This window comes from Pezoporus wallicus, unplaced genomic scaffold (genome assembly GCF_028554395.1).
Source record: "Pezoporus wallicus isolate ANWC-B61680 ecotype Strahan unplaced genomic scaffold, APGP_CSIRO_Pwel_v1 contig_6223, whole genome shotgun sequence".
NCBI classification, from domain to species: domain Eukaryota; kingdom Metazoa; phylum Chordata; class Aves; order Psittaciformes; family Psittacidae; genus Pezoporus; species Pezoporus wallicus.
In genome coordinates, this window is record NW_026637979.1 from 25,313 (window position 1) to 313,670 (window position 288,358).

Consider the following 288,358-nt stretch of genomic DNA (forward strand, 5'->3'; position numbering starts at 1 on the left):
TCAGAACTGGACACAGATCTGTGTAGGTAGGGAGGAATGAAAGTGGGGACAAGCTGCTTGCAGAAGCATTTTCCGTTCATCCATGAGTGAATATTCTATTTTGTCAGCTGGTAGTGACTTTGAAAGTACATGTACAAACCACTGTCAGTTTTTTCTGTGCCTCCTGAAGCATCTGAGCACTGCTGAGGTGGAGCCAGGGCTTGTGGACTACTTGCTAGGTTCTGGGCTCCCTTCATATTAGAAGTGGGTTTCTTCTGTGTAAACCTATTATTATGAGTTAGGAAGGAAATAAAGTGTGCTTTATGAATATGCGGCAGGGTGCTTAGTGGTGTGAAGGATGGAACACAATAAATCAAGGATGGAAAATGGCTTGCTGTATGCAACCTATATTTTTCATTTGAATGCAAGCTGCCCTCCTCTGATTGCAACTTAGAAAACAAAAGCATTTGTCAACTTGTTAGAGGTTACCAGCCTGTGAGCACAAGGATGTTATGGCAGAGGGAAGGAGCTGCCATATCTGGGATTCTGAAAGTGGCTGACAGACAGATTTGGTCTCTGGCAGTCCCAGGGAGGTAGCAGGACCTAGGCCAGTAAAAATCAAAGTGTTGCATAGCATGTTCAGGGAGAAAAGACAGTCAAGGAAAATCTTTCTTCTGCAGGTGGATATATATCCATGAAGTTACTTTTTCTGTAACTGCTCTAGGAGTCAGATAGCTCAAAACTCTCCTGTATGCAAGAGTGCTGGGAGAAATTATGTTTGAAATCAGGCATCAATAATCATACAGGAGATGTTCCTCAGTCTGCTACAGATCTCAGTTAAGTCACTTTCTTTCCCAGGGCCACAGTTGCCTGCTCTAGAAACAGAATAAGATGTCAGGTTTCCTCTTTGATATTCTTTTAGCTCTACTGGTATAGATCTTACAAGATAGTGATCCTTAGTTTTCTGTCCTCAAAGAAAAGTCAGGGTATGGCTCTCAAATGATGTAGGCTTAAACAAATTCTCAGACCAAAACTCATTCTTTGATTGTGGTGGGCTTTTTTTTTTAAAAACAAACAAAAAAACCCCCACATTTAAAAAAAAAAAATGTTTTAGCAATTTTTTTATTTGGCTTTTTTTTTCATCATGTTTATATAATAATATTTTATTTTTGTTATCAGCCTTGAGCTTATTTTTAGCTCCCTATATGAATGCAAACTCATGAATATTGTAAACATCACATGTAAACAGAGAAGTCATTTTTCCACATTATTCTGATCACACTACTGGTAGAAATCATTCCAGCTTCAAGATAGCTAAGGTCAGCATAGCTAAAAGTTCTACTGCTCTCTGAGCACAAAGAGGCCATAGAGGCCACAATCTCAAGGTTGCTGTTCTTTTCAGTTGAAAATTTGAGCTTGATGTGAAAAGCCTCCGAAGCTGTTTCTCCACCACAAAGAGCCTTGCAGGTTGAAAACATGAGTGAGAAGTAAAAGGAAGAATGCCTCACTGCATCTTTTCTCCTCAGCCCATAGAGCTGGGCTGTTCTGGGTGGCACACAGGAACCTCCTCTTCTCCCAAAGCTGCTTCTGTTGCCCTGTGTCATGTCATACACTATCAGATAGAATGATTAGGGTGGGAAGGAGCTTAAACATGCTGCTCTGTTTCTCCATATTCTTCCCAGGCTACCCATCCTTGCTTCCACCCTCTGTAAGCCTTCTTTTTATGTATTGAACATATAAATACATATAAATACAGTGGGATGGTCTTCTGAGAGTGTCCTGACTTGCCATTCAGGGCAGCTTAAGTTACAGGTACTAATAAAAGCACTTTTCCTCCTTTCTGTGAGAGAAAAAAAATGATGGAAAAGGATCTGCAAGCCAGAAACTGTTTAAATTACAAGCTGGAAACTACTTAATATGGCACTGTAAGATGAGGCAAGAGGTAAGTCGGTGACTATTCACGATTTTGATTTATTCTCCCTAGTATCTTGTTTGATCTGCTGGTGAATTTGCAACCTGAAAGAAGATGACAGAAAGATTGAGAAAATCTGAGTATCCCCTGAGTGATATTTGGGGCTCAGAACTTTGATAACTTCTAGCAATAACAATAGTGCTTTTCTGTCTTCCACTATTTTGCCAAGGATCCCTTTGCCCATATGGGTGGAAGTACAAACACACATCAGTTGGAGGATAGAGGCAGAAACAGCTGCTGCAATGTCAATGTGATTGATCAGGCAAGATTTTCATACTATCTGAGCATCATAGAATCATAGAATAGTTTGGGTTGGAAGGGACCTTCAAAAGTCATCTAGTCCAATCCCACTGCCATGGCTGAGGACGCATTACACTAGACCAGGTAGCTCAAAACCCTGTACAGCTGGGACTTGAATGTCCCCAGGAGTGGCACATATCTCTCTCACAACCTGTGCCAGTATTTTACCAGCCTCATTGTACAGAATTTCTTCCTCAAGTCCATCCTTATTCTTCCCTCTTTTAGTTTAAAACCATCACCCCTGTTCCTGTCACAACAGGCCCTGCTAAAAGGTCTCTCCCCATCTTTCTTATAGGCTCCTTCTAAGTGCTGGATTTCTGATTTAGAATGTGCTGGAAGGAGGTAAGATTTCTCATGGCTTCTGGAGGAGAGTTGGTCACCTATATTAAATCACTGAGATTAATGGTAAAATATATATATAAAAGCTATAAAAATATATGGGTGTCAGAGTGGGTGAGTGGTGATACTAGGGGTCTAGGGCAGAGAGATCTTGGTGTTACATCCTGGCATGTTTGAAAAAGACAGCATTCAATGAAAACCCACTTTGCCTCATGCAAAAGTCAAGTGTATGGCATCTCCATGTTGGTTCACAAGATTATCAGTTGCTCTAATTGTCATAGCTAGAGTGGTGCCTACTAGATGATCCATCAATTGTTAAAATTGGCAAGAATCATAGAGTGGGTTGGGTTGGAAAGCACCTTAAAGTTCATCCAGTTCCAAAACCCTGCCATGGCCAGGGACACCTTCCACTAGATCAGGTTGCTCCAAGCTCAGTCCAGCCTGGCCTTGAGCACTGCCAGGGATGGAGCAGCCACAGCTTCTCTGGGCAACCTGTGCCAGGGCCTCACCACCCTCGCAGGGAAGAGCTTCTGCCTAAGATCTCATCTCAGTCTCCCCTCTGTCAGGTTAAAGCCATTCTCCCTTGTCTTGTCTAATAGGCCCTTGTCAAAAGCCCTTCTCCAGCTTTCTTGTTGGCCCCTTTAGACAATGGCAGGTGCTCTAAGTCTCCCCAGAGCCTTCTCTTTTCCAGTTTGATCAAGCCCAAAGAAAGGTTTAGCCACTTGAGCTTGTTTGAAGAAAAATGTGTATTTGTCTTAGGCAGACAGAAAATTTCACCCTCAAAACATCTAACACTGTACTAGTCATCTGGCTACATTTTTTTGTAATGACACATTTGTTTTTCTCCTCACAGCATAAAACTTGCCTCTGTGGCATTTCATCTTGTTGACCTCAGACCATCTTTCCAGTGTGTAAAGATCATTCAAATTTTGATGCAGCCCTCCTGAGTGCCCCTTTCAGTTCTGTGTCATCTGTAAATACTGTAAGTGCACTTATTCTCCATCTTCCTGGTCATTATTGATTCAACTGAGTAACAGCAGGCACAGGTCAGACCCCCATGGGAACAATTTACATCTCTCTTCACAAACAACAGTGAATCGTCAATAGCTATTCTGTCTTCTAAAAACCAAACAGACCAAACAGACCACCTGTCCTAGCCAGCTGACTGTTCAGTACATAGCTTATCAAAGCCATAGGTTCATTTGCTAACAGGGAGGTTATGCGCAGGTCTACTGGAACTCCTAGACAGGACACCCAGGGAGTACCCTGAATGAGCAAGGACAGCTACTCAGTCCTTGACAAATGCCTGCTACCTGTCTGTCTTCTTTTACTCCACAGTGAACTGCATTTAGTCACAAATTCTTGGGGATGAAGTGATTACCTCAGCACTCTCTAGGGTCTTTTTTTACTTTTACAAATGTGGGTGTATGTTTGCTATGCACTTTCTATGGGGCTTCACGCTCCCTCTATTATTTATCAGAAACAGTAATATTTCAAATTACTTTGTTTCCTTAAGCACTTAAGGATGAGTTTCTTCAGAGTTCACCAACTTTTCTGTATTTTTATCCTGTCCTTTTCCTGTAGCCAGTGCTTTTCCTTGCCCTGTAACATTATCTGGCCAGTTTTGTGAAGATTAAAGACTATTGTTTGCTCTCTTTTCCCATGGAATAACAGACCTACACTTCACTTTGAATTGTTCTGTTATACTTGAAGAATGTTTTCTCATTGCCTTTTCAGGTATATCATAATTATTCCTCCTTTTTTATATCCTGGTATTGTAGATTTTGAGTCTCTAGGGTAATATTTGGAGCATATGTTTGCATGTTTCTCCACAGCTGTGAGGATTTCCATATGTGGAAAGGAAGTTCTCAGAAAACTACACTACTCCTGAAGATGGAATACCAATAGAAAATGCAGATGTGATGCCACAGAATGCCAAAATTTATCATGGGGTAAATGCTAAATGTGATTAGTAAGGTCATAATGGAGTGTCCTGTAGACTAATACAATAGATCTCTGGGAGGTAGGACTAAAATATATTTGGATAATTTTGTACTTAGTTCATGTTGCTGTATTTCTTATTTCTCCCTGATTGTGAAGGGGGTCAGTATAATCAAGGACTAGATGGAAAAATAAGAGAACTTGGGGAATTTGGGTAGGACACTTATTTTTCTTATGTGTCTCCTCTTCCAGCATCTTTTTTCTAGGTTGCAAATTCAAGTCCAGACAGTTCACTGGAAATAAACACAGGTTGTTGCTCTCTAAAGACAGCTGAATACCTTAAATGGCCTAATGGCATAAGCATTTTGTGTGTCACTCTGAATGAGGATGTTTAATGCTAATACGTATTGCATACCGTGGAATTTCAAGTATAAATTGTTAAGCAGAGTAACTGGAAGCAGTTGAGGATTGTGACAGTGATGGAGAAGTAATATCTGCAGCTCATGGGATGAATTTAAGCAAATCAAAGACCAATCTTGTTGATGGCTCAGTGTAAAAGTAAACACAGTCTCATATGGGAGGACTGACATTAATTGCAAGGCTTAGCTCAAGAAACAGTCTAATATGCCAACTGTTCATCAGGGGTTTCTTACTGCGTGATTGCTCATTGCACATCATACTGGATGCGGAATACACTTCCATTGGCTTGGTACCCAGTGGGCAGAAGCGTAAGTGACAACACCTGACCACTACGGTGCTAATTTCTCAGCTGTCATCAGGTCTTCAGATGCTACAGGTTCATTAAACACTATAAAACAGATTTTTATTAGTGCAGGTGACTGGCACAGCTTCCTGTGCCATGTGCTTCCTTGTCTGCAAATGCTGACTTAATGGCATTGCTCACCACATACCATAGAGTTGAGCAGGAATGGTTGCACATGAGAAGGCTTCTTTGATGAGGAAAATTTCTGCTAATGTGAATGAGAATACAGAGACAGCTGTGATCATATGTCCTGGGTTCAGCAGTAGCAGCCATTTTTCTCCTTCTTGGTAGCTGGTGCAGTGCTGTGTTTTGACTTTCGGCTCGGGAACAGAGCTGATAGCAATGTTTTGGTTTGGCCAAGGACTTTGTGAGTCTCATGCTCTGCCAGGGAGGAGGGGAAGCCGGGAGGAAGCCGAGACAGGACACCTGACCCAAACTGACCAAAGAGGTATTCCATACCACAGCACATCATGCCCAGGATGTAACTGGGAGTTACCCGGAAGGACTGGGAGACTGCGGGGTTGGAGGAGGTATGGGTCGGTGCTTGGTCGGGCTGGGGGGGGCGAGTTATTGGTCGGCTGTTGGTGAGGTGATGTATTCTCTTGCCTTGTTATTTCCTTTATCATTGTTATTATTGGTGGTAGCAGTAGTGATTTGTGTTATACCTTAGTTACTAAACTGTTCTTATCTCAACCCGTGGGAGTTGCATTCTTTTCGATTCTCCTTTCAGTCCCTCCGGGAGTAGGGGGAAGGAAAGAAGGGGGGGAGTGAGTGAACAAGTTACCTGAGTGGGTTTAAACCACGACATCATATTAAGAAGGATCATGTCTGCTTGTCCAATCATGTTGGGTAAATTGACTTTTTAATTTTTTGGGACCAAGTATGGGGATTAGGCCAGATAGCTCTCTTGGGATTTTAATTGAAATTACGGGCATCAGTCATCTTTGTTGAGTAGGCACAGATGTGTGTGTATGCTTAGCTACCTGTTGTGGTGTGGTTTAGTTGGCTTAAGCATATTTGGAGATACCATTATTTTTTAACTGTAAGAAACTACTTCTCTGATGAATTATTCTTTTTGTAGATAAGATGAGAAACTAGTCATAACTGACACTTCAGTAACAGTCAGGAGTTCGCTCAGAAATGAGTGCAACTGATCTACATTGCTACAGAGATAATTAAATTGTACGTTCTCCTATAATGCTCCTTACTGTGAAGTAATATTATGCATGGGACGTCTTTCCATGTCATTGCAATTTGTTAAGCACATGCAGCGTATTTACTGGTTCAAAATATGTATGAGTTACAAGAGCCCCATCCCCATTTGATTCATTGTTTTGAACATGGAACCAGTTCCTGATTGTTTAATAGGATCTGCATTATGTGCAGGAATGTTGAGCTAGAGGCAAGACAGGAACCTCTTTAGCATTGCCAGAGGTTTCTGTGTAAAGCTTCATGTCTTCTCTCCTAGGAGTTTCCCTCAATTGAAATAGGCAGTCTGCAGTCCTGGGAATTCCCCTATTTCCTTCAGCATATCTCAGCCCTTATAGCTGGTGCCTCTGCTCTGAGCAAGCACCAAGACTATCTGATTTTGGTCTGCAGAGTATGATGAAGAATTCATAGAATCATAGAACGTCTTGTGCTTGAAGGGATGTTAAAGCTTATCCAGTTCCAGCCCCCTGCTATGGGCAGGGATGCCTTTCATTAGACCAGGTTGCTCAAAGACCCATCCAGCCTGGTTTAAAGGCCAGGTTGTATGGGGCCTTGAACAACTGTGGCTTGACTTCTGACTCTTCCTGCTCAGTGAATAGGCACCTTCACTTGTCCCTTCTGTCAAAGAAAGGGGCAAGACCAAGGAAGCAACACCTACCTGTCTGCAACCCTGAAATATTAGTATTCTTCCTTTTTTCCCTTTTTTTTTTTGTCTCCCTTTTTTCCATCTAGCCTTTAGATTTCACTAGGGATTTATGCATAGGAACGACAGTCCTATTCACTCAGAAGTACTTGGATGGTAAGGTGCCAAGAAGGAAAAACAGTACCTAATTACAGTATCATAGAATCATAGAATAGTTAGGGTTGGAAAGGACCTTAAGATCATCTAGTTCCAACCCCCCTGCCATGGGCAGGGACACCTCACACTAAACCATATCACCCAAGGCTTCATCCAACCTGGTCTTGAACACTGCCAGGGATGGAGCATTCACAACCTCCCTGGGGAACCCATTTCAGTGCCTCACCACCCTAACAGGAAAGAATTTCCTCCTTATATCCAAGCTAAAATTCCCCTGTTCAAGTTTTAACCCGTTACCCCTTGTCCTATCACTACCGTCCCTAATGAAGAGTCCCTCCCCAGCATCCCTATAGGCCCCCTTCAGATACTGGAAGGCTGCTATGAGGTCTCCACACAGCCTTCTCTTCATAATAAAACAAAAAAAAGTTATTCTGGAAACATTCCCCTTTCACTGTGTTTCTTCATGAGATCTGCGAAGACAGTTTTTATTCCAGTTTTCCAAGGACAAATTTACCAAGTTTGTTTCAATAGGAAGAGAAGAAATTGAGAAGTTATTTTAAGAATTACAGAGAATTCTAACTTGCAGATTACGTCCATGTCTAACTGTTAGAATGTCTTTAGCATTAGACTAGAGGTGAGGTGTTGATATTTCTGGTGAACAATAAGTCATATTGGAAAAAAAAGTGCTGTTTCCAAGGAAGAAAATGATCTTTATGAATTTGTGCTTAATTGACAAATAACATTGCTTGTGGTTTTTTTTAAAGTTTGACTTTAATGTCAAAAGTCTGGAAAGTAAAAAGGTATATAGATAGAAGGATGGATAGATAGATAGATACATAGATAGATAAGATAAAATAAAATAAAACAAAATAAAATAAAATAAAATTAAATTAAATTAAATTAAATACCCCAAACTGTTTATTTCTTTGTCAGGGTCCCCACTCATCAAAAATCCAGACATATTTTGCCATAACGGGTAGAAAAATAAAGACGAGTGAATAGTCCTGCAATTCTACCCTATTTTATTCTGCATTTGAACTAATACAATGAGAAGGGAGTTTTGCACATCTCTGAGTGCATTACACCAACATCCAGCACTTGTGTATGCTTTGCCTTTCACAGCAAACAGGTTGCTTGTTTGAACACAATCTGACACAAAGTTAACATTATACTGGGCTATTTATGTTTAACTTTGTTGTGGTTAAGGAGTGATACTAACGTATAGAGAACACAATGCTGCAAATGTTTTCTAGAAAAGAAGGTGAAATGGCAGCACTCTGGGGACAGCTTCGAACAGTGACTAAGGAAGTCATAAGGGTAAAGAACTGAGGAAGGGCTTGAAATACCAAATTCTGAAGAGGATAAGGCTAGAAGAATCAGCATTTCCTATCGAATGTGTTGATGTAGTCATGAAAAGGTCATTAATTTTACAGCTGTTCATTTATTAGCACTAATGAAATGCATCCATAGATAAGCACAATTATGAGGGAGTTTGGGGATATCCTTAGGAAGATATTAAAGAGAAGATAATTAAACCACCTTTAATTCAATGCTGTGCTTCAGCTAACACATAGAGAAAAAATAGCTCCACAGCTTTCACACAGTATCACAGTATGCCAGAGATTGGAAGGGACCTCGAAAGATCATCTAGTCCAATCCCCCTGCCGGAGCAGGAACAGCTAGATGTTACACAGGAATGTGTCCAGGCGGGTTTTGAATGTCTCCAGGGAAGGAGACTCCACAACCTCCCTGGGCAGCCTGTTCCAGTGTTCCGTCACCCTCACTGAGAAGGTTTCTTCTCAAGTTTACGTGGAACCTCTTGTGTTCCAGTTTGTACCCATTACCCCTTGTCCTATCATTGTTTGCCACTGAGTAGAGCCTGGCTCCATCCTCGTGACACTCCCCCTTTATATATTTATAGACACTAATAAGGTCACCCCTCAGTCTCCTCTTCTCCAAACTATAGAGACCCAGCTCCCTCAGTCTTTCCTCATAAGGGAGATGCTCCACTCCCTTAATCATCTTAGTTGCCCTGCACTGGACTCTCTCCAGAAGCTCCCTGTCCTTCTTGAACTGAGGGGCCCAGAACTGGACACAATATTCCAGATGGGGTCTCACCAGGGCAGAGTAGAGGGGAAGGAGGACCTCTCTCGACCTACTAACCACCCCCTTCTAATACACCCCAGGATGCCATTGGCCTTCTTAGCCACAAGGGCACAGTGTTGGCTCATGGTCATCCTGTCGTCCACTAGGACCCCCAGGTCCCTCTCCCCTACACTGCTCTCTAACAGGTCGTTTCCCAACCTATATTGAACCTGGGGTTGTTCCTGCCCAGATGCAGGACTCTACACTTTCCCTTGTTATAGTTCATCAAGTTATTCCCTGCCCAACTCTCCAGCCTGTCCAGGTCTCGCTGGATGGCAGCACAGCCTTCTGGCGTGTCAGCCACTCCTCCCAGCTTAGTGTCATCAGCAAACTTGCTGATAGTACACTCAATTCCCTCATCTAAATCGTTGATGAATATATTAAATAATACCGGTCCCAGTACTGACCCTTGAGGCACTCCACTAGTTACAGGCCTCCAACTAGACTCAGGCCCATAGGCTACAACTCTCTGGCTTCTCTCCTTCAGCCAGTTCGCAGTCCACCTCACTACCTGATCATCCAGACCACACTTCCTCAATTTAGCTGTGAGGATGCTGTGGGAGACTGTGTCAAATGCTTTGCTGAAGTCAAGGTAGACCACATCCACCGCTCTGCCATCATCCATCCACCGCGTTATTTCCTCATAAAAGGCTAAGAGATTGGTCAAACGTGATTTCCCCTTGGTGAAGCCATGTTGACTGCCCCTCATAACCCTCTTATCCTTGATATGCCTTAAGATGGCATCAAGGATAAGGTGTTCCATCACTTTCCCAGGGATGGAGGTGAGGCTGACCGGTCTATAGTTACCCGGGTCCTCCTTCTTGCCCTTTTTGAAGACTGGAGTGACATTTGCTTTCCTCCAGTCCTCAGGCACCTCTCCCGTTTCCCAAGACTTGGTAAAGATGATGGAGAGTGGTCTAGCAATGACTTCCACCAGTTCCCTCAGCACCCGCGGGTGCATCCCATCTGGACCCATGGATTTATGGATGTCCAGATTGCTCAACTGGTCTCTAACCCATTCCTCATCGACTAAGGCAAACCGCTCTGTCGACCTGACTTCATCTAAGGTCTCAGGGGTACAGGGCTCTTCAGGACTGCCTGCAGCAGAGTAGACAGAGACAAAGAAGGCATTCAGTAAGTCTGCCATGTCTGTATCTTCTGTCACCAGGGCACCCATCCTGTTCATCAGCGGGCCTATATTGCCTCTGGTGTTAGTTTTATCTGCCATGTATTTGAAAAAGCTCTTTTTGCTGTCCTTGACCCTTCTCGCCAGGTTTAATTCTAAGGAGGCCTTAGTCCTCCTAGCTGCCTTCCTACATCCTCTAGCAGCAGCCTTATATTCCTCCCAAGTGGCCAGCCCCTCCTTCCATGACCTGTAAACTCTCCTCTTCCACTTGAGCATACCCAGCAATTCCCTATTTAGCCACGCAGGTCTCTTGGCCCTCTTCTTTGACTTCCTATGTGTCGGGATGCTCCGATCTTGAGCTCGGAAAAAGCAATCCTTGAATGTCAACCAACTATCTTGGGCCCCTTTACCTTCCAACAGCCTTGCCCATGGGATTTCCCCTAGCAATTGCTTGAAAAGGCCAAAATTTGCCCTGCTAAAGTTCAGGGTTGCAATTCTACTTGGTATTCTACTGGTCCTACCACACAAGATCCTGAACTCCACCATCTCGTGGTCGCTGCAACCAAGGCAGCCCTCAACCCTTACTGCTTCGACCAGATCCTCCTTGTTAGTGAGATCCAGCAGTGCTCCTCTCCTGGTCGGCTCATCCACCATTTGCAGGAGGAAGTTATCATCCATACACTGGAGGAACCTCCTGGACTGTGGCTGGGTTGCCGAGTGGTCCTTCCAGCAAACATCAGGGAAGTTAAAATCCCCCACGACGACCACGGCCTGTGACTGTGAGGCCGCTCTCAGTGGCCTCTAGAAGGCCTCGTCAACTTCCTCACCCTGATCTGGTGGTCTGTAACAGACACCCACAACAGTATCGCCCCTGCCAGCCTGCCCCTTAATTCTCACCCACAGACTCTCAACTCGCTCGTCATCTGTCCCTGGACAGAACTCGGTGCATTGTAGTTCCTCCCGCACATAAAGAGCAACCCCACCACCCCGCCTGGCTGGCCTGTCTTTCCTGAAAAGGACATAGCCCTCCATGACTATATTCCAGTCATGTGAGCTGTCCCACCACGTCTCTGTAATTGCCACCAGATCATAGTCTCCTGACTTAACACAGGTTTCCAACTCCTCCTGCTTATTTCCCATGCTGCATGCATTGGTGTACAGACATTCCAGGGAGTGAGCTGAGCACACCAACTTCACCCTAGGATTATAGGAGGCCTCCCAGTCTTCATCAATTCTGGAGTGCTGCCCCACTGGGGCAAGCCCAGCTACAACCCCATCCCCCTTCGAATCTAGTTTAAAGCTCTCCAAATGAGCCCTGCTAATTCGTGCCCCAGCATCCTTTTGCCTCTGTGAGATAAACCTTTCTCACTTGTCATTGTCCAGACTGGTGCCCTATAAAACCAGCTGTTATCAAAGAATCCAAAGCCCTGCCTGTAGCACCAGTCTCGAAGCCAATCGTTTATGAACTGAATCTTCCCATTCCTTCCCACATCATCAGTGGAAGATGGAAGGAGTGAGGAGAAGATCACTGGAGCCCCAGACTCTTTCACCATCCGCCCCAAGGCCCTGTAGTCTTTCTTCATCCCCCTCAGACTGCGGGAAGCAGCTTCCCCCTCACCTGTCTGGAAGACCAGCAGGGGGTAGTAGTCTGTCGGGTGCACCAGGTTGGGGAGCGCCCTAGTGATATCCCTGATCCGGGCTCCAGGCAGACTACACACTTCCCTATGATGAGGGTCAACTCTGCATATCGGGCCCTCTGTTCCTCTCAGAAGGGAATCCCCTACTACAATGACCCTTCTTTCTTTCTTATCAGAGGCAGTCTTGAGGTGCAAAGTCGACTCCCTTTTCCTATGTGGCCTTGTGGGCTGGCCTTGCACCACATTCTCACCTACCTCTCCTTCAAGATCCAGGGCCTCGAATCTATTACGGAGGGACACCTGGGGAAGCAGGGCAGGAAGGGGGGAGGGTTTCCCATGACGCCGAACTGGAACTCGCTTCCAACCCTCGTCATCTTTTTGGTCCCCTACCTCTGCGCAGCAGCTACAGGGCAGGGGCTGTCTCGGGCCATCCCCCTCTGTGTGAGAAGGCAGGGGGTCCTTCCCCTTTTGGGGGGTATCTCCCTGGAACCGTTCCGACTGGCACGCCAGGGAGTTACTCCACCAGTCGATCTCCCTTTCACACTCCCTGATGGTCCTCAGCGTCTCCACCTCCTCCTTAAGTCTTGCCACCAGGCTAAGCAGATCTTCTACCTGCTCACACCTCACGCAGGTGGAATGCTGTCCTCCCTCCCCCGGCAGCAGCAGGCTCTGGCACTCCCTGCATCCAGAGACCTGAACAGCCACGGTTTGGGACGGGGTCTCTGTCTGAGTTGCTGCAGTCTTCTTACTGCAAGCTCTCTTTCTGGAGGCGACCATATTGGTCAGCAGTCTGGGACACCAGCAACAGGGGCAGCAACACGACCTGCTTGTTCCTCCCTGCACCTGGTGGGCAGCGACGGGTCGCTGCCCTCTCAAAGGCTTTTTCAAGGCAAGCTTTGTCAGGAAATGGGATAAAGTATCAGCATTTTTGAGATGGAAGAATTCAAAGACTTCAGCCATTTCAGGAATTCAGTTTGGCAGCAGCAGTTTTTACATTTCCTAAGGAAAATTGGTTTTGATTGAAAAACAGTTTTCTTTTCATGGGAAACATCTTCTTTTGACAATATTTTTCTGCCTTTGCTTATGGAAGAAATCTGTAATCTGAATATACCTGACCAGGCACAGTTAAAATGTACTGAGATTGATTTCTTCTCTTGCATAATATTAAGTTAAAATGCTATTCATGTAACTGTGTCTTTTGATCATTGTGCTCCTCCTGCATAAACCACCAGGATTTCCATGTCTCTTGAATGTACAGAAACAGTGACAATGAGAGGTCAACCAGGCAGTGTGCTACTATCACATCAAGACATAGCAAAGAAACCTGTTTTCCAGCCAAAAGAGTTGGTCCAAGAGAGCGAAGAGTTGATGTACCAAACCAGGTTACATAAAAAGGTTTGGATATATTGGATATGTAGTTGTCTTGCTATCTGATTGTGATAACAATGGATAAAATTGTACTAATTATACAGTCATAAGTCACCAATTTCAAGCTAGACGCTGGTAGCAAGAGAAATAACTGATCACAGATCTGCAACCAATGTCTGGAAGTGAGTAGAACCAAAGTGATGAAAATGAACTTAGAGCAGGCTGACCCCTGTGTAAAGTGTGCTAGGAAATATACAAGTCCAGATTAGACAGGGCCTTAAGCAACCTCGTCTAGTGGGAGGTGTCTCTGTCCATAGCAGGAAGGTTGGAACTAGAGTGATCTTAACGTCCTTTCCAACCCAAATAATTCCCTGATTCTATGATTCTGTGGTTCCTTGATTCTGTACTGCATCAGTTGGTTTCATATCATAACCGCTAGAAAACTTTACAAAAACTAACAAATTCTTTTCCTTCCTTTCATAACATTATTGATGTCTCCTTCCACATGGGAGAAGGCAGGCTCTGGCCTTTGGATCATTTGACTTATGAGATGTTGTGAGGGACATTTCTGTTTTGGTGTTTGCCTTTAACTTGCCTTATTAATAAAGCTGCCTGAAAGAAGAAGAGAATTTTCTTCTCAACAGTAAAGAATTAAATACTGAAGTTCTTTTTAATAATGTCTTGATGAAATTGTTTGAGGTTCCTTTCCTTGTCAGTTTCCAGAGGGAAGTTAATTTTACACCAATTCATGGAAAAATAAAATTCTGACTAGCAAATTTCCTTTTCCCAGGGCATAGGAAACCCTCAAAAGGCATGAATTATCTACCAAAATAAAGGTGAAATATTTACCAAAATTTCAAGAATACTTTTGATGCTGTTACTGAAATACTGGGACAAGCACATCCCCTTTTCATATTCTTTTGTCTTGTCAGAAAACTCAAAAGGGAATGAGAAGTATTGTGAAAGAATTCTTACTGCCTCTGATAAACTTCCTTTTATTTACTCTAAAATCCAGAAGATTCTTTCATTCTAAAGTCAACATTTTTAACAAGTTCAGAGGATTCCAAAGATTATACTATTTCTGGGACATATCTGCCAAAGTGAAAGGACCTGCACTGGGGTTTAATCTGTTGACCTAAATCAAAATACCTGTGATGTTAAACCAACTGATCATGCATATAGTCAACAGTTCTGCCCCTGATTTTTTTAAAGGGTACAGTCCTCAGCTTATTTCATCAGAATGAGTTTTGAGGAGAGAATATCCATCTTTTGAAAAGATGACTACACCTGTAAATGCCACAGAAGAGTTCAGGAAACAATTTCTGGGCACCTGCAGATCATCATGTGGTTCTTTGACTTGCCCCACCCTCATAAAGGCTGGTTGAAGGAGAGCTGAAAACTGTATTGGTCACTATGCCTTTGCCACAAAGTGACTTCCATTGTCCCCAAGTTCAAGCTTCTCTTAGGAAGCCACGTGTGGTTCTAGAGAGAACACTCCAAAGTCTTGCTTCTTCTGCTTGTTATTGCAAAAATACAGAGAACTAGATGACCTTAAGATCCTTTCCACCCCTAACTATTCTATGATTCTATGACATGGGTTCAGGCTGGACATTATTTGGTTTCTTATTTGACCATAGCAAGTTACAAAGCCTAGAAATTCAGGACTAATGAAGGCCTTGTTCTGACTCAAATGTGACCATTACCTTTGGGCTCCCTGATGTCTAAAGATATTGCAGTTCTTGGACAGAAGCCAGGCCCATTCTTCATGTTCCACATCCAAACCATGCAGAGTTGCACAGCCTTGATAGCTGACTAATTTTTCTGAATTTTCTCCCTGACAGGGTTAAATCACATTAGTCAGTCTTGTGCAGTATAGGCAAGAGTTCCTGACTTGATTCTCTTTTCTGATGCTCAGCCAGGCCAGGAATGGGGTACAGAACCAGCTGAATCTGTTCACTACAACCTTTTGACAACTGGAGACTTCCCTGAGGAAGAAAAACAAAGATGTCTGAAGAATTAGGCAACATGCAATAGGGTAACCCTACCTTTATTCCACAAAGAGCAAGTATCATTTATGCCTAAGCCTTGTGATGGACAGAAGAGATCAGGAAAACATCAAAGACCTGTGAACAGGCCAAAGGAATGTGAAGCAGCACAAAGTGGTCCTTAAGCTTTAAAGCTATTAGTTGTTTGCCACCTCCTGTTGAATGCACTTGTCCTTTGAGTGCCAAGAGTTCCTTATGTTGCAGGAATGCAATTGTCATTAATATGACTTGTGCTTCAAGGTACTGGGTAGAATCACAGAATCAACCAGGTTGGAAAAGATCTTTAAGATCAGCAAGCATTGCCAAGTGTACCACCAAACCATGTCACTGAGGGCCTTGTCTACAAAGTTTGTGAACATTTCCAGGGATGGTGATTCCACCACTGCCCTGGGCAGCCTGTTCCAATAGTTCAGAAATATGACCAATAACCCCGCTGATCCATCTCAAATCATTCTGAGGTTTTCTGAAGGCAGAACTTGCTTAGTCTGGAGCCAGCTGGGTAAGGAAAACTCCTGAACTCATTGCCCTCTATCATACAGCTGAAATATAACAGAGGATCAGCTAGTGTCTCACTGGAGATGTCAAAGATAATTAATCTTCAGGCTCTCAGTTCACTATGACCATGCTGGCAGACTATGACATTAGCCAATTAAATTCTTACTTTGCTTTTTTGTTAATGAGTGAAGACCTGTTCAACCTAACATTGCAGCTGACATCTTATGGGCTGTGGTTAGTTTGTTTGGGTTTATTTATTTATTTATTTATTTATGCAGTGGATGTTTTTAAGTAATGCAGACTTAGTAAAACACAAAGCATAGGAACATTTCTTGCTTCTCGGGACAACTTGTGCCAGGGCCTCAGCACCCTCAGATGGAAGAACTTCTTCCTAATATCTCATCTCAATCTCCCCTCTCTCAGTTTAAAGCTATTCCCCCTTGTCCTGTCCCTGCAGGCCCTTGTCAAAAGTCCTCTCCAGATTTCTTGTAGGCCTCTTTAGGTATTGGAAGACTATTATAAGGTCTCCCCCTTAACGCAGTGTACACTGCAGAAAATCACATTGGCCTCCATCCCTCCACTGGCAGAATGCTGTCCCTTCCGTGCCTCCTTCATTCTGCTTTCTCCTGGCAGACACATTCAGATGATTGATTGAAAATGAGTCATTCTAAAAATATATTGGTTTTAAAATCTTCTTGCAAATTCAAGATGATTTAATAATGCAAATACATCACTGTGACAAATTTAATTAAAAAAAGAAAAAAAGAAAGATTAAACCAAAGTCTTTGCTAAACTCTATGAAGTTATTTTCAGCCATTATACAATTAAATGTCAGCTTTACTAACCATTTTCTTGAGAAATACAATTTAAAAAAAGGCTTCTCCAAAGATAGCTCAGAAGATGCAGAAAATGTTCTCATCTGTGCTGAAACTTTAACTTTTAACTTCCACTTTTTAACTCCAATTTAAAGCTTTAATTTTTAGAGGACTGATGCTGCCTTTTTATGGGACTGCCACTGCAGAAACCGTTCAGCTTTCTAAGGGGTAAATGCCCCAACCTGAATTACTTTTCACATGCTTGAAGTGTAGTGATTCTTTGTGTCCTGAGAAAGCTGTCTCAGATAAATGGGATTAACTTGGACATACTGCTGGTCCGACCTCAGCAGCATTCTGTATTGGTTTGCTTTACAAGTTTCCTTTTCCTTCTGTTACAGGATAAGAACTGAGCACAGGTAGTCTGGGACATAATTGACTTAGTCTCCACTACTTAGCCCAGTGTGATTCCAAAGCAACATTAAACCCCAGCATACGAGGATTGGAGGAGGGTAAAACCAGCTAATGACAGAAATTGGACTTGTAGTGAAAAAGAGCAAATGGTGGGCTTGAAGGCAGTAAGGCAATAGATGATGAGGCAGGAGATGGGATGACCAGTTGTCTGCTGGAAGTGCTGGTGCTGACAGCTCAAAGAAGTGCTGCAAGGATAAGGCAGGTAAGATAAATATCACGTGAACCTCCACCAAAATTTCTTGCTGAAAAGAAGGTCTGAAAAACAATGAACAATTCTAATTCCTTCATTGATTAGAAGCTTACAGCAAGCACTTACCAGTGGCAGACAGTAAAAGTATTCTTAATTCCTGTCAACTTGTTCCTGGTTTTAATTCATTTAATTTTTGGAAAGAAACATGTAAAAATATCTTCTACTAAACTCCTCCATGGAATCTGTTAATACCATAAGTCAAATTTAGGAAGGCTGTAGAAGTGAACTTATACAAAGATTATAAATTTTGGATATGTTTTCAGTTTGATATAATTTTACCTTAGTACCATGCATGACTTTGTAAATTATTTTACACCCCTAAAATTAATGTTTAAGACAAAAATGAAATAGAAATGGATTAGTAAGAGGATGCTGTGTTACAGCATGTAACATAAAGATCAGAGAACATGTCTTTACATCTGAAAGCATCCCCTTGAATATTTTGCTAGCTCTCAAAGTCTGAAACCCTCATATATTTTGCATATATAATTAATGCAAAATTCATATTTAAGTCTCAGAACTATAAACAGCCTCTTTCTGATAGCTCCTGCAGAAGGAAAATTCATTTGAGTTGTGGCCATGTACTCTCACCACCAGTACCTGACCTTTATATTCTGTAACCCTGCTCAACTGATAACCACCACTGGCAACCGTAATTAATGCATCTGGTCATGATGGCTGTATCCAACTTGAAGTGGATTCAGAGACAGACAACAACACAATAGCCAAGGGTTAACCTGAACATTGCTCCCATCTAACCATGGTGCTGGCCAAGGCCTGATTCAAATGAATTCTGGAAGAAACTAACTTCTATAGTTGGTATGCAAATATGACTAGAAGTCAATTATCGTACTCCATAGCAGACAGCCCAGGGCCTGTTGAGCTCTCCTGCATGGCAGTGGGCTAGACATCAGGATTTACCTTGAGCTGGGACACCTCTCAAAGTTACTTCTCAAGGCTGAGACATTCCTTGCTGCAACAGGTTGCCAGAAAGAAATTAATAGCATGATAAATCTTGAAATCTTAGCTAAATGATCTAAAGGATTAATTGTGCATATATAATTCTTTAGACACAAACACTTGATCAAGTCTGGGACTAAGCCTGGATCCAGCAGCACCTAAACTACCCTCTGAGTAATTTAAAATGCACGGGAGTCCTTCCTGAGCCTCATGATTCAATAGGAGGGTCCCTCTGACAGTTTTGTCTGATCCTGTCCTGTATGCAATAAATAATTGCTCCTCACCATCAAATCTTGTTTAATCATTGTCACATTTATTATCAAGCTTTGTTAAATCACTGTTTTATATCAATCAACATTGCTACTTTCTTCTTATGGCTGAAGTGCATCACTATATCCCCGACAGGATTCTCAAATGGTTTTTTAAATTCCTGCAAGAGGAATCTGATAATTAATCCATGCCATAGGATTTAAACACCCAATTTCTATGGATTTTAATTTGTTTCATTTCTAAGTTGAGCCCAACTGTCTTGGCAGTTTGCTTCTTCAATGTAAATATACATCTATACCATGTTTTATATTCTGGGAGCATGTTATGGTCTCAGGCATCTGAAACCACAGTGGCACCTAGCACCTGAGCAAAATATCAGTAGAAATTTCTAGCTTCCAGATGAAAGGTAACAAAAAGAAGAAGCAGAGAGAAACTATTCTAAATCCTAGTCTGGTGGTTTAGCTCCCAGTCCACTTATTTCTCTGCAAGCCACTGACACTCCAGCATCCTTCCCCTGGGATCCACTTCACCACCATTGGAATAAGGCAGTTCTTTCCCTGGGCATGAAGAAGAGAGCATTGCTCTCTTCTTTCACTCTTGTGCTCATTCTGAGAGCTGGATGAGACAGTAAATGCCAACTCTTTGCCTTATTCTGATCATATCTTTTGCCAGACAGGTCTCAAAACCAAGAAATTATTAGCAGAAAAACAAGCAATTATCTCAAGTTTGCTGCTGTGAAAGACTTTTGCAAGCCAAGAGCACAGTGTTTGTAATGTTACTTTATGGAGGTTTTGTGGGCTGGGATATTGTGCCTCGTGTGTGTGTGTGTATCTATGTGTGTTTAACTGATGGTACATCCTACAGCAGCCTTTTTTTCCAGGAATTCCCTATGGTTTGTGGACCTGCTGGGTAATTTTAATAGGTCAAACTCACTCACAGCCAGCTCTGACAATTGCTCTCATTTGCAGTCTCCTATTAGCTTTCCAGCCTTCAGGCAGTTTTGTTATCTGGAAGAGAGGGAGGTTTTGAAGACTGTTTATTGTTGGGGGATTAGTTCCTCCATTGCTCCCATCAGCTGTAATTGTTAGTTTCATGCAGTCATTTGCCAGTTACAAAACCATGCTTGCCTACAGGTTTTCATCTACAAAGCTGTGATTATGATTAAAACCAGACCTTATTTGTTGGTCTGCACTGCTTTTCGTTTTGTTTTTCTTGAAGAACTTAACTTTTGCCCAGCTTCAGGAATAATTATCTAAGTCCTGATAAGCTGTAATGCCACAATTCAAAGTAATACCTATCTCAAATGTTGTAGCCTCACTAGACTCTTATGTGATTATTGCTACTAAAATCAGTTTTTATTACTGACTATTGCAGTTTTGAGTTATTTTAAAGAAGAGTGGACATGGTTTGGTTGTTGTGTGTTACCCAACACTTACTGTGAGCAGACAATGGCTTTTTACTGTAAGCTTTGTATGTGGGAGAGGTCTAAGGCAGAGGTTAAAAACATGGTTATTAGTTCTATTTTTACACTTTTACATGTAATATTATTAAAAAGCAGCCTGTGCTTTACAGTTAAGTTTGAATTTAAGAGAATGTTGATGAGTAATTACCAAGCAGATTAATAGTGCTGGTCTTTGGGAAGATGGCAGGCTATCTGGGGCTTGAGTTGTCACTTCTTAGCTTTAGAAGATGAGTTCACAAAAAATGTGCAGGTCTTTTAGGACAGAAGTAACTGTTTTCTCTTGAATGTCCTCATCCTCTGCTCTATCCCATCTCATACTCCCTTGGAAGACACTTGCTACTCCAAGTAAGGAGGTTTGGTTTCTCTGCTTCCCCAGGTCTTTGTGCTGAAGACTCAGCACCAGATATACTCTGTGTGCCTGGTGATTCACAGAGACATATAATAGTGTGTGATCTTCGTAAAAAGACATTTTCATGGCAAGCCTGACCACAAGGGGAGTATAAAAGGGAGCTATGGAAGGAAACCCTACTGTGTGGAGTCAAATCTCAATGGTGTAACATAGCCATTCAAATTCTGCCTTAAACTTTCACACAAGTTACACAGATGCATATTGACATGGCACAGTTGGAGTACATTCACTGGCAATTTGTCCTTGGAAAGTAATTTGTCCTACCTGTAGAAGGTAGGAGTATTCCAGTGCTGTCTAGTCCTCCCTTTCCTTGTCTAGTCACACTGTCATATACCACATTCTGCCCCATGCACCTGTTGCCATAGGATGGCAAATATTTAACCACAAACCTTGACTGGATTGCAGCTTCTGTATGTCACAAGGATATGCTACCGCTTCATGGCACTGGTGGCCCTGCAAGAATGGGCTTCTCCATAAGCCCAAAGAGTCAGTGAAGATGTGAAGCTTTTGAGAATCTGGCTTATCCTCAAGCAAGTACTTCTGTTCTGCTCATGTAGATGTCTGGTATGATGGCTCCCACTTGCAGAGGAGCTGTTGTGCATACATTTTGGAGATATGTTAAGCACCCAGAAGAGGCAATCAGTCCTAGAGAAGACAAAGGGAGATTTTCCAGAACTATCTCACGCCAAGCTATTTTTCAGCCAAATGTTTGACATCTTACATTGCACTGACATCTAACAGTACTGCCAGGTCTTAGTAGTGTCACTGAGATGGCATCCCAGTTGCTCCAACAGTACAAAAGGTGCTCCTGCAGAAATTGGGCAGGGTATACTGAGAGATGCCATTGAAAGAGAGAGTGAGAGAGTTTTCTTCCATGATCAGCAGTAAGGACATCCCTTGAGCCTCCACTGAGGCCATAGTAAGAAGGATCTTAAGGGAATGTGTGACATTTCTTAATTAAACCCTGCTGAAGAAAGGCCCATGTGAGGGAGTGAAAGAGTAACATAGTCATCTTGTGGCGATGCTGCTCACATCAACCTGGTGCTACTCAGAAGTGCTTTGAACTTGAAAAGACCTGGCTTTGGATGCAGTGCAATTTTGTTTAGACAAATCAAAGTTCTAGGCATAGGATGGTTTTGTCAGATCAGTATCTCTTTGCACCTACTGGGAGATGACAGGGAGAGATCATTCTTTGAGAAATTCATTAGAATTTATTTCCCAACAGCTAAGCCAACTCCAGGCTTATTAATATGGGTATATTTTTTATTGGTCTGTCATTTTTTCATCACATTTTTATCACACTGTCCCAGTAGCATGGAAAGCTTAGGTGTAATTAATTCTCTTGAAGACAAAAGTTGTTGCTTTTTTTTTCCTCCCTAGATTACAGAGGTCTTTCTCAGAGGAGCATGAAGAGTTTCTTCACTGTGTCCCACCAAAGTCTATTGACAATAGCAAGGCAATCTGTGAAGATGTAATCTTAAGTGTTTACCAATTAATGAACTAGAGTGGTGTTAAATGCCTGCAGAGAGTTAGGGAGGACCAGAGCCAGATGTTCTCAGCCAAACAGCAACACACTGGGAAAAAAAATTATCTCCAAATACAGGTTTACTGGTATTGCTGTTATTTTTCTTATCTGAACACTCTGTGGTGATTGCATATAAAAATGCTGCATGATCCTGGATGCAGCAGTCACTCTTGGGAAAGAACTGGAGCTAAGCTGGCTGGGTAGTATGTTTCTTAAGCTTACCACTCCAGAGAAGCAAGTGTACCTGGGCACAAGGAATGCTCTGGCATTTTTGCCCAACCTGTAAAGCTCATTGAGACCTCATGTGTCATATCTGTGAGCAAGGATTTAAAAACTCCCATCCTGCCCCTCTGATCCCCAGAAGTTGGATAAGATCATAGATTCTCACTAAGTGCTGGTAACCAAAGAGTCAGGATGCATTAGGGAGGCCATTGAAGAAGGTATGGAAGGGTTGTAGGAAAGGAGGCATGAAAGCAGGAAGCAAAGTATGAAGGTCCTGTATGCTGCTGCTGATCTTCAGTGTTCCAGTGAAATTTGGGGAACCTGTTGGTGCAATATGAATTTTCTGGGGTGGTCTCTCAGAAAAAATTTGGACATCAGCTTGAAAGCCTACCAATGAAGGCTGAGCAGAGCTGCCTGCTTCACTGCCTGAAACTCATTCATTACCAGCTTTTTCTCTGCCTGGGAGAAGCTTCTCAACATGTCTGAGGTGGCTGGCATAAAGGACAAAGGAAAAAAGAAGCTACTGATCTTATGAACTGGCCACTGTGAGAGTAGGGGTCCCAGATCTACATCAGCAGAGAGGCAAAGAAGGAATGAACCCTGCAAACAATGTGGCAATGAAGATATAAGAGCCATTTAATGCAAGGGTAGAGCTAGTAAAAAATGTGTTCACCGGGAAATGCCTCATCCTTTCCCTTTCCAGGTAAAAAGGAAAAAGGCTTGAAAACAGGAAATATGTGGAGTCTAGAGGCCTGTGCTTTAGAGAAAACCATGTGTCAACAAGCAGAGCTGAGAATGGGCTTTCTATTCTGGGCAAGGAAGACAAATGGGTGACAAACCCTGGCAGAGTTTAGTTGACATAAGAAATTAATGTACCATGCTTCAGCTCTGGTCAACATTTCTGATATGTCCACAGCCAAGCCCCGAGGTTCCCAGTCACAAAACACTTTTCCTGGTGATTGCAAGTCCTTCACTGCTCAGCAAACTGGAGCACTGTCAAGACCGACTGCGCAGAAAGACTTATAAACTGTAGACAGAGGAATGAATTTACCCCAGCCTTGCCTCTCCAGAGCACCACAAAGGTCTCTGAGATGCCATTCTCCATCCGATCATGTGCTATACCACTACAAGTGTTTGTGTCCTTTCTCACACCTTTTGTTTTTATTTTAGTCATGAAGTCTGGGTACTGCCTTTGGATATAACCAGCACAGGGATTTACAAGCCAGGACAGATAGGGTTTAAGAAGACTTTAAGAAGTGTGTTTTAGCACAGTAACTCACTTTCAGTGCAATGCTGGTTTCTGGACCAGACAATAGTGTTCTGGCACATGAGATCTACTGGGAACCAAGCCTTTAATGGCAGGTCTGTGCTTTTTCCCTGGCAGCAGTTGGTACCATATTTGAGACCATGGATGTAGCCCAGCTTGCTTCCATAAGGAACCCTTATTGATACTGGTCTTAACTGGAGACTTCTAGTCACCTACCTCACTGACAGTGATTACAGCCAGCCACAGTACTATTGGACATCACTCACAACGAACTCCACATTTGTGCAGCCCTAAGCATTGCTTTCCATGATGACTACAACCTTTCTGGAGCCCCCACTCAGAGCTACTATATGGGAGAGAGGCAGGAAGAGGACTTGCAAAATTTTTGTTCTTCATTAATCTTTGCCATTACTTTTTAATATGTTAAGATATAAAAAGTTTTAATCTTTATTTTTTTTTAAATAAGCTAACATTGTCTTCATTACTTCTCCTGTAGGATTCTTGGTCTGGAGTGAATACAATAATCACAAGTGCGTAAAATAATAGAGTAAATACTCTTAGTTCAGAGAATTTCCTGACTTAGGAGAAAAGCTCATGGTGAGATGCTTGGCATTCCATTTCTGCTGAGAGTTACTTTAACACTCATGTACCATCGTTTGAATACCTCAAGTGAGGCATGACTGTCTTGTATCAGCATTTGAGAAAGAAAATGAGTGCAGAAAGGAATTGAATGAGTTCTGAGAGGAAAACACTTATCAGTCTCTGTGAAACAAAAAATAACATTAAGTGAATAAGGGCTTTAAAGTGAGCTTTAAAGAGGCTTAGATCAGTTCATGTGGGGAAACAAATCAGCAGCAGGTGGTTTTTATCCTTGATGAACATTTAATTGTAGTGAACTGCCTATGTCTTTCCCATTTGTTAATCTGCTTAGGAAGCACAGTTAGGTGTTTAAGGGCACACTCCATCTGGTCCACTTCTTTAAGCATGGTACAGACTTCACAGCAGGTAAATAAATTTCTGTCTGAAAAATATATACATTTAAATAGCTCCCTATCACCAAAGCTGCTCTAATTAATTTTAGTTGGTGCCATAGACTGGTGTAACATTTGATAAATCACATGGTTTTCATTTGTTTCATCTCATCATTCCCAAGAGTCTTTCTGACATACATTCGTTGGATATTGTTGACATCCGAGTTGCAGGACTCCTCAGAGAAGGCTGCTTATGTAAAGGACAGTTCATCCCACTGGGATGTATGGAAGAGGGGTCACTGCCATTATCTTCTTTTCACCAGTGGTGTAAATAAGGAGCCCTGTAGCTCTAGCTTCTTCTCAGGCAAGTGAACTAGATTCTTACAACTGGGTAATGTTCTCCCTTGTGCTTTGCATGGGGATGGCTCTCCACAGTCAGTTCTTGTGCAGTATTCATGCTAAGCTACCAGCTCACAACCTCAGTATATAAGAAAGCTTGTTTATGCTGCCTAGGAAATTTCCACTAAAATGTTCTCTTCACATTTTTTCCCCCTCAAAGTAATGCAGAGCTCTGTTGAGCTGACCTAAAAAAACCATGAGCAACTGCCATCTGCCAGCCCATGATTTTAACTGTATAGTGGGCATTTAATTTTTTCTCTCTTTGCCATTGCTTATTAAGCCAGCCTGACTCATCTTCACTAAAAAATGGCTGCAGTCCTACAGAGGATGAAAGATTTTTTTTTTTTTTTTTTTTAGGTAAAAGCCAAGATCATTAGGAGCTTTGTAACGCTATACTGCAACACAGTGTGAAAAAGCTCCAAATGGCTTGCATTTCATCCCCATTTAGAACTGTGAAACACAACTGAATTACCTAAATAAGAAGGGCTTTCAATCTTCAACCTAATTATTTACTAAAAGTTTGCAATAGAAGTGCCAGAATTTCTTATTATTTAGAAAGAAGTAATTGTTGTGGGTTTTATGCCCAAGTTTACCAGACGAGTTTCAGTAGCAAGGTATTTTTTCAGAGTCAATCTATATTAATCTGTTTATTTGTAAATGCATTCACTTTAACATATTCACATTTGGTCTGAGATTTGCTGTGCTCAGTCATCACCGAAAAAAGGATTCTTTGTGGCTGAAAGGTGAATATCTAGTGACTGTCTGTATAGCTGTTTATAAGGTAAGGAAACCTGGAAAGGTGTCTCATTTTTCTATGGTTTAAAAGCCAGCTCCTAGATATTGGGCTCACATATGCAGAAAATTCACAGCTTACCAAGCCACAAAACTGAAATAGAAAAGAGCCCCATCTCAACCATGTGTGGCCTTCAGGATAATGTCTTACATAACCAAATCTGAAGCGATTATACAATACTTTCTGCCATTTTCAGCATCAATAAAGTGAAAGTTGAAACAGAATACAAAGTCTGAATACCAAATTTCACTTCAAAACACATTGTCTCTTCCCATGCAGACTGGCTTTTCCTTGGGTTTGACTTCTTGTTTCACTCATAGTTGAGAAATTGGAAAAATAATGTTCTAAATACTTTTTTTTTCATTAAAAATGAACTGAACTACATCTTCAGTCAAGCAGTTGTTCCTTGCCATGGTCTAAACCTCTCATAGCACAGCTGAAATGTTCACCATGAAAGTTTTAAAGATGTCTTTTTCTGACTTGAAGTGCTCTCAGCTGCTGCAACTTGAGCTTGCCAAATACACTGCTACATCTGGCCCTCCAGTGTAAAAAATAGGGTTTGGGAGGAAAGCAAACCTGATGTGAAAATACGGTTCCCATCCTGTAGCACTAGCAGAACTCTACTTCCCTCTCAATACTGAAGGCTCAAGAAAGCATAGATGTTTGATAGAAAAACTCTGCAGAGGGATCTGGACAGACTGGATCTATGAGCCAAGGCCAATGTTATGAAGTTCAACAAGAGAAAGTGCCAGATCCTGCACTTGGGCCATAACAGATCCATGCAATGCTCCAGGCTTGGGGAAGAGTGTCTGGGAAACTGCTCAGCAGAAAAGGACCTAGGGGTGCTGATTGATGGAGCTGAACATGAGCCAGATTGTGCCCAGGCAGCCAAGATGGCCAGTGGCATCTTGGCCTGTATCAGCAACAGTGTGGCCAGCAGGACCAGGGCAGTGAGCATCCTCCTGTACTGGGCACTGGTGAGGTCACACATCAAATCCTGTGTTCAGTTCTGGGTCCCTCGCTACAAGAGAGACATTGAGGTGCTGGAGCGGGTCCAGAGAAGAGCAACAGAGCTGATGAAGAGCCTGGAGCAGAACTCTGATGGGGAACTGCTGAGGGACCTGGGGTTGGTTAGTCTGGAGAGAGAAGGCTCAGGGGGGACCTTATCGCTCTCTACAACTGCCTGAAATGAGAATGGAGCGAGGAGGTGGCTGGTCTCTTCTCCCAACAAGCAATAGTACAAGAGGAAACAGCCTCAAGCTGTGCCAGGGGAGGTTTATACTGCATATTAGGAAAAATTTCTTCTCCAAAAGGGTGGTCAGGCATTGGAACAGGCTGCTCAGGCCAGTGGTGGAATCACCGTCCCTGGAAGTGTTCACAAACTGTGTAGATGAGGACCTTAGTAACATGGTTTAGTGGTGGCCTTGGCAGTGCTGGAGCAATGGTTGGACTTGATGATCTTATAGGTCTTTTCCAACCTGGTCAATTCTATGATGCTATTATATGCTCCAGCCATTTCTCTTTCTCAGTTTTGCTTTCAGTACCTATCTCAGATCACCTCTAAAACCAGCAGAGACAGGCTTTAGCAGAGCTATCTGCAACAAGAAATATCCCAATGCAGTTTTAACCTTGCTTTTCCTGAAGAGAGGAGGAACAGCTGGAGAGGGAGAATTAAATATCTTGGTTGAGATTTTTTTAACTAGGTCTATTGATGCCTGCCACAAACCTCCTGGGGTCCAGCACACAGGACAATATTGTGCCAGCATTGTTCAGTAACCTTCATTCAAGCCCCATTTTCAAAGAAAGATTTATGCAGCCTCTATCATCCATGGTACTTCAGAAAGAAAACTAAATGAAGCCATTAAAATGGACTTAGCTGGGACAAAAAGTGGTGTAGTTTTGCACAGCTTTTCATTTAGAAGTTTTGCATCTGCCGAAGCATGTAGTCTGTGCCTCCACTGCTCTCAATGAAGGGTGAAAGCTTGCAGTAGAGCTAATCATTGTATCCCAGGATCAATGTATGAGAATTAGGTTGCTAACACACCTCCGTAACTTGAGTGATTTTTACCAGAACCATTCATGAGTGCTTGCTGATTTCTCTGTAACAGTCCTTTGTCTGCTTCTGTTAGTAAAAAAGCCAACACATCACCATGCAATGGTTGTAAAAAAAAGCTTTCACAGGGAAAACACTGTCAACATTTCCTATGAGTTGTATGGTTACTTCTCTTTCTTTTTCTTACATGTTGCTGGACATAGCAACTGCTGATTTGACCCTGAACAAATAAAACAAAGCTCAACTGTGTGCAACTTGCCACCAAAAGAGTTTTGTATGCCTCACAAAATCTGGATCCAAAGATATATATGATATCATTGCAAATCAACTTTTTACACTTTTTAAGATCCGGACATATTCTCACGAAACCATAGTTAGAGGCCTGTGTTTCTTTCAAAGGAATGTTGTTGTGCTAATCCTAAGGAACACTAATTCCTAACAGCAAAACTTACTGAAAATTTAATAATCACCTGTAAATGTCAAGCCTCATCAAGTAACACCCATGTTTCTCCTTGATTCTTTTACCATTCTATTTGTATATCAGCATCCATACTTTGATTTTCAAGTGTAGCCTGGCAGAATTTCACAGGAATGCATTGCAAAAAAGGCGTATGAAATCACTAGTATTTTTATTGGCTGTGATTCCATTTTAGAAGAACATCATACTGTTTACCCCCATCATGCAGGAAAATGTAGCAGGCAAGTAACAAATGAAGTTTACATTCACAAAGCCACTAAATCATCTTGTAGTTGCTTGAAGAATACTGCATGCATCTGAAAGGAAGCTGGGGAGCGTTTCTACTAGAAAATGCATGGCTAAGTTGAATTTTGCTCTGTGTGTGTGAGAGAAAACAAGCAATTTTTTAATTACAGTAATGAAATCTTTTACTAACTCTGTACATGAAACAGTTATCTTGACAATATATATTCGGAATAGTTACAGACAGCTTTCAGATACATACAACATTATGCTGAGGTCACAACAGCTAACTTTTAACAATTCTTGTTCTAGCACAGTAAGCTTGCCAAAAGATGTATTCAGCAGCATTGGTATGGTCTTTCTTGACAGAGGACAGGGTCTGGGAGGAACCTAAGCCAACGTATAGTACTAGAAACATAGAGGAACTCCAAAGTGATTTAGCACATGATCTTATATTTTGTTTTATTTATTTTAAACACAAGATTAGCATTGATAATTAATATTGCAGTCTGATTTTGTATGGCTTTCTCTAAATACAAATGTGAGTTCACAAGGTCAAGGGTAAACTAAACCCTCCAAATGTGGAGGCCCTTTGAATTGTTTTCCCTTTAACAAGTAAGGTCTTGGAACTGTGAAGGAAATGGCTGCAGTGTCTAGCCACCAACCTTTCTGTGTAAATAAAAACTAGTTAAAAAAAATGAAAGACCTCTTTTACCTGAGATTGAACAGACCAGTGATGCAAATAAAGCAATGGCATGGAAATACAAAGAGATATTCAGAATCCAGACAATGAACCATTCTTGTCTTTGGTCTCATTTAAGTACTTCAACACCTGCTTGAGTGCTGAGGGGGAAAGGGTCTGAGACAATGCTTCTCACATTCATACATGAGCCAAAGGTGTCTGTGTCCCATGTTGCCAGTTCAGAGTGGGAAGGGAAATGGATGGGCAGAAGGGAAGGGAGAGTGCCTGCTCTCCAGTCTGTTCAGCATGGCTGAGGCACTTCAGGGACAATGGAGTGACTTGAGGAGAGGTCCACAACTCATACAAGGTGCCAAAAATTATGTGAGGCAAACCCAAGAAAAACCTGCCCGGTACCTGCAGTAGATCTCCCGTCATGTTTCTTTGTTGAAAAAAAAAGGACAATTAAAATAGGAACTACCAACTCAGGCCTGGCTGAGATCTCTGCTGGAGGAAGCGCTGGTGTGGACAGCTGAGGTACAGAAGTGATTACACGACCGGACTGGGAGGCTCCCACAATAGAAAAGACTCATCAAACATTTAGTAAACCACCTTCCCTTTCTCTGCTGCTCTCTGACCCCAAGCATGAAGCCTAACAAACTCAGTACAGAGATCTTACGGCCCTCTTCAGAGTTTGGACCCAGATGTTCATACAGCTCAGGAGTTCAGTTCACTAAAGGAGTATTTCTAATGCTACATGCCCAGGGACAGCATTACCTGCTTACAAACACTTAGATCAGTCATGCAATGGCAGAGCTGCTGAGGCAGTTAGAAAACGTAATACCAAACACACTTCCTTTCCCTCTTTTCCCCTTTTCTTCTCCCTTTTCCTCCTCTTCCACACATACGTGCACACACATGCACATCCAGCTGCCAGAGACTGTGAAGATAAGCAGTTGGGAGAACCATTCAGCAAGGAGTACAACAGGAAGAAAATTCTGATTCTACATCAAGAAGAGTATTTGGTTGAATGAGGAAGTGAGTCCATAATAGGGCCTAAGGAAAGATCAACAAGCAAGTGGTAGAGAAAGGCCAAAACAAAGCTGAATGAGCTCATCCTCCTGGTTGGTTTATTTGCAGAGTTCTCCAGCACAAGGCTAAAGGAAGATATGAACGGATGTGTTCTTTTTAGCATGGGCACATTTCTGCTAGTTCTACTTATGCAAAGGATGCAGGACACAGATATTAGACAGAGCATTTTTAAAATATTGACGTCTGTATCTCAGTGTGATCTAGATTTCACTGCCAATGAGTTGCCAGAGCAAAGAGCTATCCTCTGACTTTTGGCTTTCAGGGGTGTTGGATTTTGTTCCCTCTGTGGCAGAACACCAAAACCAGCTGCTGCCTTTGTGACAAATGGTGAGTTTTCAATTCTGTCAGGTTGACTTAAATAAGTTTAAATTACTAGCTGCTGAATTTTCATGGGGTGAGTAGGACACTCCCCCTAGAAATAGTAAATTGCACAACATAGTTATGCTACACCCAAGCATGGATTCAGAGATAAAGAGTGCTCTGGGCTATTAAAGTCTTGAAGGGGGTGAGACATTCACCTTGCTTTAAATGAAAGTTAGGAAAAATACCTTACTGACATTATCTGAAAGAGTAAAACCTGTCTTCTTTTTCCTCTGGGAAGCCCTTGGCAGCTGGTACTTGAATGAACACACCTTTTTTGTAGACATAGCCTGAAATAAATTGCATCTTCCATCAGCTGGTTCTGATTTGTAGATCAGTCAAACTTCCTCAACCTTTACCTTGCATTTGGTAGAAACTTACAGTTGAAATAATTTGTGAAGAAGCAATGGATAAGAATTGGGTAAGGAGGGCAAAATAAATACATTTTTTCTGTTTCATTATATTTTTTCTCTTTTATGAGAGATACTGCTAAAAGGCACAGAGTTCACAAGCTCACTGCCTTAACCATGGTGCAGATTTGTTCTGCTTACCTGACAAGATGATAAATATCTTTAAAAAATTCTTGTTCAGGGAAGTACTGAGATATTTGCCTAAACTCTCTTCCACTGAAGAAGTGCATCAAGGAAATTCCATTGAAGTAAAATGATTAATTTAGGTATGTAATGAAGTATCTGAGATTGCTTTCATTTTTGCTGCCAAATGTCTTCCATATACTTAGGAAACTTCTCTGTTCCTATGACAGGGGTGAACAATGGTGGTTCTACCAGACTAAATCATGATTTTCCTACAGGACTGTAAGACTAAGATGGCATGATGCTCTCACATCAGCAACTACAGAGACCTAGACAAACACAAGAACTCCAGGATGGGCTCTTCAAATGACAAGCCAGATACCTGATCATGAGGGTCTGTGTTCAAAATCAGATTGTCTGTGTATGTAAGTCTGTGTATATACCAGCAAATCAACATCTGCAGTAGAAGTTGGCTTATCTTATGCAGTTACTCAATGTGTACAGACCTGTATTGAGGAGCCCTCCGTATCTGTGTCTGGGAAAGGCAGCAAAGATAATGGTGAGAGAGACGTTTCCTCCCACCCTACTGGAATCAAGGGATGCCACACACAGCGACAATATTAATTAGCTTCTGCACAGCGCTGGAGAAGCATCTTGACTTTATGCCTTTACAGTAGGTAGAGACTGAAACCTACATTACACAGCTGGAGCAGCTGTGTGGGACAGGAAAATAAGTGACCTCCCCAAGGCAACGCAGTAATTTAGCATGACTCATAGCAGGCATACCCAGGATTTCTGGATCTCTAGGGCCATGTATGGCTAGCATTCAGGCCACCACACTCTCCCACACACTGCAGGAAAGGGTGGACAGGACATAAACACAACAATACACTGAAATTCAAATGTCCATCCTGCAAACACTGCTGGGAATGGGACAGCTGAGTATGGCACTGGGCAGAAGTTAATCAGAGTGACCTGTGTACTTGGTCATTGGCTTCAAAGGGGTTGGGGAGGTCCTCTATCAGAGCACCGTGAACTCGCCTGTGGTTTCAGCTCTCTGTATGGCAACTGTCTGACCAAATCTGCCTTTTCAAGTTAAGTGTATGGCTAATTCCCAAATTAACATGACTCTTGCTTAGATTCTGAGGCATCTAACAAACCAGCATCTGAGGGCAGATGACTCACTTCTTCCGCAGTTCTGAGTGATGTCAGCTGTGTAAGTCATGCCTGATTTACCTTTCAAATGATCTCTTATTTATGCCAGTGATGGAATTAAAACAGGAAAGCTCTGCCCCTGGGAGAACAGTGATATCCTTTCCAAGGGCAGACGTGCTCAACATCAAATGGCTACTGTGAGCCAATCAACAAGAAATAATGGCTAGTAATTATTATCAAAAATAATAAAAAGAGAAAGAAAATTAAAGAAGCCACTGTTCACGTTTAGTGAACAATCCTTCCTGCTTTGGATGGAAATGCACATAAGGTTGTTCCTTTTATATGCTTAATGTACAGTTGCCTTAACATACATAGTACTATGGCTTATAATAAAAGTTGTGTAGTTTGCAGCTTTTTTATTTTTACATCCATTCAGAGGCATCTACTGGATGTGACTATATACCAAAAAGAAACGGATGAGCAAAGGGCAAGAGGCAGTCAGAAGGGAATGGGAAGCAAAGGGAAACCCAGTGAGCAGTAAGGGGCAGAGGTGGGGCTGCATGATGGATGGAAGGTTGTAAATCCCCATTGGGCAAAAGAAAAATTCTTTGCAGTACTGTTTATGCCCATCTAACAGTCTGCATCTACTACTTCTTGAACATGTCTTGCAGGGGCCCTGGTAGGTATTTGATGACTGTGTCTAGAATGCTTTCTTCTTCCTCCTCCTCTTCATCCCCACAGCCAGGAGGGATAGCCTTCTTTGGGCGTGTCAGACTCCCTTCAGCATTAGCTTCCAGTGCAGCCTGAGCCTCTGCTTCCTTTTCTTCCTTCTTCTTTATCCCATACTGCAGGAGAGAGAGAACACATTGTCAGTCACCTGCCGAACTGGATGGCTGATGAAACCAGCCATCACACACAGTGCTTCATATTCTGCAGTATGAGCATCACTGTTCTTATCTGCTTTTTCACAAAGACACCCAAATTACACCTCCTAACAACTCTCCCACTAAGTGCAGCCATGTGGATGGACAGATCTCACAAGACAAGGAGGTGCAATAGCCATAAACTAAAACACAAGAGTTTTCAACTCCACATGAGGAAGTACTTCTTTACGTTGAGGGTGGCAGAGCACTGGAACAGGCTTCCCAGGGGGGTTGTGGAATCTCCCTCTCTGGAGACATTCCAAACCCACCACGGATACGTTCCTATGTAACCTGCTTTAGGTGGCCCTGCCTTGGCAGGGGATTGAACTACTTGATTGCCAGTGGTCCGTTCCAACTCTAACAATCCTTTGATTCTGTGACAAGACAGTCAGATGCTCAAACCACTCAAAAACAAGCATGGAAGAGAATTTGGGACTACAAGGAAAAGACATTAAAAGTGGGACAGAAAGACCTAGTGAAAATAAACCTTCATGAGAAACTCTGTATTTTCCCACTGAACTCTGCACTTCTGGGGCTAAAGCTTACTCACATACAAGAGAAATATCATTAAGCCTATGAGTAGAATAGATGTCTCAGAGTAGAATAGATACCTGAAATTTGCTACTCCCATTAAGAATTAAAGGTGTGCTATTAAGACTTCATATGACTAATTAGAATCTCTTTTTTATGATTTAATAGAGAACTAAGTATATGCCTGAGTAAATCAGATTAGGGAGAGAAGTGCTGTAGTATCTCAGCTCCCACAGTCATTAGGACTTTCTTTAAAACTTCTAGTTTGAAGGGATGCCAAGGGAAACTATTTCTGCAGTATCAACCCTCAACACTCTCAGCTTTCATGCATTTTGGTGATTCACAGGTTTTGAAGCTCTTTCCATAAGTGTTTTCACAGAAATTTTGGAGGTTATGGTGATACACGATTAGAAATAAATTAACCAATTCAAGCTGTCCCATGCAAATCTACAGAAACAAGGATACCTGCAAGCTACCCTCTTTATTATAGAGTCATAGAATGGTTTGAGTTGGAAGGGCCCTGTAAAGGTCATCTAGTCCAACCCTTCCATAGTGAGCAGGGACATCTTCAATTAGATCAGGTTGCTCAGAGACTTGCTCTGTTTATTCAGATCAATTTAAATTTCTCAGACTTTTTCTGACTATAAATATAAGTTACACTTTCATAGTTTCTTTTGTCATTGATACAGTCTCAGATGTCCCGCTTCTCAGTGCCCAGCTGTGCTTCAAAAAGTCCATTGGCATGTTGCAAGGATTTTGGTCCCCAAGCTCCCAGGTTGCCAGGAACATTCTTCTTCTCAGTCATTTCCCCTTCTAACCAGATGTTTTTACGGCTGCTGACTCTTGCCTGCTCAATAATTTCACAAGCACCTGAAAGATTCCTTAAAACCATTTCACTTCAGCTACATTATAGAGGCATTTGACCTTTGTAAAGGAAGAGGAAAGGCTGTAGCAGCTATCAGCTTCAAAATTATTGCTCTGTAGAAGCTATTCCTTTACAGATGCCTAAATTTTAGTTAAAGTGCCAAATGGAATTAAGGTTTGTCTCAGTACATCAGAACCATAAGGTAACTAACTTAAACCCAGGCAAAGAACAGCAAAATATTTTACATGAATAAGCTTGAAAAGGACTTTTAAATGAAAATTAGATGTTATTTAAAAAAAAATCAAAGAATCATGTTGGTACAAAATACTCAGTATTTTCTCATATCAATACTGTGGTTCTGCTGAATAGAAATGAAGTAGATGCTCTTTTCATTATTTTATCTTGTAATTTTTTTCCATTAAGTGTAGACCAAATTGTTTACAAGTAAAGCAAAAAATTCATTGCTGCTGTCATGACTTTTTCATTTCAAAGGGCTCTTGGTTTTGGCAAGAAAATCCTTCATTTTTGAACAAAGCCAATATTTTTGCTTTGTTTCTTCACTGTCATCAAGATTTAGGACAACATCCTGCAAGGTTGAAACCAGTAACTTCAAAACCACCTAGTTCTCTAAATCAGTTCTTCTAAAGAATGTTCATTAAGGACATTTGTTTTATGATTTTTATACCTAGTGGATGCTGGTCACATACACATTTCGTGGGAGAGATGTTCAAGACAAACGAGGTCTCCACATCTGAGGCAAAGGAAGCATTTGATCAACTTATAGTTGCAGGGCTGAACAGGAAAAAGAAGATCCAGCATAGTAACAATAACCACTGCATGGGGAATGACATACACCACGAGGCTGTGTACAGTCTATATATAACAGGCTAGCTAATGCTCACTCTCCCTCTCAAGTCACAGGTAGACCCCTCTAGGTGATTTCCAGTGTAACTTTTCTACAGACTTTACCTTCCTTTGCCACCTAGAGGACAATAGAGGAGACAACACAAATCATAGTAACACACGTGTCCCGTGCATGCTTTCAGATCCTCCATCTCAAGACAATAGTGGGTTGATCCTCTCTGTCAAGAGCTTGTTGAACAAAGATCTAGACCACCGGAAAGTATGGAACAAAACCAACCACTCAGGTGCTACTATGTGCTAGGATAGAGGGAAGATCAAAGATTATATGGAGGAAGTAGCACAGTACTTGTCAGCCTGGTTCCTATCCATAGCAATTGCTACAACATGTAATAATAAGCCATTTCTGCCTAGTACATATGTAACACCCAAATACAGATTTATTTCGGACAAACGTAGTCTTCTCTTGGAGAAAGATGGCATTGTATCAAAAGCAATTTTTATAAGAAAAGATCAGTTCATTGTTATAATTTAAGGTTGGTGGCATTTTCTAATGTTTAGATTAGTCAAAATGTAATGCTTGATGATTCATAGGTGAATAAAATGGAATTATTCAGGTTTGAAATTGTTTCAGAGGAAATCAAATTATAACAAGGGAAGTTAATATGAGCAAAATTTTAAAAAAGCACCTGGAGTCTTCACTTGAAATCTGTAAAATGAAGTAAAAAAATAATTCCTAAAAATATAAAAATGACCTTTTTCATGCTCTGGCTTTCCTGAGGATGGTAAATATTGCACTATATATATATAAAAAAAAAAATTAGGGATGACAACAATTTCATTATTTTTTTTCAAAGTCCAACCCTACAAAATTTAATATCAGAGGCTTTATTTATACCATTATCTGCTTGGCCTTCACTCATGTCACCATACAATTGTGGAAATTATGGACCTAAACCAGCAAGATGCTGAAACATTTTAAGTATGTAAACTGCATTGCAGCTTTTAAAGTTATTACTATGCTGTCACATAAAATTGTTTTCACTGGGTTGTATGTTGGTGAAATACTGGCAGGCTGGAATCCTCAGTCATCAGGTGGAAAGAACAGGGAAAAATACCATGGTGCTCAGTTTATCCCACATTCACTCAGTGGATGCCAGGAAAAGACTACAGTAACAATCAACTTTGTTGCCATTTCTTTCCTTGCCTATTCTTTCTGCTTTCCACAAGTCATAGTAAGTGCATGAACTAGAAACATGTTGGAAATCTGATGTGACTCTAATGGCAGAAAGTATGTTAAGGAATAGGGGGACTGTTCAGCCAAGATGGACCTGCAGCTAAAATGTCAATCCACTCAAAGGTAGTTACCATTTTTTATGACAAACTAATCATTGTTTATTAAAAATTAACATATCTATCTAGCAAAAATCTGGCTTTCCAGGAAGACAGCTAGAATCGAGCTTAAATGAGTAGTTTATTTGGATCAGATTTTGAACTGACCCTCTAGGAACAATAAGAGAAGCTAAGGAAATACAGGAGTTTTTGTGGGGGATAGAGAGACTGCATCATGGGACCAGCAGAACCTTAGCAGTGAAGAGGATTCTGGAGTCTGAGAATAGGCAGCTGCCAAGATGAACACCTTTCCCATTGAGATGCCAGGCAGTATGACCCTACAGGGACTCTTATACTCTGAATAGGTATTCAAAAGACCAACAGAGTGCTCTTGCTGACCTTAGCAGTTTGAGTTATCCATAACACAATAACCATAACATTATGCTACTAATATTTACCATGATTGTATGCTGCAAGATTATTGTAGTTACTACGGTTAATTTAGTTAATCGCGTAACTGTATCTGCTGTTGTTATGGTTGAATTACCATATTTTACAGCCTCTATAAACTATTAAATATCATTGTGTATATACTTCATATAGTCACAGAATATCACTGGATATTCTCACTGGATGCTTTTCTTTCCTCTTAATACATGGATAAAAAGGAAATGAGGACTAGTGGTTTTGGTACTACATATCTGTCCTGCAACCTAGACTTGAAGTGTCAGCTACTGGGAATGTGAAGAAGATAAACAAAGATGAGTTTAATTCCTTGGAGCAGAAAAATGAATTGTGTTCCTTTGACTGGCTTCACATGTACACAAGTCTAATTGGTCTTCAGTCTGCATCACAAGAAATAACACTGCACATCAACCAGCATTGAATTTTGGTTTCTTGGAATAATAGAAAATAGAGTGGCTTGGGTTGGAAGGGACCTTAAAGCTCATCCAGTTCCAAAACCCTGCCACAGGCAATGACACCTTCCACTAGATCAGGTTGCTCTAAGCTCCGTCCAACCTGGCCTTGAACAGTGTCAGGGATGGGGCAGCCACAGCTTCTCTGGGCAACCTGTGCCACCACCTCATCACCCTCATAGGGAAGACTGCTTCCTAAGAGCTCATCTAAATCTCCCCTCTGTCAGGTTAAAGCCGTTCCCCCTTGTCCTTTCCCTATAGGCCCTTGTCAAAAGCCACTCCCCAGGTTTCTTGTCAGCCTCCTTGAAGTATTGGAAGACTGCTCTAATGTCTCCCTGGAGCCTTCTCTTCTCCAGGCTGAACAAGCCCAGCTCTCTCAGCCTGTCCTTTGTTTCTGGTACTGGTTACATTTCTCTTCAGGGAATTTTCCTCCTCAGTGGTTTTGCATATCTGCAGGTGGTACTGCATCCATGTCTGAACAGATGTGGCAGATACAGCCATCTCTGGAATTATTATTTTATATAGCAGATGAGCTTTTAAAAGCTACTGAGAGATTTCAGTGTTTCTTCCTTATCTTGCTTCATATACAGATTACAGAAGACCTTGTCTTTCCATACACAGCCCTGCCTATTAAGTTTCATTTACATTCAAACCCGCAATACAATAGAAAAAGAACCAAATTATTAACCAGACTTGAAAGGATATGGTTAGAGAAGACACAGAGCAATTTTCCCACCCTTCCACCTCAAGGGCTAACTTGACCCGAACCAGTCCTCTTCCTAGAGACCTCAGCTGATGAAGAACTCTTATCTGCAACTTAACTACTCTTTACAATTAAAATATTTCTCCTTATGTCTAACTTGATTATTTCTGAAATTTTTTTTTAAATGAAAAAAAAATCTGGAAAAAAAAAAGGCACAGCTACTGCAAAAAGATTTATCTCTTATCTGCCCTTTTGGGCTTCATTTATTGTATCTGCTAAGTTGTATTTTTTTCTTTTATTCCCAAGGAGAGCACCAGCCCAATTAAAATCTTCCCACCATTGCCTAATGGCACCTTCTGCTAGGACTATATATTGGAAAGAAACAAACTGAGAGGAATGGGTAAGGTTTAGCACTGACCTTTCTCTCCACAACTGTACAGAAAACTACTCTTTCTGTAATACATCCTGAAGTCTTTCTACATGATTTCTTTGGTCTCTGAGTGAACAGGCTGCTGAGTACACCTTTGGCTTTAAGTTTCAAGTGAAGATGAGGCAATGTTCAGTCAAAGTCTTCAGAAAGTATCTGTCATTTTGTTGGTCTGGTTTTGTCTTTTTACTGGTGCTGCAGTATTGCTTACAGATGTTACTGTTATAAGTGTGCTGCTGTGTGTTTATGTGACAACATAAACAGCATATTTTCCTTCCCGTATGTCTATTCCCTCCAAGCCCCTGAGCTGGTGATGCTGCAGAATGACAGAAGGGTTTTCCTACAGGGGATGGTAATACTGGGCACTCTGTTCTCAGCACACAGACCTGCTTCTACATGAGTCTGGCCCAGAAATGTGCATTGCTTCTTCTTCCACCTCATCATTAGGGATTTCCTGAGTTCATTTGTGCATGAACATCAGCTCTTTTTTGTTAGTATGTTTGTTTTTGTTGCCCATGTTGGATGAGTCTTGAAGCAACATGGTCTAATGGAAGGTGTCCCTGCATGTGGCAGGGGTTTGGAACAAACACAAACCATTCTATGATCCTACAATTCTATGATTCCTGTGGGAATACCCATTGACCCCAGAATCCAAGAGTAGTGCTGCCCAAATCAATAGGCACGGAAGTCGTTTTAATGTTGCCCCACAACTGACACAGAGGAATGTAAAGCAATGGTTTCCTGAGTAGGTCTGATACATACTCAACAAGCCTTGATACTTTACTTCGATTAGCAGCAACATCACATCTGCCCAATGCTTACCATTTGTGTAACTGTAAGTGAAAAACAGAGGTACATCTTGTTCCTGGTTGCAGAGGACACTGAATTTACTGCTGGTTCAGATCAAAGGGAATCTTTCCATTAGTCTCGATGGAGGTGAGACCAGACATACATGGTTAGAGAGATGGGAGCCATGTTTTGGCTTGATCCACTATTATTGCTGACTCTTCCGAAACAAACTGGCCATTGTGCTCCCCACTCAACCAACTGAACTATGTGAGGTTTTCATAGTCAAAATGCTCTTTCCCATCACTGCCTTCAGGCTGTGTGAACTAGTTTGTGAACTACAGTTTCAGAAGAAATTTACTCCTCTTTGGGAAGAAAGGGTCTATAAGAAAGGACAGGCATAGGTATCACGTATGTTTTTCAGAATACTCAGCAGGTGACATGATTTCCTTCTCTCTGTGTTTGCAAATATGTTTCTTTTCTTCCTCTTGTGTATGCAGCATCCATATTAAAATGATGTCTTACTGCATAACGGTCAGCCTTAGTGAGAGGCAATGAGGTTCAGAGAGTTTCAGGAGTGGAGTTAATTAAATTGCTGTTGAATAGCAAAGACTTCCATCTTGTAATCAGAGAAGAAATCTCCAGAGTAAGCAGAGAATATCTGATTCATGAAGAAAAACACAGGATCAGAGGCTTCAAAATATTGATTCTAGGTATCTGGAGGTTTGGCTGAAATCACCACTGACTTACGACTACAGGGCACAAAGTAAGTACTGTATGTGTTGTACTCCTAAGCCTATTAGGTCCTTCAGAAAATCTCTCCCTCAGAACCTGACTTGCAGCTTCAATTAGAAAAATCTGTGTCAATTCTATTCTTCAAAGCAGATGAGACATGATAAGAAGAAAGTTGCGTATTTCAGAGTAAGAATTCAAGTTTAATTTCTTATATGTTACAGTGGATATTGAGTTTTGCTCCATGACCACCAGGATGGGGTCAAGCTGCAGAAGGCTCCCATGAGAACAGGGCATCTTTCAGTTATGCGGAGCAGGTGTGCTCCTAGCCCAAGTGGGTTATGATTTCTTGTGTTTCCAACATTTGCATTTTGAATTTTACAAGGAAAACTTCCCAGAAGCCAGTGGCAGGGACTTTGGATATAGACAAATACAGTCACTTGTGTAAGTTTAAAAGGATTTATGTTACAGCTAAGTATCTGACAGAATAAATAAATCCACAGGATGTATCTGTGTTTATGTGTGCAATTTTCAAGATCAGAACATGGAGTACAAGCTGCTCCTCCTCTTTCCTGCTTCCTGCAATGTTTTTCTTTGACAAATGAAAGCCTTCCTATTTCTACAAGGCTGGTAAAATTAATTCCCTGGTGTGTTGCAATAATTTAGATCAGGTATAACCATTTTCCATAACCTCTGTTTACCATACGTGAAAGGATTTTGGTGTTTTGTGTTTTTTTCCCTATTTTTTTAATTTTATATTTTTTTATTTTATTGTGAAAGCTGTAGTCCAGTCAGTGTAGGTCCAGACTTGTGTTTTACAAGAATTTAATACAAGTGGATGAGGAGTGACTCACCGCAGGATGAGTAGTCAGCTTTGTCTTACAGTGCAAAGCATGCTGAAGACTCAGACAACTGCCAAATGAAACAGTGTTTGCCCTTCCAGGGGAATAGGGAACTTGGTTACTGCTCCTGAGGATTAGAAATTGTTATCAACCTGCATTGCTATGTTTGTGCTTGCAAGGGCTCATCATTTCATTGTCTTAAAGATCACAAGCACTTTGACAGACTGGAAGTTGAAGCCAGATGAAATTCAAAGGCTGAACCCTAAAAGGCTGATTCATTGCAGTAGATGATATCTCAGTAGATAAACTACATGATCTCTCTGCATTTGATCCCTTTGCAATTCTATGGAAGACCACTAACACAGATTAAAAAAAAAATATTCTATGTGCCATTTTTGTTTCTGGCATGTTGCATAAATTTCCCTGTGCACCTGACGGCTCTTGCTATTATGACCTCTAGGTTGTCCTTGGCATTTTGTAGTACACTAAAAAATGCTCTTGAATATAGATATGCACCTGTTTTTTTTTTTTCACCAGCTTTTTGTGTGAGCTGTATGGGAGAAAATTAATTTCTTCTCGGTGGACAGAGAACTCGTGTCTAAGATTTACCTTTCCGAAGGGTCTGCACTGACTGAATCTGCTCTGAAGGAACCATTGCTTATAGTGATGCCACACAAATTAACAAGTTGCTTCCATGCAATTCTCATGAGGTTATTCTGTCCTCAGTACCTGCCCTGGATTGATTGATAGAATAAGTTTGACAGGACATGAATCTCCATAAAACTTTTCAGTAAGAGTTCTTTTCGTTCTGTAACTTATACCAATGTTTTCAATGTTGACTTTGCTGACAGCATAAGATAATGTAATTGGTAGTAGTAATGCATCTGGAAAGATTAGTTAGGTGATTATCTTCAGTCCTTGCTGTGAGACCATTTAATTTTTGTCATCAGCTCTTTGGGGATTCTTCTGGGTGAAATAAATCCTACCACATCCCACTGTGGCTAGGATCTAATTAGCACACACACCCTGACAATACATCTGTGGAGACCCAGGCATTGCCACAAGCTCAGAGACAAGACTCAGTAAAATCAAAAGTAGCTAATCAATTAGTTTCAAACCTTTGACACACACCTCATTCTGAAGTACAAAAGTACTTCTCAATCCCATTAGCTGGCCACAGAGGGGAGAACTCTGACATCAAAATGATTTAAAAATGGGGAGAACACTTCTGACATCCAAAAAGAGCAGGTAAGAAGGCATAAATATTTATTCACATGCTGTAGTCCTTAGCAGGGACATGAAAAAAATGAAGGGCAAGTTACTTACCTCTCTCTAGCCGATTTTGATCTGGCACGCACACCAGCCTCTTTTTGTAATTTTAGGTAGTTTTCTTACTGCACAATAGGCTGTGGAAGTCATGTTTGTAGTGAATGAAAGTTGGTAAGGGAGAATATCTGGTGCATCTCACCTATCCAGTTGAATAGCATTAATGATGTTACAGAGCTAGAAGGCCATACTCAGGCTTTGTAGTGCTGCAAGGCCCTGTTGCTATCACCAGTTTGGAGAGCTGCTGTCACCTGCGAACAGCCACTGCATAATAAAGCTCCCACCGTTGCAACAGCCTGCAAACAGCTTGGATGGGTAACTCAAAACCTGCACCAGAGATGAGTCGCATGTTTCATGGTTCACATTTCTTCCAGGTGGAATCACCTGCTGAACTTTTCTCATCCCTTCGGTTGACTGGCCATGGTTATGGTCAGAGAACAGATGTTTAGCATCATCAGTAATACTGACTGATCCCAAATCTTGCTTGGCAGATGCTGAAGTGTGTGATTGTGTTCTGGTACTTGTGCTTGGCCTGATATGCTTTGAGGGTGGAAATCCTTCATCTGCAGGATTTCTGCCAAAGAAGCTTGCAGAGTGTGGGAGAATAGGAATTTTGCAAACATTGGCAAAAACTTGTTTGCAGATTTTTAAGATGTGCACAAGCTTTTAATTCTGGAGTTCTCTCAAGGATATTGGGAAAGGCGGTTTGCATGTTTTGCTGACAGAAGATTTCCCTCTCATTTATATATTCATACATTCGGGCATCCCTACTGGCAAGAGCTTGCCTGTCACTTTCTCAACATGGCAGGTTCCTCAGCCCCAGTTCCTGTTCTAGTTTTACTTGGTTCTCTCCCCAGAGATAACCCATCCCTACCACAGGTGTATCAGGAGAAAAAAGCAGAAGCCTTAGAGACACACAGTCTCTAATTGTCTGAAGACAGAACAGCTCACTGACAGCATTATCATCACTGGCTTCAACAGCATGCACTTGCTCTCTAGATTACCCATCAATATTCCATCACACACATGCTTCCCAGTGCAGCACAGCAAGCCTGAAGACACTGTATAATTGTTCAGTAATGTTGCATGGAAATGTTATTTGCCTGGCTGTTTAGACTTGTGTTTAGAAAATTACTTTTCTGGGATGTTAACTTCATCAACCTTTATTAGAGCAGGTCTGGGTTTCCCAAGAGGAAAGACAGCAATACTGCAGACAATGAAGAACACAGGAAGCAGAAAGTCGCTTTGTTTTAATGAACTTATTTAGAAGACAGTAACAATATTTTTCCCACTTTGTCCTGTGGCTTTTCCTGCAGGGATATTGTCTGGAAAGTATTTGAAGCAAAAAAATGAAAAACTTCAGACCCTAGAGAAATTGCCTTCTGCACTCTGCTTTGTAGCTTCAAGGAGAGACATGGACTGCAAACTGGTAGTTGGTTTAAGACCATGGTTAAGAAGGACCAAGACGATTATGTAGCATGATGCCCTCTTATTTCTGGATCTCCTTCCCACAAAGGCTTTGCAATGAATCTGGTAATAGAAGAGGTTCCCTATAAGCACCTTGCTCAGTTTGATAGCTGGAAGCTAACCATCTATTCTGAGCTCTTCTAGTCAGTGACATACACTGTGGGCAGCATTACATTCTGCACTAAGACAGGCACCTAGGACATCATAATATGAGGTATGCATTTCTCCCTATTGAGTATGAAGGATGAAATGAGCGTCAGCTCAGGGGAAGACAAATGAACTGTTTGATAGCTAAAGCTTAAAAAAGCAAAAGCACTTCACGTACCTGGTTATCCCTAAAATCATAGCAAATATTCCCAGGGCTCCCTCCTCAGATTAGTTTATTTTCCTCTCACTCTGAATTATGTACGTTGTACATTGAGGAGTTCTTAATTTTTTATTTTTAAATAGATACTTAATTACTCATTCCCATTATGATGGATTCATTAAAAGTAGAAAGCAACAAGGCTCCTCTTCCTTTTTGTCCCTCTCTTTCTCTCAACCTCCCTTCCCTTAAGCATAATGAATTCCTTTGGCAGAAATGAAAGCAGCCTGGGAATGCCTTCAGGTTCTGCTAATGACAGCTGGCAAGAGCTGTGAGATTCTCTGTAGTATGACCCACCTAGTTCCACTGTATATATGTCACACACTACCATTTCACAGCTAACAGCTAGCGCAAAGGAAAAGAGCCTTTTAAAATTAAGGTGGAACTTCCTTAATTTAGTACCTGATTGAATATACTTCTTGGTGTATTCACACATGGATTCAATTTAGATGTAGCTTCAGGATAGTCTTCCTGGAATTCTCATTTCCTTACAACAAAAGTTGTTTTGCATGCCAGATCTTAACGCTTTTCAAATGTGGACCCTTTCCCTCTGAGGAGAGAGGCAATAGAAAGAGAGATGAAGGGAAGAAAGGGGAGGGGATCAGGAAGGAAGGAAGAAAGGGAAGAAAGGAAAGTGAGAGAAGAAGTAAAAGAGGGAGTGAAGCAAAACAACAGAAGCACAGAGCAAAATGAGTAGCAAAACTGTAATACCGTGTTAGATCAAGGGTCCAGTTAGCTGGCCAGAAGTTGCTGCTTTGAGAAGGATTGTAAGAATGAGGGCAATATTAAGTGATCCTCTGACATCAACTGCTTTCAACCATGAGCAGTTTAGTGACATCATGAAACCAGGCTTGCATTTGGGCTGTCATATTTAGGTCTTCCCCATGTATAGATGTAATAATTCTTCTTTTTTAATCCTGTTAGGTTTTTGCATTTCCAATTCTGTTGAAAGTCTCCAGACATGATGACTGAAAATGGATGCAACCTGCACATGGAACACTGCAGCACACCCCAAATTGTCACAAGATTTTCCTAAATGTACGTAAAACCCTACACTACTATTCTTCCTCTGATGACCAACCTGGGTGACTTGTCAAATCCCACCTTACCAAGCATCTCTGAGAATTTGTTGAGGTGGATGCAACTGTCATACATTTTCTGAGCTTCCATGTTGCAGCATCATACAGCCTTTCAATCACAGCTCAAGGCTAAACTACAGTACTAAGATTAAATTCTAGAGAGCATGGAAGAGAGAGTGAGTGCTGTGGGTATATGTGGCCATTCTTTAGTCTGTAAAAGCACTTGTGACTAAAAAAGATATTCACCCAAATGATGCACATTTAGATACTCTGCTAATTGTTCATTATATAAAGACTTATGCATATAGCTAAATCTACAGCCACATGGAAATCAGATGTTGTTGTGGTTTAAACCCAGTCAGCAAATCAGAACCATGCAGCCTCTCTCTCACTCCCCCCCCCCATTTCCTCCCCCCACTCCTGGAGGCATGGGGAGGAGAATTGAAAGAATGTGACTCCTACGGGTTGAGATAAGAACAGTCCAGTAACTAAGGTATAACACAAACCACTACTGCTGCCACCAATAATAGTAACGATAAGGGAAATAACAAGGGAAGAGAATACAATTGCTCACCACCCGCCAACCGATACCTAGCCCGACCCAAGCAGTGGTCTAGCTCTTCCAGGTAACTGCCCTCAGTCTATGTAGTGGGCATGATGTGCTGTGGTATGGAATACCTCTTTGGCTAGTTTGGGTTAGGTGTCCTGTCTTTGCTTCTTTCTGGCTTCCCCTCCTCCCTGGCAGAACATGAGACTCAGAAAGTCCTTGGTCAGATTAAACATTACTTAGCAGCAGCTAAAAACATGGGTGCTGCTCCCAGGCCGAAAGTCAAAACCACAGCACTGCACCAGCTGCTAAGAAGGAGAAAAATGACTGCTACTGCTGAAACCAGGACAGATGTCTACCTTTATGAGGACTCAGCAAAGACATTTGAGGCCTGGAGGACATGCCTGATAAGTGGCTCCTCTCATTCAAAGCTGTAGTGCAGAGTTGGGACAGCATATGCCCAAAGGAGCATTTTGAGCATGATCTTCCCATTCTATGTGGTTTTATCTTTCAAGGCTTTTAAAAAAATTAAAAGGTACTCTTCAGTATTTACTGAAACCAGTTATTTACAATAGCTCGTTTGGCTTCTGTGTCTCTTCTGTAAGCAAAACTGAAATGTGCTGTGAATACTTTTTCAGTGTGTGGATGTCATAATTACTGGTAATTTACAATTGGCAAACAAAACCTCAGAAGTGTGGTTTTGTTAGGTTTTGTAAGTGTATAATTAGAGAATACAAAAAAATGGATCTCAATAGTTCATGAAATACATACCAAATAAACAAAATATATCCTACATTTTACCATGTTAGTCTTTATGATTGAGTTAAACATTGTTGACCCTACTTACACTGGTCTGAAGATACAAGTCAGAGCTGACTTTCTAATTTTCCATTCTATTAATGCACTGGAGGTACTGATTTCTAATTGCTATAATTACTCCTTTGTGAGTTAACCGCGTCCATACCCTTTACCAATTTACATTTTATAAATCATAAATGCACTTGGGACATATTTTATTTATTACTTGGGGTCCTCTGATCATAATATGCATTTAATATAATATTTCTTAATATAAGATATTGTGTTTTCAACTGCGATTTCAAGCTAACTTTACGCTCCTAAAAAGATCAATCCATTCCAATTAACAGTAAGAAAAGTCTCTCAATGATTTCTCTGTGGAGGGAATCAGTCTTATTTCTTCTCCTCATCTCTATTAAATTAAATAAATTTTACAAATATTGTTCTGCTGGTCACTTCAGAGCATTTGCACAAGCAAGTCTGTTCTGCCTAGTCTGCCTGGGTCTAAAGTACACATGCTCTGCTTTTCTCCATATTGCATGTATAGTGTCCCAATCAGATTCCTTTTCTTCTTACAGTATTGGAAATCAGTGAGATTACTTTCTCATGCTGAAAAGCCATGCGGTTAAAAAATACAGGAATTCAAAGAACGTGGATTTTTTTCAGATTTGCCATTAAATTTCTGTGTCATCCTGATTGTCTCTTAACCCATTTTTCCTCCTTGTTCTTTGTCTCTTCTTTGCCCTTTATGACTACCTATTCAGACCTTCTCTTGCACCACAGAAGTCAGTGGTAGTTTTGCTATTGGCTTTAAAAAAAAATCCTCTAGTTTCATTGTTGTTTTGGAAGAAACTCTCCATGTTTGATTTTTTTTTTCTCCGTCATTGAAATGTCTCTTTATTAATAATAATAATAAAAAGCTAAGCTACCTGAAAATGAGTTCCAAACAGAAGCTGAGTACATCTGTTTTACTAAAGTTATGACATTTCATTTACACCAGTTTTTCTGCTCACTCTCAACAAGTCATTATTTCAAGAGCTATTTCAATATTAAAGAGAAAATTTCCTGAGATTAGGCTGTTTCATCAGGCCAGAAACATTTGATTCTTGTGTAAGGAGATGAAACCTCTTTCAAATTGATGTGTTTTCTTCAAAGGTCTTCAACACTTTTTCAGCAACATTTTCTTCTCTGACAATCAGTTGATGGGACTTGCAGAACTATCCACAGCACACACTCTCACTTAACAACGACTTTGCTTCAGGTCCCTAATGCTCCATTGATCAAAACTAAGATACACTTTGGGCAGTGAGCATAAATTTGTCTAAAATTCTTCCTGCATCTATGTGTTCCTCTGGGAGAAGGGTATCATTTGGTCCAGGGTGGTTGCAAGTTTTTACTCCTCTCCTTCCCCTCCGTCCTGCCAGGAAGGGGGAAAGAAAGAAACCTGAAAACCTTTCAGATTTTATATACCTTAGTGTTTCAATTCTGGCAGCATCAAATGCTTAGGGATGGCTAAGTAAAGTGGAGTCGTCATTAAGCAGAGCTGTGCTCCTATCCTAACACCATTCAAAGCACAGTTAAGTGTTCCATTCTTGTCTTTAGTTGTCTGAGAGAATGCAAAACAATTTCCAACTGCAGGGAACATTTTCATCATCAAATGCCTTTTTCCCCTTTATGTTAATTTTTACATTATTTATGTTTCTAATGAGGTTCAACAATGGTTCTGAGTAAAGCTGTAATTTTTGAAAGGACTGGATTTGCTTGTATTTTCAGCACTGAACCACATGCTTGATGCCTGAAATGAACATTCCTCCCCACAGCATTGCTATTGAAACATGACAATTCAGGTGATTTTTTCATGACATGCTATTTCTTGCTCTTAATCTGGCCTGCAGAAAAGGTAATAGATTTTCTGTTCTTTCTATACATATCTGTCTTTGTCATCTTAATAAAAATATTCTCTAGGTCTAGGGCCAGCGACTAATCATTCAGGAGACTTAGAAGTTACCTATTTGACAAGGATTCTGTTTGCAAAACCTTAATCCATTTATACACATATTTATGGCTAGCAATTCAGAAACGATGTCATGTCAAGCCTAAGAATGTCCTGTTACAATATGAACCAAACTTCTAACTGTATGCAAGAATCAGTTCAAGTTTACTGGTATTACCTTACCTGTTTTTCTTTTCTGATGTGTGCTCCTAACTGCCCTGATCTGTAGTATCCACACCAGTCATCAAAGTTGTCTCTTTTCACATCAGAGGTGTTATCTAACATCATCTTTAGCTGTAAATGATGTTTTAAAATTTTCATCTCATATGCATTTTTTGTGTCTCTTGTACACAGAAAAAAAAACAGTGTCATTAACAGTTGTACAGAATTCATTTAATAGAAGATCAGTGCTGTTGGAAAAATTATTTCTTGATGCATATTTGGTGCCCAGAGAAGTTCTGGTTGCCCCATCCCTGGCAGTATCCAAGGCCAGGTTGGACGGGGCTTGGAGCAAGCTGGTCGAGTGGAAGGTGTTCTGGCCCATGGCAGAGGGGTTGGAACTGGATGAGCTTTAAGGTTCCTTCTCACTCAAACCACTCTGAGAGTCTATGATTCTATAATTTTATTGCCTTTAATCCTGCCAGTTCTGAAGTTCCACTTCTGCTCTTTTTTCTTTCTTTATAAATTCTGGTGTTTTTACCACCTTGATTGTATTATTCTTCCACATTTTCTTCATTCCAGTGTGTTTTCTATTTTTAATTCTGACTTTTACTATCTCCAAGACTGTCAAGGTGTTTTGTACAATACGGGCATTCACAGGGTAAAACTTCTTCAGCAGTTTCAGATTATTATGTTTTCCTGTTTAAATATGATCTTCTAGCTCATCTAGCCCATTACTGTTTTGAGATTTCTAAAGCCACTCATCAGAAATAACAAATAGTGGTTATCTTTTTTAAATGTACTTTTGCAAACATATTCATGCCATGATCAGTTGCATCTGAAAATCATCTACCCGTAAGGACTGAGATTGATATCTACTTATCTGTCAAGACAAGGCCTAATATAAAACTTCTCTGTGAAAGCAATACCTCTTGAGCTAGGAAAAATATTTCCAGGGAACCCTTCCCTACTGGCAGGAGCTATGCAACAAAATCCATTTGAGTAGAAGTGTCCCATAAAAGAGATTTTTTTCTACACTTTCTAGGTAAGTATTTTATATTGTTGAAGAGCTGGCTGAGCAGTTCTGTCTTGTAAAATACATAGCAATAGGAGATACCAATTTACAGCCCATCTTGTATTGGAAGCATGAAAGTACTGGTTTAGAAGCATTTGAGATCTTTTGCCTCAGAGCTGACTCAGAAAGCACAAACAACTTGCCACATCCAAGGAGGTGTCTGGAATTCCACACATGGTGTCAAGGAAGGGCTGACCAGGGTTTAACCTTACAGACTCTCTACCCACTAGTAGAAAAATGGACTCATAGAATCACAGAATCAACTGGGTTGGAAAAAAACGATAAAATCATCCAGTCCAACCATTGCTCTAGCACTGCCAAGTCTACCACTAAGCCACGTCACTGAAGGCATCTACAGAGTTTGTGAACACTTCCATGGACTGGAAGAAGCCTGTTCCAATGCCTGACCATCCTTTCAGAGAAGAAATTGTTCCTAATATCCAGTATAAACCTCCCCTGGCACAGCTTGAGGCTGTTTCCTCTTGTACTATTGCTTGTTCCTTGGGAGAAGAGACCAGCCACCTCCTTGCTCCATCCTCCCTTCTCCTTTTCTGGACCCGCTCCAGCACCTCAATGTCTCTCTTGTAGTGAGAGGCCTAGAACTGAACAGAGGACTCCAGGTGCAGCCTCACCAGTGCTCAGTACAGGAGGATGCTCACTGCCCTGGTCCTGCTGGCCACGCTATTGCTGATACAGGCCAAGATGCCATTGGCCATCTTGGCTGCCTGGGCACAATCTGGCTCATGTTCAGCTCCATCAATCAGCACCCCTAGGTTCTTTTCTGCTGAGCAGTTTTCCAGACACTCTTTCCCAAGTCTGGAGCATTGCATGGGTTTGCTATGGCCCAAGTGCAGGGTCTGGCTCTTTGTCTTGTTGAACCTCATAGCATTGGCCCTGGCTTATAGATCCAGTCTGTGCAGATCCCTTTGCAGAGCCTTCTGACTTCACACGATCAACACTCTGCCCACCTTGGCATAATCCACAAATTTATTGAGGGTGCCCTCGACCCCCTCAGCCAGGTTGTCAGTAAAGATCTGGAAGATCTTAAACAACATTGGCCCCAGTACCAAGCCCTGGGGGTCACTGCTAGTGACCAGCTAACAACTAGATGTGATACCATTCACCATTACCCTTTGGGGTCGGCCATCCCGAGAACATTTCTGTCCCTAGACTGTCTGGACCACAGGCACAGCAAGGCAGTGGTGTGTTGTCCAAGCTGCTTCCTGGTGCCAGAGCATGGTGGACATATGTGTGTACAGAGCCCCGGGCACTGGCCAAGCAGGGTGGACATATTCTGGCTAATCGAGGACAAAGGTTTTTGGCAGAGCATTGGTTTGTATGCAGAGGGCAAAGCAGAGCCAGGAGCTACCCTCAAGCAGCCAGGAGACTGCACAGTCATGGGAAAAGCTCATGCTCCTAACTTTACATGGAGTAAAGGAGACCATAATATCATGGTGTGGAGCACAGCTATAGCATGCTTTACATCTCAGGTTGTAAGGCTGAGATGTATCACCAAAGCCTCTGTTGTATTAAAGCTACCAATAGCATTCCACTCCTGCAGACCTGTCCTGCAGGACAGGTCTGCACTGACAGACCACTCCTGTCACACAAGCCTGCTGTCCAGAATGACGCCAAGGACTAGGAGTGACCGGCAGCTGCACAACTTGCAAAGATGTACTACCATTTGTCCACACATTAAAGTTCTTTTTTTTTTTACGGACAGAATGCTTTTAAATCCTCTCTTTTGCATTTTGGTCCTTTAATTTGCATCAGTTAATGACATGAATTAAGCAAAGTTTAAGCTATGACTAAATGACTAAGAGTCAAAGAACAGAGGAAATACTGTCAACTCCATATATGGTAAATATTTCTAACAATGTAAGATGATACTGTATACAGTATCAGTTTCTGACATCTTCTCATTATTTGATGTTTAGTTATATTGTTTCAAGGAAGAGAAAATACCTACAGGATATGTGAAAAGCAGTCATGGAGCAGAGAGGCTGATACGTACTATCAGATAAACCAGAAACAACCATCCCATGAACACATACACAAACAAGTTTAACTATCTACACAGAAAACATTGCAAAGCTTCCTCCTTGTGCAATATCCATGGCAAATCCCCCCCTGCTTTTCATTAAAAATGATTCCATTGGTTGAGAACAAAGAATCAGAGCACACTAGCTCTTACAGAAGCAAAGGAAAAGAGAAAACCAGCCCTTAGTCAAAAAGATGGAAAATGTTGTGATTAGCATAACAATATCATTGTTCCTGTACTTATCTGTAAATCTGCATTTAAACAAGTTAAATACTGTAGGACATTTCTCTGCAGTTTAAGAGTTCTAAATAAAATTGTCAGGTACTTTAATTTGTAGCTAATGTTTTGTGGCTTGTATTTTGTATTTTGTTTTGTTTTGTTTTGTTTTGTTGGGGTTTTGTTTTTTTTTTTTAAGTGGAAAAAAGTCCATGCATGTATTATCTTGTTTAAGTTATAACTAGCAACCTACTGTGACTTTTAATTAATTTAGTTTCTGGTTTTTATTTTTTTGCTCTGAGGGTGGGAGGCAGAAGGTTGTACAGAATCCAAATTCAAAAAGGGGCATAGACTCAAAAGAAGCTTGTACCTGTTCTTGTTGCTGCTCTGTGATGGTCTTTACAGTGGGGTGGCTCCTTAAATGAATAGTGTGCAAGAAGAGATACAAAGCACGTCAAATTTGAGTTCTGCTGTCATCATTAGGATAGCAATCTACAGCAGAATCATTAACAACGCTTCTCTGTCACAGGGTACTTTTCTCTTGGCCGTGGTATCATCTTCCTAAAATGTTCTGCCTGGCTAAGGATCCAGACAAGGACCTGCAGGATCATAAACCAATTTTTCAAGCAGGATGGAGGAAATCACCCAGCAGCCTGTGACCCAGGCCCTGCCACATGCCTACATACCTAACACACACCACATCCTCTGCACGCATCTGGTTTTCATTTCACTTCAGCATACCTGTCTGCCAGTGTCCTCAGGACAGGGATCACCCTGACACAAAGTACATGCTGCCTTTCCCATGCAGGGCTGTGAATACCAAATAAACAATCCTTCTTCTAGCCCTATCTCAGGCAATTGCTAGAAATAGAAGGCAGGCTGCTTCTTGAGATTAAAATCCTCTTCTCCAGACTACACTAGAGGTGAATTTATTCCTATTCTTACTTCACCTTTTTCACCCTGTAACAAAAGCAATGCTATAATTTCTGCTTTAGAAAACATGAGGCTGCTTCCTGGGGTGGTACTTAGTGTGTTTTGCAGATCATAAAGCCATTGCAATGGCTGAATTTTTCCAAGCACTACCCATAACTACAAATTAGTTTCTTGCCTTTAAGTTCTACAATTTTTAGTCAGGAACCATCAGAAGTTTTACCCACAGTGATCAGGACTATCTTCCTTGCAGGACTGGAGCTTTTTTATAGGAAGGGAGCTGTGTTTAAAAGTGTAATCACTAGAAAGTGCATAAATTACCTGATTTAACCAGACTTGTAAAGGCAGTGTTGTGTTTTATTAATCAAAATAAAGATAAATCAATCTAGTGTAGCCTTTTGATAGGTCTGCACCAAGTTATAAATCAGTCTGTTTCCACAGGCATCCCACTGTGCAGCTTTCAGTTTGATTTTCCATTCATACTGTTAAATTCTTCAGTGTTCCTTTTGAGTACAGTAAAGCCAGAGAGACCTGGCAACTCCTAGCAAGAGCAGGTGCTTTAATAACTATAATTCTACTTAGTCAACACTTCAGAGCTTTCAGGTTTGATTTTAATTACAGGAGCTGTGACATTTTTAGTATCTTTAAGCAACTGCCTTACTTCACAATAAGGATGCTCTGATTACAAAAGACTGGGGGGGGACAAGACCTGTGCAGCACTGTTTCAAGATAACTGTACTAGGAAGTACCTAGTTTTGTCCTGGGACATTCCTACCAAACTCCTTTCAAGCTGTGCTTACCTATCTTTGAATCTTTTATTTCAGGCTTCTTTAACAGATTCATTTACAAAGTTACATGTGCACAACAATGCAGGCCTTACAATTCTGTTTCTGAGTCATCACTGAGCAAATATAAAGAAATCCTCCTAAAAAAGCAGAGTTATACTTTGTGTTAAAAGCTTGCAGGGTATGTGTGTGAGGTATGGGAATGCGTTTCATGCTGTTTGGTAGTATCAGGGCAGATAAAGTGCCTTTAGTCATTTCCCTGTACCTGAATTACCCTCACCTTCACTGAATCAATAGCTGATTCCTCTACTCCATTTCACATCAGGCTGAGGAGAAACTGGTGAATTTATGTATTTAGTTTTTGAACAAAAAAATGTAATTTCTTTCTAAACAACTTCAGGCCACTAGAGGAAAACAGTCCATGTCAGTCAAATAAATCATTTCATTGAGACTGAAGTACACCTTTTAAATTTCTGGGCATGCTTACTAAAAGCAGGCAACTAATCTCTCTTGTGGTTATGCTGGTGCTCTTATTTACACTGCTCTGTTGTAAAGATATTTGCCAGGATACATGTCGTAGAAACAGGCAAGGAGGAGCTTAGTAAAACTTCTTTAAAAATATGTCACTGAGCCTAAAACCTTTCACTGAATAAGTTTTATCAAGGGTATGATTAGATATCTCTGTTAAGCAGATTTAAATTATTTTAAGGGGTTCAAAGGCTATGTTACTGTTGGATATTTGTTCTTGTTACATGTCATGTGATACCTCTAACATTCATGTGCTCATGTGGATCATTAAACTGAAAAGAAGACAGAAGGATTTAAAGCAGGTAAGTTCCCATTTTTGACACCATGTGGGAGTGCTGAATCTAAGACAAAGCACCCTGTCTTCCTTCCTTTGCCTGATGTCTCTCTAAGTGCTCTCAGTAGTCAAAAATCACAGGTTTGCTCTTGAGAAGTAGATGCATTTTGCGGGAAGAAGCTGCCATTTGGAAACCCAGGGCCAGTCAGCGGAAGGAGAAGAGCACAGTCTTGTTTATTTTAATGGGTTTTTTTTTTTGTTTGGTTTTCCAAAAAAAGCAGTGCTGGGGACATGAACTGACCATTTCATGTGAACAGCACAAGTGAACAGCCAGAAGGGTGGAAGAGAAAAATCAACACAAATTTTGGTGTGTTGAGTTCTCCCATAATCTGTGACTACTTTTGTCAACCAGATTCACTCAGAGATTCTTGCCAAAAATGCTGGAGCAGACCTGTGAGCCCAGCCTCTGGAAGGTGCAGAGTACCTTTTACACAGACACTAATGTGACACTCTTAGAGTGAGAGGCAGATTATGACTAGCATAAGTGACAGGCCTTTTATTTTGACACTCACTGAACCTGTCAAACAAGGTTGAGTGCTAAATCTCTCAGAAAATGAAATCTTAAAATAGGAACCATGCACACCTCTCAGGAGAAGGACACTCCAGAGGAGTTCTGAGCCAGTCAGATTCCTGTCCTTTCCCTCACCATGTCAGATGCCCTGCAGGAGCAGTGGCATCCCTATCTTTGGTCATAGGCTGGAAGTTTTTTCAGTTGAGATTCTCCCACTATATATCCAAAGTGAGTCCTGAAGCACCCCCTACCTCCCTCCACCTCCAAACACACACCTGTGCCGCATATGGCACCACAGAATCAGCTTAAACCCCTTGCCCAGCACCCAGTCTGGATGACAGAAGAGTGACCTTTCATGTAAAAGCAGACCAGTGTTTTTCTGTTTGTTTTTGTTTGTAGATCACCCTTAGAAAATCTCTTAGAGGAGGAACACGTTCTTTCACCATACATTGAAATTTAACAGCACATTATAGAATCATAGAATTACAGACTGGTTTAAGTCAGAAGGGACCTTAAAAGTCATCTAGTTCAAGTCCCCTGGAACAGCAGGGACAGCTTCCACTAGACCAGGTTCAAGACCCATCCAACCTGTCCTTGAACACTGACAGGGACGGAGCATTCACACTTCCCTGAGCAACTTGTTTCAGCGCCTCATCACCCTCACAGCAAATTATTTTCTTTTGCAACAGCCTGTAAGAAACAATGAGGCTGTAAGAACACAGCCTCATCCTTCCCCTACATTGAAAACCATTGGTTTGGGGATCAGATGATCTCTTTTCAAATGCCTTTAGAGACATAAGTCCACAGCATTGTCACTGTCCAAAGTGGACTTCCTCAGCAAGAATTTGATGTAAAGCTTCCCATGTGGCTCTTAGTTTGATCTGTGATCCTCAGTTCCTCCTCTGGAATCTGCTTCCTTTCTCAAGACATGGGAGAAAGAGAGCAAAAAAGAGCAAAACCATGCATCAAGACCGAGACTGTTCCAAGAGCTTATACAGGTTATTGTCTCTTCTGTCAGAGGAGACAGCATAGTTAGGAGTCAGAGCTGGCTCTTTAAATTAGAAAAGACAGACTTGCAAAGGCTGGAAGACTACCTGGCACATGTATAGAAGGCATTGTTGTTTTACTTCCTGACTTAAAAAGCACTGTCACACTTTCAGGAGTTAACTAAATTAAGCCTGCTTCTGTTAAACATCACCAGACTGACAGGGCTTTGTGTAAAGTCAAGAAACTGTTCTCTCAGATTTCCAGAAGGATCTGCATTGTGTCCAAAGCTTTCTGGAGATCTGAGCATGCCACAAAAAACATTTTTCTATGTTTCTGCTTTAAATCTTCTCATTCATCTCCCCTGTCAGAGATGGCCAGGAGCAAAAAGACTGTGGAGAAGAGTTGTAGTAGTAGCAATGAGGTGTGGATGGAGAATATCTTAGAAGTTTTGCTCTCCTAAAACTCAACTCCAGATCAGAATTCAAGCCACAGATTTGAATTCCATCTAGAGCTAAAACCCCCAATGCTATATGAAACTAACTAAAAGTGGGCAGGGACAGAATAATCTTCCTTCTCATTTGTTGACTGCAGAAAGTGGAGGTACTGTCCACCCCAGCAAAGGCAGTTTACTAGCTTCTTCCCCACTAAATCAACCTAATACCTGCTGCAAATGACAGTGCATGGAAATCTGTTATGACAACATCAGAGCAAAGAAAACAGGAAGAAAGCAAGTGAAAATTTTCTAGCCTGTAGCTGGACTAAGCACACAGACATGTTGAAGCTGATCCTCTGCAATACGGTTCTGCCACTCCTACCTTTGCTGGACAGGTTTACAGCTTAAACTGGCAGGTTTTACCTACAACACCTTCAGTGGTATAAACCAATCATCTGCAAAAAGAAATGAATGTTTTTAGCACTACGCACCTGTCAGCCACCAGGGATTTGTGAGAAATACCAAAACATCACAAAAACTTGTCACTTACTAGAAGTGGGCCATGCAAACCCTCCACTCTTTTCCCAGCTTAACTGTAAGCAACAAGCATCCATGGGGAATAGGGACACACAGGAGAAAAAGCCACACAGCTACCACAAGCAAAGCACACCCCAAACGTCATCACCCTGTCCAATGCATGAAGTCAGATCTGGCCTCTTATGAGCTCTTCTTTCAGCCAGCTGGGGTGACTAATTCTCCCTGACAGTCTTAAATCCCAGCTGATGAAACTAAAAGCAATGTCAGAACAGATGCAGAGCTTTGTAGTGAGACTGACACAAAGTCACATCTTGCTTTAAGGAAACAGCAGCATTTCAAAGGCTGAGCCTGGCTCTGATGACTTGCAGCAGGAAAGAATGATGAGCTGAGCCATGAAGACACCAGGCTGCATTCTTAAGCAGGCTCCACTGGTCTCACTAATTGCTGGTGAGTTATCTGATCATCCAATATTCAGATTACAAACTGCCAATATAAAAGATACAATGTGGCTAATGCCTGATTTTAAGTAGTAATGGGGGCTATTTGGCTGCAGCAAAAAAGGAACAGACCTTCAAATCCTGTTTGGTGACCTTCACAGTCCTTGAATTAGTTTAACATAAAAAAGAAGCAACAACTGTACAAGCTCTCCCCCATGTTTGTGATTTTTAATCTAGGGGAAAAAGAAATTGTTAGATGACAAAATAGTGAAACTGTACTTATTACAGGCAATAGTACTTCTTCCTTTAGTCTAATGGCGCTGCATTTTGGGGCTGACACAAGCAGCATGATTCAGGACAGAACTGTCTACCTTGAAAGATGAGGTGAATCGAGAGATTTAGAGATAATGTGTTGGAAAAAAACTCAGAGGTCCTTCAGCCACTTGGCCAAATTTTATACCATCCTGACTGAGGGTTTTTTCCAACAAGGAAATAATATTTTATTCCTCAAAACAGCAGAGCAGCAAATAAGCTCCTCTGCTACTCAATGCAAAGAGAGGCGTTCATGTCTTTGTTGGGATTTAGCCTGGTTTTGCCTCTACTACTAGTTTGGTTTTGCCTCTACTACTAGTTTGGTTTTGCCTCTACTACTTAAAGTAATTCCAGAGGGAAGGGTGTTGGAATGGTAGGCACTTCTGGAGACAAATAGCAATGGGAACGCTGTTCATACAGGCTCTGGGATGTTCTTAGCTTCTAAGTCCTAAACTTCTGTTATGGACTGCTCCCTGTGGAGGTTTTTGGGAGAAACCTCATTTACACAAAGATTAGATTATCCCTAGGCCTCCAGCTAAGGAAATCAATTTCTCACTCAACCATTGCATGATCTAGGGCAAACTGCTCAATTTCTCCACCTGTAAATCACAAGCATTAATGCCAAATAATAATGAAAATAATTAATGAAAATAATAATGTAATAATAATGAAAACATTAATTAAATTATATATTCAACATAGAATTTATTATCATAGAATTCTAGAATGGATTGGGTTGGAAAGGACCTTAAAGGCTCATCTAGTTCCAAACCCCTGCCTCAGGCAGGGATACCTTCCAGTAGACCAGGTTGCTCCAAGCCCTGTCCTGACCCTGAGCACTGACAGGGATGGGGCAGCCACCAACTTCTTTGGGTAGCTTCTTCCATAAGGTCTCTCATGGACTTCCTCTAGCTGTGGACTACTTACGGTGACAAGTGAATGCGCACTGACATCAAAACTGGAATGAAGTAAGGCTTTGTCTGTGATGCAGACATTACCTTTGCATTAATATTCTCCTACATGCAATGAAAAAAAAAAAGTCTGAATAAATAAAATCTATTCAGACTTTCTCAACATACATTTCTCTGTGTGTACATGCTTGTTTCCATATAGTAATGGTGTTCTGTAGCGATAAAGCAGTGATTCCTAGATGACATATTCTTGCTCTGCAACGTAGTCAGACTATCCTAGCTCTGAAAAAAAAAAGGATAGCTTCAGAAACAGCAAAATACAAACAAAACAGATAGAGAGAGGGGAAGGGAGGATGCACTGTGTGATCAGACAATAAATTACAAATAGCTGTTGCCTTCTCACCTTTCTTGTCCTCTGGGTGGTAACATAAATAAGTAACTGATGGGGTGAGAGAGGGCTGTCCTGAAGAGTTCCTTATTATGAGACTAGAATAATAAGTCAATTAAAATTGTTGCATATTAGCTTCCAAACAGACCTTCTGGCAACGTGGCACTCTGGTCTGAGGGCCAGAAGTGCAACTTGGTCTGCGAGGTGGTAGAACAGCACCAGCAATGTCTGGTTATTCAGACACAGATTCTCAATTGCAGTGGTACTGGAAGAGAACAGTGAAATGAAAAAAAGAGCATTTGTTAGTGTTCACATTTCTTGTCTTTCCAAGTAGGTGAGACAAATGCTGGGAGTTCTGATAAATCACAGCCAGGAAGGCAGAAGACACTATTCAGATGTCCTTCATAGCTGAACTCCAGCACTAATCTGTGTGTTATTTGCTTCTATTTGTTTTGCATCCAGTGCTGAGTGGGTGAATCTGCTCAGCACCATGACAGCAATGTACACAAGTTTTGCCAGCCAGCTCAGCAGGACAAAAATTATTGAAATGAGGATTTCAGCTGAATGACTCTACAAGGTGCCCTAGCCAGTGCATAAGAGTAATAAATTCTGCACTTGAGGAGACATTTCAGTAACTCCAGAAGCATCACCCAGTGGGATCTCGTTAGTGAGTATCCAAAGTGACATCTACTGGTATAGACCTGGATTAGCGTGAAACATCGGAACAAAGTTAGAGCAAGGCAGAGCTGCAGAAAGAAGCTGACTAATGAGCCCCAAAAGGTATTAGTGGGGAAATCAGAAGCTGGAAACTGATCCTGCTGAGTTCTGCTAAATAATTGAACTTTTAACTATCATGAAGCAGATGAAAAAGATGTCAGCTTGCTTCTGAGCTCCAGTGGTTTGGTAATGGTGCCTCCCTTTTCTAAATTTGAAAATGACTGAAAGCTACAGAGCAGAAAGGATTCCACACAACTTGTCCCATCGGGGAAGTTCCATTAGTTTAATGTTAAGAAATAAGACCTGGCACACATATACTTTCATTAGACCATCTAGAGAATTCTGTACATGTAGGTGGGTGGATTCACAAAGACCAAGATGTGTTGCATATCCTATGATTTCCGAGAGAATATAAAGATGAAACTACAGGGGTTAGGTAGAAACAGATTCCCTAAAATCACTCTGAAGATGACTGGGGCTAGGTATGGCTTTGGAGGTCCTTAGCAGGTACATCGATCCCTGTTTCATGCTGAAAAGCGCACCTGAGAAGGCACCGTTCTCTCTCTAAACTCTCAAGAGACACTGCTGAGCTTAGGCATACCCATGTAGCTTTGCTAACCTTTGCCTTTCTAGTTGTGCTTCCTTTTACTGGAGGGGACCAGTTTGTTCACCTCTTTACAAAAGACAGTCACTGCTTCACAGACAAGGGGACTTTTTTGATATACAAAGCAAAAAATTATATATGGCTGGAATTTTCAAAGGTTGTAAGTGTTAGAGAAATGGGTGATTTAGTAAAACCTCAAAGTGCTGTAGTCCAGAAACAAGTTTGATGCTAAAGAACTGTCCTCTAAACTATCAAGAAAACTGTTCTAGAAATTCAAGAATCCAGATGAAAGGCAACACAGGCCAGTCCAGACATCCTTGCATACAACTGGTTTGGGGAACAAGTTCCGGCAAAAGGTCAGAAGTCTAGTCCAGGTCAAATCACTTTATACCCTTGAATGTCCCCACATACCAGCATGATAATGATCTGTTGCTATGGTGCTCTTCAAGCACCCTGCAAATGTCCTTTCCTTCTTCCAACTCTGATTGGGCTTAGAATCATAGAATCATACAATGGTTTGGGTTGGAAAGGACCTTAAATCAACTACTTCCACCCCTCCTGCCACAGGCAGGAACACCTTCCACTAGACCATGTTGCTCTAAGCCACATCCAAACTGGCCTTGAACACTGCCAGGGATGGAGCATTTACAACTTCCTTGCGCAACACATTCCAGTGCCTCACCACCCTGACAGTAAAGAGCTTCTTCCATACATGTAACCTAAATCTCCCCTGTTTAAGTTTAAACCCATTATCCCTTGTCCTACCGCTACAATCCCTGCATGCTTGTAGGCCCTCTTCAGATCCTGGAAGGCTTCTATGAGATCTTCACGCAGTCTTCTCTTCTCCAGGCTGAACAGCCCCAATTTTCTCAGCCTGTCTTCATATGAGAGGTGTTCGAGTCCCCTGATCATTCTCATTACCCTCTTCTGGACTTGGTGCAACAATTACTCCAGGTTCCACTGCCCTCAATAACCAGTGAATCAATTGTGTCTGGAGCACAGTAAACACCACAAGACAGTGCCTTTGCAGCATTCTTCACCCAGAACAGACTATGATTTAATTGCTACAAAGAGTGTATTTTTCTCTGTGTCATCATCACTGATATCATGACTGCTCACACCTACTTCCTAGCCCACTTCTTGGAAAGCACAATATAATCTCCATCTTGCAAAGCATCACACCAGGAAGGTCATAGCCAGGCCTAATGCTTTCTAATAGCCAGAAGGCCTGTGACCCAGCTGTAAACACTCCTTGTTCTACAGCACAAATTGTTTCTTTACTGAAAAAAAACAAAGAAAGTATTTAAGGCGGTTTTTTTCTCTTTTTTTTTTTTTTAATCCTGAATTTCCCAAAGACACTGTGGAAGCAGAAGAGTATGTTAATTAATACCTCTCCATCTGTGCCATGCATACATTTTAACCCCTGAAAATCCATTTTAAGGTCCACACACTGAACAGTAGCCAGAGGTCCATTATAGTACAAGTGCTAAATAAAAATTCACATCACTGGTTTATTATCAATGATTAAAAAGGGAAGAGACCAGACAGAATGTTTCTGCTCACTGAGATATGAATCCTGTCATTTGAATTACAGAACATGATTTGTTGCTGAGGAAAATCTTTTGTTTTGACATGCAAAGAATACAAATACAATTTTTGCACTTTTTTTCAGTTGCTGGTAAGCCTCCAGTAAAAAAGTACTCTATATATTTCTTCCTCACAAGGAAGGCTGCACATTCAAAATTACATTTTCAGGCAGTGAAAATTTATTCCTTTTTACAGGAGTTTTTAAAGCCCTTCGTAATATCTGCATCTGAAGTTAGACACAAATGAAACATCCCATAGATGCAGTAACACCAAAGAGTTTTGCTAACAGTGTGAATCTGTTTTTACATCAACAAAGTTTTACCAAAGTTAAGTTTGCACTCCTGAGCTTGGAGCTTAGTTCCAAAGATCTGATATTGCTGTGGAAGAGAGTCAATTCACATTCTGGTATTTTTCCTGCCCTAAGACAGGATTTTCACAGCTATGCACGAATTATATATAAAAATATGCAAATGATATATGAACAGTAAATAATTAATTCATATTGCATGTTGATTATCTCACATAAGGATCTAGGACTACAGCTATAAATCCTGATTGCTTTCTTGTCTGAGTGGTTTAGTGCCAAAAGTGAGTTCAGCCATCAGATTTAAAAAAAGAAAAAAAAAAAAGTATGAAAAAAAGTTATGAAAACATTTTCCCACTGGGAAAAGCACAGGTTTAACCTAGGACATCTCCCAGTGCCAGCAATCCAAATGCTCTCACTTTTCTAGAAGTAAATTCCAGTAACACCTACTTTAAACAGTGAAAGACCTGGAAATTACATGTCTTAAATACCTATAAAGAACTGAATAGCTTTCATAGTTTTCCTGGAAAATTCCAGATGTTTCAGAGACTCTTACTGCACAACCATATTTGAAAGCTTTTAAAGGCCCCATAAGAAAAATGGGAAAGAATAATGGCACACACCCAGAGGCAGAAGGACTCACACTTTAAGAGAACAAGGACTGCACATTCTCCCGCAGTGTGATATGCTGCATGCATGAACAAATATCAAACACCAGACTTCACCATTTCCTTATTGCCAGCAAAGGGATAAGGAAGTCCTGAGCATCTCTTACTATGCCATACAGGCTCACTGATGCAACAAGATGTTAACATTTTTCTGTCCCCAAGGCTTCAGTCACATAATGACCCTTCTGCTTTTATACTTTGTAAACAGGAGAAAATCAACAAAACCCTTTGTACCCCACCAAGATAAATCTCACAAGAAACCATGCTTAGGATGAGCTCATCAGCTATGTTAAATGAAAGCATTTCAATAATAGCAACAAAGAATTAATCTCTCAAATGAGGGAATTCATTATTTTACCATCAGAATTTTGATACTGCATAATAAATGAGCTTGAGGACAACATTTTAAGGCATGGCAGAGATGAAATACCAAATATCTGCTTATTAAGGAAACAGTCGACCTCCTTTTGTGCAATGGGAGAGCTGAGCTTCCTGGAAGCATAAACGTATGACCACTTAAGCACTGTGCCTTTACACAGCACACAACAGTGTCAGTTACAAATGTAGAAACAACCTTAATTTTTCCAGGACCTGGATTTTCCATCTGACACCTTTCCATACTTCTCATGCAGATTTCATGCTCAACTTGGTGGGCAGGAATCCTTATTAGTAGAACTAAACTTTTGCTTTATTCCTCACAGCACATAAGGCTGGTCAAAGACACGATGGGCCAGAGACGCTTTCCTCTATTACTTTGAGAACTGAGTATGCAGCATCTACTGAAGCAGTTCATGCTCCATCTCAAGTATGGCCTAAATCCAAACCTGAATTCTGTCTTGAAGCCAAGCCATTTGGACAGAGAGAGGACCATGCTAACACCCTTTTTGGTTGAAACCCACCTTTGTCAAGATAGATAGCCTTGAGCTCTTGCTGCTTTTCAGCCTAGGCTCAGCAATGCTGACTCTCTGAAGCATGTGTAAGATTTGCAAGAAGCCAAACTACAGGCATTGTTTCACTAGCAGCCAAGATGCGTAGAGTTACAGAGCATGTACTAAGGTTCTTTTAGGCCTTGGGTCTGTCAAAGTGATGGAAAAAATCATGTAAATAAGTAATTATGGATCATTACATGAAGGAAGCAGTTAGCTTTTGCTGCTGAGGTGTGCAGCTATATAACACAAACAAGGTCATCTGTTTGTAGAAGGCAGTATTTCCCCTAGGAGCACTGGAGACTGCACTGATGGTTGCTCTATATGTCGAGCTGATGGTATTAGCAAGGTAACAGACATTAGCTATCCACAGCCTCACCACCAGGGTGCTAGCAACAAGACCTGACCTACCAGACAGAGGGGCACTGAAGGATTCTTGGCAGGAGTGCTGAGATTCCAAGCCCAGATCAGCTCAGAAAGCAAGCTGCATATATGCATCTGGAGGTAGAAGGAAGCTGGAGTACACACCAGTTATGTTCTTTATATACTTTCAGTCCATTTTCAGTATCAGATGCTGGACTTTATTATTGGGTAGGAGCAGGTCCAGATATCAGATATTTCAAAGTGTCGTGTCCAAATGTCATCCTTAAAAATTCATTTACAAATGAAAATGTTGTTTACTTTTAATAGAGGAAAAAAAAAAAAAAAAAAGATTGTTGTATAATTCATAGAATCACAGAATCAACCAGGTTGGAAAAGGCCTTTAAGATGACCATGTCTAACCGTTGCTCCAGCACTGCCAAGGCCACCACTAAACCATGTCACTAAGGGCTCATCTACACAGTGTGTGAACACTTCCAGGGACTGTGATTCCATCACTGCCCTGGGCAGCCTGTTTCAATGGCTGACCACCCTTCTGGGGAAGAAATTGTCCCTAATATCCAGTCTAAACCTCCCTGGCACAGCTTGTAGACATTTCCTCTCATCACTTCCTCCTTGGGAGAAGAGACCAACCAGCTCCTGGCTCCATCCTCTTTCCAGGTAGTTGTAGAGAGCGATAAGGTCCCTCCTGAGCCTTCTCTTCTCCAGACTAAACAACCCTAGTTAAATTCATTCTACCCTTTTGCAAAGTAATTTCTGTGCCCAGCTGCCATGCTGGGCTAGGGAAATACTTATCTCTATTTAACACACTGGATTTAAAACCTGAAGTTAGCACATGCTAACTATGTACACGCATACCAGACAGAATCTCTTTTTCAGTTTTCTCCTTCCCTATATTTCTATTTTTACAGGAGTTGGTGAAGAAATTAAGGTAATCTTTAAATAGACAAGTAATGAAGGAAATAATTTAGCCCTTTTTTGCTATTATTTCAACATTTGTTTCACATTTCTAGCCACCAGTACTTGGAGACAGAGTCTTGTGTATCTTCAAATCCACCTTTTTGTCAGGACAAAGTAATTGCCTTCTTTCACAGATCTCTCAAAATAAAAAAAAAAAAAAAATCTTTAAAACCCAATACAGCTCCTTTCTATGGCTTTATCTATCTTTTCTAATTCTGAAGAAACCAACTTCATCTTTCAAATGCATGCTACCTGGAATTATCCCCAAGAGAAAAGAACCATGGGAGACTAAGCAGTGTTTTTGCAATGCATGTCACTCCCCAAAACAGGAATTCCTGTTGATAATCTCAAAGATCACCCGCCACATCACTAGAAAAGCTTTCAACGCCTGTTCCAATACAGAGATTTCAATGAGGTGAAATAACATTGCTCCAAGTATCCCTGTTTATCCTCTCTTCAGAGCCAACCAGTTGCCATATGGCTCAGGAGTCAATCCATTTGAACATCCATAAATCCATGGGTCCAGATGGGATGCACCCGCGGGTGCTGAGGGAACTGGCGGAAGTCATTGCTAGACCACTCTCCATCATCTTTACCAAGTCTTGGGAAACGGGAGAGGTGCCTGAGGACTGGAGGAAAGCAAATGTCACTCCAGTCTTCAAAAAGGGCAAGAAGGAGGACCCGGGTAACTCTAGACCGGTCAGCCTCACCTCCATCCCTGGGAAAGTGATGGAACAACTTATCCTTGGTGCCATCTTAAGGCATATCAAGGATAAGAGGGTTATGAGGGGCAGTCAACATGGCTTCACCAGGGGAAATCATGTTTGACCAATCTCTTAGCCTTTTATGAGGAAATAACACGGTGGATGGATGATGGCAGAGCGGTGGATGTGGTCTACCTTGACTTCAGCAAAGCATTTGACACAGTCTCCCACAGCATCCTCACGGCTAAAATGAGGAAGTGTGGACTGGATGATCAGGTAGTGAGGTGGACTGCGAACTGGCTGAAGGAGAGAAGCCAGAGAGTTGTAGTCTATGGGGCGGAGTCTAGTTGGAGGCCTGTAACTAGTGGAGTGCCTCAAGGGTCAGTACTGGGACCGGTATTATTTAATATATTCATCAACGATTTAGATGAGGGAATTGAGTGTACTATCAGCAAGTTTGCTGATGACACTAAGCTGGGAGGAGTGGCTGACACGCCAGAAGGCTGTGCTGCCATCCAGCGAGACCTGGACAGGCTGGAGAGTTGGGCAGGGAATAACTTGATGGAATATAACAAGGGAAAGTGTAGAGTCCTGCATCTGGGCAGAAACAACCCCAGGTTCCAGTATAGGTTGGGAAACGACCTGTTAGAGAGCAGTGTAGGGGAGAGGGACCTGGGGGTCCTAGTGGACGACAGGATGACCATGAGCCAACACTGTGCCCTTGTGGCTAAGAAGGCCAATGGCATCCTGGGATGTATTAGAAGGGGGGTGGTTAGTAGGTCGAGAGAGGTCCTCCTTCCCCTCTACTCTGCCCTGGTGAGACCCCATCTGGAATATTGTGTCCAGTTCTGGGCCCCTCAGTTCAAGAAGGACAGGGAGCTGCTGGAGAGGGTCCAGCGCAGGGCAACTAAGATGATTAAGGGAGTGGAGCATCTCCCTTATGAGGAAAGACTGAGGGAGCTGGGTCTCTATAGTTTGGAGAAGAGGAGACTGAGGGGTGACCTTATAAGTGTCTATAAATATATAAAGGGGGAGCATCACGAGGATGGAGCCAGGCTCTACTCAGTGGCAAACAATGATAGGACAAGGGGTAATGGGTACAAATTGGAACACAAGAGGTTCCGCTTAAACTTGAGAAGAAACTTCTTCTCAGTGGGGGTGACAGAACACTGGAACAGGCTGCCCAGGGAGGTTGTGGAGTCTCCTTCCCTGGAGACATTCAAAACCCGCCTGGACACATTCCTGTGTAACATTATCTAGGTGTTCCTGCTCCGGCAGGGGGATTGGACTAGGTGATCTTTCGAGGTCCCTTCCAATCTCTAGCATACTGTGATACTGTGATATGAATACCTTTCTCTGGCAGTGTCATACTTAGATAATTCCCTGTAAGTACTTTTTGGTTTTTTTAGAACTGTAATCCAGAATTTCTTTATTTGCTGAACAACTCTTAATTTCTTTTTACAAGATGCACTATGCCATCACAACAAGTCATCCTTGACCTTTCTTTCCTCATGAATCATAAAGATTGTGTCAGAAGTTTGACCCAGTGCAGACACAGTTTTGTTTGTGGACAGCCTCCCTCAGCCCTTTAATGAGACTTTGAAGCTTTCTCCCAGACATTTTCTTAGGGCACTGTAAGCTGTGCAGTGGTAGGCCCTGCACAGGGAACATCTCTTATACTGACCAGGACTTCCTCATTCTATCTACAGATATTTCCTATTGTTCTTTTTCATATGGCACAAGTCAACACACAGGCATTCATCATCAGAAACCTTTCCTTCAAACATTACCCACATTTCTTTCAAAGTTATCTGAGCTCCACGACCTCTTCTTATAAAACCATATTATTATACAAAGACAATTTTGACTCTGTCTTGAGGATGAGGCAGCAAAGCTGCCTTCTCCCTCCACACACCAATCACTAAAAGCTTATGTATGATAACAGTGGGGTCAGCCACCTTAAATCTAGCTAATTTCTCTGGTAAAGGTTTGTTTTCTACATTTCAATCTCTCTCAGTCCTCACATTTTTTCATTTCCTTCTCACACCAAATAGTGTCATTACAAGAACATCATCAACTCAAGCAGAAGAGAGTGCTTGCCAGTGTTAAGTCCCTCAGATAAGCAAAACTTTCTTTCAGATGAATCAATTCCCAGTGAGTAGTGGAAGCCTAGATATGAAAACTAGAGCAGATTTGTCACCTGTCAACACAAGAAAGCCTTGGAAACAATACAAAAGATACTTGGACTGTATCTCTCAGAAACACACTGAATTAAGACCCTTCTTATACACCAGAAATGTAAGCTTGGAAAGCATCCTGAAAAGGAAAGAGAAGCTTCTAACATTTAAAATAATGTGAGCATTTAATAGATTATGAAAAATAGTAATAATTTTTCTCCCCTCATCATCAACTATTTCAACTTTACAAGGTTTTTCTGTACGGGAGATGTGTTTAAACCTCCCATACAGAAGGGACAGAGCTCGAGGGACAGTGCACATGATTAGAAAGTTCAGTATGGTGAAGAAATTACCTGGCTCTATGGAGCCAGGGAACTGGTCTCAATTCAGCTGTAAAGCTGAAACCTGTAGTTCTCCACTGATCATTATGAGATGCCCAGTGTGTGCTGAAAGCCAGATCCCTTACCTTGTCTCGAATCCCTTGTCTCATAACTTCTCTTTCAGCCTCCATCTTGGCATATTTGGCTTTTCTCTCTTCCTCTTGTTGCCTAAGAGCTTCCTGTCGTTCCTCTTCTTTCTTGGCAGCATCTGGGTCTTTCTCCTCATCACCACCCAGCATCTTCCCCATGTCTTTGGTAGCCCCTAGAGAAAGCACAAGACAAAGTCAGCCCTGTAAGCATGTGGGAAAACCACCATGATTCCAGCTCTTTCCTTCCCCACAGCCAGGACCTCCTTCTGCTGGAAATGCTTTTTCTTCTACTGTGAGGGAGGCACACTCCACACAGAAACAGGGGATAGCTAGTGCACCCAGTCTGACCAGGTGGGTTACCTGGCACTGGTGTCAGAAGCAGGGCTGCAAGAGAAAGACACTGCATCTGTAGTCCTGAATGAAAGCAGCATAATTTGTTTCCAGTCCCGAAATGGTTAAGCTGCCATCCACATGATGTTTTCACTCCATCAGCTCAGCCATAAATTCTTAGAATGGTTAGGGATGGAAAGGACCTTAAGGTCATCTAGTTACAGCCCCTCTGCCATGGGCAGGGACACCCTACGCTAGAACATAAGGCCCAAGACTCCATCCAGCCTGGCCTTGAACACTGCCAGGGATAGAGCATTTACCACTTTTTGCACAACCTGTAAGGGTGCCTCACCACCCTCACAGTAAAGAACTTCTTCCTTGTGTCTAACCTGAATTCAAGTGGCTGAAGGTTGATTTTGGAAGATCTTTAATGCAACAGAGAGCTGACACATTCAGAAAGGAGTAACACCATGGCTAGGAAAGGAATTTGAAATCTCAGTTGCAGGGATGAGTAATCACAGTCTTAATTGCTGCCAGAAATTACACATACTATGACAAGTAAGAGCACACAGTATTACCAGGTTCCTATCACAGACCAGAAAGAAACAGCAGCTCTGCATGTCTTTTATTGACCCTTGAACACCAATGCCTCTAATGCTTAGTGTGCAGGTAGAATCCTGGCTCTGCCTTGTGCTCTTTTTACCCCTGCATACGCATTGGTCTCAAATTTTCAGTCGCTATATGCTTCTGAGCCAGCTCTTTGTTATCATGCAAAGCCCTTGCACATCCATTCAAATTGAGATGCGTCCTGCATGCACCTGTCCCCACATGGCTGCATAAATCCAGCTACCCTGTATTTCAGAGGCATTTTTGTTGGCAAATGACTGGCAAAATTCCAGCTGGGGAGGAAAGATGGTGCTGGCAAAAAAGGGAAGGGCATTTACCATCATACTTCACCATCAGGGCACCAGAAGGCTGCAGCAGGACCAAGCTTCGTTATAGGATGAAGTGAAGACACATATCCTTTGGGAGTCATGTACCTTGCTCTAGAGCAGGTACACACCCTGAATCACTTACTAAAGAAGTACCTTCACCCTGAAAGAACACTGGCTGGTTGTATATTTAACATCTCCTACTTTGTTTAAGGCAAAGTTATTGGGCCTTTTCAAAGGCTTAGCCTGGAAGGAGATACTGTGAAAGTCCTTTCAAATCCTTGCTAGTTGGCACCACTGGAGGTTAAATAAAGTGAAGAGGTTTTCACAACCCCTTATCCCTCCCTTATAAATTACCTTTTCATTGTCCCAACAGTGCCAGAGGACTGCTCTTGCTCTTGCATTCCACATCAGTTCTCCGTAAAACATCTGCAACAGGATGATCCTCCTGAATTGCTCCAGAGATGACAGTTACCAAGTTAACTACTAACTCTAAAAACCATCAAGGAATTCCTTGGGAGGTGAGCAGATACTGTAACTTTACCCTTGCACATTTCTTTTCCAGATCACATGTGGTGAGACACAGGCAGAAGTTGCCCAGAGAAGCTGCGGCTGCCCTATCCCTGGCAGTGCTCAAGGCCAGGCTGGACGGGGCTTGAAGCAACCTGATATAGTGGAAGATATCCTTGCCTGCGGCAGGTGGCTTGAACTGGATGAGCTTTAAGGTCCCTTCCAACACAAACCACTCTGATTCTATGTTTTTCCAGACCCCTAAATTGAAAGCAGCCCTGAACCAAAAGCAACCGTACAACCCCCCTGTCGTGGTTTAAAACCAGGCAGAGGGCTCCTTCACTCACTCCCCCCCTTCTTTCCCTCCCCCTACTCCCGGAGGGATGGAGAGGAGAACCAGAAAGAATGGAACTCCCATGGGTTGAGATAAGAACAGTTTAGTAACTAAGGTATAACACAAATCACTACTGCTACCACCAATAATAATAATGATAAAGGAAATAACAAGGCAAGAGAATACATCACCTCACCAACAGCCGACCAATAACTCGCCCCCCCCAGCCCGACCAAGCACCGACCCATACCTCCTCCAACCCTGCAGACTCCCAGCCCTTCCAGCTAACTCCCAGTTACATCCTGGGCATGACGTGCTGTGGTATGGAATACCTCTTTGGTCAGTTTGGGTCAGGTGTCCTGTCTCTGCTTTCTCCCGGCTTCCCCTCCTCCCTGGCAGAGCATGAGGCTCACAAAGTCCTTGGCCAAACCAAAACATCATTGTTATCAGCTCTGTTTCCAGGCCGAAAGTCAAAACACTGCACTGCACCAGCTACCAAGAAAGAGAAAAATGACTGCTACTGCTGAACCCAGGACACCCCCCAAAAGTGACAGAGAAATGGCCCCTTTACTTCTCCCATACCAGAACATGGAGAAACTGGTTATTTTAAACATGATAAGATCTGGTTGCATAGACTTTTTTTATTCCCAGGTGGTAAATAATAACAATAAAGATGACCATCTTCATTCAGCTAGCTAACCACAAACATTTTGACACTTCCATTCTATTGGGAAAACTGGATAAATAGATGAAGACACCGATGGACCACAAATGATCTCCAACTGGAATATTCATGGCCACTGTCACCCTTCCAACCCAAAGCCTTCTATGATTCTACGAATCAGATCTTGTCCAAGCATTTTTGTCCAAACCCCTTTGAGGTTATGGAGATGCTTTCAAACTCTTCCCCCTGACTACTGTGACATAAACTTTGTCATCATCACAACCAAAATTTACACAAGTAGGTGAAATTCTTTTAAACAAAATGCAAACTGGACCTCTGTTCTACTGCTCTTAAAACATTGCACTCTTATTTCCAGTCTTCCTTCAGTAGTCAGTACATCTGCTGATTACCCCTGAATGAGCTATACTGGCTGAGAAAGCAGTTTTTACCATCAGGATGAAATTCAGTTCCCAACAGAGATGACACAAGCAGTGTGAGTGTAGCTTCTTCCAGGCATTAAATCTAGACAAGAAATATCAGGCTCCCAAACTTGTTATGTTTGGACAGCAATCCTGTTTTGATATGCTTCCTTCACCCTTATGGAAGAAAGAGGTGTTTCCAGTGCATCAGTAACCTCCTCTGCAGCTAAGATGAGGTGATAAATGATCACTAAACGGCATTTTATGAAGAAGCTAGTTCAGTCTGAAATAAAATGGAAAGTAAGGAGAAGGTATTCTACAGTCAAGACCTAACCTACTGATATCTAGAAGTTGTTCAGACTTTTTTCAGTACTAGTGCAACACACTTCCATTCCACAATGTCTTGCAAATTTAATTGATTCATCCATGAGTTTTTCTGACTCCCCAAAATGAAACAGCCCCGAACTTAGTACCGATAGCTCATACAACCATAAGGATGACAAGGGAGACAGAGAATCCCCTGTACAAGACTCCAGAGTAATCTGAGACCCCTCCCTAGAGTACTGCATCCAGCTCTGGAGTCTTCAGTACAGAAAAGACATGGACCTGTTGGAGAGGGACCAGAGGACGGCCACAAAAACAATCAGAGAGGTGGAGCACCTTTGCTATGAGGAAAGGCTGAGAAGGTTGTTCAGCCTGAAGAAGACTCCAGTTAGACCTTCTTGTGGCCTTTCAGTTCTTAAAAGGGGTCTGCAAGAAAAACGGGGAAAGACTTTTTTAGCAGGGTATGTTGCTTCAGAATGAGGGGTGAAGGTTTTAAACTAAAAGAGTGAGATTCAGGCTGGATGTGAGGAAAGATTTCTTTACAGTGAGGGTGGTAAAACACTGGCACAGTTTGCCCAGAGAGATGGTGGATGCACCACCCCTGGGGACATTCAAGGACAGTCTGGATGTGATTCTGGGCAACCTGATCTAGTTGAAGATGTCTCTGCTAATTGCAGGGGGGTTGAACTAGATGACCTTTGAACGTCCCTTATGGGGACTTATGTATATTGTGAGCTTTTCAAACATCTCCTTTCTTCAGTCTTTCCATCTGTAAAGCAGCCCTGAATCTAGATGCTAGTCTCTCTTGAAGACTTTTTGTTCTGCAGAGGTGCATAATCTAAGGCAGTTCTGATTTCTTACTTTTTTTGAGTCAGCTTCCACCAGACAACGCTTGTCTCAGTGCAGAGTCTGGCAGAATCCAATGGAAAGTTATCAGAATTGAGATGAGCAAAAGATGCCCATGGCAAGGGGGTTGGAACTAGATGATCTTAAGGTCCTTTCCAACCCTAACTATTCTATGATTCTATGTTACAAAAACCATGACCCAAAATATCTCTATTCGGGCTAGGGGTAGTTCAATAATCCTTAATTGCATAGACAAAATTTTTTCTGGTCAAGGATGAGAACAAAACAACCTATCCACAAAGAAGCAGTACATACTGTCAACCGGTCAGAATAAAGCCTTTGACTATTCCACACCATTTGGGCAGCCTGGTCTTTCTGTTCCATTGAAAAAGGGAAGACAGAGAGGGACCTGGCCATAGGGCACCAGGTCATCATGTTTTGGAACAAAAATCTTCTTCAATTCAATACAATAACTCAATAGCCTGGAAAGATTTTGTTGTCTGTGCCCACACTAACCTGATGCTCTTTGTGACTAAAAAATGTAGCCCTACATCTGTTCTTCATTCATTTACAACTGGAACAAACAATGCTTTTAGGAGTATTTTGGAAACCAAAGAGTACAGCTCCATGCTTGCTATAGAAAGCAATTTTACAACAAATATATGCACATTTCTTCAGCAATAAGAATGAAGCCGCCTCTGCTATCTGCCTCCTACTCCTTCAACTGGGGAAAAAAAAGTGCAGGGTCTTTTCCTTCTGCAGTTTTATTAGCAAACAGGTTACTATTTTTCATCAAAAAAGCAAAAGCTACACCATTTATTGCAGCTGAAATAAAGACCCCTGACTTCCTCCTGTTAAAGTTTTAAACATTTACTAAAAATGTAACTGCCCTTCAGAAAGCTTTGCATGATAATCCAAAGTGATACTTGCATGAACAAAATACAGTGTTCATACATTAGTACTTTTAGTACTGAACAGCTCCAAAAGAATCATAACAATTTATTAATTAACTATAACTAATACACCTACTGAAATGCATTAGTGATTCATCTTTCATAAACAAAGAACTGATGCCAAGTTCACTTGAGGAGCTCACTTGAGAAATCATAATATCTTTGAAATGCTGTTTCTCTGGTCTTTTTGGTACCGTGGGGATCTCTGATGAGGATCATTAACATTGTATTAAACAAAGAAATTCTTAATGAAATTCAAAGCTCAAAGAACTTAATGGAACTCTACTGCTGTTTACTTTTCCAGATCCACTCAACACAAGTGTATTACACACTGGACAAGGGGAGTGTTTCTATGCATTTCTGCTCCTGGGCCAAACTATGGTTTTAGGATTATGTCCAAGTCAGTGAGATGCCTATCTATTCCAGCATTAAGTTTTCTGATACATCAGAAAAATGTTATTTGAAGGATCCCAGTGAAGTCCATCTGAACACATCAAGTGGTGAGCCACGGATCATGAGGATTGTGCAAGTTACGTAGCTGCAGAACACAAATGGGCATGAGAAAGGGATAGAAAAGGAGCACTCAAAGAATCAGTTTACATTGTTTACAAATTAACGATATTGAAAAAAGCTGCACAGGAATGTATGGATTTGGTTTTTTTTGTGATGTTGTTTCCTCACACAAATTGGTTAGATTATCTTCCAAACACATAAGAATGCAAGACTAGTCTGGTCTACCCCTTGCTCCAAGGATTAGCCTTATGCTGCTCCTGCCAGCCCTTGGTCTCACCTTCTATCAAAGTATTGCAGAGTTGAAGGCAAAACAGCAAATAAGGCTGTGGTCAACAGCTAGCTGGCCACTGTAGTGCTCATTACACTGCAATACAGACTTGGTCTGCTTTTGGTCTTTTCATTTTTCCTCCATGTCCATTTTCCAGGTTGATGGTCAGCTTACTATTTTCTCAGCATCAGTATTACTCAACCTACCCAGCAGGAAAGACTAAGGTCTGAGGATACCCAGCACCTACAACGGCTTTACTGAAACTTGTCCCATGTAACAAACATGGCACTAAAACAAACATACAAAGGTAATAGTGAGAAGTTATTCACAGAATCAGAAATGTGATAAGATACTAGATGATTATTTCAGTGATCAAGACATGAGGGTGATCATCAGAATGGTAACTGTTGCTCAGCTTTCCTTATTTCACATCCTGGAACTGTCTACACCACCTCGGTCTGTGTTCATGGCGTAATGTGAAAAAAACTCTTAGGCCTTGTCATTCCCTGCTCTTTCTTCAGAAAAGTGTCCTGAACAACAAGCATTTGCTTCACTGTCTGTAGTTAGACAGATAATCTTTTCTTTTACTGTCCCTGGGGTCCTTTGCTTCAGCCATCCCCCCTCCCCAGACTCAGGTTTATCTGTTTCTGGTATTTTACTTCAGTCTCTCCCCTTCTGGAACAAGATAAACAAACTGCATTTTCAGAAGTCTTCTTATTGGGAAATAAACTAGTAAGTTAAGCAAACTCTGTGTAAAGGTACTTGAAATATTTAAGGCTATTTGGAGGTATTTGGAACTCCAGCTTTTTGGAGACAAATGCCTCTTCTCACCACTACAGTAGTGTTTCATTTCCTTTACACACCACAATGCAAACTTTAAAGGCCAGTGTTGAAGAGCCTTTTTAAACTTGGCATAAACCCAAGTGGAATCAAATACAGCTTTCTAGGAATGTTTTTTTCTGAGGTAGCAATAGGTTCTAACATGTGCAAGAGCAATGTTTCACTCCACAGATAGGTATTGAAGCCTAAAACTGAATGAGGTAGATAGGCATGTTAACAGAATGTAATGATTTTCCTATTTCACAAGCTGTTGGGGAATCTTCTTTGGCAGATGAAAGAAAATATTCTTTTTAGAGCAAGACTCTGCCAGACACATCAGCATAATTTCTAAACAAAAATGTTTGTCTCTGCTTTTTCTCTGCGAAATCCCGTCACTGCATAGGGACAGTTTCTCTCCAACTGTGATGAGCAGTACAGTACTTGCACAAAAAGCAGCATCTAATCTCAAAGGCACTTGTGCATCTGTACAACAAATGGATCAGTCTCTCTTCTGTTTTCTCTTTCTATCTTATAATTACCAGTTCAAGTATTTAAGAGAATTCTCTAGCCAGTATATGATTTATTCTGCTTTACCTGCAACAGTGAAGTTGCCTATGCCATGTATGTAGAGAAATCAGGTGACATTCTTCCTACCAGATCTCAGACCCACAGTAACACTGCCCTGGACATATGAGCTTTCTCTTATTTTTCATGGAATCATAGAATTATTTAGGTCAGAATAGACCTTTCAGATCATCAAGTCCAACCTTTACCCCAGGACTGCCAAGGTTGTTACTAAACCATGTCACTAAGGGCCTCATCTACACATTTTTTAAATACCTTCTGTGGCACAGTTTGAGGCTGTTTCCTCTTGCTCTGTCACTTGTTCCTTGGGAGAACAGACCAGCCACCTCCTGGCTCCATTCTCCTTTCAGGTTGTTGTAGAGAGCGATGAAGCCCCACGCGAACCTCCAGCATAACACGCCAGGTTCCTCAGCCATTCCTCATCACACTTGTGCTCCAGGCCCTTCACCAGCTCTGTTGCCCTTCTCTGGACCCGCTCCAGCACCTCAATGTCTCTCTTGCAGTGAGGGGCACAGAAATGAGCACAGGGTTTGAGGTGCAGCATCACCATTGCCCAGTACAGGGGGATGTTCACTGCCCTGGCCCTCCTGGCCACACTGTTGCTGATACAGGCCAGGATGCTGTTGGCATTCTTGGCTGCCTGGGCACAATCTGGCTCATGTTCAGTTTCATCAATCAGCATCCCCAGGTCCTTTTCCACCAAGCAGCCACAGACATTTACTGCAAATTCTGTGGCCATTCAGGTATCATTGCGTAATGAAGTCTCTGCAGAAGATAAGTCAGGTTTGCACCCTTCATCTGTCTAGGGCACAGTGGTTGAATATCCTCTTAGTGCTGGGTGCTGAAGTCTGATAACTATTTTTGTTTCCAGGTTTTTCCTTTTTCCTCTTGCTGCCTTTTAGCAGGATCTAGCTGGCAGAAGTTAGGTAAAAGGAGGCTGAGGAACCTGTCTGGTGTGTGTATTTTAGTTTTGGGAAAAAAGATACCTCCTCCTGTCCCTTCCTTCTGCAGCTGCAGGACATTGATGGCTCCTAACCTGGTGCTCTTCAGCAGTGGACAGAGACAAAATGTGGGATGGGGAAAGGAGAATCATAGAATCATAGAATGGTTAGGGTTGGAAAGAACCTGAAGATCATCTAGTTCCGACCCCCTGCCATGGGCAAGAACACCTCACACTAAACCATCTCACCCAAGGCTCTGTCCAGCCTGGCCCTGAACACCACTAGGGATGGAGCATACACAACTTCCCTGGGCAACCCATTCCAGTGCCTCACCACCCTAACAGGAAAGAACTTCTTCCTTATATCCAATCTAAACTTCCCCTGTTTAAGTTTGAACCCATTACCCCTTGTCCTACCACTACAGTCCCTAATGAAGAGTCCCTCCACAGTACCCTTATAGGCCCCCTTCAGATACTGGAAAGCTGCTATGAGGTCTCCAAGCAGTCTTCTCTTCTCCAGGCTGAGCAGCACCAACTTTCTCAGCCTATCTTCACACGGGAGGTGCTCCAGTCCCCCTGATCATCCTCATGGCCCTCCTCTGGACTTGTTCCAACAGTTCCATGTCCTTTTTATGTTGAGGACACCAGAACTGCACACAATACTCCAAGAGAGCAGAGTAGAGGGGCAGGATCACCTCCTTCGACCTGCTGTTCATGCTCCTTTTGATGCAGCCCAGGATATGGTTGGCTTTCTGGGCTGCGAGCGCACACTGAGGCCGGCTCATGTCTCATCAACCAGTATCCCCAAGTCCTTCTCTGCAGGGCTGCTCTGGATCTCTTCTCTGCCCAAGCTGTAGCTGTGCCTGGGATTGCTCTGACCCAGGTGTAGGACTTTGCACTTGTCATGGTTAAACTTCATGAGGCTGGCATCAGCCTACCTCACAAGCTCGTCGATGTCCCTCTGGATCCCATCCCTTCCCTCCAGCATATCAACCAAACCACACAGCTTGGTGTCTCTCCAATTTAGAGACAAGGATGTCATGCAGGACAGTGTCAAACGCTTTGCACAAGTCCAGGTAGGTAACGTCAATTGCTCTACCCCTGTCCATCAGTTCTGTAGCCCCATCATAGAAGGCCACCAAATTGGTCAGGCAGGATTTCCCCTTACTGAAGCCATGCTGGCTGTCACCAACCACCTTGTTTTTCATGTGCCTTAGCATGCTTTCCAGGAGAATCTGCTCCAAGATTTTGCCAGGCACAGAGGTGAGACTGACTGGTCTGTAATTCCCTGGGTCATCCATTTTCCCCTTCTTGAAAATGCGGATTATATTTCCCTTTTTCCAGTCATTGAGAACTTTACCTGACTGCCATGATTTCTCAAATATGATGGCCATTGGCTTTGCAACTTCATTCGCCAGCTCCTTCAGGACCCGTGGATGGATTTCATCAGCTCCCATGGACTTGTGCACGTTCAGGTTCTTAAGATGGTCTCGAACCAGATCCTCTCCTACAGTGGGCCCATTCTCACAGTCCCTGGGTCTGCCTTCCAAGACTTGGGTGGTGTGGTCAGAGTATTTGCCAGTGAAGAGCAAGGCAAAGAAGTCATTAAAAACCTCAGCCTTCTCCAAGTCCAGGGTAGCCAGTTCTCCTGATAGCTTCCAGAGAGGGCCTACGTTATTCCTAGTCTGTCTTTTATTTGCAATGTATTCAACGTATTTCAGTGTTGCTTGTGGGAATGTCTGTAGGAGTAAAAGCCTACCTTTTACCTTTGGAGAGGTCTGAACCAGTGAGGTGATGAACTCAGTTTGTTGGGGACAGTGTGTCCCCAACCCAAGATATCTTACTGGGACAGGCTGGCCCGCTGGCCCTGATCACATTGAGCTTTGCATGTACATCATGAGATATTCCCTCTCATGAGAAAGTTGGAATTGCAGGTGTGCTACTTAAATACATATGTACACTGAAGTAAAGCCTGAAATATAAATTATCTTTGAAGTACTGCAGAAAAACATAATTCTTTGAGCTGCTTTTATGGTCTTCAATGGGGCCTGCTTAGGTGAGCTCATGACTTTTCTAGACAGCCTGTTTGCAAACAAGAGTAGTACTTTTACCAGTGACTGAAGTAATAATGAGCCTTTCCTAAGGGTCTTTTGTGTCTAAAAAGGCAATGGTAGAAGTGCTCCAGTGTGGTTTGTGATATAGAATGATGCACTCAGATGAAAAGTAAACCAGTCTCCTGCAGAATGTGAGATGTGTGTATGTGGAACTGAGACATTTTTAACCTTTCAAAACCAAGCTGCAGCACACTGTGAAAAGACAAATGTATTTGCCACAGGTTTTTTTCTGCTGCAAAACTTTCCCCCAGGTCAGAGGTAGATGATAACCCTCTTGCAGCTTCTGTCTTCCCACATTTGTGTTGTACATTTGTCTCAATCATCTCACCATGTACCACCATCTTGTGCTTCCTGACATGAAATGGTGTCATCCTGTGCATCATGGCTGTTTGGTATGCAACACACTTAATGTATCAGAAAATACTTGTTTGTGCTGCCTTGTAGGCTTAATGAGAAGTCACAGAGCAGAAAGGGAACGAATGAAATTCCATCAGGGGATATAAACTATTTCAACTAGGAAGTATGCTTATTTTTTACAACAGAGGATGTTTGGAAGCTCATGAATCACCTGGAGTGAAGATTTCACTGCACAGAGATTTTAAGTATATTAAATCAAAAGTGTACAGCACAATAAGAAGTAAGAAGAACACCAGCTCTCATGCATAAAAATTGCATACTGCTGTCAGGCAATTTGGTCAAACCAACCCCACGCAATGCTACAAGCTTGGGGAAGAGTGGCTGGAAGGCTGCCCAGAGGAAAAGGACCTGCTGTTGTTTGACAATAGTTGAATATGAGCCAGGAGTATGCCCAGACAGCCAAGAAAGCCAACAGCATCCTGGCCTGTATCAGAAACAGTGTGGCCAGCAGGGCGGGAGCTGTGATCATCCCCCTGTACTGCCAAGTCCTACAGTTTGTGAACACTTCCAGGGACGCTGATTTCACCATTGCCCTGGGCAGCCTGTTCCAATGCCTGACCACTCTTTCAGGAAAGAAGTTGTTCTTAATAACCAGTCTAAACCTCCCCTGATGCAGATTAAGGCCGCTTCCTTTCATCGTACCACTTGCTCCTTGGGAGAAGAGACCAGCCACCTCCTGGCTCCATCCTCCTTTCAGGCAGTTGTAGAGAGCGATAAGGTCCCCCCTGAGCCTCCTCTTCTCCAAACTAAACACCCCCAGTTCCCTCACATGCTCCTCATAAGAGCACATTATTGCTGATAAAAGCCAGGATGTGCTGGGAGAATGGCTGGACTTCATGGTCTTAAAGGTCTTTTCCAATCTAATTGACACCCTTGTGTCCTGCTTATTGGCAGGAAGACATAATGCTGCATGAAGGCACTGGGACTGGCCATGAGCTAAACCATCACTGAAACACGACATCCTCCCACACCAAATTTCTAAACAGACTGCAGTCAAATCAACAGTCATTACAAGCCTTTCCCATGCAGTTGAGTTATTCTGACGAAATATCATCGTGAGCCTCTACATAGCAGCAAGGGGTGTAGCAGTTGTAATATATTCTACCTGGTGAAATCACTAACTTATCAGAAAAGGTAGGAACTCCTTAGACATAACTAATGCACCTTCACTTATTTTCTTAATATATATCAAGAAATGTGGATGCTTGCTAACAGCAGCATAGCAATACACTGGAGCTGTGATGCTTCTTGGTAGCTACAGTGGTATCACTGGGGTGGTACCTAGCAGACAGATAAAAATGTTATTTGGAATAGGCTGTTACTCAAATTAGGTGCTTGTAAACCTCATCTTATTGCATACAATCAAGTTCTGCTTGATTTGAAATGTATTTTCTCCCAGTGATTTGTCATGTTTTCTCAAGCCTGAGGGTCAATTGGCAGGCTGAGCAGTTGAGGAGATGAATTTTCATGAGAAGCTGTGGAACTTCCATCATCAAGAAATAACAGTGATTGCAGACACACCATGCCCAGAAATAAACTCTTTAAATCTGGGTTGCTCCCAGCAGTTTCTTCATAGAGGCGCAGACAGAAACATAATATATACACTTTCACACACACAATATTGTATGTGTTGGTCAGACTAGATTTCTCTCCTCTCTGCAACTTGAGCTATTTGAGTTCTTTGTGGGAGTTTAATCTAGGATGGGACACTGATGAAACATAAATAAAACCCCAAATAGACAAATCTATCTGGAAAATTAAATTCAGACAGTAAAAGGCAAACTGCACCTCTACGAGTTTCAGAACAGAAGCTATCAAAAACTTCCCTCAATTAAATAAAAAAATAAAAAAGTACTTCACAGATGTGACTTCTGAAATCATCCATGTCATAACCCCAGCAGCCTTATTAACAACATTTGAGGTGACCAGATTCTTTTTCAATGCCTTAAAAGTTTCTTTGACAAAAGGAGTTGTATGGTATGTTTCATAATTCCTTGCAGAGCGCTGCCAAAACTGGTTCAGAGTCAGCCAATTGTCTACACACATCTCTCTGCAGCACAGGAACAGTGTAATTTGCAATTCCTTTTGCATGGAGATGTGAATGAGGAGTTCCAGGCTGCAAGGGCTTCCTTGGTAACACAAAGGCAGATGAGCTTAAGTTTATACAGGGGGAGTTCAGGTTAGATATAAAGAAGTTCTTTACTGTCAGGGTGGTGAGGCACTGGAATGGGTTGCCCAAAGAAGTGGTAAAAGCCCCATCCCTGACAGTGTTCAAAGCCAGACTGGACAAAGTCTTGAGCAACATGCTCTAGTGTGAGGCATACTTGGCCATGCAAGAGGGTCAGAACTAAGTGATCTTAAGGTCCTTTCCAATCCAAACCATTCTGTGATTCTGTGATTCTGTGTTTTTTTGACTTCACATGAGATGTGCTTCAAAGCCCTGCACTGAATGACTTTCTCAGCAAGAAATCTCTGTGTTAGCTGCTGCAGACTTCAGCCATTCCCTCCTCTGGGGTCACTTGTTGAGGCAGTCCTGCCTGCATCCCTCCATCAGTCATGCCTGGTCTGACTCCTCCCTGTTGTTCATTCCTGAGCTTGCCTATCACCATGGCTTGAGGGAGCTACCTCCATGCTATCGTTGAGCTAGTCATAGAATCAGAATAGCATGAGTTGGAAGAGACCTTAGAGCTTATATAGTCCAATACTCCTCTAACAAGCAGAGACATCTTCAGCTAGGTCAGGTTCACAGAATTACAGGATCACAGAATCACAGATTTTTTAGGTTGCCCAGAGCCCCATCCAGACTGGCCTTGAATGTCTCCAGGGATGATGCATCCACCACCTCTCTGGGCAACCCATTCCAGTATTTTACCACCTTCATTGTAAAACTTACTTCCTCACATTGACCCTGAATCTCACTCTTTCAGTTTAAAACCTTCACCCTTCATTGTGTCACAACAGACCCTGCTAAAAAGTCATTCCCCATCTTTCTTACAGACCCCTTGTAAGAACTGAAAGGCCACAGGAAGGTCTACCTGGAGTTTTCTACAGGCTGAACCTTCTCAGCCTTTCCTCATAGCAGAGGTGCTCCATCTCTCTGATTGTTTTTGTGGCCATCCTCTGGACCCTCTCCAAAAGATCTATGTCTTTCCTGGCAAAGAAGCCCTGCAGATGCTCCCGGCCCATTTTCAGCTCTTGCTTCCCACTGTCTCTGATTCACACAGAAGTTACACAGCACGAATGGTCTCCTCTCTACCCCCACACACTCAACTTGTAGCGCTTCCACTGGAGGAAGAGTAAAACTTTAGGGCAATTATTTCCTGGAAGGAGTTGACAATGTGCTGCTACCTGTAGGCAAGCTTGGAATCATAGAAAGACTTGGGTTGGAAAGGACCTTAGGATTATGCAGTTGCAACCTCATGCCACAGGCAGGGACAACTTCCACTAAACCAGGTTGCTCCAAGCCCCATCCAACCCAGCCTAGAACACAGAATGCATCACAGGATATTCCAATCTGCTGAAATAGATGTGAAATGGATAAACCAGGTCATGAAAGAACTAGCACATTCTCCCCAGTGTTTTTTAAATACTGTTGCTTGCACAGTGGCTGTGGTCTTGTTGCGACTATGGAACCTCACAAGAAGGTTTCCTGGCTTTTTCAAGGATTCCATGCAGGTCACAAAATGGACTATTTCCAGAAAGCTGCAAAACCAAAAAGATCCCCCAAAAAAGTAGAGAGGAAGCAATACTGGAGCAGTCAGACCCTGCTGAGTTCAAAGCCTACAAGAGATCTGAGAAGCCAAAATTTTGTCATAGGAAACAAAGACTGAAGTTTTTGTTAGCCTGAGACATATGGCTTTATTTGTAGAAGAGTAATGAAAAAAACTCACAGTGGCATGGCAGTTATTAACATATTGCATTGTTTCATATTCTAACAGTCTTTAAGTGCAAATGGAAGGCTGAAAATACATTTACAGAAACTAGAGAATAAAAAAATAAACTAAGATAAATAATTGTCTTAATGTCTGACTTGAACAGAAGTTCTCTGAGCTGTTGCTCATGTTTGAAGTCTGATAACTGCGTAAGATGTGAGAGGTTATTTTCAGAACTGTCATTGTTGGGTTATTCTGTAATGATTGTATCTCACCTAGAAACATTAAAATCCGGCAAGAAGTAGACTCAGTATGAAATGTTTGATATGCAAGTCCTTTGAAGTCTGTATCCATAGAAGAGGGACCTGAAGAAGTTGTCTTCACAAGCATGTAGCTGGAGAGTGCCAGAATCTGGACCCCTATGACTCCTTATTCCGTAAATGCAGCTCTTGTATTTGGCCTGGCTATTGTATCTTGTCAAATGCACCACACTCTGGTTTAGCCTTTAATCTTGATTAACACAACTCTGAATTCCACTATCTTCCCTTCTGCCAAGGTGGCTTACCCTTTTGTCACTGTCTGCTTTTCAATAATCCCATCACACACAGTCTGTGACTCAGAACTTTGAACATCTCAAAAAAAAAAAACCCAACAAAAAACTTTGCAATTTTTTCCTAATAGACTGTGAGCAGTAAATCTATTCTGACATCCAGAACACCATCTCTCAGGACTAAGAACATCCCAAGGTAAATCTATATTTCCTTCAAATATCTGGAAGAAGAGAAAATATCTTCTACTCCAAACCAATGAAGGTAGCATTTTTGTTGCACATGTTCTTACCCTGAAGGTAGGTGCTCTCTTTCACCCCAACATTTGTTATTCTGGGTCCTGCAGACCTCAGTGGGTAACCCTCAAAACTCTTTTTATATTGACAGAAATCAATTTGTAAGACAGTTCCTAAGGCAGGTTTTATCATTTTCTGACAAATACAAGGACAGTCTAGCTATCCGACACTACTGAAGTCCGTATTCTAGGCTGTTCTGCAGATGCCAAGGTGAAGCCCTCTCTTTTTTTAAAAGCAAAAGTCATCAATGTAGCTTAAGTGAGAAAGAACCATACACCTGAAGCACGATGCAAAGCTTGGCCACACTCTAACCCAATACCAAAGACAGCAATTTCCTGTCAACCAGCACGAAAAAGTTAAGGAAAATACAGTAGCACTATTACTGTATTCAAAAGAACTTCCATTTATAAATTAATCTAAATATTTACCTCATCTGAAAGCAAAAACGGGAATTTCCTTCCTGTGAGGCAGAACATCAAAGGACTCAGTGAACTACCCCAAGTCAAGACCATCAGGATGAGAGGCCATACCTGCTGCCCAGCCTTTCTTTAACTGCTGCGGTCTTCCATCAGGACCAGGCTGCATAAACCTCTATCATATAGCATTGACAGGCTGCATAAACCTGAATCATATAAAATCCTGACTCTTGATGCATCAGTCTGAAGAGCACCCACACACGTGGAGTTTTGTTCTTGGTGCCTTTTTTCATATAGAATCATAGAATAGAGTCATAGAATAGTTAAGGTTGGAAAGGACCTTAAGATCATCTAGTTCCAACCCCCTGCCATGGGAAGGGACACCTCACACGAAACTGTGTCACCCGTTTCCATCCAATCTGGCTTTGAACACTTCCAGGGATGGAGCATTCACAACTTCGCTAGGCAACCCATTCCAGTGCCTCACCAGCCTTACAGTAAAGAACTTCCTCCTTATATCTAACCTAAATTTCCCTTGTTTAAGTTTGAACCCATTACCCCTTGTCCTATCACTACAGTCCCTAATGAAGAGTCCCTCCACAGTACCCTTATAGGGCCCCTTCAGATACTGGAAGGCTGCTATGAGGTCTCCAAGCAGTCTTCTCTTCTCCAGGCTGAAGAGCACCAACTTTCTCAGCCTATCTTCATACAGGAGGTGCTCCAGTCCCCTGATCATTCTCGTGGACCTCCTCTGGACTTGTTCCAACAGTTCCATGTCCTTTTTATGTTGAGGACACCAGAACTGCACACTACTCCAGGTGAGGTCTCACGAGAGCAGAGTAGAGGGGCAGGATCACCTCCTTCGACCTGCTGGTCACGCTCCTTTTGATGCAGACCAGGATATGGTTGGCTTTCTGGGCTGCAAGTGCACACTGAAGCTGGTTCATGTTCATTTTCTCATTGACCAGCACCCCCAAGTCCTTCTCTGCAGGGCTGCTCTGAATCTCTTCTCTGCCCAACCTTTAGCTGTGAGCCTGCTACCTCTTGCATATCCTGATGTCTTTTTCAGTATTCATCTTAGTAAGACCTTCACAACCCTTCTAAAACATGCATATCCCAGGTCAAATGTTCTTAAAACAAGGAAGGTAAAATTTCTTGCAAAATTTTATATTAATTTACTTCAGGAGGCAAAAGGCGTAGGTGCTGTTAAACACCAAGGAACTAAAGACCTCTTGCAAGTCGCCTTGTAGTCTTGGTTGTCCAAAATGTGGTGGTTCTATTTTCAGTCCTTCATCAGTACTAATTTCTTTTACTCTTCTTAATATATAGGCCATGCCTGCTATTGACCCATGCATTTCTCAGCATGACATTGAGTTACCCGAGTCTATAGAATTACTCAGAAAAGCTCAAGGGATAAGACGATAATTGGGCAAGAAAAATAATTTATGTTACTTCTAGAGTTTTGTTTTGGTTTTTTTTTTTTTTTTTTTAATTGCAGGAGAATCAAAAGAAAATGGAAAGATATGAAACACTTTGTACCAGAAGAAAATATTTTTTGAAACTTTTCTACAGAAGATTTTTATTGCCATTGCCAGATTTGAGATTTCACATCCTTATTTATGGATGAATGATGAAGAAAGTGAGATTTTAATGTCTCACAGCTCTTGATAAACTTCAACTTGCAGAAATATTACATAAATGAAAGAGCCTACAATGTAATCCTAAAGCAAAACACACTTTTATAAATGCTTTTCTAGTGAAAAAGACAAGGATACAGTCATGTAAGGCTGTTGCTCTTACTCCCTGAAATAATTTGGACTTACATGGGAACAGCTTGCTTACCTACATTGCTCCATTCACCCTTCATTCATTACTTGTATGATTATTACCTTCTCTTGCACTCCAGTGCAAATAGTGGTCAGGATTGCTCAGACACCAACTATATCTCATGGAAACAGTTTTTTCTTTGATGACTTCATCTGTTGTTGTAGGCTTATTACAGCTATTCTCCAGAGGCACTTTGTTCCTTTTGCTGTCCTGCATATTGAAGTGTATAGCAGGAAGGTACCCTCAAATACCTCAACCACAAATCTTTCTTTAAGAGCCACAGCCACAGCAGCTGCCTTACCTGAGCAACAGAAAAGTCAGGGTTTGAAAGGGTCTCTGATGGAAGAGTCATGGCCAAAAGCTTGATTACTGCACTGTGGTGTCCAAGGAGTATAGCATACAGTTATAGCATATTTGCTGTTACATATCCTAGCAGCAAATCCAGCACAATCAACAGCATCCTTCTCTTCCTGAAGCATTTTAAGGTGGGGAAGGGTGGTATCCCTCTTAGCTGTGATGAAAGGACCACCATATTCATTTGGTGTATAAAATGACTGCTTCGCAATCTGAGATTTCAACATCATGCTAAAAAACTGCATTTGTCTCTTGTGATTTCTATGCAGGCACAGTCTTTTGGAACCTTGTATTCACAGATCAGCAACTGAACTATTACCAGACTGATTGTTTCATATTAGAAGTGTGCAATATTCAATGGCTTGTCACGTAGCTTAATCCTACCATGGAAGCATTACAATGAGATCTCTTACCTAGAGGAAAGATGCCTGGTAAATTCTCTTTTTCCTTTTTTATCCCCCAGCACATCCCTTCTGAACTACACTGAATGCATTAGACTAAATACGTCATTACTGCAAAATGGAACCAGAAATAGTGTGATCCAAACTTAAGAATGGAGCAACTGGAAGATAACATGAGACTTTGGCAATATCTGACTTTGAACAGGTAATTCTGTATCTCTGAGTTTGACCCTGATGATCCTGTCTCTTATCCTGTAGACTCAGGAAGAATCCACACATAGCTCATTAGCTACACTGACCTCTCTTTGCTTTGAACCTGAGCACTGAAGTATTTGCAGTAGGTAGGAAGAAAGAATACTGTTGTCAGATATCAGGCCAGTATTTTTGGTGCCAGCAGAGATCCTGTATGTGCCTAGATGTGTGCTCATAATAGTGGCTGATGCATGTGGACGAACCAAGTTGGGAGATATCCGAGGGAGGTCCTTCACCAAACTCCTTCCCAGCTCATTGTGATGTTAGCAGTGCTGAATCCACACAGCTCCCAGTCAGTTGGGAACCCTCTGGCTACCCAAACTATTAAAGAGAGAGCATGAAAACTCCTAAGAGCATCTCAATACAACCGTGGCTATCTACAAAAGGTCATAAGTATGCAGGACCAGACAGTTTACTGTAGTTTAGAAGAGTTATCTTTCCCTATCCCAGGCAAAGAGAGAAAATAACTGGCTTTTACTACTTGCTTTCCATGGTAGAATGTGGAATTAGCATGTCATATAAAGTCCTTACCCCTGGAGGGAGAAGTGCTATTACACCACTTTGCCATTGCCCATGGCCACAAACCTTGAGACCTAAGGAAACTCAAAGACCAAATATAAACCTTTCAGTATCAAAAAGAAAACATGATACATCTAGACCCCAACCCCTCAGGATTCAAAGGAATTAAGCTGATACTGGAGAAAGAGATTGTTCATAACGCCACTGTTACAAAAACAGTAAAGATTCTTCTGCAGTGCAATCCAGTGCTGACAAGCACACACATGCTATGGGGGAATAAATTCAGTCTTCTGTACAATTAGTACTTGCTCTAGAATCAACAGCCACTGGAGCAAGGCTGACATTTCCAAACCCAACTATTCTATGATTCTATGTTTCTATGACAGCATGAACAGCATACTTTCAAGGCTACAGCTTGCTTGCTATTACAGACATAATCCAATGTGTGGCCTGCGATACTTGGCCTGTTCTTCCTGACCCTGTAGTGATACACAAGAGACCATGTGCAGTGGAAAGGAAGGACAGGCACATTAAAAGCTTTATATAGACAAACAAGCACTGCTCATTTCAATAGCCAATTTAATATATTTAGGATCTTCATCTACAACCCAGAACTGCAGGAATAAGGAAGGGCATCAGAATGACAGTTTCAGCACTGAGATGCTTAGCAAATGCAGTCCAGAAAAATTAGTAGGAGGGACTGTTATTTTCAATCCATCTGTAACCTCAACTGCAACTGGATTCAGTCTCAGTTTTGCAGACAGATGGGCTGCAATACTGAGAAGCTGCACATTTTTTCCTGTGAAAAGTTGCAAGCTCACCATTTACGCATGGGGGAAAAAGGATTAAAAAAAAAAAAGAAAAGATATAAAGAGAATATATTCTCAGCTACAGGAAGTTAATATCCTTTAAATTAAGTCAAAAGAAACTTGCTGATCAAAGGTTAGAAGGATCTTCTAGTAGTAAAACAAAGTTTATCAATGTTCACTATTGGAAAATTCTGAAGTGGTAACCTGGGAGAGGCACAATGCATTTTGTGGTGTGTGTTTATCCAGTCAGCATCTGTCACAAATAGGAGTAGGTTCACAAAAATGTGTAATTTAAACTCTTGTTTGCTCTGCAGTAAAGGTCTGTGCAGCTTGTCAAGATAAGTAAGATTACATTAAAGCAGGTCATTGAGGATGATGGGTGTGGGACACCTTTGGCCCAAGCAACTATTAATAGAGTGGAACTTTCCAGCCATGGAAGAAGAATACACATTGCTGGAGCTCTATAGAATTGGGAAAGACTTGGAGAAAGAATGACTCTTCACTGTATATTTAAATATAAGAGTTAAGCAGGAACTAAGGAGGAAGCAAATTTCAAAGAGTTAGTCTGAGGAAAACTTCAGAGAAACAGAAGATTTTGGTTATCTATAAAGCAAGTAACTGATCTGTGAGAATCCTTGCCACAGGATATTGCAAATCCTATCAATTTCCATGGTGCGGAGAGGAGAATAGAAGAGATCAAGAAGAAAAAGAGGGCTGCCAAATATGAAGAAACTACTTTCTGTTCAAGAAGTTCCATAACCACCAGTGTTGGAGGCTTGGAAAATGTTTGGGGAACAATGATTCCAAACTTCCTCTGTTCTTATAGTCTTCATGACCAGCAGCAGGAGGGTGGAGAAATTAAGTGACCTGTGCTCTTATGGTGTTGGACTGCTGATCCAGCAGTGCATGTTGTTGAGCCTAGATTATGATTAAAGTAAAACTGGAGTTTATAACCATAGATTTTCATTTTTCACATTAGATGGGAGGCAAGTGAATGAGTTGAATTGATGCCTTTGTGGAAAAGTCCTTAAAAAAAAAAAAGAAAAGAAAATGTAACTTTACAAATTTTATTACTATTTCTGGAAGTGAGGCACATCATCTTCTTTGATATCCCATTGAGACATAATTTCCTTTGCTGCTATTTATTTCACACAGTGAAAGCAGCATGTGAATATACGTGTGTATATTTTAAAATATTACTACATTGTGAGGATAATTTCTTTGGTATCTGGAATTTTAAAAAGGCTGTTACCATTAGAAGATTTAGACACACCAAATCTGTTCCACCAGCAAGATCCTTTAGTAAGTAAAGTGAGGTTTCATTAAATATAACATACTAAATCATGCACTTACTTCCATTCCTTTACTAGCTGGGAAAGAATTCCTTCAGGTCACAGGGCTGGACTCTCCCAAGGGAAGGATGTCTGAGCTCATGGTAACATCACTTTCACAGATGAACTGAGTGTTGAGACAAGAGTCTCTTACTAGAATTGGAACTAGTCCTCCTTGCACCCCAAATAACCTTACTCCCACTGGAAAGATTGTGCAGGAAACAACTGTAAACCAACACCAAGGATGCAATGTAAGGAAGAGGTATTGACAGCCTGATGTTGCATAACTCAGATGAGCCTTATCTTTTCAGCATGGTGAGAATAATCTTCCAGCTTTCTTTTTTTCTCTTTCAGGTAAATGAAGAGCATATGTGGATGACTAAGTAGAGAAATGGGTTGCAAACCATGTAATAGTCACGTAACTATTAGTGAAGAAGAAAACAGAGCTGGACCAAAAAGAATATCATCCTGTAACAGGTGAAGCATGTCTAAGTATTGATTCATGAGATTAACATGACACAGCATACTGCTCAAGATCAACAGCTCTTTGGTTACACACGTTCAAATTAAGCATATTTCTCCTAGTAATTTAAGGGTACAAGCAACATATTCACTCATGGAAGGTATTTGGGAGATAGTATCTCCAAAGCAAAACAGAAACATTTTGTAAGTTCACATAATTTTGTTTTGCTTTGGGAATTAACACATTGTCTTTCTCTGCTATATGAGGAATGTGCATGTCAGACTAGGAGCTTTGAAATGAATACATCAGCTAGATATCCCAATACACTTAAGGCTTTTGGAGTTCAGTACACAGACTAGCACTGCACTTTAGTGCAAAACTGAAGGTCACAATAAAAATTAAGATGCCATCAGACTTTGCAGTAGGACAAGCTTGCATCATTCCAAGCCCATCATTAAATGCTTGCTTTATCTGTAGAGGCTTTATACTTGAACAGAAAAAAGAGAATTTGCTTATTCATCGCAACTTTGCTGTTATGCAAAAATGTAAATTTATTCTCTTTAATCTCAAGAAGTCCAGAAGTTTGAAAAAGTTCCTTTAAAAAGAATTATTTTCATAATGTAAGCCTACTGTTTTGATAAGCTCCACTTTACTTCATCAGTATTTTTCCATTAGTAGTTGTCAAACTTCAGCTGTGAGGGTTCATCTGATTCATCGCATTCATGTGATGTGCAATGTGCTGTCTACATGAAATTGAAATATAACAAACAATAATCCTCCATCTCCCCATCTGCCCAGTGACAGAATCACAGGGCACCCCACTGGGCATGCTTTGTCAAACACTGACACAAGTACTTTTCATTTGAATTGCAGATTTTCTGGAGCTATTTGTCTAATACAATTCCTCTTCAAAGAGGTGTTCACAGCTAGTGGACTCTTCCTTGGAGAGAGAAGAAGGGAAATACATATACTCAGGAATTTTATATTTTATTTAGGCATCTGCCTAAGTCCCAGGTTCTGTATGCGTGCATGTACTTGACACTTGACTCTGATCATGCTGTTGTACTGAATATTGAGATACATGGATGCAGAAGAACTTGTCATGACAGAGCCTGGTACCTGGAATCTTCGTTCTGTTCTGGGTGCAAGTAAAGAGACTAAAAATTTCTGCTGTTATTTATCAGATTATACACACAGGCTGAAATTCCTCTTTCAAACACAGAGTTTGATTGTTTCTGTCCTCGCACTTCATTCCTTTTACTTTGTCCCCACCCTTCCCTGTGCAAGTCTTTGCAGGGCTTCTCTGAAAATGGATGACAGAAGGAATGGCAGTGTTGAGGACTGCCCTCCACCTACCATGCCAGGAAGCATGGCTTGCACTATTTGCTTTATATCATGTGAGGCTGAACATAAAACCAGACCATTTTTCAAATGCCTTTCTAGAGAATCCCATACCCAGTCAGCCTCTGGTGTCTTTCCAAAAACCTCTTTGCTGGGTACAGACAATATACATATTGCTAGGACTATGTTCAGCCGTTCATTCCCATTCCTTCTTTTTCCTACCAGAAATTATCTTCCTAAACTCTTCAATTCCAGCCATGTGGCTATGATCCAAGGTAAATCTATGAAACCAAACTGGCCAATTTAATTAATCTTGGAGGCTTCAAGTGTCCCTGAAGCAGTCCCAGCAACACTTTTCTAAGCCTTCAATATATTCAGATGTCAAAGGAAACTCACCATGAAACAGACACTAAGATAAAGATGTTTCCAATCCACTTGATCCCAGGTCAGGATAAGGCCAAATTAAAAGAGTATAAAGCACTTTTATACAAAGCCTGATTGTTTTTCAGGTCATAATAATTGGTTATGATGATTATGATGAGAATGATGTAATTATACTGATATCCTCCCATACTCCTTGATCAGTTCTTATTTAACACCACATTGCTGAGGATACTAGGACTATACAAAATAAAGTTGCCTAATTATAGAGTTTGAACTACCTTTATTGCACAGTCCACAATAATAACGGACTTTAGCCTAGTATTAGGTGACTATTCTCAAGAACGGTTAGTCATTAATACAGTAACTTCCTGTTGCTCCTGGCACTACAACAGCACTAACGGCACAAAAGGATGTGAGATTATTCCAGAAGACTGCTCTTGTATTACACAAAGGAACATCCCGTCCTCTTGCCAATAAACCACAGACCATTCCTGTACACTCTCCTTAGCTCCACCTAAATCATTAAGGACTATCAGGCAAATATTATTCACTAGCTGTGTCCTTATCACTGCAAGGCAAGCCAAGGAGAAAATGTGATCTGCTCCAGCATGGAGATATTAACAACGCAGTGTATAAACCTGTCTGTGCAATGGTGTGGTTTGTCAAGATGTTCTCTCACAGGAGACCTCTGTTTAGGGAAACAATGCAGGGAACAGACATCAGAAGGACAGTCTTGGAAGAAGCAATGCAGCTAGTAAACCCATGCAGTGGGAATTCAGGCTGGTGAAAGCTTGAATTAGGCTGAAGCAAAAGTTGTACCTAAAAAAAAGAGACATGTGCTGACTTTAGTGCATGGTAGAGCAGGCTGCATCTGTGAGCACTTTTAAAAGCATAGACTTCCTAATCACAGGAAGCCTGGTGCTTATGGTATCTTATCAGCTGAATGAAATTCTGGGGGGAAACAAAAACCCTTGAAATACTAGAACATGTTGATAAGGTCTCCCCAGCGTCTTATTTTATGAAGACTGAAGAAACCCAGTTCTCTCAGCCATTCCTCATATGGCAGGCTTCCCGGTCCTCAGATCATCTTTGTGGCCCTTTGCTGGACACTCTTTAGCCTGCCCACATCTTTTTTTTACATAGAACCATAAAATTATTTAGGTTGGAAAAGACCTTTAAGATCAAGTCCAACCATGAATATAACACTGACAAGGCCACCATTAAAACATGCTACTGAGTATCATACCTACACATTTTTTAAATACCACCAGGGATGGTGATTCTACCACTTCCTTGGGCAGCCTGTTCCAATGCCTGACCACCCTTTCAGGAAAGAAGTTGCTCCTAATATCTAGGCTAAACCTCCCCTGGCACAGCTTGTAGCCATTTCCTCTTGTTCTATCACTTGTTCCTTGGGAGCAGAGACCAGCCACCTCCTGTCTCCTTCCTCCTTTCAGGCAGTTGTAGAGAGCAATAAGGTCCCCTCTGAGCCTTCTCTTCTCCAGACTAAATACCTCAGGTCCCTCAGCAGTTCCCCATCAGAGTTCTGCTCCAGGCCCTTCACCAGCTCTGTTGCCCTTCTCTGGACCTGCTCCAGCACCTCAATGTCTCTCCTGTAGTGAGGGACCCAGAACTGAACACAGGATTCAAGGTCCAGCCCCACCAGTGCCCAGTACAGAGGGATGATCGCTGCCCTGGCCCTGCTGGCCACACTATTGCTGATACAGGCCAGGATGCCACTGGCCTTCTTGGCTGCCTGGGCACAATCTGGCTCATGTTCAGCTCCATCAGTCAGCATCCCCAAGTTCTTTTCTGCTGAGCAGCTTTCCAGCCAGTTTTACCCAAGCCTGGAGAGTTGCATGGGGTTGCTATGGTGCAGTGCAGGATCTGGCACTTTGCCTTATTGAACCTCAAAGCATTGGCCTTGGCCCATAGGTCCAGCCTGTCCAGATCCCTCTGAGGAACTTTTCTGTCCTCAAGCAGAACAGCTTGAGGATGTCTTGTTTGCTGCTGAAAAAATACACAAAGCCTTGAACATTTGGGCTTGACATACGAGCTCTTTTTGTCATTCCCTGACACATCTCAAACTGTATTTGTTCTTACTGAATTCAGCAAAAATCACAACTTCCCTTATTGCCCAAACTGTGTAATGAATAAATGCCCCTGATATGCACCAGCTCTTCAGTTTTACTAAATAAGTGTCATGTCTGGATCATTTTATTTAGCTGACAAGCTCCATCAGGCATTCCACTGACCCCCCTGCATTGTCAGCTTTCTTCTTCACCTTCTGTTATACGAGTTTTAATTTTTCTTGTGCATGATAAAACATGAACAAGGTCTCAGAAAGACTTGACAGAAGGTTTATTTACAGTGTAGGTAAAACTTGTATGCAGCCATCAGAGAAATCTACTCTGAATAGTAATCTGATGTTGCTAGAAACTAATTTATTGGGACTTCTACTTACATGTTACATTCAAAAATCCATGCAATGAACTTGTCAGCATTTATTACTGTGATTTAACTGTTGGAATAGTTCTAAACATCATCCTCTTGTGGGTTTCAGGCTGTATTCAAGGCATCAAACAATGAACTACTGTGGCTTGGTGTAGCCAGGTCTACCACCAGCAGGGCTGTAGCTCACAATGTGTAATGGTGCAGCTTCTTTTTACATAGTCCCTGGCTTCTATCAATATTTCTAGTCTTTCTTGAATACTCCTTTGGATACTTTCAAAAATAGCAGCCAACAATGCTGGTCTGAGTTTAATGTTGATTGTGATGTATATCCAGGATGAGTAAGGAAAGGAGATCCTTTCTTACTTCCTTGTAAGTGCTCTTCCATCTTACTGCTAGCTCAAATCAGAGGAAGCGCTAATATTTGCTGTGATACTGGTCAAGAACATATTTCCACTGTAATGTTGCAAAGAGCTGAGCAAGGAGGTAGAAAAGGAATACTTACCTGCTGTCTTATTCTGAGCATGCTGAAAATACAGCCTAACTTTAAATGAGATTTGTGGAAGTCTGGGCAGAATTTTTTTGCTCCCCCTTCAAGCCACAAGCAGGACCTTCGCTACAGTTCTACACTTGCAAAGAATTCTAGGCCTGATTAAATAGTCATTATTAAGTACATGGTCCATCCTGAACCATCTCCAGAGAGTGATCATTTTGCTGCTTTTCCCAAACCTCTAATCAGACATTGAGAGACACAGATCAGGTCCCGCTTCTTTTGTAGGCTCGGAGAACACACCAATAGCAAGCTGAGCACATGAACATGGACACAAAATCTTGGCCTTCTATTACGGTCTCCACTATACACCAGCCTTGCAAACTGCACAGACTTTCCAGGTCTCCTGGTTTTGGCTGGGATGGAGTTAATTTTCTTCCTAGTAGCTGGTAAAGTACCATATAGCAAAACACATTGTAAGCCCATGGTTTCTGTTTAAAAGGACATTCAAAGCCTGACCTAGGACTCAGCTTTAGTCCATTCAGTATGCTGTTTATTGACATCCTAATGGATTCAAAGGCAGCACGCAGTGCTTACCTTTCACATCTTCCAGTACCCAAGGTATCATGTCAACAATACTGAAATTCTGTCTAGTATGTCATCCCATTTCTAGTAGGAAATGACTTAATATGACATGATATACTTTTAAGAAAAGGTGTATTGAATGGTATTAATTAGTTCACACACACTGAAGTATGCATCTACCTTCCTTGTGTCAGATGTTTTATTTTTTGAACATACAGAGAAAATTGGGTCACCCCCTTTCCCTTTCAACATTTCATTGTTGGAGTAACACCAGTTTTCTTCTGGACTTCCTGCAGTATTCAAAAAACTTACTGGGAAAACATAATCTTACTTTTCCAGAGAGTTCCCTGGGCAGAAATTTTAAAATTTTGCAAAAACTCTCACCCTTTTGTGATGGAAATATTTCACCAGTTTTATACCTTATGGCTGGACCATAGTAGAAATACCTATTGATTGTATCCTTTCTTTTGCAGACACTGCAAGCTCATCTGTCATTAAAGAAACCACATTTGGCCTCCTGTTAATTCTTCACAGCTCCATGGCACTCTGAGTAGAATTTCCTCTTCTACTCATCTTGCTCCATTTTGCTTATACACCACATAATTCACCCAAATTTATCCCCAGACAAATATTGCATTGAAGGATTTTACTTAAGCATACTTAGAGCACACACACACCATTTTTTTTTAAATAAGGTGAATGATGATCAGCCTGGAAATGTAAACCTGACAATAAGAGGAGTACTTGTTTTCCAGGATAAAATATTTGCTGAACTGCTTTGCACGACTGTTTTACAGTTTTTTCATTACTTACTTAGTTATTTGTGCAGGGTCCACTTTAAAATGCACACATATTATCACTTTTCCATTACTAACAAGGACTGGTTTTATTGAAACAGAAAACAAAGTGGCAAGATCTATCACCTTCATATTTGACAGCTGATTCTGATGTCAGACAGGAACAGTTCTTATTTTAACCACTGGAAAGAATTGTCTGCTAGTATGTTTAACAGTCCTACAAAATGCAGCTCTCTGGGTGGGATATTTCACCCACAACTTCCTTCAGGTTAATGGAAGTTGAAAATTTCAAGTGCAACATCTTTAAAGGGGAATTAAGCTACTCTGGACTCCAAATGACTCTGGAACAGGCGTGTCCAACTGAGTTGTTCTTGAAAAGGAACATGCAGGTTAATCTTAAGAGAAGATGTATTTGATGCATTTGGTTTTGCTGATTTGTAGAGTTTGCTTTGAGATAAGTCACCTGAATGCTAACACCTACTGAAAATGTCAATGGAGCTGCAAAACCCCAGTCTAAACATTCAGAAGTGAAAGCACAACAGTTCTAAGCAATGTCAGGAGCTGGTAGAAAAAAGTTTCTGGTCTTACAAATGCAGGCCTAGGACTGGCCTAAAAGTATAAGGCTATGTTAAGTCTGCTCTACAGAAATGCTTTATCACAGACTGATAGCATATGTCCACCTGAACATTTAAATCAATAAGAGCTTGCCCCTAGAAGAGTAAGGTGGGCCGTTACAGTCCCTGCCCCTATTGTGACATCCTTGGAGATAAACTAACAGAAAGCCTTCTGTGTGATCTTTTGGAATTAGACAAGGACCATCACAATACATTGAAGATAGAAGAACAAGACGTGGGGCTGGGTAAAAAGGGATGGCAAGGACAGGTGCAAATGAAGCCTGCAGGAGTGATGTAAAATGTGCATTGAAGCAGTGCCAGACCTTGCTGTTTGAAAATGATTTTCCACCTTCTTTTTCCTGCATATATAGTTACAGAATCAGAGTCACAGATCTGTTTGGATTAGAAGAGACCTCAAAACCCATTCAGTTCCAACCCCATGTCATGGCACATCTTCCACTAAACCAGGTTGCTCCAAGCCCCATCTGAACTAGCCATGAACACTGCCAGGGATGGGGCAACCACAGCTTCTCTGGGCAACCTGCGACAGCACCTCACCACCCTCACAGGGGAGAACTTCATAAGATCTTATCTCATTCTGCCCTCTGTCAGGTTAAAGCCTGAGATAAACAAGAGGAAAAAAAAGGCAGCAGGCATCTGGCATCAAAGTAGGATTTTGGGGACAAGGGCTTTGGTAGTAATTCCAGGACCAGCTTTCTTATGGACACACCCTGCTCAGATTAATCTCTGATCTGTCCTCCTTCTTGTTATACTCCCATTGTGCAGTCTGGTAAAGCTCAGATCTGGATCAGTAGTTCAGGGAATTAGGTCTGAAGCACTTAAAGCATTAGTCTAGCATCTTTTGGGTGTGGATACAGACTGTTGTGCTGAACATTTGGAAGCTCTGGAGAGGATAAAGCTGCATGGATGGATAGACTCACACAGGCTTCAAAGATATCTGGATGGGCTCCCAGAACTGCTTCAATTGCACTATTTCTCATCTATATCCCAGCTCAACTGTTTTTCTTCACACATTTCAAGAACAGAGACAGGCTGTGATTTCACAGTCAGTATTCAGCAGAAGACATTAGCAGAAAATCTCATCATGTCCCAGAACTTTTTAAGGGCACTAGGGCGTCTGGAAAGCCCAGTTAAAGACTGATAACTCCAATTTGTAAGTTCCAGCATCCAGCCTCTGGCTGATCAGACCATCAAGATTTTTCAGTTGCTACTGATAAACCTCTGCAGTCTTTTGGCTTTCTGCTGCCTTTTGAAAAATGAATCTTTCTCAAAACATAAATCCAAATCTGTCTCTGCCTTCCTTACCTGGTAACACATTAATGGCAAATTGTAGACATTTCTTCTTAGACAATCCCATTTTACTTACTCTCCATCCTGCATTCAAAGTCATCATGTCAATCCTGCAGGGCTGAAAAAATATCCTCCAAAGGAGAATTTAAGCTTCTACCTCCTGCTTTTGTGGCTAATAAACCACCCAAGAGTTATCCCAGCTTCTGTTTTGTCTCCACCAGAATGAAATGGCACCATTTTCAAGCTACACTCTAGTCTAATGTAAGGACTTCTCCTCCATACGACCTGACCAGAAATCCTAGGGTTTGTGGGAAGAGTTTATCAGGCCAACCACATCTCCCATCCTTACACATTCAGCCTTCTGCACAGGCTGCTTCTCAGCCAGGTATAACCCATGCAAAAGTCCTTCTGAGACCTGACAGTACAGAATCTAGAGATCTACAGATCTGACAGTACAGATCTACTGCCAAGGGACATGGCCAATGCAAAAATCTCTGGCCTCTGCAAACTCCCTCAAAATAACAATATTTCAATCAGTGTTCTTTAACAAAATACGCACAAACCAGATGGTTTATTTATCCTAAGGCTTTTTTTCACGCATCTTCAAGAGATTGCTTGCTGCAACAGCATTACTTTCTGGAGGAATCATGAGAAGCAGTCAAAATCCAGTACATATTGAGTAAAAAAAATCTGGAATAGTTGGAGCATTGTCAAACTTTTCTGAAAGACATTCCTTGGAAGGGCTGGATGGGACATCTTCATTTCCTTGGGAAATACACATTATAGTAACACTGTATTACCTATATTTTTCTTGATTTTTGAGTTTGCTTCCTTGGAAGATTATATAAATGCCACCACACTGTGGTATAATAAATATGCCATACCAACCCTCCCACTAACAGGGGACATGCACAGTTTCAGGCCTGTTTTCCAGTTGCAAACAGAGGAGATGGAGCAGGACAGCTTGAAAGCTTTTGACATGTTATGTAAAAAGCAGAAGATAAGGCAAGACTGACGAACTGAAATTATCACCCACAGGGACAGATATGATGACATTCCCTATCCCAAGAGACAGTGATCAGAAGGTCTGTCAGCATTTCTTTAGCAACCAATGCTAGGCAGTATAGGAAAGGGGAAAGAAAACTGTGGAGTGGGAGTAAATAGGATAAGATGGGTAGCTGGGATGCTGTTAAAAAGATAGTGCCCAAGGCGGTGAACTGAGGGGGTTACCAGGGGGCAGAGATAGGTTCGCTATGAAATGCAACAAAACCCTGAGCTCATAGGAGATGAGGCTTTATTCTGATGGTTTCCCCATCTTGATCATCATATGCACTGAAAAGACACTGGACTTTGCATATTGTTTAACTAGTTTTGCAATCCCTTCAGAATGACTAACAGGTCTTGGGATTGTTACTGGTTCTCTTGAAGTGAGCAGAGGCCCCCCGGACCTGCAAGGAATGCTCAATTCTAGCATTTCAGAACTTTCTGAGGTAGGGGTGACTCAGTCCATGGAGTAAAGTCTTTTCAACATCCAGCCTTCAGCATTTTGTAAGTGTAAGAAAAGAAAAGAAAATCACTGAAGATTAATTGAAGTCAATTATTTCCTCCATCACCTTTACGTCACACTTAAGTTAGGGATATTTTTTTATTACGGCAAGTAAATTAATTACTGAAATAAATTACATTCTCCTTTTTTTTTTCCCAAAGAGATGATACAGGTGACCAAGATTCCCTGCCTCTGTGCCAGTGTGGTTATCTTTTAATTTCTGCTATAGCAAAGAGCTAGGGCATAACATAAACCTGAATAGAAGCCAAAGTGGTAGGAAAGTTTTCCAGGTCCATCTCCAGTAAAGGGTTTAGAGCCCAACTCACTCCCTCTCAGATCTCATGGGGACATGAAATATACTTCAAGATGCAAGTAGTTTCATATCTATTGCTTTCCCCAGGGCCCGCTGCTGACTCATGTCCCTTGCAACTGGCTCAGATAGCAAAGTGCTGAGGCTGTATCATGTTATATCACCTAAACTTAACAATGACACAATTGAGCTGTATTGCTTTAATACACAGAGACCTTGTTTTGAACCATTTTACTTTCATTAGCAAGTATTTCCTAGGAATGTCAAGGAATTATGTGCTAGGTAATAAATTCCTGTCTGGGAATAAGGAAATGTGAAATCTATCCAGCAATGGAGCCAGGAAATATTTCCACTCTCCTCACAATCAGCTGAGCTATGCACCTGGTGCTGACTTCTCTCTCTACCACAGAAGCAACTATGGTAGGAGCCAAGCTGGACTCCTACTTTCACGTCATGAAAGCTTACCAAACTTCACTGGATAACCTTGGCCATGCATCTATGAACTGGGTACTCAAGAGCCTTGGAGATGACATGCCACATCAATTCACAGAGCACTGCAACCATTCCAGAAGAATAGCAGTCTACTGGGGAAAAAAAAACCAACAACGATATGACCTCTTCCTCAAAAACCAAAGCCACTCTTTAAACAAGTTTAAAGATAACAGAAGCCAGGACTCAGGCTAATTGAGTGTGAGAGTTCTTTCATTCACAGGACTCTTAAAGAAATGTTTAGAAGTAATTTTTACAGTCGTCATACATCCATACTCCTTACATCCATGACCCATGTTATCATATTAAAAAAGGATCAGGGGGAAGAAACTGAATATATTTTGAACACACCAGGTGAAAATACACCGTCCAAACTGCAAAGTGAGGACAGAAAATACATCTGAAGGAGCAAATTAATGGCAAACATACAACTGGAAAAAAAGAAGTACTAGAATTCCCAAAGAACATGTTAATTATTACTAATAAAGTAATTAACATTTTTTTTAAACTCTGAAAAATGAAATTGGCTATGCAAGTTCTAATTAATACTGTTATAATTTATTGCAACCTAAAATGAGAAATCTTTGCTCCTCATTAAAAAAATAATTCAGTAGAATTTTATCAGGGAGAAACAACCATGGGAAACAGGGCTGGAAAGATCCCAAGAAAATCACGTTGTCCAGCCTCCTGCTACAACTGTTTCTGCATCAATTTATCTAATGGGTTATTTCCTCACCTGTTGCTGATCCTTCAAAGGAAGAAGCCCACTCCCAAGAAGGAATCTAGCCTTTCTCTGCCAGGTATCTGGACCCTGACCACTAGTTTTCTTTTCCAAGTGAGTATAAACCAGTACCTTGTGTAGAGCAGTGTGAGCTTGCAGCCCAGAACCCCACCATGTGCTGGGCTGCATCCCCAGAGCATGAGCAGCAGGTCAAGGGAGGGGATTCTGCCCTTCTGCTGTGCCCTGGGGAGAATCCCCCCTGCAGTCCTGTGTCCGGCTCTGGGGCAACAACACAGGAGGGACGTGGAGCTGTTGGAGCAAGTCCAGAGGAGGCCATGGAGATGCTGCGAGAGGTGGAGCAACTCTGCTCTGGAGACAGGCTGAGAGAGCTGGGCTGGTTCAGCCTGGAGAAGAGAAGGCTCCTTAAGGGGAGACCTTACAGCAGCTCCAGTGCCTAAAGGGGCTACAAGAAACCTGAAGAAGGGCTTTTGACAAGGGGCTGTAGGGACAGGACAAGGGGGAATGGCTTTAACCTGACAGATTTATATTAGACATTAGGGTTCAAGGCCAGGTTGGACAGGGCTTTGAGGAGAAACCTGATCTAGTGGAAGATGCCCCTGCCCACGGCAGGGGTTTGGAACTCGATGAGCTTTAAGGTCCCTTCCAACCCAAACCACTCTGTGATTCTCTTATTTGTCATTACAACATGCCTAGAGAACAGTTTCTGTCTTCTTCAAAGAGTATGTATATATGTATGTACATATATGATATTCCAAACCTGATTGTGCAGTCTTGGGCAGATCTCAAGAGGTGCCTTCAATTACAGCTTCTAAGAGTGGTCCTCCTAAGTGCAGGAATTAAGACTGAAACCAGCAGGCACTACCCTCAGGTAATAGCTTGGTCTAAGACATAGTACTGTACTTTTCTGGGACTGAAAGAAGCTACTGAAGACTTCATTATTCTTCATTCTGTAACACTCATGATAAATCCTGTCAGACAGATCTGTCTCTTTTTATTTACAGGCACCTCATCCAGGAATCAGCTTCAGTACAAGATATTGTGATTTTAGCAAAAGCTGAGCTCTAAAAGGCAACCATTACCTCCATGTCCGCTTTGTGCAGCAAGGGACTGAGCTGTCATTGCAATGACATCCCACCTCACGATGAACATAACAAATGACCCAAATGACAACTGTGCTTAGAGCTGAGAAGTCAAGATCCACAGATAAATGAAGAGTCACAAAGCCTTTTCCTGAGTGCTAAAGAAATTCTGGACTGCTAGTTGTCTCATAAATGCTGTTTTGCTGTGTGCTTGCAATAACAGCTAAAGTTTCCAAGCCATCAATTATACAAGTGAATTCCAGGAGCACTTTATGGCAGATTTCTCCCTCCTATTCCTACTTTACTCCTTGTCTTCTTGTAAGATATTTTTCCCTCACCACAGTGAATTATGGGCAAGTTCACTGTCTAATTATCAGAAAGGGATTTTAATTTGTTGCATGTGCAAGATTTCCTCTGGGATAACACATGTAAAGCTGCAGTTTGGGATAATTAGTGTGTTACGGCTTCCTTGGTTTCCTTGTAGTGTGCAAGGAAACCATGAAAAAATGGATAATTATGTTTCCTCAAATCCTTTTCATGATCCCACTTACTCTTGCTGAATATCAAATTTAACTCATGTTTTGTTTCCCTTGCACCCTGGTAACTGAATTGTAATTTGGCACTTCTGTATCTGATCAAGACATCCTATCAGATGTGCTACAGCACCATGTCTTGTCTTTTTTCTTCTCCACCAAAACTACTTAGCTGAGAGGAATAGGTAAAATAACACTGTCAATAGCATCATCTGCCAGAACTCATATGCACAGGCAAAATATTAAGGCAAAAGCTGGAGCCCGTCTTCTTCTAGAGAACCAGAAGCCACATCAGTATTATTCTCCATGGAAATCAATTTTTGGCTGTGACATGCATACTTATAAAAATAAACCTTTAGTCAGGACACTGTGGCCTGTGGAACGTGTCATCAATGGGATTTTATCCAGGGGAGGACATCAACTGGAAAGGCACAGCCAACACTGACCCCTTGAGACTCTGTTTGACAGGGACAAGTATGAGCTACAGACTGATTTGTAGGCAAACATTATCTGTGCTTAGCCCAGAGAAGGATGCTAGCACCTTTAACGAAATACATTTCACCTTGCAGCACCTTCTGCATGGAACACTTGCCTCACATGTGGCAAATTCAGGTCTATGAAATTCATTTACATTGAAATATTTCTGCTCCTAACAGCAGGATGTACTACCATCCTGGGAAACCCTTTCTAGTATGCCGTGGCTAGAGGAAGACAACAGAAGCCAGTTCTACAACCTTTACAAAATAGAGACTCCTAATTAAATTAAAAAAAAAGAAAGAAAAAAAGAAAAAGAAAGAAAAAAGAAAGAAAAAGCACATATGCATTGTACTTATGGACAGTTTCCATTTTTAATGTCAGAAGTATCTTATAGATAAGATCAGGAAAAAAATCCAATGCTTGGCATGTCCCGAGCCACATTCTTATACCAAATGTTCTACTGAGTTGGAGGAGAGAGGAAGCCTGAATTTCCAACCCATGGAAGAGTTTAGTGGCTTAAGTTATGAGTTCACAAACTAGACAGTCTCTTGGAACTTCTTTATGTCTTATGGTCACTCACATTCAGAATTGATATTTATGCATAGCTATGGGGTTTAGCAACTGCGGTAGCGGATTGTGAATAAACCTAAACTAGCAAAGGTGGGAATTATGTGACATCATCCTCTTGTTCTAAGAGCAGAGGTCCAGATACTTCTCAGCTACTACATTTACCATTGCAGTCATTCAGCTGCGAAACTATGAACGGTCTAGAGTTTCAGCTCTCAGGCAAGTTAACACACAGTTTCTTTGCAACTGTCCATTTTCTGATCTGCTGTAAATGCTTTCCTTCCTAGGCCTCAAAATTCATTCATCCATCTTTGTCAGCACAAGAGATGATATTTTTTCTCCATTTTTTTCATTGATGCTAATTTCCTCAGACTAACTTAAAAACTGTAAGTAACAACAACAAAACCAACAGTAATAACAACAGCAGTAATAGTCTAAAATGAAGAAGATGGAACACTCCAAAAAAGATGGAGATAATTGTGTACATTTAGGACTGTCATCTGGGCTCCTAGCTCAAGCCAGGCTTACACTTATATGAAATCAGGTGATCCTACCTAAGTAAGTCATGGAAAGAATATACAAGTGAGCCTGAATCTAATTATTCCATATGCATCCTTTTTGCTGCAAGCTTAGCAGTATCACAAAATCTTCTTTCTAATTTTTGGGCTGCTGCTCTTAATTCTTCATACTACCAGCAGACCATGAACAATTGATGAGCGATGGAGCTTTCGGAAGTGTTCATTCACCATTATTCTACTTCATTTTTCTTACATCATCTTACACATTTAGGTCACGCAGCATTTTCTATCACTCCTTAACTGACCTACTGTTGTGGGTTAAGCCACCTTAGTGTGTTATCAGAACTATTCTCAGACTAAAGTTGAAAACACAGCACTGCAACAGCTACCACGAAGGAGAAAAATGACTGCTACTGCTGAACCCAGGACACCTACTGAGTATTAGAAACACTTTTGCAAAAGCCAAAACATTGATTGCAGATAGACAAATATCAATTTCATTTGTTTGTGAAGGCTGAGATTGCTCTTGTATAGCAAAAAACCTGTGCAGATGTTGTACTGTTGACTGACCAAATTCAGTTGCCTCTCAGAATCAGAGCTAATGTTTTCAAGAGTCCCTTTATTACAAGACACCTTCAAGAGTTTTTGCAATTCTGCTTCAACAGCACAGCAAAATTACTCTCTTCCTTTCACAAGTATTCTCAGACTACTAGAAGACAGTGTAGAGGTTTTGAGTGAGGATGTAAGAATGTGTAGTGAGAGGACAACGGGGAATGGCTTTAACCTGACTGGGGAAAGATTGAGATGAGATCTTGGGCAGAAGTTCTTCCCTGTGAGGGTGGTGAGGCCCTGGCACAGGTTGCCCAAAGAATCTGTGGCTGCCCCATCCCTGGCAACCTGGTCTTGTGGAAAGGTGTCCCTGCCCATGGCAGAGGGTTGGAACTTGATGAGCTTTAAGATCTCTTCCAACTCAAACCAGTCTGGGATTCTGGGATTCTATGTGATTACCACTTTTGATTATGCCACCATCTTCACCACCAAGTTCTTGATTGCTTGAGATTTGCAATGGGAAACATGCGTCTCAGTAGAATTCCTTTACGTGTGGGACTATGGGAAACAACAGACCTCCTCCCTGTCTGAAAACACATTGCATTTCCCTTGTCCCATGAACTTAAATTCCAGAAAATCAGCTGAGAGAGAAAATGAAGGTATGAGGAACAGGATTCAAAGCTGGATTTTTCATGCAACCAATAGTAGGCTGGTGGAACACCTGCACAAATTCCTGTGGATAATAGAAGATATCCACAGCACTCCATCTGAAGACACAAAATATTCCACAGATTCAAGGATAGGCTGGACAAGATCACAATGGATAATTCCATTTAGTATCATTAAATGCAGAGAAAAAACTTATAGCCCAGAAAGCCCCCAGAATGAAAACATAGAATAAGAATGATGAAAGAATATTAGGGGAAGTTATTATCTTGGCATGTGCATACACTTTGCTGAAGTATCTAAGTTTTTTCAGTACTAGAGACAGGATGCAGAAAGAGGCAGACCACTTCTGTGATCCAGTGTAAACCTGCCTTCCTGCACATATTTCTGGCACACTGGATCCCAGAACAGTAAAAAGGCCCTACTGTGAACAGATGATGTGAGATGGTGGTGAAACAAACAGTGTGAGCTGCTCACACCACACATAAGGTCACAGAGGTCTCTGTTTCTTTGCTAAGACTTTTCAGAAATTAAAAAAAAAACCAAAAACACACTAACCTCAGTGGTGCAGGATGTAGGCAGAAATCTGCCCACCTCTTTGAAGAAAAGGACAGCCAAAGCCAGCATCTAAATGACAGTAGGCAACAGCTTTTTGGTAAGATTTGCTAATTATGTATCCTAGTTACACAAATGGACAGCCAATGTGTTGCAAATTCCCCATTCCAGCAAAAGATCTTTTAATTCCACTTTTCAAGTGAGTGATTTCCAAGAAATATGCAAGCGATTTCAGTGCTGACAGCAATGAGGCCCCTTACCTTTAAAATGAGCATGATTTATACCAATTTTATGCTGACAGACCTCACCCATCATTATCACAAGGGAGAATATATGTTAAATTCTTTATTCACCCCAAACTGTACATCACCCAGGCTTTCTATTCAAAGGCTTTGAGCCTTTGATTTGGACCTAAAGAAGCAAAAGGCACAGACTGCTCCACATAACATCTTTCACAGCCTTTTAAACTCCCATTGTTTTCAACAGCTTATAAAATACCAGGATTTTGCTTGTTTTGAATGACAAATCCAGTTCAATACAAAATGCAGGTTTCAGTGTGGAGATCAAGTTTTACAAGGCTGGAGAATAACATATTTCTGTCTCTGCTCAAATCCCATTACAATTCTTTTTTTACATAAACACTCCCTTGCTCTAAATTAAAGAATCCTCATGATTATTAAATATGCACAGAAGTAACTTTTGGATTTGAAAGACACATCTACTGGAGGCTGGGCAATGTTCTGGATGGATCCCCACTACACTTACCTAGTTGCTGTCTTCCCAATGCACCTACTGTTGGAGCCAACACAGAGCTACATGATCCTTTCATTTGATCTGCCAAAGTCCTGCCATGTAATATCCTTTTGAACTGACTATTAACAATGGTGAAACTGATTCTGAATAGCTCTGGTGTAGCCACTGTTCAAAAGGAATAGTTAACAGCATGAGGGAGTACAATAGGAATTCAGTTGTGAGGGAATTTCAGTGTTGGCAGGCACAAAGATGATGCTAGGAACTAACAGGAGCTGAGGCACAGGAACAGACTTTGCAGTATCAAAGTCTGTCTGCCTGCTGTTTATTCCAGCTGGATTTACAGTAAAGATTTTCAGTTTACATGGTTGCAACTTAGTTTCAAAGATCCAGGCTAATCCCACTGCATATTGAGCAGCATTGAGTGTCTTCACAAGGTGGTATCTTTCTTGCTTAGCACTTTTTTTTCAGTGCTTATTGGAATCCCCTCTCTGTTCATTCTGGGTTTATTCATAACAAATTCTTTCCTATAGGCCTGCTATGCCAAATACTAAAAATTACTCTCCCTCACTGCAAGGCAGAAATCCTGTCCCTGTGTAATTATGCTGTCTTCACATTTCTAACCTAGAGTACAGAGAAGACACGAACAAGTTGTGACCCTTCATCATTTTCAGGAATCTTCTTCCACATATACCAGTCAGCTTGCATCACCAGTAAGTGTGTGAAGCTGCTACTTCAGAAAACTACAGGTAAAAGCCGAGTTCTTACATCCTGTGAACTAGCCTGCAGTTCTGTGAAGTCAACATCAATAGAGAATATGCCCTGGTGGTTAGAAATCTGCAATCTATTTTGGTATATGTCAGAAGAAGTGCAGGATGGATAGGCTACATGCACAGTGAAAGTCAAAATTGTAGTTCACCCTCAGAAATTCTGTCTTCAGATGTGTGTCCTTGTTGCACACTTTGGGATGGTTCTGACTGATTAGTAACATAATTAGTATTTGACCAAGAAGCTATGTATATCTTTCCTGGAGAAGTCTTTCTAAGCATTAACAGTAAAGATATTTGCACCCTTTTTATTACCCTCCACTTTTTTCTTCATTTTAACCCTTTCCAACTTTCCAACTACATTTTGGATGCTGCTTGCTCACACATACATATTTGTTCTTCAGTGCTCTAAGTTTCCACATGAGAGCTGGTCCCTTTCTCAATTCCATAGCAAGCTGTCATAGGAGTCCCTGCTATGGGTCACGTGAGGTGAGGTTCTGCTGCATCTCACATGAAAACAAATTTCACAGTAAGAGAATACAACACACACATTTTGGTTAACACAGGAAACACAGGATCCTGCAAATGCCACAGAACTCAGTGTAGTGTTTGCTACAGCATATGATGTATTGTACTTGCAAGGACTTGATAGCATACTGTCAGATTCAAGTTGGCATTGATTATGGCAGTCATGGAACATTTTCAATGTTACTTTGCTGAGCATTAAAAACATGTCAAAAAAAAAAAAAATCTGAGCCCTACATCACAGGTACATGAGTGTAACCCACATCTTCATGAATGGTCAGCATGGAGAGGTCAAGTCACTGCAGTGCAAATTGAATTAAATTTATAGTACAGCTAAAATTTCCCTCAAAAGCCTGAAAAAAAGAGCTGCTAATGGCACTTTAAGAGCAGGATGTCTGCTTTGTATGTTATGCTATTGTAAGTGAAGCTAGAGATAGTAAACCAGAGAAACGATCAGACCCGAGCCACAGGTGGAAGGTGTGGGTCAGATAAGCAGCCACACAGCTGGTGTGGGGCCATGGGAAACAACCATGTGTCCCCATTGACCCTGGATAAATGAAGGCTGTTTGCAGTACTGCCAGTGAGTACCAGAGCATAAGCTGTGTAGTGACCTGTCTTGGGTTCAGCTGTAGCAGTCATTTTTCTCCTCAGTAGCTGGTGCAGTGCTGTGGTTTTGACTTTAGCCTGAAAACAATGCTGATAACACCGATGTTTTTAGTTGTTGCTAAGTAATGTTTACTCTTATCAAGGACTTTCTCAGTCTCATGCTCTGCCAGTGAGGGGGGAAGCTGGGAGGACACCTGACCCAAACTAGCCAAAGAGGTATTCCATACCACAGCACGTCATGCCCAGTATATAAACTGGAGGGAGTTACCCAGAAGGCCCAGATTGTTGTTTGGGTCAGGCTGGGTATCTGACAGCAGGTGATGAGCAATTGTATTCTCTCCCTTTGTTATTTTCCTTATTATTATTATTATTGGTGGTAGCAGTAGTGATTTGTGTTATACCTCAGTTACTGGACTGATCTTATCTCAACCTGTGGGAGTTACATTCTTTTGATTCTCCTCCCCATCCCTCCAGGAGTGGGGGGATGAAGAAGCAGAGGGACTGGGCAAGTGGCTGCATGGTTCTGAGTTACTGGCTGGGCTTAAACTATGACATGACTTCAGAGCTGAGGTTTGCCAAGCCTTCTTTATTTGAACTGATCTTGACCCTCCTGGAGTTACAGCTGCACTTCATTTAGCTCTAACAGCAGTTTTCCTAATGGCCAGGTGGCTCTAGCTGATTTGTCTTACTCTTGCTTATTTCCCCACAGTAAAATCATGTTTTCTAAGAAGGCAGTAGAAGCAGGCAGTCATTTTGTGTAGTTGTATCTATGATTCTAGGATAATTTGGTATAGTTTAGAAGAAAACAGACAGGAGGGGCCTAGAGAAATGGAGACACAGGATGTTGTAGAGAAGAGTTAATGAAAGCAGTCATAAAGGTGACTAAGTAAACCAACTGACAAAGCTGTGTATCTTGTGGGTGCCTCCAAGACCACCCCACCCCAAGCCTCCCTAATGAGCTCAGGGCTCTGGTGAACTCAGCAGGAGTCTGAGGTATTCCTGATGAACTCAGTAAGAGCCCAGAATATCCCCAATAAGCTGCCCAGCAGCCAAAACATACTTGACAAGGTACCACTGGTGCCAACTGTGGTGACAAAGAAAGCTGGGAATCATGTTCTATGCCCACTTAAGTGTTTACACCAAAATCATATAAAAATTAAGTGGCTATTTACCCAAGATTAGTTTTGCTGTTGGTGCTTCCCTAGATGACACCTCCAGACCAGACCCTCACTGGGGATGCCCATATGACTCCAAACTTTGTGACACGGATCATTTATGAATATACACTTTTCCATCCCACACTGATGAGAATGATTTGGTGAGTGTTGTAAGGCCTCTCATAACATATATAGGTGAGCATAAAGGTAAATGATCATAACTATACACTTCATAGCATCATAGAATGGTTAGGGTTGGAAAAGACCTTAAGATCATCTAGTTGCAACCCCCTGTCATGGGCAGGGACACCTCACACTAGACCATGTCACCCAAGGCTCTGTCCAACCTGGCCTTGAGCACTGCCAAGGATGGAGCATTTACCACTTCTTTGGGTAACATGTTCCAGTGCCCCACCACCCTCACAGTAAAGAACTTCTTCCTTATATCTAACCTTCCTTTGTAATAACAACAAGTTGCCCAAAGACGCTGTGGATGCCTCATCATTAGAAGTGAACATGAGATGAAAGATGAGATGCAGGTTAAGACTGGAGAAACTGCAACTCACTAATAGTTACTTAAAGAAATGCAAACTTGGAGATGGGCAAAAGCAGTTGTAGAGATAACAGAACAAAGAACACACATGTATAGTATTATACATAGTTTATCTGAATGTAGATTGAAAAAAAGAGCAAGGTGTAAAGATGTGCTAGAGAAAGTATAAAAATGACCCCAACTGAATCCTTGAGTGAGGAAGAATTCATTAACATCACCATCATGTTTCTCCTAATAAAGAACTCTCAATACTGATGACTCTCTTGATCAGATTGAAGCTATTCTCCTTAAGACCTCAAGAAACAGTGGAACAGCAAGCATGTTATCACAGAATGAGGTAGGAAGATAAATACTAGAACATGCGTATGATAATTTTAACTGTATTGTTATTACAACTGAGGGTTTTTTTAATAGCAGTATTTATTTTGGGTTTTCTTTTGCCATAAGAACTAAATCTGAACTAATAATACATCTTTAGTTAGACAGTTAAGTTTTTGATTATACTAATACATTCTTGGCTTTTCGTATGTAACATGTGTTTCCCTTGTGCCCACAACAAGATTTTGATATTAACAGAAGTGCATGCTGGCTTTCCACTAAAGCTACAAAACAGCACATTAGACAAGAGACAAGTGCTCATTTCTAGTTTTTCTTCACTGAGTGCTTTCACCAGGAGGACAAACATGAACCAGTACTAAGTAGACTTCTCACACCACAGGGTCACAGAACCACTTAGATGGGAAGGCACATTGAAAGCTCTCTCATTCAACCTCTCTTTAAAACATATTTGCTCAATGTGAGTTTCTAGCCAGAGAAATTTCAGAATATCTCCATTCTTGTTTCCTTCCTTCACATGATGTTTCCATTTCCTTCACCACTTTTTTTTTGCTTGCTGCTGAGTCTTCTCTCCTATCACAGAGACACTATCTCAGGTGCCTTGGTGACTGAGTTAATTTTTCAAAGGCTAATACTGGGGATGAAGATAGGAGCAGAAGAAATCATCTTTCATGACAGTATTCAGTCCCATAGAACTCTACACATACAACAGGACGGGTGAGCACTGGGGACAAAGCTGGTTCTTAGTCAGGATGGCATATTCACCCTACCTACATCCCAGTGACTGGGGTTTACCTCTGAGCCTTAGCTCTTTCTTCTGTGAAAGCAGTAAACACCTTCCCCAGCTTGGAAAACACCTTGCAGTCTAGTGAGTTCTAAGGAAGAAGCATCCATTGTTATTACTGAAGACATGCCCTAGCGCCTGCAGGGGTGGGTATCACCTCTTTGACTGTCAATGGTACAAGGAATTTAGCTGCTTTCCGAACAAATGGTTAATTTTGCTGCTACTAATCAAATGAGCAGAAAACCAGTGGCTATTCAGGCCCAGGAGAATGGAGAGTCTTCAGACATTGCAATTACAGGGTATCATAAGTTCCCCTAAAATGCAAATGGAAATACAAGTGTCTCTGTGAGCTAATGAGCCCCTAAGCCTCAATTCCAACTAGCAGCTACTTATCGCGGTTTTAAATCTGCTGTGCAAAAGAGCCCAGAAACACAGCTGCATCTGAAGCATTACTGGAGATGGAGAACTGATGCAAAGAGAGAGGGAACATGGCCTAGAAGAGTGCCTGGAAAATTTTCTAACTGTACACTCTTTAAATGGGCTAAAGAGCAAATATTTAAAAAAAAGGGGAGAACAGGGCTTTCTGCTGCCAAGAATAAATGGCAGTGGCTGCAAGAAACAGGGTTTAAAGGCTGTCCTATAAAGGGAGGTAGCAACTGATGGTTGTAACCTGGGTCTCCTCACGAGTCTCAACACATCATGGTTCTCACCAGTTTTCTTGCCAGCTGAATATAGCCCTGCATTCATGTTCAGATTTCTGTCGTGCACAGATCTCAGTTGAGGCTAAGACAAGGGAAAAGTGGCTACAAAAGCCTGACAAGTTCCAATTTCTTGCGTACAAAAAATGGTAGAGCCCCAGCCTAGCAAAGGAGCCACACGTATGCTTAAATTTTAGTCCATGTCTTTTACCTTACTGATGACCATGGTGAACTTTTGAAACATTTCTTTCATCTAGGGACTTTGTTAGAGTCTGATGGACCACAATTTAAAGTATTTCCAGGTTAAAGCCACAGATCATCAGCTGGCATCACAGGAACCCCAGTGATCTTCATTCTCTCATGTGAAACATAAGAGTTACTCAGTTATTCAGCTTGCGGAGAAAGTCATGCCTTAACAACAAGTTAAAACTTAGACTGTTAAGGCAAGAACCAACTGTTAAGGCAAGAATCATCACAACCGCTAAAAGCTGATGCTTGTCCCTCTCCCCTCCCCATTTCAGTCTGTGCGCAAGGCTGATAGACATTGACTTACAGACAGACAGAGAGACCGGGGGAACAGTTAGAGCACCAAAATAGCTCCTTGTAGTGTTATTTGCGCTTACTGCCAAAAAAAAAAAAAAAAAATAATCAAAAACCCAGCTTCAAATATGAAAGTTAAAAGAGAGAAGACCACTAACAGAGAGTAATTTGGATGCTCTTGAAGTCAACTTTTGCTGAGTGCCACGCCTCAAGTGTGACTACCACTGCAAATAGGACAATCTAATTAATCCTTTAGTCACATTCTGTTTCTTCCATTTGTGAACACCAACAACCAACTTTCCAGTTACCCAATTTTGAAAGGACAGAACAGGTTCACTTATTTTGTCAACTCAGCGCACTGTTCTCCGGTACAGAAAGAACTCTTATCCCACCACCATGTAGCCAACACACACACAAGGGGACACTACATTGGCCACAACTGCTGAAAAATCACTCCTAACATGAAAAAAAAAAAAAAAAAAAAAAAGAAGCAATTAAATACCAAAGCTTCTAGAAGAAAGCTCAAACATAGTCCCAGATCATCACACACCTGATGTGCTTAGATGTTTCTGCATAATACCAGACAGAATTAAGAAGAGCTGCCTGCCTCTTTAGGCTGGAAACTTGATGTGGTGTCACACTGGTGGGCATGTTCAAAATGAATGTGCCACTTACAAATTAATGCCAGTTACTTCTACTCAGGTGAAGTGCAACTGTGATGAACTGAAAGAAAGAAAGGCAACATGTCTGATTCACAGCAGCTTTGGGTAACTGTTCAAGGGACAGACTCCCAGCACACACCCCTCATCTCTTTTTTCAGTTCCTGTAAACTATATTTCTCTTCTTGAGAACATGGCATCTCAGCTACTTTCTGCCATATCCTCACCTTTCATCTTCATTATGCTGACACTGTGCAAGTTCAGCCCCTTGTTCATTCTGACAGGGGTTCTGCATTTATCTCAGAAACATAACTGATGATCCAGTCTGGAAGAACAAACGAAAACCAGGACTATTACCATTGTTGCTCCCACAGACCAGCTACAGGAACATCCATCATGTGCTTGCCTTGTCATATATGTTCCTTTGCATTCACATGCCTAACAGGACTAAAAGAAGTGTACCATTTTCTCATTTTCAGTCCTGCCCTGGGGCAGGTTTCTAATTGTGCTGCACTGTTTCCTTGTGTGGCCACACTCTTAATGGGAAGGTGCAAGTAGCCAAAAAGGGCAGTGTGGATAGTGAAAACATAAATCATAGAATCATAGAATAGTTAGGGTTGGAAAGGACCTGAAGATCATCAAGTTCCAACCCCCTCCTGCCATGAGCAGGGACACCTCACACTAAACCATCTCACCCAAGGCTCTGTCCAACCTGGCCTTGAACACCACCAGGGATGGAGCATTCACAACCTCCCTGGGCAACCCGTTCCAGTGCCTCGCCACGCTAACAGGAAAGAATTTCTTCCTTATATCCAATCTAAACTTCCCCTGCTTAAGTTTTAACCCATTACCCCTTGTCCTATCACTACAGTCCCTAATGAAGAGTCCCTTCCCAGTATCCCTATAGGCCCCCTTCAGATACTGGAAGGCTGCTATGAGGTCTCCAAGCAGTCTTCTCTTCTCCAGGCTGAACAGCCCCAACTTTCTCAGCCTGTCTTCATACAGGAGGTGCTCCGGTCCCCTGATCATCCTCATGGCCCTCCTCTGGACTTGTTCCAACAGTTCCATGTCCTTTTTATGTTGAGGACACCAGAACTGCCACAGTACTCCAAGTGAGGTCTCACGAGAGCAGAGTAGAGGGGCAGGATCCCCTCCTTCGACCTGCTGGTCAAGCTCCTTTTGATGCAGACCAGGATACGGTTGGCTTTCTGGGCTGTGAATGCACACTGCTGGCTCATGTTCATTTTCTTATGACCAAATAGACTCATACAAACCATATCCTGGAACTACTTTCTATTTAACAGCTCCAATCCTACTTTCAGTTTAACAGCTTCAGTAATAACGTGTGGACCTCTTGGACACACCATGGAGCAAAAAGTCTGCTGTCTCCCTGTACTTTCAGTTTCTCACTGATTTGCCCAGATGATGTGGCTCTGGATGACAATTCCCACAAGAGACTCTGGAGGGAATTTGTGTGGTATCTGGCTTCCAGGTTTGGAAGTGAAAACTGTGTGAAAAGGTCTTTTCCTTCCAGTTCACCTACCTCAACTTCAGATTTCTCCTCCAATACAGAAACACTCCACGCACTGTTTCAGAAAACTCTTCTGCTTGTTGCTACGATCTTTCCAGGTGACTGGTATACATAAGCAGCACTGAAAAAGTTAAGGGAGACAGTGCATATAGAAATGGCTTATGCTGGTTATGTCTTCCTTTCCATCAAAATACAACGCAGTGTCACTGAAATATATGACACTACATGCACATTGCCTCTTGCATAGTGAATTAAGGCTCAGATGCCTCCTGCTCTAAATACTACACTTTATGAACACAGCATTCCTTTGAGAGGACTTCCATACTGATAGAAGGCTTCCTCTTTTTTTCCCCAAGAAAAGAGGACCAACATACATCAAACCAGACTGAGGATCACACAGAGAGAGGTAATAGCAACAATACCAATGTGCAGTAACCTGTTCCTTGCTCCTATTAAGAAGGTAATATATTAGAAGACATAACAGAAATAAAACTTGGATGAGTGTAACACCTACCACAAACCTTCTAGATACTTTACCAGCAAGATTATGTAAATTCTAGAAGATTAGGGGCATATCTCAGTTCCAGGATACTCACAGATCCAAATTCTGCTGTTAGAATACCTCCTTATTCCTCTCAAACCCTTCTCTCATCTCTCAGCACCTCTCCTTGTTCCATTTGTCTACCAAGTTTAACAGGGGCAGACAAAGGAACAGAAGAGTAAACAGTTGCAATGAAGCTATAAAGCTGACTTCTGGTTAGCAGACATGAAAGCAAGTACAGACCTTCTTCTTTTTGTAAACATTTCTAGCTAATCTAAATTGGGTCTGTAGCTGTGACAATTCAGAACCTTCTCTCAAGAAGACAATCCTAATGCGATCCATCTCACTTGATATGGGCATCCAGTAGATATGGTTAAGAAACATTGCCTGTGCTCTCTCCATTCTCCTGAAGGGAAACCAGTGTCTCCTGGGAGGTCCCTTAGAAGATCACTTCATGTTAACTCTTTGAGGGGACCTAAGAATCTGGTGATTAGCTGTGCTAGTTGTATTCATCAGTATGTTTGTAGAAGCAACAATAAAGAGGCTCCTGGAGACCACTGGTATTGCTTTGTTAAGTCTGGAAGCTGATGCATAATTGATTTGCTGTCAGGTTGGAATGATGTGCTGCAGGGAGAGTGTTCTGAAAGGTCTATCCCTCATTTTAATTAATCATTTGAATGACAGCATGGACACTCACTCCATTGCTGCAGTAGTGTAGGTGTAAACTGAGTAAAGTAAGGAAGTTTGACATGCATGGCTTGTTACAAGACAGAGTACCTTGCATTACCCAGGAAAAAAAAAAACAAAACGTAGCTTTCAAGCACACCAGCCTTCCTACAGTTCTTTATCTGGATGCTGGAGTGTTAGTAGGGCAAAATTAGCATTAGCAGTGCGCTTAAATAATGGCATAAAACAGGATGGGTGCAAAGCTAAAGCTGTATACCGAAAGAGGAATATTCAAGTGCACAAGTATGCTTCCTGCAAGGGAGTGTGGATCCACCAGCAGTTCTGTCAAAAAGGAGATGACACTGATATAAACTATTGTCATAGCTAAGGCATTGAAGACACAAGAAAAATAAGACTAGATTAGGCTTTGTCCTGCCTCTGCAATTATACAAGATAAAGACGAGATAGAAATCAATGCAGTGTGCCAGGAAATAGCTCATATTTTAGATGAAAAAGAAGAGCTACTAAATACAGCTCTGCCTCATCCTGACATTATGTGAGTATATCAGGCACCAAATCATCCTGATCTGAGAGATTGTGTTCTGCTGAAAATGCTTAAACAACCTTCACTCTGTTCCTTTCACTGGTGGCCAGAATATAACCCAGTGCTGTATTTCATCTTTCTCTAGCAAGGAACTACCACAGATCCTGCGAAGGACTTCATTATCACCTTTTAGGCCAGAGAAGGAACACATGTTTACTCATAGGAAGAAGTTGTAAATGTTCCCCAGAGGTGCTGAGATCTGCTTAAGGAAAAAAACATTTTTAAAATGTTACATAATGAAACAGTCTGTATTTAAGATTAGTTGTGTTACTTCCCATTGTCAAGCTGGTCCATCTATCAGTGTCTTAATGAGCTTGTTCAGGAGCTTCAGTGCTTAAGCTGGAAAGTTACACAGATGAGTCTGTCACAGGTTAATTAAGCTGAAGTTTAGTTTAACGATAAACAGATTTTATGGCAAATACTTTCTCTCTCCAAAACCAGTTCAACTCTCTAGATCCTTTGATGTCATGGTGGCTGACTGGTTTTGCAACATACAGCCTCTGTGCTTCTGTTTATCTGTCTGACACAGATCACGCAACAGTGAAACCACACCACCATTGTTTTTTGCATAGACCATCACAACTGAAGTCTAGCCTACTTCTGCCATGCCACTGCACTGGAAAACTAAAGGCTGTGCCCCAAAATGCAGTAAACAGCGTCTGTCCAATTGGTTTCATCTCATACATTTGTGGCTACAGGCAAAATCTTGGAAGAAAAGCATGCTGGGTTCAGGCACACACTCTTCACTCATCAAATGACTAAATATAACCATACTGATACACATAAAGGTTGCTACAGGTATAAGCCAGACTGAGCTGGTTAAAAAACAGAGGCCTGCTGACAGTGTTGAGAAATTGTCTAACAATTAACAGCCATTTGGGACCAGAGGTCAATGACATGCCATAAATGAGAGCTAAAGGCTTAGTAGCTCTGCTTCTGACAATGGAATAAGGTGATGGTGGACAGAGAGGAAAAAGCTCTCTGCTCACAGCTTCTGTTCCCAAAGATGCCTCAGAGGTCCGGAATATGTTATGAAACAGATGGGACTTCCCATGTTACTTGTGAAAAATTACATACCCCAACAGACCAGGAAAAGATAGGCAATTTTGCCTTATTTACCAAATTGGCATGAGCTCATGGACACAGAGACAGCCAAAAGTCAGCAAATTCCCTGAGTGCCTTATTACAAGTGTTGTGCTTTCTACCCTTGAGCAACAAAGAATGCAAGGTTAGGCCAGCTTCTCTGAGGAGAAATTATGCCAGTACTCCTCTCTCCTCCCACTGCCCCAGTGTGTGCTCCCTGCAATTTTTTTTGAGGGCATGGGAGTGGATTTGAGCGAGATAAAAAAAAAAAAAACACAAACAAAAACAACCAAACAAATCAAGAAACCTTGATCTGTCCAATACAACTGATTTCTTATTTTTCAAATAACAGTTACGGCCAGCTTTAGTACATGTCTTAATGAAGACTGACTCATGAGTTGGCTCTCTTATAAAGGCTTTGTAGTTAAAGAGAATGGAAATAAGAACCTTGTTAAAATGAAAGCTCTGTTGAGGGTTTTGTATTTCAAGCCAGTTACCTCTTACCACTTTCTCTATTTGGTTCTCTAATTAAAAGGTTGGCAAACATGAACAGTGCGCATTTGCCAAGACATAAGGAACCTCAAGTCTCTCTGCTTAAACCCTGAACTGAATTTAACTCCCCAAGACTGTCAGTGATACGATCAAGGCAAGTCTCTGATTCCCTGGTACAAACTTGCACATGGAATGAAAATTATGGGGAATGGTGGATAACAGGGATTTACTCTGAGCCTACTCTCTACAATAAATACAGTCAAGGAAGGGTTCATACATGCTCATAGTCAATGCCCTGTACAACAATTGTACTCTGCAGTTACTGTGTGCACACAACAGTGGGAGGGACAGAGAGATCACCTTTTCAGCAAGGTGAGTATAGCAAAGCCAGTCTGGTGATTTTTCTGTGTGGCAATGAACATATCTAACAAATACAGGGAAAATGTCCTCTCAGCATATTATGGCTCTTCAAAAGGTGTAATGGGCTTTCTGGAAGAAGAGATCTGCTGGAATTGAGGTTGTGGGCAGGGTCCATCAGCTGTGGTCCATGGTGTAGTAAATCCAGCAGCAGTAGAGGTTACCCTGTTACCGTATGAACAAGGTTCCTGTGCTTTCTGATGGAAGCTCCGAAACATGCCCCACACATAAAGGACATCATTCTCTCCCCATTCTAAGTAGGATGTGCAGTCAGGGCTTATTCAGGCTGGAGAAGAGAAGGCTCCAGGGAGAGTTTAAAGCAGTCCCCAGTGCCTAAAGAAACCAACAGTCTGGAGAGGAGCTTTTGAGAAAGGCCTGTAGGGGCAGGACAAAGGCTTTAACCTGACAGAGGGGAGACTGAGATGAGCTCTTAGGCAGAAGTTCTTCCCTGTGAGGGTGGTGAGGCCCTGGCACAGGTTGCCCAGAGAAGCTGTGGCTGCCCCATCCATGGCGGTGTTCAAGGCCAGTTTGGATGGGGCTTGGGGAAATTTGCTCTAGTGGAAGGTGTCCCTGCCCATGACAGGGGATGGGCCTTAAGGTCCCTTCCAACCCAACCCACTCCGTGATCTATTGTTTCTATCAAAGGTCACCATGCTTTTTTGCTAAAGCCAAGGCAAGGTCTTTCTCAGGGAAACCTGCACGTACATGGCCCCAGTACAAGTTACTACAATTCCACAGTGAATCCAATTCATCACAAAATTACCACATCATCATGAGCAAAGACAGGACTAAAGCTCACTGGATGAATGCCTCTTATACCATTAACCCCTACATGCTCCACTGGCAGTTCACACCAGCTCTTTCAGCAGCACTATGGACATATTAGCCACATAATCCAGACTGCTGAGCTGTGTAAAATTCACAGGGTATCATTTATTTGTCTTCATCAATTGTTGCTAGGTCTAAGCAGCAGCAAGTACCAGAATCTACTCACATTGTTACAGGGAAGAAGTTGCAGCAGTCCAAAGAAGGGAACAAGTTTATTGTCAGAAAACTGGAGTTCTGAGCCCTCAGACAAGATTGGTTGTTCCATTTTCTCCTTCCCACTACCGTCCTCATAAGAGAACACCAGGAAGAACAGGCCCTAATAAGTGGCTTTAGTGCCATCTTAGCGATAACATCCTGACAGGAGGGTTCATGAAATGAGTTAAAAAAGAGTAGACTGTAAGATACACCAGTGTTCATGTCTATGTAAGTTAGCTATTGTCCTAGGTTCAGCAGTAGCAGTCATGTTTCTCCTCCTTGGTAGCTGGTGCAGTGCAGTGTTTTGACTTTCAGCTCGGGAACAGAGCTGATAGCGATGTTTTTGGTTTGGCCAAGGACTTTGTGAGCCTCATGCTCTGCCAGGGAGGAGGGGAAGCCAGGAGGAAGCAGAGACAGGACACCTGACCCAAACTGACCAAAGAGGTATTCCATACCACAGCACGTCATGCCCAGGGATGTAACTGGGAGTTAGCCGGGAGGGCTGGGAGATGGCAGGGTTGGAGGAGGTATGGGTCGGAGCTTGGTCGGGCTTGGGGGGCGAGTTATCGGTCAGCTGGTGCTGAAGTGTTGTATTCTCTTCCCTTGTTATTTCCTTTATCATTATTATTATTGGTGGTAGCAGTAGTGATTTGTGTTATACCTTAGTTACTAAACTGTTCTTATCTCAACCCGTGGGAGTTGCATTCTTTTCGATTCTCCTCTCTGTCCCTCCGGGAGCAGGGGGAGGGCAAGAAAAGGGGGGGAAGTGAGCGAACGAATTACCTGACTGGGTTTAAACCACGACAGCTATCGAGAAAGTGCAGAAAATTAATCATGAAATTCAAAATAAAAGCACCTAAGAGAATGTATAAGTGTACCACAAATGCTTTCAAATTTCAAATGGATCTCAGACCGTTTGAAATCAATGTGGCCTTCCCCTTGATGACAGTCATCTTTAATGCAAGTCATCTTTTAGGGCTTTCAAGGCCTTCAAATTACATGACTGGCTTTTATCATCTGTGGTATCACTGATTAATCTTTCCCAATGGAGGAAAAATTCCCTACAAAGACAAAGAGGACTTTATTTTTACTAACTGTTTGAAGATAGAAGAGTGTGATCTTTCTCTTTTGCTCTAAGTGAGACGCACTTGGAGGATACCTGGCTCTTCTCATAAGTGATGAACTCAGCCACCAGCTTCATATAGTATCTCACAGAATATTTGCATATTTCTTCCTTACTAGCCCACTACTCCCTGATACCAGGAAGTTCAGCATAAACACAGGAAGGAGGATTTTCCCAGGCCCTTCTCCCTTAGCTCTTCCCAGATTTCCTAGGAACTTCTTTAAGCTCCAAAGTATCAAAGGCAGATTTTGACACAGGTAGATGCTTCTTTCATGTGTTGTTGAAGTCAAATGAGAACCCAGTCAGGAAAGGAGATTGTCTGCCTCACTGCATAGAACAGACTTTGCAGCTCTGAAACCACTTTCAGAACCTGAAGTAGTAAGTGAGCAGCAAGACAGTACACTAGAGCTCAGCTTGGGCAATGGGACTTTCCAGAACAGGAATGGGCAGGCTTCCTCTGTTCTGTCATTAGGAAATATATTCACAGCATCAGCTTTCCACACTGTCAGGGACAGAAATAAGAGCAGGATGAATGTGAAGGTGGCAGTGCTGTGAAGGCTGCTCAGCTGCAGGTGATGCAATGACATGGCCAGAAGCCTTGCTAAACATCCAGCCCAAAGAGACAGAAGGTACTCCTCCTACCACTTGGAGTCCATGCATAAATCTGGTGCTGGGTTCCATCCACAGCTTCATCCCTGCTGCAGATACCTACCCAGAAATATATAGGTGGGAGTACAGTTTGACTGCACATGTCTTCAGGCAGGGATTAAGAGCTCTCATTGGATCCTTTTCCTCCTTGAACTTGGTGGGAAGAGGAATTTTACTTTTCAGGTTGTCCTGTACTGAACACATTTGCTTTTCTTCTGCTCTCTGAGGTTTAAATGAGAGGAGAAAACAGAGAAGGAAACAAATACAACACTGAGCTGATGCTCAGTTTTCATTAAATACAGCATTCTTTAGCATGGACCACATGTTACCTGGCTGTCATGTCCTTAACGTAAAGGATAATTCTATTAGGAAAGAATGTTTAGGATGGGTAGTTTTCAGCTGGATCTTGGTCATGTCCTCCTCAGACTTTATCTGGATGACTTATTTGTCCTCCTAATGCCTCTGATGATTTATTAGAGAATTTGCAGGCACACCAAAATTATAAATAATACACAAGTGTAAACATGTTTTATGTATTTACTTCAAAAAAGTATCAGCCTCACATTGTCACTGCATTTGCTGAATTTGAGCTTATTTTGGATTTAAAGCTTATTTCAAATATCTTATTTGAAATTAGACCATTACCTTTTTTTTTTTAATTACCACGAAATGCGCAACTTTTCACTATATCATTTTTGCATTCCCTGCTGCTAGCAAAGGCTATTGTGAGATATCTGTCCCCCAAAACTACTAAAACTAATGCTTGTCACTTAATTTCCAGGTAACCAACAAGGCAAAAAAAAAGAAAAAAAAAGAAAAGAAAAAATTACTTTATAAGTTCCAGTCTCTTTACATCTGCTTTATTCCCAACCGTAACACAACCTATTATAATTGAGTTGCAGTTTAATCAACTAAGTGGGCCACCCTGTGAGGAAAAGGGGAAAAAAAAAAAAAGGAGAAAGAGAAAAAAGAAGACAGAATCTAGGTCACTCTGTTCTTAAGACAGCAAAATAGATAATTGCTTCACTCCAAATCATCCATGCTGCACTTGGGGTATGTTTGAGATCTTATGTAAGTAACACCGTCTCTGGCTAGCCTGTCCCCTAATAATGAGCCACAAATACCTTTTCTATGCACGTTCAGCAGTGCTAGGCTGACCCATCCTTTTCACACTGCGTAGAAACACAAAATATTCCAACCCATGAGATTTTGCAGGGATTTTTGTGAGGTTTTAAGGAGAAAAGGAAGAAAAACCCTGTGATGATTTTACTCTCATCTACAAGAAATTAGTAGAAATGCTGCCTTCAGCTGCTGTAGACAGACAGATCTCTGTCAAAAAAAAAAATAAAAACATTCTTAGAGCAGCTGAAATTTGTGAATTACATTATGCTGTATCACAGCAGTGCCTGTGAGGTCTCAGGACCCTGTTGTGCAGAATCAAGCCCTGGGTTTCACTGGTCATGCAGAGCTTGTCTCTGTTGGGCTAGATTAGTTCAATTGCTGGCTTTTAATTTCTAAGCACATAAAAAAGACCTAGTCTTTTACAGGACATAGCAAAATACATGCTAAACTAAGCCCTAGATAAATATCAGACAAATAACAACTTAAAAATCAGCAATTAGACAGCATGTCTACAAGTGAGATAAAAAATAATGGGTGCTCTTAACTCAGGGTGGCCAATTCACAATAGTTAGCTGGAGTTTTAACAGCGTTGAAGCTGACATACCCTGCATTGATAGGATTCAAGGTGTGAAGGAGAGTTAAAACTGTAGCAGCTCTGTCTTCACTGTCGCTGGTGTGGAAGCAGAACCTCTTGTCTGCAGTCATGATTGAGATGATGGGGTTTGCTCACCTATTTTAAACACCTGTTAGTGCAGCAGCTAGCATAGCAAGAACACACGTTTAGTGCCCTTGAAGAATTGAACTGAGGTCCAGGAGGAAGCAGTACTACCTGAAAAGTTTACCAGATAGCAGTTAAAAAGCAAAACCACAAGTCCCAGTTGAAAGTGTCATCCAGGAGGCAAGTCACTGTCTCCATGTCAGGAGACCTCAAGACACATAACTAGAAAAGGGAAATTTCAGTAGCATCTCTGCTTCGTCACACAGCCAGATGCAGTCAGCAGAATGGAATGGCACCTTCCTCTTCTCTTCCAGAAGCCAACACTTTGCTATGGCAATGACCTGATATTCTACTGTCTGCCTATATGCCCTGGCTGAAGGTTTCCTTTGGGTAGGTACTCCTGGAGTAATTCAGTAGTTTTAAGGAGACTTGGGTGGAAAGTTATAAGCCTCACAATATTACAGGAGGCATTTGACCCCAGGGGATTTAGTACTGCATATAAAACATGCCTCTTTTCATGGGCGTTAAGCCAGCATAATGCATCCTCCTGAAGTGCCTACCTAGGTAGAGATTTAAGCCACTGGAATGTGATCCTAAATCCAGGTTATGGCCAAGGTAGATAGGAGGAGCATAAAGTGAGGAATGTAAGCTGAGTCTAATAGTCTGCCGTCAGAAGTAATATAGTAAATATTTGGTACTGAGGAAGACAGAATAGCTTGTTCTCTGACAACTGTTGAATATTGTAAACTGTGGGTAAACTGTGTAAACTGTTCCACATAAACTGTGGATAGCATTTACAATGGAGGGAAATTCTTCCCTGTGAGGATGGCGAGGCCCTGGCACAGCTTGTGGAAGTCTAGTAGAAGGTGTCCCTGCACATGGCAGGGATTTGGAACAGGATGAGATTTAAGATTCCTTCCAACCCAAACCATTACATGATTACAGGATTCCATGACAACTTCATGCAGAGGGGCACATTGCTGCTTCCCATTCAGCTGGGTCAGACCCCTGGATCCCATCAGAGACTATCACATATTGTAATAACATCACAACTAAATGTAAAAACCAAACCCCTTTTAAAGATAGCTTTGTTATTAGGACAGTCTTTCAACTGTCAAAGACATTGTCTTCTTTCTATAGGGGTGCTCAGGATACAGAGTTATTTCCTGCCTCACTGTCCCTGTATCTCTTGGTATGCACAATTACACTGATTATTTGAAACCTACATGAGACCTCACTTCCATTTCTCCCAGATTCCCCCAGCACCTCTCTCCTTTTCCACGTGTCAGAAACTCTCTTCTAATTCCTGACTCTAGTATGTTCACGGCCAATTTATTCACGTTATCCTTTTACCAATATTGTCCTTTGCCGTAAGTAGGTCTTCCTTTACTGCAGTGTTTACCTCTCTCATGTGTTTAGAAAGAGCAGTTGTTTCCCTTCTTAAATTTTTCCTCAGCATTTTAATGTATCTCCATATAATTACAAATTTCCTCTTTTATGCTCCTTTTCATCTGTCACAGTGCAGCTGGGCTGACATGGAACAGGAAATGCAGATATCTAAACTGTAAGAAAAATAGGGAGGAGAAACTTATAATTGTCACAAGTGTTTTAAATATAGATAATCATCATCATCATCATAAATAATAAAAGGCAGATTTGTCTATTTCTGACAGAGACTATGTTTTTTCTAAATACTCTCCCAAGCAGTTTTATTACTAGCTGGAGCCGTCCACAAGAGCAGCTATGCTGGTATGATGGCAGTTGCCAAAACTTCTGAATATTTTTTCCTTCTCCTCCATTTTTTGATTGTTTGTATTTGTTTGTTTGCAGGTTTTTAAATAAAATTTATTTTACTTAATTAAAAAATACATCTGGAGGAAACTACAAAGAGAAATAGATTCATTCACAAAGAACAAAACATTTACCCAGTAAGAGCAACCCAGTCTATCAGGGGAAAATAGCATCCATACACTTAACGCCAGCAAAATAATAAGTGGCTGTCAAAGATTAAAAATGCATCTGTTTGGATATGATGTCTTAGTCTCATGAAATCATTCATGTTTACGAGGAGTCTCTTCCTGATTGCTGAGAAAATACAAACTGTGTATTTAAAATCTTTTCACGGGAAAAAACAAAAAACAAAAAAACAACAACAAAACCAACCAACAAAACCCTCATGGTTTAGTAAAACCTTTCCAAAGATGTCTTGCAAAATAAAATTTTAATTGTGTCTTTTCAAGGATCTCCACAGACACATATACTAAGAACAGGGACTTGAACAGAGATCAGGTGGTCCCCCACAGTTTCTGCCCCTTCAGGGGACATGCAGAAAGTCTCACACCACATAGAATCATAGAATCCCAAATTGGTTTGGGTTGGAAGGGACCTTAAAGCTCATCCAGTTCCAACCCCTGCCACAGGCATGGACAACTTCCACTAGACCAGGTTGCTCCAAGCCCCTGTGTCCAACCTGGCCTTGAACACTGCCAGGAATGGGGCAACCACAGTTTCTCTGGGCAACGTGTGCCAGGGCCTCACCACCCTCACAGGGAAGAACTTTTATATCTAACCTAAATCTCCCCTGTTTAAACTTGAACCCATTACTCTTAGTCCTCTCACTACAGTCCCTGATAAAGAGTATCTTGCATAACATGGTGGGAAGGAGGCAGAATAAACAAGAAAATTTCACTCCCAATAGCAGGCCAAGGACAAACTTTCAAGTCCATTAAGTATGCATGTTCAGCTCTGCCAAGCACCAAGAAGCAGAAGAAGGAGCGACTGAAGCAAAAGGAAAAGCTATTCCCTTCCAATTAAGAGAAGGACACTGTTCAGGTTCCTGTGGGTCACATTTGGCCCTGTCAGGCTTTGCTTTCTGTGGAAGGGGACTGGGAAAAACACAATCTAACCTAGAGACTAAGTGACATTTCCAAGCACACCCAGGGTTCAGCAGCTGGGACAAACATCTCCCACTCAATTACCTTAAACACAAGGTTCAAATTTCTTTTCAGCTGGTCAACGTTGCCTGTGCTCACCAGCAAAATGAGAAGAGGTGGATCCAGAGACACAGAGACATGGCAGTTCAGCTAACCTAAACATCGACACACATGGCTTTGCCATCCCTATTCCTTTAATAGATGTCTGCCTTCACTTTCATTCCTCCTATTATCTCAGGAGACAGCTCCACCATTCCATGCTTGGGTTTCTTTGTTTCTTTCCCGATTTCCCACAGAAGATAATTATGAAGCATTCGAATCCTGCATTCCTGTTGATGTTTCATGTTTGACATTCATTCAAGGTCAGTATCACTGCAAATGAGCCACAAGACTCAAACCATGCTGCAAAAACACAAGTAATTGCTGAGCAGCTTTGTTCTTGTAGGCAATGGTAAATTCAAATTTTAAAAAAGATGCACATCAAAGTCATCAGATTAAATTTAGTGTTTGCATTACTGCATTTCTGCAGTAACAGCATCTACCCAATTTGGAATCAGCTCATTTAAAACTGCAGGGAGGGAGAAGGAGGGGGGATCAGTTCTCTAATTGGACAGTGTTATTATCAATTTGTCCCTAGTAGAGAGACACAATTTGATGAATTATTTTGTTTCTGGTATGCACTGTGATTTATACCAGTGATAGGAATATCACTAGTAACCTTGGCCATGTCTGTAATTGCAGTGATCACCATTTAGCAAACCATATGCTTACCTGATCAGCAACTTGTGGAAATTCTCAGCCGCCTTGGCAAAGCTCTACATCCTGAGATATGTACCCTAACCTGAACCCATCAAAGAGAGAAACAGAACTGACTGTATCCAAGCTCTTGCTATCAAGCCATAGGTGAGAAAATAAGACAGCCACAAACATAGTTCTCAAACACATTACTTAGCAAAATTTCAAGGTTCTGTGGAGCCTTGAGCAAGCATTTGATTTCAGCACATGGAATGAGTATACAAAGGCAGTGCAGAGTTGCAGTCTCCTAAAAAGGAGTGTCCAAGGTTAAGCAGAGTGCTGCCTGCCCCACCACTGAAAGAGGAGATTCAGAGAACTTGGAAGAGCCTCATTATGGTGCATCTGCAGCTGTATGAAGTGGGAGTAGAAATTCTGAAGCTTTGAGAGACTCATGTCCCATAGTCACCACTTTCTGAACCATTTCGCCTCTCCAAGGGCCTGAGAAATGGTGAATTCCCATTATTGAGAACACTAGAACCTGTATCTGTCTCTGAGTCTCATCACGAACCTCTACTCCCTCTCTTTCCTCTCTGAGCATTATCATATAATGTTCTAAGAAGGGACCATGATGCTCAAACTGAAAAGAATTTGCATATAGGCAAATATATTGCTCTGATAGGGAGCAAGCCAGTGCCAACACATTAAAGATCTGTCCCTGTCTTTCTTCCAGCCTTTCATCCTTACTGCCATTCCTTTTCCAGGTCTCCTTAACAATTTGGTGACCTTCAAAAACTGCTGAAGAGCTTTTCATCTCCATGCAACTGCCATAGATTTCTTACTGCAATTTCCCATGCAAAAGTCTTATTGCTAGAATTGAACTCTATGCTATTGGCCTTGGGGATGCTTCAGAATGAAAGAAAGATTCTTGTCTTCCATCAAGACAGGGTGCCTGTCTTCCCTTAAGCATTTGCAGCGATTAGTTAGCCCTTTTAGAGCCCTGTATTACTGTAGTGCTAACAAACATAAACAGCCCATACACTTTCAACTTCACCCAGCAAGATTTCTAAACCTTGTAGCCTCATGGATTTGATTTCACCATCTTAGTTTCACTTCTAATCAAAGCACAATGCCCTGCCATGTACATCGGCATTCATATACACCAGCCTTCTCTGATGGCCGTCCCTTTGCCAGCACACAAGCGAGTAGGCCTCCACAACTAACAGCCTAACAATAGTCTGAACTTCTTTCTCCCTAAGGACCAACACAAAGGCAAGCCAGTAGCTTGTATTTTCAGAGTCCCATTTTACCAGAGAGGTCTGAATAACTATAATGCATCATGTATTAGACTCCTGACTAGCTCCAAATCTGAGGCTGCAGATAGGGTTTACCTATGCAAAGTGGCCAAAACTTCAGCACTGACAAACTCTGTGCCAAAAGTATACAGCTGGGAAAGAAACCACTGCTTTTCTCTGCCCCCATGAGAACCAGCTTCAATCATGGAAGATGCAAAAAGAGAAAAGCCAGAAAGATTCAGCTGTACAGCAACAGATGTTAAAATGAAAAGTGTCAGAACTTCCTTTGAAATGAACAGAGGATCAAAGAGAAGCATCTTTTGTTCTGCCATGAAGAAATACTAGATAAACTCCATAATACACCATAGTGCATATGAAACTTCCTTTTTTCTCCCGCTCTCCCCTCTCTGAGAGAGAAAATTTCCTGCTTATCCTTGTAACTGCACTCCAAGCAGGCTCTTGTCAAGCAGATGCTCAGCAGGAGAAATCTTAATTAAGCTCTTTGTGCCATACTTCTACTATCAGCAGGCTGAAGGTTGCTTATTTCATCCAGGAATACTAAATAAGCACACTCTGATCTCAGTGCCTGCTTACAAATAAGACAAGCATAAGTAAGATCCCAGCATACACAAGTGAGACCATCAATATGATTATAACAGCAACAGTCCCAATGGAGGCAAGCAAAAATAAAAGGAAAGTTTCTCAAGAAAGGCACAGGAAGAAAGGGCCTAGCCAGTTTTCCTCCTTTTGAGTTGGATCCTAGGTGAAAAAATCGTACGAGTGTCCCTGTAGCTGTTTCATCAGTATCATCTCCACAGTTGGTGACTTGTTTCCTTGAAAGACATCTTGCTTTTTGGTGTCAATGGGAATCCCTGAATAACTAAGCCCTACAGATTGCTATGGAGGATCTGGCATCAAATAAATTAAGAGGGAAGATCCAAGGCTGGTATAGATTAATCAGCCTTTAACAGCTAAGTGCATCTATGTTTTGTTTTTCTGGAAGCACTGAGTCACCTACATGGGATTTTGTTTTCTATCCTTTCCTCTGTCACAGACATCATGATTGCACTCAACTTAATCCAATTTCTTAAAGAAAATTTCTTTGCCAGCAATACACATTAGGAAGAAAAAGGCTTATAAAACCATTCCTTGTGAAAAATGTATCTATCAGATATCTACCTCTTCATAATGTTGTTAAAATACATACACTCTAAGCACTGAAGAAGACCCAGAAGATGTTAGATCAACAACACAACCATACTACAAACCAGGGCTGCAGAATTCATATTTTACTCACTTTAGAACTTAATAGTATAAGATAATACAGTTCCTATATATGTGTGGTATATATGTAATATAATATATTCCACATAACATAGTGGAAGGGACCTTAAACCATCATCTAGTCCAGCTGACTTCTTTAGAGATGACCAAAAGTTAAAGCATGTCATGAAGGGCATTGTCCAAGTCCTTCTTCAACACTGACAGGCTTGGGGCATCCACCACCTCCCACAGACATTTCCAGGGATGGGGCATCCACAACTGCCCTGGGCAACCTGTTTCAGTGTCTCTAGTGTTTGACCACCCATACAGTAAAGAAATATTTCGTAATGTCAAATCTGAACCTCCTGTGATGCAGCTTTAAACCATTCCCACATATCCAGTCACCAGGACGAAGGGATGAAATCCTCAGCCTCCACTTCACCTCCTCAGGCAGCTTTAGAGAGCAATAAGGACACCTCTTAGCCTGCTTTTCTCCAAACTACACAAACCTATAGTCATAGAATCATAAAATCACAGACTCACAGAATCACAGAGTGGTTTGGGTTGGAAGGGACCTTAAAGCTCATCCAGTCCCACCCCCTGCCACAGGAAGGAACACCTTCCACTAGACCAGGTTGCTCCAAGCCCTGTCCAGCCTGGCCTTGAACATTGCCAGGAATGGGGCAGCCACAGCTTCTCTGGGCAACGTGTGCCAGGGCCTCACCACCCTTGCAGGGAAGAACTTCTGCCTAAGGTGTCATCTCAATCTCCCCTCTGGCAGTTTAAAGCCATTTCCCTTGTCCTGTCCCTACAGGCCCTTGTCAAAAGCCCCTCTCCAGATTTTTTTCTGACCCCTTTAGGCACTGGAAGATGCTCCAAAGTCTCCCTGGAGCCTTCTCTTCTCCAGGCTCTCAGCCTGTCTCCACAGCAGAGGTGCTCCAGCCCTTGAAGCATCCTCATAGCATCTTCTGGACTATGAGTCCTCAGCTGCTCCGCACAGGATATGCTCTCCAGCCCTTTCACCATTTTTGGTGCCCTCCCTGCACCCAATCAAATACCTTAACATCATGCCTAAATTGTGGGGCCTAGAGCTGCATGCAATACAGGCAGAAGTTATCTGAGAACAAAAGTAGATGGGCCACCCACATTTACCACTTTGAATATGGGCTGGAGAACTCCTGTCTCATCTCAGCTTCTTCAGCCTATGTGATATGGAAGCACCTGACTGCAAAAAGAAAGACCTCATCTATCACAGGTTTCAAGGACTATAGGCAATAGAGACCCCAGAAGTAAACATCATCACTGCATGTTGGCACTATAATTTGCCATTCTGCATTACAGTTTCAGTCCTGCTCCAGAACTTCATACATTAACATCAGCAGTGGCACACACTCTAGATGATGCATGAGGTCCCAGAACAGGAAAGAGGCTCAGCCGAGAACTGCACGTGAGAAACAAGAGGCTGAGTTGGAAGAGGAGAAGAAACCGCTGTGTTTGTTTCACTGTCTGTTCCACCCTAGGCACATCTATATTGCCTCTGACTGCACTCAATCTCACTGACTTCTCTAGTGAAAATCAAGGACTTCATCCTGACATCACAAGAAACTGAAGTAAGGCAAATGTAGCAGCAAAATACACACTTCACAAACCACAGAGAAGTCCACTGCTAAGATGTACAGCTTCCATTCAGGCTTAGATGGCACTCACACGTAGTCACACATTCATTAACGTAAGCTTAGCATAGGGGCTGTTTTTTCAGAGCTTATGAACAGTGACTTCAAGCCCATCATCTTCAGGAAGGTTTAGATCCCTGCCTATCTTAGGGAACAAAGGCACTTTAGACTTTCTTTGGACTGTACTTTGTGGTATACCTAGCTGAATCAAAGCTGCCAGTAAGGAACATGAAGTAGGCAGTCCCCCTTGCTGACAACTTCCAGATGGCAATATGGTTTTGCATTTGTCTTCTGCCTGCAGTATTTTAACAATTATTATGAACCAAACCAAATCTCCACTGAATCCTCACAGATAAAGAAGTGAATGCTAAGCTGTAGTCTTCACTCGAAGCTGCAGCCAATAAAACAGAAATTTATACCTGCAATATAAACCAGTGAATATCTATCCAGAAAAATCAAATGAAGCCTCCCTCCTGGTGGAGCTTGCATTGCACAATGAGTTCAAGGAGTATGGGTAGTATGAAAAAGAATTGTAGACAGTACCATTCATCTGCATTATTGTATATGAAATGAGTTACCTGATTTATCCACAGGCTGCCATTAGGAAAAGTCACTAATTAAGGCAGACATCACAGCTAGACACGTCTCCTATCCATGTCAATAAAAGGAGCACATTAGAAGCCCCCTGCGCAGCATCATATAATAGAGTTAGAGCTATTGTGTGTTCTGTATATCCATATCTTCACAGAATGGCATTCACAGTGCTAGATTCTGCCCTAAGAAATCTCTCCCTCTTCAACCACATCATGATCCCACCTCAGATAAATCCTACTCACCTCCCCTTTCCTCTCTTTCCATTTGAAAATGACTAGAGACCCTTGTCCCTCAAGTCTCCCAGCTATAGGATGGCAGCTAGCAGAGCTTCATGAATTTTACTGTCTTCTACTTTGGTCCCTTTTCCCTATTTGTCCAAGACACTAGTGACAGAAGTGAGACAATGCAGTATGACATGGGAGTATAACACAGCTGTTAACGCAACCTTTGCTTTCACAAAAATCTATAAAGAAATAAACAATTCCCAGTGAAAAACACTATGGCTGAATTCCTCCAGGTCCTCCACTACCAGTTTTTTCCTGGAAAGATAGACACCTTGGTCATTATGAGAGTGCTTCAGAAGTCTGCTCTGGCTTGGTAAAGAGCAATCCTAATGTAAAACACAATCATTAAATCACTCTGATTGTCTTCATTTAGTGAACTGTCGCAGGAACAGTAAAGTGACTGATCACCCTTCCTGCATACCTATGTCAGTGTCTGCTGGTGTGACAGGATCAGTTACAAAATACCCCTTTGCTGTCCCTGTTACTTTTGTGCAAGAAGAAGCCACAATTGTAAGCCTCTGGGTTTCTTCTTGCTATTTTCTTCTTGTTGTCCTACACAGCTAATAAGCATCATGACTGCATTGTATCTCTGTAGCTTCTGACATTGTCAGACAATAAATGAGGTGACTTTCAAATAGGGTATTGAAAATGCCTAAGAAGAACAAAACAAGCCATGGAAGCAAATTGGCCAAATGAGCTCATATTTTGCACAGCTTTTCCTCAGCCAGTCTCCACTGCTAATGATAGGGACAAGGATTTTGCCTTGAAGGGGACAGGGATTTGCAAAGACACATTTCAAATGGTCAATCGCCATGCAGATTCTGCTGCCAATATGAGTAGCAAAATCCCAGTGCAGCAGTATAGCAGAGTACAGCCTTCCACTGCACAGAAACAGATGCCCTTTAATAACAAGTCAGGGCAAGGACACATTCTTCTTTCACAACACAGTAACCTGCAAAACTGATTTCACAAAATGCAAATTTTCCAGTCATACAGACTTCCAAGCCAAGCAACTCTATACAACATAACTGCCTATCCTTGCTTCCTAACTTAGCTCACTTACCTTTCAAGACACATCACTGACTTCTTCTCTGACTGGCAAAACTCCAAGAAAAACCAAATCTGATATCCTTGTCTCTAATGGCACAGGGCAACATCCTCAAGGATAGCTTCAAAGACAACAGGAGAACTCCCACAGAAATGTTCTACTAATGAGTGAGGAGGTGGGAAAGCAATGAAGTTTTCCTCCCAGGACATACTCTAACTAAACTCTAGTATGGCAAAATCTGGTCCCAAAGTCCAAATATACTTCAGAGCCCTGTACGGTCCTGTCCATCAGGAAAGCAGAAAAACACACAACCTGCAAGCAGCTCTCAGATCCAGGCTCTGAGCTACCATAAGCTCTGGTCTAGGCCCCACTTTGGTGCTGGATGCTGGGAAGAGAAAATATCATGACCATAATGATTACACAAGGAAGTCCACTGGCTTTTGTTGTGGCTGAGATAGTGAAAGGGTTAAGCTATCATAGCTGAAGGTGATCTCCAAGTGATATCTATAGCAAGTCTGATTCTCTGTAAACTGGACCTCACTGACAAAATTGCAGTATTTTTTGTTTCTTCCAGGGTAGCCAGAAGAGATTCTGAGAATTGAAAAAGAACTTTCACACCATTCAAAAAATCTCAGGCAGGCAGCAAAATGAATTTGGAGATGTTCTGGGAAAAGCCTCATGAAACTGAAGTCAAAAAAAACACAAAATCCAAGGGAAGATCTTGCTAGAAGTGTGAATAATGAAAAAGCCCACTAGAAGATCACACCATGTATCCTAGCCGAAGCAAGCCTGTTACCCACCAGAGGTTTGGTGCTTTGCTCAGTTTGAGCATCTCCCTGTGGATGTCAGAACCAGCAAACAAAAGGGTTCTGGCCCCATAATTAAGGAAACTGCAACCTTTAGCCCTTATCTTACTGTGCCAGTGCAGCCAGCTTGGGCTTTAGCTTCAGTGGGAAACAAGTGTCCAAAACTAGCTTTGCTTTCCATGTTCTGTTTGCCCTGGGAGACGGTGGTTTTCCTCTTAGAAATTATTTCTAATTTAAAAACAGGTCTCTGCTTAATGAATGAGCATTTCCTGGTTTTTACCACTCTGCAGAGACTTCTCGTTTATTAAGTAGGCAAGTTCCTGACACATTAAGTCACCGGCAGAAGAGCTGGTGCTCTGGACAACATCTTGACAGACATCAGGAACTCAAACTTTGCCTTCTCCTTTTATGATGCCAATCCTGACTCTGGCATGCAACATTATGTTAGAATGAATGTCTGTCCAGGGTGGATGTTATAAGCATGGGCAGGCACTGCCTCCAGCTCAGGTTAGAAATTAAGCTGCACAGAAAAGCATACACCTCAGCCATTACTGCTCTGCTGCAGCCATCCTCCCCTGACTTTAACTGCAGTCTCTAAGCAGTTATTTCCCTTGGTGGATTAACAGATCTTCAGCTGCAGTGGCTGTATCTCCAGTTTGCAGGTACAGGTGGTCATTTCTGTGCAAGCAGTAGTAAACAGTGCAAAATCTACTCTTCCCAAAACTACTTCCCCTTCAAAACAGGTTCTGGAGAGTAATGAAATGTAACACTGCTACCATACAAACTGCTATCTTTCCACATATATATCTCCATATCTAGCTATTTTGCACACTCAAATTAGACCTTTTCTTCTCCAGTAGAATCTTCCCATTCAAAACACCCTAGATAAAACTTGGGTTGCTTGTTCTAGTCTTAACTGTGAGAATATTGCTCTCTTGGTGTTAAAAACAACAGCAAAACCAAAACAAACAAAAAAACCCTCAAACAGTTCATTTGCTTTCAAGGATCAAAATCTTGCTCCCATCCCATGGGAGAGAGCCCTGCAGTAAATGCTGAAGCTGCATATGACATCAATAGAGTAACATTATGCACAAAGTACTCTCACACTTCCATGACTCTACAGTTTCTCCAAAGGAAAATCAATGAAAATCAATGAAAAACTCACACATGAGGTACAGTACAAAAAAGAATGATCAGATCAACCTCAGTGACTTCCTCTGAGGCCAAATATTCCAGTTCCCAACAGCAGCCATCATTCAGCATCATCATCACAGTGACAGCATTGCTTGGACTGAATGTTCAGGCCAAGCAGCACAGAAAGGCAATGTTAACTGTGGCAGAACAAAACAATCTCATCCCCAAATACTTCTGCATTGTTTTCAGTTTCCCCATACACATACACCATTGCCTTTTCTATTTCCCACCATTAGGTTAAAACAGTTAATCACACATGGAAGGAAATATGTCAAAAATATATTTGGGGTTAGACCAAAATCCATGTATGGTGCATATGTGGGGGATATTTTATTAATATTTAATCACTGCATATTGCAGTGACTGTCTTATTAAAAATAAATCTCCAAACACTAGGTACAAACATTTCTGCACTGACTGTTTTTTTGGTCGAGGTCTGGGGGGGAGAGGATAAAGAGAAGGCTTATGCACATGGACAAAATGCTACCCTTTGGGTTTACCCTAGCTAAAACTTCCTGCAGCCTTTGTAATACCCACCTCAGCAGTATGACATGAAGAAAGGCAAGACCTCTGCACTATGGAGCAAGTGAAGTGCCAGATAGGGCATGACCCAGGCCCTGCGCACCTTGTGGTGGAGATCTCTCCCCTGACATGGCACTTTGGTGTCTGCTTGTTGCTGCCCTCTCATGCCCAGATCCTTCAGACACTTGGCTCTGGGATCATGACTCCGTGAGAGGCATGTGTTTCCAAACAGCTCTTCCAGCTGCAGACCCTTATAGAGATTCACAGGGACCCTCTCTTGCCAAGATGCAAAGGGAAGGGGATGGAAGGATGGGAGGCCCCTTTTGTGCCAACTGCACTTACCTCCTAGAGCTTGTTTCATGACGAAGTCCATGACGATGGCTTAACGGTGCTGCCCACCTTCACACCTCAGATGCACAGGGATCAGGAGTCCTGAAGGGCACCCTGCAGAGAAGCACAACTGTAAGAGCAATGGTTTCTCTAGGAGGAGAAAACGCTGATGCCTGGTCTTTCTCAGCCTCTTCTCAGTCTCACTTTTCTCCCCTTGTCTGGGTGCAGGCAAGTTTCTAACCTGCCATACCTGTAGACCTTGGGTTTGCAGGACAAGGCACTGGGGGAGCAAAGCTGGATGATCAGGAAAGGGGGAGGAGGAGGAGGGAAGGGAACACGGGACTGATCCTGGAGGAGCCGTGTGATGCTCCTCAGGGCTTTCCTCCTGCAGGAGGGGAGGAAGGCGTTAAACCTCTGAACTTCCTCGTTTTCCCCGTCTGCTTTGTCGTCTTCTCGGTTTTCCGAGGGCGATCTCGGGAGCCGCAGCTCCGCCGAGGACCGCCGAGGGGGCATTTGAAGGTGAAGCATCCGCGAGTGCCGGCGGGAGAGGCGGGATAGAGATAACGGATGCGGGGAAGGATCCTGCACCTTGATCCCTCAGAAGCCTCTCCCCGGCTCAACGCCAGCGAGGGCTTCACCTCCTCGGGAACACCCGGGACGGCTCAAGGTTGACAAGGCTGGGAGCGGTGCGCTCGGTTCGGTGGCTGCTCCCCGCCCGGCACAGGCACCACGGGGCCCGCCAGCTCCGGGGACAACGACAAGAAGGGCTTCCCCGTCCCTGCGTGCCCGCTGCCGCTCCGCACACCAGCAAGGCACGGTATTGTACGGTACAACACAGCACGGTCCATCCCGCCCCGGCGCCGGTACCTCGCTCGGCGGGCGAGTGATGTGCTGAGCTGGGAAGAGCTTTCCTTAGCTGGGATGAGCTGAGATGAGCCGGGCCGGGCCGATGTCAGGTCCCTGCGGCAGCTCCGCTCCGGTCCTATCGGCTCCCGTGCGCTCAAGGGAAGTGCCGGGGAAGTTGCGTGTTCGGGGATGAGAAGGCAGCGCAAAGGAGTCCAGAGCTGCTCCCTACTTTTTCCCCCGCGCCCCTCTTTTTATCACAGGACTTCCGGACCATCCCACCAACACGATCCCTCCTTCCTCCTCCCCTCGTTGCGGGAGCCGGGCTCCATCCCTCCCCCTGCCCCCGGCTCCCCCGCCCCTTGCTTCGGCGCTCCCCAGCCCTTCGGGGGGTGCGTATGATCTCATGCACACACACCCCAGCCCCATCCCGGCTTTTTGCAGAATCCCCAGCTTTTCTCGCCCCTTGCCGGCAGGGAAGGAAGGGAGGTTGTGAGCGAGCTGATGCTTTCTGCAATCGCGTCCTTGCATTTAGTAGGAGCCACTGTGTGTGTACAGCAGGGGACATCTCTGCAAATACGGATTCCTGTAAAAGGGAGAGGGTGGGAGAGCGGGCCCGCATCCTCTGCTCTGGGTCTTTCCCGGAGATCCCCTTCCTTCTAATCCCCGAGGTCTTAGAAGGAGTTGGAGAGGCAAGAAAGAAGATGGGAAGGGAGCAGAGCCTCCTCCTCCTCCCTCTTCCTTCGCTTGGATTTCACCGAGCTCAGATCAGTTCTCTCGCTATCCAGCGACGTTTCCAGTCCAGGAGGAGGCTGAGGAAAGCAGGGGGGGGGGGGGGGGGGAGGGGTGTTTGGAGGTGATCGGGTCCCCCTCCCTGCAGTTTGCTGCAGCGATACATAGAGTCATAAAATCAACTAGGTTGGAAAAGACCTTTAAGATCATCCATGGTTCATCCCGAATTCTGGACGGCATCTGAAGGGGATGCGCGTGCTGCGAGCGCTACTTGTCGAATCAGAGCCATACGCTCTACCTTTACGATGCCACAGCCGGCCTGGGGCTCTGCTGCTGCCCACCCCGGTATCGGCAGCGGGAGAGCTGGAACAGCAGTCCCCGAAGCGACTGGAATGGGAATGAAGGGGGGCGGCGGGGCTCAGGGGTGCGGGTCCAGGGGCATGGCAGAACGGTTCCTCGCGGAGCAGAGCTGTCAGGCACCGGCGCTCTGCAGTCTGCAGAGCTCTCGGGGACAGATGCGGGAGGGCTCCTGTGCTCAGGATAATGCCCGCCCCCAGCTTGGTTCGGTCTCTCTGCCCCAAGCCTGTCAGTGTTGAAGAGGCATTTGGGCAATGCCCTTAACAACATGCTTTAACTTTCAGTCAGCCCTGAACTGGTCAGGCAGTTGGACTAGGTGATCACTGGAGGTCCTTTCCAACTGAACGATTGTATTTTATATTTTATAATCCTTATATTCTATTCTACATTCTTCATTCTTCTATTCTTTTTATTAATTCTGATCTGTCCTATCCTATCCTATCCTGCCCTGTCTCTGTCTCCTCTATCTCTATCTCTATCTATCTCTATCATCTCTATATCTCTGTCTCTATCATCTCTATCTCTACCTCTCTTCACCTCTATCCCTATCTCTGTCTCTGTCTCTATCTCTGTTTCTCTCTGTATCTCTCTATCTCTTTTTCTATCTCTATTCTCTTTATCTCTATCTCATCTACTCTATATTCTATTCTACACCCTATTCACCAAGAGGGTGTAGGGAACCTGCTTTTTTTAAGCCCTATCTCACCCCCTATATTTCCAGTCCAAAGGGCATATCTTTTTGATGCTCTCTTTCCCATACACACTGTTAGCAGTGTGTCACTGTAGATGGCTATGCCCAAGAAATAAACCTGGGAGCCTGACAGAGTTGTGTGCCCACGTTCCTGTGCAATTAACACAGCATTTTCAAGCCTGTGTTGCCTGCCTCCCCGCAAAAACCCACCCCATGCCCCTCACACCCTCCCCCACATCCTACCCCCCCCCCCCCCCCCATGTTCCTATATAATTCTGGGTGGGGCTTACAGTTTGGCTCTGTCATACATCACCGCACATTCTTCCCTCATCATGTGAATACTCTTGGAAAAGAAGACAATGGGCTCGCCACAAGTTACTTAACCTCCTCATACACACCTCCCTCTTATATGCTGGAGTCTGAGAATGAACAATTCAAATTCCCTGAAACAAAAGGATCAGAGAAGTGGGGGATAATAGTTAAAACACCTCATTGCCTAAACTTGGTTTCTCCCTGCCAGAGCATGCTACACCAAAAAACTCCTGTAGCAACCAGGTTCAGCACAGACAAGTAGGGCTGCTGAGAAATGGTATCTTTCCTATCCATAGGCTCCTGACAAGCTTTGCAACAGCAAATGTCCTCCCTTGTGTGAAGAGAATAAAGTGGTGTCATCCACAGAGGCCTTCAAAGCCATGCAAAACAATAAGCATATCAAGGAGAAGGCCCTGAGAGGTCTTTGAGCTTCTCATTGACCTGTTTAGAGCTGCTGGACTGTCCCCAGAACCAGGTGACACTTCAAAGGTCATGTGCTCATGCTTTTGCCCCAAAACTGCTTCCATTTTTTCCAGATTATGCAGCTGCCATAGAAAATCAAGACACATGACCACACCACCAACTATTTCACAGCTCCCACTTCTTCAAGGAGAACAAGGCACAGGATCACCAAGCCACAAAGCTCACTGAGATACTCCTAGTCCCAAATTAAGCATCTCTTGCCTGTCTCAAGTGCCAGCTTCCAAGCAGCTCCCACAGGATGTGCGTTCAAAGGTGAAAATGCAAATGCTTGTGAGCCTGATTTGGGTACCTTCTATCCAGGTGGCACCCTGACTTATCAGTCAGAAAAGATCCCATCAATACCCTCATCAACACACAGGGTTCAGGCACAAGGACAAGAAAATAGGTGGTCAAACAGAGGTGATGTAGTCTATAGATGTGTCTAATAACGGTCTCAGAATGTCTTCTGCAGAAGGCTTTTACCTTGGAAATGGAACAGAGGAGTTCTGACACAACCTGTCCTCAATTTTCTGAGAAAACCAGCAAGACAGATTGACTCACTGGGATCTGTTGTGTGATTTAACCAAGATACATGACATGACTTCTGCTACAAGAGAAATAACAGCTTGCCCAGCCATAGCCATGATACGAGCAATGCCCCACGGATCTTCACTCTGATGGCATATAACAAAATATTATGTCCAGAATACGTTATTAATATTAATCTGGCAGTCATAAATAGTGTTTTCTCATCAGAGCAAGGAATGGAGACTGGTTTCTCAAATGGGATCTATCTCAGCACCATGGGCACATGCTGATACCACCACTAGCACCTCCAAATCTTCTCAAAATACTAAAGCCAGCTCTCCATCTGGTTTGCACTGTATGACTGAGATATACCTCCTCCTGACTGTGGGAACAGTCTTCTTTACAGTACCAGGACAACAGGAATCCACTCTGCAACCTTGCTTGGCGCAAATGAAGAGTATGGAAAACTCAGAGCTGAGAAAGATTTCCACGGAGCTTTGTCTACAGAACTCAGACTCCTTGGCCATCAGCTGGGTGTCTGTGCGCTTACTGATGTCTGTGTAAAAAAGTGGTGTAAGACAATAATCAGTTTTGGTCATATTTTCAATTAAAAAAATGAATATTCAATTCTCCAAAAGAAGGAAAAGAATCTGTTTCCAGGAAATGAAGACAAAAAATAAAAATTTATATGAGTCAAGATGTTTTATTGCAGCCTCTTTAAATGCAATGTTTGATTATTCAATTCCATATGGTGTTTGACTGCTAAACTGAAATCAGTGCCAAGTTGCCATATAAAAATATTACTAATAAGAAAGTAGGCTTGGAAAAGTGAGGCTTGGAAAGGACCTTAAGGTCATCCAGTTCCAATCCCCCTGTGATGGGCAGGGGTGCCTCACACTAGACCATGTCACCCAAGGCTCTCTCCAGCCTGGCTTTGAATAAGATAATTAGCTTCTAATCAAAACAGCTACTGAGACAGAGGAATCGGACAGTTGCTAAAGGCAGTTTGTGGACAGCAGTTTCAGTCCCCCCAGCAGTTTAGTTCACTCAGCACAAACCTACTTCATGTTTTTGTTTGCTGTTTAGCTGTCAATTCTGGCTTTCAAAAGATTTCAGAATCCTAGACGTTTTGTCTCTTCAAAAGTATTGCTTTGTTTCTTGCTATTCTACTCAGCTTATAGCAGTCCTGAAGTAAGCTCTTTATTTTCCAACAAAATAGAAAAAATACATACATATTCCCTCAAAGAAGTGCATGTTTCTCATTTGTCAAAATTGTGAAAGGATTTTTAAACCGCTTCTGCTAGATATGAAGAAAAAGCCACTTCAGATTTCTCGAAGATGTCCTTTCTAGGTGAGCATTTGCTGCAGGTATCACACAAATGAACAAATTTTAGCTGTCTCTTCTTTTAAAACCTGAAGCAAATATTTGTTGATGACCCTGTCTCCATGACATGCAGAAACAGGCATGCATATTGTATCTCCTTTATTTGCGGGCATGGGTGTCCAAGCCTTCTTTATGAACAAGCTGCTTGGTAGGCTGCCATTTGCAGCTTCTAGCTCCTAAGGTGGCTTTTTTTTTTGTTTGTACTCTCCCTTTTCTACTCTCCTTGTCCTTGTAGCTCTAGCCCTGTCTCTGTTTCCTGTTCTCCAAACAAGCTCTTGCCTTGTCAGAGTCCCATCTCAGCAGGGCTCTGATTCCCGCAGACGGGCATGATGGGGTGAAGATCTTGTAGCTTTTTGTCTCCAGGATTTACTGGTCCACATTAAAAGGCTTCTTTGGGAGACATAAGTTGTCCACAAAGCTGGAAATTCATCTTTATCACTCAGGTGATCAAATCATGATGTCTTTATCAAAAACATATCAAGCTTTTGTTGTCGGACTACTTTTTCAAGTATTTTTGACTGGATTCTTTCCACTGGTAAATAATACTTGTCCAAATCAGTGAATTCTCTGAAAATGTCTCAGTTTACATAGAAGTTTAAAGACAAACAAGACAAAGAAAGTATTTCTACTTTCCTGTATTTGATGCTGTGGAGACATTCTGTTTTCATATGGCAAAAGCACTGTACCTTGGTGATGACTAATTCATTTTGCCTTGAATTTTCTCTTCTAGCAACGCATGTCTGCATCAACACTAAACACATAATCCTGTCAGAGCACCTCTCTTTTTTTCAGATTTTCCATATCACGGAGAGGGGAAAAGAGGTCACATTTTTTGTCTTTGTTGCAATTTACAGTGGAAACAAAATTTAAAGGCTCAAATTTCTCAATTTTCCTAGTTAGTTGTGTACCTCACCTTCTTTTATTACTCTGCTTCTTGGCAAAGAAAAGGAGCAGAGGGAAACAGCATACTCAGCTGTGTAGGTGTATGAGTAGTATACTACTGTGTCCTATAGCTCTTTTCCTGTGTAAAAGGAGTAGCCCTGGGTTCTGAACTCAGCTTGGAAGGGAGCTATTCACATCAATAGGCATGATTTCCCATTCACAACAACAAATCTAATTGTTTATTATTTTTAATTTTTCATTAGGCATGAAGTAAATGTGTGCATATCTCTTTAGATACTTCAGGCACCTGTAGAGCACTTACTCTTAGGTATGTTGTATGGTGCTGGTAAATTAAGCTGTTACAGTATTATGCTCTTTACACTCAGATGTCTCTAAAGAGACCATAATACTTAGACACAAACCAACAGTTCATACCTTCCTATTTTAGTCTGAACTTGCTCCCTATTGCCTCACTTTGTTAAGAAAACTAAACATATGATGAAGTAATTTTCTAGGTAGAAAGTATTTGCTGAATCAGGATGAGGGAAATAGCAGTACCTGGAAATAGCAAGTCTATGTAATACAGAAAATACAGACATAAATCCCTCCTTAGAATGAGTACTTTTTCCCTAGTGGCACTGTAAAAATGTAACTTGTAATGTCATATAAATGAATAAATATGTCCAACAAACTCATTCCATGTTTTTACTAGCATGGCATTTCTTGCACTGGTCCAATCAGTGTCAGAGTATCCAAGGACATCCACTACTATTCCTTTTTCCATTTCACCTTTGTCTGAAAGCATCCACATGTGCACAAATCAGTGCAAGTGGAGCTAAAATATTACATCTGATCTCAATTCTTCTCTTACTAGCATATTTCCTACACCACATCTATTAGGCCTATAACATAATCCCACTGTCTTCTTGGATTGTAGCAACTAGTAAATCAGACCTCCAGGGATTTACTCTGATCATGTAATAAAATTTATAGCTATAATAGGCAAAAAAAAAAAAAAAAAGCTAGCCTTTTTATTCTTCCCATTTCCACATCCACCCCATGCCCAGCGAATGCAAGTGAATCTTTTAGCAAAAAAGGAAAAGTTACCTACACTATACAATGTTAGCGTCCATGGAACACATCAGCTACGACACTATTAAACAGTCACAAAATGGATGGCTTATTACTGGCCAGCAGAAGCGACACTCCAGTAGTCATAACAATGGTCTTAAATCTGAATGAGTTGAATATTAGACAAGAATGGCCAAAGCACAGATTCGAATTTAAGCTAAACCACAAGAGAAGGAATTTGACTTAAAGCATCTCCTTAAGCTACACTGAAATAACTGAACTTAAGCAGGTACTTCCATTAGTGCACATGTGTAAGTGCTTTTTTCATCTACACTGAAACAACTCAAATGATGAGTTTCCCTGAATACAAATGATGTGATTTGGAAACATGATTTAACTCTTACACAAGGTCTTCCTGTATGATGTTTTTTTTGCTAAAATCAATTACAGATTAAATGAAAAAAATCACTGTGTTTATTGAATCTTCAGGAGATGCAGGTAGAAAGAGAAGAATGTCCTCTGTTGAGAGTCAAAGCACTTCAGGATTCAATAACCTAAATGCCTAATCAGTAATGTGCTTGAATTTGGGTGAAATACAAGCATTGTTCCATACACTTGCCTGCCTTTTAATTTCACATTGCTTGCCACTAATTAGTTACACGCCATTTCTCATCTAATCCTCTTTTGTAAAATTTAATCTTCAAACGATAACATTTATCAAACTCACAAAGCCAGCTGATGCACATCAAGCAAAGCAGATAATTATTCAAGCAAATAAAGATGAATGCCTGTCTGCAAGCTCCCCCTCACTGTGCCAGTTACAGATTAGCAAAGAGATAATTTCCCCAGGTTTCTGGAACTAACTACCATGCAGGGGCAGGGCAGGAGGAGCTTGAGTTGAGGAGGCCTGGCTGATGTTCCATTCATTCATGCTTGGCCCACACACGACTGAGAAATGTATGTTTGAAGCAAGCTTAAGCAACCACACACAAAATTTTGTTTTCTTATTCTAATTGTGCCGTTTCTCATCCAGGTTTCCAAGTTGGCTGGGAATGGTGGTGAATTTCCTGCTGGGGCTTCCCCTACAAATTAATCATGGCAGTCAGGTGAAGTTCCTGATGACTGGAAAAGGGGAAATACAACCCCCATTTTCAAGAAGAAAACCTGTTCCAGTGCCTCACCATCCTCACAGAAAAAGAATTTCCTCCTTATAACTAACCTGAACTTCCCCTGTTTAAGTTTGAACCCATTACTACTTGTCCTGTTGCTACAGTCCCTGATGAAGAGTCCCTTTCCAGCATCCTTGTAGGCCTCCTTTAGATACTGGAAGGCTGATAAGAGGTTTCTACACAGCCTTATCTTCTCCAGAAGTATAACTTACAATATACTAGCTTGCTAGTGTGTTGATTTTGTTTTCTCCTTCATTCTGAAATGTTGGGGGTCTCAACTGACGCATTTTTTCTGCATTCCAGCTTTACCTTGGAGCTACCTCTGTGACACAATGACTTTATAAACCAAATTCAAATGCATGTCTGCACATTTGTGTTTTCTGAGGTTTGCCTTCTGCTCTATGTGATATGACACTGCATTGACACTAGAAAATTAAACAGAAACTAGAAATTTTACTGTGATACGCTTTAGAAGTCTGTTTCTTGTTACCACACGGATTTCAAATTGACCCACTCATTTATTGAAAATTCATGGAACATGTATTCCTTTCACTGCTGGGCCATGAAGCCATTCTCAATACACGGAGTATGAAGGTAAGAAAAACAAGAAAGGCATCAGCTTTCTACAGGAGCAGAATTAGACCACAAGTTTCCAAAAATGAATGTACAGTGAACTCCGACTCCTAATGTGAATCAAGAGCTCTAGTATTAACATTGTATCATAACACAAATATCATAGCATCATAGAATCATAGAATAGTTAGGGTTGGAAAGGACCTCAGGATCATCAAGTTCCAACACCCCTGCCATGGGCAGGGACACCTCACACTAAACCATCTCACCCAAGGCTTCATCCAACATGGCCTTGAACACCACCAGGGATGGAGCATTCACAGCTTCCTTGGGCAGCCCATTCCAGTGCCTCACCACCCTAACAGGAAAGAACTTTGTCCTTATATCCAATCTAAACTTCTCCTGTTTAAGTTTTAAACCTTTACCTCTTCTCCTATCACTACAGTCACCAGTGAAGAGTCCCTCCCCAGAATCCCTATAGCCCCCCTTCAGATACTGGAAGGCTGCTATGAGGTCTCCACGCAGCCTTCTCTTCTCCAGGCTGAACAGCCCCAACTTTCTCAGCCTATCTTCATACGGAAGGTGCTCCAGTCCTCTGATCATCCTCGTGACCCTTCTCTGGACTTGTTCCAACAGTTCCATGCCCTTTTTATGTTGAGAACACCAGAACTGCACACAATACTCCAGGTGAGGTCTCACAAGAGCAGAGTAGAGGGGCAGGATCACCTCCTTCGACCTGCTGGTCACGCTCCTCTTGATGCAGCCAAGGATACAATTGGCTTTCTGGGCTGCAAGTGCACACTGCCGGCCCATGTTCATTTTCTCATAGACCAGCACCCCCAAGTCCTTCTCTGCAGGGCTGCTCTGGATCTCTTCTCCACCCACCCTGTAGCTGTGCCTGGGATTGCTCTGACCCAGGTGTAGGACCTTGCACTTGTCATGGTTAAACTTCATGAGGCTGGCATCAGCCCACCTCACAAGCATGTTGAGGTCCCTCTGGATGGCATTCCTTCCCTCCAGCGTATCAACCAAACCACACAGCTTGGTGTCATCAGCAAACTTGCTGAGAGCACACTCAATCCCAGTGTCCATGTCAGCGACAAAGATGTTGAATAAGACCAGTCCCACCACCGACCCCTGAGGGACACCACTCGTTACTGGTCTCCACCTGGACATTGAGCTGTTGACCACAACTCTTTGCGTGTGGCCGTCCAGCCAGTTCTTTATCCACTGACTGGTCCATCCATCAAATTGATGTCTCTCCAATTTATAGATAAGAATGTCATGGGGGACAGTGTTGAACACTTTACACAAGTCCATGCAGATGACATCAACTGCTCTACCCCTGTCTATCAGTTCCGTCACCCCATCATAGAAGGCCACCAAATTGGTCAGGCAGGATTTCCCCTTAGTGAAGCCATGCTGGCTGTCACCAAGCACCTTGTTGTTTTTCATGTGCCTTAGCATGCCTTCCAGGAGAATCTGCTCCAAGATTTTGCCAGGCACAGAGGAGAGACTGACTGGTCTGTAATTCCCTGGGTCATTTGTTTTCCCCTTCTTGAAAATGGGGGTTAGATTTCCCTTTTTCCAGTCATCGGGAACTTCACCTGACTGCCATGATTTTTCAAATACGATGGCCAGCGGCTTAGCAATTTCATTCATCAGCTCCTTCAGGACCTGCGGATGGATCTCATCAGGACCCACGGACTTGTGCATGTTCAGGTTTTTAAGATGGTCTCAAACCAGATCCTCTCCTACAGTGGGCCCAAGGTCTTCATTCTCACAGTCCCTGTGTCTACCTTCCAAGACTTGTGTGGTGCAGTCAGAGCCTTTGCCAGTGAAGACCAACGCAAAGAAGTCATTCAGAGTCTTAGCCTTCTCCATAGGCCAGTTCTCTCGATAGCTTCCTGAGGGGGCCTACGTTCTCCCTAGTCTGTTTTTTATTCACTATGTACCTATAGAATCCCTCACTGTTATCTTTCACATCCCCAGCCAAGTTTAATTCTAACTGAGCCTTAGCTGTCCTAACCTGGTCCCTAGCTTCCTGGACAACATCCCTGTATTCTTCCCAGGCCGCCTGTCCTTGCTTCTACCTTTTATAAGCCTCTTTTTTCATTTGAATTTTCCTCAGGAGCTCCTTATCCATCCAAGGAGGTCTCCTGGCCTTCCTGCTGCACTTCCTTCTAGTTGGGGTGCAACACTTCTGAGCTTGTAGCAGGTGATCCTTGAATATCAACCAACAGTCTTGGGCCCCCCTGCCCTCTAGGGCTATATCCCATGGAACCTTCCTAAGCAGGTTCCTGAAGAGGCCAAAGTCAGCTCTCTTGAAGTCCAGGGCAGTGAGCTTGCTGCACGCTCTTCTTACTGGCCTGAGGATCTTGAATTCAACCATCTCGTGATCACTCCACCCAAGGCTGCCCTGGAGCATCACATTTCCAACGAGCCCTTCCCTGTTGGTGAGCACGAGGTCAAGAATGGCACCTCTCCTTGTCAGCTCCTCTATCACTTGCAGAAGGAAGTTGTCTTCCACACAATTGAGGAACCTCCTGGATTGCTTGTGCCAGGCCGTACCATCACTCCAACAGATATCAGGGTAGTTGAAGTCCCCCATGAAGACAGGGACCTGTGTGTGTGAGGCTTTTCCTATCTGTCTATAGAGTGCTTCATCCACAGAGTCCTCTTGATCAGGTGGTCTGTAACAGATCCCCACAGTAATGTCTCCCATAGCTGTTTTCCCTTTAACCCTGACCCACAGACTTTGTTAACTGTCCCCAGACAGAGTTCCGTACTCTCCAGCCTATCCCTAATATAAAGGGCAACTCCCCCTCCCCACCTGCTGGGCCTGTCTTTTCTAAAGAACTGAGCTGCCAGCTCCTGGGCAAGTCCTGTCGAGGACCTGAGGCTCCGTAGGTGGCTCTCGCAGGTCTGAGTTGAGGCTCCTGGATGCTGATCTCCTCCCTGCTCTGGTGTTGAAGGTGTCCTAAAAACATGGATGTCTTATGTTCATCAGCAAAGTCAAATGGAAGAAGGCTTGTGATAGCTACTAAAGGAGGTCATGAAAGGAAGTTTGACCCATGAGAATCATGTTTCCAGAGGAAAATTTATTCTAACTCACCTCAGTGATGGCGGCAGGAGCAATAGAAAAGGCAGACCTACAAGCACAAGGCCAAGTTTCTCTGCAACTTCCTTTTCAGTTCCAAATAATAAGTGAGATTTACAATGTCACAGCTCTAGACAAGGTGGCAGTCCTGTAGGATCCCCTTGGGAGTTTGTTTATATACAGCAGATACCAAAATACTGATCATCCATGGATGGAGTCTTCTTCATGTAGACAGACTTAGAATAACAAGTGTGATTCCACTGCCTAGTGGCCAGACCAGAGCTAGACACTGGATTTTAGCTTATGTCCCAAGAGAACTCTTCTCTAGACTAAATCATATTAATTTACTGTCTAGCACAACTGATGTGGCTAGATGTGTCTTGCTGCCAAATCAGAAGTGTACAAATACCCAAGGAAGACCACTGGTCCCTAAGAAGCTGATCACACTTTCTGGGACCATGCATAGCAGGATGCTGAAAAAGTCCGTATTTGCTAAGTTAGCTAGCAGTGGGGTGGGTTTAATTTGCAGATCAGAACTAGTTCCTTCTTAGGTAGCTTCATATTTACAGAAGCTTAGAATTTTTCTAGTCAAAAGAAGAAAAATAATTATTTTCTGTACTATCAGTGTCTTACAAAGTGAGTAGGTTGGAAAATTCACAGCTAATAGGCATGTTCTTTTTACCTTGCTGGGTATTTAATTCCTTCCCTTCTCCACAGGTCAGACTATGAACGTATAGACACCCCAACGACTGTAAGGCAGTCTTCAGGGGAAGAAAGACTTCACGAGATTTCATGGAGAATAAGTCTTCTGTGATGATGAGTAATTGTATGTAGGGTATACAGGTACACAGGGTAAATCTTGCCAGAGTCCTGTAAGATCCTGTCACATTGTTTAGATTTTTATCTGTCAAATTATATTACATGAGGTAACCTAGCTCCTGACATCAGACCTCACAGCACACCCTGAAAAGTGCAGGCTCTCTGCCCCTGTGATCCTGATAGGCATCCTACGTTTGTGGAGGTGAAAAACATTGACTGACATCAGTGGTGGAACACTGGAAATCATTGGGCGAAATCATTGGGCAGAATCAGTTGATGCCAGTGAACCCAAAGGAGATCCCAGGGACATTATAATGGAGTAGAGTGGGAGATTAGTCAACTGTGCTGAAAAGTGTAGTGCTCTTTCTGCATTTTGATCACAGACCAAGTCTTCTGTATTTCCCAATGCACGATTTTACTGTCACTTCCTTATCTCACTTTTAATAGATCTATACAGGCCTAGTGAGGGAGGAAAATTAAAAAACAGGTACAAGGGTTACAGAGTTAGAGGGCCCACTTTCTCCAGGAAATAACTGCTGTACAGGACTATTTCCACAGTATTTCTAGGTCTGTTCTTATGACCATTTTGCATGCCCTACTATGCACTTATCCGCAGGCTGTCTGTATCTCCTCAGAAATTTTCTGTAGATAAGCTGGATAAGCTGAAGCATAGTGAAAAAAAAAAAAAAAAAACATAGCTAGTTTCTTCATGCTCATCTTCTGGCTTAATTTTCTCTGCATGTTGATTTGGGAGAAAGTTATTCACATAAGGTCTGAAGGAGAGAGACTCTGAGTCTGATGGGTCTGGTGATTTGGTGATACGGGGAAGTAAAATGCCGAGACTGAAGAAGGATGCTGAGAAATGTACTCAATTATTTTCTAACATATGCACTTAGCCCAATCCCAGCTGGGGAGATACCTTGGTGTTACTGAGGGAATTATTCTGACCTGTTGAGAGAGGTAAAATCTTTAATAAGGATGCTGAACTGGCTCAACAGGCAGGAGGTAAAAATAAACACCTGGCTAGAAAATGGTCCAAATTGGGAATAAATGCAAGGGATGAGCCATTTGTCAGACAAGGCTCTAGAATTCAGTAGAAGCTATTAAGAGAATGAGGGGTGAACTGGACTAAAGTACAAGAATGCAGACCTGATAAGCACCCTAGTGATTTCTGGGGGTGGCTCTAAGAAGCTTTGCTAAAACACAGAGGAATGACACTGCAGAATTTTAATGATGTACTCACAACTAGGGATCAGGCAACCCCTGATACAGAATCTGAATCACAGACTGGTTTGGCTTGCAAAAGACCTTAAAGCTCATCTAGTTTCAACTCCTTGCCATGGGCAGGGACACCGTTCATTAGACCAGGTTGCTCCAAGCCCCATCAAGCCTGGCCTTGAACACTGCCAGGGATGGGACAGCCACAGCTTCTCTGAGCAACCTGGGCCAGGGCCTCACCACCCTCACAGGGAGGAACTTCTTCCTAATGTCTAATTTAAATCTCCCCTGTATAAATTTGAACCCATTCTCCCTTGTCCTATCACTACAGTCCCTGATGAAGAGTTCCTCTTCTGCATCCTTGTAGGCCCTCTTCAGATTCTGGAAGGCTGGGTGGCAGGTAGAGAATTTGCAGAAGGTTTTGAGTGGTGTTGTATTTGTATATGACAGATGTGAAGAAAGAGAAAGGCAAAAAGCTAAGCGAATTAAAGAAAGGAAGAAACCAAAAGAACAGGAGACAAATTTAGTGGTTGTGGCTTTAGCAAAGAACTTACATGTAAAAGACTGGGGCTGGGAAACGAAGACAGCAGGTACAACATCTGAACTAAGACCAGGGAAAAGGGAAAGAGAAGTGGAAGGAATGCTGGAGGAGGGTGGTATTATTGTGGGAATTTAGGACATATACAGTGGGAATATCCACTCCAGCCATGGAAAAGGACAGAAGGAAAAAATTACCACGGCAGAGAACTGCCCCAGGAAGACTCACAGTCACAATGACTAGAAGATAAGGACTCTGCAGATTTGGGTGGGGTCTAGGTTAGAGGTTTTTAATATGTGGGTAACTCAACTGGACCAGTAGGGATATAATGTAGGTGAAGTTAGAGGGAATGAAACGGAATTATTGGTAGATACAGGAACCATGTTATTCCTTTCAACTTTTACACTGAGATAGTCCAGGACCACAGACAGAATTTTAATACATGGAGTTATAGGACAACAAGAGTGGAATTTGTATAAGCCCTGGTTAGTAACAATAGGAAATGAGTACATGGAGCAATTTTTATTAGCAGAGTACCCCCTGGCATGTCTGCTAGGGGGAGATCTCTTGAAGTTTCTGGATGTAGAATTACATTTGTCACCTGAAGGGAGAGACTTAATAATTATGGGGATGAGTGTGATTACCAAAAGCTTACAAAATGAGCCATAAATACCAGAAGTATTGAAATGAGTACTATCAAAGCTGTGCAGTAAATTACAACTCATGTGGGATTACTAACTCATAAACATAAAAACAAAGGCAGAAACCCCCCTCTGGCCATAAAACAGTATCCTATTCCTCAAGAAGCTGAGAAGAGCATTCAAAAGCAAACAGACCAGTATTTAGCCCAAAGGATTTTGAAAGAGTGTGTGTTGCTCTGTAATACTCTTAAACTCCCTGAAAAGAAGAATAGATTAGATGAAGATGGGGACCCAGAATACTGTTTTGTACAAGATCTGCAGGTAATTATCATGCAGTGGATCCTCATCCAGTGGCGCCCAATCCCTCTACCATACTTCTACAGATACCCCATTGACAAGATATTTTACTGCTATTGATCTAACTGCTGCATTTTTAGTATCCCTTTAGATGAGGATTGACAACTTCTGTTTGCCTTTGTGTGGAAAGGACAACAATTAACCTGGGCACGTCTCCCACAAGGGTTTGCAGGGTCTCCTACATTTTTTTCATGAATACTGAGAAATGATTTGAAAGACATAAAACTACTGTGTGAATCAGCTCTTGCACAATATGTAGCTGATTTGTTAATAGCAAATAAAGATGAGGACACCTGTATAAAAGGTACTATACATCTATGTACTGCCTTGGTATATCACGTCTCTCTGTACAAACTCCAGCTGTGTAAGAAGGAAGTTAAATACATAGGGTTTATCCTAAGGGAAGTGCAGTGAGTAACAGACCCAGAAAGAATAGAAATTACAATAAAGCTTCTGCATCCAATTACAAAGAAACAGTTGTGAGTGTTCCTTGGAGCTGTGGGACTTTGGATTCCTGTGTTAGGAGAAATCACAAAACCTCTGACAGAAGCAACAAGAAATGAGGAAGTGGAAACTATTGCATGGTGTCCAGGAAGGGAACAAGCTTCTAAAACTATAAAAGGAGCTTTGGCATCAGCTCCCACTCTTGGCCTCTCAGATTATACAAAGCGTTTCAACTTAGATGTGCATGAATGAAAAAGAATAGCCACTGGAGTGACAACACAGAAATTAGGACAGCACTAGGGACTGATTGCATACTACTCCATGGAACTAGATCTGGTTGCAAGAGCACCAGCCTGTATTAAACCAGTTGCAGCAGCCACAATATTAGAAAAATGCCATCCCTTCACTCTAGGACACCCCGTAACGCTTTACATCCCACATGAGTTGGAAATACTGTTAAACCAGTATGCAACCCAAGCATTATCACTGCAATGGGCATACAGATATGAACTGATCCTTCCAATGGCAGATAATGTAATTTTGAAAAGACGCAATACCTTGAACCCAGCAACTCTGATGCCTTTGTTTGATGATGGGCAAGGGTTGAGTCAGACAGAGGTGTTCATTTTACAGCAAATATAATCAATCAACTATATAAAGAAATACAAATAGAGAAAAATTTACACACCACGTATCATCCACAGTGTTCAGGACAGATGACAATGGATGCTTTCATTGCCCTCTCAATGAGTTTTCATTGCATCTTGTAGGTTTGTTTTGGTAGGTTTTTGGACAAATCAGGGTTTGGATAGGCCTTTCACACATTTCTGCTGATGGTGGTAGCCTCCTCATCTTCTGATTTGTCCTTCTTCTGCACTAGCTCATAGACAAACTACAGGACACTAAAAAAGTCCAGACTTTGGATAAACATGACTTAGCAAAAACTAAAACATCACTGTGTTAACAGCATTGTTCTCACACTAAAGACAAAACACTGCACTGTATCAGCTTCCAGGACAATTACTAAGAAAACTAACTCATTCCTAGGTGGAAGTCCACAGCTTATGGCCTAAAGCTTCAGCAAATACAGCTATTTATGCTAAGAAAGTAAAGATATGCAAGCAGCATACTAAACCACACAGTACTATAACTCTAAGTGACTCAAACTATTTAGAACTTGCTCATTTAAGCTAAATAACTAGTATCTCTTAACAGTCCTCCCTTTGTTTTTATTCAGCACTCCTACTAATATGCTGGACAAAATCTTCCAAATCATGTGATCATTTTCCATAATTTCACATACAAGGTGACTATCAGTAACAGGTACAACATGACCACCCTTAACACTCATTCTTTTTAATGTTATACTTGGCTATGGTGTAGTAGTTACTAGAGTTGGCAGTGTCAGAAGTAGTGGAATATCCCACTTGACTCTTTGCCACTGTTCAGGATTCTGTCTTCAATCTGCTGGTTTGGCTATCCACAACTCTCTCTACTTGAGAATTGGGTATCCAAGTTTCTTTTCCTAAAAACTTAACAGCAAAATAAGAACACAGTAAACCAGTACATGGCATCTACCATTTAGGTTCCAATTTTTATTTTTGGAAAAACACTTTCATTAAGACTTTGTCTCCTGGCTGTATAACACGTACCTGCACTTCAGGCAGTGTGTTATGGCACCATTGGGCATACCTTCTTTTATCTTTAAACCCTTTTTGCATATATAAAATGTACTGGGTCAACCATTCATCTCCATTCAATAGGCTAGTCTTATCTGGAATATATGTCCCTGGTATAGCTGGGTGCCTCCCAGAGAGAGTCTCTGCTGGTGTTAGCCCTATGGGTTGTCATGGAGCATTTTGAACACTCCATTGGACTAAGTTTAGTGCTTCTGGCCATTTTAACCTAGTGCGCACATACTTTTGCTATGCCATACATAACTGATCTTAGTCAAAGCACCTGGGCAGACTCATCTTGGTGCTAGTGACTGTATGTGAAAGTGTAAGTGCATAGCTTTATCCCACTGGGAGACCATTTAAAATAAAATTCCCTCCCCCTTCCCTAAGGGATTGCACAGTTTTGTTACATTTATCTCCTACAGTATATATTAATGGAAAAGTACAGAATAATATGGTGTAGACTTCCTGAAGACACAAGGAGAAGATTAGTGGGATATGTCAAGTCTCTCTGGGACAGGAAAACAGCAGAAATGTCATGATTAATTGGTAACCAGTTCCCTCCTTGGCACCCTGCATAGGATAGAACTTTGTACTTAGCAGACAAATAAGTTTGGAAAACTTCATTACAGCTCTGGGACTGAATTATTTTCAGGCTAAAATGAAATGGGTATTCAGCAGGTGAAGGTCAAGCTTTCACAATTGTAGATCAAGCAGAGGGGATGGAGAAATCCATCTATTCAATTCACAAATCTCAGATGAAAATTCAAGTCATGGTGGTATATTTAGCTGGATAAAAAGGGCACTCCCTGTGATGCACCTGAGAGATCTTCTGATTTCATTGAAGCTGCAGCTTAAAATATCACAGTAGGTAGAAAACAAAATCAATGAAGCTACATTTACCAAGCAAATACTAATGAGAGCTTGACTCCAAACAAAAGCAGCTTGTAAGAACAGTGCTAACCCCCAGCCCTAGAAAACAGCATTGAAACAAAAGTCACAGTATGATATTATTTTCCATGAGAGTTTCAACAGAAAGACTTTCTTGCTTTAATTTGGATGTGCTTTTTTCTGTCAAGTTTTCATTCTCATTGTTTTTGCTCAAGTTTTCTAAGATCTCCAGGAATGCTAAACTAAAAAATAAACAAACCAAATACCTACAAACACACACCACACCCCTCCCCCAACTCCTGTATTTCAAAACATGTTTTTGATCAAGAATAGTGGTAATTTGATTTCTGAAAACCATTTTTGGTATTTAAAATAAAAATCACCTTCATGCATTTCTATCAAAACCACCTGAAAACCAAAGACTTCAGCATAAAAGGTTACAGAGAAAACCTGATGGTTTAAAAAGTTATTACTCATTTCTGTTTCCAATTTCTAGAAGAAAAGTATTTTCAACCACAAGAGAAAGTTTACTTCACAAAATGTTCCTCTTAATTGTACAAGGGGTTACTTTGATCACAAAGAAGTCTAAAATGCCTTTGTTTTTGTAAAGGGTTTCCATGGAGAAAAAGGTAAGAGTTAGGTATTTTATTTTTTTTTTTTCCCCTAGGAAACATTACTAAAATACAATGCTAGGATCCTTTTTTAAACTTCTAAGACCAGATTACCTTTTAGAGAGGTAAAAAGGATAGGAACACAGTGTTCTTCCTTTTAAAATAAAGGTTTCCAGAGTGAAGACACGGACACTGTCAGAAACTCAATTCTCATCAGACTTCAGGGGAGATAAAAATGTTTTCTACCAGTTCAACAGTAAGAGAGGACCTGAGATTTAACTGGAAAGTAGTTCTGCCTTCTGACAGGGTATTTAAACATTGCTTGAATCTTATTGGAAATTCCAAAATTGAGGGGCTTAATAGCTAAACAATCTTTTCCACATTATTGCCAAACTGTATGAAGAGCTGTGATTGAGTTATTGCTTGATGACACTATAATTTCTTATGGCCCCCATTTTAGGCTGATTACTTGCATTGCTTAATTACAAGGTACATCACTGCTTGAACTGATTTACTGGTTTGATTATTGCATCATGTGATTGCCTGGTTCACAAAAGCAATTAAGATCAGAGAAAATCAGTACCAGAAGCTTGGAGGGTTGAACTCCTGCAGCGAGAAAACTGTTTCTTCCCATGTCAGTTTTGGGTGTTGCGGATTTTTTTCACCCTTTTAATTTTTAAGTCAAGTCTTGTGTTTCTTAGGAAAGACAAGTAGGTGACAGCACATTTGTCATTAGCTCTGTATTGATTGTGTGAGCTCAAGTCTTATGATGAGTAAAGCAGCATAGGTGAAACATAATCTCAGCTGCCAGCTGAAATCAGGCAGGTGTGACTTACTTGTCAGTGTACCAAGAATGGGGGATGGGAGGGTGTGTGTGTGGCAGCCCTTACAGACTGTCATTTTATCACCCTTCCTCACAAGAATTTGCAGTGATAATCTTACCTGCGCATTCCTACTCCTAGACAAGAAGAAATAATGTATAAAAGTGCAATTATCACAAAACTTCCAAATTCCCATGACTTTTTTTGTTGAAAAATTGCCATCCTACATGCACACTCAACTTCCTACAGGAACCATTCTCCTTTTCTTCTTCCCTTTGAAAAGTTATTCAATATCTCAGGAAAGGAGCTGTTGTGAACCTTTTTTTTTTTAATAGGAAAAAAGTCATACAATCATAGAATCATAGAATAGTTAGGGTTGGAAAGGGCTTTAAGATCACCTAGTTCCAACCCCCCTGTCATGGGCAGGGAAAAGAAACCAAGAAAGATGAAAGTTTTACAGGGGGATTCAGCTAAATTTTCTTTTGCCCCACATATTTACCATGAAAAATTGCCTTCCCCCCTCCCTCCAAGTAAAAGTAGGCCAAAGGTAGAGAGGAGTCTTCCTGTATCCCTTTTGGGGGGGATTTGAAGGAAGGTGGGAGCATAGTTTATAGCTTGGAAACAATTTGGCCTAAGAACACTGAAGGTGAAGTTACGACTAAGGCCAACTGTGGCGTTGCACACATTGGTTGTGGTGGCTAGATTTCTGCATTGTCACATCAAAGGTTAAATCTAACCTTAGGACAAGATCCTGAGCTTATCAGGGATGGAAACCACAGCAGACGAAAGAAGGAATGAATCACTGAACCCTTTGATGTCACTGAAATGGAAATATATTAAATTACCTATAGTAGTATTCCTCAAGAAACTGCCTGTCTCTCATATCCAGGGCTTGACAGCAGCATTTCAACCAGGATTCACAACTGTGGCAGCCAGGGAGGAACACCAAAAACCCCACAATGCCAGTGGACAGGGGAATAGAGATTCAAACAATATATGCTACAAGCAGAGCCTTGTTTAACGAATCCCACTTTCAATCTGCCATCCATCCAAAAAGTGGTGGGTAGCATGTTCTCCAGATGGATTATTTCTGCAGAGGTACATCTTTGAATATTTGTTGTATAAGATAGAGCTAGCAACTACCCTGTTTTCCAGCTAGACTCTTAGTCCTAACTTTGTGGTAAGAGCACACCAGGCATCCAGAGGGAAGAAAGAGAAGTGCATTTATTGTCACAAATGATACTGTCCTTGGTAAACTAAGGAGACTTTGCTGCAAAACATACATCAAAATGTGTGCTAAAATTGTCAGTTAATGTTAAAAATAAGCACAGAGGCTGAGGGTGATGTTAAAGGAGAGGAGGCCTGTCCATACCTTCAAGAAAAAAAAACTTTCTTCCTTGGACTATTAATACCTGGACTGGGCTACAGAGATGCTGTGATGGCTGGAGTAGCTTTGCTCTGGAGACAGGCGAGAAAGCTGGGCTTGCTCAGCCTGGAGAAGAGAAGGCTCCAGGAGACCTTAGAGCAGCTGCCATAAAGGGGCTACAAGAAACCTTTTGAGGGGCTTTTGACAAGGGCCTGTAGGGACAGGACAAGGGGGAATGGCTTTAACCTGACAGAGGGGAGACTGAGATGAGATCTTAGGAAGCTCTTCCCTGTGAGGGTGGTGAGCCCCTGGCACTGGTTGCCCAGAGAAGCTGTGGCTGCTCCATCCCAGGGCAGTGTTTAAGGCCGGCTTGGATGGGGCTTAATGCAATCAAACAGTGAACAGCTGGGATCACCATACATTAAAAACTGGGTGTTGTGGTGCTTTTACTTTGGCATTTACCTTTTGGTCAGCACACTCATATCTGGAGCATGTCCATATTTGCTCACCAGCACTTTTCAGACCCACCAGCATGTTGTTAACCCTGCTTCTTCCAGAAGCTCTTTGGTAGAAGACCATTCACCATGTGCTTGAGTATGATAGCATTTGACTAGCTCCATGCCACAAGGCATAGGGAGGAACCACCAAAACTCCAGGTGTGTTTTTTCTCGGTGTGGACATGTGTGAAAACTTCAACGCTATCCCACGTAACATCCCTGTCTCATCCTTGCAGAGTGACACAAATTTGATGGATAGACCACCTGGTGGATAAATATTTGGCTGGATGCCCACACACAGAGAGTTGCAGTCAATGGTTCAGCGTGCGCTGGAGACCAGTAACAAGTGGTGTCCCTCAGGGGCCAGTGTTGGGACTCATCCAGAGTACCTGCTTTGCCTCTTTTGCCTATAAACAACATCAAAATTCTTAGTCCAGAAGATGAAAATGATGATAGATATCCCATAGGCAGCCAACAGCTCTCCAGATCGGCCCTTTGGTCCCAGTAGGACCTAACTTACACACCTCCCATCCCAAAGAGTCTTGCACACAAGAGGCAGGAAACTAAGTGTATTGAAACACACTCCTCCACTGTCTCCAACTATGGATTGCATAAGAGTCCAGACTCCCTAAGGAACACAGCTTTCAAGATTGAACCAGCTTCTTCCCCTTCACTCAGTCTAAGCAACAGCCTCAGTGTAGGAGAGAAACTCCACTCTGACAGGCTGGACTCAAAGAAGCTTTTGGGCTAATTCATATTCACAGATAGATTTGAAAATCCCAAAGCAGTTCAAAAGGGAATTTCAAGTTGCTTTTCAGGGTCAGTTCCCATTGACTGACTGGCAAGGGCTGAAATTTCCTGCTGATGTCTTGTTTCTGTGCCTGGATAGCACTGAGACTGCAAGGTGCAGAGCAGCTCTATTAATTGTCACTTCGCTACCAGCTCAGAACTGTCCTTACTAAGAAAGCTTTCTGAGCAGAGCTAAATAAGGTTAGAGGAGACAAAGAATAGCCATGCTGCTGCAGAACTTGCTGACCCTCACCTTTTCCTCCAGCTGGTGATGAAAACAAATATGACCAGACACAGACTGCACATCAGAGGCACTGCAGCTAGTCAGCTCTCATTTGTGAGGTGAACTCACATTAACCTGGAATAATTATGTTGTTCCTCTTCTGAAACTGAAAGCAGCAAAACAAGAAGTTGGAAATTTTTAAATCTGGAAGTCAACAAAATGAATACATACTTGGGGTAGAGATCTTTTAAAAATTGTATTACATGCAAACTCCTCTAGAAGGCTATATGAATATCACTAATATATATATACTAATATTTGTACTTATAATTCACTATGTAAATTAATTATATACTTACATATCTATTTATATATTTTCACAAATATTTTTAACTTCTTGAAAAGCAAATTACAAGCTTGGAAACCATCCTCAAAGGAGACCAAACATATCAACCAACATTCAGGTGAATCCAGCTAAAAAAATAAAAGGAGAATGATTTAATGTAAATTGACACTGGCTACAAATGTATTTCTGACTCAGAGCAGTTGAAATATCTAATTTCACCTCTCAAAGTACAATGTAAGAAAACATTTCTGTCTGCTGTGTTAACTGCTGTGAGTACTGCAGTGTCATAGATTATGTGTCCTGCTAAAACAGAATCCCCTTGTAGGATGTTCAATGTGAATCTGACTCTAAGCACACTTGCTTTTATCTTGTGAGTTTTATGTCCCTCTTCGTCAGTGCGTCAGGCTCTTTACTGACTTCACCTACATTTTTATGTGGGAATCACATGTGGAATTCACAGAAATGCAAAAGATTTTTGTACTGTGAATCACTACAATTATTTGTGTAGATGGCATTCCTGGTAGCAATTAGACTGAGATTGCAAATACAAAGCTTAGAGACTTCCATTGCCCTTGGGCAGCCAGAAAAATCCCATCTCAGATAACTCTCCCGTAAAAGGACAATGAACCAACCTTCTCAGACCAGAATGCTGACTTCTGTCAACAAAAGGACTCTATCTCACTGAAAGCTTTCCTATTAACTCCACTGGATGTTGGAGCAAACTATTAAAGTGATATTAGATTCAGTAAGTCACCAGTGTAAATAAGACCCTCTCCCTTTTACAGCATATTAAAAATTAGCTCATGCATTTCAGGAAAACAAAACTGCCTGGTCTCTTTCCTACTTCATGTTCTAGTTGATTGCTGGAAAGACTCCCCTGATGATACTATGTCTTTTGCATGCATCTGCAAACATGGGGTCTATGCCCTGCTTTGCCATAATATGTATGAAATCGTAAAAACACTTTGCTTATCCACTAACAAGACAATAACATTCTCTATCCTGCTTTACAGTCTGATTGCTTCATAAACCCTACCAGACTATTTGGTTTATGCAATTGTCCTCTGGAAGATCGGGGTAGGCCTCTTATGAGAAGGAAAAAAACTCCTGCTGTACTTGTACAGGATCCTGAAAATTAAGAGTTTACACAGGTTTGGTTTGGGGAATGTAGGAGCATCTGGAGAATTCTAAAAACACGTCTAATGGAACTTGGGCCAGCAGTGTATTTTCCACCAGAAAGTTTCTCTTAATGCCTTCTACAATTATCCTTCTCACTTTTTAAATCTATTTCTAGTTCTCCATCCCCACTGAAGATAAAGAATAGCTTAGTCCTTTACTTATTTCACTGTATATTTGATACCAAATTAAATTAGTATTTCACTAATATAGAGACTTAGACACAGACAGTGCTACAAGGATTCTTAAACTAGAATTTTACTGGGCATAGAGGCTATACAGATAGAGACTGTGTATAGAGGATATAGAGATTAAGGAAGGTATGCAACAAGAGAACTAGATGTCTTCTCTCAAACCAATGTAGGCTTTCCACTGTGTTGGTAAGGCCTGACAAATAGGTAAACGGCTGTGAAAGAAAACAGCTCAAGGAGCCTCTCAGGGTCATAAATTAGCCCAAACAAGATCATGTAGTTAATTGGAAACACTAAACACATTCCAGTGTCCTTAACTAATGGATTTCCATAGAAGGGTAAACTGAGTGGGGGTATTTCTCCCCAAACAAGCACTGCAACCCCCAGAGAAAACTCCTCCACAGCCTTATCTGCCCAAGTTACCATATGCAATGAGTAACAGGAATTGGGTGGGCATTTCACAGAATTATGATGAATGTGTATGTAATGAAGAAGATACGTGAGCTGTGAACTGTCTCTTCAATGTGTGTGACAAGCGGATCTAACCCCCATGCACCCGGTGCCATAATAAAGTCATGTCAGTTACAAACCCATCATTCTGGCTGGAGAGTTTATTTCCTGGAGTTTGGTGACAATACCACTACACTATAACCTCAAGAGGAGCAACCTCTGACTTCGGTGGCAGGATGTTCCCCATCCTTTGAAGAGTTACCTGAGACACAGATTATCCACATGAGGTGGACTCCTGAAGAAGTATTAATTGAAAGGAAAACCAGGAGAGAGTTTGTAAGCGTGAAAACTAGAGAACATGCAACACCACAAACATGATTTTAGAGCAAGATGACAGCAGAGAGTTTTGAAAATGGTGGGAGAGTTGCATGTGCCAAACTGCTGTTTGCCTGGTTTGGATGTCTGTATTTTGTCTGAGTTAACACCACTGAAAAGGCAATGTTCTCTGACTGCTCACACCTCAGACAAGTGAAAAAAATTGTCCTAGAAATAGCAAGGTCTCTCAGTGAATTCGGGGAAAAATGTGAAAACAGAAGTGCTAAGAAAGGAGATAGACACATCAGGTGAAATAATGCTGAAAGAAAAAATTCCATTGTATGTGTCATTGGTTGGTCATGTCATGTTGGGGGCATCTGAGAGAAAGCTCAGGGAAAGTGGATTCTTCTATAATGTAAACCAGCCTTCCTATCCCCTGGACAGCTCTCCCTTTACAAGGTCTGACATACACAGCAGAAACCTTGCACAGACCCACATCACAGGCTTGATGAGAAGCATCCCTCCATAACCAGGACTTTCCCCAGGCCCTCAGGGCCCTGTCCATCTTTGTGCCAACACTCTCCACTTTGAGGTCAGTTGCAAGCCTCCAAATGAAGCTTGATTGTTTTATCCTTCTTCCCCAGTTAAGGTCAGTACTAGAGAAGGAGACTGTGGGAAGAAGGACAGTCACTGAGATTTGACAATGTTTGTTCGAAGATCAATTAGGTGATGGAAGAGAAAGAAATAATGGCATCTCCCTAGCCACCTGTAAAAAAGGTGAAGGTGAAATTAGAGAAAAACAGGACCAAGCACTCACTGCAGCTGAGAGCTAAAAAGAGAAGCAGAGTTGTTAGTCTGGAATGAGGGTAGATCTCTAATGCTCAGAAATGTAATGCTGTAAAACTCTGTAATTGGAAAGACAGGGTCATGATGAAGTAGACAATGATCCACCTATGCTAGAGGAGTCACCAAGGTCAGGTCAGCCTATTATCTGTATCATTACCTCTTTTATGAACAAAAATATATGTTATTGTCTTAAGTGACTCCATTCTGAGAAGACCAGAGTCTGATCTGTTGACCACAGCTGCCTTCCAGTTGGCTCCCGCCCTGGGAATCAAGCTAAATAAATTAGCAGGCAATTTCCTAGCCTTCTATGGTCCTCAGATTATTATCAGTTATTGCTCTGTCATATGGGTACCAACAAAGTCATAGTGAAAAGCCCACGGGCAATCAAAAGAGACTTCAGGTCCTTGTTGAGGTTGCAGAAGGGATTGGAAGTGCAGGCAGTATTGTTCTCTACCCTCCCAAGTTGTAGGAAATGACTTCAAAAGAAACAGGCAGACCCAGTTTATCAATGGCTCTGTGACTGGTAACACCAGCAGAATTCTGGGGTCTTGATCACAGGTCATCTATAGAACACCAAGCTTGCTGTGACTGACAGGATTCACATTCCTTAATGGAAGAAAAATATTTTTGCTCAGAAGTTAGCAGAGCTGATTGAAAGACCTTTAAACTAGGTTCAAAGGGGGAAAGGGATAAAAATCAGGCTTACTAGTGGTAAGCTATGGGATGTCATGACAGTGAGGGATGGAGTGCTGAGGGCTTTCACTCTGCTCCACAATGTACTAAGTACACTGGAGAACTTTTGAAACGTTTGTGCACTATTGCATGCAATACAAGGATTTTACAAGAGGAACTAGAAGATACATCATCACTCATATAAATGAGATGCGGTGTGAAGAGACCTGTGAATTGACTACTGTGATGAGCAGTTATGGGTTCTTCAGTAGAGATAGGCAGGGCAGGTGAAGTGAAGGGGTAGCACTGTATATAAAGGAGGGGATGGACTGGACAGCACTTGCAGTTGAGGATATCATTGAAAGCCTCTGAGTAAGAAATAGGGGAAAAAACAAATAAAGTGGAAGTTATTGTGAGAGTCTACTGCAGATCACCCAGGGGTGATGGTGACACTGTATGGTTATTCTAGAAACAATTCAGGGAAGTCTCTAGAACATTTACCCTTGTTCTTATGGGCAACTTCATCTTCCCAGATGCTAACTGGAACTAACATCTAACAGACACAAAATGGTGGAGTTATTTCCTGAATAATATTGACGATAGCATTTTGATTCAGGAACTAAGGGAGTTGACCAGGAAATATGCCATCCTAAATCTGGTTTTTGTAAATAGAGATGGTGTTTTGGATGATGTAGAGATCAGTGGCTGTTGGCCACAATGATGATTAAATGATTGAGTTTAAAGTCTTTGCTGGTATGAGAAAAACTATCAGCAGAGCTGCTACCTGGATTTTGGAAGAGCAGATTTTGGTCTGCTCAAGAAACTAGGTTGTGAGGTCCCCTGGGAATTTGCTTTCAAGGGTACTGCTTGTCACTTTTTAACAGCTATCTTTTAAGACACAGGAACAGGAAATTCCCATGTATAAAAGTCAAGCAGGGCAAAGGGGTAACTTCACTAAACAGGGAGCTCTTTCTGGATCTTGGAAGAAAGTTCTAAGTTCTCTTTCTGGAACTTAGAAGGGAAAAAAAAAAAAAGTTACTTTGAGAGATTTTGGAAATAAATTCAGGTTGCACAAGAGGACTACCGAGATGTTGTAGAGAGAAAATTCATCTTGCTGTCATCCAAGAACTTGCTGAAGGTGCACTCAGTCCCACTGTGTGTGTCATTAGGAAAGATACTGAACCATACCAGTCCCAGTAGAGACACCTGAGGCTCACTGCTTGTTACCGATCTCCATTTGGACACGGGAGAGTCATTCAGATGAGATGGCAGAGAGGTTTAAAATTCCTAAGTGCCACTTCTTTATATTTTCCTAAAAGTCATAGCTTTCAAACCATGGAACATGTGTGTGCATCTATCTGCAGGAAAGCAGATGAGCTCATGGTGGGAACATAGGAGAGCAAATTCTTGGCAACAGAAGAAATATATAAGGGAATTTTGCAATCTGTGACTTCCAGACTGATATGGCAAGGCAAGAGAGAGTGTTTGTACATGACTCTGTTGACTCTCTTCTGCATAGTCAGGAAAGGGAGGAATGCCAGGGAAAGAGTCAAACAACTAGACAGATAGAGACAGCTACATTTTGATTGAAGCATTTTGTTCAGAGATAAGAAAAATGAGAGGCCTTGGTCTCTAAATCATCCCAAAGGCCCCAGATCCAAGGAAGCAGGAGCTAAGTACAGCACAAAGATTATAGCTAGCTGAGGAGAATGGAGCAAAGAGAGATTCAAGGAAGTATTTCTAAGGATTGCATACACTTACTTTTTACTGGTTCCTTTATCTGGGAGATTAGTGAAACATGAGGTAGCTAATGCATTCCCAAATCTTGAATCAGAATCCACTAAGTAGCTAAAAGATTGCCCCCAGGAAAAAAGATGTATTTTGTTTCTGAGAAGTACAGAAGAGCATTAACCTTTTGCTCAAATAGCATAGGTTAAACCTCTTCCCCCTAGTGTGCAAATAATATTAAACCACAATTTTTTTTTATTATAAGCAAAGAAAAAATTATTTACTTACCTCACGGATTTTTAAAATATATATAAATACGTATGTTGCTACGTCTGTATGAGCAAAATTCAAGCTTATTAGAAGCTCTGCTCAATATAGGGAGAATTCACAAGTTAGGGCTATTTGTATAAAAGGATTCACATAGGAATGTATGATCACTGCTATCATCTCCAGCTGTCACTGCAGTATTGAATATTATTTTGTTGATATTTATTGTCAGAGCATCCTGAGACTGTCTTCATCACTGGAAGCACTTTCTCCTCCATGACATAGGTTAAATTCTACCCTAAGAAGTACATTTGCAGCCCATTTAGGCTGTGGATGAAAAAACATATGTTACTGAGGTCAGAGCAGCCCACACTTAACATGGTACCAGGAGAGTCCAAAACTATCACCAACTTATTCCACCAATGTTCATAACCTGACCAGAAGCAGTTTAATGGCTAGCACAGTTCTAAAAGAAGCAGGTCATGGAAAAGGGATATTATAGAAATTAAAAGCAAATAAATTCCCCTTGCAGGCAAACTTCAAATGAAGTCAGCTCTGGGAACAGTTATCAACTTAATTGAATATTTATAAAGCAACAGAATTTTAAAAAAACCAAAAAAACTCAACTTTAAGCCATCAAGTGGTTTGTGGTGTTAAAGTACATTATGGATTCCCACATGAGTGGCATTAAGATGGAGTTAAAGGGCAGAGTACATGTTGATAAATTAAATTGCACAGATGGTGTAAGTCCCCAAAAATGAGCATCAGGAGCACAGGGAAGTTAGTGTTGCACTTTATATATCTTAATGCATGTAAATGCAGTTAAAGCATTCAAGGAGCCTTAACTCTGCCTTACAGTCAAGCTATGAGGGAGAAAAGGGATAAAAAAGCACTAAATGAAATACGCCTTCAATTTCACTTGCAAAATCCAAAATATTGAATGTGTTTATCATAAACATATGGACTTTCTCTTCTGCAGCAAAAAGGGTAGCAACAGCTTCAGGTTTCATTGCTGCTAAATTACAGACTTGACCCTTCCTCTACTTTGGGGCGCAGCTTACAAGATCTGCAAGTTTTATGCAGGGAAATAAGTCTTCTTCCCAGTTCTTAGTCCTAATAATTGATCATGGGCATTCAGCATGAAGACATATGCCTTTCTAGACTTAGTGACAATACTTCTAAATCACATGATTTTCAACAAGCACAGGAAATTACAGAGAAGCAGTTACTGGTGTCCCTGGAGAGACTGAAAAGTATAGTATTGGAGGGAAGGAAACAGCCTGGGAATAAGAAAATGCTGTAATGAAGGCAGGATCACAGTCAGCTTTCTGCAGCTTTGTAGCACAGGCTATTGTTTAAGATTTTCTAGAGTCAAATAACTGAAGGTCTGAAATGAAGAGCCAGCGTCAGCTCAGCAAGCTGTTAATGGCCAAGTTGTTATTTTGAAGGGCAGTGACTTGTGATATCCACCTGAATCAGCAGAGAGAAAGAGCCCCAGATTTTTTATTAAACTCGACAAAACTATGAAAAATGGCCAGCAGAAGAAGCCATATGAAGAAAACAAACAAACATTTTGGTGCTATGAAAGGGCAGGATACACATTTGCTAAATGCTGCGAGTGCTTGAGTATCTAAGCTTGTTGCTCTAGAGATTGCAAGTGTTTTGACAGCTAAACAGGCTTCCTCACATCTCTCCTTATGAAGAAGCATCAATCTTTTAGTACAGAGAAGTTGTAATAATACAGATTATCTCATCATAGAATCATAGAATGGCTAGGGAAAGGACCTTAAACTCGTCCAGTTCCAACCCCCTGCCATGGGCAGGGACACCTTCCACTAAACCAGGTTGCTCCAAGCCCTGTCCAACCTGGCCTTGAACCCTGCCAGGGATGGGGCAGCCACAGCTTCTCTGGGCAACTTGTGCCAGGGCCTTACAACCCACACAGGTTAAAAATTTCTTCCTTATATCTATCCTATATCTCCCTCTTGCAAGATATTTCACATATGTAGAGCAGGTGCAATGACAGAATGCAGTCCAAATCAGCCCTCCAGTGAGATTACATATGGAAAGTGGGAGGTTTCAGTGGGGCAATAGTAAGATGGCTGCCCTTTCAGCATGTCACCTCCTACAGCTCCACTGCCCTTTCATGAAAAAAAGTTTTATTAGACTAGCAGTGTCCAACCTACTCCAAGACTTCCCTTTCCACAGTTAATCATTGAAACAGTATGTATCCTCTCCCTGAATGTATCTGGCTTTCACCTCTCTGGTTCCAATATTCATCTCTCTGATTCCAATGCTCTCAAAAAAAGTGGGGTTTCTCTTTGGGAGGCAAAACCAGAGAGGCTGGTAAAAGCCATTGGAGTGGCTAGTCACTCAGCACCGCGTGCCCCTGCTGCCCAGCGGACTCAGCACTGCAACCCTTGGAAGGGGTTATGAGAACTGAAGCACAAGCCATTGGACCTTCGCCACTATGAAACCTAAGTAAATTCGATCTGCACCAGAATTTAATCGCAGTTGCCACATTCAGCTACTTTTTCCTTCCCAGCCAAACACCTCCAGCAATATAAGTTCAATTTCATCCACGGTCTGTTTCAGACAGAGAAGCATGCCTGTGTTCCAGGATTTCTTAGTGAGAAGCAAGGACAAGCACTAAGAGGTCACAGATTCTCACCTGTGTGATTAACAATATAAATAGTTTGCTTCAGCAAAAGCTTGGTTTATCTTTGTTTTTGCATTGTATCCTGCTTAAGCACAATCACATAGGTGGACAGGAAGAATGTAAGTTCCTGAAACTGTGAAACAAACATGGCCAAACATAGGACATATGGCAGTTATACTTGACCGAACCAACATCTAATCCGGAAGTAACAAAACAAGTTATATGATAGGGGCTTCAGGCACATGCATAGGGTTAAGTAGATCAAAAGTTCATATCAAATAAGACTACTAGCCTTTACCAAATAGCTCCTAAAAGACCCTCCTGGGTATGCACAGAAGAAAGAATGAAGATTGTATCAGCCATCGGGAGGTGGGATTTGTCTTCCTGGAAGTCCTATGAATATGTAAAATGCTTGGCGATAAGAAACTTTGACTCTGAACTCACAAGTGTGCATGCAGGATATGAAGGCACGCACCCAGGTCTGTAAATAAACCTTTGTTCCACTGACTTTGTCCCCAGTTGAATTTTTCTAAAGATGAGCATGTTTCTCATACCTGGAACTAGTGACTGAGCCCTTGTTTCAGTGTCTCAACCCACAGTAGGCCTTCGATATTACTTCAAGAGAAGGTGACAGCTTGTGCCTGTAGAAAGATGCAATTAAAGGTGCAGCTAAGTGTCCCACAGACGTATGATTTCAAGACACACATTCCTGCAACTGCTTGGTGACGTGTGTGTCTTCAGAATCAGGAGGCTGATTATCATGTGTGCCCAACTCTCTGAAATACACAAGAGGACAAGAGGGAATGCTTTTAAACAGTCAGAGGGGAGACTGAGATGAGCTCTTAGGCAGAAGTTCTTCCCTGTGAGGGTGGTGAGGCTCTGGCACACAGAATTTCTTGAAGGATGCTTGAAAGGTGTACAGGTACATTGTGTAGAAGCATAGCATTCCCGACTTGTTTGGGTTGGAAGTGACCTTAAAGTTCATTCAGTCCCAACCCCCTGCCATGGGCAGGGTCACCTTCCACTAGACCAGGTTGCTCCAAACTCCGATCAACCTGGCCTTGAACGTAACCAGGGATGGACATATCTTTGGATATGGACTGCGAGGTGAGCAGCTCCAGAGAGCAGCCTTCAACCCTGCAGGGCGCGGCAGCTCAGCGTGGAGGCGCCTCAGCTCTGACCGCGGACAGCCACCGAGGCAGCCTCGAGCCCTCGCCACGCCTTGCCAGGAGCCGCAGCTGCGCTGAGGAGAGCAGGGACTCACAGGGGGCGGAGCCAGGAGGGACGGCCCCGCCCTGAGCGGGGAAAACCCGGCCAGGGAGAGCGGGGCGCGGCAGTGGGCGTGGGCAGGGTGGGGGGGGGGGGGGAGGAGCAGGGAGCGCTACCGTCAGGGCCCGGAGCTCGGCCCGCTCTCGCTTTGGGAGCTGTGCTGCGGCTTCCCTGGCAGTGGCGACGGCGGCACCAGCCAGTCGATGAAAGGGGAGGCTGCAGCGCAGAGCTCGGGGTGTAGAGAGTGCCTGCACTGGTCTGGGGAGGGGAGGGTGCGCAATGGGCAGGGCTGCGCTCGGTGCGCCCTGGTGGAGGTCCTCCTGCAGCAGGGACTGAGCTGAGGGACGCTGTCAACAGGCAAGATGTCGGGGAAGCCGAGAGGAAACTGGAGTCCTTCCCCAGGCCCAAACTGTGCAGGGTTTGGGGTACCATAGTGGTGGACCAAGTGTCCACCGTAGCTCATACGGAAAAGGAGGAGGGTGTTAATCCAGGAGACTGGGAGCTAGTAACAAAACAAAACAAAACAAAAAAACAACAAAAAAAGGACAACACCAAGGGGCTTCCTCCAAAATCGGTATCACCACCCAGAACCACTTCACATTTCTGCAGGGGGCTAACAAGGAAACACACCACACCAAAGGAACAACCACCTGGTGCACTGGTAAAGAAGATCTCTACTGGTGCTGCCAAGAAGAAGCGGCAGGTCATAGTAGTAGGGGACTCTGAAAGGCGCAGAGGCACCCATCTGTCAGCCTGGCCCAAACTCAAGGGATGTGTGTTGCCTTCCAGGGGCTTGGATCAGGGATGTTGCAGAGAGGCTGCCTGGTCTAGTAAGTCCCACTGACATTACCCGTTCCTAGTGAGCCATGTGGGTGCTAGTGATAAAGATAGCAGTAGCCCAGAGAACATTAAAAAGGGCTACAGAGCCCTGGGAGAGGTGGCTAGGGCCTCTGGAGCTCAGATAGTTTTTTCATCAATCATCCAGGTCAAAGGGGAGGACCTTGAAAAGGCCTGCCAAAGCAGCTTTTCCCCCCTAGACCAGCTCTACCAGCCTCCAGTAGACCTGGCCTCCAAAATTGTGTCCTACGTTCAAGTCCGTGGGAGCTGATGAAATCCATCTGTGGGTCCTGAAGGAGCTGGTGAATGAAGTTGCTAAGCCACTGGCCATCATATTTGAAAAATCATGGCAGTCAGGTGAAGTTCCCAATGACTGGAAAAAGGGAAATGTAACCCCCATTTTCAAAAAGGGGAAAATGGAAGACCCAGAGAATTACAGACCAGTCAGTCTCACCTCTGTGCCTGGCAAAATCTTGGAGGAGATTCTTCTGGAAGGCATGCTAAGGCACATGAAAATCAACAAGGTGCTTGGTGACATCCAGCATGGCTTCACTAAGGGGAAATCCTGCCTGACCAATTTGGTGGCCTTCTATGATGGGGCTACAGAACTGATGGACAGGGGTAGAGCAATTGATGTTACCTACCTGGACTTGTGCAAAGCGTTCGACACTGTCCTCCATGACATCCTTGTCTCTAAACTGGAGAGACATCAATCTGATAGATGGACCACTCAGTAGATAAAGAACTGTCTGGATGGCCTGCGCAAAGAGTTGTGGTCAATACCTCAGTGTTCAGCTGGAGACCAGTACCAAGTGGTGTCCCTCAGGGATCAGTGCTGGGGCCAGTCTTGTTCAACATCTTTGTCTGCGGCATGGACGGTGAGATTGAGTGTGCTCTCAGCAAGTTTGACGATGACCCCAAGCTGTGTGGTTTGGTTGATACACTGGAGGGAAGGAATGCCATCCAGAGGGACCTTAACACACTTGTGTTGGGCAATGCCAACCTCATGAAGTTGAACCATGACAAGTGCAAGGTCCTTCACCTGGGTCAGAGCAATCCCAGGCACAAATAGGTGGGTGGAGAAGAGATTCAGAGCAACCCTGAGGAGAAGGACTTGGGGTCGTTGGTTGATGAGAAACTGAACGTGAGCTGGCTTCACCGTGCACTTGCAGCCCAGAAAGCCAACCTCATCCTGGTCTTCATCAAGAGGAGTGTGACCAGCAGGTTGAAGGAGGTAATCCTCCTACAAAGATGCTGGAGAGGGACTCTTCGCTAGGGACTGTAGTGATAGGACAAGGGGTAATGGGTTAAAACGTAAACAGGGGAAGTTTAGATTGGATATGGGGAAGAAGTTCTTTACTGTAAGAGTGGTAAGGCACTGGAATGGGTTGCCCAGGGAAGTTGTGAATGCTCCACCCCGGCAGTGTTCAAGGCTAGGTTGGACAGAGCCTTGGGTGAGATGGTTTAGTGTGAGGAGTCCTTCCCCATGGCAGGGTGTCATGGTTTAAACCCAGTCAGGTAACTCGTTCACTCACTTCCCCCCCTTCTTTCCCTCCCCCTACTCCCAGAGCTGAACCCAGGACACAGGGGTGTTGGAACTTGATTATCATAAGGTCCTTTTCAACCCTAACTATTCTATGATTTTACAATCCTGCCCCTCTATTCTGCTCTCGTGAGACCTCACTTGGAGTTATTGTGTACAGTTCTGGCGTCCTCAACATAAAAAGGACATGGAACTGTTGGAACAAGTCCAGAGGAGGTCCACAAGAATGATCAGGGGGCTGGAGCTCCTCCTGTATGAAGATAGGCTGAGCAAGTTGGGGCTGTTCAGCCTGGAGAAGAGAAGGCTGCGCGGAGACCTCATAGCAGCCTTCCAGTATCTGAACGGGGCCTGTAGGGATGGTGGGGAGGGACTCTTCATTAGGGACTGTAGTGACAGGACAAGGAGTAATGGGTTAAAACTTAAACAGGGGAAGTTTTGATTGGTATAAGGACGAAATTCTTTCCTGTTCGGGTGGTGAGACACTGGAATGGGCTGCCCAAGGAAGCTGTGAATGCTCCATCCCTGGTGGTGTTCAAGGCCATGTTGGATGAAGCCTTGGGTGAGATGGTTTAGTGTGAGGTGTCCCTGCCCATGGCAGGGGGGTTGGAACTAGGTGATCTTACGGTCTGTTCCAACCCTAACTATTCAATGATTCTGTCTTGCCTCTAAATGGCCTGGAGAATTTGTTCTTCACCTTTCTGAACTGTGGTTCTCACCTCCATATAGGGTAAATAGCACTTCATTTTTTGGGGAAGATTAAATTCATTAGTGCAAGGAAGAAAATGTGATGGAATAGATCATTACAGCCCTCCCTAAATCAAACCCAAAGAAAGTGCAAGAGCTGTGGCCTCAAAAAAAGCTAGATATAGGTCAGGACTAGAGCGGCAGTCTCACATGGAAATGCAGTAAACACTACTGATGAAAGCTGTGGGCATCATTTGTTAAACAATGCTGTCTTATTTTATTCATCTCAGCAGTGAAAAGAGCTAATGACAATCAAAGCTGAGTGTTAAGGGAAAAAAAAAAAAAAAAAAGAAAACTCCACTTGACAGCTGCCTCCTTTTCCAAGATTAGGCCTTTCTTTGAATGCTAAATATGAAGGCTCTTCATGTGCATTCATTGATTTTATCAGATTGTCTAGATGAAGGGAAGAGTATATGATGATTAGCTACTGAATATGCTGAAATAGGAGTGACAGTAAAAAGTGTGTGTTCTGAAATGGATTTCTGACATTTTGGGTTTCTAATTTCATTTTCATTTAACACATCAGAACTACAATTTTTCCTGCAAGTTATGGTTTCAGTAATATCAGTTAGCCAGCATCAGGGCATGTGTGATCATTGAGAAACAGGCATAACCTTCGGAAGATAGAAGGGGTTTTGTCTGCTTCTTGCACCTCTCCTGTGATACCGTTATCTCTCTACAAGAATATCTTTTGCTATTAATGCTATTTATTAGTATTTTTGCAGAGTTCATCAGAAAGAGTTCATGTAGAGATAGTCACAGCTACAGGCACAAATCAATTTAAGCAAAAATAGAAAATCAGTTTTATTCCTAGTGCCTCAATACAACAAAATTAATGGTGCATCAGAGATCACATAGACAATCAAGATCTCTGCTTGGGAAAAAGAATTTGGCTATTACCAACGCAGTCACCAAGGTGACAGTTCCATTAACAGTTGAAATTTGCACCTGAGGCATCATGAAAAAACCTTCTGTCCTGGGTTCAGCAGGAGCAGTCATTTTTTTCCTTCTTAATAGCTGGCACAGTGCTGTGTTTTTGACTTTCGGCCTGGGAACAGCTCTGATAACACCGATGTTTTTAGTTGTTGCTAAGTCATGTTTACTCTGACCAAGGTCTTTCTGAGTCTCATGTTCTGCCAGGGAGGAGGGGAAGCTGGAAGGAAGGAGAGACAGGACACCTGACCCAAACTAGCCAAAGAGGTATTCTTCCTGGCACAGCACGTCATGCCCAGGATGTAAACTGGGGGCAGTTACCCAGGCAGGCTAGATCACTGCTTGGTCAGACTAGGTATCGGTCGGCAGATAGTGAGCGGTTGTATTCTCTTCCCTTGTTATTTCCCTTATCATTATTATTATTGGTGATAGCGGTAGTGGTTTGTGTTATACCTTAGTTACTGGACTGTTCTTACCTCAACCTGTGGGAGTTACATTCTTTCGATTCTTTTCCCTATCCTTCCAGGAGCTAGGGGAGGAAGAGGGCGAGGAGTGAGCAAGCAGCAACTGCATGATTCTGAGTTACTGACTGGACTCAAACCATGACACCTTTCTACTTCTCCAGTGGTGGGAGATTCCCCCAGACTTTTGATGATTCCCAGAGAAATGGAAACTGCTAAAAAAGGAGGAGGAGGAGGAGAATTTTCTTCAGTTTGTGCCATACTGAGTGCTATATGAACTGAGTTTGTGCTATACAAACCATGCTGGAGGAGAAGTGGGAGTCAGGCAGTTTTGGGTAGGCAAACCATTCCTTGCGTCTGAAACAGGATCAGCAAAGTTGGAAGCTGTGACAGAAGCTGAACTCCTAAGTGAGAAGTGGAAACTTTTTGCTGAAGTGTCCCTTGCCACAAGCCCTTCAAAGTACAAGCCTGGTACCAAAACCCCAAAGTTAACTGACCATGAAAGTATGTGGGCTTCATAGTGGTACAGGTGTCATGTCACAGTCTTTTTATTAATTGTTTTCTTAAAACTTGAATGCCTTGTTGGAGTTCTGAGCTAGGAAGATCAAGATCTGATGAAGCTTGTAAAATTTTGTGTTTCTGTAAAATTTTGTGTTTCTATAAAATTTTGTTCCCTCAGGATAAACATGCAGTCTCAAAGCCTAGAAGCAAAGCACTTTAGCTATAAATATGTACATCTATGCCTTGCCATCCAGCAGCCTTTCTAAGATAAATGCTGTCTACTTCAAAGATAGTTGAACTTCTTTGTCCCACCTACTGCTAAGCAAATCATCTGTTTGTACTGACTGTTGAGTTGGGAAGTGACCATTACTTCTTATCTATCTTCCAGAAGTCTCTGTGTCTTCTCTTAGTGGCAATTACTTGATCATCTAAAACCACCTCCCATCACAGGAAGAGATCCAGAAAGTGAACTAGCAACTTAACTGCTTCTTGGGAGAAGAAGTAGTTCTTCTATTTAGCAAATCAGCATCTAGAAAGGTTGGCTTCCCACCCAGACCAGGCCGTAATTCTACAGACTCAAGCAACTCCAGTTCTGTGCTAAACCCATTCCTTTAGCAGAATGTCACAAATGATATTTTCCTTTTGCTTTCTTGACCTGGAGTTAATCCTGGTTACATTTCTTGCAAAGAGTTTTGAAGAAGACACAGTTCTGGAAGCCATACAACAGTAAAAAGTAGTACCAGGAGTCACAAATGTTATTTGCCTCAAAACAGGATGCTAGGAATTCCCCTGAGGGCAGGGCTTTTCTTTTGGTTTAAGCCATTCTGAGTAAGCCTGGCAAGCTACCTAAGAAACAGGCTCAGCCCACAGAATGCCTCCTTCCATGTCTGTCAATAACTAACTGACTTCTGAAGTCCAAGCAGGTTTTCCAAGCAGGGTTGCTCTAATAAGTGCCAGGACTTAAAGCTCTTTAAGAGAGATTGAGATGTGATCTTAGGCAGAAGTTCTTTCCCTGTGAGGGTGGTGATGCCCTGGCACAGGTTGCCCAGAGAAGCTGTGGCTGCCACATCCCTGGCAGTGTTCAAGGCCAGGTTGGACGGGTTGGAGCAGCCTGGTCTAATGGAAGGTGTTCCTGCCCGTGGCAGGGGGTTAGAACTGGACAAGTTTCAAGGTTCCTTCCAACCCAGACCAGTCTGTGATTCTAAAACCTGATTATTCTGCTCACCGGAGATACTCAGGGAAATCTCGTTGTGCCCCCCAGACACTAGACAACTTCTGCTTCTTGTGGAAAAACAGCACTGACCTCCTATTCCATCCAGGCATCAGGGCCTTAGGTTCTGGTGACAAAAGTGTTTTCTGAAACCACAAAGTTAATTGCCAGCAGCTTTAATAACATTAATCATGCTATAAACAGTCATTGGGGTTTCTGACATTGCACTGAAAGTAATGCAATATGAAAAAATTCAGATAATATATTTAACCATTTCTCCCTGCTGCAGAGAAAAATAAAATACAGTTATGAAAAGCAATTTTCATTTAAAATATCTCTTGTTCTCTTTGTGTATAGAACTTACATTTGCATACAAATATGTACATGTTTGTAATCTGGGAACAAACTTCTTTGAAACAACATCACAAATATAGGAAAAAACAGTAATAATGGCTTGAAGGTGACAATAGACCAAGCATTCTACTAAAGATGAGGATACATGAAGATGAGAGTAACTGTTAAGTAAGTTCAAATTTGATCAGCTTTGTGTCAACAAAATTATACCTGAGTCATGAATCTAGAATGTAATTTGACATAAAAATAACACATTTAATAAAACCAGAAAAAGCCTACTTCTTTCAGCACTTAGCAAAAATTGTTGTACTGACAAATACATACACATTGGTACATAATTCCTTGACAAAACCAAGCCTTTAGTTAACATCTGTGCTAAACAATAGAGCAAAAGGCTTTTCTCAAACTTTGCAATTTGTGACAGGATTGGAGACAGAAAGAGCCATCAACTTTAATCAACCTCTTTTGGCGCAATCTTGCCCAACAGAAAGCAGTGTCTCCTATGGCTCCTTCTCTGCAGTCTCTAATCTGCCAGCCTTCTCTTTGCACAATGACGATAATTGTCCTGTGGTCTGTAGTCAGTCTCTGACTGAATAGCACTACTCATGTATTTGTGTGTGCTGCTGAACTCTATGCTTTCCACAGCTATTCAAATTCATCAGAGGTCAGCTGCTGGACAAGTCACACAAGCCACCACCAGTGGAGTTATAGGAGCCCATTTTACAGTTTCTTCATCTTAACTAGAAAGTATCTGAAGAAGGGTAGAGTCCCTGCTGCAAGAAACAGACTAGGTAGTCCAGGCCTTTGCAGGTGGAGGAGAGGCTTTCTACACACTCAAATAACCATAACATCTCTTTCTGCTTGTGTAGGGCCTGCTGTTCGCACAGTCCATCAGGTGCGCTGCAGTTGACATGACCATGCATTGTGAAGCATCAGAATGAGCTGCTGACACACAGAGATTGAATGCAAGCTCTTCCAAAAGAAAGATGGATATCCACAGCTACTAGGTCTGGTGCTGCAGATGGTGCGATCACTGCAGAGACACACTAAGCTGTTTTCCAATACATTCTGCACATGAAAGCACATGTAGAGCTAAAACAGGGGGAAGGAGGTGACAGCTTACTGCTATCCATTTGTCATGCCCATATCACTGGCATCTCCAGAGCATTTTCAGGCTCAAAGGATGTGATAACATCAGTTTGAGTAGGCATCAGCACAGTCCAGTTATGCCCTTGCCCAGGGATGTGTCTGCCAAAATCAGTTGCTGTAAAAGTGTAGTCTTGGATGTCAGGAATGCCAAGAGGAGCAGTGACAGGGGAGATGATACTGACTTTTAATAGAAGGACAGTTAAAAGGACCTTTCACTCTCATTCTGCTGAAGGAGGCTTGCTGGTATTCCTTACAAGGATGTGTGGTGTCACAGCTGACCCAGCCAAAACATCCATTCAGCATGTCTGTAGCTTTTGGGATATTGACAGAAGGGACAGATTTTGTTGCAGAGGAGACATTGGATCTACAAGCGCATTGCTAGCCTTCTCCTCCTGAGCTGGGAGAGAGCTATCTTCATTCTAAGAACTAGTGAAATGGCTCCTCTTGCCTCTCTGACCACATTTTCCTCTGCTGGCATTTCGAATCCCATGTGTGTCTTTTGCTTGCATATCCTGATCCCGTCCCATCAACATGCAGTCCATTTGGCCATGTTCTTTTCATATCTGTTTTTCACTGTGGTTCATCTGAGGAGTGGCTGACCAACACATAGTCAGACAGCTATTTATGAACAGTGAGATGAAACGAAAGAAGAGCTCCCTCTTTAAAACATTTCTCCTGTCTTGTGATGTAGCAAAAACATCATCAGCAGAAGTCTACTGGATTTTTCACATTCTTCCTGATAACCTGTTCTCCACAGCAGCTAGGCATTAGGGGGAACATTTTCAATACATTTCTTAATACAACAGAATTCTTTCAGGACATGTGCAGAGAAAGAAGGGAGCTTCCACAGTAGATGATGTATCTTTTGACTCTGGAAGCATACAGAAATTTTTAAGATTGGACAAAATTTCCTGGTGTGAAGTGAAATGATTTATGATGGTCATTTCTGAGTGACTGACTGTACAAACCAGCTGTCACTGGTTAAGTGGTTTTGACATTAATCAGACTTAAAAGCACAATACAAAGCCATCTGGCTTGCTTGAGTACAGCCTAGCAATAATGAGGAAAAATGCCAACGCAAGAAGAAGGACACTATGGAGATATTTTCTACTAACACTTTTCATTTATTGTTTCTTTTGGTAGGTTGGCAGAAAGTATTCATCAGCAGAAGAACACAACAATAAAATGGAGTCAGTAGAGACTTCATTATCAGAGGATTATTCGGGCCAGTTAGCCTGTTGATGTCCATGGAGCTCTACTATTGATAATGGCTGAGATCCTTATAAAATATCCTGCTAAAGGTCCTCAGGTCCCTAACCAAGACCAGTTGTCTCAAGTGGCAAAGCTGTGCTATCTACTTTAAGGAGATACTTAATGCAGCCGGTATTAGCCAGCTTTTTTTTTTCTAATGTTTTGTTTGCAATGAGATAATTGAAAATCCTCAAGTCTTGAGGAGGAAATTTGTTTCATCTAAACAAACACTTCTCTGAGAGTGGTCAAAACATGTATGTGCTTCATGTAGATTTTTAATAGAAGCCATTTTAGAAAATGTTTTTTCTCTTTTTCACATCGTTATTACCGACCTAGTTCCTCCAGTACACTTCCCCAGTCCCACAGAGAGCAATGGAATTCAGTTCAGGTGGAGAAACTGAGTCCGTCCAGGTCCTCATATCATAGAATCACAGACTGGTTTGGCTTTAAAGTGACCTTAAAGCTCATCCAGTTCCAACCCCCTGCCATGGCCAGGGACACTTTCCACTAGACTTCAGTACACCAAGTGTCATTTTGACAAATCCACGCACTAATACTCCTTAACTTCAGATAGAAATTTTATTTCTACAGCTCTGGGTGCAATTTTGGGTAGAACATCATTGCTTTTGTGCTGTGATAAGAGATAAATAAATCCATGGCTGATACCCACCCAGCCTGAACTCATCTTTTCTGTATACTGACAGAGAAGAAATATGAGTGAGCCTGTGTGGACTGTGCTTTTCTTCAGGACAGATGAATACGAGTCGTGGTAGAGTCCCTGCTGCTCTCTAGGATCTTATGTGCCGTAAGTCAAGCTGGTGAGTAGCTAGCTGTTGGTGAAATGGGTGGGAGCTTTTCAAGGCAAATGCTGTAGTCTCCCTGCATGATCTGCAGACCAGCAGTCTCCAACTGAGGCTGTGACAAAGATGCTGGTGGTGGAAGACTTTCAGATGGGTGTCTGTGGTGTCAAGATGCCAGTCTATGGAAAGACCAGGCTGTCACATAACTAAGTTATACACATAATTATGAGTCCTGGGAATATCTTAATGACAGATCTCTACTTTCCTCCTAGTTTCTGTTCACTACTCCTTACAAAATCATGGAAGAGAACCAGTGCAAAACAGAGGCTCCCAAATGATCCCAACTGATCATTCCACCTGATTCAAAGGGATTCTGTAAGCTGTGAGTATTTAGAGAAGAGCCCTTTCAACATGGAAGAGACAAATCAGGGCAATGATGGATGCTGAATCAGTGTCTCCTATAACTACAGAGGAACAGATATGTTCTGCAGCACTGTGAAGCTGTGCAGTGGGCCACAGAAAACTCACACTTCTAATACTGCTGTTGAAAGGGAAACTCCAGTGAGTATGCTCAAGAAATGTATGTAAGTATGTAGGAAGACTGAGTATGTACACCTTGAGGTGCCTTGATTTGGGGAGCAATTAAGTTCACTGCTTAATCAAAGGCCTTTGAGTCAAATAATGGAGCCAACCAATATCATTTAAAAATCGTCAGACACTTGCAGGGTAGTTGGATCTGGGTAACTTCCTCCAGGTTTCAGGTGGGAAGGGAAGGGCTGATGGAGCAGCTGAACACTGCTGCACTTGTGCTTGATGTTGACAGCCACAAATTACCACCTGCTGCATTAGCTGTACAGCGAAGATTCATCTACAAATGGCACCATCACCCCCTCGATAAGAAGTCCTACTGATATTAAGATATATTTGTCTTCTGTTGCTGCTGCACACCATCAGTGTGGTGGGAGGGCTAGGCAGTTTTTCTTTCTCCCTTTGCTAGTAGTGATGCTGAAAGCATGCTGTCTAGGCTCATCTTCAGCCCTCTGACCAGAACAGCTTGTCTGCAACATCCCAAGTCACTTCCCCCCTAGAGCCTCTTGCTTCCCTCACAGGGGAACATTGCAAACATATCTTTGTGCTTCCAGCTTTAAGTACTGCTAGGTTTCCATCCCAGCCCCTCTCATCCTACAGGATGGGAAGGCCAGTTTGAGAGCTGCTCAAGACTGTTACGCACACCATGTCACTTGTGTGACAGAAGAAGGGTGATGGAAGATACAGTATGAAATGATCTGGCTGTTTTATCCCTTGTTCTGTGGCTGGCAGGTAATTAAATTTCCTTAGAGAAAAGGAGTACAAGAAAACTGGGATCTCCTCCTTTGTATTTGAGCATCCCAGATTCATTCTCTGGAAATCTGCAACTACAAGCATGTGCCTTCACAGCCTGAATCCTGACTGCAGGCATAGATGAGTCTGCATTTTTTTCTCAAGTCTGGCTCTGGTTAAAGGCTATCTTTGGGTTTGGCATTAGCCCAGGTTGATGTGTTTAGTGGATATAGATGCCTGCAATGCTGTAGCAAAGCTGTTACATGAAGCCAGTAAAATTCCTGTGCAAGGAAGTTGAGTGTGCCAGTGTGCCAGCGCCAGTGAGGGTGCTGCATTTAACATGCTGTCAGCACCATGTTTTGTGCATGGGAACTTTCCAGAATGTTCCCACTGCTCTGGCTCCTAAGCTCTGTATCCAGATGAACTGTGCAGAATCTAGAACAAAGGTGGCACTTCTGCTCTTATGCAGAATGTATGCCTTCCCCTTGAACACAAATAGTGGATAGTCTGTGGGGAACGGTTTGCTTTACTTCTCAGTCTTCCCTCCCACTGCACAACTGACTCAACACAGTCTCATTCGTTTCATCCTGATCTTACAGTGTTACCAGTTTCTGATACGTAATAAGCGGGTGCATTAGAAAACATGATAGTTCCATATAGCAGGAGATATCTGATGAGATTTTAATTAGATATGACTCTCATGGCTTTTCCTTAACCACAGAACAAAATCAGATCTTGATCCTGAACAGCTACTGCCACTTTCATAATGCAGATTTAAATGTATTATAAAAAAAAAAAAACAAAACAGCAAAATCTGCTGTAATTTCAGGTAGCGTACTTGGGAAGTGTAATTGTGTTGCTATAGTAATCTTAAATTATGACTGACCACATCTTGGCATGGAGCTGACAGGTCTCTAAGTCCTGCTGTTGGGAAACTCTTTTGAAGTGAGAGTGCAGGCAATCAGAAAGAAATATTAAGCCACAAAGCTGTGCCTCAGATGGGGTGTTCACAGTGCTGTGCACAGTATTTCTACTGCTGTGCACTGAGACCATCTTTTCTTATCAACAGAGTTTCTTATTTCCCTTCTCCAGCTGTATTCTGTTTCCAAGGCCAAACCTTCTGGCAACAGCTTTATCCTGTTTAACTGTACTGCAGAACAGTACATCACAGTGTCATTGGTTCTGCTTAATTCTGCTATACCAGCATGCTTGTTATGGTGTTGGAAAGGTCAGTTTGACAATAAGGCCCACGCAGGGCTTCTGGAGTAGGTGGATCAGGATCTCCACATGCTTACTATCAAAGACCCATTGAGATGAAAAGAGAAAAGAAAAAAGAGATGAACTCCAGCTCTGCTGGAATGAGTGCAGTCCCACCTCAGCAGTCTCTCTTCAGATGGTGGCTTTGGCAGGTAAGTAAATTGCTACTTGTAAAAGTGCCTGGATCAGGATGACTGGGCATCAACACAAGGTGGTCTACAAATGTCTGCAAGACTTGTTGGAGCACATGGACATGCACCACTTTCACATACAAATGCACTGAGGCAAGCAAATGAAAAAGGACTAAAAATAAGAGTATCAAATTGGGATTCATTGCTTAGCCTCCTCTGCTGCTATGGATGTTGGCCTGAAATAGTTATAGTGGATGTGCAAAATTTTGTAGAGCAGTGATATGTATTTCAATATCATGGAACAGCATTGCTGTGCTTGTGGAAAATTCAACAACCAGAAAAAAACAGTTTAAATAATTTCTGGTTTGAGTAGGAAAAAAAACAAGAATTGTCATATTCTCTTTGTAGAGAATGCATTTTGTATCCATACGTTATTTCTGTTTTTTGAAAGATGTGGCTGTAGCCTTGAAATCATGGACAAAACTTCTGAACTCTGATGAGCATATATCCTTAAATTATTCTTTGTTTTCTTTGGATTTCCAATTTCCACATTTGTGGAAATTTCCATATTTCCAATATTTTCCAACTGTGCAAAAAGAAAAAAATATGTTTTTTAAACATGGCAAAATTAGATTCTCTCTTAATCCCATGAAGCTAGGAGCTGGGACTTCAAAGAAAATTGACAAAAAAATGAGACCCATAATAAAGTGGTGAGGAAGTAAAACCTCATCTACAGCTCTCCAAAAGCATGGGGATATTGTCCAGCTTACCGGTCTACAGATAAATCTCATTGCCTCGATCAAAATTCTTATGACAGGATTTTCAATAAAATCACAGAGTGTTGTTAAGATTAATCCAATTTCCCTGTTCTGCACTTGATTTTCTCACCTTGGCTACTTCTGTTCAGGAAACAGAGTATGTATCTCGTGTTATACACCTTGAGATGGTGTATTATGTGAGATAACACAAACCAAGTGTTTACACATAGCATAAGAGGAATGAGCTCATCCCTCAAAGAGTTAATATCTTTGGAAACACCAGTGTGTAATTTGCATAGAGCTGGCGTCTCAACTAGGTGAATACATCTAGTCACTAGGTAAATACATCTAATTATTTGGCTATTAAATGTTCAAATTTGGAGGTAAATTCATCAGTAGACCTGGAAGTAAAGTAGTGTAGGAACAAAGTAATTCCCAACCTCAATGGCAAAATGGTAGGCTGCAAGAGACACTGTGGGGTGTACCAAGCATTCAATTGGTGCCTTTCCCCAGGCTAAACTATTCTGCCAAATTTTTACCTTTGTCCAGTTCTTACCTGTTGTCAAAGTTTTCTATGCAATGCCAGATGGAGCATGAATATTGTGTATTATCTTTTAAGGACAAAATCTGAAATGAGGAGTGATTTGCATGCTGCTTATTGTACTTATGTAAAAAAAAAGGCTTGAATAAAACTGGTTTATTTGTTTTGATGTATTGTACTTTTAGCTTGTATATAGAAGCAAAAAAGGAAAAAAGAAAGCAAGAGAACAAAAATTGCTGTTGAGTGACTGTAGTTATATTAGTCAAACGAGTTCACAGGGGATTTGTGTATATACTTGCTGGAATAAACTTCTCTTCAAATTGATTTAAAAGAAAAGCATTGAGTCATGCAAATTGAGAAATGTGGAAATGGCTGAAGTTACTGTATTTTTGCTTTTTTTTTTTAAGAAAAAACATGTCAGTGTGAAATCTAACAATATATTTCCTTGGAAATACAAGGAGTATGATTTGTCTGCCATAAAACCCACAGATTGTGAAATATATTTCATAAGGTCATTTGAACAAATTTATTGATTGTTTTATATAATGTTAGAAAGCTCCCAGAAGCAATGGTAAACAGCATGTAATTTATTAAATTAAAGAATCACTTAGTGTTTTGAGGCCAGGGTATAACTGAAGTTCATGATCCCTGGTAGCACTGGCAAGTTTATATGTGCTTAACCACAATACATCAGCCTATCAGGGTGTGGTGTATATGACAAAGAGTATCACACTGGAATAAATGGTCCCAAAGGCCACTTCAGCTTGGGTTACTGTTGTCTGTTCCTCTGCTTTTGAGTTGCTTCCACCAAGTCTCCTTACTGTATAAGGCTGCACCTCTTGCCCTGTGGAATATTCCTTCCAGGTACCTTTGAGGCAAAATGGTCTCCTTGTCACTCACTGGCCAACTACAATAGCAGTGTTATGCTTGCTGGTGTTATTCAGGAAAACCTTAAAGCACTCGGAGCTTAAAAGTTCTGCTTCCACAAAGCCCATTCACAGCAATAAGTCCTAGGTCCCATCAGCCTCCAGCTTTCCTATTTGTGATGAACATTCTCCCTTGACAGTAGCACTATGTTTTTCCTAGGAGGTCTTGTATGTTGTCCATTGATATAGAGCAGGTAAGATTTATGTTCCTCACAAGTATGAACTCACTATGCTCTTGAAAAGAAAAAACTATGTGTGCCAGGATCCCAGCAGTCTTGGATTCAGGTTTTTTCTGGGATCCTGTGAAAAGGAACTCTCTGGATACTTGTCTGATTTTCCTCCACGTGGTCCATCAAGAATCTAGGAGCATTATGATTACAGTGAAGGATCTGCAATGACTACCCCAAAGGACTGGACAGACACTGACTGTTAACTCCATTTTTCCAGCGCTGAACTACCTTCTTACAAGAAAAGGAGAGGTTCTCAGCTTGCCCAGGAGATATCGTCCCTGTAGAAATCTGGGCCGGAAAGATAATGAGCAAAGCATGTGGGTGAACAAAGCCATGAACCCATATTCTTGAGTATGACTCTGCCAGACAAACTTCACACCAACTTCTCCTTCCTTTAACAAGTTAATATAAATTAAAATGATATATTTTAAAATTATGCATGTATTAATATACAATACCTACATATATGCATAATCAGCTCAAAGTCACCTTGGTAGTAGAGTTGTAGCTCACTGTTGCAAGCACCATGTTCATCTTATTCTGTTGTCCTCACTGCTTCAGATCTATCTTCCCTTAGAAATGGAGAATAAGAGGAATTCCTAAGACAATGAATGCAGTATGCTTTGTAGTACAGAAAAGTGCTGCAGAGAGACAACACCATAGCAGCAAGATGCAGTTTTCCTGATACTTCTGTGGTATGATACTGTTTGTGACCTGTAGGAACAATTGCTGAATCCCAGTGATCAAATCACCCCTGCCTAGTGCAAATCAACTGAGATTGTGCATTACAGCATCTCGCCCATTTAGGTGGCTGAGGATGGCCTTGAGGAGAGTCATTATGGCTTGTTGAATCATTACAAATTCCTTACAAATCTAAGTTGTAACCTAATCAAGCCCCCAGTTTTCTCAGACATTCATGCCCACTGATAGATTCTCTTTGGTACAACACGGCCATGGTTGTTCGCACTGCCATGTATTCTTGCAAATTGTTTTGACTTTTATTCTTCCCTGTAAGAGTCCCCAGGGTGAGGGGTTTGATTTTTTGCTTGTTTTCAGTTTTTGTAATGTTCTGCTTAGGATTAGGTAGCAAGACTCAATGTGAAATACTAACTAGGGTGACATTTTTATAGCTGCTGAATTTCTAGGACAACCTGTATCACACCAGTCTCAGGCTCAGGAAACACAGGGACATTTTTAGCTTCAGTTCATAGCCTACAAATAACTGGATGCCCTTCAATTAAATAGCAGTTGTCCCTTGTAGAAAATCATAAGGAATTGGCAATCAGGATGATTGTTTTGCATGCTGACTTAGGCAGTGAACATGGGGGTTCTGATTCACCTGGGGGTTTTATTTCTTTGAAATTTCTTTAAAAATTCAACACCTTGCACTGTCTGCACAATGTATATTTTTGATCCTTGCCTCTGATCCAGAGTGAACCAAGCTGTTCTGTGGCTGAGAATCTTGGCACAATTTGAGCCAGCATAGTCCAGACGTACAAGACAGACATTGTATGTGTTCACTACCAGTATCACTGGGCAGCTCAAAAGACTTCGTACCTTCCTGGGAACTCTGTGTATTCATCTGTGCATTCATCTGTGCCTCATCCTCAGTTACATGGTGCGACAGTACATGATAGTAAAAGGCTTTTGTTTGTACACCACTGAACAGCCACAGTCAGTCTCCAGAACTTAGAGGAGACCATGTTCCTAGTCATTCTTGAGACTTGCATGGTTTTGTTATCTGGAGGAATTGATGGTAGTAATAGATAAGACAACTGAAAACTGGCACAATGTGGCTTTACAAATACCACTGAGTGTTGCTGGTTCAGCCTTCCAGAAATGAAGTCAGCACCTCTCTAGGACAAATAAAAGACAAAGATCTGTGCTTGGGTCAGTAACATGGAGCCACAGTACTACTGAGAGATATGTGGGACAGAGTAGATCACCAGGCCTGTGGTCTTTACCAGAGTTTAAATCAGATGGAGCTTGCCTTTTTAAAGGATGCATGGAGCTTTGCCTAGGGGTGGATAATGAGCCAAATGAGAGCTTATGGGTAAGGATTAAAGAGTAGTCCAGTATGGGTGACACTATAGTTACTGTCTTTTACAGGATGCCTGGCCAGGATGGGCAAGTGAATGAGGTCTTCTACAGACATGTAAAAGCAGCTTCATATTTGTAGGTCTTGGTCCTCATGGGGGAATTTAACCACCACAGTTTCTGCCTTGCACAGCAGAGCATAAGCAGTCCAGGACATTTCATGAGATCAGTGACAACTTCCTGACACAAGTGATAAAGGAGCCATGGAGAATGGTTGCTCTGTTGCAGCTGATACTTACAATCAAGGAAAGACTCACTGGGGATGTGAAGGCTGAAGGCAGCCTCGCATGCAATGACCATGAGATAGTGGACTCCAGAATCTTGAGAGTAAGGAAGAGAGCAAAAAAGCAAGATCACAACCTAGGACTTCAGGTGAGCCTTTGGCCTCTCCAGGGATCTTCTTCAAAGAGTCCTAGAGGCCCCTAGAGGGAATGAGATCCAAAAAAGCTGGTTGATATTCAGGGATAATCTCCTCCAATCACAAGGTCATGCCAGTGAGCATGAAGTCAAGCCAGGATAACAGGAGGCTTACATGGGTAAACGAAACCCAAACACAAAAAGATACAGATGATGGAAGCAGGATAGGCAATCTAGAAAGACTGCAGAGACACTGTCACAGCATGCGGAGGCACAGAACAGCCCAAGTACAGCTGGAGCTGAATTTCTCAAGGAAAGACAAAGGAAACAAGAAAGCCTCCTATAAGTACGTGTGCTGAGAAAATGTGGGCTCACTGCTGAACTAGGTTAGGGACCCTAGCTTGGAAAAGGCTGAAATACTAAATGCAATACTCAACTCAGTCTTTCCCAGTAAGATGGACCTTCAGAAATCATTGGCCCCAGAGGCCAGGGAGCAAGTCTGGAGCAAGGAGGACTTGGTTCTCTTCCTTTTGGCAGAACCCCGTCCTCTGATGCCAATCATCAGCTGCATGCAGTAGTAGGGCTCCTTTGGGCTTTTACCTCAAACTTGAAAGGACTGGGCTCTGTGAGAAAATCCATCAGCATAATTTCTCTTGGAAGAGGAATGTACTGCAATCCATGTTTTCCCTGGCTGTGTCCTGGATAGTTTCTTATGACCTATTTCATACTTGCATAACCCCTTGTAGTTAATTATGATTGTTCATTTGCATGGTCACAATTCTGCAGCAGTCCATCTGTTACATAGGCATGTGCTGATATTAAACCACCTGATCTCCTGCATTACCTGGGAGGAATTCAGGACACATGATTCCTCATCAGAGATTATACTTTCCTTTCAGAAGTTTTTGTGTACTTCAAGTCTTTAATCTTCACAGAAATACAGGTTGCCATTGACTGTGAGCATCTGTGCTACACACATTAGTGCTATCCAGAATGTCAAAATCAAGTAGGTGTTACGGAGATACTTAGGGAGTTATACTCTTGAAAAGAACAATTACTCTATTGTCCTGAATGCCCACTGACTATAAAATTCAGCATGAAATAGGATCATATCACAGTATCCAGGGGCAGGAGATACCAAGAATAACATGGCAGCTCAGATGAATCTGTTGGACTGTACACAGCACAAAAGTAATCAACTGTTGTCAGAGGCTAACTGCCGAAATTCCTAAGCAGAACTCCAGGACGAGTTGGAGAGGAAGTATTTCCCCTTCATATGTCTCCTGTAGTAAACTAACCTTCTTCCATCAAACTTTTGAATTATTTGGGAGGGAAATAATGTGTAGATTGTGGCTAAACACAACTTCACAGGGATTTGAGTGGTTATTAGACACTATACTGAAAAGAGAAAGGGTAGTGTTTTCCACTGCCTCCTGCTGACCAAAATAAATCCCCATAAGCAGTGTGAAAAAGTTTTGATTCAGGTATAGAATGTAAGATTGTCTCAGACAAAACAGCCTTGCTTGTACTATCTGCTTAATAACAGAGCCCGTAGTATCACTACATTGAAGTGCCTGGTTGATACACGTCATAATGAGTAGAATGAATAACCCAGATGAAGGAGAGTAAATCTGTCTACTTAATTTAATCTCAAAGGAAAACCCCTTGAGATAAAGCCCCAGATTCTTACCATCAAAGTGTTTAGCTACTGACTGCAAGAGGACCACTGTGGTTAGGCATGCAGCCTGGTCCCAAGTACTGGAACAACGTAGTGTATACCTGGCTGTATGGAAATGTAGCCAACAAGCCACAGTTAGACTGGAATCACCACCTCACACTTCAGACTACCAGTCTGTAAAGATGTGGATTATGGTTGAGGCTGTTGGATTCCAGCCATGCTTCTTTATCTTGGCAATGATTTTAAGGCCAAATTAGCATCTGAAACTAGAAATATGTGGTTAGTTTTTGTAAGACTAAAAGAGAACCAGACAATAAACATTTTCTGTGACTATTTCAGTGGACATTATCTCCATGAACCCCTTTTTGCCACCTATTTAGAAATCTCTAGCCATAAGCTAAGACAGCCATGTTTTGCGTTGAAGCATGGACCAAATACTATAATGCCTTTATCTTCTGAACACAGTTAATTTTCTTCAGTGTCTAACTTTGTCTTTCCTTTTTGTCAACTAACAATCAGGTAGATTTTTTCTGGCCTTGTTTTTGTAGAATGACAACTAAGAAGAAGAAATTGCTTGCATTTTTTTCAAAGTATATTCTGATCTTACTTTGGTACTCTAGGAAGTAATCATCAACTGCACTTATGTTCATAAAATAAAGGAAGGGGGTTTTGTCGTCACTGTAATTATGCCAAGAGCAAAACCAGCCCAATTCCCAACTGCTGAAAGTGTGCAAAGGCAGTATGTATCTGACTTGGCAGCTTCCAGAGGAAACACTTGGTCTACCAACTCACAATGGGAAGGGATAGGTACTTAGTACCTGAATAAAACACTTAAGGATGAGACAACACTGTCTTTTGCTTCCTGCTATGCATGAAACTTGAAAACAGCTTCAGAGATATGTTGTTCAGGGCTATGCCATCTCCTTTAGGTGCTACACAGCGTCCATTTCCACAACTGGATCATGCTGCAGAAATCCACCCATCGCAGTGCAGGATTTGAGTAATCAATCCATGGATGACCAAGGCTGTAGTGTCTTCAGGAGATCAGTCTTTATTGCTGACATATTACCTGGTCTAGTGGAAGGTGTCCCTGCTCATGGCAGGGGATTGGAACTGGATGAGCCTTAAGGTCTCTTGCAACCCAAAACATTCTAGGATTCCATGAAATGTCCCAACAATAAAAAGCTGCCCCATTTTAGGCAAGTTGCCAAAAACAGAGCTGTTTTTCCCTGACTTGCCATATAATTCTTGGCTACTGTTTTTGTCTTAAGATTCACAAGTTACGTAGTTCCTCCCAGATTCAATCCTTCATAAAGGCCTGTTCCTTCACACATGCCTATTTAATAAATGAACTATGATTACAAGTGTTCTAAGGCTTTGGAACACTTAAGAAGGAACTTTATGTATTTCTTAAGTTGTACACAACTTACCTGGAGCTGCTATGGACATGTTTCAAGAAATGTTGATTCTGGGACTCCAACCTCTATGGTGTCTCAGAACTCAGTCCAATTTAGTCATTATTTGTTGAACAAGTGCACAGTTTCCCTAGTATGACATCCTACTTTCCTGTAGAGGCAGACAAGTTATGTACAGAGAGAAGAAAAGTCATATTAGACCAAATGATAATCAGGAAAACACAAAAACAAAATTTGGGTCACTGATACCATGAATCTGGTGGTGGTATTTGCTCTTATGAAGTATGAAAATCTTCATACTTCTCTGCAAGCCTAGTTTTGCTTTTTTTCCTTAGAATACACAGCTACAGTAACATTGTTCCCCAGGGTTTGTTTTGTTTAATATCTTTATCACTGATTAGGTTTGAAGATTTTGATTGGATGTTAAGGAAAACATCTTCACTAAAAGGGTTGTCAAGCATTGGAAGAAGCTGCCCAGGGAAGTCAGCATTCTTGTTGGTATTGATGTGGTACTTAGGAACATGGTATAGTGGTCGACTTGGTAGTGTTTAGGTTAACAGCTGTACTCAACAGTCTTAAGGGTCTTTTCCAACCCAAATGATTCTATGATTACTGATAGATCAGAGGCACCTCAAGCAAGTTCTGTGTGGAGCACTTTCCGACTGAATCTGTGCATCTCTTTCACTCGTATGGAAAAGTTTACTCTGGAATTTTTGCTTCAGTGGCAAATTCCCAAGGAAAACTTTCCAGTTTGAATAAATCAGCTAGTCTACTGGAGAAAAATATGATCTCTATCTGCAAGATCATTGCTCTCCCTACCCCACCTTAACACTGAAGAAATGTTCCCCTGACAGAGCCTACTGAACAGAGCTAGTATTTAGACTATTTTGTGCTTGTGACATAGTCAAAGGATCACACACATGTTGAAGCAGTGTTCTGGGTAGAGAAAAGACCTTACTTTCCCCACTCCTTGGTCTCAGAGGTAGTTGGCATGTGTGGAAAGGGAATGAGGGCTGGACTGGGAAGGAGATAACACCGGGTTTTTTTGCTAAGAGCTCTCTTCCTGACCCTTTCGTTGTGACCTGCCACCTCCAGGCTGGGACAATCCCGTGTCAGACTCTAGTTGTGGTTCCTTATGCTTGTGACACTTGTGGCTGGCTTGGGACCTGGCTGCCTGCAACTGCTGTCACCATTGTCACTAAGACACCTTACTTGAAAGTATCTTCAAGGCTCTTCTCCATGGGATACCAGTGCCAATAGGAAATCACAGGTAGTCTTTTTCAGCCATGGAGGATCTGGTGTCTGGGTTATCTTTCTGTAGAGGTGAAGTGCTACATTACATTTTCCTGCACTGAAGCTTTGCTGCCACTTTATTTCTGAGCTCTGTTACATTTGAGGTGTCATTTTTGAGTTCTTTTCTATGGGATCAACATTTGTCTACTAAATGCTGGTGGTATTCTCCATAAAGCACTTACTTATTTTCATAAAACCTTTTGGTAGTATATGCCTTTCAGGCTGTCACATCATTTGCAGACTCAATTGAAGTGGACTGATTGTCTTCAGAGTGAACAGACAGGAGAAGATTTGATGAGCACAGAAACCACCTCTGTTTACAAACATTATTAGAGAAATAGTAAAACCATGTCTGTGCAAGTTGAAGCTGAAAGGAACTTCTTGGGAGTGCTTGATCCTCCTCTGTGTAGAATGTATTTTCAATCATGCGTGCATATCAAAGAGTGATCTGCTGTTGACAATTCAAGAACAACTGTAAATAAAGCCTGTTGGACTTAATGCTGTCTGTAAAGCAGGCAAAATACAATTTTTTTTTCCCATGATTCATCTAACTAAGGAGATAAATGCAACCTCTAGGTCTACAGAAAATCGATTTTCTCTATGTCTCATATATCTGATGATGTAAGAGCTGAAGGGAGGGAGATAAATTATTACTGATCAAAATGCTATAAGAAAAGTACATTTTTAAAGTTAAAATACAGCAGAATCTAGTCAAGGTTCAGTCCTTTCAGACAGACATTTTTCCTGAGGCAGCTCAAGGAATTACTATTATTAGTTTTCACTGTGTAGGTCTGGTGCTGGAGCCAAACTCCCACCCAAATGCCTGCTCACCCCCTCTGTCCCAGTGAGGGAAGATGTGACAACAGGAAAAACAGGAGTAAGAATGCTCATTACCTGAGGTAAAGACAGGGAGACTGCATACTAGTTACCATTGTAGGGGAAAAAACAGCTTGACCTGGGGAAATCAGCTGAATTTATTGCCAAATTAAAATTATACATTTATTTACTTAATATATTATATAGATATACCTGTGATATATCTTTATATATAAATAATTTGGGTATACTTTATATAAATATATAATGTCTTACATAAAAATATAAAAATGTGTGCATTATATAGGTTTGTATTTTGAATATTTTATTATCACAGAATCAAAGAATAGTTTGTGTTGGAAGGGACCTTCAAGGGCATGTAGTCCAAACCCTCAGCAATGAGCAGGGACATCTTCAACTGGATCAGGTTGCCGAGAACCACATCCAGCCTGACCTTGTATGTCTCCAGGGGTGGCACACCTACCAATATATAATATAATATTTTATGAATATGTAATTATATATAATTCTAAAAGTATTGTTATGTAATGACTTATACATATAATTATAGAATCATAGACTCCCAGAATAGTTAGGGTTGGAAAGGACCTTAAGATCATCTATTTCCAACCCCCCTGCCATGGGCAGGGATGCCTCACACTAAACCATATCACCCAAGGCTCTGTTGAACCTGGCCTTGAACACTGCCAGGAATGGAGCATTCACAACCTCCTTATGAAATTATTGATCTGATCACTGGGAAACAACAATGAAAAAGAAACAAACAAGCATGTACCAGCTTACAGAAAACACTTTTTCTCCCTTCTTTTCTTGTTTTACATTCAGTCCCTTGCCTGTGAACTCTGGGTTCCCAGTGAATTCCAAGAAAAGCATTTAGTTACAAAACTCCTCTAAGACTATAGAGACTCCTTGTCACAGACAAATGAACCTTGCTGTAAAAATTTTTGAGGGAAAAAACAGGTAATTTGTAATGCATCTGTAAATGAAGGAGGAAAATGTTGTTTAAATAGCAACCTTAATACCTAGCAAGTTCAATTAAACTCATGGCCTTAAGGAAAAAAAGTCAAGATTTACCTTTTCTTCTGTGAAAACGTTTTAAAAATATAAACTTCCATATGTAATCAGAAACACCAGAAAGAAGTATATAGAGAGACTAATTAGCACTGAATCACTGAACTAATAATAACTAATATTACTGAAGTAATATGTCTACTGCACTTCTGTCAACCCAAAATAGCTTACAGCTTAATTAGATCTTTGTCAAGATGGAGTTTCAGCAAAGGGAAAGAATAATAGAAGAAGGTTGGAGTTGTCTTACCTTTTGCAGAAATGGGCAGGGGGAATATTTAGTGCTCCAGGAAAATAATTGACTCAGATTTTTCTTGCTATAATTCCAGATGGAAAAAAAAAAAAAAAAAGTAGGACAGCTTTGAGGAGCTGTGATGTGGGTCCAGTATCAAGCAAAAATTTATGCCTCTTCATCCTCTTTGTTGACTGGTGCTGGAAGATTGAGGCTAAAAATTACATGGTTGGGGAATGTTGTGGAGGTTAGGCAAGAGTTGGAGCAATGATATACAAAGACAATGAGGGAATGATACATTTAGAATCTGGACGGGGGCTTCCAAAAGGTCTTCTAGAAGCAAGATGTGGCAAGAGAAATACTGGTGAAAGTGTTGGCCTGCTGCTGACATGGGACCTTGCAAAACCTGAAATATTCAATGCCTTCTTTACCTTAGTCTTTACTAGAAAGACTGGACTTCAGGAGTGCCAGGTCCCAGAGACCAGGGGGAAAGTGGAGTAAGGAAGTCATACTTTGGTGAAAGAAACCAGGTCAGGGAATACTTAGGCAAACTGGACATGCAGAAGGGCCCTGATGGGATGCCTTCACAAGTACTAAGAAAGCTGTCTAACACCACTGCAAGGCCACTTTAAATAACCTTTGATTGATCATGATGACTGGGAAAAGTCTCCAAAAAGTAGAAGAAAGAAAATGCCACTGCTATCTTCAAGAAAAGCAAAAAAAGGAGGACTCGGAGAACAAAGGGCCATTCAATCTCACCTTGATCCTTGAGGTGTAGGAGTAACTAGCCCTGGAAATCATTTCCACACACATAAATGATAATAAAGTCATCAGGAGTAGTGAGCACAGATTCACTAGTGGGATGTCATGCTTGATAAACTTGGTAAACTTCTATGATGAAATGATTGCCTTTGTGAATGGGGAAAGAGTGGTGGGCATTGTCTACACAGAGTTCAGTAAGGCTTTTGACAGCAAGATCCTCATAGAGTAGCTGATGTATGGGCTTGATGAGCAGTGAGGGGGATTGAAAATTGTCTGAACGGCCAGGCCCAGAGGGCGGTGATTGGTGGCATGAAATCTAGTTCAAGGCCAGTAACTAGTGGTGTACCCCAAGGGGTCAGTACTGGGTCTGATCTTGTTCAGTATTTTCATAAAGGATCTGAGTGTACCTTCAACAAGTTTGCAAGTGACATGGAACCAAGAGGAGAGGCTGATATACCTGGAGGTTGTGCTACCATCAAGAGAGACATCAACAGGCTAGAGAAATTGGCCACCAGAATTCTCATGCCGTTCAGCAAAGGGAAGCATAAAGTCCTTCATCTAGAAGGGAACAATTCCAAGCACCAGTTCATGTTTGGAGCCACCCAGTTAGTAAGCAGCTTTGCAGAAATCAACCCAGGGGTACTGGTGGAGCCAAAACTTTCACCAGTTTTGCCAAGGTGGCATGTGGTGGGTGTCATGGTTTAAGCCCAGCCAGTAACTCAGAACCACACAGACGCTCGCTCACTCCCCTTCTTCTTCCCCCAGTGCTTCCAGCAGGATGGAAAGGAGAATCAAAAGAATGTAACTCCCACAGGTTAAGAAAAGTCCAATAACTAAAGTATAATACAAAACTACTACTGCTACCACCAATAATAATAATGATAAGAGAAATAACAAGGGGAGAGAATATAAAACTAAAAAGGGAAAGGAAGGGAAGTAAAAAAAAAAAAAAGCCAACAATAAACCCAAATGGTGCACAATACAATTGCTTACCACCCACGGACCAATACCCAGCCTGACCCTAGCAGTTATCTGGGCCTTCTGGCTGACTCCTCCAGTTTATATACTGGGCATGATGTGCTGTGGTATGGAGCCCTTTTGGCTAATTTGGGTCAGGTGTCTGCAACAATGGGACAGGGTGTGCAGTGACTATCACATAGGACACTAGATGGGCACAGACTTTTTCTGGAAGCGCACAGTGAGAGAACAAGAATAAACTGAATAAAGGAATTTCTCATCTAACATATGGCAAAACTCCTTTCCCTTGCTAGCTGTGCAGCCCTGGAACAGAAACAAAAGAGATGGGGAGATCCTTGGAGATATCCAGCCATTCACTGGAGAAGACCCTTGGCAAGCTGATCTGCTTGATCCTGCTTTGAGCAGAGGGGCAAAAGTGGAAACTTCTATAAGATTCTGCCAACCTACATTTTTCTGCAGCAAATGAAAATGACAGGTCAAAATATTTTGATTCTGTTTAAAAAGGAGATTCTCAGCATTTCAGTTTAGAATTGCTAAAATATTTGGATCTGATTTGAACAGAGAATAAATATAATAGTCATACTGTCAGACTCCTCTCTGAGGAATGTTTCCTAAGCAACACTTTCTGCAATTTGCAAATAAAGATTCCCAAGATCAATTACAATGATTTCTCAGATTAAGGGATCCATAATCCAGGCAGGGAACCCAAATCAGAAAGTGTAAGAGAAACCAGGCAGAGTCACAAGCTGCAAGCAAACTGAAAGTCTGAAGAGTTGCCATACTCAAATATAAACAAACAGCAAACAAAACTGGGTCAGACAAGAAAATTTTGTGTTACTGAATCAAGCCAGAACATATGCATGCTGCTTGGAACCATACATAATGAGGAAATACATTGTTTTTTTGGTTTGGGTTTTGGGGTTTTGGTTCAGTTCGGGTTCTTTTTTTTTTTTTTGATAGACAGTTTAGAGGAAAATGCAGTGTTTTCTGGATAATTATACTGATTTCTTTTTAATTTTTTTTTTTTTACTGTGATGGAAAATACACAAGTGTCTGCAGTGTATACAGCACCCTTTTATAATTTGTCCTAAAATGTCATAATTTTAATAGCTTAAATGCATTCAAACTCTCTAAGAAGAAATATGAAAAGATAATCATCAGAGTAATCATCACATAAAATGTGCTGGTCTCCCAGTCTTATCATTATTAATTGTACCTCCAGAAAGGTTGTGACCTGGTGTCATGATGGACTTGTCAACAGGGAAAACATTATTGTTTCTAAAGCTGAAAATGAAAAGTAAATAACCTAATATACTTTCTAAAAGCTATTATTAGCACTGAATTTCTCTGAGTACTGAAAGATCTTGTAAATTGTTACTTGACATAAATATGAGCCATCAGGGAGAACAAAGTGTGAAGAAAACACCTATCAGAATTGGCCTATATGTTCAATGCAGCCTTAAAACACGTTTGTTTTTCCTAAATTCCTTGTAAAGTGTTTTTCAATATTTGAAAATCAAAATCTGACAGGTCTTTGACCAAAATCAACCAAAAAAAGCATCACATTTATTTGTTGTATCTGTACTAAAGATTTTGCTTGCAGTTAAAAAAATAGCTTTGAGATTCTTTGTTCTATCTTTTCAATCATAATGTTGATCTCTGATGCACTGAATACTAAGTATATCATGGGGAGTTGGTCAAAAGTATTTTTCTGGAATGTCTGCTGAACTGTCTTCATCCGCATTCTGGGAGATGTGTATTGGTTCTTTAAGAACTCTGTGGCACTCTGTCTCCCGTCTTAATTTCCTTGAGAAATCTTTGTACACCTGGAATCCAAGAGAATCATAAAGGAAGGCTTAAGGCAATATTCTCAAATTATGAGACCCTATAGATTTTCAGATGTTACCTTCTATAAAGAGGAAGTAATTTGTGTATGGTGTCCTGCGCTTGTCTAACTTCATGTGTGTCTATTTTATCTCTCTCTCTGTCTATCTATCTTTTAATCTTTATCTTTCCTGTATGTGTTTCTGAAGCTGCATCTATATGTGTGTGTGTCCTCATATGCATGTACACTGTGCCTTTGAATAGTAAGTCAAGAGCAGACCTGATTTGGGAGACCAATTCCTATTGCCAGGATACAGTCTGTTTCCTTAGGTGTTGACTGTATGTTTTCTTGTTCTGAAGATCTGCACGTTATCTAGCACAGACGCTGAATGTCTGTGGTTTTGAAAAGATAATTGTATGCTACGTATTAGGGAGAGCCGTCTCTAAATTGCAAATTGTCTTTTGTAGCAACATGCATGTGGATTATTCTGGGCCATACAATCTTTAGTATTTGAGACTAGGCTTACTGATAGGCCAGTATTTTACCCAAGATGGTAATGAAGTGTGAGATGAAGGTTACACATTGGCTACACTGTGGGAGAAGAGGGCTTTGCTCTACAGTGCTCATTAGCAAGGGCCTTAGGATGACCTGCATGCAGTGTGGACATCTGTAACAGGTCTGGCTTTTCTACTGCTTATAAGGCCCTTGTTTTTGAGTCATTTTGAGGTTGGTCCAACCATTACCCTAGAACTGCCAAGTCCACCACTAAACCAGAGCTGAAAGGTTTATGGCATTGCAATGCATCCTGCTTTGATGGTGCTGTGACAGGGAGTCTTGCAAAGCAGCAAACCTGGCAAACTTTGCACAGCTGGGTAACAGTTCCGTTTGTGCATGGGGAGGCACATGTTTCATACCCAGGGTTGGTGATGTAGATATGAAAAGCAGCCTCCCGTATATTGCACTTCACCAAACTTCAGAACAGGAGGTGCTTCAGATGTACCAACAGCAAAGTCTCCCTTTAGTTCAGTGAAATTTCCTATCACCTTCACCCACTGTGTCTGTTACCACCTTAAACAGGAGCCTCTCAACAATATCTTCACAGTTAGCATCTAACTCTTTGCATTTAAGTTCCATAGCAGATCTTTTATAACATTTTTCAGATCATATTCAACTGATTAATCATCAGGTCAGGCAAAACTCAGTTTTCTTCTGACAGTGCACTTCTGAACACAGACAGAACACTGAACTATACCCTGAGCACTGATTTTAAAGGTGCTGATAAAGATCTAAATAACTCAAAAGCCATTCTATGATTCTACATATGAAGCTGGATCCTTTACAGAACATTCAGTAAGTCATATGCACCCAAATCTTGTACTTTTCCAGAGCTAGCTTCTTTTCTGAATTGCTAAGAAGTGACAACATATAGAGGGGTCCTGTAGCTGAAAGTGATTGTTTTTTCTCTAATAGGTAGCTATGTTGAGTGGTTTCGTAGTGCAGGTATTTAGTAAAAGAAGTGCATTTGGTTTTGGCTTTCTCTGTCAAGAAACCCTAAGGCTGTCCAGATGCTTTTTTACTCTCTGTCTTGCATGACTAGTTAATGCTTCCTACAAGGTCTCTTGGAACCTGGAAGCAGCTATGCTTCTCTCTTCTAAACATCGAGACATCCTGAAAATGACATGTAGATGGTGTTAGTGAAATAAGAATAGACTCCACTGGAAAATGACCACAGGAAAACACATGAACCAAGATGAGAATTCCATAGCAGCTTGGTGGATTCTAATTCTGATATTTAGCAGGTTTCCAACATGGCATCATGACTTCATAATGCAACAACTTCAGAGAAAAACAGAGGTACCAGAAAAATTATCTATCTCCATACAGTCTTTTTTGAGTACCTCATCTACTTACAAATAGCTGTGACTTCTAAAGATTTGCTGCTCTGTCTACAATGTAGAGAAAGAGATATTCCTGCCTGAAGAGCTGTCTCTGTTTTTTTCCTCAGGCTACTATATGGATTTGTAGCTCCAAGTGAATGCAAATTTTCTTAGAAATTTAACTGAAAGTATAGAATATAAATATAGAAAACTCACTGTTTGAAATACAATAAACTCTGGAGTTAACTACCTTTGCTAGCATTTTCCATAATGATTTACATTTAGTGCATTTTCAGGGACAAAACACTGACTAAAGTTGGACTGTGAGAGGCTGTTCTATTGGTATAGGAAAGCAGACTCAGCCTCACACCCTGAGCAATGATGTCTTTGGGGTTTTCCTTTGCTTACCAAATAAATTTCAATAACTCATTTTCTGGGGGTTATTGAAACTTGTTGAAGTTGGGAGAAAGAGCAGCAGAACGTATTTTTTCCTGTGTAATTTAAGTGGGAACTGAATCTGAGATCTTGAAAGCCATGGTGATTGCAAATAGGCAATTAAACTCATCTGCTTATTAGTTGAGTTTATTTTGTTTAAAAAATAAATTTCAGGATGTAAAACCTGTTCTGATTAACCTTTTTCTATTTGTACATTCAAGAGGCTCGAGGCAAAGAACATAAATAAAAGTGGATTTTTAAAAGCTGTTATGCAGACTTCAAATTAATTTCAATTTCTGTTCAAACATAACTTGACATAATGGCATAACTAAAAACCTGATTTGCATTAAGAAAATTATGTATGATGCATTTGTACAAAATAAAATTAAGGGTCTCTATAGATATGTTATGTAACTCTAATGGTCTTCTGATTACTGACAATTAAAATTGCAAAAAAAAAATAAAATAAAATAACCAAACCCTGTATTTCGGAAGCTAACAGCTGTTAGAAATACAACACAAGGCTGGCACTTCTTTGCATCATTATGTCCTGCTTCCTGGTCCTAAAGCTTCTGCTCCATTATGCCCAACTCAGCCAAGTGGAATAACTAAATGGTCTTACAGCCAAAGTCTTCTATATTTCCTCAGTGGATTTAGCCAGGACATCTTGCCCAAAATCACAGGCAGGAATTCCATTTCAGATACTATGATTACTAAAAATTATGAAGAGTGGATTAAGTTGTAACAAGAGAAACCTACCCCTGAAAAAAAACAATCTCCAGTAAAGATACAGTGCGTTACTGGGATGGAGAGTGGACGGATGATGAGAGTTTTGCTGGAAGGCATGCTAGACACATATACCTCAGTGGCATGTTTTAGGCAAAGCCAACTCTGTCATGATTTCAGAATGGGAGACAGCTGGTCACAACCCTCCTGTCCTACTTTTCAGTATTTCTGTAGCACAGTAATTTGTGAATAGCAGAAATCTTGGAATTTCCTGAATGTTGAACCATAATTACAAGCTCATACTTAAATGGATTTCAATGTGAAGGTAAAAGTACTCCCTTGTGAAAGTAATGGGAAGATCTGTCTCAGAAGAGTGATGTCATGTATATACCCTGCAAAACCTCTAATGCCAACCATACCTACCAAGCCACTGTTTCCTGAGGAAATATTTTCCCTGTCCCTACAAAGAATTATGCAGGAAATGGGTTTTATGTGTGCTGTGTATGCTATTTAGAAGAGGAACATGTGGGATGATTGTTGCATGTGAGCATATGATGATACAACCTGTGATGATCAGGATACAAGAAGGGAGGTCATCACTCTTGTGGAATAACTTGGCTGGTGAAGGAAGGTGATCAGCTCCACAAAAGCAGGTCACTTGAGCAAAGACAGAAGTCAGCAGTTCCTGGAACATGTTTGGATGCACTCAGGCTGTGAGGACAGCCTTCAGCTATCTAGAAAAGGCAAGTGGCCTCCAGAGCTACTTGTGAGGCTCCAAAAAGTTACTTAGTTCAGCTCTCTTAGAATGAAGCCATGAATATCTTCCTCTGATGAATTTTGGTGTGGTAGCTGGTCTCTTTTCCCAAGGAACAAGAGAAAACAGCATCAGTCTGTGGCAGGGAAAGTTTAGACTGGATGTTAGGGCCAATTTCTTCCCCAAAAGGATGGTCAGGCACTGGAACAGGATGTCCAGGGCACTGGTGGAGTCCCTGGAAATGTTAGAAACTGTGTAGACAAGGCCTTTAGTGACATGAATTAGTGGTGGCCTTTGCAGTCCTGAAGTAACGCTTGGACTTGATGATCTTAAAGGTCTTTTCAAACCTAAATAATTCTATGGTTTTATGATTTGAAAATTAAACACTATTTGGGTGAGAAAGTTTCATATAAATCCCATCCATAGTACTATTTCTCAGAAATACAAATAAATAAATAAATAAAAATAAATAAATAAAAATAAATAAAAGGAAGTAACAGCTGTTCTAATCAAGCTGAGTTGATTCCTGTAGCTATGCTTGTCTCTGACAGGCCAGGCTTTTGACAGAAGATAAGGATGCCACACCAACCGCTGATAAATCAAGAGTCTGAAGTTGTGGGCAAAAAACAGGGACATCAAAGAATGTAAAGTGATGAAGAAACTGTAGTAGTCATGGAAATAAAAAATGTCTTTTCTTTTCCCTGACTGCATGACTATAAGTTCTCAAACCTTTTCTTCTAAATGTGTCCTTAATGATAGCTGTGTCTGTAATCCTTATGTGATGACTGCATTGAAAATTTACTTAGGAGCACAAGCTAGTTGGATGAAGACAAAAAGAAACTATCATAAATACATTTTTTTACAGTATTTGAAAGAATATTACAGGAATGCCTGACACGTTATTACAGTTCTATCACCGTTTTGACTACAAAGGCTTATTTTCAGGAAATTAGCTCAGCCACAAATATTTATATTGGGCAGATTCTTAGCAGAAGGAATCTTGAAGGGTGAGCAACAGGAATGGAAATAAAGTTATTCGTATGCAGATGAGTATACTCATGAGTTACAGCACGTGTCTGACTTACTTACTAAATGATTTATAGTGCTTCAGCTTTGTCTCACTGTATGAGCTCATGTAGACATGTGGTAGAGTAATGGTCACTAGGACAACTGAGGTAACTGTGCTGACTTGGTTAGAAAATAAAAGGGGTTTTGGGGTTCACGTAGAGCCATGCTGATGGTGTTTTGGTATACTGGTGACCAGAATCACAGCTCAACATAAAGTCAATCAGACAAACCTGGGGGCTGAGGAGAGACAGAGCAAAGGGTCCGTAATACAGCAGTAATGCCATTGATAATATTGCTATAGTTCAATCTAGTTTGGACCGTACTGAACAGGAATCGGTGTGACTGGTGGGCACATAGTGACAGAGTGTCTCCTTTCTCAGAGCTGAGGCAAGTTGAGATGTGTCCAGCTCTATAACTGTAGGCATTGCTCCTTCCAGGACTCCAGCACTGCAACACATGGACACCCCGGATTCAGTCAGAGCTATGGCCATTGCTTTCAACTTCATAGAGCTGGCATACTACAGCTAACCACTGACCTGGTAGTGTGAGCTTGCAGCACAGAAACCCCTCAGTGTGCTGGGCTGCATCTCCAGAGCATAAGCAGCAGGTTGAGGGAGGGGATTCTTTTCTTCTGCTTCACTCTGGGGAGACACCCCCTTCAGTCCTGCATCCAGCTCTGGGGCAGCAACACAAGAGGGACGTGGAGCTGTTGAAGGGAGTCCAGAGGAGGCCACGGAGATGCCGTGAGGGCTGGAGCAGCTCTGCTCTGGAGACAGGCTGAGAGAGCTGGGATGGTTCAGCCTGGAGAAGAGAAGGATCCTTAAGGGGAGACCTTAGAGCAGCTGCCAGTGCCTAAAGGGGCTACAAGAAACCTTTCAAGGGGCTTTTGACAAGGGCCTATAGGGACAGGACAAGGGGAATGGCTTTAAACTGACAGAGGGGAGACTGAGATGAGCTCTTAGGCAGAAGTTCTTCCCTGTGAGGGTGGTGAGGCCCTGGCACAGGTTGCCCAGAGAAGCTGTGGCTGCCCCATACCTGGCAGTGTTCAAGGCCAGGCTGGACAGGGCTTGGAGCAACCTGGTCTAGTGGAAAGTGTCCCTGCCTGCGGCAAGGGGTTGGAACTGGATGAGCTTTAAGGTCCCTTCCAACCTAAACCAATCTGGGATTCTGTGATAACTCAGGCAGTTCCTCTGACACTGTGACACATATATTTTTGCCACAGCTGAAGACTTGGCCCAGTGGAGAGTCACAGGGATGATCAGGAGTATGGAGCACATCTCTAATGATCAGAGATTTAGGAGCTGGTCCTGTATAGTCTAGAGATTAGGAGTCTGGGGAGAGCAATACTTCAGTAGTGACTTTTGGTTTTGCCTTTCAAGCAAAGCATCTCAGCAGCAGCTGTTAAGGCACTTACAAGACCAGAACAGTATAACACCTAGTTTAAAAGTCAGAGAACCAGTTTGGGAATTAACTAGGGGAATCAATGCCTTGTCAAGAACATCAGTTCTGCCCAGTGCACATTAGCATGTGAGAAAAGGGGGGTCCTGGTGAGATTGATGTCACATCCTGTGAATGTGGAACTAGGAAGAAACGGTCTCCCAAGATGAAAGTCCTGCAACATGCATCCAGCTTTTTGGGAACAGGAAATATTTTCTGGAAAAGAAATGGCAGCAGAGGAAGCAAATGTCTGGATTGACTTCAAGAAATGAAATATATGAGCAATCAAATTAATGTCAGAATGAAGAATTAATATCTTTATATTAAATACACATTCTCAGCTTTTGGGACTGTAGCTCACAAGCTCCAGTTGGCAAACAGTAAGAGATATGTTTCCAATATAATTTTTACTACCTGTTTTAATAATTGATTGTACCTTATCTAAACAAAGTCTTACAAGACTTTTCTGTGGAGACTGCAGACAACCATTTCCTCCTTTCAAAGGAAAGCAGAAGGTATAGAAGTCATGGGAACTGCTTCCTTAGGCCAGCACAGTTCGCTAGCTGAGAGCTGTTGGTGCACACGAGTGGAGATGCACAGGAGCTTCAGAGATGTTTGATTTCCAGAGGAAGCCTGGAGGTGCTTTGCTCTGTGCCTGTATAACAGAACAAACTGACACAACACATGAAACCAAGACCCACAGAGTCAATGGAAGCTGATTAGTCATCTTAGAGAGGACACTCCTTTTCTAAACTTTCTGCACTTTTCTGGGTAGGGTGTTTTTTCTCTTCTCTTGTGTCCTTTCTTTCAAGCAGCTGGTATTTTCCCATCTCAGACCTCCTGAGAGCTGTGCCTCCATTGAGAACTGTGTCATATGTGTAATGGCTGCAAGTCCTGCCATGACCTGTACTGACTTAGTTACACACACAGTTATTTTGTCCTTGGGATTACCAGGGGAACTTCTACAGACTACAGTGTTCTTGTTGTCCTCTGATGGATCAAGGTAACCTAGCCTTGCTTAAACCTATCCTTGATTGTTTTCCTGGTGGAGGGACATAATGTCCAGGTTTTCTTGGGCTTTTCTCTGTGCTAGAGTCAAGTCTCTTCCTACAGGAGGGGGAAGCAATTGGTTCTTGTCATTAGTATGATTCTTGCAGGCCTCCCTGCTTATGGTTTCCTGTCTAGTGCTTGCTTGGGCTTCTTAACCTGTCCCATAGCTGAAGAGAAAGTCACAGCAGCTTTGGATGCCAAGGGTAGCACTTTTTCCTGAGATACTGTACTATGTGTGTTATTTTGCTTTGTTTGGTTTAGGAAGGAAAAGCAAAGTGCCTTATAGCTGGTAAGTCACATGTAGGTAGTATAAGGCCACTCACACGCCATGGCATGGTAGGCTTCAGCAGGTGTTTGGGTCCCATGAGAGAGAATAGACCAGACAGGGAGGACCTGAAAGAGTTGTTCTTTGTCTTAGATGAGAGGAACACCACCCCTTGAAATTCAAAAAACCTTGAGGATCTTGATGCCCTTCTCAAAGGGAGAAATGTGCCTTGGCGAGATCACTTTTTTCTACAGGCAGGTTCCATCTGAGTCTCCTGCTTGGTAGAAGAAGCTGCCTTGTGTAAGGCAGGTCAAGCACTGTCTCTCCTTTGAGGACAGCCAGCAGCTCTGGCTGGCTGGTCACACTCAGCATTTCAGAGCAGAGAAGAGATTTGACCACTACCTATTCTCATGTCAGTCTGAAGTGACAAGGGAAGACAGAGGATAATTAGAAACAACCCCAAGAAAGACAAATTCTCAGGAGCTTTGTTTGCTTTCCTGAAAATGTCCTTTCGACTTTTCTTGGAAGTTCAGCCCCAGAATTTAGGGTCTGTGAGGCAGGGCTCTTAAACCAGGGAATGCTCTCTTTGGAAAAAAAGTGCTTAAAGCTAGATAAGTTTGGAACAATGGCTAGGCTAGATTTTAGCAATCAGTCTGGTTGACAGTGTTTGGAGGAGAAGTTCAAGTCTCTGTGTCAAGTCTGTTTCATTCTCAGTACCACTGTTGAATGCACAGCTCTAAGAAAGGAGTCAAAAAGAGCTTTGGAAAAAGAGATAGGGCAGTAGTGATTAGGAACAAACAGATGTCTGGCAAGTCAAGGATATGTGAAAGCAATTTCTGATGAACTAAATTCAGACAGAAATTAAAAGAGCACCTTCAGGGTTAATTGCAGGTGTTGGCTATGGGCGGAGAGCACTCTTCCATGACAGCATCCTCGTGCATTTTTTGTGTCTTTAGAATTGCTCTGTTATATTGAGTCTGAGATGATAATCTTGAATTCAACTTCCAAGGGTCACCTTGCATGGAAAAATGGAGAAAATTGTTACTTTTCCAGTTACCCACAAAAATTACACACAAAATCACCCACAGACCAAAAACAACAAACCAAAACCCATGGGATGGTTTAAGTAAGGAGAATGGAAAAATTTATCTACTTCATGGTAAGTCTTAGTAAGACTGTTATTATGTTTACATACTATTGCACATGAGTTGGTAGTAAGCAATGTTTGCATCAGCCCCCACTTTTCATAAACACCATGAAGTTTCGCTCTCTCTCACACTTAGCTATCAAGCTGCTAAGTTGCTTGCACAGCTTCAGGGTGAGATCCAGTCCCTCAAGGAAACCCACATCCTGCAGATTCTAGGTACAGCAAAATGCTGTAAGACTCTTTTGAAGCCAATGACACCATTCCAGAGGTGGAGTTGGTATGCAAGGACCACAGGGTTTGCTCCCAAGGCTTTTTCAGTATTTCACACCATTAGCTTTGCAAACCTTGCCTTTTCTTTACCTCTGGACCCCATTCTCTCCTTCTTCTCCCTGATTCTTCTATGGTCAACTGAGTGGCTGCAACCCCAAGTCATCATGACCCTTCAGCTTCACCATCTCTAAGACTACCAATAGAAAGATGAGGCTGCATGGCTTAGTCTTTGACCACTAGACATATAGGCCCCGGGAGTTCAGGTCTGTGAAAGCCAGGCTTGCTTTTCCAATTCAGTGTTTCCAACAGGCTGTGATGGACTATGAATTCTCAGAAAGTTCAGACCGACCATCTAAATTCTGCTGCTTTAGACCCTCTCAGTCAGCTACGAGGGAAAGGGACACATTACCCAGCTAAAATTAAAAAAATTTAGAAGGCTCTGGAGTCATTACTTGTTCAGTTATTGTTCAACTGTTATTAATTATTAATGAATATTTATTTTTTGTACATTCACAATGCATATAGCATAAGAAATATAAGAAAAGTTTACAGAAGTTTTCAACTCCTTTACTACAGCCCTGCAAAAAAACAAGTTGTAAATAAAAAAAAGTTTTAAATCTCACCAGATGGAAATGCAGGCAGGTGTATTACAGTGTTTATGAGCTTGAGGTTCTCCTTGTGAAAGGCATATGTCACTTAACAAAAATTCAAAAACATTTGCTGCAGTGTCTCAACAAAACCAAATCCTGTAATCAAGACAACTCCTTGTAGGACTGCATTGTTTGCCCATAATAGATATGGTTTAATCTGATCAAATACAGAAAGGTTTCCTATGATTTCCAGCAGAATGTTAAAGAATTCCCTCTTAAAAGCAACTGCAAGTTGAGCAGGAGGTAGGTAGGCAGGAGGACCTTAGAATGAACTGGTGAACACACAGGTACCAGGAAGAGTGACTTCAACCTTAATTGCAAACAAAAATAGCAGATCAGTCAAGAGGAGAATTTCAAGAACATAATCAATAGTGAATCTGGATTTTTAGACTGTAATGATTTTTTGATACACTCAAAAGTTTGCCCTTGCAAAGCCAGCTGGGTAGCCAAAGGGAAAAGGAAGCAGCATATGGAACTTCACCTTCCTGCACTTTTCTTCTTCTGATGACCTAGCAATAAGCTCCAAAGCTGTCTACTCATGCAAATGTATCACAAGGAGCTGTAACTGCAGTAGCTGCTGACCCAGGAATCAACACTTCCAAATGTACAGCTCCATTCATCTGCAGGTGCTTATTGACCCAGATTTAGAAAGGCAGAACCAGAAGACTGCGGAGGGATGGAAATGCAAACCTGAGTCTGTTTTCCTGACCTCTCTACTACAGCTACCTGTATATCTGCTTGCACCGATATACCAAGCAAAGAGAGGACTTGACCTTGATGTTCTTCTGAAGGCCAGCCAATGCAGCTGAGTTTTGTACCATGCCATTACTGACACCGAGTCTTCTCTGAAGTTATTCAGTTCTTCCAGTTTTGATGGGTTTTCTGATCTTGAAAACTTTTTCTTGAAATCTGGTACATTTTTTGTTAAAACTTCCTTATAGATTTGGCTGCTCATCAGACAAACACTGCATAGTTACTTTCTTTTTTTGTCTGATAAATACTATACATTTTCTGACCTAGCAGTTAGTTTTCCGAGCCCACTGTAGAAAATAACAGTGCAGTTTTACAGACCTGTGAAACATCTGGATAGCTGTAAGGTGTCATCAGTGATACACTGTTCAGCCTCTAGTGAGAATTTTTTCCAAAATAAAGCTACACTGAGCTGTGGGAACACGGGAGCTTTCCCTAGCAGGTCATGAAATGAGTCTCAGGAAGCCACAGTCCTGAATGAATCTGTGTATTACTTGTATTACATGTTAAGGGGGTAAGTAGTTTCACTGAATATGTTTTCACACCCTGAGAAAAAGCAGGGATAGTTTTTTGGTGGTTCTGTTAGCCACAGGCATGATTTCCCTTGGATTCAGACTCACCTGTACTCCCCCTTTCTTCCTGAACAGATCCTGTTTCTCCCTGGCAGAAAGAATAAATATATTTCGCTGTCTATGATACATCTAAAGACACACCTCTTCTGTCACATCTGAGGCACTTAGCCTGAGTCTTGTGATCCCTGTGCTTCAACAGCCAGACCACCCACACAAGCAGCACTGGGGTTTTTCTCTTGCCTTGTAAGCCTCTGCATCAAGTAGCAGCTAAGATGCAGAAACACCCAGTCACAGAGCAGGAGAAAACCTGAGACTCTACAGTGCATTTAGGGAACATGTCTGCTTGGCTTCCTGTGACAGTGTCTCTGTTAGACAGAGTCAGACAAAGAGGTTTTTCTTCAGACCCCTTGAGAGCCTGCCTCATTTTTGCAACAGCCCAAAGCCCCCAAACATACAGAATGTACATGACAGCCCAGGCTGTAAATGGGGATTCAGAAGACAGCAGCCTTTTCATGTTCAAGAGAGCTTCACATCTGAGAAGGATTCTGTTTCCTTCACCCATGCATCTGGTTCATATCATCCAGTCACCTATGTCTATAATCACACAGATGATGTCACAGACTGCTTTGTCAAAAGAACACTCCCCTGCTCTTGGTATGTCATATTCTAGTTTATTTGCAACAGACCAACCAATGGTTTTGTGAATGACTAGCCCTACCAGTCTTCCATGTAAGAGAAAGAAAGAGTGGCAGATGATACCCAGAATCACATTGGTCTAATACCACTGATAAGAGCAACATTGTTCTTGGAGCAATGTTTGAGGTCAACAAATAGAATACAGCAGGCCTCTGCAAAGGCTGCAGACTGCACATAAATTTGAAAGAAGTTTGTGGGTACTGTCTACATGGACACCAATGAAGCATCCAGTTCCATAGCTCAGTGCCATGGCTAACCACCGAAACACTCCTATGGGCAACTAAAACCAATGAACCACAGGCTGAGTATGAGTGAGTGCATGTTTGTGCCTGCAGCAGCCTCAGCTAATGAAAATTTAGATATTTTTCCCTTGCAATGACTTTACTTCATTCATAGAATAGGTTAGAAAAGACCTTCAAGATCATCAAGTCCAACTGTTCCCCAGCCATTAACAAGCCCTGCACTAAACCATATCACTAAGAAACTTGTCTACACAGTTTGTGAACACTTCCAGGGACAGTGATTCCACCACTTCCCTGGGCAGCCTGTTCCAATGCCTGACAATCCTTGCAGGGAAGGAATTGTTCCTAATATCCAGTCTAAATCTCCCCTGGGGCAGCTTGAGGCTGTTTCCTCTTCTCCTGTCACTTGCTCCCTTGGAGAAGACACCACCCCCCTCCTGGCTCCATCCTCCTCTCAGGCAGTTGTAGAGAGCAATAAGGTCCCCCCTGAGCCTTCTTTTCTCCAGGCTAAACACCCCCAGGTCCCTCAGCCGTTCTCCATCACACTTGTGCTCCAGGCCCTTCACCAGCTCCGTTGCCCTTCTCTGGACCCGCTCCAGTACCTCAATGTCTCTCTTGTAGTGAGAGACCTAGAACTGAAAAGAGGACTCCAGGTGCAGCCTCACCAGTGCCCAGTACAGAGGGATGATCGCTGCCCTGGTCCTCCTGGCCACACTATTGCTGATACAGGCCAGGATGCTGTTGGCCTTCTTGGCTGCCTGGACACAAGCTGGCTCATGCTCAGCTCTATCAGTCAGCTTCCCCACATCCTTTTTGGCCAAGCAGCTTTCCAGCCACTCTTCTGTAAAATACAGGTTTTTTCAGTGCTGCTGGAGTAGCCAAGCCTGGAGCTTTGTGTGAAGTAGCTGTGGCCCAAATGCAGGACCCAGATGTAGTCAAGGATGCTATTAATAACTATTGTTAACAGTTATTGTCTTTAAAAAGTAATGGTGAAAGAGCACAAACTCTGCAATGTACCCAGTATCTTATCAGAGCTGGTCATCTTGGAAGAGCTCCAGAGGACAAACCAACATGTAGGTGTCTGGAGTGTGGTAAGAAGTGCAGGAAGGCCTTTGTTCCTATTTATGTACCCTGGACAACTTGGTTTCTTGCTAACCATGTCAAATTCATTCACTGACACAGCAGCCATGTGAAGTAAGAGCAGTACCATGCTGTCTAGCCTCTCTGTCTGGGTAAACCAAGACACAGGGTAATACATCATACTGAGCACTTAGGGATGAGACAGGAATTAATCTCAGGTCACCATTTAGCCTCCCTTTCCCCATACCTATTGTGCTCCCTGCCTCCCATGGACCTTTCTCCCTGATTAATGATCAAACACTGCATAATACAGGGACTGTAACTGAAAGTCAAGACCCAAGAGATGCCTTGCCAGGCTGCTTTTGAGAAAGTTGCCATCTAATGGAGGCATTGTATGACGGCACATCCCCATCCACTACATCAATCCGTAGGTTCCCTCCTGCTGGGAACTCTGTATCCTGTGCATTGATTGTCCAGAAAGCCACAGATAGATTTCCTCTCATGTTACTTCATGTTCTTTACCTGATGGATAGGGACACAATCATGGGATTGTTGACTAAGGTTTGAGAGAAATCTCTTTTAGCTCCCCTGGGGTTTGATTATTGTCCTGTACCTTTGTTCTGTGCATGATGGTTTCTAAGTGAGAACAGGGTGTTTCAGAACATCTTCAGAGCTGCTCAAAGCCACCTTCCTCATGCTTTCAAGGCCAGCAGTGTCTGCAGCTGCACAAATTAATGCTGAATCACATGACTTAAAGAGGAGGGAAAGGACAAGGAACCAATATCATCACTGTCTCCTCCAGTGCGGTCTGGGAATCAAAAGGTTTGCCTGGTAAACACAGATTCACATAGTCACAGTCTGTTTGGGTTGGAAGGGACCTTAAAGCTCATCCAGTTCCAACCCCCTGCCATAGGCAGGGACACCTTCCAATAGACCAGGTTGCTCCAAGCCCTGTCCAGCCTGGCCTGGAACACTGCCAGGGATGGGGCAGCCACAGCTTCTCTGGGCAACCTGTGCCAGGGCCTCTCAGCCTTCATACCTGCATGTTAGTATGCTCCTGTGGAATCAAACAGAAGGGAAAAATAGATGTAAACCATCAATGTCCAGAGCTCAGCTTAACTTGAATTCAGATGTAAACAATGAGACTTTGGGCTGAAAAAGTTGAACCATGGGCTTTTTCTAAATACATAATACAATTTTCTAGCTTGAAAAAGCCAGGGAAAATTGCATTAACTATTCTGCAATAACTTGAAAGAGGTACAGGATTGCTAACAAAAGGGTTTTGTGAATTCGGTTACCAAGACTAAGGAGCAAATACAAAATATACGTTTGAAAATATGTAGTACAGTCTGTGTGGAATTTTTGGACAAATCTTCTGCAACACAAAAGCCTTTACAAATTCAGTTCACTCAGGTCTCTGTATTTTAATACTGATTTTTTCCAAAACATTTTTTTATAGTTTGTATTGAATATTGAAGGTTAACTCTTTATTCCTAAAAAAATTCTTTTAAATAGAGCCCATATGCGATACCTGGTTCAACCTGAATTTTTAAATCCTGTTTTATTTGATTAAAGAGGTTTGGTTTTGTTGGTTTTGTTGGTTGGTTTTTTTTTTGGTTGGTTGGTTGATTCGTTTGGTTTGGTTTGGTTTGGTTTTTTCAAAACAACTTACCAGGACCTACCCTTACACCCTCCCACCAGGTACTCTATTTCCTCATCATTCTGCTCAACTGGAGCTGAAACCCCTTTCAAGTTTCTCCTGTGCAAATAAAACATCACCTTGCCTCGTGCAGCTACTTGCATTGACTATTCTTTCCTAGGAGGCAGAAAAACAGAAAGGCAAGCAGAACAAGGGATAGCCCCTCATCAGTCCAATCTCACAATGTTTAGTTCTGCTGGCAAAACTACTGAGTTCCAGCAAGGAATTAAGTGCTTCTAGCAACTGTGTAAATAACAGAGGAAGCTACAAGGGAAGAGCCACACTCTCTACTCTAGTTTTGCAGGCATAATTTAGTAGAACGTGGACATTCCCTCTGTCAATTCCAGCAAGTAGAAAAGGTGGCTCATCATAGAACCCATTGGAAGTATGGAGCAGCCCCCACATCACCATTCAAACCACAAGGCTGTAATGTTGATTCAGGTAGTCTGTGTTTTTACAAAGCTGAAAGGATAATAGCTTTGTGGAGTTAGTAAGGAGAAAGATCTGCCTCTGACCAGTGGGTAGTGGATATAAGAAATGAATTAAATGTATAGAAACTCTATTTTATAGTAGATTAGCTATAGTATGTTTACCTTAAGAAGTATCCAAAGAAGAAGTAAATATTTGTCTTTTTATACTTCTTTTCCTCCTTTGAGGCTTTTGTCTTACGTAAATTAACATGTAGTACCTTGTGAATAATGTTTATGAACCACAAATGCATAAATGTAAGGCAGGAAGAAATGCCAAGACCAGATTCATCTCACTCAGCAAAAAACACGAGAGGTGCAGGGCTCTGCTTCTGATGGTGCACACCATGACCAGTAGCTGCTCATGGAAGCTCTTGCACCTCTTCACAAGGCTGTCGCATAATAATGTGCATCAGCAGCTACCTGCTTCTGAGGGTCAAAGCAGGTTTTGAATTCACTGAACCCTCCCCATTTTTCCATCAGTAGTCTATATTTCATAATTTTGTCAATATAAAGGTATGCACTAGTAGAATGTGCCCCTGCCCATTTCAGGAAGGGGTTGGAACTAGATGATCTTTAAGGTCCCTTCCAACCCAAACCAGTCAGCAATTCCATGACATTGTAAATGAATAACAGGGTGCAAAACAGTAGAAATATCTGATACAGTAGGCTTCATTCAGTGGAAAAATTCCTTACCTTTAAGCCTCAAGGCTGACCACCTCCAGCACAACTACAGAAACATGAGGTACCTTTAGAGATTCCACGAGTCTGATTTTCTTTGATCTCACAGCTCTTTGGCCATTATGGGGAAAATAATGAGATTCTTCAAGAAGGCCTTTTAGAACACACAGCATTAAGTGGAGTAAGAGTTTGTTCTGGTGTCAATAGAAGATAGGTTGAAAGAACATTGCATGTAGCACAGTATTTTTATATATTGAGTTGGGATAATCCAAAATAAAGCCTTCTTGAAAAGTTACTTTGATCTCTTGAAATGTTACTGGATTCTTTCCCAAGTGGTTATAAAGAGAAATGTGGCATTTATATAAACCTGAAACACACAGATTGAAAAATCTCTCTCACCAGAAAATCAATTATTCTACACTCTTCTGATCTTCCGTGAATAGCTAGTTCTTCTGCACTGTTTTTTGTTTTTTGTTTTTTTTTTCTGTTTTTTTTTTTCTTATAAATCTCAAAGAACATCTATTAGGATGAGACCCTTTGTTTAGCCAGGTGGCATTTCTTTTTGTCAGCTCATTGAATGTGGTGCAACAACCTCTGAGTGACAGCTGAAGGAGTTCACTAACTGTCCATGTAAAGAGCACTGAGCTCCTTATCATCTCCTTCCTTCTGATCTAGGCACAGTCAGGACCTCTCCCTGGTAAAAAGCAAATCCATCATGACTTAAGCCATCAACAGAAAAAAGACATAACAAATGTCTGGCTGCTGAGAAGTACCTATCCAAATGTCTCTTACAGCTTAACTAGATGCTATAAACACCAGGCACCTGCTCCCTACAGCATGTGCCACAAGAATTTACATGTTTGCTGCGCAAAGTTCTTCTTTAGGCAATTCTCCCTGCTAATTACTTCCAGCAATTATGTTAATACTTAGGGACCCAGGTATAAAAAGACAGTAATGTGATAGCAGCTTCCTATGTATTTAGTCCCCAGCTAGAGCAAGGAGAGGTAAATAAAATGTCCATCATAGAAGACAAAGGGCACTGGTCATCAAGTATAATGAACACAGCACAACACAATGCAACTACACACTGTCATGGTTTAAGCTGAACTCAGGACACACATCTATATGATGTGAAAATGCAAGCCATCCAAATAAAAAACATCAGCAATTTAAATTATGTTTAGCTACATTTGCTTCTATTTTTCTCAGTTAAATCAAGTCAAGGTTTGGAGCTTCAGCAAAAAGTCTTTAATCAGCCTGTTTTTCTGAGGTAAGGAGTAGGTTGAAGTAATGATACCAGACTGGAAATACATCTTCAGTTGCCTAGCATTGTTGTGCCAAATATAGAGACCGTGTGTCACATTCCAGCCTAAGTGATTCCAAAGTGTCTTCTTCTGTAAAGTCCTCTGGTTTGGGAAGGCAACAGCTAAACACACATCCAGCTGAGGGAGAATTACTTTCCACTGATGCTGGTGAATATCTGCCTATCTAAACTACGCTTCTCTAAAACATCATGTCTTTAAAAAAGCCATTTTTGCAAAGCATTTCTGGGTTTCAAAATTAAAAAAAAACCTACATTTTTGTAAAAAAGCCAGAAACAAAATGTCATTTGTTTTTCTTTTCCTCTCAAAGAGAAAATAAATAAAATAAAAGCAACATACTTGATAATTAGCTCTCAGAAGATGAAAATATTTGCACAGAATCTTTTTATTAGCATAGGGACTGAAATTTCCAGGCTTTCTAATTGATAATCCAGGAACAGTTTGCTTCTGGAAGGTGCAGTGAAGAACATAACAGCCAGGCAAGAGGCAGTAGGTTGTTTCTGAATATGTAATGGAGCATTCACCATGCATAAGAACTAGCTCAGGAAGATACTGGAGGCCGTGTGTCCCTCAGAAACTGCACCTTGATTTCCAGAATCCCAGGTATTTCAATGCTCCATCCTCACACTTCAATCAGCCTATCCACAAACTCCAAAGGATAGGGTATGTTTGAGATCCAAAGTAGAGTATGATAAAAAGAAACACAGGCCTATTCTTTCTTTTGCAGTTCACAAGACTAAAGTACCAATTATTGACCCATAGCAGGTTTTTATGGGTGTCTTTGGTTCTTTTTGGTGCACAAAATGCGTTTAAAAATCTGACATGTCTGTCTTTCCTTGAATTGTGTCAAACTGACACAACCCAGATACTGAGCTCCACTGTAAGCAGAAATAATCTAGATTAACAGGAGGAAGCTTGGATAGGCTTGATAATGTATTTCCTTGTGAACACTTAGGAAGTTTATGGAGGTTGTCATTGTTGGTGGAAGGCAGTTGTTATCTTCTGATGAGGAAGAGAAGAAAGAGAAAAGGAGAACCTAAAATTGAGATACCCCTATAACTGCAAACATGCTAAAACAAAGTTTGTATTTAAAATGCTCACAAAAATCCTCATTTAATGTAAAAATCCAAATTCAGAATCCTCCCAATCTATTCCAACACAGAGCTGATTCTGCCACCACCACCTCAACTACTATGAGTCAATCACAGCATCACAAAACTTTCTAGGTTTTTCAGCTGTCTTTTAACACAGACATCTCTCTGGCTTTGATATTTTTGCCTTTGCAACAGTCTTAAGTGTTATTCCCAGACAGCATAAACCGGTAAAAGTTTTTATGTAGCTCCACTGACTGTCCCCACAGAAGAGCTGATCCTTTTACCTTTGTCATATGCAGCAGAGCAGAGAAGACAAAATATCTCTAACATGTTCATGTCCTTTCCATGATCAGCTTTTGATGCAATATTGACAGTCACAGAGGAAATGCAACAGCCCTGTTAACTCCAGATTTTTTCAAATGCAACTACAGGGATCAGTGGATTTCGTATTGCTTTATTAAGTATTAATCACATTCTCTTACCATCAAAGGAGGTAAAGCTGATAGCCTTCGTGAGTGAGGAAGTGTCTTCATGAGTCAGGATCAACAGATCTCTTGGTGCTGTCTCCAAGGCATAGGGATAATTCTCAGTCACAGAACAAGTTTGGCTTCTGAAGTTTTCAACAACTCTCACAGTCAAACCAAAGATGTTTCCTGTTTTATTTTGGTTATCCTTCCAGAGCATTTTGTCTTATGTTAAAAATAAGGACTAAGCCTACAAGGTTCAATTTTTAATGTATACTGGGAAAGCTTTTGGTAATATTGGTCATATTTCATAACTGAGTTCAATGGGGCAAGAAAGACTGTATGAATCTCTCCCCAAATGAGTAATGTTCAGGGCTTGAGTTTTCTGCATAGTTTTAGCGGGTTTAACACCGTTGTTTCTGGCTGTTGCTGTTCTTTTGCTAATATTGCACTTCCACAACTATATCAAAGCAGAAAGCTTTAACACAGCAACTCAGAATCCAAGTGGAGTTTCAAAACCTGGTAGGTGAAGGTACATAACAGAATATCAGAAAGTAGATACATGGTTTTGCTAAAAAGCCATGCTTGTGTGTGTTACCTGCTGGGACACAATTACCTAAATATATTATACAGTGTACAGTGCATAGTGCAATAATACACCATATAATGCCAATCTACAGTTACCCACAAAGGCCCAGGAGACACAGGGCTAAGGGAGACATCTGCCCTTCCAGATCTTGGAGGGCCAGTGGGATACACAAGCCTCTCTAAAGCAGCACCAGATGCCTGTTTTGAGGGGACAAAATCTCATCCACCCATATTAAAAATCCTGTTTGCTCACTGGCAACTAGAGATGTGGGTCAAGTCCCAACCTTGTATGCCAGAATCTCAATTAGCCAAGAAGGTTCTACTGTGGCCTTCTCTCTTTATTGTCCTATTGCCTTTCCACAACTAATCCATTCGAAATCCCCCCTCCCTTCCATCAGTCCCTCCTGAGCAGGTCTCAAAAGAGATTTCTTGCTATATCTTTGCATTTGCTTGGTGTCTATAATAGCAGATGCAGCAGCTCCCAATTACACAACATTCTCTGCTGCATCTTATGATCTTTTGGTGCCCTTTTGGCACCTTTTTGGTGCCCTCTTGGTGCTTGTTTCTTCAAGTTGTATTCAAATACTGTCATACTTCCTGTCACACCATGTCCCTCATTCCTCTGATAGAATTTTTATCTTTTTATTTCCCAGAATTTACTGTCAAGCTAAGTGTCTCTTTTGGTCACCCTGGTTACAGATATCTTAAATAATTCTTGTCATTTCTGCCCTTCTGCATTTCCCATCCATCTTTATTCATAGCCTAAGAAAGACTATGCTAGACCACACTGACAATTCCACTATCCCTGTGTCCTGTCCTTCACAGTAGCCAAAATGAGGTGACTATGGACATGATGATCTTAAGGTCTTTTCCAACCTAGGTGATTCTATGTAAGAATAGAATAGATCAAGTCCTATGGCTACAGGACTAAACTGGGTTAATACATAAATATGGTCTACAGCATGAAATGGTGCATGTGCAAAAAGGGGCAGAAAATGCTAGGAATTTCCTTTCTGCACAGCTGTCTCACTGTGAGACAGGCTATGGGTGAGCAGTCACATCCTCTGGAATCTCAGTCTGCTGTGATCCATACTACACGTCACCTATTGCTAGCAACAAAACTGGGGCCAGCCCCCATTTACGGCTGGAAATTGGCATGCCTGAAGCATGTTTGTGCCTATAACCCTAAGTGTCTTATGAGGCTATGAAGTACTAGTAAAGATGATGTCCCATCCCTGGAAGTGCTGAAGCCCAGGTTGAATGGGGCTTGGAGCAGCCTGGTCTAGCGGAAGGTACCCATGTCCATGGCAGGGGTTTGGAACTAGATAAGCTTTAAGATCTCTTCCAACCCAAAGCATTCTATGAGTTCTTTGGCAAACTGCAAGTTAGAATGCTTCATTCATCTCTGTAGTCAGAAAGACTTCAACCTATTTGCAAAAAGTTCTATTGAGCAACAACCCCATTTTCTGACAGTCAGTGACAGCAAAGCCAAGAGTATATGCTGCATTGGTTTTGATTTGATGACTTAGGTGGCATGGCTAAGAACTGCATGAGATTAAGAGCTAAGCAAAATTTCTTAGATTGCCCACTTAAGTCCTTTCACAAAGGACAATCCAAGGTGTACATGACGAGTTCACAATGAAGAATAACTAGCCTTGAGCTATTTCACAGACAACAGGCTGGTTTCATAACACTCCTAGATCACAGGGTCACATTTTGTCTTCAGACATATATATGATAATCCCCTCTGAAATTGCTAAGAATGTGATTTTTACATCAAAAGAGAGCAGCTAGCAGCATGGTTAGCAACCCAGTCAGGTGCTGAAGATTTACTGCAGCAGACAAAAGGTCTTTGCTATGTTGTAGAGCCCCAGTTCTAGAAGTGTCCTTGTGTGCAAATGTGCAGAATGTCTGGGCCATAACCAGCATATTCTAGAGTACCTGGTATCATGGAGAGTGCTTTCTGGCTACTGATTTATCTAAAGGATGTCTGTGCTCCAGTTCAGCAGGTCTGCTCTCCTTCTGAATCACCATATGGACATAGGAAGTTAAGAGATACTCCTGCTACTTCCAAATCAGCTGATGCAAAGCCAGAACTGAATTTGGAATTCTGAATGCACTGCAGTCCTGGGTTCAGCAGTAGCAGTCATATTTCTCCTTCTTGGTAGCTGGTGCAGTGCTGTGTTTTGACTTTCAGTCTGGGCTGATAACAACGATGTTTTGGTTTGGCCAAGGACTTTGTGAGCCTCATGCTCTGCCAGGGAGGAGGGGAAGCCAGGAGGAAGCAGAGACAGGACACCTGACCCAAACTGACCAAAGAGGTATTCCATACCACAGCACGTCATGCCCAGGAGGTAACTGGGAGTTACCTGCAAGGGCTGGGAGACTGCAGGGTTGAAGGAGGTATCGGTCAGTTCTTGGTCGGGCTGGGGGGTGGAGGCGAGTGATCGGTCATCTGGTGGTGAGGTGTTGTATTCTCTTCCCCTGTTATTTCCATTATTATTATTGGTGGTAGCAGCAGTGATCTGTGTTATACCTTAGTTACTAAACTGTTCTTATCTCAACCCGTGGGAGTTGCATTCTTTTGATCCTCCTCTCCGTCCCTCCAGGAGTAGGGGGGAGGAAAAGAAGGGGGGGGAGTGAGTGAACAAGTTGCCTGACTGGGTTTAAACCACGACAACTGCATTTCCTCACACTGGGTTTCATGAGGAAAATGAAAGGCTGTGGAGGTCACCCTCTAAACTGTTTTTGAAGTCATATGTAGGATTTAAGTTTCAACTCCCACTAATGTACCAGACTAATTATTTTAATATGCTGCTTAGGAGATGGCTTAAATGACATTTCCAACCTAAAGGTACTGTTAACATCCTCATTACAATGATGTTCTACAAGCTATTAATAGTTACCAAAGAGGTAGCGCATGTAGTTATGGAAAACCATTGAAAGCTGAGAAAATGCTGTCATTTTTATTCAGTGTTAAAATTAATAGGAATTATAAAATTAGACTTGTGCATAATTGAGGTTATTCCTAATATAACTTGGTCATTTTTAGTCATCTGTAGGAAGAGAAAGCTGCAGTTTAACTCTGCTTTTTTTTTATTTTATATATCTGCAGTGTATGTGAACATGCTCTACTACATTGATAAATGCTACTTTTTGCTATAAGCAAAACCCGCAAGTCCATCGACCCCCCTCCCCATGTTCATGGCAAAACACGAAAGTACAAAATCCCTATTTTCTTTAGGCTTGATTTCACTAGAAGATGCCCACTCATCACACAAATAAGAAATTGAGAAGGATTTTTCAGTAAGCAAGCTGAGAGCCTCAGATGGAGACAAAACTGCCCAGAACTTCCCAGAAAGCAGAGGCTTATTAATAAGTTGGAAAGGGAGGGCAAGCAAGTTTACCCAGAGACAGGCTCCTGGAGAGGCTGAAAGAAGCCCATGGAATGGTATTCATAATCCCAAATCAGCACCAATTGTGGTGTGATGCTCAGCAGCTCAAGACACATTTCACAGGCTGCTTCCAGTAACCTATGGGAGTGATAGGAGCTGAAGGCCTACACCAGCTAAGTGTTCCCATCATTTGCACTCCAGTGTTTGTGACTCAGCATTCAGGGTCTTCTGCTGACCTGGGGGCCACCAGACTGATTCAGAAATCTAGCTGAATTCTTTTGCCTCTTGGATCTGAAGAAACAAGTTTAGGTATCTACAAAGGAAAACACTCACTCTTGATGCAGGCTTGCAAAGCCAGCATGGTTATTTGAGCTCGCAGGTTTACTGAGGAAACCACATGAGACTGATAGCTGCTAATGAAGCAGTCCCTCCCTAGCACTCAGATTAATTCTGTGCTGGGGTTTGGTGTGAAATTGCCAAAGTACTCACAAAACCTGGCATCTTGTGGATTGCATAACTGATGGTCAGCATCAGCTTATTCACAATTCCTCACGGGACCAAACAATTACTCTTCCTTTAAAGAAGGGAATTCCCTGAAAAGCATAGCTTCCTAGTGGTTCCCACACTGACAGAAGCTTGTGTTGAGAGGTAGAAGTTGAGCCACTATGACTTCCCTATAGCAATTTCTTGTTTCCATCTTCTTAGCAAGCTTCAGCCAACTAAAATAGACACCTAAGGCTATTGTGTAAGAAGCAGAGGCCCTGATTCCTCAAGTACGTAAGCATTTAGTTATCTATCTCAGCTTATTTCAGCCACTGGCAAATCCAAGATACAAAATTTCTACGTGTTTCTTGAAAATAGGTAGCTTGAGAGGGGCTTGCAAATCAGAGTCCCTGCTGCCATAAAACTAAAGGCTTAATTTGAACAATTATGGTTGTTCTGTGAGCCAGTCCATCAGCCTGTGTTTGCCAGCCAGCCAGTACACACCAACAGGAGCTGCCACTATCCCTGCTAGACAGAAAAACTCATTCTTGTTTCTCAGTAACAACAGTAAATCACAGTGGCACAAAAGGTTAAATGTCTCTCATGTTAGAGACCCGGCAAGAAAAGAAAGATGTGCAGCCAGCTGGAAAATGAGAATCAGGACCTGAGTGCACCAATAGGCTCTGCAGCTCTTGCTCTCCATGGGTCTGGCTGCCTATATACAAGTCCAGCTCTAACATTGTACAGACTTGCAAACTGGGACTACTGAGAAAAAGCTGATTAAAATGATCAATGAAAAGCCTCATCTTGGACTTCCACCCTTCACCCATTGGCCTGGGAGCTGCACTGATACTTGCCTGAGACATTCTGCAAGTATGCTTGTGCCTGACCATTAACCATGCCAAGCCCAATCATGTACCTGGCTTGACTTGAGACCTGCCTCATCACTGTGGATTTGTCTGGCCAGTACTGGATTCGGGGCTGGCTCTGGCTACTGCTCTCTTTTATCAGGTGCTGTGTGATGGTGAGCTGTCAGGGAAATCAGTATTCCTGCCCTCAGCTCATGAATACCCTTCCCTTGTGAAGTCACACTCCTCTTGCTGCTCTTTGGACAGCAAGAGAGAAAGAAGCATCCTGAAAATTTCACCTTTTCTCCTAATCTAATAGTTCCATTTCACCAATGAACTTTAGTGACTTAGGAAACCTGGAACTGTGTCTTGCATCCTCCTGACTTCAGTCTCCTTGGTTTTCACAGTATTTCCACAAAGCACACTAGTCTTTTTGTGATTACACTGTAGAAAATTTATTCATGTTAGAAAACCTTAACATGCATAGGAATACAGAAAATGCTGCTTTCACAACACTTACAGATGAAAGTAGGATTTGGGTATTACTGGAATTCATTGGTGAAGGATGCTGTGCATGCAAAAAGTTGGCACATATTTAAAAGAAAAATAGGTAGGTATTTGCATAAAACTTACTAAATAGAAAACCCACAGCATGTTCATGGAGTATAGCAAGCTAAAAAAAGCAGGATACTGGGGAGTCCTCAAGGGAAGCATTATTTATACATGCTCCATTCTCATTCTTCTCTCAGCATATGCTTTGCACATGATTAGACAGGCTGCTCAGCAAGGGGGACCTTCATCTGAGGGAGCAGCAATACACACCTGTTCCCATATTGTTATGCTTAGATTTGCATCTGAGAAATTGGGTCTGCAGAAGGTAGAGACATATCCACAAAAACTCACTCAGTTACAGTCAAAAAAAGAACAAAACCTCTTTTTGAGCTAAACCAGAATGTCAGTGGAAAAATTCTGACTATTTCTAACAGCTTGCACCCGTGCATCAGCAGATGGCAACCACAGCTTAGCAAGTGTGATCAGAGTGCTTGTCTTTCAACTTCCCTATGAGAATTATAAAGTATGCAAACGAAACCAAGGTATTAGTTGTGCTTAAGTTACGTAAATTGTTATGTGAATATGGCATTGTCACTCCTAGGAAAAGAGTAATTCATGTTAAACTGACAAACCTGTAAAATCAGCAATCACTGAGTAGAAGAGCGGATATGTGCCTGCCACTGGTTCTCGCTCATCACTGGCAAACTGAACAGGCCATTGGAGGCCTAATACAGGATTAAGGCTCCTAAATCCCTCTCTGCGATGCATGGAGTGCATTGTGTGTGTGACACATATTAGGTGCATCTAATAAGCACCTGGACTTAAAAGCAATATACAGGTTCAAAGGAATAAGAATCCAGCCTTCAACTGTCAGGTAATACCTTATTTCCACAACTGAGCTTCATTTCTAGTGTATCCCACACACAACAGCTCATGGAGCAACACAGCAATGATGAAATTAGTTGAGATGCTCCCATGTGGGTTCATCAGGAATCTCCTAAGCAGCAGGTGGAACGTTATGACACATCACCCCACTTGGAATTCTGGAGAGACTGCTGATCCTGGACAAGGTACCATCTCCCAGCTGAGTGACTGAGCATAGCAGACAGCCTGCAGAGAATTCACTGCACATTCCCAGTGGCACAGCCCTGAGAGTGATGAGCATATGAAATCACAGAATCATTCTTTGCTCCAGGCTGGACAAGCCCAGTTCTCTCAGCCTGTCTCCAGAGCAGAGGTGTTCCAGCCCTCACAGCATCTCTGTGGCCTCCTCTGTATTCACTCAAGCATACAGAGAGCTAGTGTCTGCCTCCTTTTTGTCAGCAGCACAACTGGCTTCTTCACTCACTTTAAATGCTAGCAGAGCAGGGTCTAAATATTCCATCTTGGAAGGCAATGACCCTGTGCAGGGAGGAAGAACAGGCCAGAGACAATCATAAATCCAGCTTCCCCAGGCAATTACAGTGCAGACATAACATCACTACCACCTCAGCCCTTGCCACTTGACCCAGAAGTATATGGAGTATGCCTTGGAGCCCCTCTTGTTATGATTAAAATACCTGGTGCTGGCATTTCTCAAGATCTGCAGCTGTCCAAGGGTAGTGAGACAGGTTTAATGTACCATTTTCTGTTTGAGCTCACTGTGTTGGAGGAGCACAAAGGCTCCTCCTCACCTCTGAGCCCAGCTCCATCCTATTGTAAAACATTTTCATTTCTGGTGCCTCCTCAAGGTCACTTGAAAGTCAAGCTGGGAAACAGATCCCAGCATGGCATCTCCTTTGCCTACCTACCCTCCCTTATCCCCATTCTCCAAATTTGCTCTGCTTTTCTGACTCCAGACAGTATTGGAAAATACACAGCACCCAGCCTAGCTTTGTCTGGCAGAATGACTTCAATTGCAGTGAAACACCACAAGGATTACCTCCCTGGAGGAAGCAAACACAAAGCAAGATCAAATGATTCACAGTTGAGTAGCAAGTGTACAAAGCAGAATTTAAAGGTCTAGGAGTTTAAAAAGCTGTTACCCTGTCGGATTGCCAGCACAGGGAGTCTGCTGTGGCAACAGCACAAACATTCTCAAAAAATTAGTATAGGAGTAAATGAAATCACAGTAGAAATTTCTATGTTGCTGTGGGAAAAGTAAGAAAATTGACCACAGCATTTCCAAACTGCAGGACTTTGCAGTTAGCAAACTAACTCTTGCTGCATATTGCATTAGACAGTATAGAGATCTTCTCTCTGGTGCAGACCCAGGCATGACTCAATGAGACATGGAGAACAACTTTTTTGTTTACTTAATTTGCAGATTTACATAGAGGACAGATGAGTAGAGAAGCAGTTTCCATACCAAAAACAAGTGATAGGACAAGGCAAAACAACCTCAAGCTGCACCAGAGGAAGTTTAGACTGGATATTAGGGACAATTTCTTCCCCAAAAGGGTGGTCAGGCATTGGAACAGGCTGGCCAGGGCAGTGCTGGAATCACCATCCCTGGAAATGTTCACAAACGGTGTAGATGAGGCTCTCAGTGACATGGTTTAGTCATGGTTTAGCACGGCCTTGGCAGTGCTGGGGGAATGGATGGACCTGATGATCCTGAAGGTCTTTTCCAACCCATTTGATTCTATGATTCTATAATTCTGTGACTGATTCTGTATCAGCAAGCCGAATGACTTCACTTTCCAAATCTATATTTTCAGGAACCAGCACGTATGCATGTATGTGTGTTTGTGTGTGTGTAATACGCCTATACACACTTACATACGTGCACACACAACTGAAAAGAGGCAAGAGCACAGGATTTTGGAGATGGCTGGTCAGATGCCATTCTGAGTTATTGGCACATACTACTGAGCTAAATTTTCAGAGGAAAGATGTTTTTGTACCTCCCCCAGTCCCAACTGGTTTTGAAGAAAAAAAAAAAATAGGAAAAAGGTTTTGTCAGGGCCATTCAGCTCACAACCATCCTTTCAGAAGACCTTTTTCTTTCCCCTTAGTGTACCACAAAGCCCTTCTGAAAAGAAATGGCTGTACACCAGGAAGCCTACTGATCACTTTATGCACTGAAGGCACAGAATTACGTTGGTTCTTACACTTTGAGGCAATCCTTGTGTAATCAAGAAGGGGTGAGCTGGGCTCTCATAGTTCAAGCCCAGCCAGTAACTCAGAACCATGCAGCTGCTCACTCACTCCTCCCCTTTTCTCTCCCCCACTCCCAGTGAGATGGGGAGGAGATTGAAAGAATGTAACTCCCACAGGCTGAGACAAGAACAGTCCAGTAAGTAAGGTATAACGCAAACTACTGCTGCTACCACCAGTAATAATAACGATAATGGAAATAACAAGGGGAGAGAATACAACCGCTCACCACCTGCCAATCGATATCCAGCCTGACCCAAGCAGTGATGATGTAGCCCTTCTAGGTAACTGCCCCCAGTTTATATACTGGGCATGATGTTCTGTGGTATGGAATACCTCTTTGGTTAGTTTGGGTCAGGTGTCCTGTTTCTTCTTCCTCCCAGCTTCTTGTGTCCCTCTTCCCTGGCAGAGCATGAGAGACTGAAAAGTCATTGATCAGGGTGAGTACTACTGAAAAGTCGTTAATCAGGAGAAGCACTACTGAGCAAGAATTAAAACATTTGTGTTATCAGACTAAAGCTGAAACACAGCACTACACCAGCTACTAGGAAGGAAAAAATAACTGCCACAGCTGAACCCAGGACATGGGTGTACCATGAGCCCTACTTCCTAAAACCCCTTGTACTTTTTCCCCCACATGTTGCTCTTTTAGGGCACCAGTACAGAACTCACAGTTGCCTATGCAATGCCATCCAAATATGGAGAGAAGCTAGGCATAGATACCCAACAGCTTCACCATCTCCAAATGGCATTTAGAAACTTTATTTAAGGTGGTATCCCAGTGTTGTACATTGCCTTTTTCTTCCTGTAGAACTCGGGAAGCCAATTGGAAAGGGACAGGACAAATACTTCAGCAATATAATCATAGAATCATAGAATAGTTAGGGTTGGAAAGGACCTTAAGATGATTAAGTTCCAACCCCCCTGCCGTGGGCAGGGACATCTCACACTAAACCATATCACCCAAGGCCTCATCCAACCTGGTCTTGAACACCACCAGGGATGGAGCATTCACAACCTTCCCTGGGCAGCCCATTCTAGTGCCTCACCACCCTAACAGGAAAGAATTTCCTCCTTATATCCAATCTAAACTTCCACTGTTTAAGTTTTAACCCGTTACCCCTTGTCCTGTCACTACAGACCCTAATGAAGAGTCCCTCCACAGCATCCCTACAGGCCCCCTTCAGATACTGGAAGGCTGCTATGAGGTCTCCATGCAGCCTTCTCTTCTCCAGGCTGAACAGCCCCAACTTTCTCAGCCTACCTTCGTACAGGAGGTGCTCCGGTCCCCTGATCATCCTTGTGGCCCTTCTCTGGACTTGTTCCAACAGTTCCATGCCCTTTTTATGTTGAGAACACCAGAACTGCACACAATACTCCAGGTGAGGTCTCACGAGAGCAGAGTAGAGGGGCAGGATCACCTCCTTCTACCTGCTGGTCACACTCCTTTTCATGCAGCCCAGGATACGGTTGACTTTCTGGGCTGCAAGTGCACACTGCCTGCTCATGTTCATTTTCCCATCAAGCAACACCCCCAGGTCCTTCTCTGCAGGGCTGCTCTGGATCTCTTCTCTGCCCAAGCTGTAGCTGTGCCTGGGATTGCTCAGACCCAGGTGTAGGACCTTGCACTTGTCATGGTTAAACTTCATAAGGTTGGCATCAGCCCACCTCACAAGCATGTCGAGGTCCCTCTGTATGGCATCCTTCCCTCCAGCGTATCAACTGAACCACACAGCTTGGTGTCATCAGGAAACTTGATGAGGGTGCACTCAATCCCAGTGTCCATATCAGCGACAAAGATGTTGAACAAGACCAGTCCCACCACCGACCCCTGAGGGACACCACTCGTTACTGGTCTCCACCTGGACATTGAGGTGTTGACCACAACTCTTTGTGTGCGGCCATCCAGCCAGTTCTTTATCCACCAAGTGGTCCATCCATCAAATTGATGTCTCTCCAATTTAGAGACAAGAATGTCATGCGGGACAGTGTTGAACACTTTACACAAGTCCAGGTAGATGACATCAACTGCTCTACCCCTGTCCATCAGTTCTGTAGCCCCATCATAGAAGGCCACCAAATTGGTCAGGCAGGATTTCCCCTTAGTGAAGCCATGCTGGCTGTCACCAAGCACCTTGTTGATTTTCATGTGCCTTAGCATGCCTTCCAGGAGAATCTGCTCCAAGATTTTGCCAGGCACAGAGGTGACACTGACTGGTCTGTAATTCCCCGGGTCATCCGTTTTCCCCTTCTTAAAAATGGGGGTTATATTTCCCTTTTTCCAGTCATCGGGAACTTCACCTGACTGCCATGATTTTTCAAATATGATGGCCAGTGGCTTAGCAACTTCATTCACCAGCTCCTTCAGGACCCGTGGATGGTGAATTTCATCAGGACCCATGGACTTCTGCACATTCAGATTTTTAGGACTGTCTCAAACCAGATCCTCTCCTACAGTGGGCCCAAGGTCTCCATTCTCACAGTCCCTGCATCTGCCTTCCAGGACTTGTGTGGTGCAGTCAGAGCCTTTGCCAGTGAAGACCGAGGCAAAGAAGTCATTCAGAACCTCAGCCTTCTCCAAATCCTGTTTATTCAGTTCTCCCGGGAGCTTCCTGAGGGGGCCTGCATTCTCCCTAGTCTGTTTTTTTATTTGCTATGTACCTGTAGAATCCCTTCCTGTTATCCTTTATATCCCTAGCCAAGTTTAATTCTAACTGGGCCTTAGGTTTCCTAACCTGGTCCCTAGTTTCCCGGACAACATCCCTGTACTCTTCCCAGGCCGCCTGTCCTTGCTTCCACTTTTTATAAACCTCCTTTTTCATTTGAATTTTCGTCAGGGGCTCCTTGTCCATCCAAGGAGGTCTCCTGGCCCTCCTGCTGCACTTCCTTCTAGTTGGGATGCAACACTCCTGAGCTTGTAGCAGGTGATCCTTGAATATCAACCAACAGTCTTGGGCCCCCCTGCCCTCTAGGGCTATATCCCATGGAACCTTCCGAAGCAGGTTCCTGAAGAGGCCAAAGTCTGCTCTTTTGAAGTCCAGGGCAGTGAGCTTGCTGCACGCTCATTTCACTGACCTGAGGATCTCAAATCTGAGCATCTCATGATCGCTGCATCCAATGCTGCCCTGGAGAGTCACATTTCCAATGAGCCCTTCCCTGTTGGTGAGCACAAGGTCAAGCATGGCACCTCTCCTTGTCGGCTCCTCTATTACTTGCAGAAGGAAGTTGTCTTCTACACAATCAAGGAGCCTCCTGGATTCCTTGTGCCGGGCTGTACCGTCCTTCCAACAGATGTCAGGGTTGTTGAAGTCACCCATGAGAACAAGGGCCTGTGAGCGTGAGGCTTTTCCTATCTGTCTACAGAGTGCTTCAGCCGTAAGTTCTCCTTGATCAGGTGGTCTGTAATAGTTCCCCACAATAATGTCTCCCATAGCTATATTCCCTTTACCCCTGACCCACAAACTCTCTGTGGACTGCTCACCTGTCCCCAGACAGAGTTCCATACTCTCCAGCCTATCCCTAACATAAAGGGCAACTGCCCCACCCCACCTGCTGGGCCTGTCTTTTCTAAAGAGCCTGTAACCTTCCATTCCAACACTCCAGTCATAGGAGCCATTCCACCATGTTTCTGTGATGCCTATTATATCATACCCCTGTAGACGTGCACACATCTCTAATTGCTCTTGTTTGTTCCCCATGCTATGGGCATTTGTACAGAGGCATCTGAGCCAAGCTCCAAATGAAGCCAGCTCATTGCCTGGAGCAGCTGGGATATCTCTACATTGCTCCAAGCATTTATCACAGGTGCTGGCGACTGACTGGGTGTGTTGGAATGGAATGATGTTCCCTTCCCCCAACACATCTAGTTTAAAGCCTCCTTGACCAGTCTGGCAAGCCTCCTACCAAAACTGATCTTTCCCTTCTTTATCAGACCAGCTCCACCAGCCCCCACTAGACCTGGCCTACAAGCTTGGGTCCCATGGTCAAGACACCCAAACCCCTGACTATGGCACCACCCTTTTAACCATTTATTAACCTGGCTAATCCTCCTAGCTTTTTTGAGGTCCTCCCCTGTACCCTGGAGAATTGATGGAAAGACCACCTGAGCTCCAGAGCCCCTAACCACCTCCCCCAGGGCTCTGTAGTCCTTTTTTATGTTCCCTAGGCTACTATTATGTATATCCCTAGCACCCACATGTATCACCAGGAGTGGGTAATAGTCCGTGGGACTTACTAGAGCAGGCAGCCTCTCTGCCACATCCCTGATCCGTGCCCCCGGGAGGCAGCACACCTCCCTTGAGACGGGGTCTGGCCGGCAGACAAGTGCTTCTGTCCCTTTCAGTGTAGAGTCCCCTACTACTACGACCCGCCGCTTTTTCCTAGCAGCACCAGTAGAGATCTTTTTTACCAGTTCTGGGCCCCTCACTACAAGAGAGACATTGAGGTGCTGGAGCAGGTCCAGAGAAAGGCAACAGAGCTGGTGAAGGGCCTGGAGCACACGTCTCATGAGGAACGGCTGAGGGAACTGGGGGTGTTTAGTCTGGAGGAGAGAAGGCTCAGGGGGACCTTATCACTCTCTACAACTGCCTGAAAAGAGGATGGAGCCAAGAGGGGGCTGGTCTCTTCTCCCAAGGAATAAGTGACAGGAAGAGAGGAAAGTGCCTCAAGCTGCATCAGGGGAGGTTCAGACTGGATATTAGGGACAATTTATTCCCCAAAAGTGTGGTCAGGCATTGGAACAGGCTGCCCAGGGCAGTGGTGGGATCACTGTCCATGGAAGTGTTCACAAACAGTGTAGATGGGCCCTTAGTGGGAAAGTTTAGTGGAGGGAATGACTGGACTTGATCTTGAGGGTCTTTTCCAACCTGGCTGATTCTATGATTCTACAATTTAGTTCAGCTTCAGCATCTTGTGCATGAGTATCCATTTCCTGCTGGGGATTATGTCTTTAATTTGTTTGAATTAAGTAGTTGTTTCTTGCTTTCCTATAGATTTAAAATATCAGTAACTATGTGATTGCATTAACACTGCACTTGGCCAAACCATATGCAATGAGAAAGTACCTTTAATTAGACCACCCAATAGCACAGGGAAAACAGGGAAGTTTGGGAGAGGAAGAGTCCTTCTTCCTATTTGGACAGTCATTTAGAGACAGTGACAGAGACAGGAAGGGGTAGGGGGAGTTGGAAGAGTGGGGGAGAAGGAGAAACAGAAAGTCTGAGAGGCTGAAGGAAGGAACAGAGAAACACAGAAAGAGTGGAGGGAGAAAGACAAGACATGCTGCAGGATACGGACAGAGAGTAAAGCAGAAGGCAGGGAGAAATCCACAGAAAGTAAGAACATTAGTCTGCCACAGTAAATACTTTGGTGTCCTGTTTTTATCAAGTAATATCATATCTAGAGTTTGGCCATGTTTTATCATAAATGCCTGAAAATTTGTTTTCTATTCTTTCTCTGCCTTTCAGCATTCTTCTACAATAAATCTAGTGTAAACCTATTAAACTTTGATCTCATTCTTCATAAATACTCCTGTTCAGCCCTCAAACTTCATTTAAGGAGTTTAATTTTACATTTTACATATATCTATTTTTAGCACCTTTTTTTTTTTTCCAGAAATCAAGCATGTAATTTGAAATTCGCACAAACTCTATTCATTATTTCAGTCACCCAAGGAATAAACTGAAATAATCCAAAAGGCCTTCTGGACTGATCAGTGAGGACTGTGAATATTTACAATGAATCAAGATTAGCTACAGAAAATTCACAAACACTTAGCAAAATACTAATGATTTTTTTTATTACCTCACAGACGGTTAATGAACTAGAGGGGATAATATGAGTGTACTTTGCTATACAAATTTTACACTGTAGAACATTCTTTAGCATTCTTTACAATCCTTGTAGCACTGTCTGTATCTAAGTCTCTATATTAATGAAATACTAATTTCATTTTATATAAATTGTACAGTGAAATACTAATTTAATTTGCTAACAGTGGCAAGGCAGCACAATATATTCAATGAACAAGACAAAGAGCAGAATTACAACCCTGGACATGAGATGAACACAATTTGAATTGTTCAGGGACCTGCTTGGAAGAATCCCAAGGGGATTTAACCCTGGAGGTTAAAGGGACCTGGGAGACCTGAGCAATCTGGACATCCATAAATCCATGGGTCCAGATGGGATGCACCTGCAGGTGCCGAGGGAACTGGCGGAAGTCATTGCTAGACCACTCTCCATCATCTTTACCAAGTCTTGGGAAACGGGAGAGGTGCCTGAGGACTGGAGGAAAGCAAATGTCACTCCAGTCTTCAAAAAGGGCAAGAAGGAGGACCCGGGTAACTGTAGACCAGTCAGCCTCACCTCCATCCCTGGGAAAGTGATGGAACACCTTATCCTTGGTGCCATCTTAAGGCATATCAAGGATAAGAGGGTTATGAGGGGCAGTCAACATGGCTTCACCAAGGGGAAATCATGCTTGACCAATCTCTTAGCCTTTTATGAGGAAATAACACGGTGGATGGATGATGGCAGAGCGGTGGATGTGGTCTACCTTGACTTCAGCAAAGCATTTGACACAGTCTCCCCCAGCATCCTCAGAGCTAAATTGAGGAAGTGTGGACTGGATGATCAGGTAGTGAGGTGGACTGCGAACTGGCTGAAGGAGAGAAGCCAGAGAGTTGTAGTCTATGGGGCGGAGTCTAGTTGGAGGCCTGTAACTAGTGGAGTGCCTCAAGGGTCAGTACTGGGACCGGTATTATTTAATATATTCATCAACGATTTAGATGAGGGAATTGAGTGTACTATCAGCAAGTTTGCTGATGACACTAAGCTGGGAGGAGTGGCTGACACGCCAGAAGGCTGTGCTGCCATCCAGCGAGACCTGGACAGGCTGGAGAGTTGGGCAGGGAATAACTTGATGAACTATAACAAGGGAAAGTGTAGAGTCCTGCATCTGGGCAGGAACAACCCCAGGTTCCAGTATAGGTTGGGGAACGACCTGTCAGAGAGTAGTATAGGGGAGAGGGACCTGGGGGTCCTAGTGGATGACAGGATGACCATGAGACAACACTGTGCCCTTGTGGCCAAGAAGGCCAATGGCATCCTGGGGTGTATTAGAAGGGGGGTGGTTAGTAGGTCGAGAGAGGTCCTCCTTCCCCTCTACTCTGCCCTGGTGAGACCGCATCTGGAATATTGTGTCCAGTTCTGGGCCCCTCAGTTCAAGAAGGACAGGGAGCTTCTGGAGAGAGTCCAGCGCAGGGCAACAAAGATGATTAAGGGAGTGGAGCATCTCCCTTATGAGGAAAGACTGAGGGAGCTGGGTCTCTATAGTTTGGAAAAGAAGAAACTGAGGGGTGACCTTATTAGTGTCTATAAATATATAAAGGGGGAGTGTCACGAGGATGGAGCCAGGCTCTACTCAGTGGCAAACAATGATAGGACAAGGGGTCATGGGTACAAACTGGAACACAAGAGGTTCCACTTAAACTTGAGAAGAAATTTCGTCTCAGTGAGGGTGACAGAACACTGGAACAGGCTGCCCAGGGAGGTTGTGGAGTCTCCTTCCCTGGAGACATTCAAAACCCGCCTGGACACATTGCTGTGTAACCTTATCTAGGTGTTCCTGCTCCGGCAGGGGGATTGGACTAGATGATCTTTCGAGGTCCCTTCCAATCTCTGGCATACTGTGATACTGTGTGATACTGTAACTGTTTGATCTCCACAGTCACCCCAATACACATGAAGTCAAGCAAGCATGGGAGAGTGATAGTATGGGTAAACATAGAGGTTCTGACTGAGCTGAAACACAGAAAGGAAGTACACAGCAGATAGAAGCAAAGGCAGACCACCTGGAAGGACTACAGAGACATTGCCTGCTAACACAGTTATGGGAATAGGAAAGCCAAAGCTCATCCTTCCCTTCTGAGCTCCCTGATCATCTTACTGACCTGTACTGGACTGCCTCCAGAATGAATACCTTTCTTCTAAGGGGAATACAGGTGGGTAGAGATCTGTCTTGCAATGACATTTGCATCCTGCTGAATGTATGCCATATGGTCCCACGGACTTGTGTGTGTTTAGATGATACATAACTGGCCCTAACTTGTTTCCTGTAGACACTACTTAATTCCCTTAGGGAAGCTTAGGGACCTGAGAGGCCTGAGGACACACCTTACCATGCAAAACTGAGGCAAAATGGCACTGAATTCATCAGCCCTTCCCATGTCCCTTTTCATTAGATCTCCTGCCTTAAGCCCACACTCTCCTTAGTCTTTCTTTTGCTGCCCATTTTCTTATACAAATCTTTCTTTTTGGTGATATAGACGGTGGGATCAATACCCTCAGTAAGTTTCTGGTGAGATCAAGCTGTGTGGTAGAGTTGATACACTGGAGGGAAGAGATGGGATCCAGAGGGACACTGACAGGCTGGAGAGGATGTGAACCCCATAAAGTTCCACAAGGGCAGGTGCGAGGCCCTGCCCCTGGGTCAGAGCAGTCCCAAGCACAAACACAAGCTGGGGGAGGGACTGGATGGAGCAGCCCTGAGGAGAAGGACTTGGGGGTGTTGAGTAACAGAAGGTCCCCATGATACACAGGGTACACTTGAGACCAGAAACAACACCCACCCCCCCACCCCCCCCATGTGCTGGGCTGCACCCCATATCGTGAGCAGCAGGTTGAGGGAGGGGATTCTCGTCCTCTGCTGCACTCAGGGGAGAGCTCCCCTGCAGTCCTGCATCCAGCTCTGGGGCAACAACACAAGAGGGATGTGGAGCTGTTGGAGTGAGTCCAGAGGAGGCCACTGAAATGCTGTGAGGGCTGGAGCAGCTCTGCTCTGGAGACAGGCTGAGAGAGCTCGGCTGGTTCAGCCTGGAGAAGAGAAGGCTCCTTAAGGGGAGACCTTAGAGCAGCTGCCAGTGCCTAAAGGGGCTGACAAGAAGCCTGGAGAGGGCTTTTGACAAGGGGCTGTAGGGACAGGACAAGGGGAATGGCTTTAACCTGACAGAGGGTAGACTGAGATGAGCTCTTAGGCAGAAGTTCTTCCCTGTGAGGGTGGTGAGGCCCTGGCACAGGTTGCCCAGAGAAGCTGTGGCTGCCCCATCCCTGGTAGTGTTCAAGGCCAGGTTGGAGAGAGCTTGGAGCAACCTGGTCTAGTGGAAGGTGTCCCTGCCCACCATGGCAGGGGGCTGGAACTGGATGAGCTTTAAGGTCCCTTCCAGCACAAACCAGTGATTCTATGATTAGGGTGCTCAAATATCAGATGACTTTGCCCACAGAATTTTGAGCATTTCCATCCTTAGAAGTAGTTCCAACTCATCTGGCCACAGCCCTAAACATCCCAATCTGTTTAGAGCTGCTTTGAACAGGCAGCTGGACTACATGACCTCTGGAGGTCCCTGCCAATCTAAATTATTCCCTACGAGTCTGATACCAGATTGGCCTTTGAAACAGATGCAGACAACTCTTGCAATTGAGGTCTGAGCTGAGTTTCCCTTACTAAAAAATAAGTATTTTGGCTAGACCCACGCTGTTATTTAGGATCATGTATTGATTAGCCCAGCCCTCAGGAAATATCCTTCCCTTCAATCTTCTCACAAAACCTGCAGTAAGGTTTGCTCATCTTTTTGCATATCGGCATTAGGTTTTAGCACAGAGAAGAGAAAGAAGCAGAGGTAAGGACTGAATAAGGGCCAGGTTAACTACCTCTAAGGCAATCAAACTGCCAGAGCTATTCAGAGGGAGCTATGGGGTTGCCCTCTTTGAGGGTATCTGCTTAAGAAAGTATCTTTTCACTTCACATGCCTGATTCAGAAATATATGTCCTTTCAGCCTAACTTTGGCTCTCAAGAAAGGCTACAAGGCATGCTGTTCTTAGAATCATGACCAACTAGCAGCATCATCACACAACGTGTGATCACAACTCAGCAGAGTCGAATTTTATATATGACATTAAAATGCATTTCAGTTACAAGTGACGAACTTGAAACTCAAGTCTTATCAGCAGTTTACTGAGTACCAGATATAATAAGAAAAGCTTGAGAAGACCACAGTTCATAAAAATGAACACAAATTTGATCTAAGCAGTTAGAGTTGGGCTAAATGAAATTATTTGCTAAAATTGAATTCGCATAAGCAATGACCTTTCTCAGCTGCCCTCATTAGCTGGGTTCTGGATTGATCCTTCTATCTTTGCTCAATATAATTCTGTTGGAGTTGAGTGAGGTGAATTGTGGCTTGGGCTACACAGTAATTCATAAAATCACTCAGAGTAGCAATGATCCAGTTGGCTTTTTTTAATGCAGAGGAAAAGTATCCACCTATTACTGTGAAAGAAAAAGTCTGGCTATCCTGAGCACATCATAACCATAGTGCAACCATAGGTAAGACAGCTCTCTCCTAACTTTTCCAGTAAACATTGCAGGGAGTTTCTTTTTCCATTTGGAAAACTGTCTCCACAAGGTACCTTTGGATCATTTAAGAGCACAGTCCTTGAGATCCTCTTGAGTGGTTATGGGGTGTATCTTCGAGCAGGAGTTTTGGGAAAATTTGCCATCAGTTTTCTTTGTAAAGCCTGCAGTTTCCTTTCCCTCTCTAACAGGAAGTGTCTGACTTGCAGCACAGCAGGTAACCACATGGAATCCCAGTAGACCATGCCTATTTGGAGGACTGAAGAGAATTGCTTCCAGGGAAGCCTTTTGCCAAAAGCACACCTCAGCATCTTGTGCCTTCCTGCTCATCTGCCTGCTATTCACTGCACTTAAGACCTGGCTGATAACTGTGGTTCTATGGCAGAAACACAGATAAAAAAATGCTGAGTTCCTTATGACTCCAGTGAAAACATGAACAAAGGAGCAAATCTGCACAGTTTCTCTGCATCCATAAGTGCCGCAGAAAATATATGGACTCAGTCAGAGATCAATATGATCAGACAAAAGCAGTTTATTACAAAGCCTTAACCCCTTAAATACTATTTCTTACATGCACTTACAGTGACTTGGCATATTATGATTGGATACATGTCTTGAAGACCGTTTGCAACTAGCATATAATTGGTTAAGCACAGGTGTGGGAACTTAACCTCGAAAGCTTGCCAACAGTCCACAGTTCTCATTACCTCAGTGAATTCTAGCTGCTTCTTATCTTGTTTGCTTAAGCTTCCTTGGGCCTCTCATGGCCTTGCTGTATCTTTCAGGATTATTCAGAGTTTATGTACCAATTATGCATTCTTCCGTGAGAAAACTGTCTCCACATCTCCCCCTTTTTGTTTTATATACGTTTTGGGTGACCCTACTTGAGCAGGGGATTTGGGCTAGATCATATCTCCAACATATGCCAACTAGAGGCTGCCTGGGCCTGCCCCTTTTTTCTGCTGTATGGGTCTCTGACAACAGGCTGTATAGCTCTCTGATCCTTCACATCAAGGTCTGGCATGGCATGTGTCCCCACCGCTCCATGCCTGCTGGGTTGCAGCCAACAGCAGAGCTAAAGGTTCCTCTTGGTGGCAAACACAGAGGCCAACCCAGTCTTGCCCTTGACTGTGGTAGCAGGCATTTGGTCAGCCTCAGTCCTTGCACCTTGTTGTCAGTGCACAGTTTCACCTGCTTCATCCAGTAACAAGTTGCTACTACAGCAAGGCACACACAAATTTACATTAGCAGAGTAACTATTACAGGGTGCAGCAGCATGTTGAAGATGGCTGATGGCAGCGAGGGACTAGCCAAAGAAATTTGTTACCAGTGGAATTCTCCCACCCTCTTAATTTGTTCCATCACCTGCTTTATAACACTACCAGCTTTTGCCTTAGCATTTTCTAGCAGCTACTGCAAATTTCCATACTCTAACATCTCTTTTACAAGTGACAAATCTATACAATACAAGGTGTAGTTTCTTATTAGCAACTAGCTAGTAAATACAGGTGGTTTTATACACAAAATCACAGCCTCTAATAATAGCTACTTTACAAGCACACATATTCAGGATGTTACTTTTCAGTTGCCCCCAAGTGATGTTTTGCAATCATTCATTTTTCTCTTCCTCCATCTCATTCTGCTCAGGGTATTCACGGTCAGCTCCTGTAGCTGAGACATCAGGTTTTTCCATTTGTCTTGTCCAGCTCATGGCAAGGCTTGACAAACTTTGCAGGCAGTTGCCATGGACCTGTAGGCAGGAGGACACAAATATACCCCCTCCCCCAGGTTATCAGTTCTTGAGAAGCAGACAGGTTAAACTGCATATTTGCAGCATCATTGCTCTTTTCCCCTTTTGTTTTTTGTTTTTGTTTTTGGTGGGTTTTTTTGGTTGTTTTTTTTTTTTGATCCCTGCAAAAGCCAGCCTGCTCAGCAGCAGCTACAGCTGTCTGCCTGCTTCAGCAGCAACTATAAATACCTGCCGGCAGCTGCACTTGTGCATTAACTCTTTCATGCCCGAAATGTTAAACAGCTACCCGTTAAAAACTTTTACATGAACCCAACAATACACAAAACACCGATTGCCGTCAACCCACACAAACACGCGTGGGATCCCACAAGCACACTCCACACAAGTTCAATATTTGAAACACAAAAAGACAATTATTACTCCCACTACACAGTCCCACGTGCAGAACGTGGCACAAGGACCCTGTGGAGACTAACAGCAAACCAGCTCCGAGAAGCATCATTGCAGTGCAAGGTGGCAGGCTCATCCTTAGCGGGCGTCCCAGCAGAGGCTCTGCCTCCCCCACATTGTATGAGGCTTGGGCTTTTATACTGACCAAAATGCACACTCATTCCGACACAGGTGGCCGGCCTATGTTGGAAGAAATGGCCAGCAGTATCTACAGAGGTCTCCAAAGGTTGATAGAAACCTGGACATACTTATTTTTACCAACTTCTAGTTCATGAGTGTCACAGAGAGACTGTATTAAATGAGTCACAGTATGCCCAATACCCCTGATAGGAACATATGAAAGACCTTCCCACCACCAAAAACACACACAGCACGCCTGTACCCCGTGTTTGTCTCACTGTAGGTTTGGCGGGGGTGGATGGGGGGTGGTGGATGGTAGGGTTTTTTTTGTTTCTGTGTTTTTGTTTTTTTACTTTAACGTAAAAAAATTGCTCCCTTCACTTTAAGAAGGACTAAAATGGAAGTCCTAAGCTGAAATGTCAATTAATTCAGTCACTGACAAGGGGGTTGTCCTGGGGTGGTGCTGGCTCTTTCCAGGGTTTCACACACCGCAGACCGGAATCTGTAATTATACACATATAACCTCGACCAGTTAGTTTTACTTCTGCAGGACCATTCCAAATGCCGGTTTCCAAATCCTTATACTGGACCAGAATACCTGGAGTTTTAGTCATATAACCTGAACCTAATGCCTGACCATGTATAATAGCAGGGGGTCATTAAAGTCTCTGGTCACTCGCATAAAATTCATAACATATACAGCTTTCTGTATCCTTGATACTGGTGTAAGTCCTTCTTCCCCCACTTTTTGTTTTTCCAACAGTTGTTTCAAAGTTTGATGTGTTCATTCAATAATAGCTTGTCCTGTAGGAGAATAGTGTCAATAGTAACATGGACATATTTCAGTTTCCCAAAAGAGGGTAACATTTGTCTGCAAAATCAGTAACACCACACTGAGGGGGGCGGGTTGCTGAACTAATTTTCTTTACAGTACACTGCTTTTTAAAATGGCCCATCCGTCCACAATTATAACATCTCACACCCTGACCTTGTTGTAGAAGGGGTTTAACAGCAGCGGCGAAGGCAGTAGCCATGTATCCAGCCTTTTCCTCTGCTGTGCCCACTTTAGAACATGCATCCATAATTTCTTGAAGACCAGCAGATTTTGGCAAACCTGCAAAATACGCTTACAAGCTGGGTTAGCATTTTCCATAGCCAGAGACATAAGCATTGATTCTTTAGCATTAGATGCCAGATCAGTACTCTTTTCAATAGCCTCTGTCAATCTGTCAATAAATTGCATATAGGGCTCAGTAGGTCCCTGCTTTACTGATGTATATGAAGGATTAGGCTTTCCTGCTTCCGGCACAGCTTTCAGAGCAGCTAAAGCCAATTGCTGTGCTTGCTGTAAAACTTCAATTTTCATAGGAGCTTGTACTCCATCAGGGTGAAATTGTGCCTTTCCCAGTAACATTTCAGATGAAACACCATGCAAAGGGTGATGAGGATTACACTCTGAATTCTCATCTGCAGCCCTTGCAGCAAGCTCCTCAAACCCACTTTTAAAATGTAGGAGCTGTGAAGGAGTTAATAAAATTGCAGCCACTCTGAGACAATCATTTGGAGTTAGAACATTACTAGAAAAGAAAGCAGATAACATTTGCTGTGTATATGAGGAAGACAACCCATACTGAGTAATTGCTCCCTTAATTTCTTTCATAGCTTTCCAGTCCATAGGAGTCCAGAGAGACTGTCCCTGAGGATTTATAATAACGGGGAATGCAGCGGGAACATCTATTGGTAAAATAGTACCGTCTATAATTGCATCCTGAATGCAGCCTCGCCATCTCATGGCACTCGGATTAGCTTTATTAGATGTAGGAGTCCGTGGTAACGGCACATCACACGGACTGATCTTATCTGGTTTTTCCGTTTTTTCTGGGGCTTGCTCCCTCTCCTCCCCCAATTTGTCCAGACGGTCCCGCAAGTCCTGCAATTCCTTATCTAAGGATTTTGTCCATTGTCCCCAATTCCACTCATTTGCGGCTCCAGTGGGAGCGATGCAAGTGGTGGTGTATGTGGCAGAGGTGGGTATTTATTCGGAGTTACACTCTCCTCCTTAGGAGACTCCCACCCCAGCAAAAATTCTTGGGGACTAAGTTTAGGGGCAGTAGCAGCACGAAAAGTGTTAACATCAGTTTGTTTTGGTTGCTCAGTAGCCGCTACTGGCTCCCAAGTATCAGCTGGAGCTACCGCCAATAAAGGCGTTGTCGACACAGGATAGGGGAAAGGCGCAGGGTCCTCAAACATTCGTACTGTACTGCGCGCCGGTTTTTGACAAGAATATTTTGTGCCCGAAACAGACGACACTACCATGGCTGTAGCGTCAGGTGCTGAATCTAATGTAGGTGCCGAGCCCTGCTGTTGTGAAGGCGAGTCAGAGAGAGCTGTAAAAATGGATTTTGCTGCCTGTTTCTCAGCCTTCATTGCAGCTAGAGTCCCTTTTAGTAGTAACCAGGGGGCAGCAAGAGTCTTCACCTCTTTAAACCCACAAGTAACTTGATCCCACAGGTGTGCCCCAATTTTTTTCCAAGTCCCGAGATCAAAAGCTTCATTAACCCCCTGGATCAGCTCTTTTCCTTTACTCCGGAGCAACAATCTTTTTAACAGATTATCATCATATTCTATCCCTTTCACTGAGAGGATATGCTGGAAGAGATTAAGGATGGTCGTTTCTTCTTTACTTAATTGATTCCCCATCCTAACCCTCTTCCAGACCCCATCGACTGTTACCTTATTTGCACTGCACAGTGTCTTCCGGGCTCACTGGGCTCCATTCCGAGGTGACTACCTCCCGATCCTGGTCCTGCCAGACCAAACCCAGCTGACGTCCCTGCGGCTCCCCATTTTCCACTTTCTTCGGTGCCACACACTTTAATTCTTTCAGCTTCAATATGAAAAATATGGGGGGTCCCTGTTCAGGCACCATTTGCCACAGAAAATATATGGACTCAGTCAGAGATCAATATGATCAGACAAAAGCAGTTTATTACAAAGCCTTAACCCCTTAAATACTGTTTCTTACACGCACTTACAGTAATTTGACTTATTATGATTGGATACATGTCTTGAAGACCGTTTGCAACTAGCTTATAATTGGTTAAGCACAGGTGTAGGAACTTGACCTCGAAAGCTTGCCAACAGTCCACAGTTCTCATTACCTCAGAGAATTCCAGCTTCTTCTTATCTTGTTTGCTTAAGCTTTCTTGGGCCTCTCACGGCCTTGCTGTATCTTTCAGGATTATTCAGAGTTTATGTACCAATTATCCATTCTCTCATGAGAACACTGCCTCCACACATAAGTGAAAAACTATTTAGTGTTACCAATGCAGCTCATGCTACCTGATTTTGTATGCTTCTCCTCCTTGAACTCTATTCTAGCTGTTATGCAAAACAGAAAACATGTCATCCAAGCCCTAAAGAGCTTAACTTTTAAGCATGAAGCAGGAAACAGCCTGGGAGAAGCCACAAAACATTTTTAGGTAGCTAATGACAGCATCTGGGGTTTCAGTGTACCACCAGCTTCATGTATTCATTTTCGCTTCCTTCTAAGCATGGAGAAAACTCTTCTGTGAGAATGAGTAGGAATACAAGGAATTGTGACTGAGGAAAAAGATATAGATGCTGTATGATCATGCAGAGATGGGATTAGAAAAGCCAAAGACCATCTAGAGTTCAGTCTGCCGAGGGATGTGGATGGCAACACGAAGTGATTCTACAAGTTCGTAAATGAAAGAAAGGCTATTTTATGGTGGGCTCACCACTAAATGGAGCAGGGACCATGGTGCAAAAAGGCCAAGGTACTCAATGCCTCCCTTGACTCAGTCTTTACTGGTAGGACTAGCACTCAGGGACCAGAAAGAAAAACTGGACCTGGGAAGACTGACTCTTGGTGGAGGAGGGTCAGGTTAGGAAACAGACAAATTGTATATGCAGAAGTTGGTGTGACCTGACACCTTGAACTTACAAGGTGCTGAAGGAAGTTAGTGGATGACACTGGGAGGCCAATCTTGATTATCTTTGACAGGCAACTGGGACAGGTTCTGGGGATTAGAGGAGAACAGATGTCAACCCTATCTTCAAGAGCAGGAAGAGTCAGGGAAGCACAGGCCAATCCAGCTCTCCTTAATCCCTTACAGCTGATGGAACAATGAATCCTGGAAACCATTTCTAGACACATGAAGGACAAGAAGGTGCTCTGGAGTAGTCAGCATGGATTTACAAAGGGGAAGTCATGTTTAACTAATTTGATAACCTTCTCCAATAAGTTGACTAACTTGGTGAACAAAGGAAGAGCAATGAACATTACTTACCTTGACTTAGGTTGGATTTTACTACTATGTTCCATAACTGCTTAAAAGAGAAACTGGCAAAAACCCACAGATTAGGTAAGTGGGCACTGATGTGCATTAAAAACTGGTCAAGTGGCCAGAGGTTGTGAACAGTGGCACCAAGTCCAGCTGGAGGGTGGTGATCAGTGATGTACCCACTAGTGTCTGTCTGTTCAGTATCATCTTCATTAATGCTCTGGACAACTAGGTGCAGTGCACCTGCAGCAAGTTTGCAGCAGTCGCAGAAGTGGGACCAGTAGCTAATGCACTAGATAGTTAATGCTGGTGTTCAGAAGGACATGAATAGGCTGGAGAAATTGAAGAACAAGCATCTCATGAAGTTCAACAGAGGGAAATGTGATCTGAGGAAGCATAACCCCAGGCACATGGGCAGGTGAGGAAGGTGATTCTTTCACTCTGCTCAGCACTGGTGAGGCCATGCCTCAAGCACTGCGTCCTGGTCTGGGCACCTGAGTACAAGAGAGACATGAACATACTGGAGAGAGGACAATAAAGGGCCATTAAGGTGATGAAGGGACTGGGAGGACATCTGACATGTGAGGACAGGCTGAGCAAACTGGGACTGTTTGGATCACCCAGAGAGGTTGTGGAGCCTCAACTCCTGGAGCTTTTCAAAATCTGACTAGGCACAACCTGCTTTAGCTGACCCTGGTGGGAAGAGGAGTTGGACTGGATGATCCCAAGTGGTGCCTGGCAGCCTCAACATGTCTGTGGACAGGCCTAGGCTTGGTAGCCTGCACAGAATCTGCCAGCTTTGACTACAATTTTGATAGCAATGTGTTCTGCTTGCACATTTTCTCAGAGGGAAAAGGAATTAAAAAAAAAAAAAGGGAAAAGGGATAAAACCTACTGATGATCAGACTAACTAAGGTCAAGCACTTGCCTCCTACTGTACTGATAAACTGGTTTATGTACAGCACATCTAACTCCTGTCTTCCTGAAGGCTTCTGGGCAGCTCTGGGGTATGTTGTTACAAATCCCCACCATTTCAATCTTCTCCTACTTGCTAGGGATTATAAACTGGGTACAGCCAATTTAGGGAAGCAATTTCTTTTTCTGTTTCTAATTTCCACCCTGTTCCTAAGCTCTGACCTTTCATGTCCCAGAGATGTTTTATTCTTGTGCAGTGGCATTTGATTCCACAATTCCCAGGAGGCCAAGGAACTCTTGCTCACGTTTTGTTTTGGGTGGCTGAGCAAGGTGTGAATGACCTGAACGAGGTTGTGTGAAGAGCTTGTGGCTGTCCTGTCACTGCACCCTGTGTTTAATATTCCTGCAAATGCATCACGAGGGGGCAGGAAGGGGACATTCAGTGATTTCTCGAATTTACTTGATGGCCACTGGGTGTCAGTGCTACTCCGTAAGAGCTGATCCTTGCAGAACGAGGGGGGCCGGTAACCTCGGCCTGGAAATTCCGCTCGTCAGTAGCAATGAACCAGGCTGCTCAGGGCACCCTGCAGCCGTTCAAAGCAGACATTGTCTGTCAAAGTTCTGTGACGGCTTGATGAAGGGTGATGGTGAGTCAGAAAGGAGTAAGGTTTCCCAAAGAAAGGAAGTAGAAATGGGATGGGATGGTTATCAGAGAGCACTGGAGTTCAAGGTGGGGAAAATGTGAACCTTACTGGGAGTTTCAAATACATCATTAGCAGAAAAGCTGCTCTCTTTTGTGTAAAGAGGGGCAGTCCTGGAAAGACACGCAGTTTAGGAGACCATAGCCTTGCTGTTAGCTGGGTGGTGGTTGTGCTTTCACATCCCATGGCAGCAGAGGGTGTGCAGGTTCCCACCCACATAGGCTGCAGCCATGCTATCACTCCAGTTGGCTGGAGCATCAGTGGGAACAGCCTCTGGGTCTCCTCAGGCCCAGCTGTATCTACTGTACCACTGTACCTCAGCTGTGGAGCAGATGGTCCAGCTTGTTGCCCAGGGTCCTGCAATTCAAGCAGTTGCTACTGACAGGACAAGGGGTAATGGGTTAAAACTTAAACAGGGGAAGTTTAGATTGGATATAAGAAGGAAATTCTTTCCTGTTAGGGTGGTGAGGCACTGGAATGGGTTGCCCAGGGAGGTTGTGAATGCTCTATCCCTGGCAGTGTTCAAGACCAGGTTGGACGAGGCCTTGGCTGATATGATTTAGTGTAAGGTGTCCCTGCCCATGGCAGGGGGGTTGGAACTACATGATCTTAAGGTCCTTTCAAACCCTAACGATTCTATGATTCTATGATGCTTCCTGGCACTGCCATTTCCCCATTCTTTGCCCATGATCTGCCACCTTCCTTCAATATATCCTTCCTCAACTTCAAAACATTCCCTCCTTGTGCCAAGCATAACACTGGGGTGCCCAGGACCCTGTTCTTGACAACCAAGGGGATACAACAGCCTAGAGATTCCCATCACTCAGATGAGAGTGTGACACTGACAAATTAAGTGCAACAGGATGCAGGACTGTAGTCCTGCATTCAATTTTTTAGTTGTACCAAAGCAGCTCTCAGAATGGTATTTTGATACAGTGAGACAGTGGAATTTGCCTCAGTGGTGAATGAACTCAAGCCTGAGTGCTACCTCTGAACTCCCTATTGTGAGGAGCCCAAGGTGGCTGACACAGGCATGTAGAATCTCTTTCCCCAACAACTATTTAGCTCCACAGCTGTAAACATTTTTGGAGGACCAAGGCTATGGAAGATCTTGGTATCAGAGGTCACTACTGTACTAAATAACAAGGCATATGGAGGAAGAAGAACCAAAAATGTAAGACTGAAATTCTTGATGGAACACACAGAGCCCTACTGTCACTCTGTAAGAGCCAGCATAACTTCAGTTTCATTATTTTGGGTTACTAGCTTTAACTCCAGCACCTATTGGGTTTTATTTCTGTACAGCCTTTGTCAGTAGTTGTTTGCCTTCTCTGACTGGAATAGCTAGCTAAAACCTAAGGTCTTGTCAAGTATTTTCATTAGGAAAAGAAAGGACATAAGAAGGAAGGTAACTCTGTGATTCCATTTCCAAGGGAGGCACATTATACCTGTCCTAAAGGACAACATGAGGTAAAAAGTGGAAGTGCTAACCTAAATCCCCCACCTCAGCCAGCACTTAAACCATAATCTCTCAGCTTCTTGTTTTTCCCCCAAGTCAGGACTCTGCACAGCTCTGCCTTTCCCAGAAATCACTGCCAGGGCCATGGGTGGGTATGTGTCCCTGTCTGGGGTGAATGCTGATTTTGTTCCAGTTTTCTGACTGCAGCAGGGAGTGTGAGGCCATCAGACAAGAACTGTTGTGAGGTCGTGCCATTACGTGGCTTGCCAAGAGCCATGTTCCAAGTAACATTCAGGCCAGGATGATTTCTGTATAAAGGTCTAACGTCCAAGACTCCCTCTTTCCTCCACCTGTCCCACCACAGCAAGCAGCCCAGGAAGGTAAGGGGCACTGCAACAGGCTGAGCTGTCTGGTTTCTGTACCTGCTTTGGCTTAGTGCACTGTCTCATTGCACTTCCCCATACTGTGTGAGCTAAACCTTCCTGTTCCTCTCAGCTGCAGAGATGAGAACTGCTTGCTTTGCTCCTCCAAATGAGCTATCCCCAGGCTCAGTGTGCCAACAGAGGCTTCCAGCTGGCAGGAACACAGTGACTTTTTATTTTTCTTTGGCTGTCATAACACCCAACACCTCTCCCAGTGACCCATGTGCTGCTCTGCCCTGTCCAGGAGTCTCTTATCTACCATGTACAAGCTCATCTCCAGACATTTCCCATAGGTGCCCACCCTGGCTCTGCAACACCCAAGCTGTGCAATGTACTCAATGATAGACAACACTCGGAGGGAACAGAGGAGTGGCACCACCTTTCCCAAGTGCAGAACTAAGACACACAGCCCCACTTGGGCTGAGCTGTGCTTTCTCTTTCTTCTCTCCTTGACATGTTGTAGCTGTGGTGGGAAGTTCTGAGCACATGTGGTTCTTCAGTGTCCCACCAAGTGAGGACTGGCACTTTACCATTAATCGTCTCACTCACTCCCAAAAACAGGGCATAAGGCTTTGCCTTTCTGTTTTCCCCTTTTGGCAAGTGTGTCCTGGAAGCACAGGGAATAGACAAAGCCCTCATCTGGGCAGTGCTGAGATGTACGGCTCCATAAGGGCTACAGGAATGCTTGGTTCCTGCAGGGTGAATGCCAAGATATGAGCTCCATCCTTCCCTTGGCTCTGTGGCAGCAGGAGCTGTATGCATGGCTGCATGTATGCATGGCACCAGCCTGGCTGCATGCAGACCAGACCAGCATGACCCTGGTGCACCAGAAAAGGCTGCAGAAATAATAGGTGGTGGATGATGAAGGTCTTCTACTCCTTGCATTTGCCAGAGATGGCAGTTTATAAGATGTTCCATGACAGGAAGCTAGTCTGTGGTACTGTGGGACACACACCCTGCGTGGTCCCCTAACAGAACAAAAATAATAATAATAATAAACTATTATATTAATAAAAAATAATAATAATTTTAAAAAGGACAAGATTTCTCACAGCTGCCAATGGACAGGAAGTTTCTGCGGGATCAGAATCATGTACACTGAATGCCTTTTTTGAGTACTTCTTGTGGGGTTTGTTTTTGAAAGCCTGAGTTACAATTACTCCTTAAAATTATTTTAAATTCAATTTATGCACATTTAAACAACCTTCTTAGAGAAGGGAGCTGAGAAACCTCTGGAAATGCTCCCTCTTCCACTAGTTTACAGTGTAGAGGTTTGTTGACTGTGTCTCCCCATAGGTCTAGCATTTTTCAGGACAAAACCACAGTGAACTCTCCACAGCTTCTGGAGTCTTTGGTTATTGTCTTATTTTGATTCTATTAGGAGAGAGTTTATGGTCTCAATAATGTCCAAAACTTACACCAGGCTACTGCAGACCAGTTGAGCCAGTTTAATTGCAATGACAGCAACAGTGTAAGTGATAACTGCCATATACTCGGCACACACCTTTATGCTTTTATCTGTGTTAAGACATGCATGAATTACTTCATGCTAAGTACAACTTCATACCATCTCTGGCCTAAAAAACACCCCAAGTTTCAGCCACATTTATCATGCAAACCTATCTTAGCAAACACAGTTGTCTGCTGACATCGTTAAGAGAAACAAACTGCAGAAAGAGATGAAGGAGAAAGAAGGTATCACCGAAAACAAGACAAAATCATTATCCAACTTTTACAACATTTTTAAAAATGTAGGTTTTTTCATTGCAGAATCCAGTTTACAACAAAAAGGTTTAGCATGCCAAGGAGATCAAATGTTTAGAAAGAACCCAACTACTCCACTTAAAAAGAGGAATGGGAGAAAATCCAATGAAAATGTAGATATCTAGCTCTTTTAGCACCTCCTGAAAGACAAAAGGTGCTACCTGCTGAGTAGGCTGAAACTGGCAAGAGATAAAATTAGGGCAGATTTCAGTTTCTCCATCAAAAGGTGAAATCAGCCTTTTCTGTTCTTCTCACTGGATAAACACTGGGTTTCTGCCTACAAAGGTTAGTTGTTCTCTATTCCAGATAACCATTTTCCCTTGCAGCTTGATTAGACAGATTACAAACATGGTCTTTCCTTGTGAAAAGAGGAAAAGAAACACTGCCATTCACCAGAGTATCATAGAATCATAGTTTTGTTTCGGTTGGAAATAGTGATAGGACAAGGACAAGGGTTAATGGGTTCAAATTTACACAGAGGAGATTAAGGTCAGATCTTAGGCAGAAGTTCTTCCCTGTGAGGGTGGTGAGGCCCTGGCACAGGTTGCCCAGAGAAGCTGTGGCTGCCCCATCCCTGGCAGCGCTCAGTGCCAGGTTGGACAGGGCTTGGAGCAACCTGGTCTAGCGCCCCCATAGGCAGGGGGTTGGAACTGGATGAGCTCTAAGGTCCCTTCCAGCCCAAACCAGTCCATGATTCTATGATTCTATGGTTCTATGATGAAGTGTTTCATTGGACCTTTGTTTCTAGAAAGGCAGGTGGATTTCCAGGGTACCCTGCTATACTGACTTAGACCTACAATGGTCTTAACCTGGGAGAGAGAGCCCTAAAATTTCCCACACGCACACTGGGGAATATTTTGGAAGGACCCCCTCTTCTCTTCCTGAAAAAAAACACTCTCCCACTCTTTCTACATGGAAAATATGAATGGGCTTGTCAGTGAAGAATGTAGGTGGAATGGAGGACAGGAGCACAAGGTTGAAGAGTCTAGTCCTTCTTCAATACACCACAAGCTTCTGCCCACCATGCCTAGGCTATATCTGCAACAACATAGCACCCAGGGGACGATAAGAGTGAAATCATAGGAATGCGGCTCAACTTGGAGGTGTGGAGCTGTTTCATTCACTGTGAAAATGTGCAAGGGAAAGCTGGCATTGTTCTCCACTTTTCCTACAGACTAACAGCAGGGTCAGCTAATCTTTCTGTCCAGTGAATGCTGGGAATGTGGCAGGGTTTGGTTGGTTTTTACCACAGTCAAACAGGAATTTCTGCCCTATATATAAAAAGGAATGCTTTGTGCAGAGTCACTTGATCTGTGGTTTACACAACCAACCACTGAAGCACATTGCCCACTGAGCAGATAACTAAGGCCATCCCAGGAGACTGGAGCCTCAAAACACAGTTCATACTGTTTGAAGACACAAGATTCAACTGACTACCAGCAAGTACTGTGGTTTTGCCTAAAGTCCCAGCTCCTGAAGTCACATCATCTGACTTGCTCCTTACTAACAGAAAATTAAGGTTCTGACCTTCACAGTTGGAAAAAAAAAAAAAAAAATTGGAAAAAAAAGAGATGTCAGGAAGAATGCAAAACATTGATTTACAATTTTAAGTAAATTTCAGTATTTTTTGAATGCAGAGGACTGAAAATGCTTTTCAACACAAATAGTTGAAAATTACTTTGCAAAATAATTGAAGTTTTCTGAACTCTTGGGAATTAGAAGTGCACAGTTTTGCCCAATTTCTTCTTATTAGGAACTTAATGTTAAGTTTCACCAGGAAACTTTGTATATAGACTCTCAGTTTATAGATAATGGCTTCTAAGCTGAATTTAGCAATAACCTTTGGAACGGAACATGAGAATGAAGCACAGTTTGGGTCCTTTTCAGAATGCTTGAAAAGTCTTTCCTCTCCTGAATGACAGATTACGACCCATGCACAAGCTTTGAGCAACACGTTATTTTGTGGCATATGCTCTCTGGGTTAATTATCAGGAATGGATGTTCTTGGAGCATCTGATGTGCAAAAAACAATCCTAACAATAAAGAGGCATAAACTACACTAAAGATCCCGAGTTATATTATTCCCTGTTCCATCAGAAGGTAAAAAGCTTTAAGACAGGCTTTCTACTGGACTTGGAGAAATGAGAACACGGAGAATGGTGTTACTGACATAGTGCTTGAGGTCACAACAGCGTGCTCCCTTGCCAGCACTTGCAGGACAATGATTGGCTTCTGAGATCACAGCAAGGCTGAAAACCTCCTGCGGGATTTCCACTGCAGGAGCATGAACCACCTTTTGAAAGAATACAAGGGTGCTTGTTGCACCTCTTCCCAGATCCGCCAATGATGGTGGAGCTTGTTACAGCTCCTGCAAGACCCTGGGCACTATCCCCCTTGCCATGTTGCTTGTTCCTTTGATACACAGACAAAGCCACTACCCCAGGACTACTACAGGACTGGAGCAATCACAAAGAGCCAAGCTAGCCTGTTTCACCAGCAATTGGTGTTAAAAAGCACAATGTTTCGCACATCTGCTTCCCCTCAACAATTCCTGATTGCTAGATATGAAAACATAACCAGTGTTCAGACAAAATGTGACTACAGCAGGAGAAAGGAAAAACCTGTGGGGGAGATCTTCCAACCCTTTCATTTTTTCAAATGGCCTCAGCAACTGGAATTTTCTCTGACATCTGTAGCTTCATATCCTGGTCAGCAAATGCTATCAGACAACCACATAGGTTTGGTTTGGTTAATTGCAGACAGTTCTTTTTGCTGTTGAGAGAGAGCTTTTTATATGACACCACCCTCTGAATTACAGAGACCAGAACACAGCAAAACAAGATGCTTGTCATGCCAGGCAGGATTTTGGCAGGTGTTCCCAGAAGGAGCTCATGAATGTTTTCTTAAGCCCCATCTGAGAGTGGAACAAAAAAATTCAACTGACATTTTTGTTTTGCTGAGAAAGGGGAAGATTTCAGTGAAACAGATTCATTTGCTCAAATGCAAATCTGTCTGGTCAGCAAGAAGGAAATGGTTTGGTTTTCTCCCAAAATGTGGTTAAAAAAAACCAAAAAAGCAAACAACAACCAACCAAAGCAAAAAAAGAAAGAAACAAAGAAACAAAAAAGATTTTACATTTTCAGTCTGTAACAATAATTAATTTATTTGGTTTAGCTAAATATTAAACAATCAAAAACAAGAGACATGTTTTGCTTTTGACTGCAACTTTTTGCCCCTCATCAAAACTCTTAAGGGCTTCAGGTGGTCAGCAAGACAGAAATTATTATTTGGTTGGTGAGCTTTTTGTCCACCTAAAATGAAACGATTTTTCATCTTGGCTGGCATATTAAAATCTGTTGATTTTTTTAGCCATTTTGCTATGGAATACTCAGTTTCTAGTAATGTGCACCAATCCCAGGCCCACTATTTTTGGTCGTATACAAGTCTACAAGCTAAAAATAAATTATTTGTTCAGGAATTAGGACTCTGTTCTGCTAACTTACTATGGGGACCTCCAAGAAGCAGGAGTAACTGCAGTGAGGATCCAAGTGTGAACTAAAGACTGTCTAGATAACAAAAAAGCTCATCAGATGACAAACCAGCCATATAGGAAGAGATGAAATAGATGAAAAGGGAAATTACATTCCCTGGCACTTTAATGGCAGCCTGGGAGCTGAGGTTCTGCTGCCTATCCAACATCATCCTGAACACCACCTCACCTCTCTGCACAGCCAGGAAAAAGCTGACAAACAGCCAGGCTCAGAACCATAAATTACACTTGAACTTTTAAACAAACATTTGCACAGAAATAATGACCTTTAAAGAGACTAGTTACGACTGGCTTTAATGGACAATTTGCCTGCATGACTGCCTTCCATTTGAGAAACACCTTTTAGCTGCTTGTGTAAAACAGGTGGTATTCTCACAGCTACTGCGCTGTGTTCAGTTTTAACTCACAGGGTTCAATAATAGGCTGCTCTGAGCTGGTGGTAAGAAGAGTGGAAAGATTCCCTTCACTAACAGTAGCAATCAGGACAATTTATTAAATGCTCCAGAGCCTGGAGCAGCATGGCCAGGTGAGAACAGCAAGTCCTGTGGCTCCTTCTCTTCAGAGCTGTGATTCTGACCTACAACATCTTTGTAACAGCTAAAAATTGCTCGGAGGTGGGAATGAACTACACAAAATGTGGCATTCTGGGTCCCTTCCACACTATTTCTAGACAACTAGTCATTGTCCACACTGCCTCCTGCAGAAGAGCCAAGACTTCTCCTTCCAAGGTCTATGTGTTATTTCACTCTCCTGGCCTACCCATGTGACAGTAGCTTTGGTCCTGAGTCTGTCTGCTGTCTAAGGTAGGAGCTGTACCCTGCATTTCCTACCTGTACCGTGCACCTTCATCACCTTCAGAAATATGAGACCAGCAAAACTCTGAATGGAAAGCAAATGTAGTTCTACATTTACAAATAGGACTGACTAATGAATTAAAAAAAAAAAAAGAAAAAACCAAACAAAAACAAAACAAAAGAAAAAAAACAAACAGAGGCAAGGAAACATCTGAAACACATCAGGGAAAATAAATCCTGTGGAGGAGGAAAACATTTATTGCCTCCATTTATTACAGTTTTTAGCATATGTGAAGCAAGCAAATGCCTCCACAGGCTCAGTTTTTCACGTGAAGCACTCTGCTTGAAGATAAAGTGACAGTTCCTGTTTGCAGTCCAAGTCACGCAGGAGAGCTGAATTTATCACGTCTCCAGAGTTCTACCACCTCTTTGCTCATTAACTGTCCTGGAAACAGTAGAAAGGTGCTAGGAAAAGAACCCCATGCTTTACAGCGCATCAGCTCCAAGCACACATTATCCTATGTGTCTCTCAAGCCCTGAACCAGCATTGCTGCAGCTCTCCTGTGTGGTGCTTGCAACTGGAGTTGGAACAAAACCTTGGGCTGGCAGATCAAAGGAGCAGCACTAGAAAATGCATGAGTTGGTCCAGTCAGTATCTGAGCCCCATAACAAGCTGCTCCTCCCAGCATGCTAGGCCCTGAGCCCCACCATCCTGCCAGTCATCAGAGCTCTTGTCCACCTGGACTGCAGGATGCTTTTGCCATATATGTCAGAGGTCCAAAGCTCCAGCATGTGAATTTTTATTTTATCTTGAAGGTTAACATTTGATTCATGCTGGCATGGAACATACAGGTAGGAGATTAGGATTAGTCAGACAGGGACACAAAACAGGATCACAGGAATGCCAATCCCAGTCAGATTTTTATTATTATGATACAATTATGATGATGATGATTATAAGTCCTCTAGATCTCACTTTTCCCCTTACCTTCAGTGAACATTTCTCATACCCCAGTCCCAAGAACTGGGGTATGAGATTTTTACTGCTTCTTAAAAGTGCACATTCAGCCATCAAAACCTATGAGTCTGGCACTTAGACTGCTAACACTGATAACACTCTGATTCTTGGTGACTGTCCTTGGAAGCAGCTTCTCACCAAACCCAAATTTCCCCAGTGTGAAAGACTTAGCTTTATTTAGGAGAACCTGACTCCAGCTTCCCTTGAAACTTGGTCTTACTGTCCATAACTTGTCCTTTCATCTTCTGGGGAGGCTGTGTTTACCTTGATGTGTCATGACACCCATGCTGGCTTCTACTGCTGTACCCATAGTAGTGAGATAAAGAGCTGTGGAGAACTCTCAGTCGCATCAGTGAAGAGGTAACAGTGCCAGAGCCAGCCAATTTAAAGGGAACTTTGCTTTCTCTAAAGTCACTTCGTCTTGGTCCCTTCCTTGCTGCTGCAGATGAATCCTGGACACTTGTCTACGGCTCTTCTCAGTCTTTGCACTCCTCAGCTCCACTTTCACTTGATACATCCTAGCACAGTCTAGATGGCAAGACCTGAATATAATACTTTTATGGCCTTCTTAACTGTCCCTAAGCTTAGTTTATGAAGGAATCACTGAAGTACTCTCGTTCTTTCATCTGCAGGTATGCACTTTCAGGACATGGCACAAGTTTTTTTCTGATAGTATCCTTGAATCATAGGGTCCTTGCAGTCTTGGGAAATGTATTTGTGTTTCTCCTTCCAAAAAGAAATTTGGATAGAATTAAATGAGAGTATGAGAAAGTGGAGCAAATCCCAGATACTGTCTTTTTATTGTCTTATTTCCAAAAAGAGACAGTGGAGGATTTTGATGCCATGTATTTTACCTTTTCTTACTTTCTAGAGAGCAAATCTCTTGTGGTCTCTCTTAGAGAATGTAATACTCTGACTCCTTTTGAAAGATGTACTGAAAGAGACACAGGTTAAAGAACAAATGCAACACACCATGATTAAAGTACTAATTGACTGACAACAAACATTCAGGCACAGATCATCTGGGAGTCTGCTGAAAAGGAAAAGTGAGTCATTCTCTGCTGACCTCTTCAGGACAAATAAAACTTAAGTCCCTAGAGACTAAGTAAATACAATATAAATAAAAGGAAGACTCTAGTGTCAGTGGTGGAAGGGAATGAAATCACTCCTTTTCACCCGTCTTAAAGAAGCAGCATTTATTTTTCTCTGGCAAAAAGTTAGTATGTGCTGCTCACATGGTCATGACTAACCTAACTAAATTGGGGGTCAGGGGTGAATTATTTTTCCATTTGAAATAGAAAGGGACTATCAGGGCTTGGGTGGAGACAACAAGAGTACAGAATTTCCTGCAGAAGTTTGGGGAGCAGTTCGTTGTGTTGAGTCCTCTGGGAGTTTTATTCAACAGTTCTCTCACTGTTCTCAACAACCGAGCACCTTGGACTTAGATATTAAATGTTCTATGTTTCTGGAAGTGGCTATAGGTATGAAATACTGCTGTTAATTCTAATATGAATTATATCACTTACCAATACATTCTTCCCTGTGAGCACACTGATAAAATTGCACGAATAAAGGAATGTTATGCACATAATATTTGCACTTCTCGTCTGTACACCTGTACGTCTCTGTGTACAAAAGCCACACCCTAGAGCCATCAAATAGCCTTACACAGAGAACCTCTAAGGACTGAGAAATGTAGAATTAAAGTGGTAAGGTTCAAAGTTCTCTCAGAGAAGAAAGGCCCAACAGTACAACTAGAATGAAGATGAGAGAGCAACAACAGTCTCAAAATAGCAACGTGTGTGTTTACTCCATACTGATTTCAAGAGGGAATAAGCATATGTTTAAATTCCAGTAATTAAACTCAAAATACTTCTACACATTCAGTCTGGACAGTAAAACTCACACAAGCAAATGCAAATGGGTGTCAAGAGACCTAGGGTTAGGTTAGCTTAAGTCTAAACTGGGTCATATGCTTGGCTATGCCAAAGAACAGCCACCTGTGAAGTGCTGGTGGACACCCCAGATCTGATGGAAGTGGCTGGAAGTTGCCATCTGACTGCTGTCCTGTCCTTTGACCTGCTCCCTTTGGAATGCTTGAGGCAGTTCTGAGAGCTGATTTTGACTTGCTCTCACCTGTATCTTTCAAAAAGGCAAAGACTGGTCTGTGTCAGGTATTAGATTTTAGCCAAATACTGTCAATCTTATCATGTGCTGGGCATGCCATTCTCACACAAGTATCACAGCTTTCTCTTCCCTACTGCAGGTTTTTGCCATACAGCAAAGCTGTGATTATCTTTTGCTGCTCATTCACTGAGTACTATGTGCCCTTGAGTTTTGCTGCTCAAACAGAAAAGCCAGTCATCTGCAAGGTGTAAAAGCACATACATACACCCCTTTTTCTCTAGGCCGTCAGACTGTCTGCAAAACACAGCAACAGTTTGCTAAGCACAGTGGACTGCATCACCAGGAGCATGGAATTGGAGTTTAGTGTGATAACTGTACCTCCTTGTTAGAACAACTCCATGACGTAAAGGGAAGAAGGAAGCAGAAGGAGTCCTGTTTACCATGCCATGTCCCATGACATGCCACTCCTGAAATTCCCCTGTCAGAGGAAGAAGTTACAGCCAATACAAGTGGTTCCAATTCTGAGCCTTCATGCAGTTTTGCTAATACTTTCCTCACCTTCAGCTGGGGCTGAAGTCCAGACTGACTGCATTCTCAGTTTCTCAACAGCCTCAAAGCCCTCTGCTTCAGGACAAAGTCAGCTTCTCAAATACACTATGGTCCCTATGGATGAAAAAAGATCTTGGTTGAGTTAGATCCCAATTGGCTAGGTACTAGAGGGAAGAGAAGTTCTGAATTTCAACACTTTCCAGTACATATCCAAAAATCCCAGTGGTGTCTTTCTACATTTTAACTGCCCAAGTAGCTTTAAAAAGCTGACGAGACCTAGCTATTAAAATGGCTTTCAAAACTAGGCTGAGAAGAGTTCAGGTAAGCCTACTGTGAGTTTCAGCATCTCTGAATTTCTTTTGGTTTGCATAACTTCAGAGAATCATTTAATGGTTTGGATTGGAAGGGACCCAACCCCCTGCCACGGGCAGGGACACCTTCCACTAGACCAGGTTGCTCCAAGCCCAGTCCAACCTGGCCTTGAACACTGCCAGGGATGGGGCAGCAACAGCTTCTCTGGGCAACCTATGCCAGTGCCTCATCACCCTCACAGGGAAGAACTTCTTCTAAGATCTGAATCTCCCCTAAGTTTGAACTCATTACCCCTTGTCCTACCACTACAGTCCCTGATGCTCAAAACAAAAAACTTTCTCCAACAAAATCTTTTTCAGACTAAAATGTTCTTGTCCACTCTCTCAAAGGTGATATATATTGCTCCTTTATGAAGTATTTCAATTTGGCTATGTTGAGGTAACTGAAAAACACAGAATAAAACACTATAAAAATTATTAGAATTTTTCAAGATAACACTTCTGTTTTGTGGCAAAGTAGGTAGATGTTATCCTAAACTATGTTATGAGGAGTGTTGCCAGGAGGCTGAGAGAATGATCATTCTCTATTCAGCACTGGTAATGTCCCACATGGAGTACTGCCTCAAGTTCTGGGCTCCCAGTACAAGAGGGATATGGAGCTACTGGACAGAGCCCAACAAAGGGACACAAAGATGATGAAGGGCCTGAAGCATCTTTCATATGAAGAAAGCCTGAAGAGATGGTACTCTCGCAGAGAAAGCTCGGGGATATCAGCAAAGTGTACAAATATCTGAAGGGAGGGTGTAAAGAAGAGGAAGCCAGGCTCTTTTCATGGTGTCCCATGACAGGGAGTGGACACAAACTGTAGCACTGGAGGTTCCCTCTGAACACCAGAAAACACTTTTTTTACTGTAAGAGTGACTGAGCACTGGCACAGGTTGCCCACAGAGGTGGCGGAGTGTGCCTTCTTGAAGACCTTCAAAAGCTGCCTGGACATGGTCCTGGGCACGTGGCTCTATTGGACCTGCTTCATTAGAGGAGCTGGACCAGTTGACCTCCAGAGGTCCCTTACCACCTCAACCACTCTGTGATTCTGTGATTGATGTTGTAAAGCAAAAGATCCTACATGCCTCTGAAAGTCATGATGGATGATGGACCTTTTAAAAGGTCTCTACAATTTAACAGACACATGTTTAAAAGCCTGAATTTCTCCCTGAGTGTGTCTTGCCAGTAACTTCTCCACAGAGCAAACCTGTTACACTCAGTGTTACATCTGTTGAAGGGCAGGGCCAGGATGTGAATCCTGTTGAAAAGGAAGATGCTTGACTTTAAGGTGTTGGTCTGTTTGGTGTGCCAAACAACACTGAGGAAATTCCTGCTGGGTTTTTTTCCCAAGCATGAACTTTTTCAAGTTGTTTTTCCCATGTGTTTGTGTTTAGGTTTTTTTCTTGGTCAGGTTTTGATTCTACAGTTTGGCGGTTTGGATTCTTGTAGGATTGGGTGTGTGTTTAGCTTTTATGGTGCCAAGGGACAATGTGAAATGTGTGACCTCAAGGATCAAGACAGAAAAGGTCTGGGAGCCTTTGTCATGTTAACAACCTTGACTTCTGGACGGATCTTAGACCTCTTTTAACACGTAAGGGAGCTAATACTCATCATCTGTTTAAATCTGAGCAAGCTACTTGCTTTTTAACCCTATAAGCCTATGGGTTTTCCACACAGAGTTCCCATCCGCTGCCCTCTAAACCGAGTCCCCCAGGATCTCCTTTCCACTCCTGTCAGTCTGTCCAGGCTCTTACATGGTGTATACAAAGAACCAGTGGAAGGCCCCCGATGACCTGAGGAGCCCCTCACCACAGTGCTTGGTAGAAAACACCTCTTGTTCTGTCATTCTGTAAGCTTAGACCTTTCATATTTCCATTGGTAACTTGACTGCCCTAACAGTTAAACTGGATTACTGCAGTGTTGTAACTGAGCACCCACGAACTACATAAGAGTACCTGCTCTTTTCTGAGTGGTTTTTGTCCACCTGCCATTTTCACAGGCACAACGTGGAGGCAGATAAAGGGACAAAGAGGAGGGCACAACAGGAAAAGCAAGTACAGCAAGGTTAATTCTTTAATCAGACATTGCTTGAAAAGGGCCTTCTATTCCTCCTTGCCCCAAGGGAAAGGGAAGTAAGCATACCCCAGAAGGGGTCAAAAGAGTTAAAACGTTTACTCTCAACTTCACGCATCACCAACTCCGGGGCTCTGAATTCCCACACAGAAGCCAAAAATTCCTTCTGCAAAACTTCCAAGTCCACATTTCAGTTTCCTCCTCAGCCACTGTTCTGGTTGAATTGAGTGAACAGTGGGAGGAATTCAAATTTCTGCCAACTTAATAAAGAAAATATCAAAATGTTATTAAAAATGTAATGAATTGTTAGTCTGTGGACTGAGTGGGAATGGGGCAACAACATTTTACCAAGTCTTGTTCCCTAAAAAAGAGGCCAGAAGACAAGGCCAGATATGGCACATGAAGGTCTGGTTTTGTGTGAGAAGATAGGCACTCGGGCACAAAGAGAGTGCACATCCTTAGGCAACTCACAAGCCCAGTCAAGATTAGGGAGAATACAACCACATAGAAATTTGTCATTTGTGCAGAGAAAGAGTGATGAACATACTACAGAAATGACCTGTTGCTACTCTGAGGAGAGGGGCAGTGGGGGAAAAGCTTGTCAAAGGTTCACTTTATGCATCCACCAGACAACACTCCTGCATAAAGCCTTACACTTCATAGAATCATGGAATCACAGACTGCTTTGGGTTGGAAAGGACCTTAAAGCTCATCCAGTTCCAACCCCTGCCACAGGCAGGGACACCTTTCACTAGACCAGGATGCTTCAAGCCCTGTCCATCCTGGCCTTGAACACTGCCAGGGATGCGGAAGTCACAGATTCTCTGGGCAGCCTGTGCCAGAGCCTCACCACCCTCACAGGGAAGAACTTCTGCCTAAGATCTCGAACAGCTCCACAACTGTCTTGTGTTATTGACCCAGAGCTGGACGCAGGACTGCAGGTGGGGGCATCTCCCCAGAGTGCAGCAGAGGGGGAGAATCCCCCTCCTCAACCTGCTCCTCACGATCTGGGGTGCAGCTCTGCCCACAGGAGGGTCCCACCTTCAAGCGCAAATGACCAAGTCACACGCAGCTTCTCCTCACCCAACACCCCGAAGTCCTTCTCCTCAGGGCTGCACTTAGGTGTTACCATGCCTCTGCACATATGTATGCAGAGCCTGCCTGAGAGTAACAGTGCCCTGCCAGCTTTGACAGCCAAGACAAAGGTACATAGTAATTTGGTGCAGAGCCTCAGACACCTTCAGGGCACTTTACTGTACCTCTGAAGCCTATGGCTGTGTTTTTGTGTCCACTGGGGAAAACATCAGTGCAACTTACATGGCACAGGGGACCAGGACAAGAACACTTCACTGTCCCTACAAGCACCTGAGCATGCTCAATTGTCTGAAGGTATTTGCTCAGTTTTCAGAGTGGACTCAAGAATGTCTCAGGACAACATCCCATGTTCTGGAGCCCCAAGCTTCAGGGAAAGCAAAGGACAGAGACCTTGTGCTGGGAGGTAAGGCTAACATAGAAATGACCCAGTGGACACAGTTCCTGGCAGACTTAAATTTTCTACACCAATACGTAACACAGCACTAAAGGAACAACTGAGTTAAATAAATGACTTTACATTAGTGTCAATCCAAAACAAAAGCCGATCGTTTTGGAAGTGGATTAATCATCAGGAGAGTAGGAAGTAAACACCCCCTGCCAGAAGAATGATGAGTGAGATCTGGAGAAGCAAGATGACAAATGCTAATGTGGAAAAGTACAGTAAGAAGGGACTTGGGCTTGAGGAAGGCCAAGGGAATTTGGGCTCTTCTTCCTATGCGGTATTGTCCCAGGAAAAAAAAATGGAGCCTCAACTACAAAATCTAATATTCTTTTTTGTCAACAGTGGAGATATTTTAGAAGCGAAGTATCTGATAGAGTGAAACTTGAATACAACTTGTTTTCTGAAAACTCTCACAAGATACCTGCTTATATACTTCTGTGTATGCATACACATACCGACATGCATAATGCAGCCTCAAGAGAAGAAAATATTAATGGCAGAGCTTAAATGAATGCTCCAATGCAGAGAATCACTGACAGCCATAAGCATGTGTGGAGCATGTAACTTCAGACAAAGAGTATGACACTGGAGGGCTTCTGATTAGACTGCAGACAACTAAAATAAGATGTTTTTCTGAGACAGAGAAGAGCAAAGGAAATCACAGTTAAAATGTATTGTGAAAGAAGAATCACACAGATATGTGGGAAACAGGGAGAAGAAAATACAACATACAGATCACAGCAGACTAATGAAGTAACTCCTTGTTCTCTGAACCTACAAGTGCCCATTCTTGTGAAGTCTTTTGTTCTTGCTTTATTGTTCTTCTTTTTCTTCTGATGCTTTCTTTAGCAGCCTGCCCTGTAGATATGTAATAGGATAAAATGAGCAGTTAGAAACACACTGTGCTAACAGAATGCAAAAAAATATAGAATGCCATGGCTACAGAGGAATGCATTAATACAGACATCAGCAGAGCAACCTTGATTCCATGTTAGGAATGGTTTGAGAAGGGCTATTACAGGAGTCCTTTGGGACAGGGTAAACACGCAGGCCACAGGACCTGAAAGGTGTCAGAGCTGCAAACAAGCCATGGCAAGCCATGGCCTTGAAATGGTGTGTGTGAAGGCAGGAGGAAGCTGGAATGAGCTGACTCTGTCCTCCATATCTATGCTTGTTTGATGCAGGTGCCATACATGCTTCCCAAGATCCTTGCCTTGACACAAGTTGCTGATTCCTCTTCATGGAAGCACAGACTGGTTTTGGCTGGAAGAGACCTTAAAGCTCATGCAGTTCCAGTCCCTTATCATGGGCAGGGACACCTTCCACTAGACCAGGTTGCTCCAAGCTCTCTCCAACCCGGCCTTGAACACTGCCAGGTATGGGGCAGCCACAGCTTCTCTGGGCAACCTGTGCCAGGGCCTCACCCCCCTCACAGGGAAGAACTTCTGCCTAAGATCTCATCTCAATCTCCCCTCTGTCAGGTTAAAGCCATTCCCCTTGTCCTGTCCCTACAGACCCTTGTCAAAAGCCCCTCGAAAGGTTTCTTGTCAGTCCCTTTATGCAGTGGGAGCTGCTCTAAGGTCTCCCCTTAAGGAGCCTTCTCTTCTCCAGGCTGAACCAGCCCAGCTCTCTCAGCCTGTCTCCAGAGCAGAGCTGCTCCAGCCCTCATAAGCATTTCCGTGGCCTCCTCTGGACTCGCTACAACAGCTACACATCCCTCTTGTGCTGGAGGCACCTGAAATAATCATAATGCCCCTGTACTGGGCACTGGTGAGGCTGCACCTCAAATCCTGTGTTCAGTTCTGGGCCTCTCACTACAACAGAGATATTGAGGACCAGAGAAGGGCAATGGAGCTGCTGAAGGGCCTGATAAGGAATGGCTGAGGGAACTGGGGAGGTTTAGTCTGGAGAAGAGAAGGCTCAGGGGGGACCTTATCGCTCTCTACAACTGCCTGAAAGGAAGATGGAGCCAGGGGGTGGCTGATCTCTGCTCCCAAGGAGCAAGGGATAGGACAAGAGGAAATGGCCTCAAGCTGTGCCTGAGGAGGTTCAGACTGGATGTTAGGGACTATTTATTGCCGAAAGGGTGGCCAGGCATTGGAACAGGCTGCCCACGGCAAAGGTGGAATCACCACCCCTGGAAGTGTTCACAAACTGTGTAGATGTGTCCTCAGTGACACAGTTCAGTGGTGGACTTGGGAGTGCTGGGGAAGGGTTGGTCTTGATATTAAAGGTCTTTTCCAAACCGGATGATTCTGTGATTCGATGGTTCTATGACACCGTCACGGCCTTCGTAATCGCGGTCTTACCTGTAGGTCCCCACTTGGGCCCGCTCGGTCTCACCCGGCTCAGCCGAGGCTCGAACCGCCCACTTTCCGCTCCCCTACCATGCGCGGGCAGCGGGGTGGTGCGCGCGGCGCGGGGCGGGGCAGGCGCTGCCGCCGTGTCCCCCTGTCCCGCTTACGGTGCCGCTGCTGCCTGGCCACGGAGGAGCCGCCGGAAAGGGGGCCGGTGCCGCGGTCCCGCCGCTCACCATGGGAACCAACGCGCCACCACGCAGGGAGCCGCTCTCTCGCGGCCCGCACGTAAGTAACCGGTCACGGGGGTCGGAACGGGTCCACAAACGGGCGTGCCGCCACGCCGGGGATGCGGGATCCTCCGTGCCCCCGTTTGTCACCCGGGACACGGGACTGCAGCCGTGCTGGAAGATGTGCCGGACATCGGGAAGCTCCCTAGAGAACGGAGTTTGGGGGCTGGCCATTCCCTCTGGGTCCTTGTTATTCAGTCCATAGCGAGCTACGGAGAACGAGTGTTCCATAGCACTCTATTCCTTCACACTGTGGCTTCCTTGACTGTATTTGGGAAATGAGAGACTGGGTTTGGACCTATTGGGCTGCTAACTGGAGGGTGGTCTTCTCAGGGTCTGTTAATGTGTGCTTGAGAATAGAACCACCACCACGACCACCACCCACTCCGTGTCTGTGCTGGGCTGCACCCCCAGAGCATGAGCAGCACGTCAAGGGAGGTGATCCTCCTCCTCTGCTGCGCCCTGAGGAGACACCCCCCCCTGCAGTCCTGCATCCAGGTCTGGGGCAGCAACACAAGAGGGACGTGGAGCTGTTGGAGTCCAGAGGAGGCCACGGAGATGCCGTGAGGGCTGGAGCAGCTCTGCTCTGGAGACAGGCTGAGAGAGCTGGGATGGTTCAGCCTGGAGAAGAGAAGGCTCCTTAAGGGGAGACCTTAGAGCAGCTGCCAGTGCCTAAAGGGTCTACAAGAAACCTTTCAAGGGGCTTTGGACAAGGGTCTGTAGGGACAGGACAAGGGGAATGGCTTTAACCTGACAGAGGGGAGACTGAGATCAGCTCTTAGGCAGATGTCCTTCCCTGTTAGGGTGGTGAGTCCCTGGCACAGGTTGCCCAGAGAAGCTGTGGCTTCCCCATCCTTGGCAGTGTTCAAAGCCAGGTTGGATGGGTCTTGGAGCAACCTGGTCTAGTGGAAGGTGCCCCTGCCCTTGGCAGGGGGTTGGAACTGGGTGAGCTTAAAGGTCCTTTCCAACGCAAAGTGATCTGTGATTCTGAAATACTGCCTCAACAGCCATGTCAGTCAGAAAGTGATCTGTAACTACATGATTCTTAGTGACCTCCTACACCCTGGCATACAGGTGGCCTTGGGATAAGAGACTGCTGCTCTTTTAGTTGTGCATGGTCTCTCCAGAAGGACACAGCATAGCCCACATGAGTGCCAAAGTTAGAACATTTGTAGGGAGAGTTGCCCTTCCTGCAAAATCACGGAATATTTTAGCAGTTGCTTTTGTTTCTATGTAATTCTGCACTTTCATTAAAATAAAAGCTTTAATAAAGGATTATGGTAGCAAATCCAGCTGAGAAAATTAGACCACTGAAAGTTAAGTCATAATAACAGCTGACTCTGACAGTTTTCATGAGTGTTTTTTTTCTAGGTAAGTATCAAAAAGAAGGAAGAAGTAAATGGCCATTTAACATGCTTGGTTTGGGTTTTTTTTCCTTCCTAAGTGTCATCCTACACTCCAGAGCTTTGCTCTTCATTCACAAGGTCCTGGCTTCCTGTCCATTTACAGAAGGTTTGTGGTCAAAGGCTTTCTGTGTGCTCTTTAGAGACAGTACCCAATTAAAGTTGCATGGTTGTTTTTACTTTTCCTTCACTTCTGTTTCTTGTTTGGGAAAAAAAAAACAAACACCAAAACAAAAAAAACAAAACAAAACAAAACCAAAAAAAGTTGCTGGTAATGAAAATAAGGGCTATGGATACCCCTAAATAAAAAATGAGGACGTTTTATTGCTGACCCAGACTTAAAAGCAAAGATGCACTTTTGTGTAATGCTTGATACAGAAAACACTGTGCTCTTGACTGGCTTTTGAGATAAAAAATCTGAAGTTATTCCAGGAAATTGTAAGAGCCATGTAATAGTTCAGGATTTATGAGTACTCTGAAAGTCACATGAGTAAAGAAGACATTTGAATAACTCAGGTAACGATACCTAGTGTGTCACAAGATTCACCTTTTGTTTTATTGAACACCTGTGCTACAGCTACACTTCCTTGCCTATTTTATATTCTGTCACTCAAAATTTCCTCATCTGTCTTTGAAACTGTAAACTGATCATATGCTTTGTGCTGTAACCATCTTTAGAATCACGTTTTCTTCTTCTATCACTTTTTTTTTTGTCTTTGTGCATATAACATCCAAAGTAAAAATCCACAGACTACACACAAAATATATTATATGGAAAAAAGGTGGAAATACAGGTTTACTATTGCCATTCTTTAGTCCTGTCATTAGAGCTCTGCTTCACAGGGCTGGCTGGGTTTGTTGGCTTTTTTTTTGTAATTATGTAGTAGCATTACTACCCCTTAAAATTAGGGATTACCAGTGAAGACGTAATATTTGAAGTATTTATCAGCTGACAGTCACATTGAAAACATAGCCACATGCAAGCAGGATGCCACAGAGCCTCAGAAGGGGTAGGAAAGATTTAAAAAGAGATACAAGTTGGACAAGAAGTGTGAATAGGAACTTCTAGATCTGTTTGCAACACAGGAGGTATTTGGTAAGAGGCAAAAGTCTGGTGCAGTATTCCTTCTTACTGCCACCCATTTAGCTTCCTTTTCAACACTGTATGTCAATTTTAAGTGGAAAAAATAGGCAGTCTTATCGTTAGATGATAATTTCTGGTTCCTCTCCTCCTTTTCTCCCAGCTTCTGGCCTGTTGCACTTCCTGCTCAAAGGACAGTTCTTGCACCTTTATGAAGAGCTTGCAAGGCTCTGCACACAGAGGCAGCAGGGCATCTCTGGACAGATAATACAATCTACCCTCAGTCTCTTTGCACTCATTGGAAGGAGTGTTGGAATGAAGGTGGAGGACTGCACGGGGCAGAGAAGCACACAAGGTTAGAAGCACAGCACTCCTGGAAGGTGGTAATTTTGGTACCTTCCATCCTTAAAACTGTAATAACATGATAGAGCAAAGCAGAAACAACTTAGTTGTTTAGCTTCCACTGAAAGCTGGATAGAGAATTAAGCTCAGCGTTGCAAACCTGCCTCTTTAAAGAAATATACACAACTTGTGACTGTGATAAAAGCCCAGAGTGAGCAGAACTGAGAAAGCTTAGCAGAACTTGCTTTCTGGTCTTTCATGTATGAGAATATTTGCAAGCAGGTAAGTTGGCTGCTTCTTCTGCATGGTTTCCTTACTAGGTTTGCATAACAAATAATTCTCCCACCTGTGGCTGAAGCGGAATCTGAACTCTTATCTTTGGGAAACTGACCTATTGTCTTACCTAGCAATGACAGCTTCCAATTAAACTGATTCCTTGGTGGCATTTGTCCAAATACTCTGAGTACATACAGCAGCTCTATTCATGCCTGTCTGAACATACCTCAAGTTGTTTCAAGTAACCATGGAACAACTTGTCTGCTGATCAAGGGGTTTAGGGGCACAGCACAGGTACCAGCACAGCAAGAGGAAAAAATCCACCACAAGAATCTCCCCAGCCTACACTGCCATCATTGTCCAAGACCAACTGATTTGAAGCCAGCTTGGGTATTATTCCCCATGGATATCTGATGTGAGCCATCAGCACTAGCAATCATATTTATTTCAGCAGGACTGAACAAGGAGTTCAGAAGTAACAGACAAACCATGTGCTTAAGAGCTTTTAATCCAAGTAAAGAAAGCAGACCCTTCTGAAGGATTAAACAGATCACACAGTAGAGAGAATCACGAGGACAGCAAAAGCAGATCAGTTCCACTATTTTATTTTTAGAAAGATGGAGTGGGTAAGTTTTGGTTTCAGATGAAAATAAGATAAAGGCTTAAGTTGTTAAACAGATTGAATGAATCTATTGAGGTAGCTAACACTCTTTCCAGTGCTTTGCATGGGTTTCAGATGCACACTTAAATCACACCCCCTACCTTCAACCAAGGAAGCCCCTAGAATGGAGGCTGCTTTTCATCCAGTGCCTCTATTGCATCCTGTAACTGCCTATAACTTGATTCAAGTTTTATAGGATATAGACAAATTACATTGTAATACACCAGACAGCAGCATATACAATTTTTCCAGTAAGAAAGAGGCTTTTCATGTTACAGAATATTGGCAGCTCTAAAGATGTGAGAGATCTATGTTGTGCTGAGGAGAGAAAAAAAACCGAAATCTCCCCTTGCTTAGCATGTATGTCATTGTCTTATCTTTGATCTCTTCCCTTCCTCTGAGACATCAGATAAAGGCTACAAGCCCATGATGTGATACTAGCCTTACTAACACACTGCTGTGGTTGCTTACAGTTACTATTAACTGCACAGCTCACCCAGTAGCTTTAACCAGGAAGAACAAACAGGAAAATGCAGGAAGGTAATATCTTGTTATGTCTTCCTTACTATGTGCATGTTTATATTATCGTATATCATGTAGTATGCATTACTTGGTCTTTTCCTGCAAGGGATTTTCATAATGGAGTGCATTCACAGCAGCTCAGCATTGCTGTGCCACAACCTCCCCAAGTTGTTAGTTTGGCTGTGTCAGAAGTACCTGCTCTTCTGAAAGCACTGTGACCCTTACCTTTAAAATTCAAGTTTCTTTCAAGTGTTTTAGGCTGGACAGTACAGAGTTGACATGGACATCTGCTTCTAGGATTTTGAAAATCTTAGCCTAAGTTTTCACTTTCTTACACTCAGCAGCTATTTATTTTTTTTTAATAAATAAAATAGATGTAAATGACAAGTTAAGGAAAGAAGTAATTAGAGCTCAGCCTCCTGTAGATGTTGATTTTAAAAAGACATATCCCTTTGCTTTCAGGAGGGAAAAAGTAACATGGTGCTTAGCCCCAGAAGAGAAGATCACAGCGCTACTGACCCTGTCTACACTATCCATTTCTGGATTTAGTCATGCACTGACAAACGTGTCAGACAGTTTAGCACCTTTCACCTTTTTCAGGATAGGTTTCCAAAGAGTCTGATCTTCGAGCCAGCAGCAAACCAAACCAGATGATCCTGGTTCTTCTGTTCAAATCTGAAGCAGCATGACCTCTCTAAAAAGAAGTGTGCTAATGTTCATTTAGTCCCTGAAGGGCTGTTACCATTTCTGCATAGCTTTTGATGAGAAGGCCAATCATAGAATCAGCTAGGCTGTAAAAGAGTTTAAGATTGTCAAGTCCAACCTCTACCTCGTGGCTGCCGTGTCCACCACTAAGCCATGTCACTAAACCATGTCACTAATGGATTAACGTGAATAATGAGACCCTTCTCTAACAAGCCCCAGTACTGCCTCAAGGCTTGGCAAGCACCAGAGGTCATCTCAGAATCAATCATAGAATCAACTGGGTTAGAAGTCAATTTGGTTGACCTTTAAGATCATCAAGTCCAGCCCTTAACAATCTGATCTTCACAGGGCCAATCTTCACAGTGTCATTAGAGATTTTGAGCAGCAAAGTGCAAGGCTGCCTGGAGCAAGCAGATTATCATAGAATCACAGGATCACAGACTGGTTTGGGTTGAAAGTGACCTTAAAGCTCATTGAGTTCCAACCTGTGCCACGGGCAGGGATGACTTCCACTAGATCAGGTTGCTCCAAGCCCTGTCCAAACTGGCCTTGAACACTGCAAGGGATGGGGCAGCCACAGTTTCACTGGGCAACCTGTGTCAGTGCCTCACCACATTTGTGGAGAAAACATATCACAAAATGCACTGATGGTTTTGTAAGAGTAATTAACTCTCAATGCTGTAACTATGTAAGTACTAGTATAATTCAGAATTTGTGAGTATGTACACACTTTCATACACTCATGCACAAACTTCATTCAGGGTCTTCCTCAGCATTTTGTTTCAGTGAAAGCAGCTGTAGATTAATTGCTGAGATTATCATAAACCAAAAGCATTTACAGGAGATAGTGCAAACTTACTTAATAGTGACATCTCCAGAACATGCACGTTTTTTTTAAGCAACGTGCAATATACATAAAGAGAATCTAGTGATGAAGGGAACGATGAGTGGAACACGAACCTAAGGTGCCTTAAAGTTTCTATTATTACCACTGGTGAGCATTTCAACTGAAGATCCCTGGTAATAAGAGAAGTGGGTGTGCTGCTATGTTCCCAAAACCCTTGAGGATTTCAGGACCGACTCACTGGACCACAGCTGTCTAAGGACTTTTCAAACATCACCATAAGATGTTATTTCTGTCTCACTTGGGCAACAGTAAATTCAGAATTTTGAATTCCCAATCGCAGGTCTTAAAGGTTTTGGTTTTTTTTTTTTTTTAATTTACTTTTAAAATTACATTGCCATAATTCCTGTTTAATATATATATGTATTTTTTTTAATGGTATTTGTTCCTCAAAGGCTTTCTAAACAAATATTCGTAAGTGCTAGAAACATCAAGTTTTTCTCACCAGTAAAGGCCAGGAATGCAGCCATTCGCAGTTCACAGAATGATCTGGATTGGAAGGGACCTTTGAAGATTATCTAGTCCAACCCCTAGGGTTGCAAGACTTTTCCACCACTCACATACTCCACACCCCTGTACTTCCACACAAATTGTGAAAATAGAGATTTTAAATCCTTACCTATTCAGACTTCATTGCACTTTCTGAGCCTCCTTGTAACCCTTCCATGATTCAGTGCCTTATGTGTACTGAGATGGGACCCATTCCTGGCATCATGCACATTCCTTACATCTATTTTCTTCTACATATGTCAGGAACAGGGGTCACTATTCAGGTTAATGTTTTCTGAAAAGTAGAGGGTGAAAGCAGAAGCAATTTGAGACACCCCATTATTTTATGGATGAATAAAGATACGATTTGGACTGAAAAGCTGTGTCAGGTACCAAACATCTGAATGTGGCACATGATTGTTAGGGCAGATGGCCCTACCACGCTGGACTGTCAGGTTTCAGCCACACAAAAATGAGATCAACCAGAAGGTGGAAATGGGTGAATAATTATAATTTTGCTGTAATCGTGTGCACCAGCCTTTATTTAGGTGCTTCCATAGCAAAATACATGGGTTGTTGCTGTTACACACCGTGCCTTGGGTACTGAATCATAGAATCAGCTAGGTTGGGAAGACCTGTAAGATCACCAAATCCAGTTATGCCAGCACTGCCAAGGCCACCACTAAACATTCCACAAAGGACCCAGCTACAGTTATGAACACTTCCAGGGGCGGTGATCCCACCACTGCCCTGGGCAGCCTGTTCCAATGCCTGATAACCCTTCTGGGGAAGAAATTGTTCCTAATATCTAGTCTGAACCTCCCCTGGTGCAGCTTGAGACACTTTCCTCTCTTCCCATCCCCTGTTCCTTGGGAGAAGAGACCAGCTCCCTCCCGTCTCCATCCTCCTTTCAGGCAGTTGTACAGAGCAATAAAGTGCCCCCTGAGCCTTCTCTTCTCCAGACTAAACACCCCCAGTTCCCTCAGCCGTTCCTCATCACACTTGTGCTCCAGGCCCTTCACCAGCTTCGTTGCCCTTCTCTGGACCTGCTCCAGCACCTCAGTGTCTCTCTTGCCGTGCGGGATCAGAACTGAACACGGGATATCGAGGTGCAGCCCAGTACAGGGGGATATTATGATTGTTCCATATTTAGACCGGCAACGGCAGCCTGTCCCTAGGCTGAGACAGGTTTCCCCGTTCTGAACCTCTGGGCCACGCGCGGACCTGGGGTTCGCCTGCTCCTCAGCAGGGCCCGGCCCTCAGTGAGGCGAGGGCGGGACGGGGCCTGCGCGCCAGCTCTCATTTGATGCGCCAGTATCAAGCACCGCCGCTGCGGACTCGGCAAGGGGCTCGGTGACCGCGGAGCGCAGAAGGACAGGACAGGACAGGACAGGACAAGACAAGACAAGACAAGACAAGACAAGACAAGACAAGACCAGGCCACGCCGGGCCGGACGGGCTGTGCGGGCGGCCAGAGGGTAACTGCCGGCTGCGGAGTAGCAGCGCTACGGAGTCGCTGGGGCCGCGTCACCGGGGCCGCGTCACCGAGCGGAAAGGGGGGGAGGGGCGGTGAGATGGGGCGCATGCGCCGGGAGCGCCGGAGGGGTGGGCCTCAGCGGGGAATCGGCTCGGCTCGGGGGGGGGGACGGACGGGGGGGGGACGGACACGAGCGAGCGGGAGGGGTGGGAGCATGCCAACCCCATAAAGTTCCACAAGGGCAAGTGCGAGGTCCTGCCTCTGAGTCAGAGCAGTCCCAAGCACAAACGCAAGCTGGGGGAGGGAATGGATGGAGCAGCCCTGAGGAGAAGGACTTGGGGGTGTTGGGTGAGGAGAAGTTCCCCATGACCTGCAGTGTGCACTTCAGCTCAGAACCCCCTCTCGCGTGTGCTTGGCTGCACCCCCAGAACATAAGGAGCAGGTCGAAGGAGGGGATTCTCCTCCTCTGCTGCAGTCTGGGGAGAACCCCCCTGCAGTCCTGCATCCAGCTCTGGGGCAACAACACAGGAGGGACGTGGAGCTGTTGGAGCAAGACCTGAGGAGGCCACAGAAATGCTGTGAGGGCTGGAGCAGCTCTGCTCTGGAGACAGGCTGAGAGAGCTCGGCTGGTTCAGCCTGGAGAAGAGAAGGCTCCTTAAGGGGAGACCTTAGAGCAGCTGCCAGTGCCTAAAAGGGCTACAAGAAACCTTTCGAGGGGCTTTTGACAAGGGTCTGTAGGGACAGGACAAGAGGAAGGGCTTTAACCTGACAGAGGGGAGATAGAGATGAGCTCTTAGGCAGAAGTCCTTCCCTTTGAGGGTGGTGAGTCCCTGGCACAGGTTGCCCAGAGAAGCTGTGGCTGCCCCATCCCTGGCAGTGCTCAAAGCCAGGTTGGACAGGGTTGGAGCAACCTGGTCTAGTGGAAGGTGCCCCTGCCCTTGGCAGGGGGTTGGAACTGCATGAGCTTTAAGGTTCCTTCCAGCTCAAGCCAGTCTGTGATCCTGTGATTTAACAGGCTTGTAGAGGAAATGACCCTGCAAATGGGTAGAAACACACAGAGGTATGTTGTGTGGCAGGAGTGTTTTCCATGCAGAGGTGTCTCTAGTATGTATTGTGGGCGTGGAGCAGGAATGGTCTGTTGCATTTGTATGAGAAAGGAGGTTCACAAGGGCAGACCCTACACTTGGGTAGTAAATGTCTTTATATAGAGGAGCTGATCTCCCGTACCACATGAGGAATGATGTGTGGTGAAAAGATTGATCATGTTCCTGGGGGGAAATGATGGGAAGAGTTTCTTGCCTCACCATGGGATCATACATGCACTGGATAGCATGTGCACAGAGTGATGGTGAGAGTCCTTTTGCCTCTCATGTGCCGAAAGACTTTGTTTTGTTTATGGTCACTTGCCAGAACAGGCCCTGATCTGTGTGTACGAAGGTGATAACAGAAGTAACGGCTCCAAACGTGGCGTGAATACATACACCCGCACTAGTTCCCCCTAGTACAGATGTGGGAAGAGTTTTAGGCAGAATCATCTACATGCAAACCACGCACCAAAGCATATGATAAGCGCAAATGACACCACAGACAGACAGGCATGTGCAGAGTGTACAGACTGTAAAAGAGGAGCTCTTTGGTTTTGAAAATCAGCACTTTGGAAATGTCAGTGTGGAATATACAGGTAATATCCTTTGTTGGTGAAACACTGATGGAGTCTTCCATGCATTTGAGACTGCCAATAAAAACAGTAGCTACTTGGTTGCTGTAAAATCTGATGCAGAATTCCCCAGGCTTAAAAAGTCCTTAAACTCTAGTAGTCTAAAAGCCTTAAGATGGAATATGGAAGAGCAGTAGACCAAAACAAGTAGAGATTAATTATCTCAAGTAGTCCTTTGTGGAGAACTGTCTTACTTCTCCTTTATGCTGAAGAGTACCAGTCCCAGCAAGATGAAGAGGTGGACCTGGGAACAGGACGATCCCAGATGAGAGAAGGCTGTGTAAATCAAACTCAGTGTGTCATCAAACATACGACACTAGTGGGCAACTGTCAGTTGGGCACAGGATAAGAAAGTAGCAAAATGAACTTACGCAGAGTCTGCTCACTCCAAGTTACTTGTCTGAGTTAGAACCATCACTTCTTCTCTGACAAAGCAGTTATCTTTTAATTCATGCAAAGCAGGTTTTTAAGAAGTGCAAGTTTTCTGTCCTCCTTCAAACAGTGTCTATAATTCTAGAACCCTCATTCCAAATCCAGAAAAAATATCATCTCCTAAAATCGTAGGTTAAAAAAATTATAAAATATCATGGTTCACCACAACTAGAGATGTACCAGAACTGAACTGCTGGATCACATATCTTCCTGGCCGCACAGATCACATTTAATTACAGCTGCTAGTGGCAATTTTGGAGGTAGATGTAGAGATGCTTCACAGGCATATGAACTGAGCAAAATCAGAAGCTAACCTTTGATAAGTTGGGATAGATTCCTGACCACCCTAGCATTACTTTCTACCAAAACATTTTGTGTGATAAAACCTAATGTGTGTTAAAAATAGGGAAGTCTTTGAAAAGTTGCTGGATTTCATAAGTTTTATTAAGAGTGGGATGTCACAATAGCCTTTCTTAAAAATAATTATGGAAAAAAATACAAATGTACACAGAGCATGAAACTGGATGTCAGAATTGTCACACCTGCACAGCAGCTGCTCAGAAAGAGCTCCCGTAGTGGTCTAAACCAGCACAGAGAGTGATGCTGCTCTGAGTCAGAGATAAGCAATCCTTGTTCATTGAGCTGGAGTAAAAATCTGATGTAGAGTTACATTTCATACTGAAAGGATTGTGCTTACTTAAAATAGTTATTTTCAGAAGGAGAACAACAAAAACCTGACAAGTAGCTGGTCTGACAGCCTCTGCTACTACCTCAGTAGTTTCTGTTTTTCAGGGAAAGGAAGTTATGTTACTTTTGGGAGTTAATTACTGTATCCTTTTTAAATAGGCTTTTCTTTTACTCTGTGTGGTTTTTTTCCAATTACTAAATGAAAACAAACAAAAAAAACAAACAACTAACCCATACAATAAGAACAAGGCAAAATGGTAAATGGAGGATAGGTGAGCATTTAAAATCATTACGTAATTTAATCAGATACTAAGCAAGCTGTAAAATTGGATTAGAGAAAATATCTTGTTACAGTAGCTGTTGATGTTGCTTGGGAAAATGCTGAGTTTGTGTGGCTTTTCAGTTGCAGAAGACTTTTTGGTTTTATTTAGTAGCCTCCAAATTGCCTGATGCTAATAATTAATCTTTATTTGTCTACTTGTCTACAAAAGTTGTTGCCTTAATGTGACCTGATATGGTATTACTAAATATCTTGACATACTTTGGCTTCCAAAACAGTATGGAAGGATTCATAAGTCAATGGTTCACTCGCTTCACCCCACCAAAGCATGTTTAACGTAAACTCACTCAGGAAGAAACTTTCTGTTCACATCAGTGGATGTGTCTTTAGCAGTTTGTCCCATTCTGTGGTTTTGGAATATTAGATTTTTCGGTTTTTTTTCTTTCATTTACTAAGACATCAAGAATTTTCCCATTTATACAGAAGTTTCCATCTGGACAGGGAAAAGTCATTTTACTATTAAATTGCAGTTGAACTTTCACAATACTTAAGTTTGGTTTGTATAATTTTTTTATATATTATTTCTAGAAAGAGAGGTGTTCAAATTAAGTGAGTTTGAACTATAATAAATAAATGTGTCCTTTTCTAAAATCATCTAATAGTAGGTACTCCAAGGTATCAGCTGCCTATTATCAGTGGATGAGTTAGTGTGTGCCTGCTATACTGGTCTGCACTTGTGTATGCTGTTCATGAAGTATACCATTCACTTACTATAAAGATTATTATTCCTTCTTTTCTGTTTGTTTGGTTGGTTTTTTGTCCCTGTCATTTCAGGAAGTGTACTTCAAGAACCTTTCAAAGCAGAAACAAAAAGAAGTCATGGAGAAGAATGGAAACAACCACAAACTTCGCGTTTGTGTTGCAACTTGCAACCGTGCAGATTATTCCAAGTTGGCTCCCATTATGTTTGGTATTAAGGCAGAACCACAGTTCTTTGAGCTCGATGTTGTGGTGCTTGGTTCCCACCTGATTGATGATTATGGGTAAGGTGTATTTCTCCATCTCTGCTGATCTGTTTCTGGGATGTCAGCGATAACATAATGAACATTAGGTAACAAAGTCCTTGTTGTTACTAATGTACACAGCAAATTTTTTTCTTTTTTTTTTTTTTTCAGATTTTATTTTGCAGCTCCTTCTGAGATAGCATATTTATGATTTGGGTTTTTGTTTTTTTTTGCCAATCTTGGTATTTTAGAAAATTTTGTGTAAATGCTGTAATTGAGATCTTCAGCAGGATCACAGACTATTTGAAGTGAGAAACCCAGCTTATGCAGCTATCCTTGAGAATCTGATGATTATCGAATGAGGATGTGCTACAGTTCTTAATTTTCACAGGGAAAAGATAACCTTCAGTCATTTTAAGTTGCAGCTCTTCTTCTTTGCATTAGAGAAAGTACTTACATATTCCATATCCCAGGGGAATATTTTTAGTTTTTACTTCCAGGATTGTGGAGGAAGGAAAGGGTGGTTGTCTCTTTCTGACAAAATGAATAACTGATAGATATATTAGGTAGGGTTTTGCAGGAGAGTTTAGGGTCTTCTCCATAACGCCCTATTAAGTAGGCAGTTGGATCACCTGCCTGGGAGAATGGAATGTCTTGGTCCAAATCCCTTCTTTTGGAAGGACTTCCCACATTCCTGATGAATATCCCTGTATTTGCTGGGGAAAAGGCAGGAGGAACAACATACAAATTGTTGCTGGTGGTTCGGTAGTTTGGTTCGTTTTGCTCAGGCTGCATTTACCAGTAAGTGGTATAGATTGGAAAATGCTTACTTTGCGATCAGACTTTAGGTTAAGGCTGGCAGCATATCAGCATTGTTGAATTTTTAGAAATATTATGCACATCTTCAGTTGAAGACATTGTGGACTTTCCAATGAAAAATTTTGGCACTTCATAACGATTCATAGTATTCAAGGAATGTTTACATTTTATCATTATGGAATGAAGCTAGTAGTATGTGTGGAAAATCTTTTTCCTTTAATTTTAAAGCCTGTTTCCTTTGAACTTAAGGCCTCTGTGCAGTGATTGCTTAAGTGTGTCTTCATATATCTGAAGTACAGAATCTGAAAAATGGATGCTAGCTGCAGGATGTCTTCCTTGAACATACAGGCCTAGTATCTGTTGGGATTTATATGTTTGTCCAGCAAAGTCAATACACTGCTCAGGAGTCAACACACCTTTATTGAAAGGAAATCTTATGAAGTGCCAAAATTTCTCATTGGAAAGTCGAAAACATGTCTAACTGAAGATGAAATCATGCCATATCTATTATCTGAAATGCTCTGAAAACACATGAACAAAGAGTTTGATTTATGAACACATTCATCAAAGCTCCTCCTTAAGGGTGTCTAGAAGAACCTGATGTTTGGAATATAAGGGAACATACTCAAATATGTTCATATTTTAACATTCTATTAAAATCTTAAAAAACAGTTTCTTCAAGTGAAGGAGATGCAGTAAGTGGGCCCTTGTTCAAACCCAATACAACTATAATACACACTTATTTTGTCAAGCTGTGTTCCTGTAAAACCAAATTGTATTTACTCTAACCCTTTTCCTTTTCCCTTCAGTAATACCTATCGTATGATTGAACAAGATGACTTTGATATCCATACAAGACTGCACACCATTGTGAGAGGGGAGGATGAGGCAGCTATGGTGGAGTCAGTGGGACTTGCGTTAGTCAAGTTACCAGATGTCCTGAACCGCCTGAAGCCTGACATCATGATTGTTCATGGGGATAGATTTGATGCTTTGGCCCTGGCCACATCTGCAGCCCTGATGAATATTCGCATTCTTCACATTGAAGGTGGAGAAGTCAGTGGGACTATTGATGACTCAATTAGGCATGCTATAACCAAACTGGCCCACTACCATGTGTGCTGTACAAGAAGTGCAGAGCAGCATTTGATAGCCATGTGTGAAGACCATGACCGCATCCTTTTAGCAGGCTGTCCCTCATATGATAAGCTTCTCTCTGCAAAAAACAAGGACTGCATGAGTGTTATACGTATGTGGCTAGGTGAGCATACCACTCCTAATGTTTTTCATATGACTTTCAACACCAGACAAACTCAGTAACTAGGTTATGAGCTTGTTGACCAGTGGCTCTAAGAAAAGTACAGGGAAAAGGAGACTTTTTGCTAGGAAATTCAAGTTTGCTTAACTAGAGTTAAATATCAAACACCAACCTGATGCTTCTCAAAAAAATAGTGTATTTATTAATAGTATCTAGTATTTCTTTCTTTCTACATTTTTGCTTGTTCTGTGTTCTACTGTCTATACCTGGAAAGCTACAAATCCATCCTGGTAAACACATCTGGTCCTTCTGCCACATCAGAAAATACAGTTCCTTAAATTGGTTATTTCTCTGAGCTGAACAATTTAAAACCAGAATGCTCTTGTCTGAACCATTATTTTGATGTAAAGGATGTATTTAAGTAGAATCAAAGCTGTTAAGGGCTAATTAAAAAAAAAAAAATCAAGGGGAATTTATATTACAAACATTCTTTTGAGGAATGCGCTGCAACAGGACAACATGTGCCAAATGCTTTTCATGCTTCACTGACTTTAAATAATTGCTGTGGACAGCAGGGTTGTGTGTTTTGTTTTATCTTTGACAAAAAAGTGGCCTGCATGGTACATTAACCTGTGTAGTTGGAAGCTGGAATGTTCTTAGGTCAGTAGGTGAATGTTTTTATCAAATGTACTAAATCAAGTATGACTGACTTTTTTAAAGCAATGGGGATGCAGTCTTTGAGGATGGACAACAGAAGAAAACCTGAGCAGCTTCAGAGGTTTCATGTTATTCCACGTTATCACTGGTGTGAGAACAGGCTGTTGATCCTGTTACAGTCTTGCAGAACTTTAGATGTCAACCTGCAAGTTAAGAGTTTGTTGGGGTTTAGGTAGTGGTCTCTAAATTTAGTTACAAGACTTGCTTAGAGAGGCAAATACCAAGCTGGATCTTCCTGTTACCCTGTTGGGTTTTACTGTAGGATTAAAGTTTTTGCTAGATACCCCATTCAGTGCCTTGACTGATCAGGATTTCACAGCAGTAGTTTCAAAAGTATGTCCTCAGTTCCTCTTACTATTCTGTGCCAATTAAAAAAACTTTTCTTGGAATCCATTTGGACAGGTGATGATGTCAAAACCAGAGATTATATAGTTGCTCTGCAACATCCTGTAACCACAGATATTAAACATTCCTTAAAGATGTTTGAGCTGACACTAGATGCACTCATCTCCTTCAACAAGAGAACACTTATTCTATTCCCTAATGTGGATGCAGGTGAGTAAAATACCTTCATGACAGAGAGACACATAACGGATTGTCTTTAAAGTATGCATTGGTTCTTACGGAGTGCTTTTATCCACAAGTTTCCAGCCAGATGAAAATAGCTGATGGTCTCTGCATCACATATGCATCTGCTGCAGCTCCATCTTCACATTGCTGAAGCATGTTGCACCTTTTCAGTGTGGGTAGGAAGATGAACGGAAACCATGTAGGAGCAATATTAATTAATGCCTCTTAACTAAAAACCACCAACAGATTTTTGCAGTGTATTTTGGGATCTAACCTGGGCTTGCATGCCCAACTCTGCAACATACACTGTGAGGATAAAAAGAGAACAAAACCAAATGAGAGCTGGTAGCTCCATGAACTGCTGTGAGCTCCTTTGCATGTTTGGACTTTAAACAGTTAAAGATAGAACTTTATGAATGAATCATTCATTCTACCTCTTGCTTTTCTGCAGGAAGCAAAGAGATGGTTCGGGTGATGAGGAAGAAGGGCATTGAACATCATCCCAATTTTCGGGCAGTAAAGCATGTCCCATTTGACCAGTTCATTCAGCTGGTTGCTCACGCTGGTTGTATGATTGGTAACAGCAGTTGTGGTGTCAGAGAAGTGGGAGCATTTGGTACACCTGTCATCAACCTGGGGACACGTCAGACAGGGAGAGAAACAGGTACCTGTTCGCTTGATGACTTTAATTTCCTCATGGTTCCGAGGTTTTTTCTTCCACAGGATAAAGTCAAGTGAATGCTTGACAGAGGCCATCTTGCAGTATCAGTGCAGCATAATTTTTGACCCATTTTAAAACTTCACTGGCTGTTCCTGTATGCTAGTGCTGCTTGTGTGTTTTACCTAAGATAATGAGGCTTTTGTCTACAGACAAGTTAAAATCTGCATTGGATTCCATTTAGCAGAAAAGGCAACTAATTGTTTTGCCTTATAGCTAGTTTGCTGTGTGACGTGTATTAAGATTGTGAATTTTTCACCACTTCAGGAAGTGACTGTATTGTGATATTTCACAGATATGACACAAATAGCCAGTTACCCTGTTTTTATTTGTGTGGTTTTAATTTAATAATAGAATTCTGTTGAAGGCTAATATTCTACTCTACTGTGTTGTAATGCATGGCAACATGTCATAGGTGTCACCTATTGCTTCACTGGGAGCTAGGGGAGGCATGTAACCAAGGAAGAGCCATGTTGATCTAGCTGCAGTCTTCCCTGCTCAGGAGAAATAAAAATAGTTCTTAAATTCTAAAGCAGTTCTTATCCCATACTGTAGTTTGAGGATCTGATATGTCCTATTATGTCTACTTTTGTCATTAGGTGAAAACGTTCTTCATGTTCGTGACGCTGACACACAGGATAAGATTCTGCATGCTCTGCAGCTGCAGTTTGGTAAACAGTACCCATGGTAAGTACATTCATCTTGCTTCATTGGAGGGGATGTTAAAGCAGGAGGGTAGAAGGCTTTTAGTCCTGAGGTGGTTCACTGTATTTGGTCAGAGTGCTTTTAATGCATTAATCTGAGGTTACAGTTTTTCATTTCACATACCTCATTCAGAATTACAGAGCAATGTCTGGTATGCATATTAGTATTTGTAGAGCAAAATGTAACTACCAATGTTTTGATAAAACTAGTAATTTAACATCCAACAGAAAGTCAAGAGAACAAAATTCATGTGTTAGCTTAGACTAGGATGGTTAAGAGACCTCATTCCATCAGAGCACCATGGGGAGAATGCCCTGTCTGCCTATCTCTGATTTGTGCCTGAGAGGCACATGGTTTTATAGGTGGGTTGAGCTCAGGGATGATACACAGAGAGTCCTGAGTACAAGCTTCCAGGAGAGCTGCAGGACTGTAGCAAGATGCTTTCCACTATTCTTCAGCCTTACAGTATTAACCCTCAGTTCTTTAACACAGAAGTTCTTGAAAACTTCAGGACATAATATCAGTCTAGTTAAGGACAAGATTCAAAAAGTATATTCCTTAAGAATCTCAGTAGAGCAATAAAACTGAATTCTGTAATACCAAATGTTTGACACCATGTATGATGGTATGTTAAAACAAGACTTACATGTTGAAACCTGACATGACTGTACAGTGTAGTATTACGTAGTTATCTCCTGTGTCGTAAGTACTACTTATTTGGACTTGTAGCACAAATGTAAACTTGCTGTAATTTTAGAGCTTTACTATATGGGTCCTTTCATTAAACTCTTAATATTATTCTTTTTTGGCATCATTAACTTTCCAATTTTCTACATTCCCTGTGTTGTATTCCAAAATGGAGCTAATACCAAACTTGCACTATCTGTTGTATGATATTCAAACTGACACTGTCTGACATATTCCATGACAGACACTAGTAGTTTGAACTGCACGATTGTTATAATAGCCATATCATACTTTTGTAATGATACAGTGTTGCAGCCTTCTGTCATATCAAGAACTTTATATAGATTGGAGTGTTATTTCCAATTTAATTGATTTTTTTTTATATTATAGCTCAAAAATATATGGAGATGGTAATGCTGTTCCAAGGATTTTGAAGTTTCTTAAATCTATCAATCTCAAAGAGCCATTGCAAAAGAAATTCTGTTTTCCTCCTGTCAAAGATAATATCTCTCAAGATATTGACCATATTCTAGAGACACAAAGTGCTCTGGCTGTGGATCTAGGTGGAACAAATCTCCGAGTAGCAATTGTCAGTATGAAGGTAAATGTCCTGTTGTGCTTTTAGACATTCTGCAAACTCCACTGGGCTTTGTGGTTCTGTCCTGCAGTGGGTATAGGGGTTTACGATGCAAAAGAGCTCCAAAACAAACCAGTCCTATTGGCTTTTGCTTTTGAAGGATAATATGGATTTTTCCCTCTGCTGTACAATTGGTTGCACCTTTCATACAGTCTCAATACAAGTTGCCTGCTGGTTTACTCTTTAAGACTGCTGTTAAACTAGCAAAGCCCTCCCTCTGCAGGGAGTCATTCAGACCTCAGATGATAGGGCCACTTTCATATGTGTTGGTTCCCCACAAAAGGTGACTTAGTCACCTTGCACATTTTTACATGTCAAGTGAAAAAGGGAGAGGCTCCAAGAGCAGTCTTTTTACTTCCCCATTGCCTTACATGGCCAGGTAATGGGCACACAGAACCGATCTGAGCAACAGCCAGCATTTAGCAAAGCTGAGGGAAAGTGGGTGGGTTCAGGAGAACAGAGCTTTGCATCTCTTCTACCAAGAGAAGAACAGCCAGAGATCAAAAATTCTGAGTATATTCCTGCTTAGAAATACAGTCAGTAACAGTACCGAGCCTCATCTGGAACAGTGGTCACTATAATGCATCACACCCCAGAGATGTAGCTCACTTGGAGAGAGAATCGGGAGGAAAACCAGTAATAACTATTACAAACATGGAAAACGGGGAACAGTTGAAGAAACTAGAATTGCTTAGAGAAAACTGACAGGGGGAAGAAAAAGTAGCCTTCAGAATGTAAAAGCCTCTTCAATGAAGAGAAAAATCAGATTCATGTGTGCATGAACATGCAGTAAAGTATAAAAACAGTGGAACAAAAAATTATTTAAAAGTTTTTCTTACTATCTAGATTAGCTGTAAATGCAAGAAAAGGCTGGAACAGATAGTCTGGAAGGATATGATGTTTTCATTGCTGAAATGATACGAAAACATTTAAAAAGGCTCAAAACCAGCTGAATTTTAGGTTTTTGATCTGCACTGGGAAACAGTGGTGAATTTTGAGTTATTTGATGCTCTTCAAAAATCCTGTCAGGGGTTGGCTGGTTGGTTGTTTTTTTTTTAAATCAGAGTGAGAAGGGTCAGACTTTCATAATAAAATTCACACAACAGATGTAAGCATTTAACAGGAAATGGTAGAGTTGAAGGTGTATTTCTTTTTGTGAAGAAAAATATTAGTTTCTCCTTTTAAAAGCTGTTGTCTGCTGATAATGTTTGCTGCAGCCTTGTCTTCCAGAATAATTTCCTCTTGATTCCTCTCACCCTCCAAAACAAAAGTGAAGAGGAAACATAAACATAAAAAGTTTTCAGTCCAAACCATTCTATTATGGTGCTGAGATGGTGGGATCTAATTCTCAAACCACTGACATCTTGGAATTTTCTGTTTTGTTTTGTCAACAATGATTCAGGCGTGCTGCACATAAATTTTTGTTACACCTCTTTGCTTAGTTGTATTAATAAACTGCTGTTCACATAGATATACTGTAAAGTACAAGGGATGTAATAGGGAGAATATTATTGCTAAGCAGCGCATTTTCTGCAGTTTCCTGGCCTAATCCTGTAATGTTCACATTATGTTAAAATCAGTTACTTACTACCCATGGATTCGGGCATCATAATGAATGCTTTCATAACCACTATAAGACTCCAGAGGTTGAAAATAATCCTTTCCTCCTGGACCCTCCCTCCCCTATACAACATACATCATAGGAGATGCAATTCCAGAAACACTTCCAGTGACTCAAAAGTGTAATTGCTGGGAAGAAAAGTTATTTCTGAACAGATAGGAAATGTGGCACTGAAATGTCTAGCATTTCTGTCTGTCTGACTCTCTCCTGCTGGTAAAAGATTAGTGTCTGTGACGCATGCAAAACCTTCATGTAGTCAGATTGGAAATACTTTATTCTTCGAGTACTATGGGATTTCTGTCCTTCTTAGCAATTGCTGCTCTCTCCCTCTTTTTTCCTTTTTTTAATACTTTAATGTTGAGCTTACTTGCATTGCTGTATCATGGTTTACTCCTAATACCAGTTTCAGTAGCTCCTGTGTTTGCTTACACAATCCACTTGTTACTTCCAATATCTGTTGTATTTCAGACAGGGTGTTGATCACAGTAGCAGAATGTAATGTCTGATCTTGCAGATTTGTCCCTCAAGAGTTGTCACGAATCTTGCACAGACAGCCTGTAAGACCAAGATCTAAGGCATGCAGCTCTATTATTTTTTCAAAGAGACAAGTTATGACTGTTTATTTTCAAGTTCACCTCTAGTTTAAAGTGAAGTTTCATCATGAAGTACATTTCTGTGGGGTACCTTTTGTTGTTTTTAATTTCTAGGGTGAAATAGTTAAGAAGTATACTCAGCTTAACCCTAAAACTTACGAAGACAGACTGGAATTGATTCTAAAGATGTGTGTGGAGGCTGCGTCAGAGGCAGTAAATGTGAACTGCAGAATTTTGGGAGTAGGTAAGTTAACAAACATTAACTTTGTCTTTTCATCCAGGTTTTTCAACACAAAATCAAATTGCTACTGGTTAATTTAAAACACCTTTCTGAAACAGATTTTGTCTATTTTAAGCTCTTAAATTATATTCTTCACACACAAACTTTTTTAAGTGAAAAATGTGAAAATGAGAGGCTGACTGCAAAGACTGAAGTCGTTCCAGTCCGTAACAGCAATGAAAGCAATCTGAGTTATATCTAAACTATATCTAAAATGTGTGATGTATAGACTTTGTGTAGATTTTCCCTGCAGTCTCAGAATTATGAATCAGATATTTAGCATATATTGAAAAGCTCTTGAAACAAATGCAGCTGGAATCCTCTACCGCCTGTGAGCCTTTCCTCATGGCCAGGATCAGATGCAGCAGAAGTCTCAGTTGCACGAGAGCACATGAAAAAGGCTAAAAACTTAGATTAAATCTGCAGCTAACAAAGACAAAAGCAGATTTTCTGTTGATTTCAAGTTTACTTACACTGTAGTATAGTTCCAAGTTAAACTTTGTTTTTATACCAGGCAGGAATCAGTTTAATGATGATGGGGGCTTTGGTCTTAGATACTACCGTATATTAATGTGACCATGATTTTTAAAAAGGACATAAAATCCTCATTTTAGCTAAGAAATGCTCCAAAAGAGAAGTAGTTTGCTCCAGACGAAAGCTTGCTCAGATCACATAGTATGAAGAAAAGTTAATCTGAACTTCTATTAAAAGTATTTTTTCAAAACAGTGTTAAGTACGCAAAGCTGTAAGGAGATAAAAGTCAGCCCTTCAAACCAAATCCTCCAGATTACCCAGTGGGTAATACACGACTTAACCACCCTGATTATTTTGTTGTGTCCTAATGCTAAATCTAAAACCTCACAGTCACTGTGGAAAAGATGGTGATCTTTGCAGTGCTCTACTATTGGAGATACCAAAGAAAATTTTACAGTCAGCTACACTTATTAGGGTAATGAAACAGTAAACTGGTTTACAGAGGTTTACATGTTGGGGAAAAAAACTTGCCTTTTGTTTGTCATTTTATGGAAATTACAGTCCTATTTATTCTTCAGTGCCCTTCCTTCTGCAGCTCATTGCTTACAGTTCAATTACTGACTTATGAGGGGAAAAGTTGTACCACAGAATAAAAAATTTCTCACCTGGATATTTCTATTAGCTGTTCTTTGCCACATGCAGACTCATAGTTTGAATCAGAATACTAGCTGAAATTGAAAGTTCTCTTTAAAGAATGGCATGTAATTCATATGGGAATAATTAATGTATTAGATTCTAGTCATTTCCTTAAGATTAATAATCATAGAAAGGAGAGTTCCCATAACTTTGGAGGAATTTTTGCAAGACCGAGCAGAAGGGCTGGGGTTAATCACAGACTTTATCAGTAACATTGGATTTCTTCCAGCTGTTATAGGTTAAGGGAGAAGTAATAGCCATTGGAAATGAAGAAGCAGGAAGAGCTAGCAGAAACCAGTGGAAAAAAAAAGTGTTTTCCTCCATTTAGTCCTATAAACTGCTGTCTGCACTCAAAATACTGTGTACAGGAGCATAACTTTGATTGAAGAACTCCCACTAATACAAAACAGGTTTGCAGGGTGGTTAAAAATTAGGACTCTGGAAAAAACGTAATTTTCAACATCTTTTTGTCACAATCATCAGATAAGTTTAGATTGCAATAGCTGTGCAGTTAGTTTTAATTTTGTTACATTTGTTGGGTTGTTTTTTTTTTCCACTCAAATAATTTATATTAAAAACAGCTTTCTGAAAATGGGGGAAATTAGAGACTATCAGGCAAAATAAACTAGCAGCTGTTACTGATGTTTTGGGTTTTTTTTCGTTGTTTTTCTTTTTACTTTTATAAAACAAAGGAGACCCAGATCTATACACAAACGATACAAGTACTTAGGAGAGCTATATCTTTATATATATATATATATATATATATATATATATATATATAATATAGCTATTATTTGCTATATTAGGCAGTATTTAAGTTACCTTTCTGGAGGTGATAGTAGAGAAAAGAGGATGAAGAGATAACTTCTGCTAGTTCCTATAGCTGTTTACATCAATTACAGAATCATGGCATTTAGACATGTTCTACTAAGCTACTGCTGAGTTAGCAACTAAGTATTAAATGTTTTGTTGCAATAAACATTTGGTTAGTAAAATCCTAGGGAGACCTTCACAGATTGATATTGGGAATGTCATTTCTTTTAGGTACTTGCTGACAAGTTCTCAGATGGCTTGTTCTTTACAAAGTGAGATTTTTGGGAGGGTAAAGACACCATCCACACCCCCCCCTCCCCACCCCCCCCCCAAGCTTTAATATTCAATTCAGCTTTTGTGGCTGCTATTACAATATTAACCCTGGGACTCTTTGGTTTTGTCTGAGCATCTTTAGATAAGGGACACAATTATATAATCTCTGTACAAGAATAATACATAAAATGTTCAAACTTTTTTGTCCAGAACTAAATACCTCCATAATAGAGTGGCTTTTTGAAAGGTCCTGACAGAGTCCATTAACTTTGGAAGCATCTCCAGCCAGAGAAAGCTGGTTTGGCTAATAATGCCTATTACTAACTATTATCCTGTTCAGTACAGTACTGAAAAGCAATGTATTTTTTCAGTAGAAATCACTACTCCAAGTCCAGCTATTATTTTTAGTCATTCCAAATCTTGAGATTTACAGGAAATTTCAGGACAATTCTACTGTTCCAGGGTTTGAACAATTTATTTTGTACAGTTTTTGTATGCCTTTCATACATGACTAAAAAGAAACACAAGTATTATGTGATTTGCTGCAATCTTGCCTGAAGTAGGAACATTAACTCCCTGACTAACACTAACCATTACCTATCTAGTTAGTCTTAAGATAATGGGTGAATTGTGATTTGCGCAATGGAGTTCTACAAATTACTTTTATGTGCCAGAAATTGCACTGACTTAGAAATTTTTATTTTCACAATCTGCTTCAAAGCCTCATATTAGAAGTCCAAATAATTGTCATTGAAGAGAAAAACATTTATTTAAGTGTAATGCAGACTTAATTTTTGTATCTGGTATTTCTGGGACTTAGGTATTTCCACAGGTGGACGGGTAAACCCCCGAGAAGGAATTGTGCTCCATTCTACAAAACTCATTCAGGAGTGGAGCTCTGTGGATCTTAGAACTCCAATATCTGATGCTCTGCACCTGCCAGTCTGGGTGGACAATGATGGAAACTGTGCTGCTCTAGCAGAAAGAAAATTTGGTCATGGAAAAGGAATAGAAAATTTTGTAACACTCATTACTGGTACAGGTGGGTATGTTGTTATAGTCACTCAGGGGCTCAGCTGACCTTAAAAGCACAAACACCACCACTCTGCTAGGAAAATATTATTAGGTTGTTAATATTAGTTTCTTAAACCAAAAATCCTTTTGCCACTATATCTATTTGTTTCTTTTAGGGTACTTTTTAATAGATTCAGGGAAGTGAAACTTTTTGCATAGTATAAGCTTCTTGATAAAAGAAGTTACGATGATACAGCTGTGCAGGCTAAGCATTTTTTCAAAATTGGGGAAATCTGAGCAACTTTAGCTGGAATAACTTTGGTTTTTTTTCAGCGTTACACCTTATTTCTCTTCCAGCTGCAGGGACACAAGTCATCTCAGGATGTATATTTAGGAGATGAGGAGCTGAATATAAGATATGCTTATTATAGCTCAAATGCAAATGGGGGGTAACTTTTTTTATTTGTTAAGTATATGAATCCACCCACGGTTTGGGAAGGGGCAGCAGAGGATTGCAGATTTAAGTGTCCTGGCTTTTTAGCACACAGGTTTAGCTGTCTAAATACATCACTAAAACATCTTCTCTGAAATGCAAAATTGTAAGGCCATTTGAAAGGTTAGTTTTGTGCATAGAAAGCATGACTCACAAGCTTGAAAGAGCTGTCAGTACCATCCATATGCTTCTTAAGAAAGGAGCTTTATATAACCATTCTAATATCCATGTGAATATGAAGGAGCTGTGAGTGTGGTTATCAGGTGTGTCAAACAGAGAAGAGTTCTTCAATAACCATGATTTTCAGTTTCCAGTGCAGAAGACCACAGATGCACATATTTTATCTTGGCTGTATTAGAATAAGCAAATGTCAGTCTACTGCAGAATTGGGACCTTTAAAACCTGTTTGATTTCTGTATTATTTTTTTTTTCCTAATCTTTGCAGGAATTGGAGGTGGAATCATTCATCAACACGAATTGATCCATGGCAGTTCTTTCTGTGCTGCTGAGCTTGGGCATATTGTTGTATCTTTGGATGGACCAGAGTGCCTGTGTGGTAGCCAAGGATGTATAGAAGCATACGCCTCTGGGATAGCATTACAGAGAGAAGCTAAGAAACTGCATGATGGTATATGTGTACTTTATTTCTGAAAATATGATTGCTAAATTTCAGCATAAAAAGACATTTGCAAAGATAACATTAAGCAAAAAAGACTTGCCATCTTTTTGTAGGAGGAGTACAATCAACCAGACAGGGTTCCTCCTATGGCCACCCAGGAGGCACCACAACCTGCATAGCACAATGGAGTTCTTTTTCAGTAGTGGCAATACCCAGGCAAACCACTGTATCAAAGTTAACAGAAGCAAGTAGCAGACTTTAGTCTCTCCCTTTTAAGCATGCTGTAAGGTAATCTGACAGGCATTCTGTGAGGTTTGGTTTCACAGTGATTGTCTTTCAGCAGTGACTTCTTAGTCTTTGAGAACATTTATATTTTATTTTACAAACCTTTGGGGATGACAAGACTAGTGAAATACCATACTGTAACTGTTTGAATTTGATGCCCTGCTTCCGCAAGCAGTTCCCTGACTAACACAGCTGTGACCACTTCACCTAAACTCAGGGTAGAACAGATTGGTGAGGATTCAGACTTCAATATGCAAGTAAAAGAGATGCAAAGATCTTAGGTGCTTGTTTGTCACCCTACACTTCTTGACTTCTTGACATGTTTTTCTCTTGGCTTTCTCTTCTCTTCAAACAGAGGATCTGCTTTTAGTAGAAGGAATGTCAATGAAGACGGAGGAGGTTGTTAGCGCTGCACATCTCATTCAAGCAGCTAAACTGGGGAACTCAAAAGCAGACAGCATTCTCAGAACAGGTGAGAACACAGCCCAAAGGGTGGAACCTTCCCATTACTGTATTTTCACGAATATGGAAATGGTAATGACCTGTAACGCTACAAACACAACTCTACATATTGAAGGCGTTGCTATAAAAAAATTAATAATGGCAGTGAAATGTTAAATATAAAAACTGAATAAATTGTGAGCAGAAGTGTGTATTAAAAGTCTTTGTTCAATTAGAAGATGAAAAGTTTCTGCAAAGGTCAACAAACTCATTTTGGAAAATCTGAGGACATTTCTTTGTAGGGAGGTGAACGGCTAGTCTGAGCAAGCAAAGACAATTTACATGCTATTTTGCATGGGATAGTTTACTGTTTTACTAGCTTTAAAGACAAGCCTCTTCCTCATACGTAGCTGATAGCATTAAGATGGTAATGCCTTCCTATTTTCTCTTAGCTTACAAGTTTG

The 288,358-nt window shown here is 42.3% G+C and overlaps 2 protein-coding genes across 3 annotated transcripts in view; one reads left to right on the forward strand and one right to left on the reverse strand.

Annotated features, from left to right (window-relative positions):
* Positions 1-32,314: 32,314 nt before the first annotated feature.
* Positions 32,315-137,316, reverse strand: CPLX1 (complexin 1). Its single transcript, XM_057408582.1, has 3 exons — positions 137,168-137,316; positions 69,076-69,251; positions 32,315-33,349 (listed from the first exon to the last, which is right to left on the reverse strand). Exons 1-3 carry the CDS (start codon positions 137,196-137,198, stop codon positions 33,152-33,154), a joined length of 405 nt encoding a protein of 134 aa, XP_057264565.1. The 5' UTR covers positions 137,199-137,316; the 3' UTR covers positions 32,315-33,151.
* A 124,801-nt stretch (positions 137,317-262,117) lies between these two features.
* The window catches only part of GNE (glucosamine (UDP-N-acetyl)-2-epimerase/N-acetylmannosamine kinase), a 28,877-nt gene continuing 2,636 nt past the window's right edge, over positions 262,118-288,358 (forward strand). The window contains exons 1-11 of one of the 2 annotated variants that reach the window (XM_057408583.1): positions 262,118-262,196; positions 274,009-274,217; positions 275,807-276,258; positions 277,375-277,527; positions 277,994-278,206; positions 278,860-278,947; positions 280,043-280,253; positions 282,618-282,747; positions 285,863-286,084; positions 286,995-287,177; positions 287,809-287,925. In XM_057408583.1, the coding sequence (XP_057264566.1) occupies positions 262,146-262,196; positions 274,009-274,217; positions 275,807-276,258; positions 277,375-277,527; positions 277,994-278,206; positions 278,860-278,947; positions 280,043-280,253; positions 282,618-282,747; positions 285,863-286,084; positions 286,995-287,177; positions 287,809-287,925 (2,029 nt within the window). In that variant the 5' untranslated portion in view covers positions 262,118-262,145. Of the gene's footprint in view, positions 262,197-273,134; positions 273,167-274,008; positions 274,218-275,806; positions 276,259-277,374; positions 277,528-277,993; positions 278,207-278,859; positions 278,948-280,042; positions 280,254-282,617; positions 282,748-285,862; positions 286,085-286,994; positions 287,178-287,808; positions 287,926-288,358 lie in introns of those variants that run through there. The other variant, XM_057408584.1, reaches the window with a different exon arrangement.

Bases quoted from the DNA above. Each gene is read 5' to 3' on its own strand.
- CPLX1 (XM_057408582.1), bottom strand. From the start codon at position 137,198: ATGGACTTCGTCATGAAACAAGCTCTAGGAG. The intron at 69,252-137,167 runs GTAAGTGCAGTT...TGCTTTCTCTAG, and splicing joins CATGAAACAAGCTCTAGGAG to GGGCTACCAAAGACATGGGG. The intron at 33,350-69,075 runs GTAAGGGATCTG...TCTCTCCTGCAG, and splicing joins GACAAGGGATTCGAGACAAG to TATGGGATAAAGAAGAAGGA.